Source organism: Balaenoptera physalus (genome assembly GCF_965194825.1).
Source record: "Balaenoptera physalus genome assembly, chromosome: 15".
In the NCBI taxonomy this organism is placed as follows: Eukaryota; Metazoa; Chordata; class Mammalia; order Artiodactyla; family Balaenopteridae; genus Balaenoptera; species Balaenoptera physalus.
The window spans coordinates 12,961,500-13,232,615 of NC_138894.1; the positions used below are offsets into that span (position 1 = coordinate 12,961,500).

The 271,116-nt window shown below is 45.6% G+C and overlaps 1 protein-coding gene and 2 long non-coding RNA genes across 17 annotated transcripts; 1 reads left to right on the plus strand and 2 right to left on the minus strand.

Moving 5' to 3' along the window:
* Positions 1–42,863: 42,863 nt before the first annotated feature.
* On the minus strand, positions 42,864–45,290 carry LOC309643843. The gene is made up of 2 exons (XR_014254098.1): positions 45,155–45,290; positions 42,864–43,869 (listed from the first exon to the last, which is right to left on the minus strand). It is a non-coding gene; the product is annotated as an uncharacterized lncRNA (long non-coding RNA).
* Positions 45,291–45,563: 273 nt separating this feature from the next.
* On the plus strand, positions 45,564–199,347 carry BCL2L11 (BCL2 like 11). Of its 15 annotated transcripts, XR_014254063.1 has the most exons (6): positions 45,564–47,291; positions 48,226–48,362; positions 48,531–48,620; positions 50,409–50,464; positions 51,273–51,452; positions 68,810–72,731. XR_014254063.1 is itself a non-coding variant. In XM_082426888.1 (5 exons), exons 1-5 carry the CDS (start codon positions 47,029–47,031, stop codon positions 87,111–87,113), a joined length of 699 nt encoding a protein of 232 aa, XP_082283014.1. In that variant the 5' UTR covers positions 46,882–47,028; the 3' UTR covers positions 87,114–91,559. The 15 variants fall into 15 exon arrangements, 11 of the variants coding, with proteins under 11 accessions (XP_082283011.1, XP_082283012.1, XP_082283010.1 ...); XR_014254064.1 differs by lacking the exons at positions 50,409–50,464; positions 51,273–51,452; positions 68,810–72,731 and adding exons at positions 73,971–75,644; positions 77,204–77,328; positions 87,015–91,559 and having other exon boundaries at positions 45,568–47,291; positions 48,226–48,620; XR_014254065.1 differs by having other exon boundaries at positions 45,568–47,291; positions 48,226–48,620.
* On the minus strand, positions 115,990–141,167 carry LOC309643842. Its single transcript, XR_014254097.1, has 7 exons — positions 141,153–141,167; positions 139,823–139,907; positions 137,810–137,895; positions 136,416–136,488; positions 123,429–123,551; positions 119,167–119,436; positions 115,990–116,091 (listed from the first exon to the last, which is right to left on the minus strand). It is a non-coding gene; the product is annotated as an uncharacterized lncRNA (long non-coding RNA).
* Positions 199,348–271,116: the final 71,769 nt, after the last annotated feature.

The window sequence follows — 271,116 nt, forward strand, 5'->3', positions numbered from 1 at the left end:
TGTTCATCTTCTCTGACACTAGAGGTCCAACTCAGTCCTTTTGCTTCATCTCCTTGCTTATTATGCGGTTCAGGCCATGGATACAGGCTGCCTACTTGGCATAAATTGCAGGCAACCTCCCTTCTTTCTGTTGTTGGTCCCAGTGGGCTTATGCTCCTGGGAACCAAGGGTCTCAGTTCTACAAATGCACACACCAAGCCCTGATACTGGGCTAGGCGCTGCAGAAATTCCAAGATGCATGAGCCACAGTTCCTGCCTTCCTGATCACATTGTGGTCAGGGAGAAAGTCACATGGGCAAATAATTACACCAACAGGCAGAATGTGTAATAAGGAAAAACACACTGCTGTGAGAACCCAGGAAGGGAAGAGGTGACTTTCAAAGGGAAGAGATCAGGGAGGGGTCCTTGGACAAAATTTCAGTACAGGGAATCATTAGAGAATATAGCCATTTCAGCTTGGAGTTTGCCATAACAAAGAGAAAGAGGTCTGGACATAAAAGATGATATATTTAAATTATTATACAGCAAAATGACCTTGTTTAGGGCTGTGTAGTTCTATGAATTTCAACACATGTGTAGAGTTGTGTAAGTACCACCACAGACTGGATACAGAACAGTTTAACCATCCTAAAATAATCCTTTATGGTATGGCTTTATAATTATTCTTTATGGTATGGCTTTATAATTATCCTCTTCCCCTTCTGATAAACCCTGGCAACCAATGATGTGTTGTCTATCACTATAGTTGTGTCATTTTGAGGATATTATGTCACTGGAATCATACAATATGTAACCTTTTGATATTGACTTCCTTCACTCAGTATTGGAGTTTCAGCTAAGTCATTGCATGCATCCACAGTTATACCTTTTCATTGCTGAGTAGTATTCCATTGTATGGATGTACCACAATTTGTTTAATCACTCACCCAGTGAAAGGCATTTGAGTTGTTCTCAGTTTTTGAAGATTATGAGTAGAGATGCTATATATATACATATACAAGTTATTATGTAAACAAGTTTTCTTACTCTAGAGCGAATTTCTCAATCTTGGCAATATTGACATTTTGGGTCAGTACTTCTCTGTTGTGGGAGTGCTGTCCTGTACTTCGTAGGGTGTTTAGCCATATCCCCAGCCTCTAGGTACTAGATGTCAGTAGAACTTCTCCAGTTATGACACCAAAAAGTCTTCAGTCATTGCCAGATGTCTCCTGGGGGACAAAGGTCATCCATAGCTGAGAACCGCTGCTCTAGGGTAAATGCTTAGGAGTGGATTTACTGGGTCATATAGTAAATGTACATTTAGCTTTGTAAGAAACACTACATTCCCGATGTATGAGAGATCCAGTTGCTCAGCACCCTCACCAACACTTGGTATTGTCTGTATTTTTTTTTTTTTTGGCCATTCCAATAGGGATGTAGGAATATAACATCTGGTTTTAATTTGCGTTTCCTAATGATGTTGAAAATCTTCTGATGTGCCTTTTTGCCATCTGTATATCCTCTTTAGTGAAGTCTGTTCAAATCTTTTGCCCATTTTAAAATCAGATAATTTTTCCTACTGTTGAGTTTTGAGAGTTCTTTATAAATTCTGGGTACAAGTTCTTACTTGGATGTGTGATTTGCAAATATTTTTCCCAGTTTGTGGCATGTCTTTTCATTCTCTTAAAGTCCTTTGCAAAGCAAAATTTTTTTTTATTTTGATGAAGTCCAATTTATCAACTTTCCTATATTACAGATTGTGCTTTTGGTGTCATATCTAAGAATATATGCTTAACCCCAGGTCATGAAGATTTTCTCCCATATCTTTTTCTAGAAGTTTTAGAGTTCTATGTTTTACCTCTAGATCTGTGATTCATTTTGAACCAATCTGGGTATAAGGTGTGAGGTTTAGGTCAATGTTTATTTATCTTTTGACTATTGCTATCCAATTGTTTCCGCATCATTTGTTGAAAAGACTGTCCTTCTTCCATCGAATTCCTTTTGCATCTTTATCAAACTCATTCACACATATTTGCATGGGTCTGTTTCTGGGTTCTCTATTTTGTTCCATTGATCTATGTGTCTATCCCTTGACAAAGCCATGCTATCTTGAATTCTGTAACTTTATACTAAGTCTTAAAATCAAATAGAGTAATTCCTCCAGCTTTTTTCTTCTTTTGCAAATTGTTTTAGCCATTCTAGTTTCTTTGCTTTTTCATATAAATTTTAGAATTAGCTTGTCTCTATCAACAGCAAAAAATCTGCTGAGATATTTATTGGAATTATGTAAAATCTATGGATCAATTTGGGGAGAATTGACAAATGTACTGTGTTGACCTTGCCAATCCACTTTATTAGTTCTTCCTTGATTTCTTTCATCAGCATTTTTAGTTTTTAGCATAAAGATAATATACATGTTTTTGTAAATGTATACCTAAATATTTCATTTTGGGGGGAGCTACTGTAAAGGGTAGATTGTTTTAAATATTGGTTTCTAATGGTACATTGTTAATATCTAGAAATACAATTGACATGTTGTATGTCGACCTTGTATCCTATGATTTTGCTAATAAGCTCACTATTAATTCTAGAGGTTTTGAGTTTTTTGGCAGATTTCTTGTGGTTTTTTTTTTTATGTAAACAATCATGTTGTCTGTGAATAAGGACAATCTTATTTTTTACTTTCTCTTATATGTTGAATTAGTTTCCTATGGCTGCTATAACAAATTACAACAAACTTGGTGGATTGTGACAACAGAAATTTATTCTCTCATAGTTCTGGAGGCTGTAAGTCTGAAATCAGTATCACTGGGCCAAAATCAAGGTGTCAGCAGGATTGCACTGTCCTTAGAGGCTGTAGAGGAGAATTTATTCCTTGCTTCTTCCAGCTTCTGGTGGCTACTGGCATTCCTCAACCTGCGCCCACGTCACTCTAATATCTGTCTCTGTGGTCACATTGCTTCCTCCTCTTCTGCCTATGGACCCTCTCTCTGTCTGCCTTTTATAAAGATACATGTGATTGTATTTAGGGCCCACCCAGTTAATCCAGAATTGTCTCTTCATTTTGTGAATCTTAACTTGATCACACACACAGAGATTCTTTTTCCTTAGGATGTTTGCAGATTCCAGGAATTAGGACCTGATACCATTTGGTGGCCATTATTCATTCTATAGCACATACCTTCTTTTGGGTTGTTTGAGCATTCTTCAGGATTTCATTTTGAATTATCTATATTTCTTTGTATAGTTTTTTCTTTTTTGTTGATGCTTTAGGGATTACAATATATGTACTGAACTTTTACAGTCTGCTTAAAATAAATATTTTATCTCTTCAAGTGGAATGAAGAAACCTTACCATCATAGAGTTCCTTTTGCCCTCTCCCCTCTGTATATCATAGGCATTTTATAAGTAATCTCCGTACATAGGAAACCACATCAGACAATATTATAAGTTTTGTTTTCAGTCATTACACACATTTTAAAAGAATTCAAGAGAAGACAAGTCTATCATATTTACCCAGATAGTTACCATTTCTATTGCTCTTCCTCCATTCCTGATGTTCTAAGTTTCCTTTTAGTATAATTTTTCTTCTGACTGAAAAACTCTTAACAATTCTTTTCGAGCAGTCTCCTGGCAACAATTCCTCCCAGTTTTTCTTCATCTGACAATATCTTTATTTCCTCTTCATTCCTGAAGGATATTTTTACTCAATATAGAATCCTGGGTTGATACTTTTTAAGTGCTTAAAAAATGTTATTCCACTTCTTTCTAGCCTCCATGGTTTCTGATAAGAAATTCAGTCATTCAAATCATTCTCCTAGAGGTAATGCATCATTTTTTCTCTGGCTGCTTTCAAGATTTTTTCTTTGTTTTAGTTTCAAGGTGTTTGATTATGATGTGCCTGGACATGGATTTCTTGGTGTTTATTGTGTTTGGGGTTCACCAAGCTTCTGAAACCTGCATATTTGTGGGGTTTTTCCCCAAATTTAAATCATCAAGTACTTTTTCAGCCCTGCCTTCTTCCTTTTCTCCTTCCGGGACTCTAGTGACATGAAGGTTAGATGTTTTGTCATAGTCCCACAGGTCCCTGAAGCTCTGTTCTTTTTTTCGGTCTGTTTTCTCTCTATTGTTCAAATAATTTCTGTTATTCTATCTTCCAGCTCACTGACTCTCCTCTGTTTCCCCTATTCTGATGTTAAGTCCATTTTTATTTTGATCATTGTAATTTTTACTTCTAAAATTTCCATTTGTTTCTCCTTTATATCTTCTATTTCTGTGCTGAAACTTATTACTTTACCATTTGTTTCAAGAGGGTTTGTGATCACTTGTTGAAAAATTTTTATAATAGCTGTTCCAAGGCTTTTGCTAGATAATTCCAACAGCTGTGTCATTTTTCTGTTGGTGTCTGTTGATTATCTTTTCCTATGCAAGTTACATTTCCCTTGTCCTTCACATGCTGAACTTTAAAAAATTATTTCCTGGACATTTTGGTTTTTGCACCTCACACCTTGCAGGATCTTAGTTCCCCAACCAGGGATGGAACCCGGGCCCTCAGCAGTGAAAACGCCGAGTCCTAACCACTGGACCACCAGGGAATCCCCCATTTCCTAGACATTTTGAATATTATGTTATGAGATCCTGGGTCTTGTTTAAATCCCATGGAGAACGTTATTATTTTTGTTTTAGCAATGAATGTATCTGGTTGTTTGGGCTGCAGGTTGCAACTCACCTTCTGTTCACTGTGGTTTCAATGTCAGTTTAGTCTTCAAAGCCTTTGCTGTACTATTCTGTTCCGTCCCACGTATGCACCACACAGTGGCCAGTCTGGCACCTGCATTTTCATCTATTTGCTAGTTCAGTTCTCAAAGTGTTTTGTGTACTGATGTGTGTTAGATCCGTGTATGTACACCTGGGGTTGAGCCCAGAAGTTCATAAACAACTTTATGGGCTTACTTTCCCAAGCCCCCCGTCTCCATGACCTCCTCGGTACTCTCTGGTTCCTCAGGGCTCCCTTTTCCATCCTCCTTCCGGAATCTGGGGTTTATTTATCTTGGTCTGATGCACGCCTGTCTCCAGGGACAAACAGCTTGAGGACTAGGAAAAAAAACGAAACTCATCACCTGTTTGGTGGTACTTTGAGTTTTAGTCTTCTTCCCAAATCTGCCTACTATCAATATTTATTTTTCAGTTCCTCAAATAGCTTCTCCATTTACTCTGTCCAGGAGTTATGGCTACATTCAGGATTATTGTGAAGACTAAATGAGGTGAATGTAAAATACCTTGCAGTGCCTGGCACATAGTAGGTGCTTAAAAAATATTGGTTATTATGATTCTATGGGCAGAGATTTCATAGGGGCACATGGGCTTGAGAGTAAGAAAAACAGTAAAATATTACTCTGACCATACAATAGATACCAAAAAAAGGTGTAATTTGGGACACATTTAAAGAAACCAAGGTAAGTGTAGAGAGGACTCTCTGATGGCCATAAGTCTAAGGAAGCTATATAAATGAGAAGCATGGTGATGGGGGGGAAGACGCTTGTCCAGGGATAAATACAAAAGGGTAGCATTTAATAAATGTCAGGATGGTCAAATCCCACCATAATGTGAGGCTTGACAAATAATCTGATGAAGATTTAAAAGGCTATTTTTAGCTACGCTCAGAGTTTGAAGAGACAGACACCTGGTCTGGGGAAGAAAGCTTTGATGTTAATAAATGCAAACAGAAAGCAGACATACTTGTCTCCTAGAATGCCCCCATCTTCTCTCTGAATTGGGAAGGACACAGTTGTGAGACATTTGAAACCAAGGAGGACAAAAGAGATGTCAGGAAACTGTAAATGAGCAAATGTCCATGTTAAAAAAAAAAAGAAAAAATAGATTGGGGAAACTATAGAATTTATAAATCCAAGTTAAAATGCTAGGAAAGGCTATTCAAGATAGTTTATGAGTGATTAGAAAAAGATGGTCACTAGGACCGTGTCTGTGTTCACTGTGGCTAAGCCTTGCTAAACTAACCTTATTTCCTTTCTTAATCAGGTTGCTAGAAGACAAAATCTGGGGAAGTTGATGTATCTTGATTTTGCACAGCACTTTCCAGACTCTTAGGTTATCCTTATGTACAAGCTAGAGAAATATGAGTTAGATGAGAATCTATTAAATAGATTCTCAAATACTTGATTGAAAAGATATAGACCTATCAGTTGAGTTCTATGATATAAAGACAAAGATGGGACTGACAAATCTGTAAATGACATAAACACATGAGGTGATTGAATCAATATTCATAGAGATTTTGGGGACTTGAGGTAAGTCATATCAGCAAGATGATACTTTAAGAGAATAAATTTAAAATCATCCCTTTAGGGATGCGTATGTGTATTTATGGGTTGGTTGAAAACGGTTCATAGGAGAAAAGGCATAGTAGGAGTGTTAGATGAGCAAACATTTGATGTAAACCAAATTGCATGATATTCTTTCACTCATTTCTTCAAAAAACATGTGACTGTCATAAAAGCAAATTCCATCTTACTTTGCTTGTAAAAGTATAGAGTCCCAAACCAGGACATCGATGGTGCTACTGACACTACAGTGATGAGAAAACATCTGGACACTGTGTTCAGTCCCGTGAGACACCTTGAAGGAGAGAATTAAGCATTTACAAGAGGCCACCAGGTCCAAAGTGGCACAAGAGCTGGACGCTGCGTTGTGAGAAAATGGCAGTCTGTCAAGGCTGATCCTCTGAAGAAAGAACGCCTAAGCAGAGATGTGAAACTTATCTTTAAATTGTTAAGGGTTGTTATCTGGATACTTTCATACACTTCTGCTTTGCTCCTCAGGCAGCAAACGTTACAGGATTAATAGCTATGAGGTATACAGGAAATTGGGTGTCAGCCAATCTCTTACAGTGTATCAGCTTTTTCCCCAGACCCTAGGCATACAGAGATGAGAAGGACAAGATCCCTTTCCAACAGAGTTAACAACCCATAAATTCATATTCCACGTAGACAAGTGGTTCAGCATGCAGTGGTTCTTCCAACAGTGGATGGGAGAACTGGATGTCTTTTCATGCACTGGGCTCCCATCTCTGAAACATGAAAGGAAACACATTCAGGTTCCGTTTGAGGACCTGAGGCTGGGCTGATGGTATCTGGACCTCCAGGTGGTATTCTGGTCACCACCAAGAACCAGGACGCCTGTTTCCCAGGACAAGAAAAGAGGGTAGCCAAAGGAGAGTCCGAACTGTGTTCAAGGAGAAAAGAAAAAGTTCAAAGCCAGAAAAGTGGCCCTGAGCATCAGATACACAAGAGCCACAGACTGTCAACAGGAAGACAAGTCAGGAGTCAACAGAAGGGCAGAGCAGACATAGTCAGGCAGCGCAGTGTGACACCGGTTAAAGGCGGCCCTCTGGGATGAAACGTGGGAATGGTGTCAGCAGTCGGGGCTGTGTGGGACCAAGTGAACTTGAACTTGAGATAGGACTGGACTAAGGCTGGATGACCACCTGTCGGGGGTGTTAGAGATGGGATTTGTGCCAAACATCCTCCCTTTGCTTTTCCAGCTCTACTCTCCACCCTTCTCCACCCTGCTCTGGGCCCAGGAAATTGATCTACGTAACTTGCATCAGAGGAATCCTTGCCCTCTGGATCCAGTTAGGTTCTGAGAACAGGAAGCCCCAGCTAGAGACTGGAGATGGGGAGGAGAATGAGGTTGGGATATCCCTGCCCCCTGCCTGCCTTCTTGTGGGATCACCTTGGGGTTTCTGTGTTCCTTGGCTGAAGGCTCCTCTAAGGGGACCCTGTCAACATAGCTGTCTCTTCCAGGATCGACATAGCTCTCTTCCCTCCAAACCTAGAGATGATAACAATTGAACTTTGCCTCACAATAATATGGAAAGGGGGGAACAGGTGGGAGTAGAGATAAAACAAGATTGGCTATGAGTTGATAGCTATTAAAGCTGGATGATACAGACATGGAGGTACCTTATACTATTCTCTCTATGTTTGTATAATTTTGGAATTATTAAATATGAAATGCTAAAGAATAGTTAACTTAAAAGTTACTTGTTGATACAGGAAAACTCATCTATTATTGCTGGATGCCACTGATGTCATGACAGAGGTCTGCGTGTAGGTTTCAGAAACGTGATAGGAAAAACGTATTGAAACAAAATGCAAGTGAGGAATGCTATTTTTATGAAAGTCTAATCAAACCATGCTCAATGGAAAATATCAAGATGATATTATTCAGAATGTGCATTTAGAATAGTCTTTCATGAATCGAGAAAGAAAGCAAAGAGAAATATTACATTTATTTTTTAAAATATATTATGAGTGGACTTTGATTCTAAGTAACCTGGGGTGGGGAAGAATTAGATGAGATTGTAGATGAAGCAAGACTGGCTGTGAGTTAATATTTGTTGAACTGGGGGGATGGAGACATGGAAGTTGGTTATGCTATTTTTTCTAATTTTACATATGCTTTAAATTTCTCCATAGAGTGGTTTCAAAATATAAAACACCTGTAATTAACATCATTGTTAATCAACTATACTCCAATATAAAATAAAACTTAAAAAAAAATATGACCATTTACATTAAGTATGTATTAACTTCTATGATTTTATGAAATGTAATATTACGCTATTTCTCATTCGCCTCCTTAGATTCTGCATTTTCTAACATATTTTTCCATTTCTCTCCTCTTCCCCCACCCCTTAGTTTTGTCTGCTATATGGAACCAAACTGGTGTTCCAGGAGCGAGCCTGGTATCTAGCACATAAATATTTGACTCCCCTGGCCAGCATGAAGATTAGGCGTCAGGTAAGAATCCCTGGGGTGCAGAAGAAACCCTTTGTGCCTCAGCGGTCGGCTCTTTGCTTTCTTAGAAAACAGTCCTGCCAATCTTTTATCGGTTTCCACTCACGAATTTTTGTGCCTCTGAGACTTCACATACACGTTTTCATTGCCTACTGTGATCGTATTACACTTCAGAGTTTAAGTGACAGGGAAGTGATTCACCGTGTATGAACTTCTCACATGTAAAGGAGAGGAAGAAATCAAAAGTGCTGGCAAAAAAAAAAAGAGGTATGAAGTGATTTTCATTTTCTTACTTCTTACGAAAGCCTATTAACTCATTCTTTATATTTAGAAAAAAGACCTGGTGGTATTTTTGTCAGTGGTTGCAATGGGAATTCTGTGTGACAGCCACAGAGCGCCTGAAAATGAAGATAGAGCCAGTGAATCATCACCATGATGCTGCTTTAGAAAAAGACTATCAAACAGCATAATCATCTATACAACACATTTTCTGGGTTCCCTCTCTCCTCCAGGCCCCCTGTTAGATGCTGAAACACAGACAGGTATATCCTCAGTCTCTGCATTCAAGGGAGCTCATTTTATCTGGGAACACGAAACTGCCTTCAAATAACACAAATAACAACACGAGGGAGTGGACCTTTTCAATGAACTTGGCCACAAGAATAAGTTCAGAGGACAGAGGTCACTTAGGAATTAATGGCGTTCTTTGCTAGACCTGGAAGAGGGGAAAATTCAAAGTGGAGGTGGTGGTTCAACTGAGGAGGGGGAAATGCAAGTGAGCCTTCGGATGGGGTTGGTGAAGTGAGCAAAATCATAGAAATGGGAGTACTTAGGACAGACATGTTAAGAAACAGTGAAAAGACCAGTTTGGTTGAAGTCTTAAGTGATAGACAAACCTGGAGAAGCCTGCCGGAGCAAGAGTATAATGGGCTCGGAAGAACCTTGAACAATCTTCTTCCTTTTTAGGAGGCAGCAATTATGACAGAAAGCATGTATAAAAATACTTCAGGGCTTCCCTAGTGGCGCAGTGGTTGAGAGTCTGCCTGCCAATGCAGGGGACACGGGTTCGAGCCCTGGTCTGGGAAGATCCCACATGCCGCGGAGCAACTAGGCCCGTGAGCCACAACTACTGAGCCTGCGCATCTGGAGCCTGTGCTCCACAACAAGAGAGGCCGCGATAGTGAAAGGCCCGCGCACCGCGATGAAGAGTGGTCCCTGCTTGCCGCAACTAGAGAAAGCCCTCGCACAGAAACGAAGACCCAACACAGCCATAAATAAATAAATTAAATAAACCCAAAGTTTAAAAAAAATTTAAAAATAAAAATAAAATGCAAAAAAAATAATAATAAAATAAAATAAAATGCAAGCCCATCTCCCAAGCCCTTCCTGGCTGTGATAACTAAGTGCTTTCTTTTGTCTGGAGCTTCAGTACTGACAGAGCTGGTCCGCATTCATGATCCTGTGTAATCCCCACAAGCACGCTTTCGTGTGAAGAGCTGCTGATCTACTTTAGGGACGGGGAGTCTGAGGCTGACTTGCAGCTGATGTAGTGAGAGGGAAAGGTACTTCTGGACTCAGGTCCCCTGCTGTTCTAGTGACCCCAGACCTGAACTGTAGGGTGGGGTGGCTCCACCTTTGTGCCCTCATTGTGAGACCTTGGCTCAAAGACAGTCTAGTGGTGGTGCCTCTGGGGCTCCATCATAACAAGGCCCCCAAGTAAAAGGTCTCTGTGCCCTTTCCATTAAGAACTTTTGCAGGAGTGTGTATAGAACAATTGTGTGCTTTGTTCTTGGAAAATTTAGTGTCCAGGAATTATCCTGTTTCAGTCTTCATGGACCTAGACATTTGTTTTGCTTTAGATAATTATCAGCATTAAGGAGGAACTATCAGCTGAGGCTCATTTTAAGGAGGAAAATCTTTCAAAATAACCTAAGTTACCAATTGCGTATATCCACTAAAACCAACTTCACGTTGCTTAAAATAAGACAAAACCGGGGCTTCCCTGGTGGCGCAGTGGTTGAGAATCTGCCTGCCAATGCAGGGGACACGGGTTCGAGCCCTGGTCTGGGAAGATCCCACATGCCGCGGAGCAACTAGGCCCGTGAGCCACAACTACTGAGCCTGCGCATCTGGAGCCTGTGCTCCACAACAAGAGAGGCCGCGATAGTGAAAGGCCCACGCACCGCGATGAAGAGTGGTCCCCGCTTGCCGCAACTAGAGAAAGCCCTTGCACAGAAACGAAGACCTAACACAGCCATAAATAAAATAAATAAATAATTAAAATACTCAATTTGTTTAAAAAAAAAAACAAAAAACAAAAAACAACAAAAAAGACAAAACCAAGCGAAAACTTCAGCTTTTTAAAATGACGTATTTTAATGGAAATGAATATTTGGCCCTGAGTCCTCCACCTTATTTTATACCAGCCCTTAAAGTCAACTAAGGTTCTTTTTAAAAATTTTTATTTATTTTATTTATTTTTTATTTTTGGCTGCGTTGGGTCTTCATTGCTGCGAGCAGGCTTTCTCTAGTTGCAGTGAGCGGGGGCTGCTCTTCGTTGCGGTGCACAGGCTTCTCATTGCGGTGGCTTCTCTTGTTGTGGAGCATGGGCTCTAGGTGCGCAGGCTTCAGTAGTTGTGGCACGAGGGCTCAGTAGTTGTGGCTCATGGGCTTAGTTGCTCCGCGGCATGTGGGATCTTCCCGGACCAGGGCCCCAACCCGTGTCCCCCGCCTTGGCAGGCGGATTCTTAACCACTGTGCAACCAGGGAAGCCCCAAAGTCAACTAAGTTTTAGGGCTGGCTCATTTTTCTCATTGGAGTGCTTGCTCCCTGAACTCCCTGGCACAGCTGCCCGGCTCTGTCGGTGCCCACCGGTATTGGAACGGTGACTCTTGGTGACATACAGAGAAGCAAGTACATGTAGATGTGCGGTCAGCTCACACTAGGAAATCCACAGGGGAGGAAGCTCTTCAGTCTGTGTGGATCAAGAGAACCACGGACCAGCTGTGGGTTGCAGATCAAAAAAGACCCTATTCAGCGTGGTGAAAATAATACTTAGCAAAATGTTGAATCAGGTTCTGTTTCCTGCCCTGAGCCCAAATCATGGAACCATGTGAGAATGCGGGTTTTGAAGGACCTGCAGGGAAGTGAGGGAGGGCTGTGTAACCCAGCACAGCAGCGCGGAGGGCCACTCCTCTCCACCTCCCAGAGCGCATGGGAAGCTGCCTGTAAGAGTAACCGTGTTAAAAACCAGACACTCATTCAGGAAGGGAGAAAATAAATACTGATCATGACCATGGCCAAGCAGTCACGCCACCTCCACAATATTTGATCACATTATACCCACAGCTGTTACTCCTTCACCCAGATGTTGCCTTGATGTCCGGATTGAGTCGTGACCGGCCAGTTCCTTCCTGGGAGCACTGTTTCTGTTGGAGCAGCAGATGACTGGCACCTTTTCCCATCTGAGTCCTTCTCCCATGCCTCTAGACTGGCCGTTTTCATTTTGGTGTGTTAGGGTGAAGCTCAGATTCACCAGCACCAGCCCAAGTCCTGTTTTGTACCCTCACCAGCAAGTGGACACAGGGGTGGACCCAGCCCCTAGTAGTCTTAATCTGCCCCAGCGAAAGGAATCCTTTTCCTCCCTGAGTGGAAGAAAGACTGCCGGGAGACCCAGCTGCAGCAGGGAGGCCAGGGGGAGCCTGTTGATGGCAAGTGATCTTGGCTCTTCTGCTGTATTTGCTCAAGTCTAAAACAACCACTAAGGTTTGGGTTTTAGTCTCAGTTTAGTCAATCAAATAGTTGATTCATTAAGGAGGCAAAACATTCAAGCCCGATGTTGATGGGTCATTCAAGTATTGATAGTTCTGTGTCAATGTAACCACTAACACATTGATTTATTCTTAGGAAATGGGCTTAGAGTAAGAATGTGCAGAAGTGTGGCAGACACCAGACCCCAAAGCCAGGACGCTACGGGGCTCCTTTGAATTTAGAGGATGGATGACACTTATTTACTATTTTGAATTAAGTGTACAGTATAAATGCATTCATTGCCCTGTGGCATAGAGACTTGGGTTGGAAGAAACAGAATAGGAAGAAAACTTGGGGGAGAGTTCCAAGATGGAAGGATGGTGTTGGGATATTAGCCCTTTTTCTCCTCAAATTTTAACTTCAAGAACACGTACCCCATGCTCATACCCACGAGGCTTAGAAATGGTGCACGCGCCCTCCACTTCCTACAAATGCTGTGTTGGCTGTCTTCCATGCTGCGTTAAATGTTTCTTTTTAAATGGCCGCTCAGATTTCTTATCCTTCTATTTCCCTTTCCCCAAACACCTGGATCAAGGTAGCTTAACAGATGTTCAGATACTGGAATCAAATGCAACACAAACTGAGGTTTTAGGCAGAAGATGTTGCAAACATCCTTTGGGTTGGGAAAGGGAAGTGGGGCTTCTCCGTCCCCTGGCCTCACCTACTACCTAAAGACTCTTTCTTTGTAGGGAATTTGAGAAAAGATCTCTGGTTCCCCAACCCCCATCCTTCCCACCCAGTAAGGTCCATCTGACTTGGCTACAAGCAACTGATGAGCTTTTGAGAATGCTTGGCTGTGTCCTCCAGGCTGGTGTGGTGGGTAATCACAAGCGCCCATTCCATCAGGGTGGGGAGGGATGGCTCCTAACGATGGATCCTTGGTCTAGAAGCCAGGGGGGTGTCATTGAAATGACATCACAATGAAGTGGTGTTACATGGAATGCAATTGAGTCAAATTTTAAAATCCTCTTTGTTTTGAAAGCACCCCCAGAACTGGTTTTATCTTCCTTTCACTATTGTAGGACCCCTGGTTCACTTCCAGGAGATGGCAGGAAACAAAATATGAGTGTATCCTGGTCCACCTTCTTTTCCACGAGCCAGAAACCCTCAAACCAGAGAGACAAGAAAAATATCAGTCCCAACAGAGTACCACTAAGAAAAGGGAAAAACTCTCTTTTCCCTCCCCCCTCCCCTTTACCTCTGGCCCAAGCCTGCTCTTCAGTGGCATAAAATACATTGTTGAACCTATAAATGCAGGCCATTCAACTGAGGTTAAGAAAATACAAGTGAGATGTGTTTCTTCACTTTGGCCAGTAAAATAGACCCTGAGGTCACCACCCCTGCAATCCTGGTTCTGCGTGGCAGCCATCTGGTCGACCCTTGTGCTTTGCCTCACAGTACAGCTTTGTGTATCTGGGAGAGCCAGGCTCATTCCGTTTCATTCATTCAAGGATAACTTGTTATAACCACAGGATAGAGCGACTTGTTTTGCTGAGTTCCAGCCTCTGAGTTCTTCTGGCAACTGTATTATCCTGGGCCCCTTGGGGAGATACTTGAAGTGCTGGTAATTGGGGTCCTACTCCATAAGTCTTTGAGTTCATCCCCTCACTACGGGATGCACAGTGAGAATTCCCTATCGGTGAAATTTGTTCCTAAGAGTAGTTGTGTTACACACAAAAAAAAGACCTTCCAGGAGGTGGAATTCAGCTGAGTCAAACAGAGAGAGCAGACCCCAGTCACAGTCAGGACAAGGGGGGTTTTATTATTATTCCATAATAATAAAAATTAAATGAATTACTGAACTTGAAACAGAAATGATGCCTAGTACATCCACTTTGGTAGAAATTACTAATCTAGCTAGAAATAAATACTTTTAATAAAATAAAATGTGTTTGTAATTTTTCTTTTTCTCATGGTAAATTGCCCTTTTCCTTTTATTTTAGAGACTAGATACTGCTGTGTCCTGTCCCACTTCTTCCTTCCTCTGGGGGACTCAAAGAACTTGGTACTTGGTAAACCATACAAAGACAGCTAGTAGGGGTGGCCCCATTTTAAGGGACAGAGAAGGGACTGGACTCACTTGTGAGCGCCCATAGGTCTATAGGAAACCCAAATTCCTCTGTCTCCTCCTTCCTGGGACAGCTGGTCATTCACATCACAAATTTTGGCCTTGAACCACCAGGCATTAATTCAGTTCATCAAATTGGCTACTGCTGAGACAATGTAAGAAAAAATAGCCAGCTCAAGTGTGTGACTTTTGGCAAGGTGTCTTATACAGGTGTTCCATTTCTTAATCTGGGTGATGGCTACGTGTGTGTGTTCGTTTTGTGATAATCCAGCAAGCTGATATATACTTACTCTTCGTATCTCTGCATCATGCTGCATCTAAAAAGAATACAAAGAAAAAAGAGAAAAGAACTCTCTATTGTGTGTTTTTTTTTAAAGATTTCATTTTGCCTTTATTCTTTTTTTAATTTTATTTTTATTTATTTATTTATTTATTTATTTATTTATTTATTTATTTATTCATTCATTTATGGCTGTGTTGGGTATTCGTTTCTGTGCGAGGGCTTTCTCTAGTTGCGGCAAGTGGGGGCCACTCTTCATCACGGTGCGCGGGCCACTCACTATCGCGGCCTCTCTTGTTGCGGAGCACAGGCTCCAGACGCGCAGGCTCAGCAATTGTGCCTCACGGGCCTAGTCGCTCCGCGGCATGTGGGATCTTCCCAGATCAGGGCTCTAACCCGTGTCCCCTGCATTGGCAGGCAGACTCTCAATCACTGCGCCACCAGGGAAGCCCATCTATTGTGTTTATTAAATCTCTTTGTTAAAACCTAACCTGAGAGACATCTGACTACAATTATGGGGGGGTTTATTTTTTAGTTGAACTTTTTATTTTGAGAGAATAATAAATTCACATGCAGCTGTAAGAAATAATACAGAGAGATTTCATGTCCCTTTACCTAGTCTTCCCCAGTGAAATCACTGGCAGAACTATAATACAATATCACACCCAGGATTTTGACATTGATACAGCACAGATACAGAGTGTTTTCTTCACCACAAGTGTTCCTCATGTGCTTTTTTTTTTCCCCTTTTTATTTATTTATTTATTTTTTAATTTTTATTTTTGGCTGTGTTGGGTATTCGTTGCTGTGTGTGGGCTTTCTCTAGTTGCAGCTAGCGGGGGCTACTCTTCATTGTGGTGCACGGGCTTCTCATTGAGGTGGCTTCTCTTGTTGCAGAGCAGGGCTCTAGGCATGTGGGCTCAGTAGTTGTGGCTCATGGGCTCTAGAGCGCAGGTTCGGTAATTGTGGTGCATGGGCTTAGTTGCCCCACGGCATGTGGGATCCTCCCGGACCAGGGCTTGAACCTGTGTCCCCTGCACTGGCAGGCATATTCTTAACCACTGTGCCACCAGGGAAGTCCCAAGATTTTCTTTTTTTTTTTTTTTTTGGCCTATAGATGTCCAATTTCCTTAACAGCAGTTTCTTGAAAGGTTATCTTTTCTCCATTGAATTGCTTTAACAACTTTGTCTAAAATCAGTTGGGCATATCTGTGTCATTCTATTTCTGCATTCTCCATTTTGATACATGGATCTATGTACCTATTTCTCTGCCAATACCACATGGTCAGTCTTGATTACGTTAGTTACATAAACTTGAAATGTGGTAGGTTGATTCCTCCCATTTTATTCTTTTTCAAAATTGTTTTAGCTATTCTAATTCTTTTCCTTTCCATGTAAATATTAGAATAATCTTGTCTATATCTACAAAAAAATCTTTCTGAGATTTTGATAGGAATTATTAAACCTGTATATTGCTTTCTGGAGGAATGAGATCAATACTACACTGAATCTTCTAATCTGTGAATATGGTATGTCTCTCCATTTATATAGATCTCTTCTGATTTCTTTCATCAGCATATTGTAGTTTTCAGCATACAAGACCTGTACACGTTTTGTTAGACTTACACCTAATTATTTCCTTTTTTTGAGTGATTGTAAATGGTATTGCATATTTGATTTCAAGTGTCCACATATCCATTGCTAGTATATGGAAATACAATTGATTCTTCGTATGTTTATTTTATATTCTACAACCTTGCTGAACTTACATATTAATTCTAGGAGTTCTTGTAGATTCCTAGAATATTCTGTACAGACAAACATGTCATCTGAAAATAATGACATGGTTTCATTGGATATAGGATTCTGGGTTGAGAGTTCTTTTTTTCAGCACCTGAAAGCATTTCTGGCCTTCATAGTTCCTAATGAGAATCTGCTGTCATTAAAATCATTTTTCCCTTATGAATAAATCATCATTTTTCTCTCTCTGTTTTCAAGGATTTTTTTCTTTAGTTTTCAGAAGTTTAATGATGATGTGCCGTGATGTGTACTTCTTTGAATATACCCTGGTTGAGTTTCAGTCAACTTTTTGAATTTGTTGGTTTATGTCTTTTGCCAAAATGGGGAGTTCCCAGTCATTTCATTATGTACTTTTCAGCCCTGCCCTCTTTCTTTTCTCTTCTTTTCTCACAAGAACTCTGATGACATTTAAGTTAGATCTTTTGTTATAACTACACAGGACCCTTAGCCTCTGTTCTTTTTTTTTTTCAGTCTATTTTCTCTCCATTGTTCAGATTCAGTAATTTCTATCATTCTATCTTCCAGTTCACTAATGTTTTCCTCTGTCTCCTCCATTCTGGTGTTGAGACTATCCACTGAATTTTTATTTTGGTCATTGCATTTCCTTTCCATTTTTAAATTGAAGTATAGTTGATTTACAATATTATATTAGTTTCAGGTGTATGACATAGTGATTCAATATCTTTATAGATTATACTCCATTTAAAGTTATTATTAAAAATGGCTATATTTCCCTGTGCTGTACACTATATCCTGATGCTTATTTTTTATACATAGTAGTTTGTGTCTGTTAATCACATACCACTAACTCTCCCCTGCCTCCTTCCCACTCCCCATTGGTAAACACTAGTTCTTCTCCATATCTGCGAGTCTGTTTTTGTTTTGTTATATACATTCATTCTATTTTTTAGATTCCACACATAAGTGATAATATAGAGTATTTGTCTTTCTCTGTCTTGCATTTATTTCACTGAGCATAATACTCTCTAGGTCTATCCAGGTTGTTGCAAATGACAGATTTTCGTTCTTTTTATGGCTGAGTAGTATTCCATTATGTACATATACCACTTCTTCTTTATCCATTCATCTGTTGATGGACACTTAGGTTGCTTCCATATCTTGGCTATTGTAAATAATGCTGCTATGAACATTGAGGTGCATGAGTCTTTTCAAATTAGTGTTTTCATTTTCTTCAGATATATACCCAGCAGTGGGATTGCTGGATCATATGGTAGTTCTATTTTTAGTTTTTTGAGGAACCTCTGTACTGTTTTCCATAATGGCTGCACCAATTCACAATTCCACCAACAGCATACTAGGTTTCCCTTTTCTTCACATCCTCATCAACGTTTGTTATTCGTAGACTTTTTAATGATAGCCATTTTAACAGGTGTGAGGTGCTATCTCGTTATGGTTTTGATTTGCATTTCTCTGATGACTAGTGATGGTGCGCATATTTTCATGTGCCCGTTGACCGTCTGTATATCTTCTTTGGAAAAATGTCTGTTCAGGTCTTCTGTCCATTTTTTAATTAGTTTCTTTGTTTTTTTGATATTGAGTTGTGTGAGCTGTTCATATATGTTGAATATTAACCCCTTGTCCATCATAGTATTTGCAAATATTTTCTCCCATTCAGTAGGTTGCCTTTTCACTTTGTTGATGGTTTCCTTTACTGTGCAAAACTCTTAAGTTTAATTAGGTCCCATTTGCTTATTTTGGCTTCTATTTCTTTTGCCTTAGGAGACAGATCCAAAAAAATATTGCTACGATTTATGTCAAAGAGTATTCTGCCTCTAGTCTCTTCTAGAAGTTTTGTGGTTTCAGGTCTTACGTTTAGGTCTTTAATTCATTTGAGTTTATTTTTGTATATGGTGTGAGGATATGCTCTAATCTCATTCTTTTACATGTAGCTGTCCAGTTTTCTCAGCACCGCTTATTGACGAGACTGTCTTTTCTCCATTGTATATTCTTACCTTCTTTGTCATAGATTAATTGACCATACGTGTATGGGTTTATTTCTGGGCTCTCTATTCTTTTCATTGATCTGTCTGCTTTGTGCCAGTACCATGCTTTTTTGATTACTGTAGCTTCATAGTACAGTCTGAAGTCAGGGAGCATGATACCTCCAGCTCTGTGTTTTGTTTTGTCTTTCCTCAAGATTGCTTTGGCAATTTGGGGTCTTTTGTGGTCTGATATAAATTTTAGGATTATTTATTTATTTATTCTAGTTTAGTGAAAAATGTCATGATTATTTTGATAAGGATTGAATTAAATCCATAGATTGCTTTGGGTAGTATGGAAATTTTACAATATTAATTCTTCTAATCCAAGAAGAACTCAAATAGAGTTTTACTTCTTCCCTTCCAGTTTGGATGCCTTTGTTTCTCTTTTTGTCTGATTGCTGTGACTAGTATTTCTAATACTATGTTAAATAGAAGTGGCAGGAGTGGACATCCTTGTCTTGTTCCTGATTTTAGAGGAAAAGCTGAAAGCTTTTCACTGTTGAGTGTGATGTTAGCTGTGCATTTGTCAAAAATGGCCTTTATTATGTTGAGATATATTCCCCCTATACCAACTTTGATGAGAGTTTTTATCATGAATGGATGTTGAATTTTGTCAAATGCTTTTTCTGCATCTATTGAAGATTTTTTTCCTTCCTTTTGTTAATGTGGTGTTTCACATTAATTGATATGCAGATATTGCACCATCCTTGTAACCCTGAAATAAATCCCACTTGATCATAGTGTAGTATCCTTTTTACATATTGTTGAATTTGATTGGCTAATACTTTGTTGAGGATTTTTGCATCTATATTCATGATAGATATTGAACTGTAATTTTTTGTGTAGTGTCTATCTGGTTTTGATGTCAGTGTAATGGTGGCCTCATAGAATGAATTTGGGTGTGTTCCATCCTTTTCAATTTTTTGTAATGGTTTGAGGATAGGTATTAGCTCTTCTTTATATGTTTGTTAGAATTCCCCTGTGAAGCCATGTGGTCCTGGACTTTTGTTTGCCGGGAGTTTTTTTTTTTTTTAATAAATTTATTTATTATTTATTTATTTATTTTTGGCTGCCTTGGGTCTTCGTTGCTGCATGCGGGCTTTCTCTAGTTGCGGTGAGCAGGGGCCACTCCTTGTTACAGTGCATGGGCCTCTCATTGCGGTGGCCTCTCTTGTTGCAGAGCGTGGGCTCTAGGCACACAGGCTTCAGTAGTTGTGGCACATGGGCTCAGTAGTTGTGGCTCGTGAGCTCCAGAGTGCAGGCCTCAGTAGTTGTGGCCCACGGGCTTAGCTGTTCCATGGCATGTGTGATCTTCCCAGACCAGGGATTGAACCCGAGTCCCCTGCATTGGTAGGCGGATTATTTAACCACTGCGCCACCAGGAAAACCACCCCCCCCTTTTTTAAAATTACAAATTCAACTTCCATACTAGTGATTGGTCTGTTCAGATTGTCTGTTTCTTCCTGATTCAGTCTTGCAAGCTTGTATGTTTCTAGAAATTTGTCCATTTCTTCTAGGTTGTCCAATTTGTTGGCATATAACTGTTTGTAGCATTCTCTTATGATTTTTTGTATGTCTGTGGTATCAGTTTTTATTTTCTTTCATGTCTTACTTTGTTTATTTGGGTTCTCTTTTCTTCTTGATGAGCTTGGCTAAAGGTTTATCTATATTGTTTATCTTTTCAAAGAACCAGTTCTTGGTTTCATTGATCTTTTCTATTGTTTTTTGTCTCTATTTTATTTATTTTCTCTCCAATCTTTATATCTTTATTATTTCCCTCCTTCTGCTGCCTTTGGGCTTTGTTTGTTCTTCTTTTTCTACTTCTTTGCTGAGATTTTCTATTTTTTTCATTTGTTTAAAGCATGGTCGTAATTACTTATTGAGGCATTTTTATGGTGGCTGCTTTAAAAATCTTTGTCCAATAATTCTAACATTTCTGTAATTTCAGTGTTGGCATTTATTGCTTGTCTTTTTCGTTCAGTTTGACTTCTAATTGAGGTCTGGACATTTTGGGTATTATGTAATGAGACTTTGGATCTTGTTTACGTCTTCTGTTTTAGCTGGATTCCTCTGACAGTGCTCCAGTGGCAGAAAAGGCACACCACTTCATTACTGCCTTATAGGGATAGAAGTCCATATTCTCCATTCAGCCTCTGCTGATATCCAAGGTGGGGGGAGGGGGCTCTGTCCTTGTTACTGCTGGGTGGGGGCAGATGTTTCAGTTATCAGCTTGGTGGGGAGGGGTAGGAGAGCTTCATTGCTCTCCCCACATGGCTTCCAATGACATTGACAGTGTCTTTGCTACCACCATGGGTAAGCCTCCTCTGGCAGCATCCTGTCTAGAAGAAGAAGGAGTACATTGCTACTTCCAGGTGGAGGTGGAAGTCCAGGCTCCCCATGTGGTCTCTCCATTGTCAGCATGGGAGGTGAACCTCATTACAGCCTATGAGGGTGGAAGAAAAAGCAGCCCACTCAGCCTTGAGAGACATGGGTAGTGGGGGACACAGTTTTTCTATGGTGTTTGGCTGGAGTAGATCTGTTACTGTCTAAAAGTTTTCTGTCTTTCCTGGCCCTTTGGGAGAAAGAGCAGGTCTTTTTGAGATTTTTGTCTGCATCTGTTGACATTCCTGGGTTGCCAGTTTCTTTAGCTCTGAATGTGGGATGTATGAGGTCAAAAGAAAACCCAGGGAATTCACCACTGTGTTGTTCCTGAGGTCGCAAAACCCCTAGACAGTTGGTCTTCTCTTCACCTTTCAGAGTCTTCCTATCTTTGTTTTATATTTAATGTTCAGGGTTTTTAGTTGTGCTTAGTGGGAGAGTAGGGAAAAGTACATTCATCCTCCAGAAGGGAGCTTTGACTATGATTTCTTTTTATAAATTTATTTATTTATTTTTGGCTGCATTGGGTCTTCGTTCCTGTGAGCTGGCTTTCTCTAGTTGTGGTGAGTGGGGGCTACTCTTTGTTGCAGTGCACAGGCTTCTTATTGTGGTGGCTTCTCTTGATGTGGAGCACAGGCTGCAGGTGCACAGGCTTCAGTAGTTGTGGCACACGGGCTCAGTAGTTGTGGCTTGCTGGCTGTAGAGCGCATGCTCAGTAGTTATGGCACACGGGCATAGTTGCTCCGTGGCTTTTTGGATCTTCCTGGACCAGGGCTTGAACCAATGTCCCCGCGTTGGCAAGCAGATTTTTAATCACTGAGCCACCAGGGAAGTCCCTGACTATGATTTTTGAGAAGAGAAAATGATATCTTGGTAGGATGCTTTCTGGAGAGATTTGTGAGTTCATCTGACCCCAGATCAGTAGTCTCCCTGGACCTTCCAGTTGTTGTTTCGTCTAAAAGTCTGCCTGCAACTATTTCATCCAATGGCAATACTTGACTTTATTTGGAGGATCCTTTACAGTCCTTGATGGCCTGGGAACCTGATTTACTGATTCCTCATTCCCATAGGCCCAAGCAGGGAATTTTGGGACCTTTCTATGGCAAAATGTGGGAAACAAAATATGTTGAGTTTTCCATACTGAAAAATAATTTTTCATTTAAAAATTAAATTATTATGATCATCCTACTTTTTAGGTGCTGAAAGTTATCATTTAAATTAAAAAATAATGGTAAGTAGTGCTTTTGTTTTGTTATCCTTACTTGACTAAAAAAAAAAAAATGTTGGGACTCCAGGAGGGCTCACAGGAAGGAGTAATTTCCAGAACGTCTGCTGCCAGTGTCCTTGTCCCCACGGTGAGCCAGCACTGCCCCCCGCCTCTGCAGGAGACCCTCCAACACTAGCAGCCGTGTGGCTGACAGGGTCTTGGTGCTCCGGCTGGGTGTCAGGCCTGAGCCTCTGAGGTGGGAGAGCTGCCTTCAGGACATTGGACCACCAGAGACCTCCCGGCCCCATGTAACATCAGTTGGCAAGATCTCCATCTCAGTGCTAAGACCCAGCTCCACCCAATGGCCAGCAAGCTCCAATGCTGGATGCCCCATGCCAAACAACTAGCAAGACAGGAACACAAACCAACCCATTAGAAGAAAGGCTGCCTAAAATCATAGTAACTTCACAGGCTCCCCAGAACACACCACCGGACGCAGCCCTGCCCACCAGAAAGACAAGATCCAGCCCCACCCACCAGAACACAGGCACCAGTCTCCTCCACCAGGAAGCCTACACAAGCCACTGAACCAACCTCACCCACTGGGGACAGACACCAAAAACAACAGGAACTACAAACCTGCAGCCTGCGAAAAGGAGACCCCAAACACAGTAAGTTAAGCAAAATGAGAAGACAGAGAAATACGCAGGAGATGAAAGAGCAAGGTAAAAACCCACCAGGCCAAACAAATGAAGAGGAAATAGGCAGTCTACCTGAAAGAGAATTCAGAGTAGTGATAATGAAGATGATCCAAAATCTTGGAAACAGAATGGAGAAAATACAAGAAACGTTTAACAAGGACCTAGAAGAACTAAAGAGCAAACAAACCGATGAACAACACAATAAATAAAATTAAAAATTCTCTAGAAGGAATCAATAGAAGAATAAATGAGGCAGAAGAACGGATAAGTGACCTGGAAGATAAGGTAGTGGAAATAACTACTGCAAAGCAGAATAAAGAAAAAAGAATGAAAAGAATTGAGGACAGTCTCAGAGACCTCTGGGACAACATTAAATGCACCAACATTCGAATTATAGGGGTCCCAGAAGAAGAAGAGTTAAAAAAAAGGGTCTGAGAAAATATTTGAAGAGATTATGTTGAAAACTTCCCTAACATGGGAAAGGAAATAGTCAGTCAAGTCCAGGAAGCAGAGAGAGTCCCATACCGGATAAATCCAAGGAGAAACACACCAAGACACATATTAATCAAACTATCCAAAATTAAATACAAAGAAAAAATATTAAAAGCAGCAAGGGAAAAGCAACAAATAACATACAAGGGAATCCCCATATGGTTAACAGCTGATCTTTCAGCAGAAACTCTGCAAGCCAGAAGGGAGTGGCAGGACATATTTAAAGTGATGAAGGGGGAAAACCTACAACCAAGATTACTCTACCCAGCAAGGATCTCATTCAGAGTCAACAGACAAATTAAAACCTTTACAGACAAGCAAAAGCTAAGAGAATTCAGCACCACCAAACCACCTTTACAACAAATGCTAAAGGAATTTCTCTAGGCAGGAAACATAAGAGAAGGAAAAGACCTACAAAAAAAACCCAAAACAATTAAGAAAATGGTAATAGGAACATACATATCGATAATTACCTTAAATGTAAATGTATTAAATGCTCCAACCAAAAGACATACACTGGCTGAATGGATACAAAAACAAGACCCGTATATATGCTGTCTACAAGAGACCCACTTCAGACCTAGGAACACAGACAGACTGAAAGTGAAAGGATGGAAAATAGGTATTCCATGCAAATGGAAATCAAAAGAAAGCTGGAGTAGCAATTCTCATATCAGACAAAATAGACTTTAAAATAAAGACTATTATAAGAGACAAAGAAGGACAGTACAGAATTACCAAGGGATCAACCCAAGAAGAAGATATAACAATTGTAAATATTTATGCATCCAACATAGGAGCACCTCAATACATAAGGCAAATGCTAACAGCCATAAAAGGGGAAATCGACAGTAACACAATCATAGTAGGGGACTTTAACACTGCACTTTCACCAATGGACAGATCTTCCAAAATGAAAATAAACAAGGAAACACAAACTTTAAATGACATGTTAAACAAGATGGACTTCACTAATATTTAGAGGACATTCCATCCAAAAACAGCAGAATACACTTCTTCTCAAGTGCTCATGAAACATTCTCCAGGATAGATCATATCTTGGGTCACAAATCAAGCCTTGGTAAATTTAAGAAAATTGAAATCATATCAAGTATCTTTTCCGACCACAACACTATAAGACTAGATATCCGTTATAGGAAAAAATCTGTAAAAAATATAAAAACATGGGCGCTAAACAGTATGCTACTAAATAACCAAGAGATCACTGAAGAAATCAGAGGAAATCAAAAAATACCTAGAAACAAATGACAATGAAAACACGATGACCCAAAACCTATGGGCTGCAGCAAAAGCAGTTCTAAGAGGGAAGTTTATAGCAATACAATCCTACCTCAAGAAACAAGAAAAACCTCAAATAAACAACCTAACCTTACACCTAAAGTAATTAGAGAAACAAGAACCAAAAAACCCCAAAGTTAGCAGAAGGAAAGAAATCATAAAGATCAGATCAGAAATAAATGAAAAAGAAATGAAGGAAACAGTAGCAAAAATCAATAAAACTAAAAGCTGGTTCTTTGGGAAGATAAACAAAATTGATAAACCACTAGCCAGACTCATCAAGAAAAAAAGGGAGAAGACTCAAATCAACAGAAGTAGAAATGAAAAAGGAGAGGTAACAACTGACACTGCAGAAATACAAAGTATCATGAGAGATTACTACAAGCAACTATATGCCAATAAAATGGACAACCTGGAAGAAATGGACAAATTCTTAGAAAAGCACAACCTTCCGAGACTGTACCAGGAAGAAATAGAAAATATGAACAGACCAATCACAAGCACTGAAATTGAAACTGTGATTAAAAGTCTTCCAACAAACAAAAACCCAGGACGAGATGGCTTCACAGACGAATTCTATCAAACATTTAGAGAAGAGCTAATACCTATCCTTCTCAAACTCTTCCAAAATACAGCAAAGGGAGAAGCATTCCCAAACTCATTCTGTGAGGCCACCATCACCCTGATACCAAAACCAGACAATGATGTCACAAAAAAAGAAAACTACAGACCAATATCACTGATGATCATAGATACAAAAATCCTCAACAAAATACTAGCAAACAGACTCCAACAGCACATTAAAAGGATCACACACCATGATCAAGTGGGGTTTATCCCAGGAATGCAAGGATTCTTCAATATATGCAAATCAATCAATGTGATACACCATATTAACAAACTGAAGGATAAAAACCATATGATCATCTCAATAGATGCAGAAAAGGCTTTTGACATATTTCAACACCTATTTATGATAAAAACTCTCCAGAAAGTAGGCATAGAGGGAACTTGCCTCAACATGATAAAGGCAATATATGACAAACCCACAGCCAACACCGTTCTCAATAGTGAAAAACTGAAACCATTTCCTCTAAAATCAGGAACAAAACAAGGATGCCCACTCTCACCACTGTTATTCAACATAGTTTTGGAAGTTTTAGCCACAGCAATCAGAGAAGAAAAAGAAATAAAAGGAATCCAAATCAGAAAAAAGAAGTAAAGCTGTCACTGTTTGCAGATGACATGATACTACACATAGAGAATCCTAAAGATGCTACCAGAAAACTACTAGAGTTAATCAATGAATATGGTAAATTAGCAGGATACTAAATTAATGCACAGAAATCTCTTGCATTCCTATACGTGAACGATGAAAAAATCTGAAAGAGAATTTGAGGAAACACTCCCATTTACCACTGTAACAAAAAGAATAAAATACCTAGGAATAAACCTACCTAAGGAGATAAAAGACCTATATGCAGAAAACTATAAAACACTGATGAAAGAAATTAAAGATGATACAAACAGATGGAGAGACATACCAGGTTCTTGGATTGGAAGAATCAATATTGTGAAAATGACTATACTACCCAAAGCGATCTACAGATTCAATGCAATCCCTATCAAACTACCAATGGCATTTTTCACAGAACTAAAACAAAAAATTTTACAATTTGTATGGAAACACAAAAGACCCCGAATAGCCAAAGCAATCTTGAATAAGGAAAATGGAGCTGGAGCAATTAGGCTCCCTGATGTCAGACTATACGACAAACCTACAGTAATCAAGACAGTATGTTACTGGCACAAAAACAGAAATATAGATCAATGGAACAGGATAGAAAACCCAGAGATAAACCTACACACATCTGGTCATCTTATCTTTGATAAAGGAGGCAAGAATATGCAATGGAGAAAAGACAGCCTCTTCAATAAGTGGTGCTGGGAAAACTGGACAGCTACATGTAAAAGAATGAAATTAGAACACTCCCTAACACCATACACAAAAATAAACTCAAAATGGATTAAAGACCTAGATGTAAGGCCAGACACTATAAAACTCTTAGCGGGAAACATAAGAAGAACACTGTTAGACATAAATCACAGCAAGATCCTTTTTGACCCACCTCCTAGAGAAATGGAAATAAAAACAAAAATAAACAAATGGGACCTAATGGAACTTAAAAGCTTTTGCACAGCAAAGGAAACCATAAACAAGACAAAAAGACGATCTGACAAAGGCTCAATCTCCAAAATATATAAGTAGCTCATGCAGTTCAATATCAAAAAACAAACAACCCAATCCAAAAATGAGCAGAAGATCTAAATAGATATTTCTCCAAAGAAGATATACAGATTGCCATCAAACACATGAAAGGATGCGCAACATCACTAATCATTAGAGAAACGCAAATCCAAACTAGAATGTGATATCACCTCACACCGGTCAGAATGGCCATCATCAAAAAATCTACACACAATAAATGCTGGAGAGGGTGTGGAGAAAAGGGAACCCTCTTGCACTGTTAGTGGGAATGTAAATTGATACAGCCACTATGGAGAACAGTATGGAAGTTCCTTAGAAAACTAAAAATAGAACTACCATATAACCTAGCAATCCCTCTACTGGGCATATACCATGAGAAAATCATAATTCAAAAAGAGACATGTACCACAATGTTCACTGCAGCACTATTTACAATAGCCAGGACATGGAAGCAACCTAAGTGTCCATCGACACATGAATGGATAAAGAAGATGTGGCACATATATACAATGGAATATTACTCAGCCATAAAAAGAAACGAAACTGAGTTATTTGTAGTGAGGTGGATGGACCTAGAGTCTGTCATACAGAGTGAAGTCAGTCAGAAAGAGAAACACAAATACCGTATGCTAACACATATATATGGAATCTAAAGAAAAAAAGGGTTCTGAAGAACCTAGCAGCAGGACAGGAATAAAGACACAGACGTAGAGAATGGACTTAAGGACATGGGAGGGCGAAGGGTAAGGTGGGACAAAGTAAGAGAATAGCATTGACATACATACACTACCAAATGTAAAATAGATAGCTAGTGGGAAGCAGCTGCATCACATGGGGAGATCAGCTCGGTGCTTTGTGACCACCTAGAGGGGTGGGATAGGGAGGGTGGGAGAGAGATGCAAGAGGGAGGGGATATGGGGATACATGTATACATATAGCTTATTCACTTTGTTATACAGCAGAAACTAACACAACATTGTAAAGCAATTATACTCCAATAAAGATGTTAAAAAAAATGTTGGCAATCAGATGTTGGTTCTCACCAAATTGCTTTTCTTTCTTTCTTTTCCTCTTAGTTAAAAAAAAGTGAGATCTATTTTATATACATTGAAATGCACAAATTGTAATGGTACCGTTCAGTGAGTTTTGACAGATGAAATGGTAGATTGCATAGTGCACACGCCATCCATCATCTAAGAAATTTCTCTCAGCCCTTTTTCTATTAATACCTTCCCTTCACTCCCAAGGTTCTGTCTTTGTCACAACTGCTCTGTTTGTTTGCTCCGGAGTTTCATAGGAATGGAAGTAGATAGACTGGATCTTCTGCTCAGCATGATGTTTATGAGATGTTGAGTAGTTCATTCCTTCTTTTTTTTTTTTCTGAGTAACATTTCATTGTATATATCTCTGCCAAACTCTCCCAACTCCCTCTCCCTCTCAAATGCTGATTTCTCTAGGACTCTGCTATGAGTCCAGTTCCTGTAGGCTGACTTCAGAAATTGGCATTGTTACCTCCAGCTGACCTCAACTGCATCATTCCACAGTTATTAAGGTACAATGTCCTGTCTGTACGCACCTGTGGGAAGAAAAAATTACTGAAGATTTAAGATCTTTTCATTTTTTTTCTGCATTAAATGAGTTTGATTGTGTTGAAAAAAATTGTTTATTCTATTGTTGATGGACATTTAGGATGTCATGGATTTGGTGTTATTACGAATAAGATTGTCAGGATCATTTTTGTTCATTTTTTTTGCACATATGTTTGCATTTCTTTTGGTAAATACTTAGAAGTGGTATTAATGGATGTTATAGTAGGCATTTATTTAACTGTCTAAAAAAACTACTGTAAAAGTCTCCAAAAGTTGTTATACCATTTACAACTTTACTAGCAGTGTATAAGAGTTCCGTTGTTCCACACCCTCACTGACATTTTGGTGTTGTCAACCTTTTTAATTTAGGTGTTCCAGTGGGTACATAGTAATATCTCATTGTGTGTTAATTTTCATTTTCCTGATATTTAATGGTTTGGGGCACCCTTTTGAGTGCTTCCTTGTTTTTCATGTGTCTTTTGTCAAGTGTCTGTTTAAATCTTTTGCCCATTTTAAACTGTGTGCTGTTGTTATTGTTTTTAAAAACACCAAGTTGTAAGGGTTTGTCATACATTCTAAATACAGGTTCTTGGATTTTTCCCAGTCTGTAGCCTATTTACTCATTTTCTTAACAGTATCTTTTGAGAAGATGAAGCTTTAAAATTTGATGAAATAAAATTTTTAACTTAAAATATTAGCTTATAAATTTCCTGGGAAATAAAAGGGGCAAATATGATTTTGATTGTTATTGCATTAAATCTATATATCAGTTTGGGGAGAACTGATATTTCAACAATTCATGAACATGGTATATCTCTCCATTTTATTTAATTCCCTCCAACAATGTTTTGTATTTTTCAGTAATAGAATCCTTGAACATATTTCATTAAATTAATTTCAAAAAATTTTAAATGTGTTTTAAAGATCTTGCCAATGGTATATTTAAATTTTTCATTTTCTACATGTATATTACATATATGTTCCATATTTAGTACACACACAATGAATTTTTGTACATTGACTTGTACAATAAGCTCACTAAAATCACTTAATAGTTCAAGTAGTTTGTTTGTAGATTCCCTGAGATTTTCTAAGTACTCAATAATATCATCTGAGAATAAAAACATTTTACTTCTTTCTTACCAATGTGTATTTTTTAATGCATTTTTCTTGCTTTGTTGCATTGGCTGAGACCTGCAGGTCAGTGTTGAAAGGAAATATTGAAATGAGGCATCGTTGCTTTTTTCCTCAGTCTTACGGGGAAAGACTTCTATATTTTGATATTAACTGTAAGTTTTTCATAGCTGTCCTTTATCAGATTGCATATCGATCATATGATTTTTCTCCTTGATTCCATTAATGTAATCAGTTGCATGATTTTTTAGTTTTAAACCAATCTTGCATTTTGGGGATGAATCCCACTTGGCCATGATGCTGGTCCGTTTTATATATAGATGATTTTACATGCAAACATTTTGTTAAGGATTACTGTATCTATGTTCATAAGGAATATTGGTCTTTTAGTTCCTTGTTATGACCTTGTTAGCTTTTGGCATCAGGGTATGCTGGTTTCATAAGAGGAAAAATATGTTCCTTAACCCTCTATTTTTTTAAAGAGATTTTGTATAAAATTGTCAATGAGAGTTTTTATCTGGTGTAATACCCTCTGAGAATAAAGAAAATTTGGGGGCAATTTTTTTGTAGTGAGAGTCTATGGCAATAAATCTCCCAGTTTTTACTCATCTTAAAATTTTTAATTTCATCTTCATTTTTAAAGGACAACTTCACTGGATGTTGAATTTTAGATTAATTTGTTATCCTATTGTCGTCTTTCTTTCCTTGTGTCTGATGAGAATTCAGCTATCATTCTTATCATTTTTCCCATGCATGAGATTAAGTTTTCTCTGACTGAGCTTACAATTTTTCCTTACCTTTTGTTTTAAGCAATTTTACTATGGTGTACCTAGGTATGGGGTTTTTTTGTTTGTTTTAAAATTTATCTATTTGGTGTTCATTGTACTTCTTGAATATATAGAGGATGTTTTATATCAAATTTGGAAACATTTCAACCATTATGTCTTCTAGAATTTTCTCATTCTCTCTGACATCTGGGATTCCAATTGCATGTATGTTAGGTTGCTAATATAATCCCACAGGGCACTGATGTTCCCTTCATTTTTTTTTCTTTTTTCTCTCTGCCCCACTTAGAATAATACTGATCTGTTTTCAAGTCTACTAATCTTTTTCAGCAATGTTCATTCTGCTATTAAACCCATCCATGAATGGGTTTGTTTCATTTTACAATATTTTCAATATTTAAATAAAACATTTATTTTATTTCATTTTTTAATAGTCCTTTTTTCAGTTCTAAAATTTTCCTTTCATTCTTTCTTAGAGGTTACATTTATCTCATGAAGTATCCCATTTTAATCTATTATATCCATTTTTTTCTTATAAATTCTTGAATACATTTGTAATAATTGCTTTTAAAACTTTGCTAATTCAAATAACTGGTCATCTGTAAGTCTGCTTTTACTAATTGTGCTTTCTCAAGATTTGGGGTTATATTTTCCTGCTTCTTTGCAGATCTTATATCTTTTTATTATACTCCAGACACAATGTATAACAGATTTTATTTTCTTTTGTCTGGTGGTTAGGGTGTGGGGCTGATCATTAGGGTTCCAGAGTCAAGTTGAGCAGGGGCTGCTTTAATTAACCCAACCCCCATCCCCACTCCCATACTGACTTTTCGGTCCTGTCAGCAGTTGAGTTGGCAGGATGTTGGAACACAGTCTCAGAAATCTTTGATTCAACTTTGGCTTCAACTTCTGGTTGTTACCATGGGAGCTAAATTCTCTTGCATCTTTTTACATCTTAACTAGAAGTCCTCCCAAATTGCTTTTGAAATCATTTGGTTGATGAAATTCAAAATTCCAGGACCCATGGACACAGAATTTCTCCATAATAATTTGGGACTCTTACTGCATATTTAGTTCTGGCAGTTTGTGTAGCTTCTGCTTCTTGAAGAAAAGTTTGACTGAAAATTATTCCTTCTTGGGTATGTTCACATTTCTTTGGGTCTGTACTTATACGGCTGAACTATCAGCTGATTAAAATGCCATAATCTCATGTATGAAAACGTGTGAAGCTAGTAGTGAAGTTTTACTTTAACCACCTAATTTAATATTCTTTCTCGGTTCATGTAAATGCCTTTGTAGAAAATGCTACCAAGGGCGGCATTGTGGTTACTTTAATTCCATTGCCAATACTTTTATATGGTTTCCTGTATTCTAAAGGGAAGGCTATATGCACTTGTCTTCTTTTTAAACTTTTCCTCTTATGAATCAGTAACAGTATGAATAAATGTCAGAAGTTCTTATTAAGTGGTTAAAATTGATACCTCTGTCTCAGCGTTCTTGATCTAAGTAATGATGATTAAGCAGACTTTAAATTAGAAAATGCCAGAGTTATAAAGAAATTGTTTTTTTTTACTAAGTAAAGAACACACAATAATAATAATATTTATAAATACTCTGTGCCAAACTCACTTGGTTCTGACATTTTAGAGATAACGAAGTCACAACATCAGGATTCAAAGTCCCACTACTTTACTAAAATGGGCTTTGCCAGTAATACTTAGAAAAGAACAGAATTATGTACTCTTTGGTCGAGAAACATTGCAATAGGAAAAACACTTGGAAGGTAGATTTGTCTCTCCTCAAAATAAACGCTCTAGTTAGGCTAAATGAAGGCATTTTTGTTGTTGTTTTTGTTTGGTAAGGAATGCAATTTCTCCATTCTAACATCTCAGACTATGCTAAACATTTTTATCAGATGAAGAAGTAATCAGCATAAAATATAATTAATATTGATTCAGAGAAAATATTAAGCTGGAGTCCTGATTATTTAACAGAACCACAGAATTTCACTTCATGCTAATGAAACTTGGCCATAGCAACCATGAGAATGTATGAGTTCTTGGGACCAAGAAGCTAAGGGCTGGCCCCGCCTTGAGGAGCTGGCCAGTGGTCAGTAGAGACAGGAGCAGAGCTCCCCTTTCCCATGGTTGTTGGGTAAATTGACAGGGCTAGAAGCACAGCACACAGTGTGCGATTCTGCCCCACGTAAAGGTTTCAGGTATGTTTTTCTTTATGTTGACCACTAGCCTGGCATTTGGGGCTAAGGTGGCAGATTAGCTGTTACAGACCTACCATTCTGACCCTTTAGAGAATGTTTGTCTACAGAGGAAGGCAGTTCTGCAAGAGAGGTGAATGGATGGGAGAGAAGTTGGAAGTCTTCACAACAAGTGGTACCAGCTGCAGGGTAATTACTTGATTGAGGCGATTTTCACTCATCACTATTTGACAGTCAGCCTGTTGTTCTTTGAAGGGATTTGACTTGTGTTTGGTGACTTAAGGTGTGGACCAGAAAAGCAGGAAGGCCTGTGTAGGAGGAGAATCCACAGAGCAAGTGGCCCTCTGTCCACAGGTAGAGAATCTGTTGTTTCTTGAAGACCCTTGTATCTGAGCCTCATTGGCTTGTTTTCTGGAGAGTTGAAGCCTTGTCCTTCTTGGGAGAGCATCAGACTGGCCCTTTCACGTCATGGCGGCTGGCTCTGAAGCCAGTGTCCTCAGCACCTTCCTTCAGAGGCAACATCCGAGAGCCCTCTTGCGCCACCCATTACTGTCCTAAGTCCTCTTGGGGAACCTGAGGCAGTGCGGCTGGTCAGATCCATGCTTTCCACGTTGGACACATGTGGAGCATTGATTCTGACTTAGGGAGAATAGCACAGGTCACATGTTTGCTACAGTGGTGGAGGCATTTCCTCAGGGCAACACCCTGTACCCTCCAGAGACCGGGACCAGTGAGGCACTGGGGGAAAGATGGAGGCAGAATGGAAGCTGTGGAAGCAGAAAACTCTGGATGAAAAACCTAGTTGTCCCAGTTATGAGGTATGTGACTTGGAGCAAAATCCTAAACTCTTTAAGCCTTGGTTTCCTCATCTGTAAAATGGGCTGGTAGCTGACAGACTTGTTATGAGGACTGAAGGAGGCAGTTACTATAAAGACTTCGTCTGTAACCTGGCACACAGTAGATATCCAGTAAATGGCCATCTCAGGGAGCAGAGCACAGAACACCTGCGTCACATAGCTGATAGGCCGCTGCACGATGTTGTTATAAAGATGCTGGAGATGCAGGGATGCTGCCAAATCAAGGCAGCCGAGTGGCTCCCTCTGTATCTTTACGTGTTCAGCCACCTGGGAAGGGGTGTGGAAAGCATGGACACTACGCGGGAGAGGTGACTCCTTGGCAAAGGCTGGGGGGTACCAATCTACGACATGTCCACTGGGGACTAGGATTGAACAACACAAGCATGGGATAGCAGCGGAGGCTAAAGGCAGGCAAAGGTGGCCAGAGGCACCTGGCAGAATCTCAGTTATATGTCACAGCAGCAGTGAAGGCCGTAAGTGATAGGCACAAGCAATATGGAAACCTCACTTCACCAATCACTTCAACTTATTCCCTCATCACATCTTTTAGATTAAAAAATATTTGTCGATTAATTGTTTTAAGCTTCCCCTTCTTTGAAAGTTTCTGGCTCATTTTCTAGTTAATCCAAAGTAAGTAAGTTGAAGAAGAAGGGGCAGAAAATTACGTGAATAGCCCCCCAATATCTAACAATGCCTTAGAAAGTAAAGACTGGCTGCATAGAGATTCCTTTTGAAAAGTATGTGTAACTGCTATCTTATAACAAGCGTATCTGTGGTTTGGTTTGGTAAGGTTACAAGTTTCCATTTCTCTGCTTTAACCAGCTATAGTCATTGGTACCAAGAAGGACACTCTTGCAAATCACCTTTAGGACACACACATGATGTCATTTCACACATGAGGAAACAGGTCAGGGAAGGCTAGTTGCCCACCGTCACAGGACGAGGGAGTGCTGGAGCCTCATTCCATACCTTGGCTGCCTGGTGTGCTTTCGTGAGAGAATTCTCTGCAAACACATCACCCCTGATTTCCCAGGCATCTGGGGGTCAGATGCCCATGTAAACCTTTTCCTCTATCATCCACGCGCATGAAATGCTAATCATGTAAAATCTAGCTCTGCTATTGGAGGTACCTGATCTGAGTAGCATCTATGTGGTAACGAGACATATAAGGACAGGTATTATTCTTTTATTTTTAACCAGCCCAGACCTCCTGAAAGATATGCTCCAAAATATCACTCTTTAAAATCAATGTTTTTCCAAAAAAATAAAAAATAAAATTTTAAAATAAAATCAATGTTTCCAATGGGTTTACTACCCTTTTGTAAGGCAGGTTGTCCTTTCCTCGAGGTCAGCGTAGGCATGGGAGGCCATTCTGTAGGTGATGGGTGGGACTTCCCCTGGTCCTGGCTGCACTCTTCCAGGCAGCCAAAGCCAGAAGGGGTCTCAGAGTGCAGGGGACAGCCACTCGGCCATCGTTCTCCCTTGGCAAGTCGAGCAAAAGCCTGAACAGTGCCATGTCACCTGCCAAGAGCAGCTGGTTCTTCTCCTGTGCCCTGACATTCTGTTACTGACCCAAGAGTGAGTTTTGGAAGAGATTTTAATAACACCCAGAAAGATATATCCTTTTGCTGCCTGACACAGTCAAAGCACTGTCAGAGGAGGCCAGTTACAACCAGAGATTTAAATAAGAACTGGAGTCTCAAAACATAATACCCCAAATGTCCAAGTTTCAGTTGAAAAACAGTCATCAGACCAAGAACAAGGAAGATCTCAAACTGAATGAAAAAGGACAATCAATATATGCCAAGAGATGACAGAGATGTTGGAATTATTTGACGATTTTAAAGCAGCCATCATAAAAATGCTTCAACCAGCAATGATGAATACACTTGAAACAAATAAAAAATAGAAAGTCTCAGCAAAGAAATTGAAACTGTAAAGAAGAGTGAATGGAAATTTTTGAACTGAAAAAAAATTATATATATATATATATATAATAGTCATACATAGATATACAGATAAGAATTAAGCATTCAGGGAAAATAAAAGTGACAGGAAAGCAAATGGAGGGCTTTTCCGGTAAGTGGCCTGAGGTGACCTCTAAAAATGGTTCGCTATTCACTTGACCCAGAAAACCCCACAAAATTATGCAAGTCAAGAGGTTCAAATCTTCGTGTTCACTTTAAGAACACTCCTGAAACTGCCCAGACCATGAAGGGTAGGCATATCTGAAAAGCCACCAAGTATCTGAAGGATGTCACTTTAAAGAAGCAATGTGTGCCATTCCGTCTTTACAATGGTGGAGTTGGTAGGTGTGCCCAGGCCAAACAGTAGGGCTGGATGCAGGGTTGGTGGCCCAAAAACAGTGCTGAATTTTTACTGCACATGCTCAAAAATGCAGAGTAATGCTGAACTTAAGGGCTTAGATGTAGATTTTCTGGTCACATCCAGGTGAACAAAGCCCCCAAGATGCGGCTCAGGACTTACAGAGCTCATTGTCGGATCAGCCCATACGTAAGCTGTCCCTGCTGCGTTGAGATGATCTTTACTGAAAAAGAACAGATTGTTCCTAAACCAGAAGAGGAGGTTGCCCAGCAGGAAAAGCTATCCTAGAAGAAACTGAAGAAACAAAAACTTATGGCCCGGGAATAAATGCCGCAAAAAATAAATGCAAATAAAAGTAAAAAAAGAAAGCAAATGGAGGGAATCAGTATCTAGCTAGTACCTACTATGTGACAAGGCCAGTAATGCTAAATGCTTTATTATTATTATTATTATTATTATTATTATATAAATGTATTATTACATATTTATTACTTAATCCTTACAAAACCCTAAGAGAGAGATAATATTCTCTTTCTACAGATGCAGAAACTGAGGCTTGGCAAAATGAAATGACCTGTCCAGGTTCTTTCGACTAACATAGCAACTATCTTAGGACGGCTTTACAAAGGCAGTAAATCTGTAACCAAGTACAGAAGAGACCTGGTTCCGTTGCAGTGTGTCAAGTGAGGGGGAATGGAAATGTGGTCCAGACCCCGATAGTGAAGAGTGTCGTGTGGAAGGCAAGATAAGCTTCCTTGGCCCCAAGTAGAAAGTGCAGATTGTGCTTGGATGGTGGATGAGGAAACTGGTTATGGGAACTCAAAACATCGAGTGCTGCTAAAGGACTCAAGTTCACAATCGGTCATTTTACCTTAACCTGAGAAGCAGGTGGACGTGATTCCAGGCTTTTGGGAAGAAGAATGATCAGATCAAAAAATACTCGAAGAAGGTAACCTTGCACAGCAAGAATCTAGAGAACATAATGAAGGTCTGAATAAAGGGGCTACGGAAAAGAGCGGAGAGGGTTCTCGAACCAGATTCCAGGATAAAAATAAATAGAGCGGAGAAACTCTGGATGACTTTTCCACGGCTGATGAAGACAGACCACAAAGATGAATCGACCTTTCTCTTGATGAGAAATGTCTGAGGTGTGCCTGAGGGATGTGCGCTGACACCCCTGATACCCATTTCATTTAACATTTGCAACAACCATTTGGAGAAGGTGGTTCACTGAAATGAAGCAGTACGTTCTGATATTGTTTCACACACATGCGCGTGCACCCATCGTTATGAAAGGTTTCAGACGTCTCAAAGGGGTCGAATCATAAGATAAGGTGTCTCTGTACCTATTCCCCAGCTTGTCACTTTCACGCTGCCATCCTCTCCCAAGTGGAGCCCACCAACTCAGTTGTTGAAAAGCATACGTGTTGATGTAGACCTTCTTCTTTAAGGAGAATGCTCCTTACAGCTGTTTTAAATGAGAAAATGTAGGCATCATAGAATAAAGAGAAATCCAACCAGATAGAAGTGGCAAGTCATGCATCCATGTACCCATGCCTGATTTCACACCCTGTCAACTCAGCCCCCCGAGTTTATATGTAAATGGATAGATTCACATTGAAACTTACCTGGATATGAGTTTCTTGGAAGCTTTTAGAGGCCTTGATAATGGTATTTTGGGGATAAAGAGTTGATAACTTTCTGCTTTGCTGCCTCTTGCAGCTTACACTGTGGCCTTCACATAAGTACCTCATTCCATCCTCCCAACCACTCTGGGCATCAGACCTATCACCCGCACTCTGGAGTAGACAGACTCCAGGCCTTGGAGATGAACGCCTGCTGGTCATCCTTGTTTAAGACATCTCTGGGAGTCAGGAAACACTGCAGTCCTGGTGAAGTGAGGTGATAAAGAGGCACCCGTCCATCACACAGGGTGCCTCTGGCTGGGCCTGACCAGACCCCATCTGTTTTCCTCTACTAATGGCACAGGAGAACTTAAGCATTTACAAGACTTGGGATCCCTGGTTGCAAATATTTTCTGTCTTTTTTCCCCATCCTTGACACTTTGCTTGTACTGAGGATTTATGTTGGAGGCTAAAGCGCCTCACAGAGATGCTAAAGGAGTGGAGGATGGTTATAAGGCAAGTCCTGGTGATTTGCCTTCTAAACTGCACTAGGGAAGTGGGCTAGGTGGTGGCCTGCAGTGAGACCTCCAGCCTGCTATTCAGATTCTCCCCCAGATACCCACTAACTGGACACTCATCTGGCTTTATAAGCTATTCTTTCAGGACTGACATTCTCTCTTTTCCACTAAGCCTATTGGTCAGCTACACCTGTCAACTGCTTTAATTGTACAATTATAGCACTGTCCTCAGATAACTAAGGTAGGAAGGTAGAAGTGCAGCTGAAGATAACCCCAGTGGATGGCAATTTGAATTACAATTTTTTTTGTTTCAGTTACCTATTGCTGTGTAACATACAACCCTAAAACTTAGTGTCATGAAATAACAGTTGTTTATTTCTTGCAATTCTGTGAGTAGGCAACCTGGGTTCTAGTGTAGTTCTTCAGCTAGTCTTAGGTAGGGTCACTGCAGTCATATGAGTTTAACAGGCCTGAGGGCCTCACTCACGTATCTAGCCGTGGGTCTGGCTCTTGGCCAGGGCACCTCGGTCCATCTCCATGTAGCCTCTCATCCTCCAACAGACTGGGCTTCTGCACAGCAAGGGGTCTCAGGGTCCCAGGGGAGCAAGAGCAGAGTTACAAGGCTTCTTGAGGCCTAAGCTCTGCAACTCACACAGTGTCACTTTCTGCACATTCTATTGGTCAGGTCACAAGGCAGCCCAGATTCAAGGGATGGAGAAAAAGACTCTATCACGGTGCCCAAGCAAGAAGGGGGCTAATCAAGGGACATTTCAACTTGGGGTAAGGGACTTTACACAAACAGAGAACAGCATAAGGTCATCTGGTGCTGGGAACAGAGATGTGGGGATATGGGAAGAGGCAGGAAAACCTTCTGCACAGAGTCTTAGGAATAGCTGGGGTGTTGTAAGCACACCGGGTACCTCGCACCTTGGGCATCTGTTGTATAATTAACACCAACACCATGGAAAAATAGAGTTTGTTTAGAGGGCTGTAAAGCTTAGTCACTGCCCATACTAGGCCATCCTGCGCTCCCAACTGGAAGAAGGAAAATGCAGGGAGAGTCAAAAAGAGGAAGAAAAAACTAATCTACTGCAGCCAGGTGGGGATGGAAAGCAAAACCAATGGTATAAATCCCTCCCCTCAAATCCACATATTCACATATCCACATACTGTCCCTCCCTCTTGGGCTGTTTCCTGTTTCTTTAAAGTAGACATTCTCAAATCCTGCTCACTGGATACTTCCAATGGATCTTATGTTCTTATTTTTAGACCAATACTTCCCTTGCTTTGGGGCTGTCCTTTTAAAAATTTTCTGCAAGAATTTATAACTTGTTCATATTCTCTTATTTTTAAAGGGCACTTCTCCATTGATGTTTTTCCAAAAGCTGGTGAGTATTCTTTGTAACGAGATGGGTGGGCTTGGGGTGCTTTATCCAGCACAGTTGGCTCACATACTGGCAGGATGGGGTGAGGGAAGGTGGCTACAGTATGTACCATGTTTATGCTTACAGTATGGAAGTATATGTTTGGTAATAAAACTAAACTTGTATAGTACTTGGCTAAGTCCTAAAGGGCTCTCTGGTAATAAGAAAATGCTGGAATTGAGTACTAAGCAATGCTACAGTAGCTACCTAAGTTTACTTTGTATGAAGATCGTATTTGTAAAAAAATCTCTAAAACTGCTCAATAGCTCCACGAGGTAGGAGGCCTGTCTCTGCAGTGTGCGCCTCTAACTCCAGCGCCCAGCAAACCCCTAACACAGCGTGGATTACAGTACATACTTTGTAAGTAGAAAAATGATCATTATTATTATCGTCCCCGCAGGCAGAGGTGGGAGGCTACCTAGGGTCAGAGTCAAACGCGTTATAATAGGAATGATGCCTAATCCTTCCATCTGGACACTAATCGTCCTGGGTTCGTGTTGCAGTCTGTGACACACGGAGAAAGCAAGGAGGAGGGCTCTTTCACACAGCCCCAGAAATTCAGGTTTAGAAAGAATCTTAGCAATCAACAGTCTTCTCGGTCAATCCAGTATTCCTCTTTAGAGTGTCTTTGGAGGGTTTGGTGTCTGAACACTTACATGCAAGGAAACACTCTTTTTCACCAGCCATTGGATTCCTTTTTCATAAAAAAATCTACTTTATTCTCACTCTTAAAGGTGTAAAAATATCGAATAGAAACCTGCCTCCTGCAATTTCTACCTCTGGACCCTTATTCTGTGTTCGGCATCAGGCAGACCAAACCCATTTTCTCTTCTACACAGTGCTCATTCGAATAACTGAATTTCCCCTGTTGCGGAATAGATGACAAAACTGGTTGAGTTTCACAATGCTAACCCAAAGGAAAAATTGTCTTGAATAATGATATTACAATACGTGGAAAGTTTAGGGATTGGTACACCATCTCATGGTTTTGAACTGTGTGGGTAGAGACATTGAGAGTTGACAGATTAGTCAGGGATTTGTCAGGAGTATTAATTACAGACTTTGAAATCTTGGTCAGTGAAAGTTCATCATAGTGCATCTTGCAAATATGATCAAAGCCTTTTCAGTACTGATTTGATGATGCTTAACCACAGTGTGTAAAGAATGAAGGTTTTCATTAGAAATTACTGATGTAATAGAGCACGCTGTAAAGGAAGAGGGATTGTTGGACTATTAAAATTCATGCTCTTCCCCCACCCTACCCCACCCCTCTTTTGGGGGCCCTACTCTCATTGTCTCTGAACACCTGAAATGGCGTTTTGAACTGCTGCAAAGACGTGTAGTTTTAACAGCATTAGTGCAGCTCAGCGATGACCACCACCAGGAGGGCAAAGGTGGGGCTGGTGTTAAGCAATGTATTTAAAACCATAAAAATAAACCATAAAAACCTGGGGGCTAACTGTAATTTGGCGAGCGAAAGAAATTTACAGCTGGCTGAAAACTTGAAAAATGGAGGAGTAAAGTGCATAGCTGGTAAGTGGAAAGGAAAGCAGTTCTTCTATCTTGCCCTGGTCGAGGTTTAGGAAAACAATCTATTATTTTTGAGAGCTTTTTTTTTTTTTTTTTCTTTCTCCTGGCACCTAAACCATGGAAAATGAAATAAAAACACACTCGATGCAGCTCCTCCAAAATCACTGGCCTGCATTTCCCTCTCCCTTCTGCAAGGAAGACTCATCCGTGCCTTCCAAAGGTTGTCAGAACATGGAGGGTGTCAGTGGGCTTCTTTTGTGCTAACTTCCCACAGGTAGATTTCCCGCAGCAGCCAGGTGGAAGGCACACAAAGGTGCCAGTGCCCGGTCTTGGTCCCCCAGTCCCGTTGTGCTGGTGTTTCAGGAACCATGGCCTGCTGCCAGCCAGGGGTGGGAGGTGCTCGTCCCGACAGAACTGGGGCAGGTCTCCTCTGCTTCACCTGTTCTAACGCTCTTCCTGTTCAGTTGCCTCTGTACGCCAGAGGGTGGCACCCCAGGCACTCCAGAGGTGGAATGGAGGAAAAGGGAAAGAACTGGAGGAGAGGTGGGGGGAAGGGGATCGGAGGACAGCGAAGGGGTGGAGAGAGAAGGGCTGCAGAGGGGAAAGTTGATAAAGTCTCTGATTTTGGTCTCCGGCTGCCAGCTAACTTGGAGCCCACCCCTACCCCTTCACGGAGTAAGCGGGCTTCTGCCAGACTAAGTGTCAGAGTTAGGAATTTCTAAGAGGAAAAAGGCCTGTGACGGTGACCAACAGCCTCTACCCTCCTGGGTCCCAGGAAATCGGAAGGGAAACTAGTGTCGGCGGCTGCTCGGCGTGCCGGGGCTTCGGGGGTGGGCGTACAGCCGTTGGCACCAAATCGCTATGAGTGAGCCAACATCTGACCCGTCCCTTTGTGTCGTGTTTTGCAGTTGCTCTATTTGTGCAGCTCACTGAAGGATGATGCCCTGAGGGGGATCTCCGCCTTTAACATCCCACACACCTCCCTCCACGCACCAATCGCTGGAATCGCCGACCCGATGGCCTCCTGGGCCTTCTACCCAGCACCGCAGCATCCCCTGGCCCGGGAAGGAGCGCGGTCTCCGCGGCCCAAGCTGGGAGCCAAGTTATAGCGGGGGCGGCGGGAAGGGTGGTGGCCCGCCGGCAGCTGCCAGAACGCTTCTCAGACGCCTGGAGCTGGGGCCCGAGGCCGGCTGGCACGTGCTGGGCCGCGGCCCTCAGCGATTTTGGTCGTGCAGTGGGGGTCCCGCTGAGGCTTGCGAGGCGCCGTACGGCTGTTGGGAAAGGGAGCCAGGTGGCAGCCCCGAGAGTGTGGCGTTTTATCCTCTCCTTGTAACCACGACTGGCCGGGCCATGCCCTCTGCCGCCTAAGTCACCAGATCGCCCTAGAGAGAGCGGGCTCCTCTTCGAGCGCGCTCCAGAACCGGTTGCCACCAAAGGTCTCCCGCTGTCAGTGGTGACTCAGATTCCCAGTGATTTGGGAAGACTGTTGTGCTGGGTGGAAAGAAAGAAAACTATGAAAATCAAACACCCGCGGGCAAAGGTTCAGTCCAGCAAGTGATGCTTTTCCAGCCCCCTTGGGCTCCGCGAGGAAATACACAAGAGGAGAGAGGGAAGTGTGAGCCTGGAGTATTGCTCTGGGCAAAGCACGAACCCGGGCTCGTCCCTCCAGGGCAGGCAGCTTCCGGAGGGACCGCAAGACAAAGCGCAGAAAACGTTTTGACCGAATGAATGTGTAATCTATTCTTGAGACGAGCAAAGATACAGCTAAAGTTTAATAAAGAAATTAAGCGTTAGGAAGGCTCCCGCTGCTTGCAGAGGACGGGGAGGTGGAGCAGGGCAATACACTGCAGTTAAGTTGGTTTCGGAACTTGGAGAAACCACGCCGGCGACGCCTGTGGTTCCAGCGAGGGCCGTAGATGTCGCCCGACTTCATTCTTGCTTTCAGTCCAAGCCATCCTCCGTTCTCCCTCTCCACATCTCGTGGAGGAGGCAGGAGGGGACACCGCTCTGCTTGTGTCTGCAAAGGCGACATCCAGGACCAGAAAGGAGACCTAACACCCACCCGCCCTTCTCTAGACTCGGACTCTGCGGGAGAGGGCGGAAAGGGCTCGTGGTCACCCGATGCCAGGCGCTCGGCCGAAGCTCCCCAGCACAGTCTGGGTTGCACGAACTGCCGCCTCCGAGCCGACCTCCTGCTTGTGCCCCAAATAAGAGCATTTAGACGGTTGCTTTCCCCGACTCCTTTTTTTTTTTTTTTTTTTTTTTTGTAGTGTTCACAGGGTCACTGGAGCAGACGACGCGGGGGCGGCCGAGCTGCACAGAAGCAGAAGACAACCATCAGGGTTTTTTCTGTGTGGTTCTTTTCCGGTCCCTGTCTGCGTCGTCCAACTCCACGGAGAGCGCGGAGCACTCGGGCGCGCGGCGGGTTTGGGGCTCCTCTCCCGCCCAGCAGGTTGGTCTCTCTTCCCCGGGTGCCACGATAGGCGGTTAAGGCGCAGAGTTTGCCTGCGGCCGCCACCTGTAACCACTTGCGGGAGCTCCAGATGCGGGCACTGTAGACCTCTCGCCTCTGCGTCTACTTCGCCACATCCACACCCGCGTCCTTTCCCTCCTGCAGCGAAATCCCCGGGGTGGAGCCCGGCGCGCGTTCTCAAGCCCCTCCAGAAACCCTTGGCCTCCTTCACCTCGCTAAGGACTATCGGGAGGATGCGCCGAGGAGACTTTGACCCGGGGCTGTGTTGCCACGCTGACGTTCTGCATCTGCTTACAAAACATAACAATTAACCAAGGTGGCCAGACGGCGGGACGACTCCTCGCTGTCTTGCTTCTCTGCACCGAGGCACCCTTCTGGGGTGCGGGTTAGGGAGGCCCCTAAATTGAGTCTGTAGTCCATCTAGCCTGGTTTCTCCCGCGGCGGGATGTTCCATCTCCCAACCGATTTGCCCCCCACTACTCCGCTGCGGGCCTCTCAAACCCAGGGGAGCCCAGGGAAGGGCAGAAGTGGGAATGCAGGGTGCGCATTTAAATGTCAGATAGGGGTGCGGACCTAGAGGAGGCCCAGGGTGTGCACGGAGTTCGGTCTTCCGGGGAAGGAGCGGGAGTGGGGCCTTCGGACACCAAGGACAAGGGGGATGGGGACGCGCAGGGAGGAAGGGTGGGGGGTATTGCGCTCTCCCTACTGCTCTCCACGGCGCCGTCCGAAGCCCTCGGCGCTGTCTTCTCTGGCCGTAACACGCCCAGGGACGGTTCCTGGACGGTTCTCTGAGAGCCCAACAAATCTCGAGTATCCCAACCAAGCCGAGGCACCATCCTCTCTCCCACCTGGAGGACACGACTCTTCTCAGTCCTTTTTTCTTAAAATGATTTTTTTTTTGAGTTCTTTTTTCATTTCCCTATTTCACCTGCTCTGCGCTCACTCGCTTCCCGCCTCGCACCCGGGCTGCGGGAAAAACGCCTCCGGGGATCGCTCCTGGCCCTTTTCTCAACTCCCCACCAAAGGCTATGCCTCTTACCCGAGGTTCGGCGCGGGAGAAAAACTAGGTGCCCCTGCGGGGTGGCTTACAGAGGGCGCCTAAAAAGTACCGCGTGAGGCGAGGGCGAGGAAGATGAGCAGCCTGCGGATGGGGGTCCCACGCGGACCCCCGGAATCTGGAAGGGAGGAGAGCTCAGAGACCCCCCGCGCGTTCCCGAGGACCCACCCAGTCCTGGCGCCTGCCCCAGGGCGGCTGAGAGAAACTCCCGAGGCAGAGCCTGGGCTCAGGGGCGCCTCCTGAGGCTTTCCGCTGGCGGCAGCGGCCGGGCCTGGCTCCGAGTGTGCCCGGAGCACCCCCTCTGTTCCACGCGCACGCCGTGGCCACCACTGGATTGCCGGGGCGGGGGGTGGGGGGCTGGCGGCGGGGAAGAGAGGAGAGGGCACACTTTGGGGTGGGGGATGGGTGCGCACAGAGCAGTCCGCAGCCCAAGTCACTCCAGTAAACACGCCCGGCAGGGGCAGGGACGGCGGCGCGCGCAGCTGGGAACCCAGCAGGGACACCCCCGCCTTTACCTGTCCGTGCCTGCAAGCGCCGGCGGCCGCGGCGCCGCTGGGGCGGAGCTTGCCAGCCCGCGCGCCGGGCGGGACTTAGCGGGGGCGGGGCCCACGGTGATTGGGCGCGAGCGCGGGGCCTCCAGCATGAGTTGGGGAGCAAAGCCGCGCAGGTTTCATTTCGCTCCGCGCAGCCTCCAGGTTTCGAGTTTGCGGGAGCGCTGCGTCCCTCGTCGCCGCCACCGTCACCAAATTCTCTCAGCCGTCCTGAGCGCCCTGCCCTCTGAGGCCAGCATCGCTTCAGACTGCTGGATTCGCCTCGCTCCTGCCGCCGCCGCCGCCGCCGCTACCGCCTCGGTGCCCTTCCCCTGGCTCTAGTCCCCCCAATGTCTGACTCTGACTCTCGGACCGAGAAACGCAAGGTAAATACTTCCGAATCCCGGGGAACAGACCGGGTACTGATGGAAGATTGGCGCGGGAGCCAGCACGGCGCCACCTCCAGCCCGCTTCCCGCGCACGTGCAGGCAGAGGCGCGCGTTCCCGTCCGGCTTGTCGGGCGGCAGGAGGCGGTCACCAGTGAGGGTCGAGTTCCCTCCCCAGGCAGGTCCTCTTTGGGGAGGGGTCGTCCGCACCGAGGCTGCGAGCAGTTAGTCTAAGTGCGGCTCGGGCGGAGATGCGGCGCGCGGGGGTGGTGAAGCGTCTCCGGGCTGGTTGGGAGAGGCAGCGCGTGCTCTCCTCACTGGCCCGGGAGCTGGGGGCCGCCGCGCCGGACTGGGCTGCGCGCCCAGCCGTGAAGTCTCGCCGCCCGCCCGCCCCGGCGGCGCACGAGTAGCTGCCGCGAGGTACGAGCCGGTCTCGCGTCTCGGCTTTTCTCGGGCGCGGGCCCGCTGTGAAGGATTTATGGAACAGTGATGGTGATTAAACTGACGGGACTCGGCTTTTCCTTTTACCCGTTCAGGCCGACGTTTTGGGCAACTAATGCGTTCGTCCTCTCTCTCGGACGTGTCTGGGGGTCCTGTCCGGTGTGCAGGCGCCGTGCGGACGATGCCAGAAGCACGATCCACAGACAGCGAGAGACAGAGGGCCTCCTCCGACCGCTGGGGCCACGCGATGGACCAGCCGCTGGCTGTAGAACCTGCCCGGACCGTGGGGCCAGACCGTCTTAGCGATTCGGGCGTGCCCGAGCGCAGTGCTGGCTGGCAGTGCCGTGCCCTCGGGGGCCTGTTACTCGGGGTTGGCGCAGGTAGTGGAAGGCCCGCCGGACACCGGGGATGGGGCTATGGATGTGTTTCTTGTCTGCGGTGGTCACGGGTGCGCGCGGAAATGCGCGTCGGTGGCCAGTGGTAGCCGCTCAGATTTGGTGCGTGTCCCGTGGTGCACGGGGAGAAAGAGGGAGGAAGTTGGAGGAGGATGGGGGCTACAGCTGGGGAGGGGGTGACCTTTGGGGTCCGCACACTAGCGGGCCTGGGCGGGGGTCGGCTGCTGGGACTGGAGTCTGGGGCCGGTCGTGAGGGTCCTGTTTTGTCTCCAGGTGACTGGCTGCTGGGCGCGGCGGGAGCTGCGGAGGCGCGCGCGGCGACCGGACTGGCGGAGGGGCGGGGCGGGGTAGCCTGGGCCGCCTCCGGCCCCGAGGCCGCGGAAACCTTCGCCGCGGCTACCGCCGCAGCGACGGCCGGAGCCGCTTTCGGAGGCGAGTTTGTCAACAATCGCTTGGCCTTTGGCGGCCTGTCGGGCAGGCGCCGCCCCCGCCGCCGCAGGCGATTGGCTGTGGCGCGGAGCGACCGCACGAGGGCCAATTGGGAGCGCGGGCACCCGGCGCCAGCGGCGCGGGGAGGTCGGCGGTGCCGGCGGCGGCGGGCGCAGTGCGCGAGGGGAGGAGCGGGAGGAGGCGGAGGATGTTCCCGGCGGCTGCGGCCGGGGCAGCGCGGACCAGAGACGCGGCGTGCGGAGCCCTCAGCTGCCCGGCGGAGCGCGGCAGCGGACGGGCGGCGAGTTGCAGGCTCTCCGCTGCCCCGGGCGCTCCGACCGCGAGTCCCGGGCTTTGTCTCCCGGACCGCCTTCGTGTTGACGGTCAGGGGGCTCCGGGTCGGCGAAGGGCGCGGGCTGGGCGCCGCCGGGCCCCGGCCCGGACGCGACGCTCGGAAGGGAAGGGGCGAACGTGAGTTTCGGCCTGATTGTCTTCGGAGGGGAGAGTCTATGGGGTACGGGAGCCGCGCGCCCTGATGCCGCGCAGCGTGCGGAGTTACTTGTGGACTTTGCAGGGGTCGCCAGGGCACGGCTTTGGGGACCCCCTCCCATTTGGAGGTGTGCACCTAACAGTGCGGGTGTACCTCGGAGAAGTTCCGGCGAGTTCGGTGTGGCGCGCTGCCCCCCCGCCCCGCAGCCGGAGGAGGGGCGCGCGAGCCGGGAGCGGGAGGGACCTCGGGCGGGCGGAGAGCCGGAGCCCGGCTGGGCCGAGCCGCGCTGAGTTACAAACTCTATTGTGACGCACTTACTACGACTGACGGCCCTTGCCAAACCTTCCCCAGACTTGCTGTCCTCAGCACTTTCGGCAGAACAATGGGGCCGGAGCGGGGAACGCGGCCAGCCGCCTGCAATCGCTGCATCTGCGCCCGCTCCTGGGCTCCAGCGCTGTATCTGATCCCGGGAAATCAGAGCCCGCTGGGAGTTTCTGACTTACTCTAGTCGGGCCTGAGCAAAGAGCACATGTGAATAGATCTCAAACAAGCAGTCTCTCCTAAAACGTGTGTGTGTATGTGTGTGTGTGTGTGTGTGTGTGTGGTGGTGGTAGAGCACCAGTTCTACTAGTAATTGACATTGTTGCTGTGTTTTGTTTGGTGGTAGGGAGTTTAGTCCCTCCTCCCCACCTCACCCCCCCCAACAAAGATAATGATACCTTTGTTATGCAGGTTATTTTTATTATTATTTGGAAGAGCGTATGGAAAACTATTCCTATATAAGCAATGACAGTGTTAAAGTGTTGGGCATTAATTCTAAGGATTTTTCAAGAATAGGTGAAAGTCTGCCCATTTGGGTATTCGTTGTAATTATTATTTTGCTTAAGATAACCCTAGTTTTAATTTTCCTTGCAGAAAAAAAGACCAAATGGCAAAGCAACCTTCCGATGTAAGTTCTGAGTGTGACAGAGAAGGTGGACAATTGCAGCCTGCCGAAAGGCCTCCTCAGCTCAGGCCTGGGGCCCCCATCTCTCTACAGACAGAGCGGCAAGGTAATCCCGAAGGAGAAGGGGACCGCTGCCCCCAAGGCAGCCCGCAGGGCCCACTGGCCCCACCGGCCAGTCCCGGCCCTTTCGCTACCAGATCCCCGCTTTTCATCTTCGTGAGAAGATCTTCCCTGCTGTCTCGATCCTCCAGTGGGTATTTCTCTTTTGACACAGACAGGAGCCCGGCACCCATGAGTTGTGACAAATCAACACAAACCCCAAGTCCTCCTTGCCAGGCCTTCAACCATTATCTCAGTGCGATGGGTAAGCAATGCCCGGGGGAGCGGCAGTGCACGTGTGGTTGCTTGACTCTCTGTCCAGAGGCTGTGTGTAGCATTTAAAGCCCCTTTTGAGAATCCTTTTACAGATATATTCCATGTTTTGTTGGGAATGACGCATACGTCAAATGAAACATCCAACCAACGTTTAAAAAACACGTTACCAAGTTTTGTGGCAGCGATGAGTTGAGGTCCAAGCATCAGCCTATTGGGCAGTATATCTCGAACCCCTGGTGCCTTCATTAAAGTATCTAACTGTGGCATGTTGTCCTAACCACTAAGATTTCCTCATTAATGACATTCTGCTTGAAAGGGAATCAATCAGTTACGGCAGATAGAGTAATAACCTAACCGGAAGTGTGGAAGAAGGGATGAGAGAAGTGAATCGTTTTCAAAAATGACATTTTAAGAAGATGAAATAGTTCATATCAGCATTACCACCATAGAACCATGAAAATATTTTGTTTTCTACTCAGATTCCTGTTTGGGCTTATTTTGTTTGCTTGGAGGGTTTGGACCTAGTACTAATAAGATTAGATTGTGGGTTTTTATTTCAGGGATTAAAGATAGTTTCAGAGTCTGAAGGAAGAGTGGCAAACGTAAATGCCCAGAAAAATCTGGCAATCCCATCGGTGAGGGAACTGACCTGGTGGGGATTATGGCAGCTTGGAGAGCGTTTGCTCTTGTCCGTTTGGCTGCTCCCAGTTGGGGCTGTGAGGGTGTGTGGTCTCAAGGTGGTAGGTTTTCCTATAGGGCCGGATAATCCGAGAATGCAGATTTTGATGCCAAATCTCCTGATGCTTTGGCAACTTGTTTAGCACTTTGAGAGCACTGTGTAAGCCAAATAAAAACACCTGCGGGCTTGATTTGATCCTTGAGCCGCCAGGGTACGGCTTTGAGTGTGGCGACTCCTCACCACCCTGATCAAGGGGTGAGTGTGTCGGCTCAAATCGCTGTTCCCCAGTAGTGGAAAAGGTTCACGTCTTGATCAGGATTCACTAGACTCTCGTTTACCGTTTGTCCAGATTAGCCCTTCTGCGTTAAAGAGATACAAGTAAGTTGGCAGTGTTCCCAATTAAGAAATCCAGCATAGATGCTGTTAAAACATAGGTGATACTTACCATGCCAAAGGCTAATAACTAAAACGAAATCATCAGAGTAGCCCCGTAACTGTTGGAACACATGACAAATCTTAGTTTTGCAAATACAGTAGACTTCAGTCTTCAGTGCAGTAAACCGTGCAGGTCCGTCCCCGTGTTGCAGAGTTAGTAAGAACCTCAGGACCTCGGTCATTTGTCAGAGGTTGGGCACACCTCGGAAGTGGCAGACAAATGACAAAAATACCAGCAGCTATACATGTTGGCTGCGTGCCTCCTGCTAAATGCTTTCTTAGGACCCCTCCTTCGGGAAAGGAGCTGGAAGTTTTATTATTACTGTTACTTTAGTTATTGCTACTCCTGAGCTCATTTTAGCCTTAGAAGGTCTTGGTGCCTGCATATGTTTTTCTGCCCTTGAAAATGCTCTTGACTATATGAGGACTTACAAGTAAATGAGTTACTAAATGAATTAATGGGGCCTTATGGTGTGCGTGTTTAAAACCCCATGTATTTTAAGGATCGTCTGGAAGCCATTATAGTTTTTCCGTGCAGACCTCTGTATCAGGTGGCTTAGTGCGTGGAAATAGTTGCTCCTTCCCTGGAATATTCCTTCCTTAACCAGGAATAGTGAGTGAGGTAGTGTTTTGTTTTCTTTCTTTTTTTTTTTTTTTAAATAGGGATAGGCATGAATGCTTTTTTTTGGTGACGTGCCATTTAGCAAGCAAATTATAAGGTAAGCACCGTTACTTGAGATGACAGATGTAGAGCTTTAGAGAGATCACAATCTAAATTATTAAGCAAAGTTATGGTTTTACCTGTGAAGTGTAAAGTAATGGATCTCGAGGTGTAATTTTATAGTATTAACTACGTTCCCGTAGGTTGGTGAGATAACGTAGAGTTTAATGCATAGGATTAAATGATAAGTTCTGAGGGGTTTGTCTGAAGTTAACGCACCAAGGTAAGTTTTCAGTATTAAGTTCTTGCGAGATTTGTTTGGGTGGGGTGGGGGGAGGAGGTGGGATGGGGGGAGGGAGGAATTGCTGGTGGGACGAGGGGATTTAGATGTGAGTGTGTTAAATTAAAGAAAAAAATTTGCACCCTTTGTAGTCTGTAACTTTTTTCCCTGGCTATTCTTAAAATAGTTCAGTGCCCAGCGACCACTGAAATACGCTGAGCTGGTAAATTTGGGTTCTCTAAACATAGCCGTGTTTAGTACTCCTTACTCAGCCATGTCCATTAAGATCTACAGTGAAGCTTTTGATAATTTACTGCAAAATACGTTTTTCACAAAGAAGTCATTATATTGGTTTCAACCAGTGCAACACAAATGTGAGGTTAGAAAGAGGTCCTCCTTAGGGCTTCCTTTAGCCACAGAGCAGTTTTCTGCTGAGTGACTTGGGGTGGAGAGCATGTATGTGGCAGTTTTGTTCTTGCACTTTGTTCTACGGAGAAAGTAAATTCTTGTCTGGGATGTACAGCAGTTGGGTGTTTGTACTTGAAACGTCTTCCTATTTTCCTCCCTGTCTTCAGTTTTTCTGAAGGTATATTCAAAGAATGGTATATTCAGCTGTGAGAGAGACAGTTTTTTCACTTTCACCAAATTTTATTCTGTTTACACTCTGGGAGGATTAGCTTGACAAATGCCCTCTTAATCAGTGAAGAGCTGATTATTCGAATCAGAATCACCAACAGAGGTATTGGTTTGCCGAGTGCCTTTTCTGGTGAGTGTGCTTATTCTGTGTGTATTTTTAATATAAATGTGTACTAAATTCTGTACAAATTCGTGCTTTGAAGATGTAGTCAAAGCAATTGCAAATCAGAGCTGAGAAAGGTCAGGATATAGGTGAATGCTAGTTATTAACAACTCTCATACGTCATTTTGGTAAATTACTTAAACTTTATACTTGTTCCCTGGCACATCAGAAATCACGGGTGGGAGCTAATTGCATTGTTCTTCGCGTCCATCCGTCAGCATCTTGTGCCTGCTTTAGCTGGTTACCAGCCCCTCTTTTAAGCTGTGAGCTCTCAGAGTAGGGTGGAGGGGAGGGAGGGGCATGATGTCCTGCAGGTCCTTGGGAGATGTTCTGCATCATTTGAGCTTTGCCCTTTCCATAGAGCTGACCAGGGACAAGTGAGATTTCCCAAAAGGGGGAGATTGGGATTGACATGTATACACTAATATGTTTAAAATAGATAACTAATAAGAACCTGCTGTATAAGATAAATAAGTAAATTTAAAAATAAATAAATTAATTAAAATGTGAAAAAAATAAACATTTCCCAAAAGGTTCTGCAAGAAGAAGACCCAGCCAACACCTGTCAAAAAAACAGATTTGTTCTTTAGATTCAGCTATAATGTTTGTCAGGTAGGGGTGACAGGTACGGTCGAGCCCAGCACAGGCCCAGTGGGGAAACCACACGTGAGTATTGAGCACTTGAAATGGGACTAATCCAAACTGAGATGTGCAGTCAGTGTCAATACACACTGGAGTCTGAAGACTTAGCATATAAAAAAGAACGTAAAATATCTCAGTCATTTTTTTTTTTTTTAACCTGGTTTCATTTATTTAACCAATTTTTATAAGTTAAAATTATTGAAGGAGAATAATGGATACTCCTTAGAATACAAACAAAATTTTTATATTAATTGTATGCTGAGATTTTTGAATATGGGGGTTAAATTATATATATATATATTTCGTGTGTGTGTGTGGTAAACACAAAATTTACCATCGTAACTGTTTCTAAGTGTACCCTTTAGTCGTGTTGAGTATCTTCACATCTTCCAGTTCTCAGAACTTTTTCGTCCTGCAAAACTGAAGTTCAGTAGCCAGTAAAGCACCTCTGCATTTTTCTCTCCCACCCAGGTCTTCAGCCACCATTCTGCCATCTATCTCTGTGATTTTGAAGACTCTAACTAGGTACCTCATGAGTGGAGTCGCACAGTATTTGGCTTTTTCCGACTAGCTTATTTCACTTAGCATAATGTCCTCAAGGGTCATCTCTGCTCTAGCATGTGAAGCAGATTTCCTTCCTTTTTAAGGCTGAATAATATTCTGTTGTATGTATAGACCACATTTTCTTCGTCCATTCATCTGTCGACGGGCATTTGGGTTGCTTTCATCTCTTGTCTATTGTGAGTAATGCTACTGTGAACATGGATGTACATATGTCTCTTTGAGCTCTTGCTTTCAATTCTTTCAGATGTGTACCCAGAAGTGGGATGACTGGATCATATGGTAGAACTATTTTTAATTTTTTGAGGAACCTCCATACTATTTTCCACAGTGGCTGCACTAATTTACATTCCCACCAGCAGTATCCCTTTTCTTCACATCCTCACCAGCATTTGTTATCTCTCATCTTTTTGGTAATAGCCATTCTAACAGGTGTGAGGTGATAACTCATTGTGGTTTAGATTTGCAGCTCCCTAATGATTAGTCATGTTGAGCATCTTTTCCTATATATGTTGGCCATTAAGTTTGTTTTGAGATTAATTTGACTGGTTTCTTTTTACTTTTTTTAAGCGTGGCTACTAGAAAAATTTCAAATTAGATCTGCCACTGGCATTCTGTTTTAACAGAATGGTTGGGTTGGCCTGGCAGATGGAAGAGCTGGACCGGACTTTGTGCTTTAGCAAGCCAGACCTGATTCTTCCACTCAAAGCACATCATGTCCGTGGAACTTACTCCTTTGGTTGCTTTTGTTGACTTAGACGAGTGAAAGTAATTACCCTAATCTCGTAAGCATCTTAAACATCAAGTGAGCTTTGTAGATCTGTTCTCCAGGCAAATATGAGTATCCGTTTTGTTTCACCTCTTTAAACTCTGTGGTACATGCAGGCTTTGAAAAGGTGGAAGGCGGAGTGATTTGGTTCCTTGGGCACCTCAGGGTGCCCTGGAGCCTGATGACAGAGATAGAGTCTTCTCTGCTGAAGACCTGGTTCTGGCCTTCAGACCCCCAGGGTCACTCGTTTGGACACCAAGAGAAACAAATTCACTTTGTAGGTCCTGTGTGGGGAGAGAAAGTGACGAAAGAGAGGGAAAATTTTCTTTACTGGTTCCAAACAAAGTTTAGTAATTGATAGCTGTCTAGACATTTTAAAGTTTTACATCTTTAAAAGAACTTTATTGTGAGATAATTATAGTTTGACATGCAGTTGTAACAAATAACCCAGAGAGGACCTATGTGTGTGTCCTTTACCCAGTTTCTCACAATGGCAACACCTTGTTTAAATAGTACAGTATCATAGCCAGCACATGACCTTGATAGACTCCAGCTGCCTTATGCAGATTTCACCAATTTCACATGCATTCCATTTGTGTGTGTGAGAGTGTATTTACTTGTGTGCAGTTTCATCAGATGTGTAGGTTTGTGTGACCACCAGCACAGTCAAGATCCAGAACAGTTCCGTCCCAAGGATTCTCTTGGTACCTTTGTATATCACAGCCAACTCCCTCCTGCTCCCTAACCGCTGACAGCCACTAATCTGTGCTGCATATCTATACTTCTGTTCTTCCAAGTATGCTATAGAGTCATACTATATGTGACATTTTGAGCTTGGCTTTTTTCACTCAGCATAATACCTTTGAGATCCACCCAGGATGCTGTGTGTATTAGATGTATTACAGTTTAGCTATTGACCTGTTGAAAGACATTTGGGCCATTTGCAGCTCTGGCAGGGACCTGGCACAGCTGGCACTTGGGCATTTGCCAGCCTGCATTGGACGTTACACATTGTCCTGTGGTACATCTTTGGGCAGCTGCCAGTTGAAGACCATGGGCACAGTCTTCCTGGTGAAGCCACCCATCAGACTGGCCACCAAGGCTTCACCTGGGCAACAGAACTGCTGCTGTGAACTGTGCTGTATGGGTGTTTGTGTGGACATGAGTCTCATTTCTCCGGGATAAATGCCCAGAAGTGCAATTGTTGGATCCTACGGTACTCGAGTTTTTTAAGAAACTGCCAAACAGTTTGCCAGAGTGTGGCTGTGCCATTTTATATTTCCATCAGCGATGTGTGGGAGATCCATTTTTTCCAGATCTTAGCCGGCATTTGGTGTTATCACTATTTTGTATTTTAGCCATTCTGACCTGTGTGTAATGATACCTCATTGTAGTTTTAATGATGTTGAATATTTTGTGTGTGTTTTTTGCCTCTGTCTACCCTCCTGTGAAATGGTTGTTCATGTCTTTCACTCATTTTCTAATTGGATTTTTTTTTTTTTTTTTAACTCTTGAGCTTTGAGAGTTTTTATGTATTCTAGAGTCAAGCAAGGCCTTTGTCAGGTATGTGATTTACAAATGTCTTCTCCCAATCTGTAGCTTGTCTTTCTATCCTCTTCATAGAGCAAAAGTTTTTAATTTTGATGAAGTCCATTTAATCAGTTTTTCCTTCTGTGGATCATGCTTTTGGTGTCCGGTCTAAGAACTCTTCACCAGGCTCTAAGTCCCCAAATTTTTTTCCTAGGTTTTTTTTTTTTCCTGGAAGTCTTATAGTGTTAACATTTTTCACTTAGATCTCTGATTTATGTTGAGTTAATTTGTGTGTTAGGTATGAGATTTAGGTCAGTGTTTATTCTTTTGGACTACGGTGCCCAGTTGCTCTAGCGCTGTTTGTTGAAAAGATTTTTCTTTTTCAATCTAATGGCTTTGCACCTTGGTCAAAGATCAGTTGTCGGGTTTGTGTGGGTTTGTTTCCAGTTTCTCTTTGGTGTTCCATTAATTGAGGTATCTGTCCCTCTGCCAATACCACACTGTCTTATTACTGTGGTTGTGTATGAAGCCATTATAATGGGTAGAGTGATTCTTCAGACTTCATTCTACTTTTTCAAAATTGTTTTAGCCTAGGCCCTGTGCCTTTTCATATAATTTTTAGAATAAGCTTGTCTGTGCCTACCAAAACCCCTGCTGGGATTTTGATAGGAATTTTGTTAAACCTGTAAGTCATTTTGGAGAAGAATTTGCCTCTTTACTATGCTAAGTCTTGTAATCCATAAGCAGGGATGTCTCTTCAAGTATTGAGGTCTTTAGGTGTTGTAATTTTCAGCATAAACATCTTATGCATATTTTATTAGATTTCATATACCTTGGAGAAATTATTAATGGTATGTTATTTTTTATTTCAGCTTCTATGTATTCATTTTAGTATATAGAAATGCAGTTCTTTTTTGTGCATTGCTCTTAATATCCTACAGCCTTGTTGAACTCTAATTCAAAAATTTCTTGGGAGACCTATCTAGACAACCATGTAATCTGAAAATAGGCAGTTTTATTTCTTCCTTTGTGATTTGTATTTTATTTCTTTTTCTTGCCCTAATGCACTGGCTAGAACTTCCAGTGCTATGGTGAATAGGAGTGGTGAGAGCAGACATCTTTGCCTTTTCTCCTGATCTTAACAGGAAAGCTTTCAGTCTTTAACCATTAAGTATGAAGTAGCTATTTTGTAGATGCTCTTTAAAAATATGAACAAGTTTCTCTTTATTTCTAGATTGCTGAGAGTTTTTATCATGAATGGATGTTGGGTTTTATAAAACATTTATTCTGCATCAATTGATATGATCATGTGACTTAATGTTAGCCAGTTGATATGCTGTGTTATGTTGACTTTCAGTATTAATCTGCCTTGCATGCCTGGGATAAATCCTTCTTGATCAGGGTGTAGTTCTTTTCATAATTGCTGAATTGAATTTGCTAATATTTTGTGGAGGGTGTTTGTGCCTAAGTTCATGAGAGGTATTTATCTGTTGTATTAAGACTGTCTGGCTTTGATCAAGGCCTTAATAGTGGGTTGCGTAGTGTTCCCTCCTGCTCTATTGTGGAAGAGATTCTGTAAAATTGGTATTAATTCTTCTTTAAATGTTTGGTGGGATGCTCTAATGAAACCATCTGAACCTGGAGATTTATTTTCTGGGTGTTTTTAAATTACAAATTCAATTTTTTAGTGTTTATAGGACTATTCAGGTTATCTGTTTCATCTTGGTTGAGTTTTGGTACTTTGTGGTTTTCACGGAATTGGTCCATCTCTTCTAAGTTGTTGAATTTTTGAGCCTATGAAGTGTTTATAGTGTTCCCTTATTATCTTTTAAAATGGATACAGGATCTGTTGTGATAGCCCATTTTATTCCTGATATTGGTGACTTACGTTTTCTTACTTTTTAATCTTTATCAGTCTTTTTAATCTTTATCAGAGTTTGTCAGTTTTGTTTTTTTAAACACTTTTTTTTTTTTTCTTGGCTGCGTGCCGCATGTGGGATCTTAGTTCCCTGACCAGGGATCAAACTGGGGCCCACGGCAGTGAAAGTACAGAGTCCTAACCACTGGACCACCAGGGAATTCCCCAGTTTTGTTTTTTTAAACCAGCCTTTTGTTTTGTTGACTTTTATCTATTATTTTCCTGTTTTCAATTCTGTTGTTTTATTATTCTTCTGTTTGCTTTGTGTCTGTTTTGTTTTTCCTAATTTCTTGAGGGTAGAAACTTAGAGTAGTGTTTTGAGACCTTTCTACTGCAAGCATTTAGTGCCATAAATTTCCCTTCTCTCCTGCTTTAACTGTATCCCACATGTTTTGGTATATTGTGTTTTCATTTCCATTGACTTCTGTGTGTTTTCTTTTTATTTCCTTTGAGACTCCCTTTCTGACCCTAGATTATTTAGACATGTGTTGTTTCACTTGCAAGTGTGTGAAGACTGTCTTGTCTTTCTGTTATTGTTTTCTTATTTGATTCCAGTATGGTCAAAGAACATACTCTGTATGATTTCAGTTCTTTTGAATTTGTTGAGGTTTGTTTACGGCTCAGGATATGGTCTGTTTTTGGTGAATGGTCTATGAGTGCTTGAAAAAAAAAACAAAACTGCCTTCTGCTCTTGTTGGTTGGCATGTTCATTATATATTTGTCGATTTAGTCTTATTGGTTGGTTGTGTTGTTTGGTTCTTCTATATCTTTGCTGATTTTCTGTCTAGTAGTTCTGTCAACTGCTCAGTGTAGTGTTGAAGTCCCCAACTATAATGGTGGATTTGTCTCTTTCTCCTTTCATATCTGTCAGATTTTGCTCCGTATATTTCGAGGCACTGTTTGGTGTTTGCACATTTTGAACTACATCTTCCTGTTAGGTTGATCCTTTTATCATAGCCACTCCTGTTTTTTGTAAAAAATATTAGCAGTGTTTACATGGGATGTCTTTTTCCATCCTTACTCTTCCAGCCTACCTATGTTGTATTTGAAATAAGATTTTTTGTATACGACATATCTTTAGATGATATTGTTTTTTTCTACCACGCCCAATCTGTCTTTTTAGTGGTGCATTTGGACTGTTTAAATTTAAGGTTCTTGTTGGTATGTTAGAGCTTAAGTCTGCCATTTTACTATCTTTCTGTTTCCTCTGTTTGTGTTTCTGTTTCCTATTTTCTTTTTTCAACCTTACTGTGAGTTATCCGAACATTTTTTAGGATTCCATCTTGCCTTTTTTTTTGTAGTGTTCTTACATATATTGCTCTGCTATTACACTATACAGATGTAACTTACTATAATCTACCACTGTCAGTGGCGTCACCATTTTATGACTTCACTTGCAGTGAAGGTACCTTACTTCTTCCATTTAGGTCCCCTTACATGCCCCGATTTTCAAATATAATTGTCTTAAATATTTTCTCCATATACATTGAGCACCATGTCAGATGATGTTATCTCTTGCTAAATGTAATTTAAGAAACTCCTGAGAAGTAGCCTAATTATTTACTCCCACTTTTTCCCATTCCAACATTCTTTCCTTTCTGAAGTCCTAAGGCTCTGTTATCATTTCCTTCCTGTTGAGAGGACTTCTTTAGTCATTCTTCAATGACAGGCCTGCTGGCAACAATCCCTAGTTCTCCATCTGCGAATGTCTTTATTTCCCCTCGCCCCCCGCACCCCCTGAGGATATTTTCACTGGTTATAGAATTTGTGGTTGACGGTTGTTTTTTTTTCAGTGCTTGAAAAACATGCCACTTGCTCCTGACCTTCATGGTTGCAGGTGAGAAATCCTTTGTCATTTGAAATGTTCTCCTATAAGTAATGTGTCATTTCAGTCTGGCTGCTTTCAGGGGTTTTTCTTTGTCTTTTAGTTTCCAGAAGTTTAATGTGGCTTGGATTTCTTTGGGTTTATCCCTTTCAAGGTTCACTCGGCTTCTCGAATCTGTGGTTGGATATTTTCTGCCAAGTTTGGGAAGTTTTCAGCCATTATGTCTCTGGATATTTTTTCAGTCCCTGCCTGCCTCTTTGGGGACTTCTGTGACAGAAGAGTATTAGTATTTTTGTTGTGGTCTGACAGGTCCCCGAGACTCTGTTCATTTTTCATCGTATATTCTCTGTTTCGAAGAACTAAATTCTGCTGATTAGCCTCATGTCCGCTGGTTCTCTCCTGTGTCACTTCCACTCTATTATTGGTCCTTCCCAGTGATTTTTTTTTTGCTTTTTTACTTTAAATGTATTTTTCAGTTCTAAAATTTTTCCTGCTTCTGCCGGGTGGGGTGGACGTTCAGATCCCTCCTGGGCCTTGCTGCTACTTTCCCAGCAAAAGCAGGGCACCGACCCACAGGGCACCGACCCGCACGGCTTCACGGATCCCAGTCGGGGGTGTACGCTTAGCTCTCCTGGCCCCTGTTGACACCTGGTGGGGGAAAAGGTGGAGGGCTGACCCGCAGGCCTTGTTTCTGCAGGGCGGGGGCCAAAGCTCAGTTCCTCTCTGCTCCCTGTCTACACCAGCGTGAGGGCTGGGGTTGGGGGGGGGGAGCGGGTGGAACACACCAGCCCTGCCCTCCATCACCTCATTCCCCTCACTGGTGCTGGGTGTGAGTTCCCCGTCGTTCTCCTTCATGCCAGGTGGGCGTGGAGTCTAAGTGACCCACCGGGTCCCACTGACCCTTGAGACTGGGGTAGGGGGATCAGTGGGCCACTAGCCCTGTTCTCCACCGCCTCATGCAGTGTTGCTGCTGCCGGGGGCTGGGCAGGTTCAGCTTCCCGCTAGGCCTTCCCCGCCGGCCTGAGGGGGGGAAGTGAGGGCTGACTCACTCTGACTTGTTCTGTCCCATTGCTAGTCAGCGTTGGGTGGAGGTGGAGGCTGGGCCCACTGATACATGGTGTGTATGTGTGTGTGCAGTGGCGGCTCACCCTGCCTGGTACCACCTCCATGCTGCAGAGTCACGATGGAGCATCAGCTGTCTCTGGGGCCCTGGAGGGGGGAATCACAGCGTCATCTGTTTCCACTGGGCAGGGCCTGGGAGATCAGCTCCCTGCCTAACCTGCCAATACCACCTGGGTGGTTTCAGAGCACCAACCACTCCAGCTGGGCAGGGGGATGGGCAGCATGCAGTGTTCAGCTGGTGGGAATGGCCAAAAAGCTTTCTGTTGGGGGCCCCCATTCCCCAGTCCTTTGGCTAAAGAGAACAGCTTTCCTTGGAGCATTTTCTCTCTGCCTGTTGGAGATCACGTTGCAGGCCTCTGCAGTGCCCTGGCCGAGGTGTATGGAGGGTAATGAGCAAACCGGGGAACTCGCCCCCCTGTCATTCCCTAAGCCCCGCGGTCCCCAGGCAGCCCACGCTCTTTCCCCTCTCAGTCCTGCGTGCTTAGTTGTAAAAAGGAGGACCTGGAGGAGTAGGGTGACCCCACCTTCATGGAGCTAAAAATCTGTATCTTCTTTTAACTATATACGATTGGTATTGATTGGCTCTGGTTGCAAAGTACTACTCAGAACTTTAGAAATTACCTCTTTCCCCCTTTATTTTTATTCTCTATATGGAATAGTAGGATTTTAATGTCAGGAAGCGGTTTAACAGTAATCCTAGCCACTCTTTTCAGATACTAACTGCAGTATCTATTGTTGTGATTCCCCTGGTGATGTGCCCTCAGAGGGTGCACACCATGCCACCCTCGAACGCACTGCCTGAAAATGTATAGGTGACACAAGCCTGATCCCACATGCCATAAGGGAACTTCTCATTAGGAAAATGGTAAGTCTTGTAGTTCTGTGTGACGGGACGCGAAGGCAGGAGAAAGATCAATCATCCACTGATTTGTCTCGGTTAGTATTTAGGGCCCTTGTGGTGTTAGATTTCTAGATAGACATATGCACATAATTGCCGGTTGAATGCTCGACTGTCTTGATGCCTTGCTTCCTGACCTACTTTAAAACCACTGAATCGGAGCACTTGCCCAGTGCCCGAGTCTCTGCACGCCCCTGGTCTGTGGTCACCCTGCTTGTGTTGGATGGGACTCCCCGTGGACCAGCACCCCTCCCGCCTCCCACACTGGAGCCCAGTGGTCTTCGTCCGTCCCTTGCTGGGGCGGCCTCAGTCTCAGTGCATTCCTCCTGCGACACAATTTCCATCTGCTTTCACCTTCTGGGCACCGTCCTCTGGTCGTTCTGCTTGGTCAGTGGCCAGGACCCGTGCCGGGGCACGCCACCTAAGACTGCTTTCCTTCTCTGTGGAGGTCCTGTGGACCCAAAGCGAACGTCTGTCCTTTAAGACCCGGCCGCCTTGGTCCTGTGCTGTGTCGGGCACCGGGCTGTGAACACTGTGCTGCCCGCCCGCCGACCCTGCTCCGCAGGCACAGAACAGGGCCTGCCATTCCTTCCTTCTGTAGGAAATGCTGGCAGAAACGTACGTGCAGAGGGCTCATTGTGGCGTTTTTTATACCAGCCAGAAAACTATTGGCAGTCCAAATGGTATGGGAAAACCTCTCCATTAGCCAGACTGTGGTGCTGTCTTCTAATGATGTTAAAAATGATGGAAAACGCTCCTGGTATAATGTTCAATTTAAAAAGGTTACAGAGTTCTTGGCGACATCCTAGTGTCATAGGCTGTTTGTGCTGCTGTAATAAAAATGCCATAGATTGGGTGGCTTCAGTAATAAACATTTGTCTCACAGTTTTGGAAGCTGGAAGTCTGAGGTCAAGGTGCCGCCACGGTCCGGCTCTGGTGGGGTCCCTCTTCCTAGCTTGTAGGTGGCCACCTTCTCACCGTCCTCATGTGATGGCAAGACGGCAAGCTAGCTCCTTGACCTCCCCTTACAAGGGTGCTAATCCCATTCACGAAGGCTCCACCAGCATGACCTAATCACCTCCCAAAGGCCCCACCTACCAAGTACCATCACACTGGGGAAGAGATTTTAGCATATGAGTTTTGTGGTGGACATGAACATGTACTCCATACCATGTAATTTGGTATCAAGAAGTTTATAAAGCATAACAAGAAGATTAGAAGGAAAATATATCAAAATGTTAATAGTGAATATTTTTGTATTCAACTTACAGATCGTCTTACCTGTTTTTGTTTTTGTTGTTGTATATGGAAAATCATCATGGCTAGCATTTATAATAGAATAAATTTAATAAATAATATATATTTAAAATTTTCTCTTAACGTTAATCTTCATTTTTGGCGTGCACAGCAGCTTGTCACTGCGGCATGTGCGATTTCAGTATTAACTTGCTCATATGATTTGGTATTAACTGTCACACCCCTTATGATTTCATCCAGATGAGATCAAGCTTTTGGCCCATCACCATGAGTACTTCGATGGACGTTAGCCCCCTAATTTACTCTTTTGGGGTCTGCCTCTTATTTTAGCAAAGTGAGTATTTTATTGTGAAACATCTTCATCTGGCAGGGTTACCGGTTGATTCAGTGCCCGTGAGCTGCTACTGCCTTCCCTGCAGGGCTGTGCCTGGGTCTGGAGCAGGATCTAGATGGCATCCGACTGTTCTTCAGACCCATGAGTGACCTGGGCAGATCTATTAGTCCCTCTGAGCTTCGGTTTCCTCATCCATCAGGTGGAGACAGACGTGCTCACTTCCGAGGGTTGGGGGACTTTTGCGTAAGCTGCTGGGCAGAGAGCGGCTGGTAGGGACTCGGTCACTATTTTCTTTGCTGTGCAGTGACCATCGTGGCCACGGCAGGTCAGCAAGCATGACGTAATGAAATGTTCTTTTCTCCTTTCCATGGAAAGGAGCTGTCCTTTCAGAAGTTTAGGCAACTCACAGGGAAGTGAATTATCTGGAAGTGCTACTATAATTCTAACCCTGCCAGGTCCCAGAACAAACATACAAAAAAAATCTATTCTAAAAAGTGGCCTGGGAGGGCGGGGGAGGTCCAAATCACCCCTCACCTGCCCGTGAACCCATATATCACCCTGAGAAGGAACCTTGGTGAATCTTTAGACCATGGAGAGACATCTGGAAACCCACACTGCGCCTGGCTCTGTCTGAACCGGGCCTGTGCTGGGGACACCTGTGGGAGACGGCCTATTGGATTTGGCAGAAACTTGACTGTAGTTCAAGCGTGTGTTTGGAGCAAGAATGGTCTGGAGACATAAGACATAGGCTGAACTACTTTTTCCTGCAATCAGAAGTTATTGCACCTTTTTTCAAAATAAAAGTTATTTTGCTCGTGGATTTAACATTAGAAATATTCATTGCCTGACTAGAATCAAGAATTTTAAAACAGCTTTTTAATTTTTTTTTCCTTTTCCCTGAGGAAATTCTGCTCCTTTGGCCATCGTTAAATTTTGGTTTTTGCTTCTGAGTGAGCGAATCATGAATCCTTGGGAACTTTTGCTTCACACACTGTGGGCTGACCGATGCCAACAGTCAGTACAAACATTTCCCTGGTGCACGAGTTGAAGCCCAGTTTATAAGAGGCTGGCCTTCGTGGTTTTAAGTATTTGCTTAGGATGAGTTGATACTCCCAGTGTCCTGTGGGAAACCCAAATTCACTTTGCATTTCCTCTGTTCTCTACCCTGGACCAGATCCCCACGGTTCATGAGTAGAGTTGTGGTTCAACCAGACGGTGATGAAGCAGACCAGCTCCTGGTAGGGGGCTGCTTGGCCACGTGTGCCCGCAGGCCAGGAGTGAGGGCTGTTCAAGGCCCCGTCTGGTGCTGGAGCCAGGGCCTTGAACCCAGGCCTTTGGCACGGGTGTCTGGTTCTCTGCACAGGGCACGATGCTGCTTTTAGTTTGGGCTTTGCGGCCCTTCCTTAGGCGTGAAAATGGTTTTGGAGCTAAAGTTTCTAAAAAATGGAATCAACCATTTCAGTCCAAGAGGGTGTATGTGTTAAAATTAAAACCGGTTGGACACAATGATTCTCGACTATCTGAGTCGCTCTGGGAACTTTTTTTTCCCAAAATAAGTCACGTTCCTGGACCAGAGCATGCGTCTCACTCCAGTTCCTAAAACATTTTGATGTAAGTGATTTATAGATTTAGTGAGTGATTTGAGACTTTTTTAACAGAAGCTTGCTTATGTGGAAGGGACCTGTTTTTCTCTTGCAAATGTGTGTCGGCGGGGTCAGGGCGTGCAGGTATGGGATGAACCACACTTGACAACCTTAGTTTGGGTGAGTTTGCTGGGGAAGAGAGACTAAAAGAAGGTTTCTTATTTGTTTTTTCATCCCTTGAGGAATTTCTTAATGCAGAGTAGTCTAGAAGTGAATTCTGGATCTATGCTATGTTAGTATATATTTGAATTCAGACCTCAGTTTTACTTACAGCTGAGCATAAATTCTGCTAAACTGGTCAAAACAACTCACCAACTTAAGGAAATGATTTGGTACGTGGCAGAAGCACATATATTTGTTGATTTAAAGAGAATTCAGTGATATTTAAGGCAGTGGACGAGTGCCCGTGATTCCCTCTTTATCACTGGGCTTGTTTGAAGCTTAGAACTGGGTTTTCTCTGTGAGGAAAGCCTGACACATACAATACACCATGCTTCGTTTTCTCTCCGGTCCTTTTTTCTTTTTTTTCTTTTTTTTTTTTTAATTATTTATTTTTATTTATTTATGGCTGTGTTGGGTCTTCGTTTCTGTGCGAGGGCTCTCTCCAGTTGCGGCAAGTGGGGGCCACTCTTCATCGCGGTGCGCGGGCCTCTCACTATCGCGGCTTCTCTTGTTGCGGAGCATGGGCTCCAGACGCGCAGGCTCAGTATTTGTGGCTCACGGGCCTAGTTGCTCCGCGGCTTGTGGGATCCTCCCAGACCAGGGCTCGAACCCGTGTCCCCTGCATTGGCAGGCAGATTCTCAACCACTGCGCCACCAGGGAAGCCCCGGTCCTTTTTTCTGATAGTTTGGTAGGAATTGTTGGAGTGGAAGGTTCCAGCAGGTGACCCAGGCCAGTCTTGGTCCTTCCTCTGATGCCGTGCAGTCCCCGGGGCAAGTCCCTCCACCTGCCTGGGGACCAGTGTCCTCCTGAATTGGGAGGGTGTTGCAGCCAGTCTGCAGCGGTCAGAGCACTGAAGGGTATCCGGTGTGGGCGGGGTGGGAGTTGCTCTGGATTGGAACGACCCTGTTTAGTCGGTATTGCACAGTGGTTTTCTCAGCGCGGGGGTAACCAAACCATCGCACCCAGGATCTGAGCCCATGAGGTGGTAGAGCTTGGCCAGCAGCTGTGTCTCTGGAGGGGAAAGGGCATCGGGAGGAAGAGGAAGAACCTGAGAACCTGAGCAGATAAAAAGACCTTTGATACCACCAGACCAGACATCTTTCAGTGCAGAATTCTGCGCATCTTACACTTGTATCTGCCCTAAGGCGGTGACTCTAGCTTCCATTCTTTTCCTGTGTTGGGGGGGGACATGGCACAGCCATGGACAGAACATTTTTGTGGTTTGCAGAGAAGGCCTAGGATCCGCAGCCCCCCACCCCCCGAATTGCCGTGTCGCGCGCGGAGGTTAGGTGGTGGCTTGAACGAGGTCGGTACAGGCTGGTCAGTGGATGAAGGGACTTGGGCTCCAACCATCTTCCTGATTGACCGCTCACGATACCGGTCAGATTCTCTGCTCGCTCTAGCCTTTTGGTTTTCTTATTTTTCACACAGCGTTCAGTTCTTACACTTCTTTTTATCATTGGGTTTCCTACAAAAGGCTTTGGGGCTGTGTTCACTTGTGTCCCTTTCAGCATAAACGTGCTCTCCAGACGCACAAGTGTTGTGAGTTTTTTAGGGAGAAGTCAGACAGCCCAACTGCAACAGACATATGTTTTGAGGCCAAATATTTAAGCCATCAAATGTCCAAACACAATGATTCCATCCTTGTGATTATGCAAAATGTGTCTGGAATTGAGGTGTAATGTTTTCTCTCTTGATAACGATGTGGGATAAAAAGAGGCAGCTGCCTCTTGTGAATTTGTTTTAAGTGGGAAGCTTTCATTATGCCTCATCCTTCTGGTGTGTTATCAGTCACCATATATCTGCGTTCACAGATGAGCGCTTCACTTAGTGCGTTGCCAGTATAAATTTTAACTGCATAAATAAAATTATAGGCTTTTACATGTCTTAATTGGAAAGCTGTTTTGGATGTAGCTTTTCAGGATTTGGTTTTTTGCCCCTTGCCTTGGTCTCCGCTATCATCAGGACAAAATAACAGTGATGCTTAAGACCTTCACGTGAACTAAGGAGAAGAGATTTTTCATCACCTGTTTCCTGCCGCCAGCGTTAAATTTTATAGAGGAAGCCACACACACTCTGTAATCAAAAATTTTTATATTTGTAGTTTAAATTCTCATTTCCTCCCCCAGATCTGATTTTGGGCCAGGAACAACGGATGGTTACCGAAAGCTAGTAACTTCAAAATTGTTAACACTTCATTTCTAAGGAACGGTCTCAAGTGAATTAACATGTAGAGTTGTATATTTACAACTTCCCTGGCTGTAACCACTTAGCCAATCCCAATCCAGAATTCACTTCTAGACTACTCTGCATTAACCTTAACCACTTAAGTCTTAACCACTGCCAGGGTTACAGTTTAACCCTGGCAGTGGTTAAGATGCTACATTTCCACTGCAGGGGGTGAGAGTTCTATCCCTGGTCGGGGAACTAAGAGCCCGCATGCCGCATGGTGTGGCCAAAATAAAATAAAAGGTCTCCAAAAAGCATTTCTCTTTTTGTAGTTTTGCTGGAGTGAGTAGTGAAATAAATTGTCTGGATAGGAATTTGCCTCCACTGTCAGTGGAAGGGTCATGAGGTTGGACTTGTTCTTCTGAATAAGACGGCACAGGCACAGTCAAGTCCTCCCGTGATATTCTGGAAGGAATCTAAGACTATGGAAGTAGAGACACAGCTGTCCTGGAGGCTGGGGGGCTAGCGGCAGTGTAGGGACAGCAAGGAACGGTAGTGTCTGTGTCCTGCTGCCCCCGGCCAGACCCAGTGCAGACCACGGCCACACGCTATCAGAGCATCATGCTTCTGGAGCATCCCGAGGGGGACCAGAGTGGTGATGGAGGGCATTCCCAAGGCTCATCATACAGGCACATGGAAGGAACTGGTTCCGGACCAGATTTGGGGCACGAGGTGGCAGTTGCATTGATTAAAAAGAGGGGTAATGATTGAGAGGGATCATAGATTGTCTTTGTAGCCCCAGGGGACAGAATCTAGATTGGGATCGGGGTTAGAAGAGAACATTCCAGTTCCAGGAGGGAGAAGTTTGTAGCGCCTAATGCCTATCAGCGAGGACTACAGTGCCTTAGGAAAAGGGGTGCACCAGGCCCAGGGCGGGCGACCAGGCATCATGGTGCAGGAGGCTCCTGCCAGGTCCCCCACCTGGCGAAAGATGCTGGCTTCTGCTGTGACCCAGAGTTAGCCGGGTATGTCCTTGGACATAGACATAAAAACTCAGGATCTGGGTTTGCTCCTGGCCTTGGCTTCTAGAAAATATGTGTGTAGAGGACAGCTCAGGGGAGATGGGTAACTAGGTCTTCTGAGGTTGAAGAAGGCATGACACATTCATCTTAATGCCTTTAGAGTCATATTTTATTGTAGGATACAGTTAAGGTCAAAGGGGGAAGATACGAACACTAGTTTCCAGACTCGTGTCCAGCTTCACAGCCTTGGTTTACTGGTAGTTTCCAAATGGTCAGACTGGAAGTTGATCAAAGCAGCTTATTTTGATTCTCTTACTCACGGCCACATAAAAGCAGTGGGCAATACACATGGAAAGAGTAAGTATGAAAACACTGGCTACATCTCATTCACTTTCTTAGTTTTGTTTTTTTTTTTGTCCTAGCAGCTGTTTATAAAGCACCGTCTTGAATTCATGCAACTGCTCAGGCTTGACCCATGTGTGTACCAGGGAAAAACAGGTTTAGGAACTTCATGAGTACTGATGCTGAATACTATCTCTTTATTTTATTTCTGATCCATTTCATTTTCATCCAGTGGTTCAGTGGAATTGATAACAGTATTTATCAAAAAATAAAATGATGGAATTGAGAAATAGTAGACCCAGAAGGGGAGGGTTTTGTGTGTGTGTGTGTGTGTGTGTGTGTGTGTGTGTGTGTGTGTGTGTGTGTGTGTGTGTAATGGGTTCTGGCTCGTTTGCTTTCTGAGAACCATCAGAGTTGAAGGTGATTTCTGATAGCATTTACTGCAGTCAGTAAATGATAGTAAATGACTGATAGTCAGTTATTATCATGGCAGCGGCCCTCCTTCCCCTGTGGCTGGGAATTCTGGAGCTGCTGAGACAGCTCCGTCACTCAGGTGGGTTTCCTATGGAAACCTTGGCCAGCTGTCTGGTTGCTTCCTTCTTGTAAGCTGTGGATAAATCTCAATCGATAAAGATATTTCTGAAGATAGCCCCTTAAGTAAGGAGACTGTTGGGTTGAATAAACATCCCAGAATTTTTACTTCTCCAAATGAGTGTTGACCTTCAAAGTGGCCACCTGCAGGAGCAGTGCTTCCTCCGAACATTTTTGGAGCATCTCTTTTGGAATTGGCGTAGCCCTGTTTTCAGAGCCAACAAGGAAGGGGTCCTTTATGTCTTTTGGTTCAATCCAGAGTCTCCTCAGGGATAAAGATGGACAGCCCCAAAATGCCAGGAGGAGGGGCTTGCTTTCTGCTCCACAGTCCCTGGTAAGTGCCAGGCAAAATGAGCACTTATTTGCCTAAGTATTATGTTCTGTGGTGTGTTTAAAATAAAAACAATAATTTCTTCAAAGTCAAACATTCCTCGTCTCTTCAGGGACCGAGAAACCCTTTCTCAGCTCTGAGTTGCATATTGATTCAGAGCTCAGTTCATGTTGATTAGTTGAAAATCTAATCTCAATTCTACCCCAGTATTTGTAGCTCACCGAACATCTGAAAACAGTATAGAGTGAAATGTTTCCGTGGATTTTCGTTTGGTTTCTGGTTCTGCACCTGAAGCTCCAGTAGTGATGTGCTGGGAACTCAAACAGCTGCTGGCCCTGGGACATGAGAGCATCCTGTCCCCAAGGATGATTGCAGTGGTGTGAGCGCACGTGTAAGACGCAGTCCCGCCGCCCGTAGGATGGTTCTCGTCATCCGCACAGCAGCCCGGCCGGGTGTGGAAAGATGGCAGTGAACGTCAGAATGTGACCTCAGCTCCTTTGAACACCTGCCGATCGGAACAGTGGGGTGGAAGCGGTTGGGCGTTCAGGAAAAATCAGAAGGTTTGGCTTGACTGATGTCGAGCTCATTATGCATCGACAATCTCGTTCTTTTAAAATTTTCCCACTCTTGCTGGCGGTGCTACAGAAAGCCCTTTCCGAAAGCCTCAGCCTGATTTCACTATCAGCCACTTAACCACGATATTAATTTTTTTTCAATCGCTGAGCTTTTAAGATTTGGAATTACCCTCTGGGCTGGAAACTAGTTTTGTAGCTGAACCACAACCGTTAGTTAATGCAATACTGCACATCTTTCAGTAACTCAGAGTTCTTTGGCGTTGAAAAAATGTCCTCCTTTCTACCCACCCGGCACACTGGTATAGAAAAATAGATTAATCATAGACCTCGTGGTTGTTTTGGTTTTGGGGGGTTTTTTTCCTGTAGGAAATCAGGTTACCTGAAATGCTAGATTCTGAAATGCTAGATTTCAGAAAATTCTAGCATTGTTTCCAAGAGTTGATGAAAATTCAACTAACATATCGCACTTTTGACAGAATTGCCTGTGTCTGACACAGTTGCATTCCAAAGTTTTGATTAGTGGTTTTGGTTAGAAAATCTGGGCCCAGCAAGTTCCCCAGCTCAGAATGGTGCTTACAGGATCGGATCCGGCCTTGTGTGGACTTCTGGTTACAGCTTTGGAGTAGTAGCTTTACATTAAGAGCTGTTTATATTTCATTGTGCCTTTTCCTCTTCCCTCCCCTCTCCTGTTTTAGCACCAGGTTTATGGCATGAAATGCTTTCTTAAATGCTGAAACTACATTTTCTGTGGGTGAAAATACACCTCATCACAGTTTCCCCTTTGAAGTTCTTATGTTTATGTAAAATTGCCTTAGTTAAAAATGTGATCTAAGTAAATAAGAGCTTTTGTTTCAAATAAAGACCCATTTTATTGATCAGGTATCAATATTTACGGCTGTTAAGCACATTGCAGAGAGCATAATAAAATGTTTATGTTTGACGTTTATCTGTCTTACAGGCTAGAGATATAAATGTAAATGATCTTTTTGATAAGTGGATTATATTAGCATGGGAGCAGGCAGATTGGGTATCTAGAAAGGATTGTAGGAGTGAGGGTGTGTTTTTTTTTTGATTATCCCCTGCCCTTGAACCCCACCAACTCGAGGTTCACCTTCGGAAGACCGAGCCATGGATCCCTTCCGCATCGTGGTGGTTCGTGCTCTGGGTCACTGGGGGGCAGAATTCAGCAAACTGGTGATAAAGGGAATAAAAACCTTAACTCTGGCTCCGACCAGTGCGGCCATGGGGCTGACAAGCAAATTCTCAGGTCAGCCAGACCCCATTCTTAGTCCTGCTAGGTTCTCACGTGACATGAGACCACATGTGACAGACACCAACATTAAACTAGTGATGAAGTTAAGGAAAAGCCCCCCGCCCCCCCCACCACCAAAAGGAGATATTTTGTTACTTGAGAAATAATCTTTGAAATTTAGGTGGCAAAAATCCACTGTATTAACTGAGATTAAGGCCACCCTTTTAAAATATAGGAATAGGATGCCTTTGAAAATATGCAAAATAGAATTTTTATCTTACAATCTTACCTTAAAACCAGTACTCTCTGTATTTATGGGCTAGGTTTTATTGCAGTGTGAATGTTGGTCATTAATTTTAGGTTTATTCAAGGAATAGGAACAGTATTTGCTTCTCAAAAAAACTCCAATTCTTGAAGCCAGGTGGTGATAGCTGCTGTGTTAGGGTGGTCCGGACACATCAGTCTCCTTCGCAAACGTTAATTTATATTGTATGTTACTATTCTGTAGAAACTTCAAAAAATATATATACCTAAGCACAGTTGCTAGCTCTCTTACTGATCTGTTTTATCAGTTAGTGTATGCTAAGCCTGGTCTAACCAGTTATCTTTGGCTAATACAACTGTCCCGACTCCTGAATGTTCTCCAAAGACACACGTCTGGGCCCCAGAACTGATCCGTGGTTTCTTCCTCCTGCTCAGGATTTCTCAGGACCTGGTCTGTGAACCGTCTGCACCAGGAGTTTGTAGGAGTACAGCCTCCAGGGCTTCACTGCCAGACCACGGGGTTGTGTTTCTCTCTGTGCATTTATTGAAGCTAGCAGTTAGCTATGGAACTCTTCTTTCTGTAGAAGAAACATCTGCTTATCTTCTTTCCCCACAAACAGCAGGGCATTTATCTCTAAGATGAACAAGTTGGATCTGGCCCCCAATGTTCTACATGTCCTTCTCAGCTGCTGGCCAGGTTGATATAGTCACTAGGTGCTTATTTTGATGTGCACCGGCTCCCATGGTGATGCTTCTGGCCGTCAGCCCTCCTGTGAGCCAGACAGAACTTTCTAAACCACATAGGTAAGTGAGGGTGTTAAATAGAATTCAGTAGACTTCACCTGCAGGTTGGGGGAAATTAACCGGGGGAATTAACTTCGTTTCGTGGTATAAGAATGTAAGGTATGAGTATCCTTGTCCAGAAGAAGTTTATCATTTAGTTGAAGTTTAGCATTTAATCTGCAGGGATGTAAGCTCGTGGGAGCAGGGCTTGGGCGTCTTTGGTTGCTGTACCCAGACCATCTCCTGAGCAGTGTCTGGCTCATGGGCATTCATATTCATTGGGTAAATTAGTGAGTATCTTGACTTACTAAACTCTGGGTAACTTGCCAACGGTTTTTACCAGTCTGTCATCTTTGTAAATTACGCAGTCTAGATTTCACAGGTTTTCTTTGGATAATTGGCATTTTCTGCATTTCTGACTCTAGGATTGAAGGCAGATTTACTCTCTCAAAGAGAGCCAAGTGTAGTGAGAAATGAGTGGGGCTCTGGAGCCCAGGAGAGGTGGGTGACGGGTTCTGAGTGACCACGTGGCATCCTGTGCGCTGGTCTGGTCACTTGTATCTGTGGATACATGCGTCTCCCTGAGATAACTCTGCAGGTGATGACCAGTGATCATTCTAAGAAAAGAGGCTTTCCTTTCCCTTCAGGGTGAGTTAACTTTGTAACAACAGCTGCTAAAGTCAGGGAAAGAGCACTTGATTGGCTGATAGTATAAAAAGATAGTAATGATTTGGTACCTGTGATGGACAAAATCCTAAAAGCACTGCAAACCCAGGAGAAGGGAGTGAACTATTACAGACCACTTGGCATCACATATACCCTGGAATTCTGTTTTCTGCTGGTTTAGCTACTTAGAATTTAATTTTAATAGGCTTGTACAGAGTAACGATAGAATTTGTGACAGAGGTACAGCCAACGCAGTTTTCTGTGTGGTTGGAGGAGGGGTATTCAGGGGACGCCTGGCTTATCCCAAAAGTTTCCTGTCATCAGCCTTTGTGCTCGTCACCAGGCATCCTTGGGGAATCTCCCCTCTGGCTCGTTGCCAGCACAGATGATTCTGGAGAGGATGCACGTGTGTTCTTTGTTCAGTGCCCCCACACCTGTGCACATGCACGCACACACATGAGCGCACGCACACACACACACACACAGGACGCCCTGCCTCTCAGCCTTTGTGGGATCGTCGTTCATTTCTCTTGGGTGAGGGCCGGGGGACAGAGAAGTTGGGGCAAGAGATTGAGAAGACTTGGTAAAAGCTCAAAAAAGAGTTCACCTTTAAGTGCTTTTGTAGACCTAGGAACCAACATCACTTTTATTTGCAACGATAAATAAAACTCTTAATACAACATACAAAATTTTTCTTTTTTACAGAAATACAAAACAGGAAGCTATATGCATGTTATGGCAAAATCTGATTATCCTAGGTGTTCAGATTTTTCGCTGTGGTTAAAACGTAACACGTGTGTTGAATTGCCAGTAGAGTGTGTGCTCCTTTTAACAGGAAGTTAGCGTAAGCCGCATGTGAATAGCAGTTGAAATCCAATAATCTCATCTCTTTTCCTGTTACCCGTGTTACCCAGCTGTTCTCTGAGTGTGGAGAGCCCTTTTCCTCGTGGTACTTGGAGAATATCATCTTCCTGATGCTCGGTGGATCTTTGGACAACTCACATTTTTGTGCTCCATTTTTGGCCGTCACGTGGCTTTGAAATGGGCTCATTAACCAAAGGCTGAATGTACTGGGTGTGGATGGGAGTGACAGCTTAATGAAAGGGTGAACCTCCCTCTTTATTTCTCCTTTCAAAAAAGCCTTTGCTCTTACACCCAAAACACTTCCTCTCTCCATGTGGTGTTTGCAGACTTGAGGCCATCTTTATTGGCTGCATTAATATCGAAACAAAACATGCAATTATGCTTTAATTTGGCCCCTTCGTGGCACTTGTGCAGACTGGCTGTGTATCACTGCACCTCCTTCCATGGAAACAAGCTCATTCATTTCTCAGGTTTTCACTGACTTTGCTTTGAATACAACCATTTCATATTCCTCGATGACGTGTGACATTTTCCTAGGAATTTTACCTTGCCTTAAGATCAAAATATAATAGTTATTTTACGGGCAGCCTAAATTTTTACATTCTCATATGTTTCGAGGCTATTTCTTGGGCGGTATCGATTGTGCCGTTTTTGTGTTAGTTTGCCTTCTCGAAATGAAAGTATGTAATTCACTGGCCAGGAGATTTTTAAATTTGGCAATTCTGAATCTCCAGTTGTTGTTGAAAAGGAAATTACTCTGTATTCCTTATTCATGAACTAGAGGTACGTAGCAGAGCCTGCCACCATAATCTCGAATGCATGATTGTAGCTCTTTGAAGTTAGGGAGCGTCCCAAAACATGAAAGCGTGTGTGAGATGGGCTTGCTTCTAGAAACTGACCTTTGGGACTTTCTAAATGATCTATGGAAAACAATGTGATTTTTGTTCTGTTTGTTCTGATGCAGCTTCCATGAGGCAGTCTCAGGCTGTACCTGCAGATATGCGTCCGGAGATATGGATTGCGCAAGAGTTGCGGCGTATTGGAGACGAATTTAATGCATATTACCCAAGGAGGGTAATGATGTTTTCTTTACCCCCTTTCTCCCTCACACCCTACCTCTCCCTGCCATTTAAAAAGAAAAGAAAAGGAAAGACTAGTAATAACCCTGTGCTTATTCTGGAAATGAGCGGTATTACCTATGTGTGACCTGCCATTCTTCCTCCTTTCCCATTTTCCGTTTGTTTTATGGCTGAATGTAAGTGGTGGCCATTAGACAAAATCCAAGGCCGACCAAGGGGTGATAAGAGCACAAACCTTAAACCCTCCATGCTTGAAAAAAAAAAGGGATTATGTATATGCTTTGAAATTTTCCCATATAAATATTAACATAGTGTTCAAGCCAGAGAGGGAGTTTCAGGTCTCCCTGGAGGCAGTTTGGGTCAAAAGTAAAGAAATTTTTAAATTTCCATCTTCACTCAGCCGAAGGGAACGATGCCGGCTCTAAAGTAAAAGTCTGCCCCTGTGATTTGCCAGGCAGTGAGTCAGAGCAGGGGAACCTCTGTGTCATTCCAGCCCCCACTGCTGCCCTTGGTGTTCATTTATTGAAACGTTATTAGGAGGCCAATAATTCGTAGCCTGTAATTTGGGGTATAAAAATTTTACACCTCAAATGGAGTGCCACTGGGATTTCTGAGGTGTGCTGTTGGGTTAAAAAAAAAAAAAAAAAAAAAAAAAATTCAGCCTTAGATCTTACTCTGCAGGCACAGAGTGTATTTTGTTTTGCCCAGTGGCAATATATGTTACCATTTGGACACCTTATTCCCATGGAAGACATTTTAAAATGGGTAGGGTTTAACTCGGGGAGTTAGGCTCTTATGAGCATGTGTGACTACTTCCTGTAGGGATACCCCAGCAAATGTGTGAGAGGATGTGATTTTGGCTTGCTTACCTTTTTTCTGGCAACCATGTATGAAGGTATTTCTGTTGATTTATCCAGAAGGAAGCACTTAACAATTATTTTCTACAAAATAAGACTTAATATCATTCTTTCTTACTGTGTTACTTTTCATCTGACTCCTTTTCTTCCAAACATTATTGTTTCACATGAATACTTTTTAAAGATATATTTTTCTTTCTTTTTTCTTCTGGAGGGAGTTTATGCTTAGGACCCCCCAATATTTCTGTCCTGCTTTCAATGTTAGTCTCTTTTGTAGCTAGCTGTTGCTTAGTAAACAGATGTTACCTGTAAATTGCCTTCAATCAGTCTTGTTTTCCTGTTATATACAATGCCTTTTAAGCTTTTTTAAACATACATGGAGATGTTTTCCCATTACAAGAGAGTCTTTTCGTTTCTTCAGTACAGACTCTCCATAAGGGAGTTAGGGACTTTCAGAAAACTCACACTGGATCCTCTTCATACCCTCTATAGGGTGTGTATGTGTGTGTTTGATGGGAAATGTGCTATCGTGTGATTCTGTCATTAAACGGGAAATGTCACATGGACGAACGGGCTCCGGAATTTCTTGTGATACTGGGTCTAGCTGACAGAATGCCTGGCAGCCTACACCTGACGGGGACCCGCTCACAGAACATGAACTCCCTCTCAGCCTAGATCCGAAATGGCAATCACTTTGGCAAGGTGGGTTGTTTTCTAATTTGCCACAGCAGTTACCGTTCCCCTAGTTCTTCTGCCTCGGTTTCGCTGGTGGGGTTTCGGGGTTCCTGTACGTGTGGACTCAGCTCTCCCGCTTGACTGGGAGACAGTGGTCAGAAACAGGGCCCTAGGACATTCGGGACGTCGGTCCCTTCAAGAGGGTAGGCTGAACACATCCAGTCCTGATTCTGGAACGTGTCACGAATCCAGCAGGAAGAGGTCACTTCTGACGGCTATGGCGGCTTCTCAGGGTGAGCCTGGGCCGTGAACTGACCGGCACGCTGGGCCTGCCACCTCCCCATCCCGTCTCAAAGCGGGTGGTAGAGGTCCTTAGGGCTCCAGGTCTGGCTTGGCTGGGGCTCCGCAGGAGGAGTGAGGCTGCCGGGCTCTGGTGCCTTCAGAGTCCGGGGAGCTCCGGACACCGAGATGAAGTCAGCACAGCTCCATCCTCAGGGGGTTGGATCAGAACCTTTGGCTGGAGAGCCAGATGTGCTTAAGAAGGTTTTGCAAAAGTTTCTCTTTAAACTTACATGAAGTATCAGTGACTCCATGATTGGCGTGAAGTATCAGTGACTCTGCAGAGCTTTCCCCCGAGCCTGCCTGGATGGGTCTGACTGATGCATCTCTGTGGTGGCCCCGAATGGTCGGTGGTGAGACATGGGCTAGGGTGGCGGGGGGGTTGGAGCACAGCCATGCCCACTCGTAGGCTGCCGAGGTGGGGGACAGTTCAGATCACGTGCAGAGGAGACACAGGCCATCGGGTGGTCTTCATCACCAAGCCTCTCCCGTGCAGGTGGGAGAAGAGCCTCTCACGGTTCACACCCCGCCTCCCCACCGTGCTCCCAAGTGTTATTACATGGTTTAATGTTGAAGGTGCTCATATATGTTTTTTCAAATGAGCTGTAACCTGTTTGTTCTCAGTGTTTTGGGTAAGATAAATAGAATGAGTCTCATTGCAGTATTTCGCAATATTTTGTAATCGTGAACCTTATTTGGCATCTCTTAAAAAAGAACCAATGCAAAAATGCAGTCGCTAATCATTGAAAGGACTCTAGCTTTCTAAGAAGGCTGGAATATCGGGGGAGGAGTAGGGACAGACTCTAGCTTATAACCTCATTTTTCGAAAATGAAACAAACATATTCTCCAGGTCTTATAAACAGCCAGTTCAAAACAGCAGACTCTGAAACTCGGGATGGTGACACAGTGACCCCAGGGCCGCAGACGCCTGTGTTAAGAGTTGTCGGATTCAAAACAGTCCATTGTCTGCAGTCACACTGATGGGCCATTGTTGAATATTGGGGGTGGAAATCTGGGGAGGAAATGGGAGGGATTTTGCTTCCAAGTTACGCGCTTGTCTGTCCGGGGAGGTGTCCCTTCTTGGCAAGCAGAGTCCGTCGCCGCGCTGCTTTATGGTGGATCGGAGCCTTTTAAATATTCGGTGTCTCTACTTGCTTAATACTGTTACAGTACGTTTTGTAAAGTGTTGGTCTTTTGTTGCCATGAGCCTTGCGAAGCCTGACAGGATATTTTCCCGTTTTTTCAGTTAGAGCAATAGAGGAAGTTGTCGTGTAGTTGTCATGTGCTCAGTGCACTTGAGGGCAGTGGGGAAGCATATGAGACGGAGCTGTGGAGTCTGAATCCTTGAAGCAGGAGGTGAGAGAGGCACAGGTGAGCGCAAAGCCCCGGTGCATGTTCCCTTCTCCTTTTGTGACTCGGTGGGTGTCATCGCCCCAAACGAACCCTGCCAGGGCAGGGCAACCCGCCCCTCTACCTGATGGGAGTTTTACTGCTCCAAGTCTGCTGTATTTTTGTCACTTTCTGTTTTGAAATAATTGCAGACTTCTACGCCAGAGTTGCAAGAATGGTACAAAGACCCCTCTTGTATCTGCCACCCGAGTCCCCTGCTGTTAACATTCTGCCATGTTTGCTTTAACGTCCTCCCTCCTTGTACCTACTTGTCTGCAAACTAGTTTCTGAACTATTCGAGAACAAGCTGCAGGCACGATACTCCTTTACTCTTAAATTCATCAGCATGTCCTTCCTAAGAATAAGCGTATTCTCTTGTGCAACCGCAGAGTGATTGGGAAATTAACAATGTGGCAGTACTGTTGTGTCATCTGTGGGTCTTATGTAGACTTCGCCAGTTGTCCCAACAGTGTGACATTGTGTCCTCCTCCGTGCATCGTATCGGGAGGCACAGGGTGTCGGTTTGTCCCGTTCCTGGGACTCTGGTCAGAGGTGGTGTCCTCCACTACAAAGTCAGTACTTTTCCATTTGTCATAGAAGGAAAGTGTGTATAAATGAGGAAGAACTTCCCTTTCTCCCCTGTGTTTATTTCGTTTGTCGACTTTAGTTCATGGGTCCGTGTTTAGTTCAACAGGTTATTATGCGTCCCTCTCGATACTTAATGCTCAGATTGTCACAGATTTGGCCAGTGGCAGCCCCGTGGTGCGTCTCTACCATGTCATTAGGCATTAAAGTGCTGCAGCAGCCTAGGCACACGTAGAGCATGTAGTGGGACAAAACCCAAGGGTCCAGAGAAGTGGTGGAGCTCTGGGATTCATTGCTGGACGACCTGCAAGCATACGGTGTCCTGACCCCATAGCTCCCCGTGTCCAGCTCTGTGAGATTCCGGGGAGGGAGGGCGAGGGCTCTCGGGGAACCGCGGGCAGCCAGGGACGTCAGCGGGGAAACTGCATCTCTCTCTGGGGCTTTCTGAAGAGGGCAAGCAGCTGGCTGGGAGCCGCGGTGCAGCGGCATCTGTGTGTGTTGCAGCAGCTGGCACCTTGATGCCTCCTCTTCCCCGTGGGTGGGGGCCTCCACCCAGGCAGCCAGCTTTCCTGTTGTTCTTGATAGCCTCTGCTGGCTTCTTTCACAATTCAGAAATTGCGTGAGTGCAAGTCCAGGTCCCATCTGCTGGAAGGAGCGTCAGCAAGTGTGGGCTCCGGTCCCCTGCAGGCGTGGGATGCCGTGTGCTCATCGCCGGTTCTTGGGGATGGTGTCCAGTTGGATGGGATTCTTGGCCCTGGCTGCGGTCGCAGTCTGAGGCCGTGGAGAGGGTGCTAGACCCTTGAGAACGTGAAGACACGTGCTCTTGGGGTGATAAGCCCCATTCTCTAACCAGCGTGCCCCGGCTCCCCCCTGCCCCCAGTACCGAGGCTGTGATCACTCACATTCTTGCCTTGCCATCAGCTTGTCCAGCCTAAGTCACTCTGTGCTCAAATAGGCTGCTCTTGGTTAGCTGTGGCATGGGGATGTCCCGGTGGGGGACTGCAGTGGACAGCAGCACGCGATGCTAGGACAGGCTCTCTGGAAGGGCCAAGAAGTAGATGAAAACCCTTTCATTGTTTGATCACAAGAGACAGTGTATCTTTTGTTCACACTGCCTGCCTCCTGCTTCTGTCCTGGGCGTGTGCAGGCATGAATTGACCGAACGACATAGAGGGAAGTGTAGCCCTGAACCAAAGTAGAGAAGAAAAGGTGGCTTGCAGGCTGGTTCTGAGGGAAACAACAGTTTAATTGGTGTCAACACATTAGCATTTTCCTATAAGTTGACCCTCGACCATCAAAGGGGCTCTGGGCGCCGACCCTCCTTGGAGTCAAAAATCCACGCGCTGCCATCCCTGCCTCAAGACAAAGGAATTGATAAATGACTCACCCAAGGGCAGGAAGCTGAAACTGTTTGGACAGAATCAGGACTCAAACCCTAGTCCTTTTGATTCCACATACTGTGATCTCTAATTGAACACACACTTTTCCCCCCACTTCGCTAATTTAAAGATCTGTAAAATGAAACAGGTACCATATTGAAAAAAATCCGTGTGTAAGTGAACCTGCACGGTTCAAACCCGTATTGTTCAAGGGTCAACTGTACTATATGTGAACTTGAAATCTGTATGTGTTGTCTTTCCTAACAAGTGAAATTCCCTGTGCTGTTTGATCCTCGTTTTCGGAAGGGATATTCTTCTATAGATGGTCTTCTGTAGCTAGTGGACGGGGAGAGGTCAAAATTGTAGCTTGTTTGGTAATAGCATAAACCGTACTTACGTCCAGAGATGCATGTTCTCAGACGGCCCTCTTTTGAGGCCTTCATTAATCACATGTTGGAGTTTAACAAAATAAGATGCTTTCTATTACTGTCTGAGAAAAGAATAATGAAAAATCTGCATATCAAACATTAAAACTGGGCCCATCCTATCTCATGAGATGATGCCCCACATTTGTCTCACACAGGTTGATAGAAAGACAGTTTTTGTAGCACAACCACCTGTGAGCAGGATAAACTGATGCCTGCCATTTATTTGGGATACAGTTTTCAGGTTTAATGAGTGTCTTCCTTGGAGTTGGATAAGGCAGTTGTGGTCTTAAGAGCCTTGCACACCTGTCTGACACATGCCATATCCATACCACACGAACAATGACAAGACGAAGAGAATGAGCCCATCACGGAGACGCCAGAGCCTGTGAGAGAGAAGAGCCTCCCTCCTGTGACATCAGCTCTGCTGTGTTTCCCTGAGACCTTCCCCGAGAGCATGGGGTTCAGATTATCTCCATGGAGACCGTGGCTGTGGAGGGCTGAACGAGGGCTTCCCATGACTTGTGGAGGATAAAGGGTGATCTCGTAGGAAGATGCAGCTCATAGACAATTGCAGGGACCTTGGGGTCAGACCCCATCTGTCCACTTTCAGGAGCCCCATTTTCGGTCAGTCTCTTAGGGATGTAGTGACGATTAAACCAAAGCATTTAGAGATACCTCTAGAAAATGCTGTTCATCATCCCTTGCTACCATCCTTCTGTTTTGTCTCACTTTGAACTGTCGTTGAGACTTTTCTCCATCGGTCTTTAAGCTTTGGATAGAGAGATACTAGTAACTTTGTTCACCTGTGTGTCTGCTAAGTACCCAGCTTGTTAAAGGAAATGTCGGGGGGGACCCCCGGGGGCGGGGGGTGGGGACCCCGGACGTGCTGCGTCTGTCTGGGTTACACAGATGTGAGCCGAGGTTGAGGCGCTGGTGTGTGTGTGAATGGCTGGGTGGGCACCGAGCTGGATGTGGCTTGTGTGCTCGTTCACACCGCCCGCGAGGGCGCCGTCGGGCTGTGGCAGGTGGGCACACCTGCATGGCTGCCTGGCCCTTGGGGCACCGGAGGCCATCAACACGTAACCATTTGGAGATGCAGGTGCCGGGAGGGGGACTTCAGAGAGGTCGAGCTGGGTTTTTTTTAATCTCTTGAGGAGGAAATGGAGATGCACTTTGAGGCTCGGCCCTCCTGCAGACATACAGAAATAATCAGCCTATCACGTCATCCTCCGCTAGACTTCTTCCAGCTGAGCCAAAGCAGAGGGGTTTGAGCTGCGGTTAAAGTGCTTACATCTCATTAGCATTTGTCGGAGGCTGGGGCATTTTAGAACAGCGTGTTCTTGCTCTGCGTCTAATATTTTGTCTAATGGTGCCTCATGCGGGAGTTGTAAGAGCCATCTCTCCGTCTTCTCCGTGGCTGACACAGTGACACACCTCGAAGGTCACGGGCCGGGGTTCTTCATTTCAGCCAGCTTGGACCGTGGGGCCTGGGGGCCGACAAGTTATCTAGAGATCTGCTGAGGGGAGGGGGAGGTATTGTACTAAGAAAATGCAGTGCATGCCAGGTTAATGGGAGAAGTGATTATTTGTCCTACCAAAAGCGGTACCTGTAATAGATTCTTTGAAATGATGCACTGAAAATTGGAAAGTGGGATTTGTGCAGATGCAGTCTTTCTGCGACGTTAGAGGATCACATACATCATCACCCTAGCGGGAGAGCTCACTTCTGGTGCTTGGGGTGGAGGGGGGCACCGCATCCGGTGAAGGAGCTCCGCTGGCACCCTTTCCACAGCTGTGTTGACATCAAAGCATGTTAGGCACTAGCTATGCAAATGCCCATGTTGCCTTGGTGATAAATAGAAAGTGAATTTGGTCTTTGGGCAGCATTGCAGCAGCATGTCTGACACCTGCGGACAGCAGTGGATATGGAGCCTGCACTGGAATCTGAGCTGAGATGTCCTTTGTCGGTGGTTCTTGGTCTTAAAGTGGAGAGAGACCAGGTCTTCTTAGCAAGTCTCCACATTGAGTCGTCACACATGGGCCCTGTTCCTCTCTGACCTCTGTGTCACGCGCTTGTCACTTAAAATAACGTTTAGATTGATGGGTTATGAATGGGTAGAGGTGGTCTTCCATCCATCACCGGGGCCGCTCTGTCCCTTGCCTCACTCTGTCACCTGTGATGATGGCAGCTCTCAGCACTGTTCTGGAAGATGCTGTGACCGCCCCTGGGGGAGCAGATGCCATCCAGACAGACAGACACTCCATCCTCACTGGCCCAAACTGGAGCAGAGGTTCTCTCTTTGTCAGAGCCCTTCCTGGTCTCAGAGTCCAGAATTGAGTCTCCTATAACGTGTTCCCACTTAAAAATGTATCTACCTTAAAAAAAAAAAAAAGAAGTTTAGGATGTCTTAGGCATTCAGTGTTGAAATTCTATAAGAAACAAGTTTTTGAACAAGTTTTAAAAAATTGCTCAGAGTCTCAGAGTTCTGCGGATATACCTTGCTTTTTGGTTTGTCTCCTAGAGTTTGGTATTGAGCTCTTTTTGATAAGACGGTGAAAAATCATGTCCTTGTTACCTTGACTGCCAGGAAACTCTTCCCTTAACTGTGGTTCTGTTGCAGCAAATCTCAGCCCTAGTTCCCAGGGTAAGTCTCTCTTTCTTAATATTTGTGATCTTCCTCAACCTTTATTTTTACGGCACTGTGCGCATCTGTGTGGTTTTGACGGTAAGCCCCCTTGAGTAATGCTGAGTGTACCTGTGGGTTGTATGTACTGAGTCACTGGGCCCAGCGAGGTTTGACCCTGCCTTTGGAGCCCAGATCGGTGAGTGTGTGTTCTGCACTGAGCTGGAGTTGAGCTGAACTGTCGGGGTTACTTGGTGGTTCCTGACCTGCAAGCTCCGTCTGTGAAAGGGCAGGAGAGCCACGCTGGCTCGGGGGTCGTGAAGACTGAAAAGGCGTGTGCCAGGTTGTTCCATTTATCGGTGACAGCGGGCGATCCTTCTCATCCCCAAGCTCAGGCTCACAAAGTCCGAAGGCTTGCTGTGTCTTGTGTACTTTCCGGAGGCTGGGCTCCTCTCCATCTGCAGGAGAGTGAAGCGGGATCAGAGCGGCCCACTGCGGGTATGTTGTGGTCAACCTGGCCAGTTCCCCGGGGCAGCCTGGGCTCCAGGCCTCTTTTGCATGTGGCACACCTGCCTCCCTGGTTTGGCTGTGATTGTTTTGGCATTAAAATGTAATTAAATTCCCTGATACTTGATTGGTGGCCTCGAGTGCAACCTGAGGCGGTCCCGGTGCTACAGCCATGGTGGTCGCCGGCGCTGTGTCGGGTCCCTGAGCCTCCTCTCCTGTCCCACCCCACGCGGAGGCCCAGCTCCTCGACATACGGGCTGCTCCCCGGTCACGACAAGTCAGCCTGGACCCTACTCCCCACTCCAGGGCGGAGCCTCGGTACAGCCTACCCCCGTGTGCCACCCAGGTGAGCCCGTGGCCTCTGGTGTGGACGTGCAGGGAACGTCCCTGCTGAATGCTCTTGACATTGTCTCCAAGGTCATATTTCACATCTTCAAAGAAAACCTAAGTCTGTCCGGGGAAACTCAGAGCTCCTGAATCCATCGCTTCCCTTTATGGGACGATTCTTGGATGGAACAGTCCCGGAATTTGACGCTGCTTTTCATTCTGGCTTATTGTGAAAAATCAAATACTACATTTTACCATAAAATACGATTTTTACCAAGCCGTCTGCTCCTTCTTGCGTGCAGGGCCCTGCCTCTCCTCCTGTAATTCCCTCTCCTTTCCTCCCAGTAACTCTTCTTTCTCTGACTCAGCATGGGGCTTGGCTCTGTGCCTTCCTGCCCCGGCTCTCCTGGCCCCGCTGCCCGCCTCTCTGGCCGATGCTTCTTTCTCTGTCATTGTCTTTACCTCTGTATTACCCTTGTCACAAGATCGTGTTCATTCGCATGGCTCTGTCCCTCAGCAGGGTGTAAGCTCCGTAAAGAAGATGCTGTCATGTTGCTGTTCGGACAAGAAGGACCCTCCGCATCTTGACTGCGTTTTGGTGTAGGCTTCAGGTTTCACTGGCATGTGTGGATGTGTTTCCGTCTGCGAGGTGGGAACTTGCACTTGCCTGCCTCTGGCTCCTGAGACAGGGCAGCTCTCTCTCGGGCTGTTCTCACTGATGGTGGCCCCGTGGGCGCGCTGTACGGTGGGCTGCGCCGTGCTCTCCTGCATGCGGTGCTGGTGACTCAGGAGTGCCCACGAGACTTAACTGGGTGCAGACAGGCTACGAAGTCGAGCGTTGCCCGTGATGCCGGAGCCCCTGAGCCAGAGAGGAGCATGGGCTGTCAGGATGGCCATAAAAGTCAGTTACCCCAAATAATGCGCTTCTTGATCTAGACCGTGGAGATGAAAATCCCAGTTGGATGGGATCCTGCACTTTGTATATGTGTGTGTGTGAGACATAAATTGTCTGTACCTAGGAGCGTATTTAGTTTTTTAGTTCTTCTTCCAAATGAATCATTGTCACATATCTTTCTAAAGTGTTTTTATGATTTAGACTAAAACAGCATTACGAAACTATGAGCTAAGAAGTTTTGTTTTTCACTTAAAAGGTGAAGGACCAGGAATGGTGGTTAAGCATGAGCGGGTGTATTAGTTGCTAGGGCGGCCGGAGCACAGGACCACGGACAGGGGGCCTTAGACAGCAGAAATGTATTTCTTCACAGTCCTGGAGGCCAGAAGCCTAAGATCTCACGCTGGCTGGGCCGACCACGCCTGCCCCACGTTAGCGTCGTCAGGCCCAGACTGTGTGCTCGGTGACTCCCGTAAGGAAGCTGATCAGTACAGTTGCAGGTGTCAGAGGGCAGCGTCTGCCCTGGCACCAGCTGCCCATCCTCCAGCTGTTTGTGAGGTGTGGGCCATCCACGCTGTGCCAGCAGCAGCTTTGGTGGACTCTGCCAGCTGTCGAGGGCTTTCTGGGCTGGCAGGGCTCTTGGAATCAGTGGTAATGGCTTCCTCCACGGAATGTCGTCCAAAAGCAATCATTCGCTGGTTTAACGGCGTGTGCCGTGTTGTCACGCGTGCTGTCGAGGGGCCAGGTGTCCCTGTATCCTCGCTAACCCAGATGTTGCAGCATCTTCTCATTTGTCAGGGATTGGGTGTTCCTTTTAACAGACCTTTCCTGCCTTCCCCTGCCACCCTGGCATGTCTTTGCATAACCCCCCCCCCATATTATTTTCATGTGACACGAAAGCAACAGTCTAAAAAACTCGGGAAGACTTCTCTCATCCTACACCTGCTGTCCTCAAGGGTGCGTGGAAGGTTTCTCCTCTCAGACACTGCCAGTTCTGGAATAGAAAATTGGCTAAGTGTCAGCAGTTGGGGTCTGTCCCTACTGTGTGACCCAGTCCCCTCGTGGCATCATTTTGACTCCATTCTCCGGTCCTGCTGAGGCCAGCGGTGACAACTGTTTGGCTTGAGATTTCCCACCTTGAGGTGATGATTTAGCTCAGCCCTGCATACACTTTCTTCATTTTAGTAAGTCGTGGTTTTATTTTGAATAAGCCTCTTTCAACCTGTTAATATTAGTCTCAACTAAAATTAACCTTCCCCTAAATTATTCTCACCCAGAAGAAGCAAAGTAATTTTGAAAGTTAAATCAAAACAAAGCAATCTTGTGTGTCAAGCAGATAAAAATCGCAGACTGTGGTTACGGAGCGCCTCTACAGGAATCGCTTACATAAAGCTCATTTCCTCCAGTCTGGTTCCTGGTTCTGGAAGGAGCAAGGGAAGTGCTCCGGCCTTATCACAATTCCATCCCGTACAACGAGCCCCAGAGGGCTGTGTAAACAGTGGCGGAGAGGGAGCTCTGCTTGCAGCTGGCGTCTGTGAACAGCAATTGTGTCTGGGAAGGGGGCGCCTGTCCTCAGCCTGCCCCGTGGCCGGTGGTCCCGTGGATGTGTGTTGGAAAGCACCCCCGAGCCCTCCGGAGTGAGAAGGGGGTTGGTGGAGCGCTCCAGACAGAGCAGGGAGCTGGCCTGGGGTGTGGATTTCAGACCTGAACAGGGAAAGTGGTCACAGCTCCTGACACGGAGGCAGATGTGCTCTGTTACCAGCTTTGGCTGCTCTGAGTTTACACCCTGCACTTACCCGCGAAACGGACTAGAGCTCGGAAGGTGGAAGACCCAAGGACCTCTGAGACCTTGAAATACCCTGGCCGTTTCCTTTGGAACAGTTTCTCAGCTTGTCATGATCCTATGGTGGGCCCCAGCAAACAGGGCTTTTCTATTTTTCATTGCTCTTTGCCTGCCACTCCGGGGTACTGGAGGGGCCAGTGGTTGACGCCGCCTGTGTCGGTGACCGTGGCCGCAGCACTGGACCAACAGCGCTTACCCAGCGGAGCTGCCCACCGACAGCCAGAGACACGGTGGCACATCAGTGCTCCACTTTATTTAGCTTCTTAGGGCAAATTACCCCGAATTACTGATTTCTCAAGTAAATGACAGCCACCTGAAACTCACCCTTGAGGGAGTCTGAAACATTTGAATGTTGGTAACTTGGGCAGTAAGATGGTTACCTTGCATCCACCAAGTTCTTTCTTTCCTCTCTTCCATCTGCTTTACCTGCGCCTCTCTTCACGGGACCCCCCCGACTCCGGGACTTGGGAGTGGCTTTTCTCCAGCACCTGCGCAGAGCCGGTGGGGATACTCGTTTTCCAATGGTTGCTACGTTTCCTGATCAAGGCAGCTCCAGCCAGCGATGGCGTCACCTGTGGAAAGAATATGTGGTTTTTAGAAGGGGAAACAGTGCATCTATTTGACAGACCTGGGGCAGTTACTGTCTGCTAAGATTTCCACTACAGATGCAAGAAGAAAGTGTCCTCACACTTTCTGTCTGTCTGATTGTGGCAGCCCAGATTGAATGGGGGAATACAGGGAAAAATTGCAACTCACAAATAACCTTGTGAACGGTAAAAGCCTCCTTTATTCCAAAGAGGAATTTACAAGAGTTTACAATTAAAAAAAAAAAAGGTGGGGGGGAAACAGATTCAGGGATTCTCTTTGAGTTTTCTAAACATCCTTTTGGTCGCTTTAAAGAAAACCATCATTCGGTGTGCTTGCTGTTTATGCAGTGACGTCTCAGGGAAGAAGTGGCCCTTTAAGAGGCACCTTCATAGCTGTTCAGATGGGATTGTTTGTTCCCTTAAATGTGGGTTCCCCCGCCAGCCCCCGAAATAAGTCGGGGCTGGAAAGTAAGGAGCTTTCCTTTTGTTGTTTCAGGTCTTTCTGAATAATCACCAAGCAGCCGAAGGTCACCCGCAAATGGTTATCTTACGACTGTTACGCCACATCATCCGTCTGGTGTGGAGGATGCAGTGACGGCGGGTTCCTCACGGAACCGGGATGTGCAGACATTTTGCTCGTTCAGACCGACAAGCCCAGTGCCTCGGTGTCTCGGTGCCCTTGCTGTGCAGCCCGAGGTCCCTCGCCGGAGGGGGCGGGCGGGGAGCCTGCCGGCATGGCCCCGGAGAACACCGAGCTGCACGTGGACCTCACCTTGTCTTTCATCATCACCACGCGGCCGAATTTCTAACAGAAGCTTGTTGTGAATGTAAATGAGGGAGGATTGTCTTTTTAAACAATGTACAAATCATGGTTCTTTGGAGCAGGATTTTATGCAAGAATGGTGTTTACATGCCGTGTGTTTTTTTTTGTTGTTCCCACCTTCTTTGATAAGAACAGGTTTTTCAAAAAGGAAACGGAAACTTTTTAACCAACTCGTGAGTGATTTTTGTACTAAAATTTTAAGAACCTTTTGCCTACTCTCAGAGGATTGTGTAAACTCTGCAGTGGAAACTGAGCCAGCTGAATTATAAAGCTGCCTTAGTTTATTTTTAGAGGTCACCATACAGCATTTTTAAACAGGAGAGGTATGATGCGGCCCCTCCCTTCCCTGCCATTGCCTCTTGGACCTTTTTTTTTTTTTTTAAAGTCATTATTATTAATACCAAAAAAGTTCTTAGGAAATGGAACTGGTAAAAGGGGCAGAGGGGTCTCTTGTCAGCCTGTATTGACATGCCACTCCCATTTTGTAAATATCTACTTACCTCCTTAAATTCAGTTGCGTCTGTGGCAAAATTTCATACTCTTCTTGTGTTTCTCCTTACGTCCTTTGGTGACGCTCCTCCAGCCTGTCGGGACCCTGATGCACACATTTGGTCCAGTGTATTTTCATGGTAAAAAGTATAATTGGGTCGGAACATGAGTTAGTATCTGCCTGCATCAGACACAGGTCTGTTGGTCTATTGGTAGCTTACTCACTGGGAGGTGCTCGATGTTGGTTTTCGTTTGGTTTTGATGGGCTTGTCGTTTAGAAGTGTTCTGAAGAGGTAATGGCGGTCATAACACAAGGGGTGCACTGTTGGCTTTTCTGGATGCAGGCCTTCCCATATCGCAGGATGGACTCTTAGCCTAAGGCCCCCAGGTGGTTAACATGCCCACGTGCAGCCGAGTTCCCGTCGAGGTATCCAAGCTCGAGCCCTTGTGGGAACTGGTGCAGGCTATGGGCGGGACTTGAGACAGCTGTTTCCTGGGCATCCTGGCTTTTTGTCCAACTCAGAGTTCATCTGGCTTTTGATGGCTAACACTTGGTTCCCACTCTTTGAAATACAGATTTAATTCTGCTCTCGGCAGTTCCATTAAAAACCCCGTTGGACACAAGTCTGAAATGGTCCCTTGGCCTTCTGACAGATGTCTGTGTCACTTGTTCCACTTCTCTTGGGACGGCTGGATTTTGTCAGGCCCCCTTCATGCGGCCACTTCTGTTGGGGATGCCCTTCCTCCGCGCCTGCCATGATGATGGCAGAGAATGGAAGCCCACGAGTTGGTCAGTCTTTTCAAAGGCAGTTAAACTACTGGGGAGACCCAAGAAAGACAGATTAGGGAGCATTGAAAGAGGGGAGGTGGAGATCATTCTGTGAACCCCATCACTCTTAGTTTTAGAAACCTCAGATCATTGAACAGCTTTTTAAAAAAGATGCGTGATTTTTCAGATGAGTCAACAGTGCCAACAACTATCGTATTTGCTTTTGGCCCATCGAGAACCAGTGTTTTCACGTTATCAGTTGGAAAAATTGATTCATTTTTGTATCTTCATAATTTTATATAAGTATATATATATATATGTTGCATATACACTTTTTCCTTAGGTAGAGATATTTGACTCCAAATATTCTTCCCTCTAAAAGTTTTCTTTTCCCCAGATACCTTCTTGGGGTCTTGAATTGTTTTAAAGCTGTGTTGAGTCTCAGCTTGTGTCCTTGACATGTCTTGAACCCCTCTGCAGGGTCCTCAAGTCCACGCGGTTGTTAAGGTGGTTGGTGGAATTGCAGCCGTGGGCCTGCTGGACACACACACCAAAGACGTATTTGGTTCTGGGCCGCTCCCCTCCCAGGATCTCCATGCTCTATACGGGCCAGTCTCTCGGACTGGAGCACTTTATTCTGTTCCTTCAGCCCTGGTGCCCGGGGGCTGAGTGCTCGCTCACCCACGTGCAAGTTTACCTCGGGCTCGGCGGCCTCCAGGCCCCAGGGCTGGCCGTGGAAGCAGCTGGTGAGGAAATTAGAGATTCTATGAATTGTAGAAGTATTAAGAGGGTGTTGCCCCAGGACTTAAGAGAGGTGACTGGACGTCTCTGTACTGTACGTATCTGTTTATCAAGATGCCTCCCTGCAGAAAGTATACCCACTGTGGGTGTACCTTTGACTTCTTATTTTTCCTTTCTTTGACTTTTTATAGAGAAAAAAATAACTCGATCCCTTTTTGGAAACTGAATGCGGGTTTTGTGCCTTGACCACCTCGTCTCACGTGAGGTTTGTAGAAAGTGTCCTGTGACTTTTCACAGAAATGCAATAAACACACACGAAATTAACTTCATGAGTGAATCTGCAAATTACCTGGACTCCTGTTTATGAAGAATTTTTTTTTTTTCTTGGTTGTGGAGAAACCAGGTGAAAATTTCTTCCGAGTTAAAAAAAAAAAAAAAAATGTACACAGTAGACGACAGCTTTCTCCTGTTTCCCCTTCTTAATGTTGTATATATTTTGACTATTTATTAGATTAGGAAGTCATATTTTACTTATCAACTGAGCCAAACGTCTGTGTGCAATTATTATGTTTCCTTTACCTTTCTTGTAAAATTTTGTACAGCATAAATGAGTAAAAAAAAAAAAAAAAAAAAAAAAAAATCACTGTTTTTACTAAACTTTTTCAGAATTGAGGATTGTAAATATTGTAGATTCTTTTTCTGTGTAATGTGTCCTACTGTTTCATAATGCTGTAACTTGTAGAGATGTTGTATATTTATTTCCAGCTTATTTAATGTCTTAAATTCTGAAAAGTGTTGACCTCCCTGACCCCTACCCCCTGCTGTCCTGTTAATTGCTTTAACTCTGAGGGTGGCGACTGGTTAGCTCACTGCAGGCCACGTGGTCTCCCCCGGGGTGGCCCTCCAGCTTTGGTTCCTGGTATTTCTAGTCAAATGGGTTTAGATTCATAGAGTTTGCTGTCCTCATGTTGAAGTTTGTGTTTAGACACCAATGAGAGACCATAAACCTAGCAGGCTGTCAACTTCTACTCTAGAGCTTTCCAGTGACTTTCTCTTGTTCCCCAACGGCTAGCTTCTCATGGAAGCAAATGCTGTTAACTCCAGGCCGTATTTTAAAGCCAAAATGTATAGGGGTGTGTGTGTGTGTGTGCGCAAAAAGTTCGTTCGGGTTTTTCCATTACATCTTGTGGAAAAACCCGAACGAACTTCTTTTGGGCCAACCCAATATGTGTTATGGGCAGTTGGGAAGGATTTTTTTCCATTGAAAATTTATCCCTGACAAGTACCATGTTCAGAGAAATGGAAACGTCTTCTTCCGGAGGTGCTGTCGTGAGATTGCTGAGGGCAGGGGCCAGACAGGATGAAGGCGCAGTGGGACCAGTGGCCCCTGCTTCCAGAGCGACTTCAGGACCTCCTCCCACCACTAACCCCTCCCTGGCAACGGATGAGTAGTTGAGTTCCCGCCGCCCGCTCTGTGGCTTCCTGTGCTTTGAGGTGGGGACTAAACCGTGTGTCTTCAGGAACTAACTGTACAGCCCCTGCCCTGAACCATTCGGTCCCTGCATTTGATCCACCTGCTGCTTCAGGGTGACGCTTCTGCTTCTCCAAAGCCTTCGAGAGAGGTTGGGGGCCCCACTGGACTGGCTGTGAAGAAGTGGAAGCTTGAAAGAGACTTCCTAGCGGTTCTGTGTCGATGGCTCTTGTCATCCCTGCTGATTTAGCCTGGTGCCTGCGTGTGTCAACCCCGCACACGCGTGTGTGCAGGAATGTGACCGCGCGTGTCGCTAAACCAGCTGGGGTAACTCCTGTCCTGCTCCAAACAGCATTGTGTGCAAGAAGCAGCCTCAAGCTCCCGGCTAAGTAACTTGACTACTTTTATTTGGGAATTTCAGACTTTAGAAGCTCTCTTAACGTTTTATGTCCAGGTTCTGTGACCACTAGTTACTGTATCAGAACTCATCAGGTACTCATTTATAAATAGCACTGATCTGTCTGTATACTGATTCATCACTAACTTGTTTCCTAGGACCCAGCGTATGTAGCATATGTATTGCAATTTCCCTGGCTTACTTGTGTTTTGCACTGATGAATTTTGACAGGGTAATTGCCACTTTACTTGTGCAATACTGCTGTAAATAACTGCAGATTTTTTTTTTTTTAAAGAAACTCAATCTTTTATGTTCTTAATGAATTTTATATAAATAAAACTTTCAACTAGTTTTGGTGAGCTGTTTGATTTGTTTCACGAAATGGTGGAGAAACAGCTGAAATCATATGGATATATACACGCCCACGCTCTGCCCTTATCAGTCGTACAATGTATTCCGGACACGCAGATTTCGTGAATTCTCGCTTGAAGTCAATTCTGTGTAGTATACTTAAAAGCAAACCACTCTTTAAAGTTTTGAAGTGGCTGGGGAGAGCGACTGCAAAGTTTTCTGCCCACGTAGTCAGGTATGACTCAGCACCTGGGGGTGGGGGGTGGTATTAGGTGACAGATCTGAACTGTATTGATTAGTGATTATAGCAGATACCCTGCCATCTCACCCCGTCTCATAGTTTGAAGAAAATTCAAAAGGATAGAAGTCTGGCTTGACTCTAGTAGAAAGCTGTTCTATAGCACCTGCTCGAAGCCACGAATCAACAGGTGCCTGGACCCGTGTGTGTGTGTGTGTGTGTGTGTGTGTGTGTGAGAGAGAGAGAGAGAGAAATCACTGCCATCTTATAAGGGTCCACGGAGTTTGGGGAGACCTGTGCTACGTGGTAGGTGAGAACTGGTTTAGGAATGGCAGAGAGAAATGAAAGGCTGATTTGGGGATATAGGTTATAAAATCCTAAATAAATTACATAATTTGCCACTTTTGCTCTGAAATAAGTGCTGGGAAAGTTAAAGCTTGGGTGAGCTTTGTTTTAAACTGGTAATAGATTAATGCTTTTCATTTTAATTAGGCAAGCAATACATGCGTGTATATATACATTTATTTCAAATCAAGTGGTTGTTCTGGCTCATGTACCTCATCTTGCTTCCTCAGCAAGGCAGGAGTTTGGATTTTTCCAGCCCATTTTCTCTGCTGTGTGTGTGTGTGTGTTTACTTATTCAGCAGTTTTGCTTTTCTGTAAATGCTGTACAGTCAGTACGTGGTTCTGACTTAGCGGTAGGTCATAGGTTTTTCCGTAGTGACTCCATTCTAACCACTGCACACAGGAGTAAAAGCTCCTTGCCTGGTGTCCTGCTATGGCTTTTCTGCATCTTCGGCGCTGCCTGGTCCATTCTTCGCCAGCCTGCAGGAGAGGTGCTGGGTGATGGTTCAGGGTGGTGGGATTAGCGGCTTCAACAGACTCACGGGTACTGCCAAACTGGCTGTTCTGCTTCACACGACCACCCACTGACGTCTGCCAAGCGTCGCAAGACGATACCAGCCTGGAGGGGGGAGAGGGGTGCTGTTGTCTGAATTCAAATTTTCCACTTTCAAAGAGGAGGATCTTTTCAGACATTGTTGGCATCTGCTTTTTTTTCTAAAGGCCTTTGCTTATTTTCAGTTGGGTTTTTTATTTTTCCTATTGATAATTAGCTCTTTGTATATTCTGGGTAAAAATCTCATATCTTGGAAATATGTTTCCTCCAGTCTGTTATCTTTTTTTTCTCAACATTTTATTATGGAGATTTTCAAACATACAGAAAAGTTGAAAGGATGTACAGAGAACACCCATATACCCACCACTTAGATTCTACCTTTCACATTTTACTCTTACTTCCTTGATTCTGTATCTATCCATCCATTCTTGCATCTTACCTTGTGACGCATTTCAAAGGAAATCGTAGTCATCAGCAACCTTATCCCTAAATACTTCAACACGTATATCATTTAGAGTTCATTAATTTTTTATAAATTTTTTCTGAGATAAAATTTACAGGTAATAAAACAACTCTTAAGTATGCATTTGCTAAGTTTTGACCAAGGATGCAGATGTCACCCAAACCCCTATCAAGATAAGGAGCATGACCGTCACTCCTGAAAGTTCCTTCCTGCTGCCTCTCAGGCAGTCCCTACCCTCCTGCCTCCAGCAGTGACCTCAGTTCTGATTTGATTTTTTTCTACCATAAATTAGTTTTTAGGAGAGTTTGAATGGGCTCATGCAGTGTGTGGTCTTTTGTGTCTGATTTCTTTTTTGCTCAGCATAATGTTACAATCATCAGTAATTTCCTTTTTCTTGCTGAGTATTCTACTGTACAAACAGACCACACTTTCTCTGTTGTCTTATTAATGAACACCTGAGCTCTTACAGTTTGGGCTAGGATGAATAAACCTATGAATATTCTTGAACACATCTTTTTGTGAACATAGGTTTTGTTCCACTGCATGTCTTCGAACTGCTGTTGGTGTATTTGATGTCGTTCTCACCACTTTAGAAGTCAGATTTATTCATCTTACTTAGGTTTCTGTATTTTGTATTTTAAGAGCCCTTCCCTAGGCCAAAGTTTTAAATATATTTTGTGATATATTCTTCATGTAACGCCACGGTTTGTTTTCATCTTTAACCCGCCTGGATTTTTTTTTTTTTTTAATGATATAATGTGAATCTAACTTTATTTTTTTCCCCCATAGACAGCCAGGACTGTCCTCTTTTCTTCACATGAAATGGCTCTTTGACATCTACCAAATTCTCCTATTATGTGGTTCTGTTTTTCAACTCTTCTTTTTTCCAGTGATCTTTTTGTTTTCATCTACATGATGCTAATTACTGTGGTGGTGTAATATGTTTTGAATTTCTCGTCTTTATTTTTCAAGACTGTCCTGGCCATTCCACATTTTGTCTTTCACGTGCAGTTTGGAATTAGTTTAAGCATCTTGGAAAGTTCGGTGGGTGTCTTAATTTGGGATTGCAATGACCATATACATTTAGGGAGCGTTGCCATTTTCCCAAGATGTTTTCCAAGGCAGTCAGCTCGTACTTTCATCTATTAGGCTTCTTTTTGATGCTGTTAGCGCGCTTGACTTTTCTTCCCACACATCCTGCACATTTCTTGTGAGCTTTTCTCTAGGGGGAGGGCTGGGGATCAGCCAGCATCCAGCCCACCCCCTCCCCCCTTTCTTATTGCCACCACAGTTGCTCGTTGTGTGCCTGCCCCCCACCGTTGCCTTCCACCTTTGAAACTATCCTTGCCCCCAGGACAGCCGATGGCAGCCGTGGCCTAAGCCGTGGCCCAATCCAGCACTCTTCCCCAGCACTTTGAACCTGGAGCAAGCGAGGCGAGAAGGGGCTGATGGGACTGCAGCATCCTTGTAGCCGGGTAGACAGGGAGGCACATGTGCGTTCCCTGGCCATGGTGCCTGCTGCCGGCGTGCCTGTGCCTGGTCTCCACGCTTCCTGTTTGTTCCTTGAGCGCAGGGCCCCTCCCATAAGTTCTCTCTGTGCTAAGTCAGATACTGTTGCTAACAGCCCGAAGCGCTGACTCATTCCTACCTGTCAGGAAAGACTGAGTCAGGGGTTGTTAGGAGTCCCCCTACAAACAGTACGAATTCAGAAGGTGTGAGGTGATGGATGGATGGTTAAAATTCCCCTTTGGGCGAGACCAGAGTGGGGCTGTGAGAAGAAGGGAAATGACAAGGCAAAAGGATGCTCTCTCATCGTCTCTCACTTCTACCACTGGGCCTCCTTTGCCTGAAACCTCTCTTTCCTGAGGCAAGCCCTAAGTCCTTAGGAGAATTTAGTACCAAGAAGAAGATACAGTAGAAGGCCCTTGTTTCTGGCGTGTTATCCCGTGTATGACATACATTTCCAAAAGCGACTCGAGAAGGGGAAATTATACTAGCTGCTCTGCTTTGTCTCCTTAAAGCAGATTTTGGGAGACTTAGCTCTATAGTAACCCGTCAATCTACTGACTAAACAAGATCAAACTTGGGGAACCATTCTCACAATACACCCTAAAGGTGCCATGTTCCATTGTAGGCTTTCTGGCCCGGAAGGACATCAGAGAGCTTATACCACCTCATTACATTTTTAGTCCTCTAGGTGGTCATTTGCCTGAACAATTTACTCAATCCAAGTATGTGTATTAAGATCCTGCCATCTCCCAGGTGCAGATAAAAATATAAACGTGCTTAAAACTCAGACATGCTCAGGGTCTCAAGGCCAGTAAGCGGAAAGACCACAGTAGAATTCTGTACTGGAATCCCAGAGGGAGCTGTTTCCGGAGCTTGGAGAGTGAGAGACCTGCAGCTCCCCTGGGTGTCTCGCCCAACCCCCATCCGGCTCCCAGAGCCCCGCACCCTAACCCCCATCACCTATTGTGACAACTAACCATTGGGCACTTGGTATGTGTGAGGTCCTGTTCACAGCACCCCATCATCTCAGAACAAACAAACGGCCCTTTAAAGAAACTGCCGTTATGACCCCAGGTGCCAAGATAGGGAAACTGAGTCACGGGGCATTTAGTCTGCTTGCCCAGGGTCACCGAGCTCGTGGGTGGCAGAGCTGGGATGTGAAGCCGGGCAGTGTGGCTCTGTCAGCACACACAGGTCTACCTGCTCCTCCGTCCCCCTCTCAGGTCCCAGGGGAGCAGGTGTGGGAGGCTGAGGCCGGGCAGGGTCTGCCTTGGAGGGGATGCCCACGAGGCTGCCGGCCTCAGAAGAGTTCCGGGCATTCTGGGGACTCATGTCATTGTGGCCTGGTCCAAATCCACCTTGTAGGGGAGGGAGGGGCTGGGCACTCCAGACCCCAGGCTTTGCTTGCCTCTCTGGCCACCAGGGCATTTCAGCTTTGCCAATGGCTCACCTCCCTGTCGAGGCCCAGGTCCTGCATTTCTTGCCTCAGACCTCCTGCAACTCTTGGTGACCTTGCCTGAGGGCCTGCTATTGACGTGTGGGTTGTCCCAAGAGTGCTGGGTATGTCCTGAGCCTGCTGACTGCTGCCAGTTGCCCTGTAAGGCGTGGCCTCGGTCTGGGGGAAGCTGTGGCCCCCTCATTCTTTGCCCGCTGTCCCACTCATGCCACCACCGGGGAGGAGCAGCTCCCAGACATTTGTTCACATGTAAGGCCATGTTAGTGGCGGCATCCTGGTGCCAGGGTGATGGAGCCAAGGGGTCACAGAACCCCCAAGGGTGGTCTCTCCACTAGAACGTAGAGTGAGTGAGGTAGGTCCGGGACAGCCTGGTGTGTATCCACTGGGGGCAGGATCCACTCTCCCCCATTCGCCCTGGAACCTTTGCCCCCAGACCTGGAGCAGGAAGATGTCCCCAGAGCTTCCCCGGCCCGCAGCATCCTGCCACGCGATGCCTCGGCTCAAACTCTGCAGTGCCCAAAGCCCCTGCATGGTCAGTTCTCTTCTGCCTCTTACATCTCACTGGCCTGCTCACTGTTTCATTTGTTTTTCTGCTCATTGTTTGTTTTCTTTTCTAAGACTTTTTTTTTTTTTTTTTTGATGTGGACCATTTTTAAAGTCTTTACTGAATTTATTACAATATTGCTTCTGTTTTACGTTTTGATTTTTTGGCTGCGAGGCACGTGGGATCTTAACTCCCCAACCAGGGACCGAACCCGCACCCACTGCATTGGAAGACGAAGTCCTAACCACTGGACCGCCAGGGAAGTCCCCTCTTCTCTCTTTTAAAAAAAAAAAAAATACGTATGGAGGTACAAATACACACAGTCAAGTGCACAGTTTTCTCGACAAACTTTGACTCATGTCTATAGCTGAGGATTCATCTCCCCGATGAGGATGCAGAATCTGACCAATTTAAAGGGACAGCACTTCAGTCCTGCTGCCCAAGACCCAGGCTCACTCCTGCCCTGTCCTCTTGCTCCGGGGCCCCTGGGCTGGGAGCCGTCTCTGCAGAGGCATGAGGAGAGGCTGGGGTTCTGGCTGGGGTCCCCCAAGGGCATTCAGCGGCCTCTTAAGGCCCCTCTAACAGGAAAGGAGAACCTGTGGCTCTGTCAGTAACTCTTCCCCCCGTTATTCAACCGTGACCTTCATGTCAGTATGTGTCACTTATTTGTGCTGAGAAGCCTGACACAGAAAGCCCTGGATGTGGAAGATCTGGCTTTTTTTTTTTTTTCCTATACATTTATTTATTTACTTATTTATTTTTGGCTGTGTTGGGTCTTCCTTGCTGTGCCCGGGCTTTCTCTAGTTGGGGAGAGCCAGGGCTACTCTTCACGGTGCGTCGCCTCTAGGCACGCGGGCTCAGTAGTTGTGGCTCGCGGGCTCTAGGCACGCGGGCTCAGTAGTTGTGGTGCACGGGCTTAGTTGCTCCGCGGCATGTGGGATCTTCCCAGACTAGGGATCGAACCCGCGTCCCCTGCATTGGCAGGCGGATTCTTAACCACTGCGCCAGCAGGGAAGTCCCTTGGCTCATTTTCTTAAAAAGTAAATCCTTTCTGTTACCTTGACATCTGGACCATTGGAAGAGGAGAGCCAGGCGCCAAAGCTTTCTCAGTCATTGGATAGCATTCTGAAAAGCTATCTGGGGAACAAACATTTTTCCTTCTTCTGTCAGCATCTAGGAAATCTCTATCCCATTTAAGTGTAGGTGAAAGGATTTTATTGTCTTTAACTCAAATAGTCTGGAAAAATCTTGCCTTCATTCCTTCACGTATTCATTTGACCAACAAGTGTTTATTGAACATCTATTATGTACCAGACACGATTGATTCCAAGTGCTCAGAACTCAGCAGCAACCAGGCTGCTGAGACCCCTGCCCTCCTGGGGCTTACATTCAGTGGGGCTGAGGGGCGTAAGACAAACAGGTGAATAAGATGAGCAGACAGTGAAAGGTGCAGGAAATAAACATGGCCAAGTGTAGGGGAGCAGGTCTGGTGACGCAACGGGTCTCGTGGTGCAGAGGGTCTGGTGGTGCAGCTAAAGCAAGGAAGGCCTTTCCTCTGAGCCCTCAGGATGAGCCAGGAGCAGCCAGCCAAGAGCTGGGAGAAGAGACCAGACGGAGGGACCAGAGCCGTGGAAAGGAGGCCGGGAACAAGCAACGCAGGGAACAGTTGGGGGCTGGGCTGCAGGGCCAAGTGGGCCACATCCTAGAGACGGGCTCCCTTTAAATTCACAGGGCAGTGGAGGTCTTCTGTTACAGAGCCAACATAATCCAATCTGAATTATTTGAGAAAGATTCCTCTGAATTCCAGACTAAGGGAGATTGAAGGGACATGATGGCTGACTGTGATGTGTGATCAGGGATTTTCCTTTTGCCATAAAGGACACGATTGGGACAAATGGTAAAATCTGAATCAAATATGTAGGTTAGATAATAGTATTGCATCAAGGTTAATATCCTGATTTTGACCATTGAACCACAGTCGTTTAAGAGAATGCCCTTATTCTTAGGAGACACACACTGAAGTATTCAAGGGTGAGGGGCGTTGCCTGTCTGCAGTTTACTCTTAAACATTCAGAGAAACATATCATAGGCATACATGTGGGTTATATCTTGGGGGCGTGGGAGAAGGATGAAGCAAATGTGGCAAAATGTCAACATTTGGGGAATCTGGGTGGGGACTGTAAGGAAATTGTTTACACTATTTTGCAACCTTTTTGTAAGTCAAAATAAATTTTTATTTTATGTCAAAATAAAAAGTGAAAAATGTAAGACCCCTCTGGCTGCATGCACCTGGATGGTGGTAGTGAACAGAAGTGTCGGCGCAGGGGACGGTCAGGGGTCCTCCCAGGAGACCTGGGACCTGGTCCTGGACCTGAATGGAGGGAGAGATGCTCGAGGCGATGGGTGAGGAGAGAAGCTGGGCAGAGGAGGAATAGACTGGGGAGGGCTGGGAGCGGAGGGCTCGTGGAGAGTTCTGTTCTTCTGAGCTGCCAGCTCAGCTCAGGGCTGATCCAGAAACAGTGTTATCAGCTCGTTTTAAAGGGCAAATGTTGGGTTTTGGGAAAGAAATCCCAGCCAGTTGGACGGTAAACCACTGGCTGCTTGAAGAAAGGCTGCAGCGTGGATATTTAGGCGTTTACTTTAATGAAACACTTTTTGCAAAACACAACGGGAGGAAACGGGGTCTTTCATCATGAGAGATGGAGCACAGCCCATGCCACCCTTGCGACCCCTGCGGAGCAGCTACTGAACGCGGGCCGGGTGCTGCGAAATACCCACCTCTTCAAAACTCCAGTGGGATTCCAGTGCAGGATTTTTTTTTTTAAAGCTCCCTATCCGTGATCGAGCGTGGCAGGGTCTGGGAGCTTACTCAGGGCTCCCACGGGTGACTTCAGACACCCTGGGGCCGGCAGCAGCGTCGACGGGTGAGTGCATCACCCGGGGAGAGTTCTCTGCAGGACACCACTCAGGAAGGGGCTTTCTGTTTGTTTCAGTTTCTCTTGTAGCTGCGAAATGTTCAATCCTCATTTCTGTCTCCCTCTGCCACTTTGCGCTGGCACAGACATCCACGTGTCCTGCCAAATTCAGGGTGAGTGGGAGGACAGAGTGGGCAGGAGGGCCAAGGCCACGGCCTGTTGTAGGTGAGGCCGCCCTAGTCTGTGTGCCTGGGGAGAGCCCCGTCCATCATCAGGTAGGACAGAGCCTCCTAGTGACAAAGCCAAAGGGTTCGGCGAGGTCAGAGACGTGGGAAGGGGCCGCCGACCGGGATCCGCAGGGGCAGAGGTGGGATGGAATCAGCGTGCAGAGCAGGTAACGAACGAAGGTGTGAGTGGCAGTGAGCTTGACCCCAGCTCTCTGCAGCTCGGTGGGCGTGGCATGTGAGGGCATCTTGGAATTGTGCGGAAGTATCATGGTCCCATGAGAAGCAAAGGCAGGAGGACACACAGCATGCCCTGAGAGCGTGCGCTTAGGTATGAGGTCTGAGTACTTGGAGGGGAAGGAAACATGGCCACCTGTGCTGGGGGAGACATCACAGCCCACGTTGCCCCCAGTTGGAATAGCGGCTCTTCAAAGAGATGTCAGCTTGGACTTGCTCAGTGCTGTGCAAGTATGCTGCGTCAGCTGTCCCAGAAACTGCCCTGGGCGACCCTCCACGGGCTCAGCCTTGGCCCCTCCAAGTCCCTCCCTGGGATCCACTCCTGATCCCCAGGGGCTTCAGGCCTGACTCAGGCTCCCAGTCACCGAGCTCTGGGGCCGGCCTTCTGTTGGCTTGCAGGTAAATGCCCTCGTCCCCGCCAGGGGATTTTAGTAACTACATTGCAATTGTGTCTCTCTGGCCTTTGAACTGTAAGAGTCAAGGCAGACCCCTGGTCCAGCATGGTCCCTGGCACCTGGTGCACACTCAACACGTGACCGTGGGATGGGCAGGTGGCGATTAAATGTCCTATGAGGATTCATGGCAAATCCTCTTTTCTGAAAGCCCGAGTTTGTTCTTGGCCGCAGAGCACAATTTACACTTTTTGCCGCTTAAAAAACGAGTAGTGAGAACCCTGGGCTGATTCAGATTACAAACTTCTTTCTTAAGAGGCAAGTCCAGCCTTTGGCCAAATGGTTCTCCTTTTAGGGCCCCTTTTTGCTTCGTGGTCGTCCCTTCCTCCTTCCACACCCCACCTGCTCAGGCTCCGGGGCCACTAGGTTCCTCTAAACCCCTTCCTTTAAAAGCTGCTGCCAGAGCCATGGTGCTGGCAGGGTTCTGACAAATCACGTCCCCTGGAGGACAAATGACTGATGAAGGTAGCCTCTTGCAACTCTGGTGACACGTGCGTTTTGGAAAATTAAGTTGCTGTCTAAACTTAGTGGCTATAGTATGAAACAGAAGTCTTCATTGGTCCTAAGAAAATGACACTTTGATTGAACTAAATCCCAGCAGTCTGGGCTGTTTCCTGGACTACCCCAGGCTCACTCCGGCATCACAGGCTTGCGGTCCCCTCTTTCTAAAGTGCTCAGATATGCACAGGGTTGGCTTTTTTAGGTTTCTGCTCAAATGTCATCTGCCTGGCCTTCCCTGCCACCCCATTCAATCCCACCTTCAGTTTCATCCTCTGGACAGTAAGGCTTTGCACACACTCTCGGAGCCCCAGCTTGAGTGTGTGTTAGAACTTGGGGCGCTGGAGCTTGGAGGGGCCGTGGGACAAGAGGGAGGGACCTGGGTCCTCACCTCTGGAGGTCTGGTGATTGGCAAGGCCTGGGCTGCCTGCTCTGTGAGAACTAGGGGTGTCGGGACCCCATCCCTTGCTTTCCCAGCATCACACATAGTAGGTGTGGAATGACGTAGTTCTCACTGTAGCCAAAGAGTGTGGCAACCCGGGCACCCTGACACGTTAAGAGAGCACTCAGCTGGGTGGAAAGAGGAGAGGCTCCCCATCTCCCTCGAGACCCCTGATAGCCTCCCTTTGTGGGACCCGGTCATGTGTGGTCTCTTATTATGCAGAGATGGGGAACATCAAGGCAGAAGTTTCTTAAAACTTCCTTCCAGAAGAAATTGGGCTTAAAATACTTGCCCAGCAGATGGCCAGGGCCGCCCTGGAACACTGCATCTCTTATCTGACAGCTGTCCGCGAAGAGGCCGCTGGGAGCTGTTCTCAGAGCATCAGAGAGACTGGGCTTTGGGCCATCCTCACGGGTCACGGCCCTGTTGCCTCCATCTGGGTCCAAGCCATGGGACTGACCTGCCTGGTGGGGCTCTGAATGTCTAGACAGACAGCCAGGCTGAGATGAGAGAGGACACACTTGCCCCCCCGTGGCTGAAACCTGATATGGGGCCAGCATGGTCGAGTGTACATGGATCAGGGGAGGGGGATGGGAGGGCTGGGCCCAGAGGTCACGTCTACACCGGGATCTCAAACAGTGGGAAGGAGCCCTGTTTGGATTAACACACACATTCCTGGGCGGCAAATCCCCTTTTCTAAAAGCATAAACACCTGGGAAGGCAGACATAAAATCTGAAGGACTTTGGCCTCTGTGACTTGTGTATGTCAACTTATATCAGTAATACCACCCTGACTTAAAAATAATCCCCAAGGCAAGAAGAAAACACTTTCACTGTTATAAAACTGGACTAATATTACATTTTTTTCCCCTGAAATTACTTTTCAGAGTTCATAAGTATACCTACCTTATGAGGAGGAAGGAAACAGCATTCACAGGACAGAGTACAACATTTTTTTGGATTATTTATGCTTTTTTTAGGGTCTGATTCTGAACCCTTTGAAGAAGTGAAAGACTATATAAAGTAAGTTGGATGGTTTCTTTCCAAGAAACATCAAATGAAACTCCAGTTTCAGAGAGACAATTCTTCACCAGTGTTCCCAAGTGCCAAGAACCTTCTTTTTCATGTTTTCTGTGACTGAACGTTATTTGCCTTAAGCCTGCCATGATTTTCAGTTGAAAATATCTGCAGAGGAAGCAAACCTGGCCGGTGAGTGTCAGAGGCTTCATTCCCCATGACTGAGAAGGATCAGATGCTGATCCAGAGGAGAGCTGTGGGTACTGCTCAGCACAGAGTCAAGTTCTCAGGGGTCCAGCTTTGAAACTGACAAGATATTGACCTGTGCTGATCAATCAGACAGCCTGGAGCCCCTACGCTGCCTCTTCCGGGCTGCCTTTTCCCCACCCTAGGCCCGCTCTGTGAGTTAGTTCTCATTAAAGCTAGCAGATGACTCAGAGCTCCACAGAGGGCCAGCCTCTCTCCCCGCACGGCTGTGCCCCAAGTCTGCAGAACCCGTGCGGGTCCAGACCCAGCCTGTGGCCAGCCGAAGAAGGGAAACCTCCTCAATCGCATCAGCCTCTCAGTGAACCACATTCTGAAGACACACCACCCTCTCCTTCTCTGACGTTATCATGTCTGATGCTGGGGGCTGCTCTGGACATTTGTCCCTGTCATGTTTCATATGTATGTGTGTATTCGTGCCAACTGCCCATCTGTGACCGTTGGTAGCAGCGTCTCTTGTTGAGTCTGAATACGGTGATCAAAGGCTATGCCTAAGAAAATAATAACCAACAGCACAAAGCAACATTTATGCCAAAAGAATGTCCCTGTGTGCATGCATGCATGCGTGTGTGTGTGTGTGTGTGTAAACATGCCAGTATGGTGGAGGTTGGGAGGGACACTCTGATATTTATTGGTCACCTCATTGCACCTGAAATTTTCATGTACTTTCTTCTTTAATGCCCATGTCAGTTTCCAAAGGTAACAATTATCACCGCCCAGACACATGTGTGTATTAGATTTCTAGAGCTGCTGTAACAAATTACCACAAACTTGGTGGCTTAAAGCAACAGAAATTTACTCATTCACAGTTCTAAAGGCCAGAAATCCAAAATCAAGGCGTCGGCAAGGCTGTGCTCCCTCCGAAAGCTCTAGGGGAGAATCCTTCCTTGCTGCTTCTGGCTTCTGGTACCATAAGCTAGGCACCCCTCGTCTCATGGCTGCCTCACTCCTACCTCTACCTCTATTGTCACATGGCCTTCCCCTCTGTGTGTCTTGTGTCTCCTTTCTGTCTCTTGTCATGGGATTTAGGGCCCTCCCAAGCAATCCAGGACTGTCTCATCTCAAGATCCTTGACTTAATTACATCTGCAAAGACCCTTTTCCCAAATAAGGTCACATTTATAGGTGCCGGGGATTAGGACATGAACCTGTCTTTGGGGGGCTACAATTCAACCCACTCCACGGGGTGATATTTAACACTTACTGGCACTTAATTTGCCCCAGGCACTGTTTGGTGCTTTATCTGAATTATCTCATTTAGTCTTCACAGTGACTTGAGGGGACAGGTACAAATTATTGTCCTCGTTTTTACAAGTGGAGATACCGAAGTGCCGAGAGGGGAAATAAGTCTCCGGGGTCATGCATCTGGAAAGTGGCAGAAGCTGGGCAGTGGTGCTGCAGAGCCTGCTGGGAACCCCACAGGCCGGCCTGGCTCTCGGAGCTCACGCATGGCGGCGCCTCCCTCCTGGTCAGGGCTTTCTGTCCTCGTCCTTGGTGACATCTGCATCCCATCAGATGGACCGTGCAGCACCTCAGCCCACCCTCCTCTGGTGGCCTCTCCCTGGGCTCCTCAGGGACCCTTTCCTTCAGTCAAACCTGCACCAGCTCATCCTTCCCATCCTCAAATCTGGATTCCAGACACAGGTCGTCATCCTCCCATGCCTGCCACTCAAGTTCCCCCACTGCCCCATTCCTTCCGTTTCAATGCACTGAGCCCCACCCCTGCCCCAGGCCTCCCCGCAGGCCTCTCTTCCCTTCCCATCCAGCCTCTGCTCCAACGTGGATTCCCTCAGCAACTCAGCCTTTCTCTTGTAGGTTACCAGCCCTAAATGAACCCTCCCATCTGCCTTCTTCTTGCCTGCAGCAGAGCTGTTGGGGGATAATCACACAAACGGGTTGGCTGCTTTGCTCTAAATTCAGGATCTCAGTCTGGGCACATCTGAGAAGTACCTCCAGGCAACACCCCAGTTCTCTCCGCCGGTCCGCTGTCCCACTCCCACACGAAGACAATGCTCTCACACCTCCTCCTCCGCCCCTGCACTCTCCCTCCAGTTCCAAACTCTCATCTTCCCAGCACCAAACTCACCACCCCACCCAGATAGGCACCTCTTCTGCTTCTTCCTTCCTAGACGGATGGAGAAAAGTCTCTCCACCTGTGCTCTGGATTCACCCCTCCAGCTACTCAAGAACTTCGCTCCCTCGGTGGTGTCCTCCCTGCCTTTCACACGGGTCTCCTCCTTTCTCAGACATGCCCCCCTAGTCCTCCTACAGCCAACTCCTCCCCTTCACAGCCACCTCCTGATTCCTCGATTCTCTTTCCGAGTCCAATTTCTCCAGAGTTTGATGCACACACATGGTCCCCACTTTCTCAACCCCATGCACTCCAGACCCCACTGCAGCCTGGCTCTGTTCCCGATGCTCTCCTGACACCACTCAGTCAGGGTCACCCATGACCCCCATCTGACTGGGTCCAGCCCCACTCTGGGACTTCATCTAAGTCCTTTGTCTGCTCCTTTCTTCTGGAAACACCCTGCTCTCCCAGTTCCCACGCTGAACGCTCTCCCAGGTTTCCTCCTTCACTGGCCAGTCCTTTATGGCGTCCTACTTATTCTGAACCCTAAATATTGGTCTTCCTTAGACCCCCGTGGGCCCTCTCTCTTCACTTTCCACCCTCACTTCCCAGGTGATGCGGTGCAGTGCCCTGGATTTAGATACCATTCTTATGCCAGTGGTCCCAAGTCTGTATCCCCCACCTGAACTTCTCCTTGGAGCTTCCTTCAGATTTGCAGATTCCACTGCCCACTGCCGTCTCCACTAGATCTCAGACATGGCAGAATTAGCACATCCAGAGCAGACGCAGTTTCCCCCTCCAGACCTGCTCCATCCTTTCCCTAGACTTTCCCATCTCGGTCAATGGCACCCCCTCCCCAGGTTTTATAACCCTCTCTTTCTCCTTCTCCCTTCTGACCGACTTGCTCTCTAAAATATATCTTGAATCCACCCTTAACACAGCCTGGAAGACACAGCTCTACCTCCCCAGCCTCAGCTCAGAACACTCTCCAGAGACACTACTCTTCTTTCTGTTTCTACTTCCCTTCCCCACCCAAGCTCGTTCCCACTTAAAGGTCTTGCACACACCATTTTTCTTACCTGGAATGTTCTCTCCTGTTCTTCATCTAAGTGTTAGTTTCCAGGGTTGCCCGTTGGAAGCGACTGTCGCTAACCACCCCATGTAAAGTAGGTCCCTCTGGACTTCTTCATTTCTGCCCCTCAGCTATTTTCTTCATCAACATCACGACTTCAGACTGTTTTCTTATTTGTGTTGTGACTATTGTGGTTGACTTTCTTACTTGAATAGAAGATGCAGGGGAGGCCAGGGGATTGCTCACAATACATCTTCAGGACATGGAACAGTGCCTGACCCGTTACAGATGCTGAGTGAAGGATTGAATGATTGAAGGAAGAAAACCGGGATTCTAACCACATCTGTCTGATTTCAGAGCTTTGTTTTCTTCTCACATTCCACATGGTAGTCACAGAGGGCTTCCTGGAGGAAGGGAGGTGGATCCAGAAGGATGAGACCCCCATCCTTTGTCCCCTGCCTTCTGATCACACCAGGTCCCATACTGCTCAGCCCCAATCATTACGAAGTGGCTTTGAGTCCGAGCTGAACTTGTCTCTCCTGTACACCTAGCCTGTGAAAGAAAGAAATTGGATACCAGCTCTTCTAAGACTGCTGCCAGCACCTTCTTTTCCAGGCACAAGTGTTTTCAAACACTTCTATCCTCCAAGCTCCTCCCACCTGCAGCTACCTCCAGGGTTACGCCAGCATCTGGTCCATTCCTCAGCATCCTCTAGGTCCTGCTTAGCCTTCAAGGTCCAGCCCCAAACCTCCTCCTGGAACTCTTACCCAACCCTTCCTGAGGACCCTTAGTTCCTCAGGCATGTCCCTGCTGTGTCCTGTCTCAGGACTTTGCTTTTCTCCCAGGGACTGGCTCTGTCTTGCTAGTTTCTCAGGACTGCAGTTAACAACCAAACCCCAGCACACAGTGGCTTAACACTGACTGGTGGGCATTAACAGGCAAAGGGATGGGGTTTCATACTGCAGGTCCACCGCGATTTGGTGAGAGGCTCTGCTCCCCATCTTCCTCATTCAAGGACACAAGCTGACGAGCCTCTACCCTCTGGAGTGTTGCCAGGCATCATGGTGGGAGGAAGGGAGTGCGGCATCAGCTCTCCCCAAGCATCCACCCAGAAGTGCTCCGTGTCACTTCTGCTCCCATATTACAGGCCAGAGCCATCACAGGGCCACACCTAACCCGGGAGGTGAGGAGAGGTGGAGGGAAGAAAGTGTGATCCTATGAAGTGCTCAGTAGCAGAAGCAATGGACACAGTGGTGAATAACCCTCATGGCCACCACCCCAAATCAACTGGGAGTTCCCAAAGGCTAGGGGCTGGGTCTCATGCTATCTCTTCCTAACCTAAAACTTGGGCCAAGTTCTGAATGAGCAAGTGCCCCATCTCTAGACCTAGCAAACTCTCCCTTTCCCCTAAAACGGGTTCTGGTGCATGGGATCATTTGGCTGAAGCCATCAAGACAGCTTCTGGTAGAATTTTGGGTAAAATTGATAGGAGCTTACCTCTCCCTGAGCTGTGCTTTTTAGCCACAGACCGCATTTCTTTCCCTGTTCGTGTCCCCATGCCCAGCCTCCACTCCCAGCCCCACCCGGAACCTCCAACCTGATCTCTCTAGATCCCAGGCCAGTTCCAGCTCGGGCCGTCTCAGATGCACGGGTTGAACAGTCTTGGGCCTGCCCCTGAGAACACAGGACCACTCCTTTCTGTTGGCTACAATGTGTTGAGTGCTTCTCAGAGGGCAGGCACTGGGTTAAGTGCTTTCTCGTATCGTTTGATGATTTCTTGGTGAGGCGGCTCTCATCATGAAATCCATTTTACCGATGAGGATACTAAGGAAGGTTCAGGGAGGCTGAAAAACTTACTCTAGGTGTCCAGCCGGTAGGCAAGATCTCTGGGCTCTCCCCCGCCAGTCTGACTCCCCACCCCACCTGCCCTGTGACTGGTCCGTGGCTGCAGGGGTGAGTGATGCCAAAGGTCAGCCCTTGGAGCATGTCGCCAGCTCCGTGGGGAACTAAGTGTTCTCTGTGCGGGCTGAAGAGCATAGATAATGCTGGACTTTACCACTCAAGTCAGCAGGGCTAAGTGTGACTTTTCTTTGATAAGCTTGGATTTTATGTCTTTAGGAGCAAACAAACAAACCATAAAATAGCAGTGAGTTTTACTGGGCATTTTGGAGAGCATCCCAGCTCTTGGAGCTCTGCCCAAGGGCAGGAGTGACGGAGGCAGGCAGGGTGGGAGGGGACTGCTCGGCACTTCCCGCCCGCTGCCCAGGCTCTGAGCTGAGCCAACTGGACGAGTGTCTTCACTTCTGAGCGCTTCCCTTTCCTCATCTGAAAAGTGGAAAGGAGTCAGCCTCATTTCCACTCTGTCAATCAGGCACTATGGTAACGACCCAAAGCATCTCCACTTAGAAGGCTCTGCAACGATAAAAACAATACTAGTGATAACGATGACTAACTTATCCTGGCACCATATTCCAGACCAGATGCTAAGAACTTTATTATCTTTTACAATTATCCCAGTTTATGTATGAAGAAAGTGAGGCTTGGGCAGGTTAAAAAATATGCCCAAGCTCATAGTGTTTGTGAGTGATGGCGACGATGATGATGATGATGGTGGTGGTGGTGGTCGTGGGGATAATTCTGATGACTGATGGCCCCAAGCTCTTTGCTAATTACTTTCCCCCATTCTTAGCCTCTTCTAGAGGTCCAAGCCTACCTTGGCTGCCTCACCAGAGGGAATAAGTGGGTTTACTTGAAGGAGGAGGTACCAGGTGCTTGACCAATCCCGCCCTGGTCCAGTCCCGTTTCCTCTCCAGGGAGCTCTCCAGGGTCCAGGGAGAGCCCCTCCCAGGACCCCAGTGAGGCAGACTCTGCAGGGCACAGATGCTGCCGGCCTGAGGCATCTTCCCAACGTGTTGCTCTGACCAGCTCTCTCTCCTCCAGCCTAGAACGGTTCCACATGCCTCATCTCATCTGCCCAGCCTGGAAAGCATTTTCTCATCCTCCCTGCCACTTAGGGTCTAGTCATCCTTCGGGATCCAGCTCGAGAACATGTGGCTGGTCAGTCTTTACGTGCACGCATCCATCCATCCATTTCTTCATTTATGTTTTTCAACCATGCGTACATGTATATACGTGCCAGCAGGGGATGGTGTAGAGGAGGGAGCACAGTTGGGTCAGCCTGGTTTAGTCTGTCCTTTCTCAGCTGTGTGACTGGGCCAGTCACCTCCCTGAGCTTGTTTTCTCATCTGTAGGATGTGGCCCATCAATGACACTGTGTGAATGGCGTGAAATAACGGCTCATCACGGCCCCACTGTGCACACTGACCCCCTCCCTCCAGTCCCCTTCCACTGATGCCGTTTCCTTCCCTCTCCCGCCCTCTCACCCGCCTGTACCTCCACGGCTTCCCCCCACCGTGGGCTTGAATGGGAGCGTGATAATTCAGCAGGTCAGTCATGGCTGCAAGGGAGGCTCTGCGGGCCCTGGGCTGGTCTTCTCGTGAATCTGTGGCACTGAGGCCTAGGCTAGGTTCCAGGCAAAGGCTCGGCAAAAGCTGGCTGGTTCCCTGGAGCACTGAGCCATTCCGTCTGACATGGGCCTTCTTGGGTATCCTTTCCAGAGTGCGGGATAGAATGAGCTGGGTTCCAGGTCCTTCCCCCAGGCCTTTCAGGGGCCGGCCTGGGGAGGAGACTTCGGAGCAGAGCACGGGTCCCCTCTGCTCCCATCACTTGGTGATGGTGATGCACCCAGCCAGGCTACCTCCCTCTGGGTGCCCTGTGCAGAGGGGTGTGTGTGTGTGTGTGTGTGTGTGTGTGTGTGTGTGTGTGTAAACGATGGAGGCGCTTGGTGGTGAGGGAACACTGCGCCTCTGTCACAGTGAACATGAACCTCCTGGCTTATCCTGATTGGCCCGCTGCAGGGTTCATGGAGGGGAGAGCCCACCTTGAAGTTTCTGCCCTTGACCTGGTAGAGCTCAGCCCTCTTAGGGGATGACCTTGTACCTGGCAGGGCTTGCTGGCCACCCTTATTAGGATGTCGGGGTGAGACCGACACTGGCGGCCTGTGTGTTTGGACACCACCCATCACCGTGTGCGCGGGTGCAGAGGCCTAGAACAAGCAGTCAGGGCCGTTTCACCACAACACCCTGGACTGACCACCGGGAGGAGGTCCTATATGACCTTGGCTCTTGGGCCGTGAGAAAGGATGAACCAGGCTGGTATTTTTTTGTCCAAATCTTCAGATAAATCCAAAAAAGAAAAGCCATTGAGTGACTCTGGCTCCCGCTAATACACAGACCCATGAACGTGCACCCAACCCCCCAACTCCATGGTCTTTTGAGTGGAAAGGGCTGGGCAGGAAAACTTGCTCTTGACCTCGCCCTGCAGCCAGGGCAGCTGTCCAGCTCGGATCCCTCCCCTGTCCCACACAGCCAGACGTCCCCCAGCCAGAGGTCTCTCAGTGCGAGGGGCCTCCGGACAACCCACGCTGAGCCCTCCTCAGTCTGTCTGTGCGGAGTCTGTGGTCAGGTCAGCCTCTTGACCCCATCATCAAATCCCACACACAAATCACACTAACAAAAGTACCCTTGGGGGCGGGGAGGGGGATGGCAGGGGTCCTTTTACAATGTTATTCTCTCTTCCTCATTCATTGAAAGCGCTGACCACTAAAAGTAAGGAATACACACACTCTGTGTTACCTTCCAAGCGAGTCCGCTGGCCTGTGCCCTCCTGCCTTGGGTCCCCCAGGGCGGGCCCCTCACTGTCACCACGTGGTCCACATCATTACTCTTCCGCTCAGAACAGCACAGTGCAAATGCTTTACAGCCTGCAGATTCGGCTGTGATCTCAGCCTCTGGAGAGCGTCTCATGGCGATGGCAACCTCCCTACCACCTTGCAAAGTAGACAGGCAGGTGTTATTGCTACCATTTCGTGCATCTGATGCAGGAGAAAGCCCGGGCTCAGCTGGGTCCCCGGCCGGGGGGTCTCTCGCCCTGCCAGCAGCCTAGCTGCTCTGCCCGGGTGCCCCGTACCGGGAGTTGGGCCGGGGGCTCCATGCCTGGCCAAGAGGCCGCGTCCTCTGCGTGGCAGGCAGGGACCACGCTCGTTTGCGTGGCCCGTAGCAAAGGCTCAATACAAGTGTGCTGAATGGAGGCACTAAGTCCTTCGAAGGCAAAGATGTCTGGGTGGGAGACCTCTGGCTCCATGTGCAGCCACTGGAGGGCTTCCTTCCAGAAATGGCTCCATAGAGGGAATGAAGATACTACTCTCCAGGCTTTGCTTCTCAGGCCACAGTTTCTGCACACCCAGGTCTTTTCAGAAATGCATCTGTGTCCAGGAGTGAGATCAGTCAGGTCCCTGCGGAAACCATCGTCTGATTTTAGACCCAGGGATGCCAGATACCTTTCTGTGGTCCTGCCATATTGAACCACCTAGAGAATTAAAATGCAGATTTCTGGGCCTCAAGTCCCCCAAGAACCTGATTCAACAGGTGTGTGTGGGTGCATGGGGAACGGGGACGGACATCTACCTGTCAAATCTCCCAGGGAAGGCTGAGGCCAGCCAGGCTTGGGAAGCCTTGGGGGCCGCCCTGCATGGAGCCCAGCAGCCTGGTGGGATGCCTGCAGCTGTGGCCTCCAAGGTCCCACGGCCTGGGTACATCCTGGTTCCCGCACTTGCTGTGGTCCTTTGCTATGTTACTTAGCCACCCTCTGCCTCGGTTTCCTCCTCTGTGAAATGGAGATAAGGACATCCCTGGCGGTCCAGTGATTAGGACTCCGAGCTTCCACTGCAGGGGGCGCGGGTTCCATCCCTGGTCAGGGAACTAAGATCCCGCAGCCCGCCTCCCCCCCAAAAAAATGGTACCTTGTAAAATGGAGATAATGATAGTGGTGTGATCAGAGTGTCATAACAATGATGAAATGAAGTGTGACACCAGAACCTCAGCTTCCGAAGCCAGGGGGGAGAGGGGGCGGGTCTTTGTTTCGGGCTGCCCTCTGGGGGTTCCTTAGGATGATGAAGCCAGAACCTTGGCCCTACCTGCAGATGGGGAAGGCAGGAGCCTCTCTCAGACTCCCCTCCAAGACACATCCTTCCCCTGGGAGCCCACAATTCACTGCAGACTACACAAGCCGGACAGACACACGAGAGAATTTTTTTCAAAACACAAGTGAATGCAAATGAGGGTTTCTATGGTAACAACACAAATACTTTTTAAAAAGGATTTTAAAAAAAACACAAAAACACAAGACAGAAACCAACACAGCCTAGAGATTGCTTGCTGCAGTAGACTGGCCACAGGGAGAGCGGGGAGGCTGGCAGCCAAGGTTTGGGGGGCCGGGGGGAGGGGTGCCCCCCACAGTCCCTCAGCCGTAGCCTTGACCTGCAGCCATCGCCATGGCTGAACCGGGAAGCCCGAAGCCTCCTCCAGTGGCTGTCAGCCACATGTACGATGCCAGAGGCCAAATCCCTTCCTGGCCAAACCAGACAGAGAGATGTGATTCTCCAGTTAATTTTAGTCAGCTATGAAACCTCAGCCCAGCTCCAGTGACAGGGGAAGAAATTAGCATCAGTGTGGCCAGTGACCGTCACACATTTCCTAAAATGTAACATGTTTACCTCTTTGCTCTTCCGTTTAAGTGAACAGAGGTTCCTTTTCCCAGGAATGGCTCCCTAGAGAGGTGACAGTCAGGCACAGCGAGAAGCTCACTGCTGTGCTGCCACAGCCCTCCACCAAGAGTGTCAGGTCTTGGTCTGTTTCTTTCCAATGTCAGGCAGATTTAAGAACATTTATCTCGTCATTAAGACACATGTAGATTCAGGAATACACCAAGCCCAGCCTCCTGGTCCCCTGGCAGTTTCCCTACATCTTGTGGGATCAGGAGCTGTCTCCTTGAAGGGGTCCCGGAAATCTTACCACCTTCCGCTTCTCTGCCCTCTAAAGGGAGATCTGTCTGTTCTTAAACCGGTCAGGTGCTCTTCTGAGGGTGGGCTGTGATTCTTCTAAATATACTTGAATTCACTTTGAAGGTGGAGATCGTGGGAGACTTTCACATCAACGTCTGCCCTGTTTCCATTTTCCCTGTCTCCTATAAATCACAGACCCACTAATTCACTTGGTATCTGACTCACTTAATACCTAACCCAAGGGTTAGGTGCAGCTCTCCATCAACTCCGTGAAGGTCGTCAGAATGTAGGCCTGGTTCTGTGAACTCAAATGGTAACGGTATTCTTCCCACATGCCCACATGATCTGGGGGAATAGCCACGTATCCTGAGGGGTCCATATCTCCCCTGCATGGACGTATCACATTCTAAACAGCCCTGTGAGATTGGCATGGTGACCAGCATCCCCCTTTCAGATGATTAAATAGAGGCTCAGAGAGGGTGAGTGACTTGCCCAAGGTTGCAGAGCTAGTAAGTGATAGAGTCAGTCACACTTGGCACCCAGCCTGCTGGCCTCTGAGAGCCTTAACCCCCTGGGCCTCCTGACTCTGTGCTCTGCTTCCTGTGATGGCTAGGAGTGCACGGCAAACCTTTGCAAAACGTGGCACGGATTCTTCCTGATCTTTGCACAGAGACCATGCCCATTCAGACTCCGTCTGAATGTTTTCAGTATAGATATCAGCTGCTTATCCCATGAGACAGTGGATCTCAACCCTGGATGCTCATCTAAACCATCTTGGAGCTTTTAAAATTTCCAATGCCCCGGATGGTTCACCAAACCAATTCAATCAGAATCTCTGCAAGAGGAACCCAGGGGTCCATTTTTTTTTTAATAAATTTATTGATTGATTGATTGATTTTGGGGTGTGTTGGGTCTTCGTTTCTGTGCGAGGGCTTTCTCTAGTTGCGGCGAGTGGGGGCCACTCTTCATCGCGGTGCGCGGGCCTCTCACTGTCGTGGCCTCTCTCGTTGCGGAGCACAGGCTCCAGACGCACAGGCTCAGTAGTTGTGGCTCACGGGCCCAGTTGCTCCGCGGCATGTGGGATCCTCCCAGACCAGGGCTCGAACCCGTGTCCCCTGCATTGGCAGGCAGACTCTCAACCACTGCGCCGCCAGGGAAGCCCTAGGGGTCCCTGTTTAAAGCTCCCAGGTGGTTTCTGTTCGCAGTAAGGTTAAGAACCACCACCTAGTGCTGAATTAGCAAGAATCAGAGGCTCTCCTAGGGTGTAACCTCCGTCTTACATTTTTGTAACCTGATACCTTTTGTAGGTGCACTGGATACTGCTCTCCTGCAGTAGGAAGGGAAGTGTGTCTTGATACATGTGTGGTTTTACCGTCAAAACGCAGCCATAATGCTTATTTAACCACCATCAGAAAGCGCAACTCAATACCTGCTTTGCCAAAGCCCAAAGGGTTATTTCTGGCAAACATTCTCCAATCTGTGATCAGATGGTGCTAAATAATGTTCCCCCAGCAGCACTTGCTTGTTATTCAGAGATGGGTGACCCCATGGCAAACTCTGCCAGAAAACTCCCCTGGCTCTGCTGTCCAGTGGCTTGAAACCTGGAGGCTGGGGGCCCACTTGAGCTGGGTGAGCGGGCGGTGGGCAGACCACTCTGTCTTGGGAACTGTGTAAGCAGTGAGCGCCTTGAGCGAGTCGCCATATGTGTGCTTACTGGTGCATGGTGTACGGTAGGGAGGTCTTATTTGGTTAAGCTCTTTTTGGTTAAAAATATTTTGATGACAAAAATTGGAAGGGAAAAAAAATCCATAAACTCTCCATCCTTCCAGGCTTTTCCCCAGAATATATTTTATGGTCACACTCATTTTATATGGACACTTTTGCATCCCTGCTTTTTTCTCACTTACCACTTTGCTTCACTGTTTCACAGGCCTCAGTCACCACTACAAGCTCTCTGATAGTCCACTGTTCTAGCCGTTCAGACTGCCTCCGTCTCTTTACAGTCATGAATCACATTTCAAGGAATAGTTTATATGTGCAGCTCTGTCCTTTTTCTGATTTATCTGTTTAACATAAATTTCTAGAACTGGAATTACTGAGTAGCAACTTCTTAAATAACTCTGTTACCAAATTGCTTTCCAAAAGATTTATATTAATACATATTGCCATTAATACTAGATACATGGCAGATCCCATCAGATTTCACCAGGATTGAGTGTTTTTCATTATGCTACTTTCGGGCAGATTAATATACAAAACAACACCACATCATTGTTGTAATGTGTATTTCTTTGATTACTAGCAAGTTCCATTCATTCATTCATTCATGCACTCCTGGATGAATTTATTCATCGGATGCCCATTCTGTGCCAGACACTGTTGTAGAAACTGGACAGACAGCAGTGAACAAAACAGACCAATATCCCCGCCCTTGAGGAAGTTACCTTCCCATGAGCATTTTCCTGTTTTGTCTGTGCTCTGGCAACCATGTGACTCAGTCACAGTAGGGGCCGGGCATTTGGGCAATTTCCATGTATTCGTTCAGCCCAGCACAGCAGGGGCTTCTCCGATACACCTTTCTGCAGGTGATAAAGTAAAGACTTCCTTGCCTTTACTTCCTTCCACCCCCATCGGCCCCACCCAGCTCTCTGGACCTCGAGTTCCTGCTCAGTCTGGCACTGGCCGCCCTTCCTGGGTAGATAGAAGGCAGGTAGAGCTGGGGGAAAAGATGGGCTGGCCAATGCCCAAGGGCTATGGTACCAGGGGCGCCATAGCTGTCCTGCCAATCGTCCCACGCCCACTCTGGAAGACCACCATTTATGCTACCTCAGAAACAGCAGCAAGTGGCAACATCCCTTCCAGATAAAAGCTGGATGGTGATGGGAAAAATGTCTGCTTGTAGGGCCACCAAAGGACTAGCCAGCCCAGGGTGGACACACATCTGTCCTACCTGGATGCAGATTGGAAGATCCTTAATCTCCTAGCCTAAGTAGATGCCCACTTTAATGTCCAGTTCTGAATCTGCCTGTCTTACAGCTGTGCTTTCTCCCCAGAAAATGAATTCAGAAAACATGGATGTGAAAACATTCAGAATATTCTCCGTAAGTGTGGTCGATCATTAGAGCCAGTAGGCTGGGTCTCACCCCACACTCTTACGTCTGTGCTGGGGGCGGTCAGGGGAGCAAGTGGCTTTCCTTGTGGGCTGCCTGCCAGAGAAGCTGGGTCTTCATAGTGTAGACTCACCAGCAGGTTTACTCCCCTGGGGTTCTTGGCTCCTTCAGTGTCTTGGTCATTTTTTTAAAATAAGAATTCACGTATTTCTTCTATGAAACCTAGAAAATAAATATATACAATAAGAAGGAAATAAAACATTATCAGAGATAGCCACTGTTGACATTTTGGTATATGTCCTTTAAAGGTTTGTGTAGATGGGGACTTCCCTGGTGGTTCAGTGGTTAAGACTTCGCCTTCCAATGCAGGGGATGCGGGTTTGATCCCCTGTCAGGGAGCTAAGATCCCACATGCCTTGCAGCCAAAAAAACCAAAACATGAAACAGAAACAATATTGTAACAAATTCAATAAAGGCTTTAAAAATGGTCCACATCAAAAAAATCTTAAAAAAAAAAGGTATGTGTGGATGCATGTAAGTATAGAAAGATAGATAGATAGATACATAGATAGATAGATAGATACATAGATAGATACATAGATAGATGATAGATAGATGTATGCAAAATGGGATCATTGCAGTGTACACATTAGGAAATATACTTCTTTTCCACTCAGCATTCTATTGAGTGGAAATAACTTTCCATGTCTCTGACCTCCTTCATCGATACTTTTCACAGCTGCATGGTACTCCACAAAATGGAAAACTACAGCATACTCACCAGTCCGTTCACAGTAACTTTTTAAGGTAAAGATACATGGCAGCTTTATACACAAAAGAAAGGCTGAATTAAAAGCCTTTTATTTAATTTTGTCCCAAATTTCTTAGGACCAAAAAATAAAAAAAGATGATAATGATGATCATTGGCTAATATACTTGTTCTTTGGAAGGTTCTAATTCTCACATTCAGTGATCTGGATCTGGAGAAGTGGGTGGCTTTGAAAATCTGTCACACTGTGTACCGATGCTATGAGTTCGCTAGTGGTCAGAGATCATTTTGGTCACCACAGAAAAAAGATGTTCACTCCTTCCTAAATCTTTTTGTTTAAACCAGTGCTTTGGTCTGATGCCCTCTCTGCTTCAGGGAACAGCATCTCTTGACCAGTAAAAAATCCTTTTGTGCTTTTAAAAAAGAACCTGACACTCCAACATGAACAAAGTGTTTTGTGTTTTGTCTCAATCTTGCCCCAAATGCACGCATGAAAAAGACCCAAGAATTTAGAATGAGTGAGAAGTAAAGTTTGGGCTTGTTTGGAAAAATACCTCTAAAAATAAAATATGAGTTTTTGAACAATAAAAGTATTGATAAAATCACACCTCTGAAGTAAAACACTCTAATCCACCCCACCGATGTTTCCTGTTTTGGTTAACACATTTAAATTGCCTTCTTCGCAATTTCCGCTGTAGCCCTCCCACCAACCTTCATGTCTGGATGGAGTGCCACACACACTGTCCAGTAATCTAGAGCTCCGGAGGTTCCAGAAGAGCCTGGAGTCATTGCCTGATGTGATGTCAACCTTGCTCAGCTATCAACCGTCTCAAGCAATTACCACCAGGAGCTGGACAGCAGGGAATTCAGCACAAACACAGGCCCAGGTGCTCACCAGTCTTCAGAAGAATTTTCAAAAAGTCTGGGAACCAGCCTATGCTCCGAGATTGGGCTCTAAGGGGTCTGCGGCAGGGGGCCCAGGCATTGGTTTGGTTCCTACTGGTTTAACTCCCCCCAGCAGGACTCTCGCTCTGTAATGTGATCCCTTTTCCGGGAGAAGAACGCTCTGCATCTGTGGTTGAGGGATTGTTTCTATGCTGTTGTTATTTACAAGTTATTTATAAGTTCCTACCTCTTGAGGTTCTCCCATTGGCGGGCCCTAGTCCCTTCAATCAAATGGAATATTTTGGTAAAGGCTAGCTTCCCCTTTCCAGGGCACGCAGGAACTCAGTGAATGGAGACCTCGTTGCAGTAACAATTTTAGTCAAGCTTTTCTCTAGCATGCTTGTCTCTTATCTCTACATGGCTTTTTATAATCTTTTATTTTGATGCCAACAGTACAATTACTGTATTACATTCACTAAAAGCGACTACACATCCTCTTTGGAAGTGGGCAGAGAAAAACTGCAGCTAAAGAAACATCTTTAAGTGTTCCCAAATAGATATAAATAACATAGTATGCTTATGTATTGTTGGTTTTTTCAGGGTAAAATAGGGGAAATATACTTGGTGTGGTTGATAGTTTCCAAACATGGCCACCATCAATTCATTCCTTCCTTTACGCACCGATTGAGATGTAGGATCTATTCCCCTCCCCAGCCTGGGGTGGTCCTGTGACTGCCTTGACCAAAGGACTCCTACAGAAGTGTGTTCTGGGACTTCCGAGTCCAGACCTTAAGTGGGCTGGTGGCTTCTGCTTACTTCCTTTTGGCCCTCAGCCTCCATGATACCAGAAGCTTGGGTCACATGGCACGTGGATGGGAACCAAGCACCCTGAGGATAGCTCAGCTGTGGTGCCAGTCAGCAGGCAGCACCGGCTGTCAGCTACATGAGGAGGGAGTCTTGGAGACTCCGGCTCAGCTGAGCCCCAGATAACTAGCCTCTTCTGCCAGGGCCTCGTGGAACAGAAAACCGGTCCAGTTGAGTCCAGTCAACCCACAGAATCATGAAAGATAATAAAATGCTGCTTTAAGGCAGTACATTTTGGGGTGGCAGCAATAGAAGAAAACAACAATAACAAAGAAAAGACTTGGTGCCGTGGCTTGCTCCAGGTTATGGCAATGGTGTTAATCAGGGTTCTCCAAAGAGACAGTAAGATGTATGTATGTATGCATATATGTAGGTAGATAGCTAGCTAGATGATAGATAAATAGATAGATAGATAGATAGACAGACAGACAGACAGATAGTCCAGAATCTACAGGGCATGTTGGCAGCCTGGAAATTCCAGCAGGAGTCAGTGTTGTAGTCTTGAGTCCAAAGGCTAAAACCTCAGGCAGAATTTCTATGTTGCAGTCTGAAGGCAGAATTCCTTCCTCTTTGGGGAACCTCAGTCTTTTCTCTTAAGGCCCTCAACTGATTGGATGAGGCCCACCCATGTTATGGAGGGTAATCTGCTCCGCCTTATTCAACGTATACTGATTTAAACATTAATCGCACCTAAAAAATACCTCCACAGCGACGTCTAGATGGTTTTTGACCAGACAAGGGGGTACCGTGGCCTCACCAAGTTGACACACAAAATTTGCCATCACAGCAGTGAAAGTTCCGTGAGATGCCCCGGCATTCAGGCCTGCACACAAGACCGTCACTCCTCTGTTATTGCTGCAAACGGCGAATGTGAGATGCCCAGGGCCAGCCGTGGGCCAGGCACCGTGGGAGAGCCTCGTTTCAGTCCCCTGAGTGGGGAAAGGATGGAGGATGCATCTCTTTCAGGTAAGCTCCTTGGTCCTCTTCAGTCGATGACTTTATACACCGCGGTCAGCGGTCTCCAGTTCCCTCTCTGCGTGACTTCAACCCTGAAAAGGGGGGAGAGGCTTTTGCTCACTTCTTCACCCAAAGATCTTAGAGCCCAGAATCTAAACTCACCCCTCAAAGGGAGACCAGATGGGAACTGGACCGGCCATTCATCGTAAAACGGTTCTTTGTACCAAATGGCCATTTTCACAATTCCCAGTTGCTAGTAATAGTGAGCTTCTAGAAGAGGATGCCCAATTTAGTTTTAAGGACATATGAATAAATAACTTTGCTTTCTTTTTAAGGACATCTGTACGGGGTTTGTAAAAATAGACAACTGATTAACTGCTCTCTCCTCTGGCCTGGCCCCTCTGCTTGTTCACGGCCCTCCCAACAGACTGGTCTTCTTAAAGCACAGATCTGATCATGTGATTCTCTTGCTTCAAATCCTTCCCTGGCTCCCTGCGGCTCATGGCAGTTTTCCAAAACGTGGTATATAACGCACCAGATGGCTTTAGGTGGCATAAGGGTGAATGTTTTTATTTTGATGGTTATATTTCTATTTTTCTGGTTATCTTCTATTTAGGACAAGTAAGATGGTCTTCCATTTTTGGTAGTAGGATAAAATTTATTTTTTAGTTGATTGGAAGAAGAATATTAGGTTGATAGTGATCTAGGTGGTGGCAAATGGCAGTAGTCATACAGATGGACTCAAAATGAATCTGGGGAGTGGCATGAGCCAGGGGGCCCAGGGGAATCTGCCTCCCGCCCTGCCTTCCTCTCTTCTCCTCTCTGTCGGGGACCTAGCCTTTTTACCTTCCACAATAGTAAAGAACCAACAACTCCCAGAACTATGCCAACCCACTGCCTGGAATGCTCTGCCCCCCATCCCATCATGGCCAACTGGAACACTCTTATTTATCTTTCAAAACCCAGTTTAGGAGTTGCCACTTTGGGAAGGCTTTTTCTGAATCCTCCCCTTCCCATGAGCCCTGGCAGAACTGACCCCACTGCTGACGGCCTAAAAATCATAACCTGTGGGAGAGGTCCTCAGAAGTTTGGGTGTATATAGCCCGGGAAGCTGTGGCTCTCAGGCTCTGAGGAAAAGACCCCTATGTCCTGGACTGTCAACTGACACTGATGCCCAAGGGCAAGTGCTACAACAGAGGAGCTTGGTTATTTCCTGCCATGAGCCCCAGGGTGGCTGCACCTTTTCTGAAGGGGCTCCCTCTCAACCAGTGTCCCGAACACAGGGCAAACATGACCCCTCATTTCCCTGACTCCCCTCCACAGCCCTGACTTATCCTCCCAAGAGAGTGAAGAGAGCCTGTGGGGTCTGTCCCCTGCCCTCTCCTCCCAGCCAGGGTCCCCCCTCCCCACTGTGTATCTCCCTAACAGCAGGGAAATCCTTTCTGCTCCCCCATCCCCAAATGGAATATCTACCCCTGCCTTTAATAAGCGCCCACATCAATCTCATTCTTTTCGCAGAGAGAAACCATCCTATTGTTATCACCAGCGAGTGTGGGTGATGGACGGGGGAAGGAGTTTGGACTAGGGCTGTGTCTTCCCCATGGCTTCTTTCTGTTTCAGTGGAGCAAGCTGGGGAGCGCTGGGCTTGATTCCCCTAAGTGGGATGGAGACAGGCTTCTGGTGGTTTCCAGTTCATGTACCCTGATGGGCAGCTGGTCTCAAATCTTCGTTCTGTTACTTACAGTTACACTATCTGGGATCAGGTACTTGGCTGCCTGTCTGTGAAATGGGCATATGGAATGGACGCTGGAAACTCCTCTGTATGCATGGCCTAGCTTTCTGTCTGGCTCGGCCCTTTCCCCCACTGCAGGGGTGGGACTGTCAATCAAGGGGGTGAGCCCATAACCCAACCGACCAATCAGAAAGCCCCGTGCCTGAGCTGCAGTGATTGGCCCTGGCATGGCTCAATAATTTGGGGATAACTGGTATGGACCCTGGGCCAGAGAAGGTCTCTTATTCTGAAATCAAGAAGTCAGGAGCAGGCAAGAAAGTGGTCCAGAGAATAAAGTCAGTACAGAGAAAAATGGAGTTGAAGAGAGAGAGGGAGAGAGGGAGGAAGGGAGAGAAGGAGAAGGAGGGAGAGATTTGAACTCTAGTTTTGAAAAGTATTGATGAAGGAGGTCAGGGACATGGAAAGCTATTTCCACTCAACAGAATGCTGAGTGGAAAAGAAGTATATTTCCTAATGTGTACACTGCAATGATCCCATAGTCGAATATCTGAGGCATCCCTTGACCTCCCCCTGCTTCAGTGTCCTTATTGGCAAACTGACGTACAGGACTGTTGCAGGATCAATAGCGGCTATTGTCTCTTTCTTCCTCAACACTATAAACTTCTTGAGAACAGAGATCATGTCTTATGAATCTCTGTTTCCCAGTACCTGAGAGCATATCTCACACATAGTGCTTATTAAATGTGTGGAGGATGAACAATATTTTCTAGATATTTTTAGATATAACCATTTATATGGCAGGCTGCCATGATTTGTTGCTACCAAATTCAGTGGACAAGTCTGTCTTCATCTGGTTTGACACAACTGACCACACCTCTTTTCTGACGCCCTTTATTCTCTTTGCTTCCAGAACACCACACACGCTTTGCTTTCCTCCTCCTGCACTGACTGTTCTTTCCTAGTCTTCTTGGCTGCATCTGTTGCCTCTCCTCTAAGGGCTGCCCTGTCCAGGGTTCATTTCTTACCCCTCTTTCTTCTCTATGCACAATGTCTCCCTGGGTGATCTCATCCACTCTCATGGCTTTATGTTTACAATCAGTGTGTTCATGACTCCTGAATTTCTATATGCATCCAGAGTCCATGCTCATATATTCCATGGTCTACTCTACTTCTATTTCAGCAGGCATTTCAAATTCAGATTTGTCCCAAACGAAGCACAAGATTTTCCCAAGTCTGATTTTACCTCACTCTTGTTTGTCTTGGCTTTTCAAATTTCTGAAGACAAAATCCTACGAGTCAGCCTTGGTTCTGCTCTGTATCCTCACTCTCCACATCTAGTTCTTCAACAAGTCTAGTTTGACTTTACCTCTGAAACAATTTCTGAGTGTCTCCACTTTTTTTTCATTCTTACTATCACCACTCAAGTCCAAGACACTATCGTCTCTTGCCTGGGCTACTGCAGTGGAGCCTAGACTGGTCCCTAAGCATCCTTTCTTTCTGTTTTTCTTTTTTTTTTTCTTTTCCATTATGGTTTATCACAGGCTATTGAATATAGTTCCTTGTGCTATACAGTAGGACCTTGTGGTTTATCCATACTATATATAATAGTTCGCATCTGCTACTCCCAAACCCCCAGCCCAACCCTCCCCCACCCTCCTTCCCCCTTGGCAACCACAAGTCTGTTCTCTATGTCTGTGAGTGTTTCTGTTTCATAGATAAGTTCATTTGTGTCATACTTTAGATCCTACATAGAAGTCATATCATATGGTATTTGTCTTTCTCTTTCTGACTTACTTTGCTTAGTATGATCATCTCTAGGTCTATCCAGGTTGCTGCAGATGGCATTATTTCAGTCCTTTTTATGGCCAGTAATATTCCATTGTATATATGTACCACATCTTCTTAATCCATTCATCTGTCGATGGACATTTAGATTGTTTCCTAGTCTTATAAACATCTCTTCTTGAAGGATCTGATCATATCTCTCCTTCTAAGCAAAACCCTCTCTTAGACTAAAGTCTGAACTCTTTACCATAGCCTAAAAGGTTCTATGTGAAGGGCCCCTGCCTGCCTCCTTGACTTCATGGACAAATGGGTTTATTTATAGGGAAACCTGGAGGATAAGGCCAGTGGGGAATAGTGACCCGGCAGTAGTGCGGAGCAATGAACGGGTGGTCATGGAGAGTGGTGGTGACCCAGCAGTCATGGTAGGGCAGCATGCTGAGCTGAGCAAAGCATGTGGGTCCTCTGGCCTGGGTTCAAATCCTTGCTCTGCCCTGTCCCACTGAGACCCGGGGCATGTGAGCTGCTGAGGCTCTCTGAGCTTCATCTGTAACATGGGGTGATACTGACCTGTGAAGTTTGCTGGAATGGTTCTCTGACATAGCATCCTTTTCAGCACAGGGACAGAAATGCGGTCAGTGGTCTCTTCCCCCTTCTCCCACAGATACAAAGTCCAGTGGTTCCCTGAGCATGCTGCAAAACAGAGGTGAGGTGCAGAGCTGATGAGGGGTTCTGTAAACCCAGGCCCGGGGGCGCTCTGCCCCTCCTCCCCACCGCACCATGGTGTGGTTAATTCTAGAAAAGGCTTTGTTGAAGCACAAGATTTTCTGATAAGAAGTAGACTGTTGCTTTAGATGGCTATGCCCAGATGGGGCCTCCTTAGTGACAAGACTTGACACGTTTGGGGTGCCAAGAACAGCCCTTAGATCTGGGCCCCTTCACAGCAGTTGGGTTGGGAGTTCTGCTCAGGGAAGCACAAAAGGGAAGGAGAGACTGAACATGATGTTGGAATCATTCTTTAGTGAGAGCAAGATCTCCCCCGGAGTGCAGAAAGAAAAATCTGAAGTTAGGAACTGACAAGAACAGAAAAGAAGCATATTTTATAGATTATTTAAGGGCAATTAAAATGAAGACTATGGGATTTTTTAAAAAACAAACAATTTAGGAGACAATAGTTAGTTCCGAGACTAATGTAGTTGTAGGGAACTCTAGTCTGTGGTCAGCTGTAGGTACTTTCCACACCCATGAACCACCACATGGACTTAACCCCAGCAGAGCTCAATTTCAGATTCTCTAAACCGAAGAGAAAAGCCCCGAGTTGGGTTAACTGACAGCCACATGCTAAAGACAACCCAGATCTGAAAACAAACAAAAAAAATGTGTGTGGAAACAACCACGTTCTGGTGGTTTCTAACGTAATTATTGTTTCTTTCTCACGGTGATTTGCATAATGTTGCAGAGGTGTTGTCAGGTAGGCTCCAACACCTCTGCAACATTAAGTGTGCAGATTTTGTGTGCACCTGTTTGCAGACCAGATAGAGTACAGTCTTATGAGAGTAAAGTCCTGCTACTTTCCACGGCCTTATTTTTTTTTTTAAAGCAGCTTCATTGCAGTATAATTGACATACAAAAAACTGCACATATTTAAAGTATACAAAATAAGTTTTCACATATGCATACATCCATGAAACCATCACAACAATCTGTATAGTAAACATCTCCATCACCCCCTGTACGTTTGTAATTTCTCCCAGACTTCCCTTCTCGTTCCCCTCCATCCCTATTTGTTTGTTTCATGTCACTGTAGGTTTTCATTTTCTATAGTTTTATATAAATGGAATATACAGTATGTAGTCTTTTTTTTTTGCCTGACTTCTTTCACTCAACATTATTTTTTTAAATTGATACTTATTTTTTATTGAAGTATTGTTGATTTACAACATTGTGTTTACTACTGCTGTACAGCAAAGTGATTCAGTTATACATATATACATTTTTTTAATATTCTTTTTTATTATGGTTTATCATAGAATATTGAATATAGTTCTCTGTGCTAAACCGTAGGACATTGTTGTTTATCCGTTCCATATGTAAAAGCTTACATCTGCTAATCTCAACCTCCCACTCCATCCTTCCCCCCACCCCCTCCCACCTGGCAACTACCAGTGTGTTCTCTGTGCCTGTGATTCTGTTTCTGTTTCATAGATAGGTTCATTTGTGTCATATTTTAGATTCCATTATTTCTTTCTTTTTTATGACTGAGTAATATTATATGGTATACATGTACCACATCTTCTTTATCCATTCATCTGTCAATGGACATTTAAGTTGTTTCCGTGTCTTGGCTATTGTGAATAGTGCTGCTATGAACATAGGGGTGCATGTATGTTTTTGAATTATAGTTTTGTCTGGATATATGCCCAGGAGTGGGATTGCTGGATCATATGGTAATTCTATTTTAGTTTTCTGAGGAACCTCCATACTGTTCTCCATAGTGGCTGCACCAACTTACAATCCCACCAACAGTGTAGGAGGGTTCCCTTTTCTCCACATGCCCTCCAGCACTTGTTATTTGTATCAACATAGTTATTTTTGAGATTTATCCATATTGTGTTTATCAATAAATCATTTCTTTCTTTTTTCTTTTTCTTTTCTTTTTTCTGAGACGTGGTCCATTGTACAGATGTACCACAATTTGTTTTTCCATTCATCTGTGGATGGACATTTTGGTTGTTGCCAGTTTGGTGCTATTACAAATAAAGCCTCTGTGAACATCTGTGTACTAGTCTTTGTGTAGACATCTGCTGCCTTTTCTCTTGGAATTGAATGTCTGCGACACGTGGTAAATGTTTAACTTTTTGAGAAGCTTTAAACTTCCGAAGTGGGTGTATCATTTTACATTCCCACCAGCAGCGTATCAGGATTAAGATCCTCCACATCTTCTCCAGCACTTGGTATGGTCAGTCTTTTTAACGTTAGCCATTCTGAAATATGTGTAATGGTATCATATTGTGATTTTAATTTGCATTTCCCTAATGACTAATGATGTTGAGCATGTTTTCATGTGCTCATTGCCATCCATATAACTTCTTTGGGAAAATGTCTGTTCAAATCTTTTGTCCATTTTATTTTTAATTGGGCTATTTTCTTACTATTGAGTTTTGAGAGTTCATTATATATTCTAGACATAAGTGCATTATCAGATATACACGTGGCAAAAATTTTCTCCCAATTTGTGATTTGTCTTTTCTTTCTCTTAATAGAGTCTCTCAAAGAGCACAAGTTTTTAATTTTGATAAAGTTCCACTTATCATTTATTTTTTATGGATTGTATATCTGGTGTTGTAGCTAAAAACTCTTTGCCTAACTCAAGATCACAAAGATTTTCTCCTATGTTTTTCATCTAGAGGTTTATAGTTTCAGATTTTACATTGAGATCTATAATCCATCTTAAATTATTTTTATATGATGCATGTTATGGACTCAAGTTGATTCTTCTGCACATGGGCATCCACTTGTTCCAGTGTCACTTGTTGAAAAGGCTGTCCTTTCTCCATTTAATGGCTTTTGCACCTTTGTCAAAAAGCAGCTGTCCGAGTGTGTGTGTGTGTGTGTGTTGTGTGTGTGTATTTTGGGTATATGGCACATAGAAATACAATAATATTTTATAGTGTCCTGTGTCCTGCAAGCTTGCTAAATTCACTTTTTAGTGCTTTATTTGTAGATTCTTGACAACTTCATACATACATAATTATGCCAACTGTGGCTCTTCACAGTCCATGCCTTTTATTTCTTTCTCTTGTCTTTTTGTGCTGCCTAGCACGTCCAGTACTATCTTGAAAAAGAGTAGTGAGAACAGACATCCTTGCCTTGTTCATGACATTAGGGTGAGAAGATTTCACCTTTCATCATGAAATATGATATCAACTGTAGGTTTTTCATAGCTGACCTTACACAGGATGGAAAGTACTTTTCTGTTCTTAGTTTTCTAAATTTTTAATCAGGAATGGGTGTTAAAATGGGCCAAGTTTTTTCTGCATCCTATAGAGATGATCAAATGATTTTTCTCTTGTAGTTAATACAGTGACTTGCATTGATTAGGGTCTGCATATCAAACCAACCTTGCATACCTGGGATAAACCCCATTTGACCATGATGTTATATCCTTTTTATATATTGTTGGATTAAATTTGCAAAATTTTCTTTAAAAATTGTTGCATTTTATTCATGAAAGTTACTTGTCTATGGTTTTCTTTGCCTGGCTTTGGAATCAGGGCAATGCTGGACTCATAAAATGAATTGGAAGTATTCACTTTGATTTTCTGAAAGAGTTTATGAGGATTGTTATTCCTTCTTTCCTAATGTTTTGTAGAGTTCACTTGTGAAGCCATCTCAGCCTGTAGTTTTCTTCATGAGTACACTTTAACTACAATTCAGTTTATTCCATAGATAGAGGGCAATTCATGTTATTCTTATATTTTAAGTGAGCTCTGATAATTTGTGTCTTTAAAGGAATTTGTCCATTTCATCTATGTTTTCTAATTTATAGGCTTAAAGTTGTTCATAATATTTTCTTATTATCCTTTTAATATCTGTAGAATCTGAGTGATGTCATCTTTATCATTCCTGATATTGAGTAATTTGTGTCTTAATACTTTTTTCCTGATCAGTCTGACAAGAGGTTTTTAAATTTTGTTGATCTGCTTAAAGTACTAGCTTTTGGTTTATTGACTTCTCTTTATTGTTTTTCTATTTCATAGATTTTTCACTTTGATCTTTATTATTTCCCTTTTAATTCTTACTTGGGTTTGATTTGCTCTTCTTTTTCTGCTTTTTTCAAGTGTGAGTTGAGGCCATTGACTCAAGATCTTTCCTTTATTCTGAAACAGATATGTAGTGCCATAAGTTTCCCTCTAAGCTTACTATAGTGGCATCTTGCAAATGTTGATATAGGGTGTTTTCATTTTCATTATGTGAAAATAATCTTTTTTTTACCTTTTGATTTATTATTTGACCAATGAGTTATTGAAAAATGAATTATTTAGTTTCCAAATATTTGGAAATTTTCCAGATACATTTCTGTTAATGATTTCTATTTTAATTGTAATTTTTTTTCAGAAAACATACTTTTAATAACTTGAATTTATTTAAAGTTAAGCATTGTTTTATGGCCCAGAATATATTACATCTTAGAAAATGTTCCAAGTGCCCTTGTAAAAAATGTGCATTCTGTTGTTTCTGGGTGAAGTATTCTATAAATGCCAAGTAGCTAAATTTTATTAATAGTATTGTTCAAGTCTTCTACATCCTTTCTGATTTTCTGTTTACTTGTCTATCAATTATTGAGAGAAAGGTATTGAAATCTGTAACTCTAAATGTGTATTTATCTATTTCTCCTTATAGTTTTGCCAATTTCTGCTTCAGTATTTTGAAGCTCTTTTATTAGATGCACATACATTTATTTAGGATTGTTATGTTCTCTTGCAAAATTGAGCCCTTTATCATTTTGAGATGTCCTTCTTTATCCCTGATGATATTCTTTGCTTGAAATCTACTTTTACATTTATATGGCCACTCAGATTTTTTTAATTAATGTTCACATTGTATATCTTTTCCCATCCTTTTTCTTTTAACCTATTTATACATTTCTTATAAGTAGCATGCAGTTGGAACTGCTATTTAAAAATATCCAATTTCACAAACTCTGCATTTTATTAGAGATATTTAGAGCATTTACATTAAATGTAATTATTGATATGATTAGGTTTAATCCTGTCATCTTGCTATTTTTTCCAAAAATTATCCCATCTGTTCTTTGCCCCCCACCCCCTTACCTTTTCTCTACCTTCTTTTGGATTAATTGGATATTTTTATGACTAAATTTTACCTCTTTTGTTGCCTTATTTGCTCTCTCTGTTGTGTTATATTAGTATTCCTTAGTGTTTATAGAATACATATTTAATTTATCAGGTCTACTTTCAGGTGATATTATACCCCTTCCCATGTAGTAAAAGAAGCTTACAACACGATACCTCCACTTCTCCCCTCCTGGCCTTGATTTTATTTTTGTCATTCACTTTACATGTACATATATTTATAAGCATCATTCTAATCATTATTATTTTTGTTCAAATAGTCAATTATGTTTATAGTCATGCTTACTTTTCTTTATTTCCTCCCGAGGTCCTGAGTCTTCTGTTATCATTTTCTTTCTGTTTAGAGCACTTCCTTCAGTCATTCTTTAAGGGTAGGTCTTCTGGTGACATATTCTCTTAGTTTTCCTTCATCTGAGAATGTCTTTATTTTACCTTTATTCCTAAAAAATAGTTTGACTTCCTGTTTCCAGTTCATCATATAAGGAGCTTGGAAGTCATCACTCTGTCCTAACATCAAGCAAAAGGCAGAGCAAACTGAAAAATCAACAACTCTTAGATTTTCAGAGAAATGAGATCACAAGGCAAACCACATCTCCCCAAATTGAAAAGACAGAGAAGCAAATAGTGAGAATCACTTCTTATGGGAGCAGATATTCCTGAGGGAGCAGAAACCTCTTCAGGAACCAGAGCCAGGGTAAGAAAACCTGAATTGCCGGAGGCTCAGTGCGGACAAGTCTTAGGGTCAAAAACTCCAGGGAGACCCATCATAGGGAGCCCACACACTTTTGTAAATATTATCTCCAGGAACTCAAAACAGGTTTTTACAGTGAACATCAGAGAAAAATTCCCTTGTTTTTCCATCGGGGGATGGAAAAGGAACTATTTTAAAATAAGTCAGAACATTCTGTTCTTAACAAGACCTGCCCTCAAGTGAAATTATTTTACCAGAGCCTAAACTATTAGGGTTTTATCAGAGCCTAACCAACCTGGGCGAAGGGAAATACCCAACTCCAGGCCACTCTAGCCATCCTGTCCCATGTAAGGTCGGGGGTGAGGAGGGGGAGAGAGACTGGGAAGCAGTTGTGAAGTTCACAGTTCAGAGGCACAGGATCACTAAAAGACTGAGACCTAATCACAGGACCATAGAATGCTCCCCTCCCCCTACACCTTACCTCTTACTACCACATTACTGAAGACCTATTTATCTCAACTTGTTTTATCTAGTATATCATGCCTGGCTATCAAGAAAAAATTACAAGGCATATTAAGAGGAAAAAAAACACCCCAAAGCCCACAGTTTGAAGAGACTGAGCAAGTATCAGAATTAGATTCAGATATGGCAAGAATAGTTTTGCTGGAAGTAGAATTCTTTTGAATTTTACAATTCTTTTTGAATTTTACAATTCTTTTGAATTTTACAAGTAAATTCTTAATTCTTTTCTATCAGTACTTGTAAAATGCTGTACCACTTCCTCCTGGCTTCCATGGTTTCAGATGAGAGATGGCTGTCATTTGAATAGTTTTATAAGCAATACCTTACTTCTCTTTAGCCTCTATCAAGACTTTTTTCTTTGTCTTTAATTTTCAGAAATTTAACTATAATTTGCCTTAGTGAGGATTTCTTTGGCTATATCCTGTTCAGGATTTGTTCCAGTTTTTGAATCTGTAGGCTTTGCCTTTTGTCAAATTTGGGAAATTTTTAGCCATTATTTATTTGAATAGTTTTTTCAGCTGCACACTTTTTCTCCTCTTTTCTGGGATGCTCATGGTACCAATGCTAGATCTTTTGTTATCATCCCACAGATCTCTCAGACTCTGTTCATTTCTTTTTTCAGCCTATTTCCTTTTCTATTACTAAGATTGGGTCGTTTCCAGTTATCCATCTTCAACCTCATTCATTCATTCCCTGTTGTCTCTGAACTACTATTGAGCCCATCCTTTGGGTTTTTATTTCAGTTATTGTATTTTTCAGTTTTATCATGTCCAACTGGTTATTTCTTTACTAGCTTATATTCCTTCACTTAGATTTTCTAGTTTTTTCTTTTGTTTCAAGAATGTTTTAAATTGCTCATTGCATAATTTTTATAATCGCTGCTTTAAAACGCTCTTCAGAATATTCCAACATCTGAGTCATCGTGGTGTAAGCATTGGTTGATTGTCTTTTCTCATTCAAGTGTGATTTTCCTGGTTCTTGGTGTGACAAGTGATTTTTTATTATATCCTGGTCATTTTGGCTACTATGTTGTGTGACTCTGGATTCTAGTTAACCTTCTTTTTTAGCAGGCAGTCACCCTGTTTAGGTATAGTGGTAGGTTGTGGTAGGGGTGGATGTTTAATTCCCCCCTCTCAGCCCAGCTGGTACCTTCCTGATAAAAATGGAGCATCTACTCACATCCTCTTGCTGACACTGAGGGGAGTGTAAGTTCAACCCCCTCTATGCCCTGTTGACACAGTGTCCCTCACACAACTTCATTCTACCTTGTTGCTGCCAGGTGGGGATGGAAGCTCAGCTTCTCTCTGAGCCCTGCTGACACCAGCTGTAGAAAAGCAGAGTTCCAACCAGCACCACCCCACACTGCCTCAGTCAGTCTTGTTGGTGCCAGGTTGGGGGAGGAGGTTCAGCTCCCTAATGGACCCTTCTAGTGCAACCCCAGCGGGGGACTTGGAGTGCCGCCTGCTTCTGCCATAAAGGGAGTGGACCATGAGCTCCCACTCAGCCTGACTGAATCCTCTGAGCAGGATCGGGGGGAGGGGGGAGGGGGCACAGGATTCCATTGGTGTTTGGCTTAAGTAGGGCAACTATGATCAAACAAGAGTTTCTATTGTTATGTCACCTTTTACTGGTTCTTTAGCTAGGGAAGCAGACTTTTTGTAGAGCTTTTTTGTCTGTGCCTGTTGACAGTTTTGGGTACCCCATCCAGGATGTGTAGAGGACAAAACAAACACACAAACACAAACTTTTCTAAGAAACCAAACAGGGAACCCACTGCTGTGCTGTTCCTCAAGTCCTGCGTCCCTTAGGTAGTTCACTTTATTCTTTCAGACCCTTTTCAGAGTCGTGTTTTGTTTACTATGTTGTGTTACATCCAGAGATTTTTAGTTGTAAGAGGGTAGGACCTGGGGGGAATGGGGCTACTCCACCTTGGCTGGGACTGGATGTCCTCGAGGATCTTTTAAAGACATTAAATAATAAGATAAAATTCCTATGTATTTACTCATGTATTTACCATTTCTAGTACTCTTTATTCCTTTGTGCAGGTCCATATTTCCATCTGATGTCATTTACCTTCTGCCTGAAAGACTTCCTTTAAACTTTCTTGCAGTGTGCATCTGTTTCTGAAGAATTCTTTCAGCTTTTGTATGTCTGCAAAAATCTTTATTTCTTCTGCATTTTTGAATGATATTTTTATTGGATATTAAGTTCTAGGTTGACAGGTTTTTTTTCCTTTGTGAATATTATAGGAGAGATGCTTATCCTATGAAATTATTCTGAGAGTAATGTGAAATTATTATGGGAAATCATGTGAAGTAAGCAATCACAGATATATAAAATAAGAAAACTTTACACCTAGGAACTAGAAGAAAATAAAACTTTTAACTATTTTTTCCTTTGTGTGGTGGGACTATTCATTATCAATTTTCTTTCTATTTTTCTAGGGTTTTATTTTACCCTCAAGATTTTCCGCAACATGTACAGCTTTTATGATGGAAATGGTTTTATTATATTAAAAAGCAATGAACAGATATGCTAGGACAGGCGACTAAATTAAATATGGTGAAAAGTCAGGGAAGTGAGGAGATTGACCGTGAAAAGTACAAGAGCACTTTTTTTGGGTGATGGGAAGGTTTTGTATCTTGATAGGGGTGTGAGTTACACAGACGTATCTATTTTTCAAAATTTTAATGTTAAGATTTCATGCATTTCACGGTATATAAATTTTACTTCAAAACGCAAAAGAACTGTATGCCTATAAATTAATTTGTTTGAGATGGGGGTGGAAGGCAGATGAAGGCAGAAAGTGGATAGTTATCGAAGGCAGTGATAGATACACCGGGGCCCATTAGACTCTCCTGCTTTCTTTGCATTACGTTTGAAATTTTCATGATAAAAAGTAAAGACAAATGCATAGTCCCTCTGATCTAGAGAGGATGCTGACCACTTTCTTCATTCCTAGGAGAAACAAAAACAAGGAGGAAATGAGAATAAATTGTAAGAGAGAAAGTATGTAGCTCAATTAGGAAGATATTTCATCACTAGGAAAACCTCTCATGCAAAGAGCGTCTTAGTACCTGATCATCTTTAACATTCAATCTTTATTGGTTTTAGTTACAAAAGTAATATAAACTCAATGTAAAATAATCATACATTAGAGAAAAGCAAAATTTAGAAAATGAGTTTCCTCTATCTTCACAGCCCCCGAGATCATGACTCTCAATGGTTTAGTAAGCCATTCAGATTTTTTCATGTATATGTGTATGTGTATGTGCCTGTGGTTGTGTGTGTGTGTGTGTGTGTGTGTGTGTGTGTGTGTGTTGATGGAACTGGTGTTATAGTATATCTATTATTCTGCTCCTTCCTCTTTTTTGCTTAAGCATTCTGCTTGGAGATCTTTATAAAACAGAATAAACAGCTGCTTAGAAGCAGAAGTTAAAACCAGATGAAAAGGAAGGTTCTTTCTCTTTGGAGTCCAAGAATGTGCCAATTTTATACACATTTTAAGCTCTGACATGATCTTAAATATGGATTTTTACCTAAATACATAATTTTACATGAGTAGTATGCTTTTTATCTAAGGACACACACACAGACACACACACACACACACACAGACACACACACACACACAAACCAACAAAGTGACAGCGGTGAAAACAACCCCAATAGTGAGATCCTAAGGTTCCATGGTGGTTGCAGGCAGCTGGGCTCTGTGGCTGGGGACCCTGCTTAGTGGAATGACTCAGCAAAGCAATGGCCTGGGAGCAGAGAGGAGGCTGACCAAGATTAATTGCTGTCAGGAGGAACATTCTTTTCAGCTGGCTAATCGCTCTCTTAAGATAATGAAAGTATTTTAGGTTCCTCTTTGTCCAGATGCAAATAAACGGGCAAGTTAAAGTCACTCCCAGTGCAAAAGAGAGCGTAGAACACACATAATGAAGATGAAATGGTTTCCCCCTAATTTTGCATACTTTCTTGTCTGCGCTTAAGTCTAAAAGATATTTGCCTTCACCAGATTTACATTCAGATTTGTTTCTCACTTTGTAGGTTGACCCTTCTCCGTTGCCCCACAGATTGTCAATTTCAAATATGATGCCCCTGATTTTGTAGCACTGGCCCTAAAGAATTTCAGGCAAGACCCAAGAATAAGAACCTACGTGTGGGGGTAGGGGAGTGATGAGGTGCCCCTCGTAGGATAGAACTCTGTCTTGGGGTTCTTTGTATCCTACAAGGCTTGGCTCTAAGGAGCCCACAGTATCTCCATACATGCTTTCTGGTTGATAAATTTTCTCCGTAGGGATTATTTAAGACGTGTTTTGATGTTTCTAAGAGCTAGCTGCTGTGACACATGGTGAGTTGAGATGGGACAATGTCAGATCCAGTTGCGGCCATGTTATCACACCCCCGTGCTTTGCATAAAGCCTCATGCGTTCACTTATTCATCCATCTATTTATTCAGCTGCCTCTTTCTACACAAAATTCTGACACTAGGCTTTGGGCTATGTGTGTGCCCTATGCACCTGGCCTAGTGTCTCCTTCAACTTGAGCCTGCTCTCTTAAGACATGATCATGAGTACATCTCAAAGCCATGCTCCACCCTTCTCCCACTGGAGGACCAGGATGCCTCCTCCTGTTCCTCCAAGCCCAGGCATTGTGACTGTCACTGCCCATGAGAACCTCAAAGCTCCCTGCCTGCCGCCCCTCACCCATCCCTTCTCCTTGGCCTCCTTCCTCACCGGTTCCTTGGAGCCTCTCCAGTGTGGAAACCGTCACTTCCTCAGGCTCCCCCTGGGGTCCTCATGGGCCCATGCCAGATTCGTTGAGAGACTGCCCATTTTAGAGCAAAAGCCTTCCCACACAGGCCTTGTGTGAGATCTCCAACCTTTCCCCAATTAAGGTCAGCTTATCACATCCCCAGACTTCTTAAGATCCCAAGAAAAAGCAGTATAGCAAAGGCCTGTCCTCGCTTCTGTGCCCAGCCTGCACCCTGCCTTGTCCAAACCAAAGCAAAAGCCAGCCCTGGGAGGTCGGGCTACCCTGCCTTTCTTGCCTGAAAGGCTTCTTCCCGCCCACCTGAAGAGGATTCTCAGTTGTCTTTTTTATCTCCACTTGGCAACCCTCAAATCTCTAAAAAAAAATGTTTGTTGTTATATCACATTATACCAAATTTGAAAAAGAAAAAATAATCCCCCATCGCTTCCACCCCCAGACACAACCACAGTTATCATTTTGGTGGATTGACTCAGATTCCACTTTGCTGTGAACGTTGTTTCACTCGCTTGTCATCCTTATATACACACACAGACTTGTGCCCTGTTATTGTCACAGGCACTTTTCCATGTTGCTACGTTGTTCTCACGGTCATCGTTTCAATACCTAACACAATATTAAAACGTTTGTCATGCACTATAATTTGAACACTTGATACATCTGTCAAAATGACAATTAACACTCTAATGAAACTTTCCTCCATATCTTGCTTTATTTTCTTTGGAGAGAGGGTCATGAACTCTTGCAAATCTTGACAGATAATGATAAATTGCTCTCTATGGGAGACTGTACAAATATATACTGTCAAGAGCAATGTGTGAAGATAGCAGTTTTACCATATCCTTCCCAACATTACAAATTGTCATTAAAATGTTAATTTTTGTTAGTGTATTAGACCAAAGCACAGTCCTTTATTGATATTTCAATTTGATGACTAATGTGAATGTTGACTGATTTTCCGTAGATTAGTTAAGTCACCGTGGCTCCAAGCCAGTTAAGTACCTGCAGTGTTTCCCTTTGGTTTCTATACCTTGGAAAGCTATTTTTCATAGAATTTTGGCAAGCTCATTACCTCTGGCCATTGACGCCAGGCACGCCATGCATCGCAGAGCTTTGGCAGACTTGTCACTTCTGACCACCGATGCCAGGAAGACCCAGCTTTGTGTTTACTTGGAAGTGGCTCTTCCCCCTCTCAGGAAGGACTAGGCAAGGGTCCTGTCCTGTCATGGTGAGTTAGGTGCCTGTCTCCCTTGGCTTGAGGAATTGGCCTGTGGCACTGGACTTGGGTACCAGGTGCCACCTCCTTCTTGGCTGCCCTCTTGGTGACACCTATACCTGAAGTGGCCAATGGCTACTGGTCTGGGAAAGTATTCCTGGACTGTTTGGTCACAGGTCAGTGACATCTAAGGAGTGGCCCAGCAGCGAAGCCCCTCAAGGACTGGTGGCCTCACCAGAGAAGGCTCTAAATCATATGGCCCCTCCAACTGCCACCACAGCACCATGCTTGTCCTCTCAGTGCCCGGAAGGCAAGCCAAGAGGGGGCCAGAGTCTCTCTAAGTCAAGCATAATGGGGCAAAAGGGGAGGTCTTGGCACATAAACTGCGCCCCTGCCTTGAGGCAAAGCCAAAAGCACTTCCTGTGTGCAATCAACAAATGTTTGTGGCACCTTTATGCTGTCCAAGCACCACTGACTACCTTCACAGCAGGACAGACCCTTCCAGAAGAACCACCTTCACTTGCCACGGCGGAAGCCTCCTTGAGCAGAGTCCTGGGGAGACAGAATGATGGAAATTACATCTTCCCAAGTAGGAGGAAGGCTGTACTTCCCCCGATTGCCTTGGTCCTCAGAAGTTTCTCAGCCAAGTTGTAGCACCCTTGGACTTTTGGGTTTCCCTGTAGGGGTCCCTATCTCTGCCTCCTGCACAATGTCAAGGTCTCCACTGAGACCTCATGAGCTGAGAAGCCTGAGATTTCACTCCTGTCTTTATCAAACACTTTTGAATGCCTACCATGAGCTAGACTCTGGAGAGATGAAGCTGAGTTAGACCAGGCCCACCCTCTAGAAATTCACAGACAATGAAGTCCCTCATCAGAGTAATGTGGGCTGCTATGGGCTGCCAGCTAGGCACAGGACACCTAGCAGGGGCGGGGTTCAGGCAAGTTGCCCAGAAGACATGGAGCCTACATTGAACTGGGGAGCTGGAGAGAGAAGATATTAAATTACAAAAGGCCCTGTGTGCTTGAAATGTCATCTCGAAAGCTCTGAGCCTCATAGTGTCAAGCCACGGGAGGTAGGGTATGGCTAACTTTGCATTAAGGAAAGATTCCTTTGGCAGCCGTGTTGGGTGTGGATTAGAAGATTGGAAGGCCAAGGGCAATGGTCTTACCCCAAGGAGGGAGTGATGACTGCTCGTGCCCAGCCTGCAGCAGTGGGATGGGGAGAACAAAGTGGCTTTCAGAGGCATGAAAGAGGAGACTCTGCCCAGCTTGGATTTGGTGGTGGTGGGAAAGGGAGCTTGCTGGCTTAGACAATGGACACATACTTGGGGGACAGAGAATGAGTTCACTTTGTAGGTGTTGAATTCTAGACACCGAGGAGACATCCAAGTGTTGTCCTGAGCTGCCCAGAGCATGGCCCAGGGCAATGACCTGAGACCCCATAGCAGCACAGCAGAGGTGGTTAAGTCCATGGGTGGGTGGGACCAACCAGGGTCTGCTTATAGAACAGGTGAGTCCTGAGGCCAGAGCTGGGCTCAATGACCTCTAAGAAGGCAACAAGAGAAAAGGACAGCGCAAAAGAGATTGAGAAGCCCTGGCCAGAGCAGTTGGACAAAAAAGAGTTTCTGGAAGGAGGTATCTACTATGTCAAATGTTACAAGGAGGTTAGGAAAGAAAAAGATCAGGAAGTGTCTACTGGTTGGAGAAACGGTGAGTATCAGTAGATGGTCCAGGAAACTTGGCTTTGAAAAGAAGTCAGGATGGAGAGGGGGATATGAGGTCATGAGAGAGGATGTGTCAAGGTGGGAGATTTCAGTGCATGTAGATGCATGGAGGGTTTCTTTCCATTGCAATGCGTAGACATACAGCACCTTTTCTCTCTTGCAAAGGAGGGGTCAGGTTTCTTTCACAACAGCTTCTGAAGCCTGCTTGGCTCTGGAAGGTGAATTTCTCCCATCTGTGTGTGGAAGCAGTTAAGTAGGATAGAGTGAGCGGTGTTCTATAAGAAAACACAACAGGAGTGATTGAAGAAGGACCAGAGAGAGGGAAGAAGCATGAACAGCAAAAAGGAGGGGCTGAAAAGGGGAGGACCCAGCGGCATGCCTGGAAGAAAAGGGGTGACGTTGGCAGAGCTGGGTTGACTGGCATCCCACTTGAAGTTACCTGCTTGGCCAGGTAACCTCAAACCTCAGTAAAAGTCGGTCATGCCCAAGTACTTTTTGAGAGTAGAGTTCAGAGGGCTTAATTAGGGATGGGGGTCTTAGATCAATGTGGGGAGAAGAGAAGAAGACAGCACTAAGAATCAGAGTGTGAATGAGGGGGAGAATCCAGCAGCAGAGGTTACAAGGTACCAGGTTAAAGGCTGGTGTGGCCACATCATATCCCAGCCCAATTCACTGACTGTAACACGAAGCAGGCTAGAAGGTATGGGAGCCCCGGGTACCTGATGCGTGGCTTCCAGAGGGGAAGACCCAGGAAAGACAGAGAGGTTGAAGAAATAGGTCAATTTGCCAAATAACCAATCACCATTTACCAAAGGCCAATTAATTGAAAACTAATTTGTTGAAAATCCATTTGCTGAAGAACCCATCTCCCTGGTGAGTGATCCCTGGAATTCCCCCAAAAGTTGTTTTGCTCAGTTACTTTAAAAATTATAGAAATTTGTGTGCTATGGTTTCTACAACACTGAAGATTTTCCTGTAGGTTTGGTTTGCTTTTTCACATATGTTCAGTAGTTTAGCTTGGTTTACAAGTTTTCAGGTGTATTTTCACCAGATATTTCCCTGTGGATTTCTCAGTCCATCTCTGGTAAATGTCAATCTTACATGGGTTTCCATATTTCAGAAGCAGGGCACTTCTTGAATGCCCATTATATATATATTTGGTGCCAGTGGATGGATTTTCCCTCAACTGCATTTACTGTCAACTCTAATTTAAAGACTTGTGCCTAATTTGGACTAAAGCTCCCACTTTGGGATTTTGCCATTGGGGAAGTTGTCATGGATATGTGAAAATTAACATGCAGAAGAAACATTTATTTGGCTGACTGCCAAACCACTTTGAAAAAAAAAAAAGAGAAGTTGCAAATTGGTGTAAAATTACGCTTGAAGGGCAAAACTATCTTTTCTGCAAACCAAAGGTTAAAATTTGTAAAAGGCTCATGCATTACCAAAACCTTTTCTAAGTAATTTTTGAGAAGTAGTCAGCTTTAGAAATGTGAATCACATACCCATAAATCCAATATAAAACAGTGGTGGAGAAACCAAAAATAAAACTTCTAAACTAGAGAAACACCAACAGCCAAAATGTTGAAAGGCATCATTAACGGCTTTTGAAACTTCCTGTGCAACACCTATTATGACACATTTTGTAAGTAATTAAGAGAAATACGTTTGGGGGGATTTGGCAGTCTGTGGAATTGGTCACTCGGCAAACTGATCTTTAATAAGTTGGCTTTTTGGTCACAGTGAGATTTGGCGTTTGGTAAATGGTCTTTCAGAAAATGGCTCTGTTTCTGCAGTCAAATGCTCTACCTGCGAACTCTACCCCCAAATGGCTCTGTTTCTCAAGAAGAGAGTGAGAAGGAGGCTGACGGAGAGACTTAGCTTGTTCTGAAAAGGGGGAGGGATGTGATCCCAAGACTTAGATTCTGCTGGAAAGGAGGGGAAGGAGGAAAGTAAGGTTATGCACAGAGATGGGCATGAGAAGAGTTAATTCCAGAGGCATGGAGAGTGGGTCCTTTTGCTGAAAGGGGTAAGAATATCTGAGGTCAGAGAGTCTGGGAGCAGGAGTGCCTGGGGCCTTGAAGAGAGGAAGCAGCTCGCTGGGCACAGGGAAGCTGGTCCAGCTGGGACCGAACCAGAGAAGCTCCGCCGCACACCTACCAGTGTGATTTCTTCAGCGGTCCTCCACATCCTGGGTGTGACCAGCTGGATTGCTTTTGGGGTTTGGGGTTTTCCTGGGCAGGTGCTATGGGAAGATAAGGGAGGAAGAGATTCAAGGATGATGGAGGGAAGGATTAGAAATGAGAAGCCCTAGAAGCCAAGATGGTCATGAACGCAGAAGCAGGGGAATGTGGCCGGGCGGAACCGGGGTCAAAGTGTGGTGCAGTGTCTACTGAGAGTGAAGCAGCTGGGGAAGTGGGGAGCGGGTGGGAAAACTGGAAACGGAGTTAAGACTCTGAGGTGGAACAGTGCTGGGGGCACAAGTGTCTCCTGTGGCCTTGGGGTCACTGGAGGGAGTGTGAGGTGGGGGAGGGACATTGGAGCTCAGATCGATCAGGGGACATGGGAGGCCATGGCATTGGCTGAGTCAGCCACAGACTCTGAAGTTGCCAGAGTGAGATGTGAGAGAATATTTAGTGCTGTTCTCAGGCCCAGCTCCAAGCGCTCCTCCTCACTTCTGCACACGCGCACACACCACCCTCACCACCGCCGGCTCTGCTGCTGCTTCCACCACCACCATTAACTCTTCTCCCACAGAGAAGAAAGGGCTTTTAAGCACTCCTCCTGGCCTCCCCCTCTCCCCATCCCTATGTCCTTCCTCCTTGTCCCTGCCTGGATGGCAATTAACACAGTCAGAACTCTGGAACCCGCCTCTGTTTCTGGGCAGACATGGCCATTCATCCATGAGAGAATAAAATTAATCTATTTCTGTCTTTGTGCTGCCCCGACTGTCTTTCCTCCCACTCCCAAGGGACGGCACTCCCACTGCCCATGCTCCTCAAGTTCCTTTCCATCCTTCACCCTCCCTGTCTGCCCCGGAGGCAGCATCAGCCCTCTGCTGGTGACGGTGCACCCCTGGGGAGCCTCTGACCTACATCAGCTCCTCATCCTCTTCTCGGAGCTCAGCCACAGCCTGGAGTGCAACAGTGACTCCTGGGGTTGTGGACTGGAAAGCCCTATTAAAATGCTAATATGGCATCTGGAAGGGGTAAAGTATTAAAACAGCACTGAACATTCAGTTCTGAGGCTTCCTCCTGCTTTGAGCAGTCTAGGGAATGCAACTCACAGGGCCGTGCATCACATAGTGAATGACATTTCTAACCTGTCCTACACCTGCCGTGATCCATACGAAGCTTCCCCTGCTCTCACGCTGAAGGCCAAGCACCACCCAGGGACCCCCAGGCCTCAGGGATCTGGCAGCTGCCACTGCCCAGTGTCATACAGAAATATAACAGGAAAATCTCAAATACTTAAAAACTAAACAACCTACTTCCAGATAATCCATGGTTCAAAGAGGAAGTCTCAAGGGAAACAGACACCGGACTGAATGAAAATGAAAATACGACACATCAACATTTGTGGGATTTTTAAAGCAACACTTAGAAGAAATTTTATACTGTTAATGCTTTCATTAGAAAAGAGGAAAATTTTCAAATCAGTAATCTAAACTATCACCTCAGGAAACTAGAAAAAGAAGAGCAAAAATAATCCCAAAGCAAGCAGAAAGAAGAAAATAAGAAGATATGAACAGAAAGCAATGAAAGTGAAAGCAAACAAAAAAACAAACAAACAAAAAAACAAAAAAAAAGAGAGAAAATTCATGAAACAAAAGCCAGTCCCTGAAAACATCAATAAAATTAACAAACCTCCAGTAAGACTGACCAAAAAAGGGAAAGAAGACACAAATTACCAATATCAGGAATGAAGCAGGAAAAATCACTACAGGTTCTGCAGACCTCAGAAGGTTAATAAGAAAATAGTATGATACCTAGGAATAAACCTACCTAAGGAGACAAGAGACCTGTATGCAGAAAAGTATAAGACACTGATGAAAGAAATTAAAGATAATACAAACAGATGGAGAGATATACCATGTTCTTGGACTGGAAGAATCAACATTGTGAAAATGATTATACTACCCAAAGCAATCTACAGATTCAATGCAATCCCTATCAAACGACCAATGGCATTTTTCACAGAACTAGAACAAAAAATTTCACAATTTGTATGGAAACACAAAAGACCCCGAATAGCCAAAGCAATCTTGAGAAAGAAAAACGGAGCTGGAGGAATCAGGCTCCCTGACTTCAGACTATACTACAAAGCTACAGTAATCAAGACAGTATGGTACTGTCACAAAAACAGAAATATAGATCAATGGAACAGGATAGAAAGCCCAGAGACAAACCCACGCACATATGGTCACCTTATTTTTGATAAAGGAGGCAAGAATATACAATGGAGAAAAGACAGCCTCTTCAATAAGTGGTACTGGGAAAACTGGACAGCTACATGTAAAAGAATGAAATTTGGACACTCCCTAACACCATACACAAAAATAAACTCAAAATGGATTAAACACCTAAATATAAGCCCAGACACTATAAAACTCTTAGAGGAAAACATAGGCAGAACACTCTATGACATAAATCACAGCAAGATCCTTTTTGACCCACCTCCTAGAGAAATGGAAATAAAAACAAAAATAAACAAATGGGACCTAATGAAACTTAAAAGCTTTTGCACAGCAAAGGAAACCATAAACAAGACAAAAAGACAACCCTCAGAATGGGAGAAAATATTTACAAATGAAGCAACCGACAAAGGATTAATCTCCAAAATTTACAAGCAGCTCATGCAGCTCAATACCAAAAAAACAAACAACCCAATCCAAAAATAGGCAGAAGACCTAAATAGACATTTCTCCAAAGAAGATATACAGCTTGCCAGATAACACATGAAAGGATGCTCAACATCACTAATCATTAGAGAAATGCAAATCAAAACTACAATGAGGTATCACCTCACACCAGTCAGAATGGCCATCATCAAAAAATCTACAAACAATAAATGCTGGAGAGGGTGTGGAGAAAAGGGAACCCTCTTGCACTGTTAGTGGGAATGTAAATTTATACAGCCACTATGGAGAACAGTATGGACGTTCCTTAAAAAACTAAAAATAGAACTACCATACGACCCAGCAATCCCACTACTGGGCATATACCCTGAGAAAACCATAATTCAAAAAGAGTCATGTACCACAATGTTCACTGCAGCTCTATTTACAATAGCCAGGACATGAAAGCAACCTAAGTGTCTGTCGATAAAAATGGATAAAGAAGATGTGGCACATATGTACAATGGAATATTACTCAGCCATAAAAAGAAACGAAATTGAGTTATTTGTAGTGAGGTGGATGGACCTAGAATCTGTCATACAGAGTGAAGTAAGTCAGAAGAGAAAAACAAATACCGTATGCTAACACATATATATGGGATCTAAAAAAAAAAAATGGTTCTGAAGAACCTCGGGGCAGGACAGGAATAAAGACACAGATGTAGAGAATGGACTTGAGGATACGGGGAGGGGGAGGCGTAAGCTGGGACAAAGTGAGAGAGTGGCATGGACTTGTATATACTACCAAATGTAAAATAAATAGCTAGTGGGAAGCAGCCGCATAGCACAGGGAGATCAGCTTGGTGCTTTGTGACCACCTAGAGGCGTGGGATAGGGAGGGTGGGAGGGAGACGCAAGAGGGAGGAGATATGGGGATATATGTGTATGTATAGCTGATTCACTTTGTTGTAAAGCAGAAACTAACACACCATTGTAAAGCAATTATACTCCAATAAAGATGTTAAAAAAAAAAGAAAATAGTATGAATAACTCTACATATATACATTTGGCAACTTACATTAAATTTAAGCTTAAAAAGCACAAGCTACCACAACTCATCAATATGAAATAGATAATATAAACAGCTTTATAACTGTTAAGGAAATTCAATTCATTATTTTAAAACTGGGCTTGACACTTAAAGCACATTCCATAAAATGAAAATTGATAAATTGGACTTTACAAAAATTAAAAACATTTGTTGGTGAAATACCCTGTTAAAAGGATGAAGATACATGCTGTATATTACAAGGCAATATTTTCAAATAATTCCAATAGTCAATATTCAATAAAGGACTCATATCTAGAATTTATAAAGACCTGTCAAATCTCAACAATAAAAAAATAAACAATCCTATTAGAAATTGGGTCAAAGAACTGGAGAGATATTTCATCAAAGAGGAGATATGGATGGAAAATAAGCACGTCAAAAGATCTTCAACTTCACTAGCCATGGGGGAGATGCAAATTAAGACCACCATCAGATATCACTACATATCTATCGGAACAGCTAAAATAAAATTTAAAATAGTGACAATATCAAATGCTGGCCCAGATGGTAAGAAAACAGATATCCTACATTGCTGGTGAGAATATAAAATGGTACAGCCACTCTGGAAAATAGTTGAGAAGTTTCTTAACAAACTAAGCATACACTTTTTATATGACATAGCCATTATACTCCTGGACATTTATGCCAGGTAACTAGAAACTTCAGTGCACGCAAAACTTGTACATGATTCGTTATGGCAGTTTTACATGTAATAACCAAAACCTGTGAACAACCTAAATGTCTTACAGTATAAGAATGATTAGACAAAATGATACATCCATACCATAGAAAACTACTCAGTAATAGAAAGGAACAAACTCTTGATACATGCAACAACTTGAATAGATCTTAAGGGTGTTATATTGAGTAAAAAAAGCGAATCTCAAAAGATCACATATTGCATGATTCCATTTATACAAAATTATAGTGAAGGAGAGACTAACAATTGCCGGGGGAGTAGTGGGTGTAACTATAAAGGGTAGCACGAGGGAGTACTTTGTAGTGAGGGAATAGTTCTGTATCTTGATTGCAGTGGTGGTTATAGGAATCTACATCTGTGATAAAAGGTATAGAATCACATACACACACACACACATGCACACACACATTTTACTCATGTCAATTTCCTGGTTTTCTTATTATACTGTAGTTAGGTAAGATGTTAACCACGGGGGGAAACTATGGAGAAGAGTACATGAGAACTTATCTTTACAACTTCGTATGAATTTATAATTATTTTAAAATAAGAAGGTTTTTTTTGTTTGGTTGGTTTTTGTTTGTTTGTTTTTATATTGTTCCATTGCTTTCTGGCCTACATGGTTTCTGATGAGAAATTTGCAGTCCTTTAAATAATTGCTCCTCTATAAACAACAGGTCATTTTTTTGCTGGCTGCTTTCAAGATGTTTCCTTTGTTCCTAGTTTTCAGTGGTTTAATTATGATGTGTCTAGTGTTGATTTGTTTGAGTTTATCCTATTTAGAATTCTCTGAGCTTCTTGAATCTACAAGTTTGTCTTTTGCCAGAGTTGGAAAGTGTCCCACCATTATTTCTCCACATGTTTTTTTCAGCTCCCCTCTATTTATCTTCTCTTTCTGGGACTTTGATAATACAAAGATTGTCATCATTTTCTATCATCATGAGTCTTCCTTCTGAGAGACATCTTTACTTTCCTAGAATTCTCATCTTTGGGCCAAGTCTGCATTGTTCATCTCCAAGCTGGAGTAACTCCCATACACTCGCCTTCTTTGCATTCACTCTTGGGTTCCCAAACCTAGCTGGCAAGTGGTCAGAATGAGGTTTCCTTCACAATCTAACAAGAACATCATAATCCGTGGATTTCTTTAATCTTGCTCTTTTTTTTCAAGTTGAAGCTAACCTATTGAAATTCTTCTGTCAGGACAAATAATTTCTCAGCCACCACATCTAAGAGTCTCTCTACATTAGTCAACCCTGTTGCTCTTTTACTGAAGTGCTCTTCCTGGATTTTTTTGTCCTCTTACACTCCTTCTCTGAGCCTTTCATTCTCCTTCCCTCCTCCACTGACTCCTCATTCCTTTTGTCTTTTTTTTTTTTTTTAAGTTTGTATTGAGGTATAACATGCATACAGCAAAGAGCGTAATTCTTAAAGGTAGAGCTTGATGGACTTTTACACACATACCTGTGTATTTGTGACCACCACCCTGAATGAGACAGAGGACACTTTCAGAAGCTCCCTCATATTCCTTACCAGTCAATCCATCATCCTCCCCTGCTCTTCAGTAATCACTACTCTGACTTTTATCAGCATGGATTGCTTAGCCTGTTCTAGAACTTTATATAAGTGGAACCATATAGTATATGCTCTTTAGTCTGGTTTCTTTCACATGTGATGTCTGGTAGAGTCATCCATGTTTTTGTGTCCATCTGTAGGTCATTCATTTTTGTTGGTAGGCAGTATTTCATTGTGGGAAAATGCCATGATTTGTTGATCCATTCCACTCCTGATGAACATTTGGGCTTTTTCCCCTTAGGTGTTGTAAATTCAGCACCCGTCAGTATTTTGTCTTCATTTTTCTTCAAGACATCTCACTCCTCTTTAAAATGACCCAGAACAATAGGCGTTCAGCCTTCCATGGAACCTGCCCTTTCCCAGGGCTAGAGCAGCAGCTGAATCACTTTCTGACATCAACTTATCTGAAGTCAAGTTATCAGTCAAAACACACAAAGAGGGGAAGTGGAAGTCAGCATGAAGCAGTGTGTGATCAAGCAATTGCAGACTTTAGGAGGCATGAGGGAGAGTTTCACGGCCTGTCTCAGAGCTGTAAGTTTCTGTGGACCAGAGTCCTTGGCCAGGGGGTGCAGGCAGCGGCAGACATCTCCTCGCTGGTGCTCCCTGGAGCCCGGCAAGTCTCTAAGCTGGGGTTGGGCTCCCTGGCCTTCTGCCTGGTGCCTTGAGGCAACCAAAATGAGAGCCCGAGAGAGCCAAGAGCCACAAGGTTGTTTTTGTAAGACTTACAGGGATTATGTCATCCATCTAGCCCTGTTTGCCCGAAGGAAGAACCTCAGGTCTCCTCCCTCAGGACCCTCAGAAGCACCTTCCCAGGAGAGGAGTAGGGGAAAGAGAAGAGAAAGTGGAGCCACTGGACAGGCCTGGGGCAGCTGGGGATGGACCTTGGACAATAGTTGACAGGCAGCTGCAAAGGGGACTCCAGATGGGTAACCTGAGTGATGTTTGTTTGTGAATGCATTAGGGCCACAAAGCTGAATGTTTATGTGAATATAATCAAAGAAAGGGGGAAAGATTTGGGAGAGAGACACCCGAGAAAACCCCAAGAAAGCCACAAGACCTAGATGAGAACTGCCCATCTGATAATGACTGGGTGTGCTGTGGGGTTAGTGTTTATTCCAGACAAAGCCAGTGCTTTCCTGAGATCTGGTGACAATTTGGGGCACATATATTTAGGGGGAAGGGCAAGCCCTGGGCAGAGGCTTTGAGTAAGAGACCCGGGTTGAGCCTCAGCCTGGTGGTCCTCTGCTCTCTAGCCTCGGGCAGCCCTCTGTCCCCTGGGCCTGCAGAGTCTCTGCCTGTGGATGGCAAGTGGACCAGTCTACCTCCGTTGGCCCTTCTGGGCTTAAGAGGTCCAGCCCTCAGGTCCAAACTTGCTAAGGCACTGGTCACCCACCTTCACAGTGACCTTGTCAGCACACACTGAGCCACGCCCCATTGCTTCTGAGATATACTCAAACCTACGGCCAGGTTTGCTTTGGTTTCTAAACTCTGACTGCGGAAAAGAAAGTCACTTTAGAGTCAAATCCTCATAAAACTTCTCACATTAGCGGGCATCGATTTGCTTGATGATTTTGCAGTTTATTTTGAAGCACAAATTCATATCTGGGAAAGAACCGTTGACTCCAACATCCTCAGAGAAGGTTAGTTTGAGATGCTGATAGGGTCGCTAAGAGCAGGCAAAGAAATGTAACACCCTGCCTGGCAATGCCAGGGGTTGAAACAACCACCACAAACCTAAGGGATGCAGGCAAAACTCAATCATCTTCATGTTCTGTCAATGGCTGTGCGACTTGCCCTTCTTGGGGTGCATCCTTCAGGCTCTGAGTCACTGCATTGAAATGCTGCAGTGTTTGTGAACATACTGTGCCACAATCAGAAAGGGATCTGGTGATGACAGAGATACTGGTGCTGTGAAGAATGTGAAGATGGAAAAAAGCACCATTTCCAAACTCATGTCTTATTTTAAATATGAACATGTCCCTCCATCACCAGTTAAATAGATATTTAACTATTCTATCTACATTCCTAAATGCTGATCAAAACATTGCTTACAGAACTTCTGATTGAGAAAGTTCATCTACAGAGTTCATCTTAAAATCAGTATATGCTGTCCCTCTAATCTAGAAGAACATGCACAAAAGATATAATTAGACCCAACCTGTAAATCCCCTGAATGAGCTGCTATCCAGGAAGAAGATCACCACACACAAGATCAACAGAGCCCAGCCCGCCCCTTGACCCAGGCCTCGGTGCCCCAGACTTCAGTGTAGACCCCTGTCCTGTCATCAGCTGCCTTGAAGGGGTCTTATAATCATGTCCTTAAAGTCTCTGTGCCCCTTGCTGTGTGAGAGATTCAGATGACTTGATGACCAGTTCATGACCACCTGGTTGCAAGGTGGGCTTTTAGATTCCAAACAGGGACCACGGGGCCAGAGTGCAGGTGTGTGTATGTGTGTGTGTTGTGACAACAAGGAATGGCAAATCCACATTTGGGTTCTTTCCTTTCCTCTTCTCTCTCCTTCCTCACTGGTTACTTCCATCCATCAAGAGCTTCAAGCCCTTGTGCATAGAGGGTGTTCAAATGGGTGAGGGCCCGGCTTGGTCTCTGCCCTGGGGAACAGCTGCCTCTGACATTCAGAAACCCACGGCTCAAGGACAGAGTTTGCTCTCCAGCTATTTCTTCATCATCACCCATTTGTCCCTCAAATTTGACTAACTCTTCATTTTGTGGGGGGAGGGGCTGATATTCTGGTTGGAAGGGAAGAAGGGGGACAGGATTGTGAGGAAGGTTGTTCTCTATTTTCAAAATAAAGAACTTTAGCCTCTTCACTTCCCCAAATGAGGCTTTCCCTGCAGGCACATTTTTTGGTTCAGCGGCTGCCCAAGAAGCACAGTGAGGGTCATCTCCAATCACATCTCTCTGTTCTCTGAGATCTGGCTTCCCAGAGAGTTGGAATGGCCATCTGAAAAGGAGCCTGTTGGAGAAGTGAAGTTCTACTGTAACACATTGCAAGGAACTTTCCTGATTCTTTCCTCTTCTGAGATAGGCTCCCATTAGTAATTAGTGGAAATAAGCAGGTTGTCAACAGGGCACGGCCAGGAGGGTGGCGTGTAGCGGAAGGTAGCCTGGGGTAGACCATCGATGAGATGCAGAAATTAACCCAGGAGTCCAACAAGACAATAGGATCTGATAGGATCTGAGGATTTCTCCTCCAAGTGCTCCTGGCTGTGCTGGAGCTCTCTCATCCCTTTGGGTCTTACACGCTCAGAGTTGAGAGAGTCTAACTCAAGACTTAGATTTTTGGTCCATCAGAGATGCATAGCAACCCCAACTGCAGAAGGCAGGGGGGAAAAACTACATTACAAGTCATGACAAGTTCTCTGGAAACATATCCCAGATGCTTGCTTCTATAAAGAAATACTCCTCTCTCAGATCAGGGCTCTTTTGAGTGCACCCCAAGACTGGCCGGGGTGGGTCCTCCGTGCCTTTCTATCTATGTCGGGGTCTAGATGCCTGTGCCCACTGCGAGGCACTCCCCTTCCCACTGCCGAGAGACTGTTGACAGCAGGCCAGCGCACCCTTTCTGAGGCCAAAACTGAAACAATAACAGCAGCAACGTAAAACCCCCTTTCTGAACCACAACTCTGCCTTGGAGTGTAATTTTTGAGAATATACTTCTCCATTCCTTGAATGGTTACCTTTGTCTTGATGGCCCTGTTATTTATGTGCTCTGAGAACTCTCTGGAAATCCCTTTTCCAAGAAATGCGCAAGCTCTTCAGGGACCATGTTTACCGAATCTCTTGTCTCAGTCATATCTGAATGGGACTGCAGGTCAGACGCTGCCAGCACAATCAGGGTTTCTGACAAGCCTCAAGGGCCCATGTGTCTTGTCACCACACTCCAGCCACGTAGACTAACTACGTCTCACATCCAAACCTCGAAGCTTAGCCCAACTTACTCCCTGACATTTTCTCGCCTTGTGGTCTCAGAACGGAGTTTCCACCCAGCCGCTGAGATCTGGGGATTAGAGAGAAGGGAGCTGGATCAAGTCCTCTGCCCAGGACACCTGCAGGTGGAGACCCTTTTCTTTCAGACCCACCCCTGGAGCTACAACACAGGACCTCTGAGTCACCAAACAGGCCCCTTGTGAGGTAGAGAAATAAAACAAAACAGAACAGAAAAGTATCCTCAGGCCCATTGGAGGAAATGGCTGTCATCATGCGGTTGTGGTCTGAGGTAGCGTCCCAGCCCAGGGGCCAGTCTTGTGGTACAGTGGAAAAAAAGGGAGGGGGGCTCTAGGGCCACAATGACTGTATCCTGGCTCCATTAGTCATGAGCAGAGATCATATGCTCACTGAGTCTGTTTCTTCAACTGCAAAATGGGTTGTTGAAAGGATGGAGATAACCTATGACCACATATTATGGGGTCAATATGGGGTTGTAGCAGCTATTGGCAACGATATCATTGTGATCACCGTTATTGTTATCATTGTCATTGCTGGTAAGCCTTAAAGATCTTTGGAAAATAGCTCCTAGGCTATAAACTATAATTTCCAACTAAAATCCTTCCTGGGCCAGAGTAATGTGAGGTCTAAATTTTTCAAGCACTGGGTCTGACTATAGAGATTTTTTAATGCTGCACATCATTGTCAGCAAAGATTATAGGTTCTTCCCCAGTGTGTGATGCATGTATGTATGCAAACAAGGCCTCCTGTGGACAACAGAACCAATCTTCTCCTGCAGCTCCTGCTAACTTCTCATCAGAAACAACAGAGACCAGGAGACAGTGAAACAACATCCTTAAACTGCTCTAAGAAGTAAATTGTCAGCCCAGAATTCTATATACAGTGAAAATATCCTTCAAGAATAAATACAAAATAAAGACAATTCAGATAACTAAGAAAATTCATCATCAGGAGACCTGTACAATAAGAAAAACGAAAGTTCTTCAGACTGAAAAGAAATTATACCACTGGAAATGGTGAATTTCAGGATAAGTATAAAAGACTATTTTTTCACTTAATTTATTTAAACTATATATGATTGTTTAAAGAAAAATCTGTAATGCTGTCTTGTGGGGTTTATAATTATGTAGATGTAATGCATATGAAAATTATAGTGTAAAGAATGATTGGGGGTAAATGGATCTATACGATTGTAAGGTTTCTACAGTTTATGTAAAGTGGCACAACCTTAACTCTCACAGATTGTAAAAGGAAAGGAAATACATTGTAATCTATAGGCAATCAACAAAAAATGCAAAAAAATATAGCTAAAAAGTCAATACATAAATTAAGAAGTAATTATAAAATCTATTAAAATAATTTTAAAAGAAATTAGGAAAAGAGGAACAGAGGAGCAGAAATTAGAGGCTGCAAACATAAAACAAATAGTAAAATGGAAGACCTATCTCCAAATATATCAATAATTACATTGAATGCTAATGGACTAAAAACTCCAATGAAAAGCAAAGATTGTCAGAATGGATAAAAACACTTTCTGTAAGAGACCCACTTTAAACAGAAAGAAACAGATATGTTGAGAGAATGAATGGAAAAAAATACCATGAGAATAGTAAGCATAAGAATGCTGGGGTGGCTGTATCAATATCAGATGAAGTTAACTTCATGATAAAGAGTGCTACCAGGTGTGGAAAGGGACATGTCCTAATGATAAGCATCAATTCAACAGGAAGATATTACAATGATAAATGTACGTGGGCCTAATAACAGAGCTTTAAAATACACAAAGCAAAAATGGCAGAGTTAAAAGGAGAAGTAGACAATACCACAATCATAGTTAGAAATGTTAACACCTCTCCTCAGTCATTGATAGAAAAACTAGGCCTAAAATCAGTAAAGACATAGACTATCTGTACAAAACCATCACCACCTTGACTTATTAATAATTATAGAACACTACACCCAACAAGTGAAGAATACACATTCTTTCCAGATACATGTGGAGCTTTTGTCACGATAAAACATATGTTAGGCCATAAAATGTCTTGATAAGTTGAAAAGGATGGAAATCCTACAGAGTATTTTCTCTGTCCAAAGTGGAATTAAATTAGAAATCAATAACAATAAGAAATCTAGGATGACCCTAGATATTTGGAAATCAAATGACACACTTCTAAATAACCCCAAAGAAGAAATCATAAGGAAAATTAGAAAAACTTTTGAACAGAATAATAATGAAAATACAACATAGTAATATTCATGAGCCGTAGTTGAAGCAATGTTAAGAGGGAAATTTATAGTTTTACATGCTTACATTAGAAAAGAAGAAAGGTCTAAAATCACTGCCTTCAGGTTCGAATTTTAGTCTTAAAAAAAATGGGTAAAGAAAGAAAGAAGAAAAAAGTAAACCCAAAGTAAGTAGGAGTAAAGAAATAATAAATATAAGAACAGAAATAGATGACATAAAAACAAAGAATAGAGAAAATTAACAAAACCAAAAGTTGGTTCTCTAGAAAAGATCAACTCTAGTTAGACTAATCAAGAAAAGGAGAGAGAATGCAAATTATCAATATTAGAATAAAAGAGGGGTCAACACTGAAAATGCTACAGATATTTAAAGAATGGAAAAAAATATTTAAAAAACCTTTACACCAACAAATTTGACAACTTAGATGAAATGGACAAATTCCTTGAAAAATGCAACTTTCCATACTCACGTTTGATAAAATAAAAATCTAAATAACTCTACATCTATTTAGGAAATTGAATTTATTATAAAAAAATGTTCCCCAAAGAAAACTTTGCTAAAAATAGTTTCATTAAGTCTAACATTTAAGACAGAAATAATGCAAATCTTTCATAAACTCTCTCAGAGAACAAACGAGGCAAGAATACTTCTGAACTTATTTTATGAGATCAGCATAATTCTAATATAAAACCTGACAAAGACATTAGAAAAAAGTAAAAGGGACACAAGTGCAAAAATTTCAAACAAAATATTAGCAAGTTGAACTAGTTATACATAAAAAGGATAATACATCATACTTAAGTAAGCTTCATACCAGAAATGTGAGTTTGAGTTAATATTAGAAAAATTGATCAATATAATTTAACCAGTTAACAGAATGATGGAGAAAATTATATAATTATTTCAATAGATACAGAAAAAGAATTCAACACTCATTCATAATAAAAACTCTTGGAAAATAAACAATAAAAGAGAACTTCCTCAATCTGATAAAAAAATTTATGAAAAACCTACAGCTAACATCATACTTAATGGTGAAATATTGGGTGTTTTCCCCCCAATATCAGGAACAAGACAAGGGTATCTACTTCCACTAATTCCTTTCAACGTTTGAACCGAAGTCTTGACTATTGCAATAATGCAGGCACAAGAAGTAAAGGCATTAAGATTGGAAAAGAATTATAACTAACCCTACACATGACATGATTGTTTATGTAGAAAATCCTATGAAATCTACAAAACAATTACTAGAACTAATACATCAATTGAACAAGGTTGTAGGATGCAAGGTTAATATTAAAATATCAATTGTATTTTTATATACTAGCAGCAAAAATTGGGGAAAAAAACTTGAAAAACAATTCCATTAATGCCATCAAAGAATATAAAAGACTCAGGAATAAATTTAACAAAAGATGGGCAAGATCTCTATTGAAGACTACAGAACATTACTGAGAGAAATGAAGGAAGACCCAAATAAATGGAGAGATACATCCATGCTCTCAGATTGGAATCAAGTTGTGAAGATGTTTCAGTTCTCTAAAAATTGATCTATAGGATCACTGCAATCTCAACCAATTTACAAATTGATTCTAAAGTTTGTATAGACATGCAAAGAATACCTAAAATAATCTTGAAATAGAAGAACAAATCTGGAGTGCTCAAACTCTGACCTGAAAGCATAAAACCACAGTACAAGACAGTGTGGTACTGGCAGAAGGATTGACGAATAGATAAATAGATCTGAATAGAGAGCCAGGAAACAGGTCTTTACTTAGAGTCATTTGGTTTTTGATAAGATGCCAAAGCAATTCAATGGAAGAAAGAAAAGTCTTTTCAAAAAAAATGGTGCTGTATTAACTGGATGTTCATATGGAAACAAACAAACAAAACCTCAACTCCTTTCTCACACTATGTACAAAGATTCATTTGAAATGAATTACAGACCTAAATGTAAAGCCATAAAGCTTTTAAAGAAAAACATATGAGAATAACTTCATAACCTGGGGACAGGCGAATGTTTGATAAACAGCAAAAAAATAAAAGAAAAATCAATAAATTTGTCTCTATCAAAATTAAAAAGTTCAGCTGATAGAAGATTCCATTAAGGAAACAGAGGCGGGGACTTCCCTGGTGGTGCAGTGGTTAAGAATCTGCCTGCCAATGCAGGGGACACGGGTTTGATCCCTGGTCCGGGAAGATCCCACATGCCACGGAGCAACTAAGCCCGTATGCCACAACTACTGAGCCCTTGTGCCACAACTACCAAGCCTTTGTGCCACAACTACTGAGCCCGTGTGCCACAACTACTGAAGCCTGCGTGCCTAGAGCCCATGCTCTGCAACAAAGAGAAGCCACCACAACAAAGAGTAGCCCCCACTCGCCACAACTAGAGAAAGCCCGTGAGCAGCAATGAAGACCCAACGCAGCCAAAAAAAAAACCAGAGGCGAGCGTATATTGGGAGAAAATATTTGCAGAACATCTGAAAAAGAAATGATATCCTGGATATATAAAGAACTCTTTAACTCAGTGATGAAAACACAATGCAATTAAAATGGACAAAAGAGTTGAATGACACTTCACAAAAGAAGATATTCAAATGGCCAATAGGGGCGTGAAAAACACTCAACCGTTACTCATCAGGGAAATGAAAATTAAAACCACAAAAAGATACTACCACAGACCTACCTACAATGAAAAAGACCGACATCACCAAATGTGAGTGAGGATGTGGCAACTTCTTATAAAACTATACAAACACCTACCCTGTGACCCAGCAATACCATTCCCAGGTGTTTTCCCAAGAGAAATGGAAACATACATTCACAAAAAGATGTATACAGGAATGTTCACAGCAGCTCTATTCATTGGAGTGGAGAAACTGGAGACATGTCAGCTGTTCCTGGGTAGGAGAATGGATCAGCAAATGGGGATATCTTAATAAAATGGAATGCTACACAGCAATAAAAAAGGAACAGATTATCGATACACACAACAACAATGATGGATACCAAAAATTACACTGAGCAAAAGAAGGCTTACAGAACGGTACACTCTCCTTGTGTTCACATGAAGCCCTAGACCAGACAAAGCTCATCTACAGTGGAACAAATCAGAATTGTGGTTGCTCCTCGGAGTGGAAGGCTTGACAGAAAAGGGGCATGGGAGAATTTTCTAAGGTGATGGCAACATTCTTTATCTTTTTTTTTTTTTAACTTTTTCTTTTTTTTTTAATTTATTTTATTTTTGGCTCCGTTGGGTCTTTGTTGCTGCGTGCGGGCTTTCTCTAGTTGCGGTGAGCGGGGGCTACTCTTTGTTGCAGTGTGCGGGCTTCTCATTGCAGTGGCTTCTCTTGTCGCGGAGCACGGGCTCTAGGCGCGTGGGCTTCAGTAGTTGTGGCATGCCGGCTCAGTAGTTGTGGCTCGCAGGCTCAGTAGTTGTGGCTCGCAGGCTCAGTAGTTGTGGCTCGCGGGCTCTAGAGCGCAGGCTCAGTAGTTGTGGTGCACGGGCTTAGTTGCTCTGCGGCATGTGGGATCTTCCTGGACCAGGGCTCGAACCCATGTCCCCTGCGTTGGCAGGCGGATTCTTAACCACTGCACCACCAGGGAAGCCCCTCTTTATCTTGATATCGGTCAAAAGTCACCTCAGGTAGACGTGCGTGCTTGGGTGCATGGAAATTTCACATTAAAAAAACCTGCAAACTCAACTCAATAAATATTTTGAGGACTACAAAACATGGTAAAGAGAATACAAAAGCAGACACGGAGGAAATTAAAATTTAGGACAGAAAATAATGAAGTTTTAAAAAATGAATAATTAGTGGAAAACATGTGGAGAACTAAGAATATAGACATTTTCCTAAATTTTCAATTATTTATAAAATATGTAAAAGTGTAGTACAGTTTATCTCACTGGCAAATGTAAAATGGTCCATGAATCTTGTAAATTATAAAAATAGAATAATTTTCACACACAAAAAAATGAATAGCTCTCGATTTCACCAAGTTAATTCAAAAAATTTTTTTATTAAAGAAATGAAGTCTGAATTGTTAACAGTGACACCCACTGGGGAGTGAAATGGAAGGGAGGGCTTCAATTTTTCCCCTTCTCTACGTGTTCCTTCTTGACCAGGCATTTACGGGCTTCTAGTTATAATTTATTTTAAATTTAAAATGTCGTGGCTCCCAGATGCATCTATATCTGGATCATATGCATACTCTTTGCCCAAATCACATGCCTGAAAATAGTAAGACATTTTTTAGAGTATCAGGCATTCTTTGATTTATTTATTATGTATTGATTGTCTAAGACCGATAAGGCACAGAGAACTTCACACGTACACAAGGTTCTCCTCACCTTCAGGGAACTCAGCTGGGGATAGAAAAATGTCCACAGCAGCTGAAAGCACGGAAGGGGTTTTAAAAAAGGGCTTTATGAGTGTGTCTGCATATATGATAGAGAAAAAAAACAAACAGCCTTCTCTCTTGTTCTCATTCACTCTCTCTCTCTCCCCTTTCTGTCTCTTTCCTATTCATCTATCTATCCATCACTACCCGAATTTTCTCTGTACTAATACTCACGATGCAAGAGAGTCAGGTGCAGTGTGTGTGGCCAGATGGACGCCTCCTTGGTGGATTTTTGAAGGGGCCCAGGAACCTCTCTGGAAACATGTTAGAGTCTTTGAGGAATCTTCTGTGCCTAGGTCCACGTGCAAGTTTACAAACCACAGCCCAGTCTGTGGCTTCCTCGACCCTGCCTGCAGCCTGCGTGGGGAGAAATTGCCCTGGCAGGGATGTTTTCCTTTGTTCTTCCTCACAGCCACTTTCTTCTGGAATCCAGGGTCAAAGGGATGACATTGGTCTTCTCTCTCCCCGGGGCGCCCTGATGCAGGGGCTGGTGATACTTGGATGCTCAGGCTGCTTTCTACCAGGGCTCCCCTGCTCTCCCTGGAAGGAGGGCCTGGGAGGGCACAAGAGCCGCTGAGGGAGGCTCTTCTCAAGGGCCTGAGGGCAGAGAAAGAGGCTGAAGCCAGACCTTCGAGAAGCCAGGCCCAGTGGGATAGGGGATGTCGCCTACCCATCCTTCACCACGATGTCAGCAGGCCCAAGCTCAAGTGCTACCCCAGGGAGGGGGGATAACTTTGGTACACCGAGATTAAGTTTCCACTGCAAGCAATCAAGGACCCAAAGCAGAGACTATGGTCTGTTACACACCAAAATGAAGGGGGTTATAATTCTCACATCATCAAGCTGCAGACTCAGATTTCTACATCCTATGCTTACATGGAGGAAGTCTCATTTAAAAAAAAAAAAAACCAAACAAACAGGGACTTCCCTGGAGGTCAGTGGTTAAGACTTTGCCTTCCAATGCAGGAGGTACGAGTTCGATCCCTGGTTGGGGAGCTAAGATCCCACATGCCTCGGGGCCAAAAAAACCAAAACATAAAACAGAAGCAAGTGTAACAAATTCAATAAAGACTTTAAAAAATGGTCCACATCAAAAAAAAAGATCTTTAAAAAATTTTTTTAAAAAACAGAAAAATCTCAAACACATAAAAACAAAAAGAAAAAACAGAACTGAACAAAACCAATGAAAGAACAATAATAAAAACAAAAAAATCCCCTCTGGTTTCCTCTTGGCTGTACTTCCATGTCCAACAGAAGAATGACAGCCAGTTGTCGTGGAAAGAGCCCTGAAGAGGGAGTCCAGAGAGTTCACCCTTGTTTCCTGTTGTGGGGCCCAGAGTGGATCGCGGCCTTTCTTGGGCCCTCCCTCTCCTCACCTGCAAAAGGGCCACCAGGTGAGTCCCTGAGGGCTCCTGGTTCCCTTGAGATGCCAAGATTTACAAAGCTGCCTTTGCAATCACAAGGGACACATCTGTGAGATTCAAGAAGGTTTCTCACACCCAGACATAGAGAACAAATGTATGGATACCAAGGGGGAAGTCGGGGGTAGGAGGAATTGGGAGATTGGGATCGACATATATGCACTATTGATACTATGTATAAAATAAATAACTAATGAGAACATACCGTATAGCACAGGGAACTCTACTTAAGGCACTGTGGTGACCCAAATGGGAAGGAAATCCAGAGAAGAGGGAATGCATGTATATGTATAGCTGATTCATTTTGCTGTACAGTAGAAACTAACACAACAACATTGTAAAACAACTATACTCCAATAAAAATTAATTAAAAAAAAAAAAAGAAGGCATCTCACAGGAAGGATGAATTGTAATAGCAACTGAGCACTTGCGGTCCACTAGGCCTCAGGCTAACCGCCAGTAGGAGAGGAGGATGCCATTTTACAGATGAGGAAACTGAGGCTTAGAAGGGTAAGTAATGTGCCTGAGTGAGTCAGCATTTGAACCCAAGCAGATGGATTTTTGGCCCAGGCATAGACTGGGGCTGAAATTGAGAAATTGCCTTTCCCATTATTTTTATTGGTTTGGTGGCCATACCTGCTGTTTTTCTGTTGTAACTATATCCCTGCTGGACCCATGCGGCGTGTGGAAGGTATTAAACGGGCATGCTTCAGTGTCTGTCCTGATGGACATATTACACCTCTGAGAGGCAGGACGTTTTAACAAAGAAACACAACTTAAGGAAAGAATGTGTGTTGCTTTCTGGATAAAAGATCAGTTTTTTAATTACAGTTTGCTAATCATAAATCCTTTCAGGATTGTCATTTTTTAAAATGCACCTGGGATTTATTCTCTTTGAGAGGCAGGTGGAGTTCTGCATTTCTAGGCCTTCTTTTTTTGGTTTGCAAATATAATGCTTTAAATGAAAACGCAGTGCAAGCAGGGCGGGTGCCCTCACCAGGGTAGCAGAGGACACCAGGCTGTCCTCTCCCAGATCTGCTTTCTGGTTCATCTCTGGAGGATGGAGCAGAGGCCAACGTGCGGCTGAAAGCCAGGGCCTGGCCATGGGGAGGGATGGCAGGGAGGATCTATTGACCCCGGACCGACAAGAGAACAGGCAGAATTAGAATGGCCAGTTCTCATTTCGGGGAGGGGGCGGTCCCTGGTGAGACCATGGCCTTTACCAGAGGATTCAGGACATGGCTTAAGCCCTAGAATGAATTACATCCTTCATGTCTGTCCCTTGTAGGTCCCTCCTAGGGTGACCTGCTCATCCCAGCTTCCTTTCCTGGCTTTAAAACCCCCAAATCCTGGAAAACCTTTCTGTCCCCGGAAAACCGGGATGGTTGGCCACCTTACCTGTGACTCACCCTTGGCCACCGGGTCTCCAGTCACACCTTTTTCATAGGAAGACGATTAAGAGCCTTGTGCTGACTTAGAGCTGGTGTGGTGACTCAAGTGTGGTGACCTGAGCTGCTCTTCCTTCCCTGGGTCCCTGGGCTTGTTTTCAGTCCCCAGACTTTAGAGCCTCATGGACCCCATCTTCCTTCCTACCAGCAGGTACTGTCAGCACCCCCATAGGCCAGGCATGTCTTTGCTGGTTCAACAATGCAGACAAACAGCGCCCAGACTGGTCCTCCTTCTCCTGGTGGCCAGTCTGCAGGGACTCTCCTGGACCACACGGGGCTCCCCAGTCGGAACAGGGCTGGGCGCACCTCCCCTCCCAGGTTCTAGAAAAGTCAGCCTGAGAGTTAGACATATTGCATAGCACCCATTCCCCATGTGACCATGTGAGTGTTTTTAGCACTAGACCCTTTCTCCACTTTGTCCCTTAAAGGCCAGACTACCCTTTTCCAAGTTCCCCTGAGAGCAGAAAAGTCCCCTGTGAGAAAGCTGGGCTTCGATGGTGTCTTTTCTGAAGGAGCCACTGTACTGGTCAGGGTTCTCCAGAGAAACAGAACCTATAGGGTGTGTATAGAGAGACATATATAAGAGGAAACTGATGATAGGAACGGGCTCACATGGTTATGGAGGCCGAGAAGGTCCACCATCTGCCACACGCAAGCTGAGAACCAGGAAAGCTGATGGTGTAATTCAGTCTGAGTCCAAAGGCCTGAGAATGGGGGAGGCGGGATGATGGTGTAAGACCTGTTCTGAGTTCGAAAGCCCAAGACCTAGAAGCACTGATGTCCCAGGGCAGGAGAAGATGGATGTTTCAGCTCAAGCAGACAGTGAATCTGTCTTTCCTTAGCTTTTGTATTCGATTCAGGCTCTCAACAGATTGGAAGATGCCCACGGCATTGGTGAGGGCCCTCTGCGTCCCTCAGTCTACCATTCAAATGCTAACCTCTCCCAGAGACACCTTCACAGACATGCCCAGAGGTATTGCTTTACTGGTTATCTTAGCACCACTTAGACTAGTCAAGTTGACACATAAAATTAACCATCACAGCCATTTTGTATCACTGGAAGCAGGAAATACCAGCTGGAGAACAAAAAAGATATAAGTGGGCTGCCTAAATACAACACATGAATACATATAAATACAACATTCATCTTAAAAAAAAAAGTAGTAAAAACATTTGTAGTTTTAGTCTTCAGTTTAACTCCTCAAAAAGTGTAAAGATACTCTGTGCAGTAAGGGGCAGGTAGAAAATGACTGCCATTTCAATAAGCTTACATGTGAAAATTCCATCCATGGCTCCAGTAATAATTTAAGGCCTCTTACAAAGAGCACAATCTTCTCTTTCCGAATGAAAAGACAAGACTAGGGTGGGTCAGAGATTTCATAGCCTCCTTGATAAAACAAAGTTAAAGACCACATAATTTAAAATCATCCTATCAACGTTATTGGATATAGTTCAGATTGTGGTCATGGTACCGTTGAAAAAAACAGCCACCAATGAGATTCTCTTCTTCATGGGCTAGTGGGGCCGGGATGGGGAGATATGAATGGATAAAGAAGATGTGGCACATATATACAATGGAATACTACTCAGCCATAAAAGGAAACAAAATTGAGTTATTTGTAGTGAGGTGGATGGACCTAGAATCTGTCATACAGAGTGAAGTAAGTCAGAAGAGAAAAACAAATACCGTATGCTAACACATATATATGGAATCTCAAAAAAAAAAAAAGGTTCTGAAGAACCTAGGGGCAGGACAGGAATAAAGACGCAGATGTAGAGAATGGACTTGAGGACACGGGGAGGGGGAAGGGTAAGCTGGGACGAAGTGACATTGACATATATACACTACCAAACGTAAAATAGATAGCTAGTGGGAAGCAGCTGCATAGCACAGGGAGATCAGCTCGGTGCTTTGTGACCACCTAGAGGGGTGGGATAGGGAGGGTGGAAGGGAGATGCAAGAGGGAGGGGATATGGGGATATAAATATACGTATAGCTGATTCACTTTGCTATACAGCAGAAACTAATGCAACAATGTAAAGCAATTATACTCCAATAAAGATGTTTTAAAAAAAAGAAAAGGTCATGTTTTGATTTTCCAGTCTCAGACTAACAAAAGTATATACAGTTTAATGTTGTTTTTGGCTAAACCAAATGCCTCTTCGGTAAAATTAAAGTTGAAGGAATTATAAATAGGATCTAATATTGAAGGCTCTTGCAAGGAGGTAAAGAGAAGGAGGAAAGTTGTATCCCAGGCATCTTAGACCGCTTTCAGTGTGTGGAACCTAAAACTCTATGCAGTAGGCACTTATGACATGCTTTTGATTGGGTAAAGGAGTCCTGCATTTCCAGTATGGAAACAAGGGTATGAAGCTCAGCACACGGTAGGCACTCAATAAGTACTTCTTGTCCTGGACTGTAAGCCTGAATAATCAGCCCTCGTCAGCTCTTCTTACGCCTGTAACCTCTTTCCTAAACTGTTTATGTTCTAGTAGATTCTTCAGACATGAGAATCAGCTTACCTTATGTCATTAAAGCACAAGGAGTATATCAGCCACTAGGGCTTAAGGAATTTAGCCCCTTTCCAAGAACACCACAAGAAAAAGAAGTGCAGTCTGCACACGTGGTGCCTCCTGACCCAAGTCTAAGGTTGTCCACTCTTGACCCTGTTACCGAACCAAACTTGGGTCCATTTGCCCGCACACAGTCAAGCCAATGTACTGACACCAGGTTGTGGTGAAGGAAAATGAAGCAGTTATTGCAGGGCACCAAGCAAAGAGTTCAGGACAGCTAGTGCTCAAAAAGCCAGAAACCCCGATGGGTTTCAGCAAAGCATTTAGGGAGGGGTGTCCCAGGGTGTGTGATCAGCTCGTGCACAATTCTCTGATTGGTTGGTGGTGGGGTAACAGGACGATGTCACGGGGGTGAACATTGTCAACCCTTAGGTGTCAGTAGTTCTGAGGGCTCCATGCTTATGATTATCAAGTAGTTCATTTCTTCCCTTTGATGGTGGTTTTAGCATCTGTAAAACAACTCAGGAAATGTGCATCAGGTACTATTATCAAGGTCCTTAAGGGAGGAGCTAAAGCAGAGGATATGGGGGAAGGGCCTGCCCGGGAAGGCCCCATTGGGTCCTGCTCGGTTACAACCCAAGACCGACCGAGGTTCTCAGGCACAATCACCTCCACCATGGGGGGAGGGGCTGTCTGCTACGGTTTGGCTCAAGACCCTCTACCCTGGCTTAACTTGGACCTGCATTATCCTCTTGCTTCCTCTGAGGTTTAAACCGTCTTTCTTCTTCCTGGATTCCTTTTGGAGTTTGTTCAAGGAACATACAGTCACTGGGTTCCTTCCCTCCCTCATCTCCCTAACCATGTTCTTAAGCCACATCTGCATCTCCTGTCCCCAACTACTGACCCCTCTTCTAGATTCACCATCATCATAGCAACAACGCTATAGCCCAGATGTCAGCAGTTCCCTATCCTCTGGATCCTGCATCCATAGGGTCAGTCTGTTTTACATCCCATGCCTAACTCAACACAACTCAAACTCTTCGAGATAAACAAAAAGAGTCCATTTTTCCACAACTCTTAGTGAAAAGCATAGACTTGACAGACGATGTTGAGTAATTCAAGGAATTGGTTAACCCCACATATTTCAAAGCCCGCAAAATTCCCTATTAAATAAATTTCTTCTTTCCCAAAGTTATTTCTCTTTTGAGATCTCATCCTTGATGCTCCTCCTTCTGGAATCCCCATCCTTTCCCAGGAGCACTGAGTCCTTCCTCTCTTATCTAGAGAAGCTTCTCTGTTCCTCTGAAGCCTATGTGCCCAGCCCTGGCTTTTTACCCAAGCGAGCTCAAAACACCTGCCCAACAGATTTGAGTCTGCCCTGCAAGGAGTCTCATAAAATCTTCCTCGACACGTCTCTTCCATCCCATCACCTCCACCACTTACTGCATGTTCATTTTGGGTCAGGCAGAGAACTTGACCTTTAGATATATTATTGCAGTGATCTTATGAGTTAGTAAGACAGTTACGTCCACTTAATGGGTGAGAACACTAGAGTTCTGAGAATCACTTGCCAATAAGCCGTGTTAACTCCACTGTGATTCTCTGACTTCAAGTGGGCCCTTCTTGCAGTTGCCGAGCTGTTGGTTTCTTCCCAGCAGATACCTTGTCGCATCCCCAATAGTAGTTGCCCCGGGCCCTCATCATGCCCTTAATCCAAGGCCAGATGGCCTCTGTGGTTTCTGCAAAATGGTTTCTTCGATGGACCTCCTCTTTTGCAGACAGCTGTTTGGCTCCACCCTCCTTTTGGTGAGGCCAACATTTCTTAAGCAGCAACTGTTCTAAGCACATCGGCTGCATTATTGCAATGAATCCTCTCCACAAAGCTGGGGGGTAGGTTCTATTAGTATTCAGTGCCTCCTTCCTGCTTTAAAACTCCACAGCATATTTGACCTGTCTCCTTCCACGACCTCTCGCCCAGGCCTGGGGGGAGCTCCTGCATTCCTCTTCTGTGCGGCTTAATCAGCTCTAATGAGAGCCACGCACACAGGTTCCTGCTACTGACACAGGTGACTTCAGGGCACAGAGGGGCCCTCCCTGGGAAATGACTGGGAAGCCCGATGAGAAAACCACGCAGGGTACGTGTCCTACTAACTTCATAACCAAAGAATGAGACATTTGGGGACCTTTTGTGTAGAAGCACCTTCAGGACCAACAGCAGCAAGACTGAAGAGAGGATGGCTGAACCCACTGAAGCTCCCTGGTCCGTGTTTTTTTTTATATAGAAATGTCTACTGTACCAATGAACAAATGGGCAAAACAAGCCACAAGACCTCAATTCTGAAAGATGGTAAGGGGTCCGGCACAATATTAGCAATCTGACCCTGGGGAGAGCAGTGGGGAACTTTGTGCTGGTACCTGCTGCCCTAATTCTCCTAAGCTGAGAGGCGTGTGGGCATCTATGCAGGGCCAGGTAACAACACACGCCGGGAGGTGGCTGCTGAAGGTGGCTGTTGACTACGTATTTGGTCTTTGATTACTATGGCTGAAGGCGGATGGGTATCTTTATGCATCTAACTCAATTCAGCAGTTCCCTCATAAGCCTCCAGGAACAAAAATGTTCAGAAGAGTAAAGTCTCATTTGACTGTGCACATTTTCACCAAAAATCATATGACCTCAAACTCTGCTGAAAACAAAATCCCAGGCAAACAATGGGGCGTTCCGGCCAAGACCCAGATTCCCTGAGCCCAGATGACACCAAATTTAATTCAAGCTCCTTGATCTGGATTGAGTTGATAAAGACTGTTCAGTGATGCTCGTGATACAATATAATCAATCATCACCATTATCATAGATGGCTATCTCATGTTAATCTGCAGGACATAGTCAACTGCAGTGGATTGTCGCAGAATAATATAAAGGGACTCATAGATGGTAGCCGAGGATAAATGCCTAAGGAAAAGGCAAACTGCAAAGCAGTGTGTATAATAGTATAAAAAAGGTGTGCGTAAGGCAACATCTTGAACAATAGAAAATTGAGTCCTTAATGAACATGGATCCAAGGGCTGCAGGGGCGATGGGTGGCTGCTTTCAGAGGAGGAAGGAAGGCTTATCATTGCTGACTCCTGTGTCTTTTGAATTTTGAACCATCAGACTGCATAACCCCCCAAAGAAACCCGGTACCATTAACAGTTATTCCCCATCTCCTTCTCCTTCAGCTCCTGACAACCATTAATCTACTTCCTGTCTCTATGGATTTGCCTATCTAGGCATTTCATTTAAATGGAACCATAAATTATATGGACTTTTGAGACCAGCTTCTTTCTCTTAGCATGTTTTCAAGGTTCATCCATGTTTTAGCATGCATTGGTATTTCATTCCTTTCTATAGCTGAATAATGTCCCGATATTGTGTTTCTTCATTTATCAGTTGATGGACATTATCATAAAGAATGCTGCTACGAACATCCATGCACAAGTGTTTGTGTGGACATGTTTTCAGTTCTCTTATATATGTAAGAGTGGAATCGCTGGGTCATACGGTAAATCTATGCTTAACATTTTGAGGAACTGCCAAACTCTTTCACAGTGGCTGCACTAGTTTTTCATTCCTACCAGCAATATATTGAGGGATCAAATGTTTTCACATCCTCAACAACACTTGGGTTTATCTTGCTTTTTAAATTTTAATCATCCTACTGAGTGTGAAGTGGCATTTTACTGGGGTTTTTACTTGTATTTATCTAATGACTAACGATGTTGAGCATCTTTTCATTTGCTTATTGACTATTTGTATATCTTTTTCAAAGAAATGTCTATTCAGATCTCTCATCCATCTTTTAACTGGGGTATTTATCATTTTACTGTTGAGTTGTAATAATTTTTTTATGTATTCTGGATACTCAACTCTTGTCAGATATATGCTTTGCAAGTATTTCTCCCGTTCTGTGAGTTGGCTTTTCACTTTCTTGATGGCGTCCTTGAAACACAAAAGTTTTTAGTTTTTATGATGTTAAATGTATCTATTTTTAATTTAGATGCTTATGCTTCTGATAGCATATCTAAGAAATCATTGCCTAATCCAAAGTCACAAAGACTTATGTTTTCTTCTAAAAGTTTTATAGTTTTAGCTGTTACATTAGGTCTTTGATTCACTTGAAGTTGATTTTTTGCGTGGTGTGAGTATGAAGTCTAATTACATTCTTCTGCAGGTGGATATCTAGTTGTCTCAGCATCATTTGTTGAAAAGACTATTATTTTCCCATTGAATTGTCTTGGAACTCTTCTTGAATATCAATTGACCATAAATATATGGGTTTATTTCTAGACTCTCAATTCTATTCCATTGATCTATGTATCTCTCCTTGTGCCAATACCATGTGGTCTTGATTACTGTAGCTTTGTAAAAGTTTTCAAATCTGCAAGTGTGAATCATTTAACCATGTTCTTCTTTTAAAGATTATTTGGCTATTCTGGGTCCCTTATATTTCCACGTGAATTTTAGGGTTAGTTTATTGATTTCTCCTAAAAGGAGGTTGAATTTTGGTAGGCATTGTGTTGAATCTGTAGGTCAGTTTGGAGAACATGGCCATCTTAACAATATTACATTTTACAATCCACAAACAAGAAATGTCTTTCCATTTATTTAGGTCGTCTTTAATTTTTTCAACAATGTTTTGCAGTTTACAGAGTATAAAGTTTTGTACCCCTTTGTTTAAATTAATTCCTAAGTATTTTATTCTTTGTGATGTTGTTATAAATGGAATTATTTTCTTAATTTAACTTTTGGATTATTCCTTACTACTGTATAAAAATTCAACGGATTTTTTTAAATACTGATTTTGTATCTGGCAACCTTGCTAAACTCCTTTATTAATTCTAATAGTTTTTTAGTGGGTTCCTTGGGATTTTCTATATACAAGATCAGAGATAGTTTTACTTCTTTGTTTCCAATCTGGATGACTTCTATTTCTTTTTCTTGCATAAATGCACCTGCTAGAAACTTCAGTACAAAGTTGAATAGAAATAGTGAGAATGGATATTTTTGTCTTATTCCTGATCTTAGGCAGAAAGCTTTTAGTCTTTCATCATTAACTATGTTGTTAGTTGTTATTATTTTTTTTTAGAGATTCCCTTGGAGATTACAATTATCACCTTAATTTATGACAATCTAGTTTATATTAATAACACTTTAACATACTAAATGGTTCAATAGTATGTAAAACTCTGCTTCTACATTGCTTCATTTCCCTCCCCCCTCTTCTGTTCTGTATTGTACAAAATGCATCTTTATATTTTGTATATCCATCAATAGACATTTATTATTATGGCTTTATGCAGTTGTCTCAAATCAAATAGGAGAGGAAAAAAGAATTACAAACAAAAAGTATATCTGTACTCTCTTTTACATTACCTATGTAGTTACCTTTACTGGTCCTCTTCATTTATTTGTGTGGATTCAAGCTGCTGCTTCTTTCATTTCAGCCTGAAGGACTCTTCAGTATTTCCTATAGGAACAGGTCTGTCAACGACAAATTCTCTCAGTTTTTATCTAGGAATGCCTTAATTTCTTCTTCATTTTTTAATGACTGTTTTGCTGGATATAGAATTCTTGGTTGATCATCTTTTTCTTGCAACACTTTTTATATATCATTCCACCACCTCCTGGTTTCCATGGATTCTGAAGAGAAAACAGCTCAGTCTTATTGAGGATATTTTGTGTGTGAAAAGTCAAGATTCTCTCTTTGTCTTTGACTTTTGAGATTTTGATAATGATGTGTCTAGGTGTGGATATATTTTAGTGTGTCCTACTTGGAATCCATTGAGCCTCTTGGATGTGTAGTTTAATGTTTTTCATAACATTTGAGAAGTTTACAGACATTATTTCTTCAACTTTTTTTTTTTTCTGCCACTTTCTCTTTTTCTGCTCCTCTGGGACTCCCCATTATGTGTGTGTTGGTATGCTTGATGGTGTCCCACAGGTCTCTGAGGTTCTGTTCATATTTCTTTATTCTTTTTGCTTTCTGTTTCTCAGTCTGGATAATCTCAATTGACCCCTCTTCAAGTTTACTGAATCTTTCTTCCTCCTGGTTAGATCCATTGTTGAGCCCTTCTAGTGAATTTTCAGTTATTGTACTTTTCAACTCCATAATTTCTATTTGATTCTTTTTAGAAAATGATTTCTATCTCTTTATTGATATTTTCTATTAAGTGAGACACTATTCTCCTACTTTCCTTTAGTTCTTTAGACATGATTTCCTTTAGCTCTTTGAGCTAAATTTAAAGACTTTGTCTAGGAAGTCCTATGTTTGGGCTTCCTCAAGGACAGTGTCCGTTGATTGCATGTTCCCTTTTTATGGACCATACTTTCTTATTTCTTTCTATGTCTTGTAATTTTTTATTAAAAACTGGACATTTTAAATAACATAATGTGGCAACTCTGGAAATCAGAGTCTCTCCTCCACTTCCCTGGTTTTGTTGTTGTTGTTGTTTATTGTTGGTGTTTGGTTGTTTAGTGACTTTTCTGATGTAATTCTGTAAAGGCTGCATTCTTTGTCCTGTGTAGCTACTGAAGTCTCTGCTTGGTTACGTTAATGGTCAGCTAATGATAGGACTGAGATTTCCTTAAAGTTCTGAGGGCCCTCTAGATTCTCCAGAATATGTCAGAGCTTTTCATATTATTCCTATTCCCCAGTTTTTACTTTAAGCATTTTGGTTAGCCTATTGTTTGTCCCAGCTATTATCCACTCCCTCAAACATCCATGAAGTTGAACAATTACCGCTAAATGTTTTTAACAAATACACTAGAGGAAATGGCTTTTCTACTGGGGAAACTACAAATCAGATTGAACAAGGACAGAGTTGCAAGTGAGGTCTTCCAGAGAACCACCAGACTGATTTTTCTCATGATGGAAGCTGTTGGCTTTCAAGGTTACCATGGAGCTGGAGAGAGAGAGATGGGCGTGGGACAGGTTAAAATGCCGTAAAACTCATTGTTTTGTGTTGCTTGCGTAAATATTCCCTGGATAGCTGCTAGCATTTGGTTAATTTCCAGAGTTCTGAAAAAGTTGACTCTATTTTTATCAGTTTTATCATTGCTTTTATTTCTTATTTATTTATTTTTTTAGCTGTATCAGGTCTTAGCTGCAGCACGTGGGATCTTCATTGTGGCATGCAGGATCTTTAGTTGCGACATGCAGGACCTAGTTCCCTGACCAGGGATCGAACCCGGGCCCCCTGCACTGGGAGTGTGGAGTCTTAACCACTGGACCACAAGGGAAGTCCCCTGCATTAATTATTAATTAATTGTTTCACATCAATTTTAACCAATTCATTTGACTATGTCACCCATACACATTTTTATTAAACTAAATAAAAGCTAATGAGGTTTCTGACTAAAGAAAGAAAGAAAGCCAAAGAAAGAAACATGGCAATAAGCTGTGCCACATTCTTAGGGTTAAAGTCACATTTTCTAGTAGGCATTTTGTTAAATGTAGTATTTCAAACATACATGCAAATGAGCCTAGCCTCAACATTTGTCATTTGGTGGCCCGTTTTCTATATCACCCTTGTATCTGTATCACCACCTACTTCACACCCCATTCTTGTATTATCTTGAAACAAATTTCAGCACTTAGATAACTTTGTTTGTAAAACATTCAGTGTCTATCTCCAGAGGATATGAGTTTTTTTTTTTTTTTTTTTTTTTGGCAACAGCTTTATCAAAGTATAATTGCCACTTAATAAACCTTATATAATTAAATTGTATATTTGAGTAGTTTGGACATATTTATACATCTCTGAAACTGTCATCCCAATTAAGATAATGAACATATACATCACCCCCAAAAGTTTCCTTCTGCCATTTTGCAGTTCCTGCAGCCTTCCAACTCCCTCTGCCCCAAGAGGCAACTACCAATCTTTCTGTTACTATAGATTAGTTGCATTTTTCTACAATTTTATATAACTAGAATCATAGTATGTACTTGTTTTTGCCTTTTTTCTCTTATTCAGCATAATTATTTTGACATTCAATCATGCTTTTGTGTACATGAATCTTTTCTTCCTTTTTATTGTTGAGTAACATTCTATTGTATGGATATGTTACAAGTTGTTAATCTGTTCATTTGCTGGGGTCCTCTTGTGCTGCTTTCCATTTTTTATAATTTCAGATAAAACAATTATGAACATTGGGGTACAAATCTTTGTGTGAATATATTCTTTCTTTCTTTCTTTCTTTCTTTCTTTCTTTCTTTCTTTCTTTCTTTCTTTCTTTCTTTCTTTCTTTCTTTCTTTCTGTGTAATAACCAGGGGTGGAATGACTGAGTCATATGGTAGATATATTTTTAACTTTCTAAAAAAACTGACAAAATGCTCTTCAGAGTGGTCATACTATTTTCCATTCCCACCAGCAGTGACTGAGTGTTCCAGTTGCTTCACACCCTTGCAAACATTTGGTATGGTCAGTCTTTTTCATTTTATTCACTCACATGGGTTAGCGGTATCTCATTTTAGTTGTAATTGGCATTTCCCTAATGACTAACAATGTAGAGCCTCTTTTCATGTGCTTAAATTCCAATCCTGTGCATTCTTTGGTGAAGTTTTCTTTCAGATCTTTTGCCCACTCAAAAAACTACGTTGTTTGTCTTCTTATAAATAACTTATTTATAAATTCTAGTACAAGTCCTTTGTCATGTATATGTTTTGCAAATATTTTCAGTCTGTGGCTTTCCTTTTCATTTTCTTAAGTGTCTTTTGAAGAGCAAAAGCTTATTTTTTATTTTGATAAGATCCAGTCAACAGATTATTTCTTTTATGATTTGCGCTTTATTTGTTGAATTTAACAAATTGGTGCCAAAACCAAGGTCACTAAGATGTTCTCGTGTGTTTTCTTCTAAGAGTTTTATAGTCTTAGCACTTACATTTATGTCTATGATCTATTTTGAGTTGACTCTTTGTATAATGGGAAGTAAGGATTTTTTTTTTTTTTTTGTATATGGCTGCCCATTTTTTCCTAGCACCATTTATTGAAGATTACATTTCTACACTGAATTTCCTTGGTGCCTTGTCAGAAAAAAAATCAACCATGTACGTGTGGGTCTATTTCTGTACTCCTAAGTCTGTCCCATTGATCTATACGTCTACCTTGACACCAACCCCACTGGTTATTTTAACTTTATAATAAGCTATGGCAATCATAAAGTAAATTATAAAGTTTTATAATAAGCTTTATGAGAGGATGTAGGGCTCGAGAGGTTCCTGGGCTGCCCCAATGTGCCTGTCCCCATATCCTGGAGGGCCTTGTGCCCCTTTAGGCAGTGAGGCTGGAGTGACGGGAAGCTTTGAGGTCCTCTCCTGCCCTGGCACAGGTGAGAAGCGAGATAGGGACACTGACTCAGGAGTCCAGTCCAGCCGGTACCACCCAGCGTGACCAGTTAGGCTAATTCTTCAGAGGGAGAGACCAGATGTGATGAAAAGTGACTGATGAAAAGCACCAAAGAGGCAGGTGTCATTGCCTCCAGACGAAGAAGACAAGGAAGACAGCAACACAGCAGCTTAGGAAAACCAGCCACTGGCAGGTTCAGCCAAGAGCGTGGCTATAAAATTCAAGAGACCCAAATATCCCCCTTTTTATCCCGGTCTCTCTACTAAAAAAAAAAAAAATAAGACGAAAATCCCCTACCACGGTTTTGGGTGTTGAAAGAAGGGGCATGTTTGAATCATACTGAGGAGAAAACTTCAGCTTCTGGCAAAGGACTTCTCAAAGGGCTCAGATGAGAGGCTATGCCTGGCTTGTGAGGCAGGTAAACAGTGGGGAAAGGGGGGCGGTGTGCCTGGAGGCCACACTGGGCTTCAGGAAGACCGCGGAGGAGACTCAAAGCCCATAACCACAGGATGAGCAGAGACCCCCGCCCCCCCCCCCTCCCCGGGGAATCAGAGGCGTGGGCACTGTTAGAGGGCCCGGCTGAGGTTGTGGTTGGCTCCGGGGAGGACAGAGCGAGGACGCTCCCGAGAAGACACCAGAGCAATGAACGGACTAGGAGACGGGCACTGCTTCTCCAACACTTGGGAACTTCTGGCCTATGGTCTGTTTGGCTTATAAAGCCCAGGACGCCCAGGACCTCATCACTACATGTGTTGGGACAGAACTGGGACTGGAGTGTCTCTCTGTCCCCGTGAAGTGACCTCTGGGAACCTGGAGTCCCCAGTCAAGCTGAGACAACCCAGCGCAACCGAGATGCCCTGCACCATGTCTCCAGCTATGCCTGAACCATTTTGGAGGCAAAAGCATTAAGACAATCTTGCAGAGTTGGCCACTGCTGGCCACAAGAAGGGACACGGGCAGGGGTGGGGGGGGTTCAACTTCCTCAACTCTCCCCGTCAAACAACAGAATTTTTACAGTTTTCAAGGAGATAGATCTTAGCCTGCTTTTCCTTTTTCGTTTTAGCCAAAATTACCCTCGACAAAGTTCCATGTAAAACAGCAAAGAGTTAAGAATTCTTTACTTTGAGAAAATCTTGTAAAAGTAATGCCCTAAAGGTGTTCCCCAAACTCACATTTCCGGGCATAGACAGCTTTGGGCCAGCGCATCCCAGCTTTGGAGTGGTGGGCTCACATCCCAGGAGCTGCCCTGTGCAAGGGTCATCCGTGGTGCAATGCATTAGGAACTGTTGCTCACTGTGTCCCCTTTGGAAGATTCACGAAGCAATCAACATGTCAAAGATTCCAAAGGCTGGGAAAGGATGTTCCACATCATTAGTTCATTAGGGAAATGCAAATCAAAGCCCACTTCACACCCACTAGGATTGCTAGCGTAAAAAAAAGAGCGACAATAAAGGGCATTGGTAAAGACATGGGGCAATTAGAACTCTCATGCACTGCTGATGGGAATGTAGAATGGTGTAGCTACTTTGGAAAGCAGTTGGGTGGGTCCTCAAAATGAAATATAGAGTCACCAAGTTACCCAGTAATTCCACTTCAAGGTATATACCCAAGAGAACTGAAAACCTGTTCACACAAAATATGCCCATGAAATGTCTACCAACTGATGAAGGGATAAACAAAATATGACATCTCTAGACAATAAAATATCATTCCTCAACAAAAAGGAATGAAGGGCTGATGAACTTAGATGAACCTATGTTATGGAAGCCAGTCACAAAAGGCCACATGTTGTATGATTCCGTCTATATGAAACAGCAAGGACAGGCAAATCTACAGAGACAGAAGGTAGATTAGTGGTTGCCTAGGTGGGAGGGTCATTTCAGATGGCCACAAGGTTTCATTTTGGGGTGATGAAAATGTTCTATAGTTGCCATGGTGATGGCTGCCCAACTATAAATATACAAAAAGCTATTGCAGATGCAAACTATTATATATAGGATGGATAAACAGCAAGGTCCTACCGTATAGCTCAGGGAACTATATTCAATATCCTGTGATAAACCATAACCGAAAAGAATATGAAAAAGAATGTATATAAATGTATAACGGAATCACTTTGTTATACAGCAGAAATTAACAAAACATTGTAAATCAACTATACTTCAATAAAATAATTTTTTTAAAAAACCTATTGGACACCGAAAATGGATAAATTTTGTTATGTATAAATTCTAGCTCAAGAAAGCTTTTTTTATTTTTTATTTTATTTTATTTTATTTGGCCATGCCGCGCAGCTTACAGCATCTTATTTCCCTGACCAGGGACTGAATCCGGGGCCTCAGCAGTGAAAGCACCAATTCCTAACCACTGGACCATCAGGGAACTTCCATTAAAGCTTTTTTTTTTTTCAAAACAAAAAGGTTTTCAAGAAAGCCTATGCTAAAGAAATCTGCCTAACTTGGTCCTGAATTCATCTAACCATCACATTTGTTTTTTCTCACATTAACACCCAAAGAAACTGATATCCTGAAAAACATGCTTTAGGAAAATCTGCTTTAGAAAACAGGAGTTTGGTGACAGAATTTGTTTCTATGAACACATCTTTGGCACGGTTGGGGTAAACCACTTTATATTTTATTTACATTTTTGACGTGTCAATGTCTTGTCTTCTTGGTGGCTTTATATACATTTGGGGAAGGAAAGTGTGACTTTTGTCTCTTTGAATTCCTGTCCCCTACCAGCCATAGAGTAGTTTACACAGTAGGCATGCCATAAGTATCCAAGGGGGACTTTGTGTCTCTAATGAGTTAATTCAACCACTCAAGCAAATCAGAAATTACTTATTAAGGGCCTGCAAGCGCTAGGCAGTGTCCTGGGTGCTGGGGATACAAGAGTGAGGAAGGCAGATGTGGGGCTGCCCTCACTTAGGGTCCACTGGCTGAGTCCCTGCCAGGGGCCACACAGTGGAGGCACCTCTACCTGGGGGTGAAGTTCTAAAGTCACCCCAAGGCACATTTTTCATGTAGTCAAAACGTCTCCTGAAAATCCTAACGGAGGCACCGCATTTGAGATCGACTCCTTTGCTATTGAAAAGTCTACACAGCACATTTTTTCTCCGACGCTGGAAAAGATGCTTTCTCTGGTTGAGTCCCGGTTTCAGACTTCTACTTAGAGGCCGTACTGTAAAACAAGGGGCCTCCAGCCTGAGCAGCCAGCAGGAAGGACAGCACAGACGGACAGAGGGATGCACTAATGTACCCTCCCCTCCCTATCCACTGCTGGGTATAATGAGAATGACACACGAAGTATTGGCACTGTCCAAATAACTTTTATTTATTTAGAAAAACGCGTTGAATTTGCTTAAGTGAGCTTGTAATGTGACTCTCCTGTTTCTGGAAGCTCGGCCTGATCTACAAACACTGGGCTTTGAAGGAAGAAAGAGGCCCCGGAGACCCAAAGGACAATTGGTCCACAGCCGGCAAAACCTGAGGGCAGAACCTGCTAACCTGGGGTCTCCTAAGACACCCAGTGAATTCCTGGGAAAGGTGCCCCCAGGAAACCACCTCAAGAAGAAATCTGAATGTGATACGAGGACCCCCACTGCGGACACTCAGCACCGGCAGCCTCTCTCCTGTTTTAGAAGCAGCAGGAAGTCTCTGGGGAGAGCTGACAGGCAAGGTTACCAGCTCCACTGAGAGTTCCTGGGAAACCGGTCTTGCCAGCTTCTGCGGGGTCAGAGGGCAGCCTTCCCAGCAGGTTGCCCGGCTCTCTACAGGCTCCTGGGACCCATCCCACCCCTAGGAGACTGGGGCAGGAAGTCTCAGCAGATCGGCCTTCTAGGTCACTGCCCAGCGATGTACCTTTTCGTCCCCCCAAATGCATCTGAACACAGAAGAAATGCAAGCCTCAGCTGGGTGGTCACACGAAGCTTTGCAGCCAAACACGTGGGAGGCTTGATGAACACCTGGTCTCTCACTGGTTCCAGTGCTTGAAGCTACCCAATTTACATGTAATTAAAGACCCAAGTTTCAAAACGCAGAGTCTGGGTTGGAGATCGGAGGCCTCCCCCATCAGATGGTTTTGTTTTGCTTTCCCTCTGCATATGGGCCTTAAAATTTGCCAAGAAAGGTTACAGGGGCTGAGATTGTTTAGTTTGGAGATGAGAAAGCTCAGGCGTGACTTAACTACTGTCTTCAAATACGCAGAGGCATCCATTACAAGGAGGGATGGGCTGCCTGTTTTCTTCTTAAACTGCAAGAACAGAAAGCAGTTGGAATAAAGGAAGGCCTGCACAGTGGACCCTCCCTCAGGGCGCCCCCTCCATGGCTGCTGCCGCCAATGTGGCCATCTGTAGAGGGTTAACCCAGGTGGCCACTGTGCACCCATTAGGACGGCCCAGACATCTAAGTCTGGTCTCTAGCGGCCAAATGAAGTGCAAAGATTCTGTTGGTCCCAACTGGGGTTGGGAGCTGCCCTGCAAGCAGCAGAATGCCTGGCGTACAGTTGGGTAACAGACCTATGAGGATGAAATGTGAGAACCAGACCTCTCTGATGGTGCGTGGGGTTGAGGGTGTGGGGAGGAAAGACTGGTGAAGGAGCAGGTGGGCTGCTTGCAAGGCCAAGGCAAGGGGCTGATCAGGCACAGCCCCAGCTGAGCTGCAGAAGGAGACTTCTGGATAGAGTGAACCTTCCATATTCTTTACCTGCTCTGGGACCAGAGCTGAGACCTCTGACACTTGTGATATTGTGATATGACAAGAAATATATATTTGATTTTCATCCCCTGTTCCAAGCACAAGAGCTCCAAAAACCCTTGGAATTTCCTGAGTGATAGGGGAGAGAAGAGCATCTTTTGTGATTCATAATGAGCCCTTTTAACCATATCTGAATTTATGCTAATGAGGTGATTCTTGGTGGGGCTCCTGGATAGCTTCAGGACTGGGGCTGGTTGCCAGAGAAACTAACCATATGACTAGAGGGTTGGAGCTTTCAGCCCACCCCCAACCTCCATGGAGGGGAGAGATACTGGGGACTAAATTAATCACCAAGGGCCAAGGATTTAATCAACTCTGCCTATGTAATGGAACCTCCATAAAAACCCTGAACAAAGAGGTTTGGAGAGCTTCTGGGTTGGGGAATGCATCCATGAGCCAGGAGGGTGGTGCACCCCCAACTCCATGGGAGCAGAAGCGCCTACATTTAGGACCCTTCCAGACCTCTATCCAGCTGTTCGTTTGCATCCTTTACAATATCATTTACCATAAACTGGAAATAGTAAGTAAAACTATTTCACTGGATGCTATGAACTGTTAGAACAGATTATCAAGGCTGAGGAGGAGGTCATGGGAACCCCCAATTTGTAGCCAAACCAGACAGAAATGTGGGTAACCTGGGGATCCACTACTTGTGATTGGCATCTGAAATGCAGGGAGTTTTGTGGAACTGAGCCCTTAACCTGTGGGTTTTGTGTTAACTCTGGGTAGTTAGAATCAGAACTGAACTAAATTGTAGGACATCCAGTTGGTATCTGCAGAGAATTAGAGAATTTCTTGGCTTGGAAAACCCACACATTTGCTATGAGAAGTATTGTGAGTAGAGGAACAACTCTCCTTTCAACATCCTTCTCATTTGTGGTTCAGTCCATGGCCCCCTCTCCAACTCATCCTCTCTGTAAATTCCATCCACACTGAGATCTAGTTCTCCACCCTCACCCCTGCTGATCAGTTCCACCTGTTTCTCTCTGTTTCTTAGGGCTTGGTTAGGTCTTTGGGGCCCTCCCCCAACTTATTCCACACCCCCTGTTCCTAAGCAGATTCTGTTCCTCCCTCAAGATCCAACTCAAGTGCCCTCTTCCCCCACCTTTGCCCAGGCTGCCCTTCTGAAGCTATGCACCTCCGTTCAGCTCCTCTGCAGGTGGGATCACACCTCAGGGGCTGATGGCTCTATGCCTTGGTCTTGTCTTCCCAAATGGAAGTCCCTTAAGAGAAGTCTCCCTGGGACTCCTGCTGTGGCTGGGCTCCCAATCCATCATCACGGCCCTGACCGGTTCTCAAATTATCAACCCATATTTCAACTGCCCGTGGAGGATCTTCACAGAAACTATCTTCTCTCTCAAATTTGCTCCACTCCTGAGTTTTCTGCTCGGAAAACTCCCATGCCCTCAGTCAAGTCTTCACCTCCCTCCTCCCTTGCTGCTTCATGGCACATCCTCAGCCCTTCCTCAGTAGCCCCTCTCCTGCCCATCCCCAGTGGTCCACCCCCACCACTCCAGAGCGGCTTCTCCTCTTCCCCTGACACTTAGGGGCCTCAGAAGTTCTCCTCTTGCCAAAAACTCACTTCCTACAGTGCTGCCCCAGCAATCTCCTTGAGTATGGCTCTGACCACGTCGTTGTCCTGTTTGGAAATGTTGGTGGCTCCCACCACCTGCCGATCTGGGCAGCAAAGGCCCCCCTGCTCAGACCTCCACCTTCCTTTCCAGCCTTCATTCCTCTCCACAAACTCTCTGCTCTGCCTATCACAAATGTTTGGAGTTGCCTATAAGGGCCCCACTCAGTGATGCCACATTTCTTTCGCCTCTGTTTCCCCACCTGGGAAGTCCCCGTGATCCCTGGAGCTCCCACCTGCTTCCCATGAGCCAGTTCTTCCCATTCTGCTAATTCAGGGCCGAATGACACCCACTGCATGAGGTCTTTCCCGATCTCCCCGTGGTGGGGTGGGGGGAGGAACCGTGACCCCCGACTGTCACAGCACCTCGGCTGGGTCTGTCCCTGTGACGTGCAACCATCACCCACCCTCAAGGTTAAGATGTCCACCCTCAAGGAAGGACTTGTGCTGCTGGCAGCTTCCTGCTGTGGCCCCTTCAGGGACTACCTCAGGTGCACGGAGCCAAGCAAGGTTAGAGCCCTTCCTGGGGTGGCCACTCGTCACTGCAGGAGTGTAAATGCAAGCGCATCTTGACCCAACTCAGGACAATTCCAAAGGGTCATTCTAGCTCCAGAGTTCCCTGCAGGGCCAGCCCTATGCCACTGTCCTAGTCTCTCACCGCCTATTCTTCCTCCTCCTCCTCCTTTCACAGGTATTGATCCTGAGGACACCCCCACAGTAAACATTCTACCTGCCAATCTCTGTTATGGACTGAATTGTGTCCACCTCAACTTTCACATGTTGAAGTTCTAACTCCTAGGACCTCAGAATGCGACCTCATATGGAGACAAGGTCTTCAGTGAGGTAGTCAAGGGGCAATGAGGTCATCAGGGTGGGCAGTCCTTGGGGCATCTAGATGAGTAGCCGGGGCCAACCCATCAGAGTGGGCAATGTGATGGGACAAGCCAGATCTGGTGGGAACCTCAACCTGGCTTTCTGGTATACCTTTTTCTAAAGCATAAAAATTTCTCACCATCTTCCCCCATGACCTTGGTGATTTCTGGGGGGGACTTTTCTTTGCCAGCCCTTCCACTTTTTCAAGTTGATCTATTTGATCCTTTGGCTTTTAGATTTTTGTGGAAGGAACTCTGCTCATTCCTGCTTCCTAGCCTTTCCGTGAAGTCCAAAGGCAAATGCCCTGACCCATTTCCCACTCCTTCCATTTGACATTCCCTGGTCGGTGAGTCAGGGCCAGCCTCCCTTTCCATTCTTGTCCAGACACACATGCCAACTTGTTCAGCTGTGCACAAGTGAAGATAACAAGCAACGTGTTCCAAACTGGCCTCGCCTCCGTTCTGGATCATGTCGTCCCTTTGTTCATCCTTCCTCTAGGCCCGGGGTCCCCAGCCCCAGGGCTGCAGGCCTGTGCTGGGCTGTGGCCTGTTAGGAACAGGGCTGCACAGCAGGAGGTGTGCAGTGGGCTCCAGCGAGCAAAGCTTCATCTGTTGCTCCCCATCCCCACCCCCATGGCTCTCATCACCGCCTGAACCATCCCCCAACCCCCGCCCCAGCCATGGAAAATTTGTCTTCCCCAAAACCGGTCCCTGGTGCCAGAAAGGTTGGGGACTGCTGCTCTAGCCCCTCTATTGCTGCGGTGCCAACACCTACACGGGCTCACCTTCTGAATGGGTGAAAGCACGTCTTTGTTTTCCGAGGTGTAGAGGAAGCTGGTGAAGGGCAGACATTGAGTCATAAACACAGCCCAAGGCAGTAGGAGACCAGAGAGGTGGTTTCTTGCTAAAAGTTCATATCCTAGACCCATACTTCCTCAGCCTTTTCTGTCCTAAAGAGTTTCTGGAAAGCTCTTAAGCGTGTGCGCTTTGAGGCTGTTTTAGAAGTGAGATTTTTTCCATCCCAGGTCCTGTAGCTCCTGACCTTTCTTGTCTGTGATGTCTTCGGCGGTTTCTCCTCCTTGTCTTTGAGAATGGCCCTGCCCCTCCCTCCCACGTGGCACCCGCAATGTCTTCCAGGGATTGTGGCTCAATTCCAGGGTCTCTTTGCGCTGAGCCCGTCTGAAACCTCAAACCATTGTAATGAGTCCCAGGCAAGGGTGTTTTCTGACATCACCATTCTTCCTTTGTCTGTCCTACAAGGGTCACAAACTCAAGATGTTTATGGTGGAGTCAGTGTGTGCAGGGTGTTGTTGGTGGTAGCAGGGAAATGAGGTCTCCGTTCTCAAGCTGTGTTCAGTTTAATGTCCTTTGGAGGGGTGCAGGGAGGAAGGGAGGGAGAGTAGAAACTGATTGACGGCCATCACGTGCCAGGTGCTCCCAATCACACCTCCCAGCCACGGCGTGCACCCCTTAACCAGGTTAACGGGCTGGACCTGTGTGGACTTCTAAACAGTGGAACTTCAATACTCGAATTAGGTTTTTCCTTCTTCCCAGTTTTTAAATATAGAACAATTTAACTAGAATGCTTTTTGTTTCCCCTCTGGATCTCTTGGTTTGAAATGGGGTTCCTCCAGCAAGTCAATTTGCTCAGTCAAGTCCTGGGGGATGGTTTCTCCAGGACTTCCCGCTCTGTTGACCCCTGTGAGAATCAGCTCATCCACAAAACACCGTCCCCTCCTGCGGCCACCTTTCCCGCTCTGTCTCGTAGCCTGGTTCTGCTGGACCACGTCCCGGCTGCAGGCATGGGGCAGCAGAGGCCAGGTTGAGGGCCTGGGGGCCCTGGCTCCCGGCTAGCGGACACAGCCACATCCAGCTCCTGTTCCCCAGGTTTTCTCCTGGTTGCTGGACACAGGCCATGGCATTGCTCTGCACACGGTTATCTGGAACTCTCCATCCCTTGGCTCACCCCATCTCCAGCCCTGTGGTGCTCTCTGTGGGCCCAGGCTCACCCCCCCTCCACTGCCTGGGAAGCCCGCCTGAATGAAGGGGTTCAATACCCAAAATACTGGTGGTTGAGGAATGGGGGCCAGGAGAGTGTATGTTGGCAGTGACACAGACATTCAGAGGGAAATTTTGCATATTCGTAATATATTGGTAAGTGGAAAAGGAAGCTTACAAACGAGTGTGCAATAGGATCATATATATGTCTATATGTCTATGTATGTGTCTGTATGTATATGTGTATATATGTATACATACAGATCATATATACATATATGTATGCATATACACACATATGCATTTAGACATACAGGATAAATGCATTACTCTGCAATTACACACTACTCAGATGCATAAGCAGAGAGAAAAATGCCTGGAAAGATACTAGAAAAATATTCAACAAAGTGTAAATGTAAATAGCAGTGATTAGATTATAGGTGACTTTAATTTTTTCTTTTTACTTAGTTGTAGTTTCTAGTTTTTCTGAAAAGAATGTATTATATAACAAAAAATAGTAAGAGAAGAAAAAACAAATTGTTTTCTATAGCTGCAGTCCCCAACCTTTTTGGCACCAGGTACCGGGTTCCTGGAAGGCAATTTTTCCACGGACAGCGGTGGCAGGGTGCGGGGGGAGGAGGGCGGATTGTTCAGGCGGTAATGCGAGCAATAGTTCAGGCGGTAATGCGAGTGATGAGGAGCGATGGAGAGCGGCAGATGAAGCTTCGCTCACTTGCCCGCCGCTCACCTCCTGCTGTGCAGCCAGTTGCTAACAGGCCGCAGATGGGCACCGGTCCACGGCCTGGGGGTTGAGGACCCATTTTCTATAGTATTTCATAAAATCCAAGCACTGCTCTTGGGAATGTAATTTTATCTGTGGATCCAAGGCCAGGGGGGTGGGGTTGAGGGGTGAAATAGAGGCTGCCATGGGTGGTTTTTGACCACTTGGCGGGAGGGTCTCTGAGCTGCTCAGTCTCCCGTGTCAGCTGATCTGGGTTCTAGATCTCACCCTGCTTCTGAACTCTCTGTCCCTCACTTTCCTCTGGAAAATGGGCAGATTCAGCTAGCATCCCAGGGATGGCAAATCAGAGAAGGTATATGAGCTTCTCAGCTAGGCTGACATAGATGCTGAGCTTGATCCAGCTTCCTTGGGAGAGAATGCTGTGATTGATTAGTGATGTCTGCTCTGGGAAGCGCATGGTAAAGTTGCCACGAAGCCCTCCCAGCTGAACACACAGCTGCAGTCCTGCCCTCCTGGGCTCCCCTGACCCTCCTTCAATACCTTGATTAAAACTGTTATTGTGTTTAGCAATTACACAGTGGGAGCTCTGTCTTTTTTATTTTTTAATTGCCGATACCAGAGTCTGACTCACATAGGCATTCAGGAATGAGTATGAATTGTAGATGGATTACTCTGAAAGGAATTAACAAATGTGAGTTCAATTGCTAAACATAGGTGTGCAGCTTTTCAAGGAACTCAAGGTCGTTGTTTGGATGTGTAAATTCTGCTTTATTAGTGTACTGTTTAAAGCACACCAGGTTGCAAAATTAATATCTGTTAGAGACAAGAAGCTACCACATTCCATCATCCTATGTGGGTTTCAGTGTGTGTAGGAGGATGGTGTGGGCAGAGAGCTCTGACTACCAGCCCACCATCTATCTTTATCGTATATATTTTTATTGAGGTATAACTGATGTAAAACATGACGTTAGTTTCGGGTATATTTGATATATCTTTATCATACTTTTGACCTGCCTTATTATAGCGTGGTGGTTTGGACTCAGGGTTTGAATTCAGGTTGGATTATTTGGGGCAAATCACTTTATTGTCACTTTACTGTCCCCAGACCTCAGCTTTCTCATTCACGAGAGGTGCCCTCTGACTCTGAAAACTCCATGACCCTGTGTTGGTTCTCAGTCTCCACGGAGACTTCTTCCTTCCTGAGACCTCCCCTGACCCATTCTCCAGATGGATAAGTTGGTGGCAGCTTCTGTCTTGTGACTATTTTAATGAGAGATCATTTGCACCTGAAAATTTCAGCAAAACCTCAGAGATCTCACATCCTTCCCTTCCTCCCGGACCTGCACACTTTTCTTTCAAACAGACTGCCAACTTGGACCTGGAGCTGTTGTTCCTCATCCTGCTCCCCACGACCCCACCTCGCTTCTTTCTCTCTCACTCTCCCCCAACATCTGTCCTGTTCTTCTTTTTTTTTTTTTAATAATACTTTTTTTTTTTAAGATTTTTTTTTTTGATGTGGACCATTTTTTTAAGTCTTTATTGAATTTGTTACACTATTGCTTCTGTTTTATTTTTTTGGCCGCGAGGCATGTGGGATCTTAGCTCCCCGACCAGGGATCGAACCTGCACCCCCTGCATTGGAAGGTGAAGTCTTAATCACTGGACTGCCGGGGAAGTCCTGTGTCCTGTTCTTTTTCCTTTTTTTTTTTACAGCCCCTTGCTGTCTTCCTAGCTTCAGCTCCCAGGGAAGGGAATGTTACTGCCCTTCTACCCCCTAGAGCAGAACCTTCCAGAGCCTCTCGCATCCCTGGTCCAGCTCCTCAGTCTCCCCTCTCTTCACCCCCCACCCCCGCCCTCCATCCAGTGCTCTGACCTGGCTCCTCACCATGGCATTTCCCCCTCTGATAGGGGGGATGGGCACCTGGACACCGTCTGGTTAGGAAACAACAGCCCAGGCTGACAGCTCCAACTACTGTAATTGCTTTCAAGTGTTTGAATGCGTTATGGATGGGAGCTGGGCCACGGGCAGGGGCCAGAGAGCTTCGCATATTCACAGGATGTACTTGGACAAACAATCCAGGACTGCAAAGCCTTCTGGCTGCTACCGCTGGGCTCCCACCCCAGCTCCATCTGACCTGATGCTAGTGGGAGCTGCTTCAGCACAACAAATTGGTGCTCTTTCTTCCTTCTCTCTCTCTTTTTTTTGTTTAATTTCTATTGGAGTATAGTTGACTTACAATGTTGTGTTACTTTCAGGTGTACAGCAAAGTGAATCAGTTATACAAATATATATGTCCACTCTTTTTTAGATTCTTTTCCCACATAGGTCATTAGAGACTATCAATAGAGTAGAGTTTCTCTTTTAAACAGGTTTTTAGTGTCTTCAAGGATGCTGGAGCAAGATTCAGCAGCTGGGGGACCAAAGGTGCCCTCCATGTGGGGCTCCCCCTGGGGGAGAGCTAAGCCCCCAAACCTGCAGGGCCATGCATGTAAACGGCAGCTGGGGGATGGGCACCGGGCTCCTCTTCTCCCCAAGTCCTGAGCAGGAGGATTTTTGTCATAAGCCCAGTGGCGACCCCAGGGACAGAGCGAAAATAACCGAGTGGCCACCTGACCTTGGACACAGAAGCTTCTGGAAAAGCTGAGTGGCTCAATACCTGGCATTGTTAGGAGGCTAACGGAAGCTGATTAAGTGCTCCCTGCTGCCTGGGACCATCCTGAGACATGGGGGCCTGGGGACTGAGTGGTCCAGGGCCAGGTGTCTAAGTGGCAGGGCTGGGTGGGAGGGTGTAGGTCTTGGGGCAGGTCTTTCGCAGCGCTCCTCCGCAGGAAGCGGCCGGGAGCTCTCTCCCCACTCTGCCGGGGGGTGGGGGCGTTGCATGTGATAAGATGAAGGGGCTGCCCCTCTATCCTGTCCCTGGAGCTGGATTGTGCTCCCAGGTCCATCGCCAGCCTTGCTCCGAAATGGCTCAAAACTCTCACCGGCCTTGCTGGTGGTTGGCCCTCACCCCTCTGCCTGGGATGAGAAACACACCCCCTCTCCATCCCCATCCTCAGTGGCTCGCCAAGCACCAGATCCGAGCCCCATCCATATGTGACCTCACCAGACCCCACAGCCCAGGACGCAGGGGCCAAGGCCGTGCTCATGTCCCAGGAGAGGCAGGTGAGACCTTGAGAGGTAAGCGGCTGGCCACTGTCACACAGCTAGAGTCGCCGGGCTGGGCTGGAACCCAGGTCGCTGACTCGGCCGGAGCTCTATCCCTACAACTGACCAGCGTCAGCCACAGGTGGTCTGTCTCGTAGGAAAGGCACTGATTCCTAGTTGTTAGAAGCATTCTGGTTAATGCTCAGATTTTGGAGTTTCCTAACCATATAACCTGAACAGATGGTCTCAGCTCAGGGTACCAGGAATAACCTGAACAGATGGTCTCAGCTCAGGGTACCAGGAGGTTAACATCAAAAATGGAGTAAGAGTAGTAGTAATGGTGTAGTACAGATTCTACACTGAAGACCTAGGTTTTGTTTTGTTTTTTTTAAATTGAAGTATAGTTGATTTACAATGTCGTGTTAATTTCTGCTGTACAGCAAAGTGACTCAATTTTCTATTCTTATCCACCGTGGTTTATCACAGGGTATTGAGTATAGTTCCCTGTGCTATCCAGTAGGACCTTGCTGTTTATCCATTCTATATCTAATAGTTTGCATCTGCTAATCCCAAACTCCCAATCCTCCCCTCCCCCGTGCCCCTCCCCCTTGGCAACCACAAAACTGTTCTCTATTGAAGACCTAGGTTTTAATCCCACGTTTGTGCATCCTAATTAGCCCTTAGGTGTGGGCCTTTGGTCTTATTCATGGAGGTGGCTTAGAATTCACACAGACCCTTCCAGGCCTCAGTCTTCCTGTCTAGACAGGAAGAGTAGCACCAGCTCTCTCGTGGGGTGAGGACTAAACGGGCCCAAGGGTGTGAAATGCTCAGCCCAGCCCCGGACGGGTAACGACTGTTAGTATTAGTATTAGCGTGAAGGGCAGTGGCCGGGGGCCAATCACTCAACCTCTGTGAGCTTCCATTTCCTCATCAGCAAAACAGGGAAATAAAAATAACCATGACACGGGAGGCTGGGAGGGTCAGAAGGAAAATCCTTGTAGGCAGTCAATGATTTATACCCGCAGTAGCAACTTGTTCGAATCTCCTCTGAGCTTTAAATGGCTCGGTTAGATGCTTACCGACCGCTTCCCAAAGCTGAGTTACTGAGTATTGGCATCCCGATCTCTCCACGTTTTTAAAGATGTCCAGACAGTTGTGTCTGAGAATGCAGCACCCTGTCAGTCCCAGCCCCCTCCCCCTGCCTTGTTCTCCTTCTTATGGGCTACGTGGTCCACTGTGGCCAATGGGAACTCAGAGGAACAATGAATGGGAGACTTTGGGGACAGGGCCAGCTCTAATCTCTACATCTTTGTGTGAAGAGCAAAAGGAGCCCCTTCCCTGGGATGGACATGCCGAGGACTGGGGACCCGGATGTGAGCTGGATCTCACCCCCAGCTCCTTGCTGTCAATAGCCGCCCCTCGTGCCCTGACCTGCGTCCAGGCTGTGAACCTACGTGTCAGGGGCCAAGCAGGGCTGTAAAGGGACAGGAGAGAAGCCAGCCGAGCACGAGGCAGTCAGTAGAGTGGGGACGTGGGGGCTGAAGGGCCCAGTCCCCGAGTCCCAAGTGCCACATGACCAGCTCTGGCCAGCACTCCAGGTGCAGGCCCACGAAGGCCAGGCCTTTCAACTGTTCAGGAGAAGCCAGAAATCGAGACATTGATATAAAGCTTTCCTAGATTTAATGATCACTGTGCAGCTCAGAAAAACACATCTGGGGCTTCCCTGGTGGCGCAGTGGTTGAGAATCCACTTGCCAATGCAGGGGACACGGGTTCGAGCCCTGGTCCGTGAAGATCCCACGTGTCGCGGAGCAACTAAGCCCGCGTGCCACAACTACTGAGCCTGAGCGCTAGAACCCGCGAGCCACAACTACTGAGCCCGCGTGCCACAACTACTGAGCCCATGCACCTAGAGCCCCTGCTCTGCAGCAAGAGAAGCCCGCACACAGCAGCAAAGGGCAGCCCCTGCTCGCCGCAACTAGAGAAAGTCCACGTGCAGCAACGAAGACCCAACACAGCCAAAAATAAATAAATAAAATAAATTTATAAAAAAAAAAAAAGAAAGAAAAACACATCTGCAGTGGAATCCTGGGTGGGGACCACAGCCGGCCTCCCCTGCTGCACTTGGCCTCAGTCATAACCACAACCCTGGCACCAGGGGGCAGGGATGTGCCCCTCCCTTCCCCACTTTTCCTGGGGCTTCTGGCCCAATCACCCCGGCCTGACACTTCACTGTTCGCCACTCTAGCTCTCCCAGCTCAGGGGCTCCCCTTCTACGACCACGCCTGTCCACTAAAAAAGCCTGCCACACCAAACCCTTGGCCTGCATCCATCTCCTCGCCCCAGAGGGCCTCAACCCCAAGCCAGCACTCAATGGCCCCCTCCTGACTGCCGACTGCTGGAAGCCAAGAGACCCTTCCCTGCATGGCATCTGGTACCCAAGAGATATCTCTATGAATAAATCCACCAGGTGGGAGGTACCTGCGCCCCACCTCCCAGCTGGTGTCCCAGGACCCCAGGCACCACCTTGTCACTCGAAGAGCAAATCCTGACCGTTCTGCTTCCCTGCCTTTGCTTTGGCTGTGCCCGCTGCATGTGACTCCCTCCTCCCCAGACCAACCCTTCAAAACTTAGCACAAGTCTCAATGTTTCCAGTGAGTCTTCTGGAAAGACCTGCCTCCTCTTCCCGGATCCCTGCTGTCTCGAGGAGGGTTTGACACCAGCGATTTTATACTGGCTATCGCTACCTCTCCAGGGCTGCATCCTTTTCCCCACTAGAGTTTGCTGGGCACCAGAGACCCACCTGCAGCCTAAAGTACTTTGGAGTTCTGTTTGTCCTGCACCCAGGAGCTGGTCACCAAGGGCTTAGGGAGAAACTAGGGAACTCGGGCCTTGCTTATCAACCAGTATTATCCACCATTTTTCCTTCCAGATCTCCAGAGAATGGCAAGCAGCATCTGTGTGTCCCTAATTCAGAGAGCAACAGTCCTCTTGGTCTGGCTCCGTACCCCATGCCCTGCAGTGCTTGTTTCTACAAGGTCTGTCCTGGGTTTGCAGGAGGAACCAGAGAACAACCTTTGTGGGTGAGTGTGGCCTTGTATTTTGCTGCTGTTTTTGTGTGTGTGAGTTCCTGTTCGAGAAAAGATCCTTCCAAAAGCAACTCAGCCCGTGTGCCAAGGCCATGCTGAGCACACCCACCTGGCTCGCATACCTGTCAGACCAGGGCTGGCAGCGCACTGCCCCCGGGGACACCTGTGACAGCCAAAGCCAACTTCCCGGAGGAGGCCGGCGTGCAAGTGGGGCCATGCCCTGGGCTCCCAGAAAGGGTCTCCTCTGTGGTCTTGCCCTTCACCTCTCCACTCTGCTTTCTCCTTTCCATGATCAGCTGGAGAGTGACAAAAGTGGTTCTCAGCTCTCAAACGTTCGGCTCAGACAGGACTGTTGCCCAGTAGTGGTTCTGCAGAAAATTCCTATCTTCAGATTTTATAAGATGCAACCTGAATCAAAGGGTTCTGTGATCAAAGATGTTTGGAGAACATTCAACAAACATTCATCATGTTTCTGCAGGACTTCTCAGTGTCTTTAATGTGTATGGCTCTCCAAGAGCCTGACAGTTGCCGTAGCACTTCTAAGCTTTTTGAGACCGTGGGGTGTGTTTGTTCAAGGAGGCTCTTGCGGGAGTGCGTGGCGAGGAATGGGCTCCAGGAGGTGTGCTTCTGCAAGACCAGCACCAGACCTGGGCCTGCTCACCACACTGGGCCCTCATGCAACAGGGCCCTATTCCCCGCTCCAGCCACGCTGGCTTCACTGTAATTGTATTCCCATATGTGTCCTGTCTGGCTCCATACAACTCTGGCCACTGGCTTCCGGAATTCTAAGGCCTGACACAGGCCTGTGTGTCCCGAGGTTACCTCTCGTCGCTGGCAGCCTTCTCTACGAATTCCGGAATGAAAAGTACAAAAGCCAGTGGCCAGACTGGCACGGCTGACCGCATGTGGGCAGGACCCACGCTACACTCTTCTTTGTCTGCCCCGTGATCCTGGGATGGCCAGGGAACCCCAGGGCTCTAGGAATCCGGTCGCCCTGCGCTCACACCAACAGACATTTACAACAGAACATGATTTTCACAGTGGCTCCTGGGAGTCCGACATGAGTTGGACCTTCAGCTGCCACCCCATGATTTTAACTCCTATTTTCTTTGATTCTAAGATGCCATCCATTGTAAGACATAGCATTGTTTTCAGAACAGCTTTTTTTTGTGGGAGGGAGAAAAAAATAAAAGAAACACCCATGTAACGTACCAACTAATTGTAAGACATATCCTGAATCCAGAATAATTAAAATCTGAACAATTGTGTGCCTTGGAATTAAGGAAATAGACTATTTCTACAGGTCAGGGTTGGCTTCCTTTTTCATCACTCCTGAGGAAGCTGAGATGCCGGTTCCAAGGCAGAAGGCAGGAGGCTGGGTGCTGGGCAGGTGTTTGATCTCAGTAATCACTGACCCTCCACGCTGCCAGGCTCTGTGCTAAGTGAGAGGAGGGTGGGGTAAAACGTGCCCCATCTCTACCCTCCAGCATACGACCATTGGATCCCGTCAGGAGGCAATGCATCCCTTGCAGCTTCCCAGAAGGAAAGGCCGTGGTGTGTAACTCCCAGAAACACAGCAGGCCTGTCCAAGTGTGTATGAAGCCAGCTCTGTAGACTGTCCAACAGAGTATCACTTTTTCTCTGCAATGACATCACAATTACTACTAATAAAGATAAAATTAAAATGGAACTTTACTAGGAGTATTTTGGAGTAATTATGAACTGACGGTGACCCTCCAGTGGTTCCACATCACGGGGGACGCACCTCTGCTCCATCACTAATGTGATCCCCTGCCTGTTTGCCTCAGTTCTCACTAACACTCTGTCACACTACGGATGGGGGCAGGTCCTCGGGTACCTCCCAGTGGCCCTGGGCAATAGAATCACATTGGAGGAATGTCCAAGTGCAAGAGAAGGCCTGGATGGGGACTTCCCTAGTGGCCCAGTGGTTAAGGCTTCGCCTTCCAATGCAGGGGGTGCAGGTTCCATCCCTGGTCAGGGAGCTAAGATCCCATATGCCTCGTGGCCAAAAAAACTAATACGCAAACAACAGAAGCAATATTGTAACAAATTCAATAAAGACTTTAAAAATGGTCCACATCAAAAAAAATCTTAAAAAAAAAAGGAGAAGGCCTGGGAGGAGTGACCAGTTGCTTGGGTGACCCCAGGGAGGATGGGAGTCTTCATGAAGTGATGAAGTTTGAGGTGGTTCTTAAAAGTCAGGCACAGTGGTGGGGCTGGAGATTTTAGCCAGAAGAACCGAGGCTGGAGGCAAGTTGCAGACTAGTGAGAAGTTTGCTGCTGGGACGTGCGGGCTGGGAAGATGTGTGGTGGGAGATAGGGGGGATTGGAGCTGGGCTGGGCTGTGAAGGGAGTTCGGGCTTTCAATTTATCCTGTTGATCTGCATCCTCTTTTTTTTTTTTTTTTTTTTTTTTTTTAATATTGGAGTATAGTTGATTAACAACGTTGTGTTAGTTTCAGGTGTGCAGCAAAGTGATCCAGTTATACATATACGTGTATCTATTCTTCTTCAAATTCTTTTCCCATTTAGGTTATTATAAAATACTGAGCAGATTTCCCCTACTGTATAGCACAGGGAACACTGTATCACCTTCTTGCTGACTGATTTCTAGACCTTATTTTCAACAAATCAGCCGAAGACACTTTACATGTTGCCACGGCTGCTGCAAGCATCCGCAGTGCCCCAGATACTCTGTTGTTTCATGGATGGATCACGGCCCTGGGGGCAGAGCTCCCATGTAGACCGTAGTCACCGGCACACACACCTTCCATCTGGGGAACCTGGCTGTTCCTCCTTCTGGAATGTTCTTCTCATAGGAAAGCGCATGGCTCAGTGCTCATCTCATCCAGGTCTGAGCGGGCTTCCTTCCTGAACCTCTTACTATGCCCCCTCCTTCTGTCTCCTCCATCATGCCTTGTTATTCTGCAGGGCGCTCTGCATGCATGTGTTTGTTTTTTCTCTGTCTCTCCACAAGGCTGTGAGCTCTGTCTTGGCTTCATGCTCAGAACATAGTCTGACACTTAGCAGATGCTCCATGTTTATTGTTGTTGAATTACACCGCTTTCTGAGTTCTTCCATGTTTATTATTTGATCAGATTCTCAATATTTTTCTGATTTATAAATTGCAAAAACATCGAAAAGAAGCTAAAGGAATTACCCAAGATAGTATTGGGGCTGGGAAGGGGGCGGGGGCACAGAGCCCCACACTTTTCCCACATGGCATTGACCTTCAGGATGACACGCCCTTGCACCCACTCAGCACTGGCTTGGGAGCCCCACGTTCTCGGGACTTAGCAGCCTCCTGTTCCAGATGGGCAAGTTGATGGCCCCTCAGATGAGACTGAGGTTGACACCCACCGTGGGATTCCATCACTTGGTAAACAAAACCCAAATGTGAAGTCTGAGACACAGGATGTGGGGATGGGGCTGGAGGGTGGAAAACCGAAGAGGCTTCCCATGGCAGAGCCTAACTCTGGACTCACCTAGAATTCGCAACTTCTTGAAGATTGCTCTAGCCAGGAGGAAGTGGCCGGGTGACATCCCTGAGAAGGGTTACAGGAGGCAAGAATCAAGCAAGAGAGCATAAGGAAATGATGAGGATTGAAAACCGGCCCCTCCATCTGGACTACTCCCTTTTCCTAGATCTTGGGAGAACCGGCCAAGAGAGCCACCAGGCTCTGAACCCAGACATGGTTCACCCTGACCCAGCTCCCATCCGCACCTGAACGTGGACCCAGGGCCATCACTCCCTGGAGCGGCTCCTCTGAGAGCCCCCCGTGGCGTCAGGATACAGGTTTGCTCAAACCATCAGCAAGCTCCACTGAGCCCGGTCTCAGGCTGGCCCAGGCGAGACACGGTTCTGCAGGGTAATCTCTGCTGCCGCGTTGTGCGTATCCACGCTTCACAGAGACCTAGTTGGAGCACCTGACTCCAGTGTGCCTCTGAGGGCGTCACAGACATAATCTCTCAGTTAAGAAGCTTTGGAAACTGAGGCTCCTGCAGGTCGAGTAACTCCCCCCTTATCCCTCACCCCATAATAGCACTTGGGGGAGGGAGGTTCTGACAAGTTGACCCTCTGCGTCTCTCTCACCCATCGCACTGGCTTCTCTATGGGGCCCAGCACTCCCAGCCCCAGACTCGTGGAGCCTGGTATCCAGTAGGTGCTCAAATGATGTTTTTCATGAAGCCCTTCCATGTCCACTTTTAAGCCCACAGGTTCAGACAGAAGCCCCTGGGAGAGAGTGTTCCCTCCACCCCAGAATGGCTCTGTGGAGAGACCCAGCCAAAGGCGGTATCAACCGAAGGAGGGACTGAAGTTTCCTTGAAAGTAATCTCTCTCTTCACGTGACCGTTTGAAAACCACCCAGTGAAATGGGAGTGGGCTTTTAAAGCATGGAAATAGACACTGGGCCCACCATCTGGACTCAGAAGGGAGAAGAAGTGTACAATATTGGGTCTTTCTCTTTCTTCCCCTTTTGTTTACAGAGAAACAATTAGCAGTCCTGAAGTTGGCAACCTCTAAGATGGCCCTCAATGATCCAACCCACCTGTATCTACACCTTTGCGTGTGGGGTAGACTAAGTGACTTGCTTCTATATTTATTTGTTTATTTATTTATTTATTTGGTTGTGCCGGGTCTTAGTTGCAGCTTGCCAGCTTCTTAGTTGTGGCACGTGGGCTCCTTAGTTGTGGCATGCGAACTCTTAGTCGCGGCATGCATGTGGGATCTTAGTTCCCCGACCAGGGATCGAACCCGGGCCCCCTGCATTGGGAGCGTGGAGTCTTAACCACTGTGCCACCAGAGAAGTCCCCTAAGTGACTTGCTTCTAACGAGCAGAATAGGGCAGAAGTGATGGGCTGTCACTTCTGATATCAGGTTATGAAAGGACTGTGGCTTCCATCTTAGGTGCTCTCTCACCCTCTCTGGGATCACACAGCCTAGAGGAAGCCAGTCACAATGTCCTGAGGCTGCCTATGGAGAGACAAAGGTGAGACTCCCACGCCCCACATCAAGCTTTCGGATGAGACCCCAGCCAACAGCTTGACTGCAACGTCATGAGAGATCTTGAGCTACGGGCACCCAGCTAAGCTGTGTCCATGTTCCTGACCCACAGATAGTGTGAGATGACAAATGTTTGTTGTTTTAAGTTGCCAAGTTTGGGGGTGATTTGCTACACAGTTAAAGACAACTAATATAGGTCCTTAGCTTGGTGATGAATAAAAAGGGATGAGGAATTCAGAGAGGGTGATTCCAGTAAAAATGGGAAACTTGCAGATGTCATGGGTGAAGAGCTAACATCTGCAGAATTCAGAGAGGGATTTCCAGAGCAATTCAATGTTAGCGTAGAGAAACAAAAGGCCAATGGGGCCTCATGGTTGCACCAAGCACATGGCGTAATCCCAACACAGAGCCACTCTGCTTCCTCTTAGCCTTTCTAGTGAGGCTTCAGCGAGCAACAATTTCAACCCTGCAGCAATGTGATAGCATCAATGAGTAAACTTCTAAATCAGACTGCTGCTCACCTCAATTAGATCAGAACCTCAAACAGTGGTGTTTGGGCAATCACATGTTCTGTTTTGGTTTTTTTCTGTTCAAATGATGTATTTGTTTTCTTGTTTCTTTCTTTTACAAAATGTGTACATTTCACTGAAAGATATGTGTGTGTGTGAGTGTGTGTGTGTGTACATTTATATATTCACCACTACCACCCCCTGCCCAGGTAATTGCTATTCTGATCTCTATCAGCATAGATTAGTTTTGCCTGTTCTTAAACTTCCTACAAATGGAATCTCACCGTGGGTCGATTCGCTCGCTAGTTGAGTGATTTGGGTGAGTTAGTGATTTTCAATGCCTCTGTTTCCTTGTCCATAGAAAGGGGATAGTCAGAGCACCTATCTCATGGGGCCATTGGGAGGATTAAAGGAGTTAATACATGGAAAGCACTAAGAACCGTGCCTGGCTCATACTGAGCATCCAATATATAGTAGCTGTTACTGTTAGTAAGCTTTAAAGTATTCCTCATTTTATAAGACAAGAAATCGTGTCTTTGATGCTGATCTGTGTTTGCTCACATCAGCCTCAAGGTGCTATCGTTTTGGTCAGTCTCTGTCAGTTTTCTGAAAACCGGCGAGTCTGATGGGACCCAGCGAGGAAGCGGAATGAGAGCGGCAGTGATGGCAGATACGCACCAAGCACCACCATCAGGACCCCAGCCATAGGCAGCCCGTGGTCAGCTGCCTTGTACGGCATGTGTGGGTGCGCTCTATGTCTTGTCACAGGTCCCAGGAACCACATGACACAGGCATTATTTTTCCCATTAAACAACGAGGAAGGCTCCAAGAGGCTAAGGAACAATCTCAAAGTTTCTCAGTACGAAGGGATAAAACCAGGATTCAAATTGGTTCTCTCCAGCTCTAAAATAAATAGGTTTTCTCATCATTATTATTTTAAAATAACCTTACAGTTGTAATCTTGTGCATTTCTTCCACATCTTTCTGCTCTCTTTCAGTCCCATCGGCCAAAAACAGAGAAAGGGCAGGAGACAGGCAGCCTCTGTTAGCACCTTCATGAGTATCAGACCAGGGATTCAGCAGTGTCCCTCCCTTCACAGCGACAGTCTAGTGACAGAGAAAGTAAGTACAGGAGGCTAGGGCTGGAGGTGAGCAGCTTTTCACATCTCAGAATGCTGAAGAACGATGAGTTGAATAACCCTCAGACAACATGAGAACCAGTGTGCCTAGGTTTTGTGAAAATCCAGAGGTTTTGAAGAGCACTATGAATGAATGAGTGAAATTTGAAAAGAAACATGCACTCCAATGTTCATAGCAGCATTTTTTTTACAATAGCCAAGCTATGGAAGCAACCTAAGTGTCCATCAACAGATGACTGGCTAAAGATGTTATATATACATATATATATATAGGAATATTACTCAGCCGTAAAAAAGAATGAAATAATGCCATTTGCAGCAACATGGATAGACATGGGGGGGTATTATACTGAGTGAAATAAGTCAGACAGAGAAAGACAAATACTGTATGATGTCACTTATATGTCAAATCTAAAAAGTACAACAAACTAGTGAATATATCAATAACAAAAAAGAAGCACATTCACAGATATAGAGAACAAACTAGTGGTTACCAGTGATGGGGGAGGGGCAATATAGGGGTGGGGGTGTAGGAGGTACAAACTACTGGGTGTAAGATAGCCTCAAGGATATATTGTATGACATGGGGAATATAGCCAATATTTTGAAATAACTGTAAATGGAGTGTAACCTTTAAAATTATATAAAAAGTAAAAGTAAGTTAAGGAATGAGTGAATGAATGAATGAATGTGTGTATGTACACCTTTAAAAATCAGAGAACACATGACCACACTGGAATACAAAGAAAATCATAAATAAGTTTCCCAAATAGAAAGCAGATTGTGGATTCTCTGACCACAGTGGAAGAAACCTTGGGTCAACTACAGAAAAGATGGCCAAATTAATAAGCAAAATCAAAATGTGAAATAGTTCCAGGCTACATGAAGAATACTTGCAAGGCTGTCGGGTCTACCTATGACAGTTAAGCTAAAAGTTACCCTAAGATTCTAGGAATTGGTGAGCCTGGGATGCTGCACCTTGGTGAACGGGAACTGGTTTTAGAGAGGGAGGGGTGTAATAAAAATAAATACTTGGTCTCTGTCACCAGTTCCTGGCATAGAGTGCCTAAAATGCTCAGAATTTACTGTCCTTTGTATGCTCATGAGATGACCCATGGGGAGGCCCTAGTTAGCTTCAGGATGGGACTAGTCAGCCAGAAAAACCAACCACAGGATTAGAGGGTTAGAACTCTTAGTCCCACCCTTGACCTCCTGGGAGGGGAGAAGGGTGGAGATTGAGTTCAATCACCAATTGGCCAATGGTTTAATCAACCATATCTATGTAGTGGAACCTCTGTAAACATCCCTCAGCAATGGGATTTAGGAGCTTCTAGGTTGGTGAACACACGGGGGTGCTGGGAGGGTGGTACACCCAGAGAGGGCATCAAAGCTCTGCCCCTTCCTCCATGCCTTGCCCTACACATCTCTTCCCTTTAGTTGTTCCTGAGTTGTATCCTTTATAACAAATCGGTAGCTGTTATTAGAGCACTATCCTTAGTTCTTTGAGTTGTTCTAGCAAATTATTGAACTTGGGGAGGGGGTGTGGGAACCCCTGAGTTTGTAGTTGGCCAGGCAGAAGTGTGGTTAGCCTGGGCTCCTCATTTGCAGCTGGCATCTGAAGTGGGGGCAATCCTGGGGGACTGAGCCCCTAACCTGTGGGCTCTGCTCTAACTCTGAACAGTTAGCGTCAGAATTGGATTGAATTGCAGGACATCCAGCTGGCTTTGGAGAGTTGGAGAACTGGTGTTGGAACAATGTACTTGGCGTCAGAAAAAACCACACAGGGAGACTCAGGCTTCACAGCTCAGCTTTACCCAAGCAGTGGGGAGACAGCTGGAGACAGAGCGTGGCTTTCTGGTCCTTGTTCCCTTAAAACTCACATCAGAGCCGAAATAGCACCCTCTCAGCCTCTCTGCTCGCTTCTGTTTTTGCTTATTTTCCAACCAGTCACTTTCAAGACATATAAGTGGGCGTTTCTACAACAAAATTTCTGTGTTTTTGCAAATGTAGGGTTCTATGAGAATATTTAATATTTAATTTTGGTATTCTCATCTTAAAGTGGATATTCACTTGTACTGCTATGCAGAGACGTGAAAAGAATGATTTGGGACTGAAATTTGGCTTTATACTTGCTGTTTGCACTTACTTTGTTGTGTGACTTGAATTTTAAAGTTACCTCTCTGAGCCTCAGTTTCCTTATCTGTAAAAATGGTGATTATAATACTCAGGCAAGAGGCCATTCCATGAGATAACACACGCAGGAGCCCCAGCCCAGGGCCTGGTCCAGGGGGGCATTACATACAGACCGGGCGTGGTTGTTACCATAGTCTTTTGATTACAATATGCTTGAAATCTTATCTGTAAAATAAATTTCAACCTACAGAGTGAACTAAATGACACACGAAGGTCATGATGTACTAATATGGAAAGTGCCAGCTTCCCAGGGGGTGGGCAGCCTCCGAGGCGAGGACCAAGAAGAAAGGATCGTGTTGGTGGGCAGAGAGACCCTGCCCCCCATCCCCTCCACTCCCATTTTAGTCGGAGGCCCCAGAACTCCAGGCTCAGAGGAAGCTTCCGGAATTCCAATCTGGGTTTCAGGCCGGTGCATTCCCGAAGGCCATCGGGTGGCTTCTCCAAACATGTACCTGGTGTGTCTTTGCTGCCCTCACACACATCCACTGAAGCCCAGCATCACATCCCTCTGGCCCTTTAATACGTTACTTATGTCACATTAGCTGGCTTTCTCTTCCTTCTCTGGATCTCCGCATTTGCTGGGAAGGACCTAGAAAGGCTCCATTTTCCTTTATTACCAGCCAGCTTCTTTGTTTCCAGACTCAAAGCAATTCATTAAGATCATCTACTTTACCCTCCAAATATTCCTGTGATTTCTGCTGAGTCACACGTCTGGGTTCATGGCACTGGAGAAATGTCCCAGAACGGACACTGATAGTAGCAAGGGCAGAATGCAGAGCGTATGGTCGAGACACTGGTTGGGCTGTCCCTCTGGGGTTTATTTGACGTCCACCTTTTAATCGATAACAGCGAGGCCATGATGGGGGACGACTAGGGCCAAGCGTCTGAGCTCAACTGAAGGTGCCCGTTCCCTGTGCGGTCCATCCTTCCCTCCTTCCCAGGTCTGATCTGAATGCGGCGCCACCTTTATCCAGGAGACCCTCTGCTCCCAAAACAGACAAAATTCACTGCCCTCGTGTGCCTTACAATGAAAAATGTTAACAAGTTGCTGCCTGAGAGCCTTAAACTCACTTTGAGTCAACAGATGTTTTCCCAGCCCATCCCAGCCCCGATGGAGAAACAGCTGGCTCTGCATGGCTTCCTATCACGACTAAGGGGAAACAACATCCTTAAAGAAAACGCCTCTGAATACTCTAAAATATCTCCTCCTCCACACGCAGAGGTGGAGATGAGCATAGCACTGATTTTGTTCCTTCCCAGTGATTCACCTGCATGAAACCCCTGCGGTGCCAGCTGCCAGAGCCCTCAGGTCCTAAGAATAGTCCCAGGGACCTGTGGCCCCAGTGGAAAATCTTAGTCTTATTTCCTGCTACCCCCAGGGTCCTTTTCTCATTTCTCGGCCCCATTTAAGAAACATGTTGAAAACCTAAGGGTTCAGTGCTGAGGTCATAAGGGTCAACCCACATGAGTGACTCAATTCTTTTCCTGTCAATAGGTCTCTTGGAGGGGAACTTGAACCCACTGGAGCGGACATGGACCTGCCCCTCTCTGGAGAAAAGCACCACCACGCTGTATAGTAACTAATTTCTGCAGCCCCCAAGGCCTTGTGCATGGTCCTCTGCACTGGCTGTGTCGAGCTGGAGAGACCCGACCCCTTCCTTTGCACTCTTATTTTGTAGGGTCACCAGCCTCTGGGTTTCCACCATGCTTCGTGCCCAGACTCAATGTACCACAGGGGGGTTATTGCACCTGTCACCTCTGTGTTTTGCTCCTCCTTGGGCTTCTGCAATGCTGCTGGTCTGTAAGGATTGCCACCAGCATGCAGGAACACCCCAGGGTCACAGCCTGGCATTTGGGGCACTTTTCCAATATCTTCCACTCCTGTACACTTATCTTTACTGGAACATCTCACCAGACACACAGAACCCTCTGTACACTTCTCCTGGGGAAATATTTCAAATACATGAACAAGTGGAGAGAAGAATATAACAAATATCCGTGCATCCCCATGGCTTCATTAAGTCAATATTTTGCCACATTTGTTTCAAGCCTTAAAAAAAAAATTAGTGGGTAAACATTATAGACACAGCTGATGGCCTCCTTGATCCCATTGCCCATCCCTCTTCCTCAGAGACAGCACGACCATGAATTTAGTGTATATTAATCTCAAGCACGGTTTTTAGATTTCCCTATGGTGTTTGTCCATAAATATTGCATAGTATTGTTTTGCATGTTTTTAAATTTTATGGAAATCTACCCTACGGTATATATCCTTGTGAAACTAGGTTTTGTCATTCACCATTGTCTTTAGGTTTACCCATGAAGGTATGAGTTGCTTTCACTTGTTTATTTTAACTGCTGTATAATATTCTATTGTATGAAAGTATCACTTTGAATTTATCTATTTCCAGTTCCGTTTCAGCTTTTCACTGGAGCCAAAGACAAGGCTGCTGTGAATATTTATGCATGTGCGTGAATTTCCCAGTGTGGATCCCCACCCTCCAAAGAGATGGCCCCTCTCTACATCATCAGCACAGAATAAATTCCCAGTGCTCCTTGTTCATGCCAACACTTGGTACTGGCACACAAACACTTTGGCCAATCTGATGCATAAGAGGTTGTGATGGTTCATTTTATGTGTCAGTTTGGTTGCACCTATTCTGGATGTTTCTGGGTGGGTGTTTCTTGATGTTTATATTTTAAATGGTGGACTTTGAGTAAAGCAGATTGCCTTCCACAATGTGGATGAGCTTCATGCAATCAACTGAAGGTCTGAATAGACCAAAAGGCTGACTTTCCCAAGCAAGAAGGAAGTCTCCAGCAATCTGCTCTTCAGACTTCACCTGCAACGTCAGCTCTTCAGACTTGAACTGCAGCATCAGCTTCTCCCTGGGTCTCCAGCCTGCTGGTCCACCCCACAGATTTTGGACTTGCCAGCCTCCATAATCATATGAGCCAACCCCTTAAAATAAACCTCTTTCCATACATATGCATATCCTATTGGCTCTGTTTCTGGAGAACCCGAACACAGAGATGGTATCTCCTTGTTGTTTGAGTTTGCATTTGTCTGTTTACTAATGATGTTGACCATCTGATCAAAATTCGTTTGACATTTGGATTGCCTCATCCAGGACTTGTCCTCATCTTTGCCCATTATTTTTATTGAGCCATTTTTTTTCTCAGTGATTTGTAGGTATTCTGGATTCTGACCCTTTGTCAGTTACATGACTGCATTGCAAGCATCTGTATCTGACTTGACAGTTAACCTTTTTTATAAACAATGTTTTTAAAAAATTAATGTAGTTCTGTTTATTCTAAGTAGTCTATTACGTTTTGCATTAATGTTTGTCTTCTTGTAACTAGTTGGAGAAAATAATTTCTTACTCTGAGTTCCTAAAGATAGTCTTCTATATTTTCTTCTAAATTGTTTTAAGTGGTGGCTTTTTACACTTAGGTATTTAATAAACATAGGATTTATTTTTGCATGTGTTGTGATGTAAGTAACTAACTTATTCTTATGGGGATAAACTATTACTTCCAGGTTATTTCTTGCATGAGCTCACCGGTCCCTTTTTTTTTAAACTAATCTGTAATGATCCTTCTGTCATAAATCAAATTTCCATATGCATAGGTCTGTTTCTGAGTGCTCTGTTCTTCTATTGATCTATATGCTATCTCTGTACCAATATTTCACTATCTGCATTATCATAACTTTATAATTAGTCTTGATGGTTATCAGCTTTTTGAATTTTACGAAAAATACCCTTTGTGATTTTGGACAAAATTGTATTGAATTTAGAGAATAATTAGGGGATGATTGACATCTTTGTTAAAGTCTAGTTTTCCATTCAAGAACATGATAAATCACTCCACTTTTTTATATTTTTAAATTTTCTTTAGCAGTACTTCAAAGTTTTCTCCAAAAAAATAAAAAAATAAAAGACTCCCCAAACCAAATCAAAACCAAAACAACTTGCATGTCTTTTGTTAAATGCATGCAGAGATATCTTACAGCATTAGTTGCTAGTATAAATGAGATTTTCTTCCTGTTATATTTTCTAATTGGTTTAAATACTGCATAAAATAGTACTAATTGTTGTGTATGGATATTACATCTAGCATATTTGCTGAATTCTCTTTCCATTTGACTAGCTTATTTGAAAATTCTCTTGAATTTTCTATGTAGATTATTATATTTTCTGCAAATAAGGACATTTTTGTTTCTTTTTTGGTCAATTCTTATTTTTCTTATTTCTTTTACATGCTTTAGTGCCCTCAGTGAGGCTTCCGGGATACTGATAATGGACATCCTTGTCTTTGCTCCTGATGTTGATGGGAACGCTTCCAAAGTTTTACCACTATTGGTAACATTTACTGTACATTTTTGGTAGATATCTTTGATCACATTAAGGAAGTCCCCTATCATTTCTATTTTGAACACTCACCTCATTTACTTTAAATCTCTTATGTTTTAAAAGTAAATTCATTCATTTATTTATTTGCTTCTAACTATACTTTCAGTTGCCAAATTGTTGAATTTTGATGTGCAATACTTTTATTGTTAGTCTATCCCAAAGAAATTTCATTTGTAATTTTCTCTTTAACCTATGAATAATTTGAGTTCCCACACATATGAGTTTGAGACTATGTTTTTAGTATTGATTTATAATTTAATTGGTTTGTGTTTAGAGAATATAATCTGTGTGATTTTGGTGAATTCTAGACATTTGTTCAGTCTTTCTTTGTGACCTAGCATGTGGTCAAATTTTCAAATGATCTATGTATCTCCAAAGAAAATGATGACTATTTTTCTTTGGCTGCAGACTTTTATACACACACACACACACATGAAACAATGCCCATTAATTTTATTTTCTAAATCCTTTATATCCTAATTTTTTTCAGCTGCTTGCTATATTAATTCCTGGTGCAGTTAGATGAGTCAAAATCTTTGACTTGTAATTCTGTAAATTTGCTTACTATATTTTGAGGTGTGTTTACATTAGATGAGTATACATTTAGAACTAAGATAGCTTCTGATCTGATGTCTTGATTATTATGTGGTTTCTCTTCTTCTAATTTGTCTCTTATTGCTAGCAGTGACCTAGTGTATATTTTTCTGTCCCTCTATTTTAAATAGCCTTTCTGTGTGGTTTTGTCTTAGATGGTATCTTGGAAGCAGGATATAATGGGACTTTTTAGAGAAATCCAGTCTGCTAATTGCTCTCTTGGAGTAGATGAGTTTAAGCCTATTTATAGCTACTGTAATTATTATTTTGCTATTACACGTTTTGTGTGCTTTTTAAAAAATTATTTTTTTCTTCTTTCCTGCCTTCCTATTCCTCTGTTACATAATGAGTACTAGAGTGAAGCTCCATGAAGAGGAGTTTGTCAGGGTCCTGAAATCATGAGGGAACTACACCTGCAATACCAGTAAAACCTACTCTCTCTTGAAGCAGCCAGTGCTCCCTGGGCTGAGAGCAGCTGAGCTGCTGACTCTTAATAATTATTCCTTGAATAAAGAATGATGCAAATTCAAGACTCACCTGGCTCCAAAATTCTATTTCTAAAGTCTACGCTGTCATTTGACATCACTGAGCGCCTGCTCTGCGCCTGCAGACAGCAGTGGGACCACCGTGTTGCCTTTTGGCAACAACTACCTGAAGCTGATTATCAGCCATCCCTTTGGGTGGATCCACTTCCCATTTTACCACTATCCTCACCAGGGATGGACTAAGGTGAGGCAAGTGAGGCCCAAGGAGCAAAATTTAAGGATGCACTCCCTTTCAGGTGCCAACCCTGTACTTGCAAGGCCCTGAGAGTGAGTGCCTCCTTAAGATTTGTTCACTGGGCAACTTTCTGGCCTTGTCCTAGTCTTAGCCCTAGTCCCCACCACTCTCTACTGTCTCCCCAGCAGTGAGGTCACGTGCGAATGGTCACACCTTGCTTGCTGTGTTGTTTTACTACAGAGTGAAGAGGAAAGTAAACTATTTCTGGTATTTTGTCTCCACCAAAATTGAATAAACAAAATAGAGACCAAAAAAACCCCTGGGTTTCATCTGCCTGATTCACCTATGACATTCCCCATGGTCTTGAGTTTGAGAACCCAAGGTTCTCAGTTGGACCATGAAGGGTCTTGAGTGCCAGGCTCCAGGGTCCCAACAGTAGGAACTTTAGACAGAGAACAAATATGTCTTTTAGAAAAACAACCCTGGCTTCTTTTTGTCTGAGACCTGATATGGGCTGAGAAATTAAAAGGCTCCTGCAAAGGTGAGGGCCTGGGGAGGAGAGGGCGGCCAATGGAAGGCCTTCCGACATGTCCCTGTGCTCACTGAGGGATTCAAGACAAGACTGAATGAGACAGGACTCAAAAATTACTAAATAGTTCTATCAAGACTTCCTGGTTAAACAAGGAGGGGGACAGGAGAAAGTGGCCTGTCTGCTTTGGGTAAGCTGAGTTTGAAATCAGGTCAGGACAGCTGGGTGTAGTGGAATAACAAAGGCCAAGACTAGGAGGACTCCTGTCCCCCCCCCACACCCAGCCCTCCCTCACTCCAGGGTCTCCCCAGGGGTGCCCCATCAGCCTTCTCAAGTCTGCCTCTGTTTAGAACTGCCCCCCGTGGTCTGAGCCTAGCAGGAAACAGACCCCTCCAGGCAGCCAGTTTTATTTATTGTTAGCAGGCTGAAAAGGAGGCTGTTATTTCACAGCAGAGATAAAAGTTAATCACAGATTAGAATTGCCCCCAAAATATCGATGACTTCATTCACCTGAGTGCTGGCCCCAGGGGGAAGTATTCACCTCTGCTGAGTGGCCAGACCAGTTAGGCCAGTTCTCTGCTCTTCAGAATGTAGCCCAGCCTTAAACAAAAGCCTGGACTCCTGAATAGAGGGCATTCATAGGCAGTCAGAGTCACTCTGCAGACCTACTGAGTGCCCTGCAGTCTAGACGTTGGATTGGAGAAGGTCTGTTTACTCTCTGCCCTGCCTTTTCCCCAGACCCCTGGGCCCCTCTCTCATTACAACTTTTATCTGGCGGCACCATCACCCCCGGGGGACTCCCAAACAGAAAAACCAGGCATTGAGGAGCAGAGACAGGAGTTACAAAAGAAAAGTTCCTGTGTTCCAGGCCAGGGTGATTTCTCAATTCTGACTATCAGGTGTAGGATTAGGGGAATGTATCCCCTTGGGTCACCTGAAAACTGGATAAAATTCAAGCTGCGTTTGAAATAAAAAATTAAGTTATGATCGTTCGTTCTGAAGTGTTCAGCCAGTCTGTAGTGGCTCCTCGGGAACGCAAAGAGGAGGAAGCAGAAAGCTCTCATGATGCTGGGTCCCCCGAGCTCCCAGGCTCTGGCACCAGCCCTGCCCTCCTGAGCTAGAATATTCTGATCACGCAGGAAAGTCCTGAGCTCCGCCGGCTAAAATGCACACAACACAGACGCTCCCCAACCCCACACCGGCTTTGGCTGGGACAGGACTGGGTAGCCTGTATGCCAAGCTAGGCCACCCTGATCACTGACGGGGTTGAGAAACCTAGCTTTCACAGAAAGGCCAGAGGCTAATCAAGACCAGGGAAAGGCGGGGGGCACAGATGCTTCAAGAATATGACAAAGCTTGTTGTAGAGGAGCAGTTGACTGGGCGATTTTTATTCCCAAAGTTGGAAGAAAAATGAATCACCCATCAGAGTGAAAGGGATTCCTGCGGGAGGCCCTCCGAGGTACCCACCACCCACTGGAGAGGGTGCCAGCCCCCCAGCCCAGCTTTCAAGGCCCCCCGTAGCCTGCAGCTCCTCCTCCTGTTCTTCTGGAAGCTTCTTCTTGCTGCTGCCCTGCCCTGCACCTACCAAGCATCTTGGCTCCATCCTCCAAGGGGCTGGCCCTCCATCCCGCTCAGAACACATCCCCTCAGCCTTTTTGCTTGTCTATATTTCTGCTTCTGTCAGACCCCAATGTGACCCAGCTCCTCTGGGAAGCCGTCCTTGGGCCCCTGGAAACCCCTCCCCCAGCCCAGCCTCTGGACCCTCCTTCAGCACAGAAGAGTCGAGGGAGCACGTAATGTATGTCTGAGGATGCCCTGCAGGGAAGAATATGGGTTGGAAGGGACCAGGGGACAGATCCATCCGAATGTTTTAGGTGGATGAGGAGGAGGATGGGTATATAATGGCATCAGTGCTACCATCAGAGTGGAAAGTTCTGGATTACTGAGAACCAGAGATGGTGTTCTGAGGATCAAGTGGAGAGAGGTAGCAGAGAGTGAGGGAAGCTCAGAGCCCGCAGGGCAGGGGCAGACTTGACTTCAGAGGCTAAAGTGACCTCAGGAGAAGGCAGGGAAACTAAAGTGACACCCTCTGTGGCAGGGTGTTGAGATCCAGGATGCAAGCAAGAGGATCAATCAAAACTCTGCTCTGCGTCTGATGCAGCTCAGGTCCCCAGGCTCCCGAGAACAGGTGAGGAGGCCATGGTGCACAGGCTTTACTGACAAGACAGTGCCCAGGAGCCCAACCTCCTATACGAGAGAAAAGGAAGGAGAGGGTAAGATCCACACATTTCTACATTTTAAAAATGTAGGGAGGGGGGGCTTCCCTGGTGGTGCTGTGGTTAAGACTTCGCCTTCCAATGCAGGGGGTGCAGGTTCGATCCCTGGTCGGGGAACTGAGATCCCACATGCCTCAGGGCCAAAACACCAAAAACATAAAACAGAAACAATATTGTAACAAATTCAATAAAAACTTTAAAAATGGTCCACATCAAAAAAAAAAAAAATCTAAAAAGAAAAAAAATATATATATATATATAGGGAAGCCCAAGTTGGATTTTGAATGTGATTCTCATTTTAATTCTTTTTTCAGTGTGGTCGACGAGCTTACTCCTAGTAATGGCTGAATCCCATCGCAAAGGCGACCTCGCCACCAGGAGGAATCACTGCTGCCTCAGGGTGTAGCACACCCTGTACATTGCTGGATGCTTCTATCCGGCTCATTGCCAAGATTTGGGGGTTGGCAGGACTGTTGTCTCATGGGGCCTCCTTTATAAAAGATCTCCCAGTAGTAGGTACTGTATTATAAAATGTAAAGTGTGTCTCTCCAATCGAGCCCTCAAGAGACAGGGAGACGGAGGGTGTCAAGGAGGTGAGTGAGATGGGAGCCGGAGGGGGTCAGAGTTCTTATTCCCAAAGCCTGCGGGTCCAACCTGATGGAGCCCATAATAGAAGCTGAAGGCTTAAGATGTTGTAAGGATTTTTCTCTTCTTTTTAAGGAATAATAACACTTACCACAAGTGTGGAGGGAGGCACATACTCTCTTGAGAAGCAGAGCAAATTCCATATCTGTTCATTTTAGAAGAAAAAAGAACCACAATCCCTGCTCAGTCACAAATCTGCTCATTCACTGCTCCCGAATCCATCGGCATGATTAGCACGAGAGCAAGACCCCACGTGTCCACGAAGCACGTGAAATGGCTGTTTTGATACCAGAAATGACACAGCACGCTGTTGTGAGGTGTACGTCCAATTGCAATGAACCATCTTGTGTGGTCCCAGCACAAACCACATGAGAATGTTCACTTCCTTCCACCGGAGACCTGAGCCTTTGAAGTTACCTGGGTTGGTTAGGGATCAGAGTTTGCTTTTGCTCGGATCCCCAGGCCTGCGTGGTATGGACCCTGACAGCTGCTCTGGGGCCTCTAGGGCGCCCAGCACCCCCAAGGAAGACCCCTAAGTCCACCAGTGTCATTTTTCCAGCATCCCTCGCATCCCTGGCTGGGACCTTCCACTCTGCAGAGCCCTGAATTCAGGGACAGGATGGCCGTTGTCTCCTGGAAGCCAGCACAGCACGTGGTGCTTGGAAGGTCCACACAACTCTTTGCTAAAGAACAGAAGGAATGAGTGAATGGACCAAAAAAAAAAAAAAAAAAAAAAATCAAATCAAATGAAGAAAGAGGGCAAGACAAATATTACTGTTTTCAGCCTGAAAACTGAGGTCACTTCACTCATTCTAGCCTGTCTCTAAATACAACTTCAACATCGATAATTCAAATGTAGTTTTTAAATTGTGCATTGGAAGGGGGTGGAAATTCTTATCAGTCCTTTTAAGACTTGCATATCTGTAATGGAGCATTAATGGTAGAATGGTGGTCAGAGGGTCTTAAATTTGGAGTCCATCCTTCCCAGCACCCAGGGCGCAGCCGAGGCCCCGCACAGGCTACCGGGCACAGAACCGCGAGGGGCTGGGCCTCCCTCTTGCAGCCCTGTTGCCTGCTGCCTCTCTGTCCTGTTTGGGTCCAGCTCTGGCCTTTGCTGGCCTGTAGTTGCCCAGCTTCACACCAGAGGGGTCATATTTTATAGATTAAGTGCTCCCTTCCTATGTGTTGGTAAACTAATACGTCACATTGTTGGGTTCATCTTCAGGTAATTTTCTTCTTTATTTTTCTTTGTAAAATTTATATAAGGATAAGCTCTCACTGGAAATAATTTGCACCATAGAGATAAAGCAAGAGTTCCTCCAGACCCTCCCACTTTATGAGCTGGGTGGTCATCTTTTTATCTATTTTTCCATTGGGTTGATGGTGTGGTCTTTTTTCTTACAGATTGATAGGAGTTCTTAATAGAGTCTAGATAATAATCCAGCCTTTATGTGTATGTGTATACATTTCTGCATATATGTAGATATATCTGTATATGTATACACACATATGCGTAAATACACACACATACACACATCTATATATAATATATTACAAATATCTTCTCCCACTCTGTGGCTTTTCTTTTATCTCAGCTTCTAGTGATTTCTGATTTTGAATCAGAAGTTTCACATTTTGCTAAAGGCTGACATCACTCTTTCTCTGTTTGCCTTTGCGATTTGTGTTTGCTTTAGGCCGTGCCCTCTCTAACTCCAAGGTCATAAACATGTTGTCCTATCTTTTCTTTTACTATTTAAGTCTTTCTTCCATGGGTAGCCAATTGCCCCAGCACATTTGCAAGTGAGGAGAATTGCAATTGGCCCCAGATCCCATGGGTCTCTATTCAGGGAAATTTTGAGGTTGTTTTTGCTGTCTGCTGCTTGCTCTGGGGTCTGCCCCTCTTTGCTAAGGAGGAGAGTGGAATGTAACCTGAGTTGGTGCAAAGGTTGACCTTTGAACCAAGTTTTACTTTATCTCCAGTCAGTATTTGCTAACTCATCTGAGAGTTTTGCCAAAGATAACATAAGAAGTACCCTCTTCTGGTTTACACAGTCTGCTCCTCGGAAAACGAGGGCATTTGCCTGCCCTGCTTTTCTGGCATTTCAGGGAGTGACTGTTTTCTGCATGACTTTTCATTGGCCAGGCTCCCCAAAGGGAAACATTGACCAGCAGAAAATGTGACAGATCACAGAAAACAAACTCAGTCTCAATGGAGACTTGAAAACATGGCCCCTAGACTGTGAGTTCATCGTTCCTCTTTGCCGCTGGTTACTCTTCGATATTATAATTTCACAAGCCCTGTGATTCCTGTGCAACTACTTGTAAATTTCATACATGTGGAACACATGGTTATTTTGGAATGGGGCATCGATTCTGCATCCAACTCTCTTGGTTGGGGGTGAAACCAAGCAGGACCCTGTGGGGCTCCTGGGCACGGAATCCTTTCTGTGGCCCGTGTTTCTTGTTTGTAGGGAATAAACTCCAGCCTCCATGACCTTCCCTGAGTTCCAAAGGGCAGATTCGAGCAGTTGCCAATCAGGGAAGGGAGGGGATGCAGGGACAAGGGAGGAACAGTCAGGACACAACAGTGCAGGCTTGGGGCAGGGTCCTGACTCCACCTCAAGCGATACACATAACAATATCTTTGAGCTCTCCTACAGAACTAAAATCCCCAACAAATGGAAGATGTTAAGTACTTGGTGAAGCATTATTCATTCCTTGAGAATCAGAGAAGCTCATCAGGAGACCACCTGAGCCCAGATTAAAGGAATGCAGGCCCTGCACACATCCTGATCCTTATCAGAAACCCACCCTTGAACCATTGCTATAAAACCCCTCACCAAATCCCTCCTGGCTTGGAACACACAGTTTTTCAGGGCACGAGCCCCCTGTGGCCCCCTTTGCCTGGCAAAGAAATAAAGCTATACTTTTCTACTTCACCCAAAACTCTGTCTCCGAGATTCAATTCAGCACCGGTGCACAGAGGCTGAGTTTTTGGCATCAGGGGTACACGTGCCATGGTCAGATGAACCAACAGTGAACCCTTCTCCCACTTTTGATATCTTTTATGGTCAACTTTCCTTCTCCTCCTGAGGATTTTTAAAACCTGTCTTGCCACAAAAAGCAAAGAGCCTCAGGTCTTTCGGAAAAATACACAAAATGGAAAATCCACTCACGGATCATGAAGAGTTAACGACAGGTCTTGGAACATGAAGTGGAAACGTTAAGATGTGACATAGATACTTCCATGGGAGAGTAAGAAAAACTGCCTCTTCATTTAGGGTTCATGTCACCCTTGAATGTGAAGACCAGCCCCCTCTGAAATGACGTGGCATTACATCTTTTCCTCATGTAAACATTCCAGGAGGAGGACTCCGGTTCCCCCAAAGGAGCAATGTAGCAAAACGAACAACAGTAGGTGGGATCAGAGGCCAAGGGTGAGAACCCCTGCTCTGCCCCTCACTCTTGGGGCCCCTTGAGTGAGTCCCTTGCCTCTTTGGGCTGCAATTTTCTCATCGACATAATGGAGAGGATCTCATCTAGAAAATTCCACAAGGTCATGTGAAAAACAACTCTGTCAACAAAAAGATACGTTATTGTTGGTGTGCTTCCTTGTTTGACACCTCAGGGCCTTTGCTGCTCCCTTGTCCACACAGCCTCACATCTGGCTCCCTCACAACCTTCTGGTCGTGAAGATCTTCCCCATATGCTGTGATATTGACCAAGTCTACCAAATTTTGCTTTTTTTAAAAAAAATAAAAGTTTAGGGCTTTAAAATTATAAAACTTTGGGACTTCCTGGATGGTGCAGTGGTTAAGAATCAGCCTGCCAACGCAGGGGACATGGGTTCAAGCCCTGGTCCAGGAAGATCCTACATGCCATGGAGCAACTAAGCCCGTGTGCCACAACTACTGAGCCTGTGCTCTAGAGCCCACGAGCCACAACTACTGAGGCCACGAGCCACAACTACTGAGCCCACGTGCCACAACTACTGAAGCCCACGCGCCTAGAGTCCGTGCTCCACAACAAGAGAAGCCACCGCAATGAGAAGCCCGCGCACCACAACGAAGAGTAGCCCCCGCTCGCCGCAACTAGAGAAAGCTGGCACGCAGCAATGAAGACCCAACGCAGCCAAAAAATAATAATAAATAAATAAAATTGTAAGATTTTATAAGTTGGATGAAGGTGATCAAAAGGTAAAAGCTTTCAGTTTGAAGAAAAATAAGTACTGGGGTGTCATGTACAACAGGGTTAATATAATGAACACTGTTGCATGTTTCCTACGAAAGTTGTTAAAGAAATGAATCCTGAGTTCTTCGCACAGGAAAATAAGATTTTTCTTTTTCTTTTATTTTGTATTATGAGTTGATGGATGTTCACTATGTGTATGGTGGTCACCATTTGCTGATATATGTTAAGTTAAATCATGATGCTGGATGCCGGAAACATACGCAGTGCTGTATGTCAGTTATGCCTCAGTAAAACTGGAAGAAAAAAAGGAGAAAAAAAAAGTTTTATAAATTTAATATGGTTAAACCCAACTTTCAGATAGAAATGTGTCTTGAGGTTTACAGTTTTCTAAAACGGAGTCTGGGGAACGTTTGACCTCAGAGTTAGCACGTGGGCCCAGAGGTTCCACAGGCAGGGCTGAGGAAAGAACAGAGTTAGAAGGCACGTGTGTTCGCTGCCCTGACACACGTCCACACAGGGAAGGCCTGTCCTGTGAGAGCCCCTGCCCGCGGCGTGGATTCTCTATCTTCTAGTTAGAGACAGGTCCAGTTACCTTAGAAAACCTAACCTGATGTGCAGTCTAACAAAATTGCCAAAACCTGACAACACTGCTCCTACCATTTGTTGTGGAGCTTGTGGTGAGCAGAACTCCTCATTTTTTTCCTTTAATTTCTTTATTCTTATGCAATTTTTAAAGGTGACTTTCCATTCACAGTTATTACAAAATATTGGCTATATTCCCCATGTTGTACAATATATCCCTGAGCCTATCTTACACCCTATGGTGTGTACCTCCCACTCTCCCACCCCTACCTGGCCCCTCCCCACTTTGCTCTCCCCACTGGGAACCACTAGTTTGTTCTCTGTATCTGTGAGTCTGCTTCCTTTTTGTCATATTCACTAGTTTGTTGTATTTTTTAGTGTCCATATATAAGTGATAACATACAGTATTTATCTTTCTCTGACTTACTTCACTTAGCATGATGCCCTCCAAGTCCAGAGCCTCATATTTAAAGGCACTTCCGAGGTGATTTGGAAAACCAGTGCAGGAAACTGGAAAGAATGTATTCCTAGAACGCTGTGTGACTGCTGGGTTCACTTACAGGTTCTAGAGCCAAGAGGGACACCAGATACAGAGGAGCTGATGACAGGAGAGTCTTGCCAAGTGGAGAGTTGGGGGGGCCGGTAGAAGCGGGGTAGGGCTCTGCACCCAGCTGTCGGAGAGGAAGCTTCTGGAAGTCCACCGGGACTCTGCAGGTTTGTCTTGCTGAGCCAGTGTTAACAAGGATTTCAGTCCTGACAGAGCCCCCCACCAGGTCTCCCCTCTCCTCTATGGGCCCAGCTCCTCCCCGACCTCAGTGCCTTGGCAGGAGCTTCCTTCATTTTCCATCCCGACTTTCTCTCACTCAGTTTCCCCTCTTGCATTTCCATTTCCCCTTTTCAGTGTAATGTGTCCTTTTCCTCCCTCCCCGCTCCCCCACTCCAGCGATGCTAATCCAAGAAATGCATCCAGAATGGGGGTCAACCCACAGTGGCAGCTGCAGACGGCCCGAGAGACCCAGGCCCTGGTGGAGAATTCCACTACACTGGGCCACGCCAGGAAGTTCATCTCTCCTCACCTGCAAAGGGTTAATAATGCCACCTCACGGGTTATGTTGGTCACACCAAGAAAGAAGACTCAGGGTTTTTTGTTTTTGTTTTTTAAAATTAATTAATTAATTAATTAATTTTTGGCTGCGTTGGGTTCTTCATTGTTGCGCACGGGCTTTCTCTAGTTGCGGTGAGCGGGGGCTATTCTTCGTTTCGGTGCGTGGGCTTCTCACTGTGGTGGCTTCTCTTGTTGTGGAGCACGGGCTCTAGGCACACACGGGCTTCAGTAGTTGCAGCATGCTGGCTCAGTAGTTGTGGCGCATGGGCTTAGTTGCTCTGCGGCATGTGGGATCTTCCTGGACCAGGGCTCGAACCCGTGTCCCCTGCATTGGCAGGTGGATTCTTAACCACTGCGCCACCAGGGAAGTCCTTAGGTTTAAAATAATCCCTAAAGTGCTCTCCATATGAATCTGAGGGATTGTGAATAAAATGTTAAAATAACCTTTCCCCCTTCCCTGTCCCGCCTGTGATGGCGCATTTATCCTTGAGAATAAGCCAAGGTGCTTCCAGGTAAGTCAAGCATCAAGGGGTACCTTGAAGTACTTAAATAATGCATGTTATTCTTCTAGCATTTTTTGTGACTGTATTTCTAAAACTACATATTTCTCTTCTTTAGAAACAGCACCCAAGGATCAGAGGTAAGTGTTTTTCTCAGGACCCAGGTCCAATTAAGAGGCTGGCCAATGATGCGCCTCTACCTGATGTTATGTGTTATGCAAATGAGCCCCGCCCACCAAGTGTGGCCCCCACCAAGCTCCGCCCACCAGTCCTGGACCTTTCACAAGGACATTCAGAGCTGTCAGAATTCTCCCGTCTGCCTTTTAAATCCTCTTCTTTCTTTACCCTGTTTGCCTCTTGCTGGCAGCTGGCATCTCTTGTTTCTCTCCCAGCCTCAAACCACCCTCCCACCCCGGGGGCTGAGTCCTAGATTCTTAGCCCTGAGCACAGACTGGCTGGAGAGAAAGGCCCTGGTTGTGTTGGTATAAAATGCCTCCCACTTTGTGGCTGGGTGTGTCCTCCAGATTTATTTTAGAATAGTCATTTTCGATTTCTTTAGGGAATGGTGCTTACCAGCATGACCAGTTTATTGGAAGGATCCAATAATGAAAGCAGTGGGTGGTCTTTCAGATTTGGGTTATACTATAATCATATTATAATAGGAGGCAGCACCGTTTAGCGGCTCAAAGTTTGGTCTGCCTGGTTTGAATCTCAGTTTTGCCATGATGAGCTCAGTGTGGTTTTGACCTTTTAAAATGACTTTATGTAAGGAGCGGGCAGGAACAGAGACATGCATCTCTGCTGAATCCTGTCCAGCCCTCACGTCAGGGCCTGCCACAGATTAGGGGGACCTTGAGTTCACCAGCCCCTCCCGGGGGAAAGTGGGAGCGGGGGAGGCGATGCTCTGCTCGCTGGAAAGCAGGGGGGCTTGGGGAGAGATGGCGCCTTTGTCCCACCACATATACAGCACAAAGTGGGGCTATTTTGGAGGCGATGCAGTGCTTGAGGGTGTTTTGTAACATTCAGACCACTCTGAGTTAAGAGTAATTCTTATCTGTAAAACAGAAATCACGATAGTAGCTACTGGATAGGTTACTGCGGTGACTAAAAGAAGCAAAGCCCAGAAAGTGCTGCAAAGAGGGCCCAGGACAGGATGAGTACTCAACCTCACCACGGGGGCTCTTGCCATCTGGGAGAGCATTTCCAAAATGATTTTTCCATTTCTTTTTTTTTTTTTTTAATTTATTTATTTATTTTTGGCTGTGTTGGGTCTTCATTTCTGTATGAGGGCTTTCTCTAGTTGCGGCGAGCGGCGTCCACTCTTCATCGCGGTGCGCGGGCCTCTCACTATCGCGGCCTCTCTTGTTGCGGAGCACAGGCTCCAGACGCGCAGGCTCAGTAGTTGTGGCTCATGGGCCCAGTTGCTCCGCGGCATGTGGGATCTTCCCAGACCAGGGCTCGAACCCGTGTCCCCTGCATTGGCAGGCAGATTCTCAACCACTGCGCCACCAGGGAAGCCCCTCATTTCTTTTTTATCAAAGGATGTCCCAGTAGCCACCAGGCACAGTGCCATAGGCTTAGCGTCTCTGGGTTCTGTGTTTACACTGCAGTCTTCTTAGCTGGCTCTTCCTGGCCTTCTTTAGAGAGGCCTCAGAATGGTGCTGAAGGATGGATATCAGAGAGGCCTTTCATATCCATGGACGCCCATGGGTCTCGGGACAGGGAGGAGACAGCACTTCCTGCTCCCTGTTGGGGAGTAGACCAAGGTTACACTTTCCCAGAGTTCATGGTCACACCGTAAGAACCTATATACCATCCTCCAAAGAGGTCTTCACACCACAACAAAAAGAGGTAAACTCTTGTCAGACCTTGGAGGCTACCTGCAGTAACATTCCCTGAACATTTAACGGTCTCCAGTCAACGTGAGAATTATCTTTAATTTACGAGGAACCCTGAGTTGAATAGGGTTCTCCCTCCTCCACTGGATAGGACACTGCTGTGAGGGTCAGCATCAAGCTGTCACATGTGGGCGTGGCACCAGCACACAGAATGTGCCCACATGCTCGTCCCACCAAAAACCTAAGAGAAGCCTTGGTTGGGTATGAAGACCATGGTCTTATACACTGAAGCACAGGAGGTATCTTGTCTTTGGGGGTCTTTTCACTGAGATGTGTCATTATTACTTCACTGATAGGCCTAGAATTTGAGGAGGAAAACATTCTTCTGTCCCTCAGGGCAAACCTGCCCAGAAGGTCTCCTTGGAAGTGAGTGGTGGAGCAGGGTGTCCTCCCTGGGGATCCAGCTGTGCTGTGAGGGGAGAGTGCAGCACTTGGAATCATGAGGTCTGGGGCATTCTTTGAAGTTAGTTGTGACTTGTGACTTACTGGGGCCAATGAAATGGGAGTTGAGGTAACAAGTGCCTCTTCTGTGAGGAGGCCCGTAAGCCCAGGGCTTGATATACCACGTCCCCTTCTCCCTGTCACAGAGACCGATGGCAAACCCAGAAGGGAGTTTTCATCACCCTGCACCCCTGAGTGAGGGTGACGCCCAGCAGAGCCTTGCTGATCCAAGACAGGCAGGCAGTATGTGCAACAGGTACACCTGCACTGGTGCAGACACTGAGTTTGGGGTTTATTTATCACCACAGCATAACCAGCCTATTCAGATGGTTACCACTGACATCCAACCATATTCCCTACTGGCCACATTGGACGCATGTCCAGGGAAGCCTCATGAACTTGGGAGCCAGGGGTCCTATCCCATTTGACAGATAAGGAAACTGAGGCTCTGAGAGGTAAAGTCACATAGCTGACTCTGAAACGGGCACCTTAACCACCCACTATCCCATAGACTGGGTGCCTTGTAAACAACAGACATTTATTTCTCACAGTTCTGGAGGCTGGAAGTCCAAGATCAGGGTGCCCGCATGGTCAGGTTCCAGCTAGGGCCCTCTTCTGGGTTGCAGACTGCTGTATTTTTTTCTTTTTTTTTTTTTAATTTTATTGGAATATAGTTGATTTGCAATGTTGTGTTAATTTCAGGTGTACAGTATAGTGATTCAGTTATCCATATACATATATTGATATTTTTTCAGATTCTTTTCCCATATAGGTTATTACAGAATATTGAGTAGAGTTCCTGCTATACAGTAGGTCCTTGTTGATTATCTGTTTTATATATAGTAGTGTATGTATGTTAATCCCAAGCTCTTACTTTATCCCTCCCCACTATGTTTCCCCTTTGGTAACTGTAAGTTTGTTTTCGAAAGCTGTGAGTCTGTTTCCGTTTTGTAAATAAGTTCATTTGCATCATTTTTTAAAAATTAGATTCCACATATGAGTGATACCATATGATATTTGTCTTTTGCTGACTTACTTCACTTAGTATGATAATCTCTAGGTCCATCCATATTGCTGTAAATGGCATTATTTTGTTCTTTTTTATGGGTGAGTAATATTCCATTATATATATGTACCACATCTTCTTTATCCATTCCTCTGCTGATGGACATTTAGGTTGCTTCTATGCCTTGGTTATTGTAAATAGTGCTGCAATGAACATTGGGGTGCATGTATCTTTTCGAATTAGGGTTTTCTCCAGATATATGCCCAGGAGAGGGATCAGACTGCTTATTGTATTCTCACATGGCAGAAAGAGGGCAAGAGGACCCTCTGGGGGCTCTCTTATAAGGGCACTAATCCTATTCATAAGGGTTCTGCCCTTAAGACCAAATTACTCTCCAGAAGCCCCATCTCCTTATACCATCACATTGGGAGTTAGGATTTCAACATGAATTTGGCTGGGATGGGGGAGAAAGGACACACACACACACACACACACACACACACACATCTAGTCCACAAATAGGGAAAAACTGTAGGCCAAATGGGGACCATGGTGGAGAAGAAAATAGGGCAGCTGCTCTTCTGCTGAGCATTGTTGGGTGGGAAGGTGACCCAGATCATCCCATTTTCTAAAAGAAGTTTAAAAATACAGATTTTTTTTTTTTTATGTGCAAGGCAAGCTCCTGATTTTTAAATCTTGACAAGTAATTAAAAAACTTAAAACACACGTGTGCCAAGCAAAACACATCTTCAGACTGAACGTGGCCCCCAAGCCTCCAGTCTGTGACCTCTGGAAAGGTCTAGAATCATTTTGCTGCTCGAAGGCATGTTACTGGGGGCAGAAACTCCTTGTCTAAACAAGGAGTACGTCTGGAATCACTGTCGCCCGCCTGACATGTGGGTGGAGTTGGCTGCCATCTGGACCACAGCATTTCAGAACCCACCACCTGCTGCAAATGATGTGACAGTCCATAACCGGGGACAGAGTTCTTGTCTTTGGGTTTTGTCTCCTGGTTAAAAATAGATCAGCCTTGACTGCCTTCTCAATAACTCTTCCCTTGGTAAAAAGCAGTAAGTCTGAAGATAAGGCACTGAAGTTGGGCCCGTGGTGGGTTTGGTGGTGAGCTGGCTCCCTGGGGTGGGACAGAGTGGGGAGGAAAGGGAAGGCAGGGGGTGGGCATATCTGGAGGCTACCTTGATCTATTTCATGGTTTCCATTCTGGCCCACGTGGGACCCAAATTTGGCCTCCAACGTACGATCTTCAATTCCCAGCAGCGCCTGAGAAAGGTCATCGACCATGAGGTGACCTTCAGCTGGGCCAAAGGAACAGTTGCTATAGAACCCCTCAAACTCAGTTCTCTCAAAAGCACCCTGAATTTCCACCTGTGGCTATTTGTAAAAAAGATGAGTTTCCTTCCCCTACCCCGACCTGTTCAACTTCTTACTAATATCAAGCAAGTTCTAGGAGAAGACAGTCTTATACACACTCTGAGACTGAACATACATAAGGATAATGGCCAGTGCATGGATAAGATAGAACTCGGACCCACCATTTGCAGCACCCAGCCCAGGAAGTCAAACAACTCCATAGCAATTGGCCTCAAACTGCCCGGACTTGATTAATAACTGAGAGTTTCCCTAGCTGTTGTCCCCACTTCCAACTAGGGACCAACAAGAGAAAGCCAGACGTGCATCCCTAATCCATCCCATAAGGATGCCCCACCTGCAGCTAGTTGCCGCCTGCAGCTTCCCCTACTGACAGCCTCCAAGCAGGGCACACCTGGAACCCTCCCTCTTGTCCTCCATGAATCTTCCCCTCCCCTGCCCCCAGCCCAAGCCCTGCCTGCCTCAGTGATGCCAAACACAAGTGATGGTGTCTGACGCCCTGGCTAGGACAAGTCCCCACTAAACAGCCTTTGCTTGTTCTCACTTAGGCGGTTTTCGTTCATTTCCACAGCTCATGCACACACACACGCACAGTTTGGTTGGCAGTTGGGGTCACCCCCAGGCTCACACTAACTCCACAGACCCGACTCGGAGGAGACAGTTCCGACAGAATTGGTGGACCAGCCCGTCCCAGATGAAGGGCAAAGGGGCCCAAGAGATGTTTCAAATCATCGTGTTGTGACCAAAACTTTATTAACCTGAAGACAATGGCGCAACTGTCCAGGGGCAGACAAAGCAAAATGCTGGAGTCTGGGACAAGCAGAGCTGCCTGAGTGGCCGGGGCACAGATTTCTGCAGGTCGAAGCTGGCAGTGGAAAGGGCGGCCACTGACCATGAACGGGCTGGGCCACGAGGGCCGGCAGCCCTGCCCTGTCACCTCCTCGCTGGAGAAAGTCACAAAGATTCTTAGCAGCCCAGAGGCAACTCATTCTTTGAGCCTCTGAAAATGAACCAACTTTCCACCCTTATCAAGTCACCAGACCTACATTAAACTCGACTAAAAGAGTAGGTCTTGGGAAGGAGACAGCATTTTCTCATATAAGAACAAAATGACATCAGGGACGGAGAGCTTTAAATATATCAGACCTGTATTTTGCTGGGAGAAGCAGTGGGAAATTAAAGTAGAAATTTATATATATATATATATATATATATATATATATATATATTTTTTTTTTCCTTTGGCCTCACTGATGCGGGATCTTAGTTCCCTGACCAGGGGTCAAACCTTCGCCCTCTGCAGTGGAAGCACGGCATCTTAACCACTTGACCACCAGGGAAGTCCCTAGAAATTTATAATCTTAAATAAAAAGAAGAATTGGGATCATTTGGAGGTGTATTCCTGGCTCTCTCTCTCTCACCAGTTTCTGATATTTTAAAGCCTCAGGAGAAGAATTAAGAGTTTTTCTCCAGACACGATGTTACAAAGAGCTGCATTTAGAAGTGCTGCATGGAGCTTGGGAGATCAGGAAGGAGGGTGAGGGGGTACTAGGTTGCAGCCTCCCTGATCCCAGCACAGGGCCCCGTGAATGGGAAGAGAAGGTGCTAACACATCTTCATTCTTCTTTAAGAACGTCTGCCAATGACCCAAACTGAGGTCTCCATTCCACGCCTGTTAATTAGGCTGACTTTGTGGAATCTGCCAGAAGTCTGGAGAGCAGCTCTCCTGGCTCCACTGCTTCTGTGTTGTCACGTGACACAGCAGTTACTGTGGAGATTATCAGTTGTGAGTGCGTTGTCCATAAGTTGAACTTGCATCTGACAAGTCAAATTTGTCAGTTTGGGAAAGAGTAAAGATGGTTCCTTTTTTTTTTTCTCTTGAAGAGATTTCCTTGACTCCTCCCCCTTCCCCTTTCCCCTTTCCAGCCGGGGTAGGCTTTTCCCACATTGTGGTCCAGAGCTGAAGAAAGGTTGTTTTATTCTCTCCTGTGATCTGTAGAGTCTGCAAAAAAGCTCAGAAGCTGGCACCAGTGGCCCTCCATGATGATTTAGGGATAAAGTCAAACGAGTCCTGTGATTCAACTGCAGACCACGGGGCACCAACCACGTGTTCCATCTCTACTGTGATGGGAACGGTACGCCAGTGGCTGGGTTTTCTCTCCAACGAGTATATTTCATTTCCTTCATTGGCATGAACTTCCCCCAACATACTACTGATCATGCGTGTGCACATGTGTACGTGCATGGGGGCATGTGTGTTTGCACTGCTGCTCTCTGTCTCTCTGCAGGTAATGACTTTCATGGACTGGCTTTAACAGATTAAAGGTGAAACAGCCATTTAATAAAAGCCACCCCACCAAGTCGACTGACTGGGAGAGGCTGGGATGGAGCCAGGCCAAGAAAGGACAGACAGGCAGCAAGTCTGGCCCGCTGAGGCCATCACACGACTTTGACAGGGGGTTGGGAAAGAGGCTCCCCATATCCAATGAACCTGCCTCTCCTGGTCCCAAACACCTTTTTTGGACCTTGTTCCTCCTTTGGTTCAGCTCCTAACCAGGGCCTAAGGTTATTGGAGCCCTGAGCCAGTCTCTCATCTATCACGTATACGACCTTACATTCAAAGGGCCCCCAAGTTTGAGCGCCATAACTTGGAGTCTTGGTGCCACTGGCCTTGAGCAGATAGATGCCCCCTCCTCTTGGAAGCCTTCCTAACCTCTCAGGTGAGCCCAGGCCTGAACCGGGAAGGTGGGTTCCAGAGTCTCATCCAGCCAGGGGTGGGTCTGAATCCAACAGTGTTCCCCCTCCCCTGTTAATTATAGAGCCGATAGATCCCCCCTTTCATCAGTAACAGAAAAGTTTCCAACAGACATAGACATTTTTCCCCAGACAATTCAGCTGCAAGATCCTTAAAGACCAAACCAAAAGCAATTCCTCAAGAAGTAGCAGCAGGGGAACCAAGAATCACAATTTGATTCTGTAATTCTTGAGATAGACCCACTTCATCTGCGCTCAGCCAACCACTTATCTATACCTGAGGCTTTCATTCTGTTACCTGTGTGAGTTATCTTTTTATTCTTATATTAACACCAGTAACCTTCACTCTTCCCCTCACTTAAATGAAAAATCACCCTTGGGATTTTTCTCTGGTTGAGGACAGCAGTCTTGCCTCAGACTTTGATCTGGGAAATGTTAAGGAGACAAAAACAAAGCAAAACAATAAGAAAAGCCATTCAATTATAAGCATCTGTCTTTTTTTTTTTTTTTCCCTTTTTAATAGCTAAGGTGGGAGACTAGGGGCCTTTTGTTCAGCAAAGAATCTTAGTGCCTTTGGGAATATGAACAGCAAGGTCTGGAGCCCAGAGGGACCTGGGAATAAAGATCATCTGCTCTGGGTGGAAAAGGATCAGAACTGAGCACTGGGGGTGGGAGTGGAGGGGAGAGAAGTAGGGGTGGAGGCGTGGAGGGGTGGAGGGGTTGAGGCGCGGAGGCGCGGCGGCGCGGAGGGGAGGCGGGGCGGCGGGGTGGAGGGGTGGCGGGGTGGCGGCGTGGCGGCGTGGGGGGTGCGGAGGGGCGGAGGGGCGGAGGGATGGAGGCAAGTGGTCCACAGCACAGCTGGAGGCTGACGCCTGAGGGAGGACAACCAGGGATGGAGTGGAAGTTACCGCTTTTTCTTGCGCCTCTTCCTGTAACTCACCCAGCACCTCTGGCCACAAGGGAGGACCCCAACTGAGGATACTGTTGCCTCGTTCTCCTGGCTGCAGGACCTGGCTTGAGAGGGGAGAACAGAACACCTGGGCCCGGGAATCTGCCTTGTGCAGCCACCTGCGGGGCCAGGGGTGGGCACTGGTCACCCCGCCTGCCGCAGACTCTGGAGTGGTGGTCCGTGGAGTCCACTGGCTCCCATGCTGGGTCCTGAGGATGGTGGCTCAGGAAGTGACCACTCACAGCAAGTTCCATGCTAGGACTGGCCAGGCGGTAACCCGAATCCAACATTTCATGGTTTTTCCCGTGGGCTACATGGTCCACCTCACACAGGGGCACATGTGTGGCCAGAGGACAGCAAGGAGCCTGGTGCCACCACGGCCAACTGGGCAGCGCCCCACTGCTGAGCCCTACCTGGAGACCCCCTGCCTGGGGACTCCGAGGCTGCCCTGGGTCAGACCCCTTGGTGCCTGAGGGGAACAGGAGAGGATGATGGACAGAGGTCAGTATTTTTTTTACTAAGGCCAACGCTGTGTATCAGCCAGGCCCTGGGGATGGTGTGAGTGTGAGTGTCTGTGTGTGCCTGTACGTGTGTGTTTATGTCTAAGTGTATGTGTATATATATATGTGTGAGTATGTATGTCTGTGTGTACAAGTGTGTACATGAGTGAGTTTGAGTTTCTGTATGTGTGTGTGTGAATTTGCATGTCTGTGTATGTGCATCTGTGTGTGAATGTGTGAATGTCTATGTGAAGGGGTGTGTCTGTGCATGTGTGTGTGAAGGTGTGTCTGTGTCACACATCTGTGAATATGTGTGTGAATGAGTGTGTCTGGCTATGTGTGTGAATGTGCATGTCTGTGTATGTGCATCTGTGTGTGAACACGTGTGTGGATGTGTGAATGTCTATGTGAAGAGGTGTGTCTGTGCATGTGTGTGTGAAGGTGTGTCTGTGTTACACGTGTGAATATGTGTGTGAATGAGTGTGTGTATGTGTGTGAATGTGCATGTCTGTGTATGTGCATCTGTGTGTGAACACATGTGTGGATGTGTGACGGTCTATGTGAAAGGGTGTCTGTGCATGTGTGTGTGAAGGTGTGTCTTTGTTACACATGTGTGAATGTGTGTTTGAATGTGTGTGTCTGTGTATGTGTGTGAATGTGCATGTCTGTGTATGTGTCTGTGTGTGAATGTGTGTAAATGTGTGCCTGTGTGCCGATGGCTGTGTCTCTATGTGTGTTTGCACATGTGCGAATGTGTGTGTGAATGTGCACGTCTGTGTCTGTGCACAGGTACGTGTGTGGCGGTGGTGAGAGGCAGGTGGCACTGAGTCCCTCTCCTGGGGGCAGTTCTGGAAGCCTCGGGCTGTTGCCGGCTGGGGCCTGCACACGCCCGCGTCTTGGTCGGAGCCCAGCCTGCTTCTGCACTGACCTCACAGGAGGCTGGGCTACTCTGGGCTGTAGGGGGCGCTATTGAGTTGGGAGGATAAGGACCACGTTTCAGACATGAAGTTCGGGTCCAGCCCAGGTGAGCTGACGTTAGGAGCACGGCGGTGCCCGCAGTGGATGCTTTGCTGAGAGAGCTGTGCATTTACACAGCTCTCTGGTCTGTGCGAAGCCCCATCATAAACACCTCGTCGCTTCATCTCCCAACCGCCCTGCCAGGATCGGCACGATTAGCCCGTTCTTTAGGTCTGGACACGGGGACCCAGAGGCATGAAGCAAGGTTCCCCACGGCGGGCAGCCTTGTCGGGATCTGAGCTGGGCTCGGGGAGAGCAGGACCTGCACTCGCCCCACGCCTGCCTGTGCAAGCGCCCAATGGGCACATGGTGCTTCCGGAAAGGTGGCCAGCGTCAGGGCAGGGGTCTCTCACCCTCTGTAAACTGGGGGCACCGAGCCCCCTCTGCCTCCTTATGGCCGTGCTGAACTGCCAGCCCCCACATGGTTGACAAGGTTAGGGTCTCCAGGCCCCTCTCTCTCTGCTCTGCGAGTGGGACCTGGTGCTGGGGAGAGCAGAGAAGGGCCTCTCCCAGCTGCACCTTCGCGCCCATCTCCTTCCTCTCAGCTGCATAGCAATGAGGATCAGCTTCGAGGCCAAGGGCTCTGCTGGGTATGAACCAGGGGTGGCTTGAGCACCAGAGAAGAAAAGGCAGAGTCTCCGCCCCTCCTGTATCTTGCTCCTAAGTACAGGACTCTTAGAAGGTCTAATTAAAATACGGTCAGTCCCCTACATGTGAACGAGTTCTGTTCCGAGAGCGCGCTTGTAAGTCCAATTTGTTTGTAAGTCCAACAAAGTTAGCCGAGGTACCCAACTAACACAATCAGCTATATGCCGCTGCTTTTACGCTTGCTTCCGGACATCCTGGGCTTGAAATAAAGATACTGTACTACTGTGCTCTCTACAGTACTGTACAGTAAAGTACACAAGAGCACAACCACCTGTAGAGGATGCACACAGGTGACAATGTGCCAGCCATGTGAACTAACTTACGTGACTGGACATGCGAACGCACGTTCACATCTTTGAAAGTGCGCAACTTGAAGGTTCGTATGTAGGGGACTTACTGTAGGTTTTGTAAAAGCACCATAAAACCCCCTAAATGATGGCAACATTGTATTCAGCGGGGAAAGGCAGGCAATACACAGGACTGTCCCCCAGTGTCAGCTCTTCATGCCACAGCAGCCAGCTGTGAGCTCAAGTGCCCATCTCCTGGGCTATCATTTTATTTTCCTGAGTGCTGCCAGGTACACATTTCTAGAAGCCCGGCACTCCAGCTCTTCTGGTGAATAGAGATACAGGCCAGGAGCCAGAACCAGAACATAAATACACAAAGCCAGAAACCTGATGTGCTGATGCAGCTGGAAGGTAACAGATCTGCGCCTTATGGAGAAGCAGGCTCTCCAGAAACCAGCCAGAAAACTCTTCCCACCTCCACCCCCGGATGCACAGCTCACGAGCTGCCACCAGCTCGCAGAGACGGCAGCAGCGGTGGGGGCTGTGCTCCTGCCGTGGCTGCCACGGAGGGCCAGGCTGGCGCTGCTGGGAGAACGGGCCCACACCCAGCCGGGCCCTGCTCACCGCTTCCTTCCTCACTCCAGGGGCTGGGGGAGGATGGAGAATCATCTCAAAGTACCTGGGGACCGTTGACAGTCCCCCAGCCCTGCCCAGGCTACCCACAGATCCACTCTCTCCAAGGGTTTAGTTTGTTCTTGATTTACGTAGGGGCCCACCCACCTCTGGGGAGGCACCATGATGCTGAGCTGAGGGTCATGGGGTCAGCCCTCAAGGGCTGTCCCCTCTGCAAGCCTCACGGCCATGGGCTGCCCTTCCAGAGGACCTAAGTGCACAGATGCACATGTGAGGTGAGAGCGACCGAGTCACATACACGGCCCAGTGAGGGCAGTCTCTTCGCCTCCCTGTTTGGAGAGGGTGCCATGGCAGGGTCTCAGGAGAGACCATCAATCCACCCTTCTCAGCCCACAACAGGAAAGGCCTAGGCGGGGCTACAGCACCAGCCCTGAGCCAGTCTGAGCTAGATTCCCAGCTCCTCTAACCCGCCACGTGACCTTGGGTAGCTCAACTCACTGGGCCTGTTTCCTCACCTGTACAACAGGCTGAAAATAGGACCCACCTCACTGAGTTGACCTAAGGATTAAACGAGGTTTTATGTATACACACAGACATAGCTAAACACACACTCGTGTGTATATATGAGATTATATATCTCATATATATATATGAGATTATATATATTCATATATATATGAATATATATATATTTATATATATAAATATAAAGGAACTATATATGAGTGTTTAGGTATGTAAACATAAATGAGATTTTATATATAAATATCTATGAGATTATAACTACATATTTAAAGTACTTAGAACAATGCCTGGCACATAGTGAAGGCTCCATAAATATTAATTGTGCTGCTTTTTCTTCTTCCTCTGGTTCTCGTTGTCATTATGATAAGCACAGTTTTGGAATCAGGCAGCCTGGGTTCAAGTCTCCATCTAGCCCCTTAATAGTCCTGTGAGCAGAGGTGAACTTCCCCAACCTATGCAAGTCTTACTCAATAGCCGTAGATTAAGGTCCGTTAGAAATCATTGGCCTTAAACTGTACACTTAAAACTGGCTAAAATAGTAAATTTTATGTTATGTATATTTCACCACAATAAAAAAAAGATCATAAATTAATATCAGATATTTGTCACACAAGTATCAGGAATGCATTAAATGAAGTCCATACTTTAATGATAGTATTACTTGAAGGAGTGATCCTCGAGCCGTGTGTCTGGGGCATGGCATTGACATTTGGAAGAGACCTTGGAAGTGGGATCAAGGTGGGCCTGGGGATCTGGGAAGTGTCCAGGCGAGATGCGAATGAGGACGGGCCCCCTGCGGCTCTGGGATGGAGAGTCTGTGCTACTGCACCAGGGACAAGCTGGTGGCCCTGGGGATAATTCACTCGGGCCTCTGGACAAGCCCTGCCTCCTGGGCAGATGTCTCTGGAGGAGGATATTTCCAGGGTTGTCTAGGCAAGAGGCCTACCTGCCTTCTTTCCAGACCTTTCCAGAAAGCATGCTCCAGCACAATCTCACAGTGCAATAGGCATCTCTCTGCCCTGCTCACCCCCAGGGTGACCCACGATGCCTTTATTCCAAAGCGCCAACAGTGAAAGGAGGGTTTCAGTGTGACGGCTCCAGGTCTGAAGGTGACCCAGGAGTTAGGGGCAGGGAGAGCTATCTTTCATCACCAGGTGCCCACATGCCTTCCTCTGGTTGTCTAGGCAACCTGGCAGGGCCTCTGCCTTCCCGCCGGGACAAGCCTGCCGCTTCCCGCGATGCAGACAGGGTTCTGGCGGGGAAGGATGGAAGCGGTGTGGACCGTAGGTAGGAGCCTGGGGGGCCCTGCAGGAGGCCTCACAGCAGAGCATGTGGAGGCCACCTCATTTGCTCAGCATCCCATGTGCCTGGCACATCCTCAGTCACCCTTTGTCTTAATCCTTCAGAGAAAGCCTCTAATTTAGGTCTTGTGATCCCATTCTGCAGAAGAGAACTCTGAGATTCAGAGATTCAACAATCGCCACTGGGTCCCAGCACCAGTAAGAAAAACAGAATTTGAACTCAGAATTGTCAGACCCCAAAACCACATGGTTTCTTCCACTCCAGAAATGCCCACATTTCAGCAATTCATGCTCCACCATGTGCCAACTTTACTTAATATATTCCTTAGGATCAACTTTAAATTAAGTCAATTTTTACTTAGCTTTGTCCTAAGCAACAATATCCCTGAAATGATGGATTTGATGTGCACGTTATACTTTTTTCCAAATCTCATTAAAATTTATATATGACTTTCTTTTTTAAAAAATTCATTCATTCATTTATGTTTACTGAAGTATAGTTGATTTACAATTTTCAGGTGTACAGCAAAGTCATTCAGTTATACATAATATATATATACATAAATATGTATATATATATTCTTTTTCAGATTCTTTTCCATTATAGGTTATTACAAGATATTGAATATAGTTCCCTGTGCTATACAGTAGGTCCTTGTTGCTTACCTATTTTATATATAGTAGTGTGTATCTGTTAATCCCAAACTCCCAATTTATCTCACCCCCACCTTCCTGCTTTCACAACCATAAGTTTGTTTTCTATGTCTGTGAGTCTATTTCTGTTTTATAAATAAGTTCATTTGTATCATTTTTTTAGATTCCACCTATAAGTGGTATCATATGATATTTGTCTTTGTCTGACTTACTTCATTTAGTATGATAATCTCTAGATCCATCCATGTTGCTGAAAATGGCATTATTTCATTCTTTTTTATGGCTGAGTAATATTCCATTGTATATATATATACCACATCTTCTTTATCCATTCATCTGTCAGTGGACCCTTAGGTTGCTTCCATGTCCTGGCTATTGTAAATAGTCCTGCAATGAACACTGGGCTGCATGTATCTTTTCGAATTAGAGTTTTTGTCTTTTCCAGATATATGCCCAGGAGTGGGATCGCTGGATCATATGGTAGCTCTATTTTTAATTTTTTAAGGAACATTCATACTGTTTTCCATAATGGCTTCACCAATTTACATTCCCAGTGTAGGAGGGTTCCCTTTTCTCCACAGTCTCTCCAGCATTTATTATTTGTAGACTTTTTAATGATGACCATTCTGACCAGTCAGAGGTGATACCTCATTGTAGTTTTGATTTGCATTTCTCTAATAATTAGCAATGTTGACCATCTTTTCACGTGTCTGTTGGCCATCTACATGTCTTCTTTGGAGAAATGTATATTTAGTTCTTCTGCCCATTTTTTTGATTGGGTTGTTTCATTCTTTGATATTGAGCTGTATAAGCTGTTTGTATACTTTGGATATATATGACTTTCAAAATAAAATAATGCACACACCGCCTGCCTCCATCTTGCCAATCACCACATCCACCATGCTCTGGGAAACACCCAGCTGGGATGTGAATAAGAGAAGAATCATATATGCGAAAACGGAAATGGATCTGACACTAGTCTTAAGGGCGATCAATAAATGGGTTTTAGGCTGGTCACTAGAGGTGATTCTGAGAGTCTCCTGGCCAGTGATGTCCTCTCAGGGCAGGAGGAGGTTTGAGGGGGAGGAAATATGCAGATTGAAAGGAGAAAAGTAAGGAGGAAGCACCAATAAAATGTAAGCTGGCTGCAGGTGAGTGCATGAATCGCTTCCTAGGGCTGCCATACAAATGATCATAAACAGTGACTGATAACAACAGAAATTTATTCTCTCACAGTTCTGGGGGCCAGACGTCTGAAACAAGGTGTTGACAAGGCTGTGCTCTCTCTCTCTGAACGTCCTAAGGTAGGATCCTGCTCTGCCTCTTCTAGTTTCTGGTGGTTGCCAGCAGTCCTTGGCTTGTGGCTGCATCACTCCAATCTCTGTTTCTGTCTCCACGTGGCCTTCTGTGTGTGTGTCTGTGTGTGTGTGTGTGTCTGTGTGTCCCTGGGTCTCTGTTTTCTCTTTTTATAAGGGCACTAATCATTGAATCAGTGCCCATCCTACTTTAGTATGGCCTTGTCTCAACTAATTATATCTGTAAAGACCCTGTTACTAGATAAGGTTGCATTCTGAGGTTCTGGGTGGACATGGATTTAGGAGGACACTGTTGATCTATGGACCGTGTGAGCATGTGCCTGAGCACGTGACTCAACGGAGGCACAGGGAGGGGAGGATGGGTGGTGCCTGTTAGTGAGAAGCAGATTCCGTGGGGGAGAGGTACCCTGGAGAGGATGTATGGGGTCTGGTCCCCTCACTGCTGGGTTCTTCTAGAACTTTCCACCTTTGTCAACAGAGGTGATCAGAGATCACCGGATGGTCTTCAGGCTTTAAAGTTCTATGTGTACGCAACTCTGGTGTCCAAGGACATCCAGAACTGTCAGATCAGAGACAGAAATGCATGACCCAGAGCCGCCGGGGTCCACACCACAGCTGATGTCATTAAGCAGTTCACTGAGGGTGGACACACACGGATGGGATAAAGAGGAAACAGGGTGAGGGAAGGGGCCAAAGTGGACAGGCACCGGGCCAAGGGGACTCACTGTGGCCTGGGGCAGGGCCCACTGTGGCTGCCTTTAGAGGGGCAGGCAGGGCAAGAAGTGAGCGTCCTCTTGTTTCCTGCTGACGCCTCCTCCCACTGTGGTTCCGATGATGCTGGGCTCTGAATAAGGAGTTCCGGAAATAAGGGCGCAGAGGAAACGCTGCCTCCCTGGGGCTGTGCAAGGTGAGTAGCAGCCCACTGGGGCACGCCCGCGGCTGGCAGAGGCTGCCCTGGGGTTTGGCTGGTGTCACTCATCCTGCAGGTCAGCCTTGTGTGAAAGAGAACATCACAGCCCTGGCGGGGCCCCTTTGGTTTCTACCAGACTTAAAAACATTTGAAAATAGCAACAATAAGCCCGCATGCTGGGCTTAGAGGAAGGCTGCCCTGGAGTCTTGCACTGTCCCACTGGGCAGCTCCTCCCTGACCCCTGCAGAACCTGCCTGGAGGCTCTGGGGGCACCTCGATGCTTTAACTTAAAGCAAGGACAGATGGTGTGGCCTCCGTGCCTGGGGCGGGAAGTATCTGGAGCGCAGGCTCTTTCTGTCACCTCTACTCAGGGTGGCTTGAGGTCCCCTGGCTCTGTGTGCTGACGGCCACCTCAGTCCCCAATAATTCAAAAGCCACACTTGAGCATTGCCCAGCCTTGGACTAGGCCTTGACATACAAAGGCTTAAAGACTGTCCCAAAGTGAACCACTGGCCTTGTGGAGCGCAGAGGCTGGATACATGCACACGTATGGTTACATGGATGTTCAGGCAACACGCTCCTGAAACCCAGAGGAGGGGTCTCCCGCTGCTCCTGGTGTGAAATGGCCCCTGTAGACCCCTTTGGGTGTCTGTTCAGCTCACGATGTCCTCTTATCTGGAAACCGCCTCCCCCTTACAGAGATGGGCCTTAGGTAGCACTTGCACTCCACAGGACCTTGCCTTTGTCAGGTTCTCCAGAAAAACAGAACCAATAGGACACACACACACACACACACACACACATACAGTGATTTGTTGTAAGGAATCAGCTCACATGATTATGGAAGCTGAAAAGCCGCAAGAACTGCAGTCAGTAAACTGGAGACCCAGGGGAGCACAAAGGGAGTCCTGGTCCAAGTCCGAAAGCCTGAGAACCAGGGCTTTGATGGTGTGAGTTCCAGTGTGAAAGCTAGCAGGCGCAAGACCCAGGAAAACCTGTGCTTCAGCTTGAGTCTGAAGGCAGGAAAAGATCAAAGTCCCAGCTCAGAGGCAGTCAAGCAGGAGGAGTTCCCTCTTACTCGTGGGAGGGTCAACCTTTGTGTTCTAGCCAGGCCTTCAACTGATTGGATGAGGCCCACCCACATTAGGAAGAGCAATCTGCTTTACTCAGTCTATTGATCTAAACATGGAACTCAGGCAAAAAAGCCCTCTCAAAAACACCTGATTTAGAATAACGTTTGACCAAACATCTGGGCACCTCACGGCCCAGTCCAATTGTCAATCAGATTCCCTCTCCAAAGGAATTTCCCACTAGGAGGGGGAGACCAGCTGGTCTCTGCCTGGGCAGACCTGGGTCCCAGTGGATTGGAGGTTTTCTTTCCAGACTCCCTCCAAGTCTCCTTCTCAACCCTTGAGTCCCTTAAGACACCACCCCTCCCTGCCCCTGTATCTGGATCACGTGCACACCTTTTTCCTTAAACGAACTTGGGCTGAGTTTCCTTACCTGCACCACCCCTGGGGCCCCTGTGAACACTGGCTTCTTTTCATCAGGCCCTCCTTCCGCCGTGGGGTCTTTGGGGACCCCTCTCCCACCCCAAGCTGTTACCACTGGGCTGGGTCACCCCCAGCAAACTGGTCTGACACAGAGTCTTTCACCCTCCGTTTTGTGATAGTAATCAGGGTGAAAACTGGAAACTGCGTTTTTATTTGTGCGTATGTTTGGGTTTTTTTATCACCAGCCACTCACTTCTAGAGACGTGTTTCCACCCATGTGGTCACTAACCTGTGGTCACTAAGTAGCAGTGGCACCTCTCAGAGGCTTCTTCAGTGCAAGTCTGAAAGATTTTAGTGAATAAACTTACAAGTCCTGCAAATTGGTTATGTCCAGAAATGTCAGTATAGTCAGATATCTGGTTTTCATAACAATTCTAGTTACGGAGGCTTCTCCTCCATTCTTGGCCTGGTACGTGCAGGATAGTTAAAACTAAAATGTCAAAGAGAAATGATTTAAAGCCAAGTTCTGGCTAGGAAGTGGGCCTTGGGAAACTTGCCTTGAAGTGCTTTGTTCTACCTGTGGAGGAGAAAAAAGCAGAGAGATGGGAGGACAGCCAACCCCGTGTGAACACGGCTGCGTCTTTGCAGGGCACGTAGAAATCTGTGGAATGATTTTATCCTCACGCTAGCTGTAGCATCACTCTGGTCTCAGGTTGAATCGAGGAGGACTGAGTTCTCACAACTACAGGTTAGGAAGAAGCCTCAGAGATGCTGTAACCTAACCTCTCACCTGTCAGGTGGGAACACGGGGGTCCTGAGATGCTCCAAGTCACACAGCCAAGCAGTGGGGAGCTGGGCTTCACACAGTCAGACCCAAATTCCAGATGGATTAAAGTCTGAATGTAGAAATGAAACTTTCCAACCATAAGAGAAGTATCTTTATGATCTCGTGATGGGGAAGAAAGGACTTATAAGCCAGACACAAAAAGCACAAACCACGTTAAAATTAAGAACGTCTCTCCATCTTAAAACCAAAAGGAAAACCAGCATCTTAAGTCTGAGTTTCCTGGGTTCTGAATAATTCCTATTAAAAGCGAGAGGGAGGGTCGCGTGGGAAAGAACGGCAGTGGCCCTGTGCCAGGCAGGCCACTAGGTCCCTTGCAAACATCCAACCCCCAAAGCAGTCCTGTGAGCCGGGACTGTCACTGTCACACAGGTGAAACTGAGGCTGGAGAAGCCTGTTGCTAGTAACAGTCACATATCTTGTGAGTGACAGGGGCCACCTGTCACCAGCCTCTGCAAGCATCTCCGGTGGGTCCATCGACTCCCCTCTCTCCCTCTGATCAGCGCAGTAGCTGGGGTGCCCTTTATGAAGCGCAGGTCAGACCATGTTACCCCATCATCAGGCCCTTCAGAAGTGTCCTGACACATGTCACGGTAAACCCAAACTCCTACCTGTCCTGGGGCCCTCGGTGATATGGCCCCTAATTTCCCCACTTCACCTCTTCCCACTCTTCCTTTCTCCCTAGTTCCCACCGTGCAGGCTTCCTCAGGGCCTTTGCACACGCTGTTCCCTCACCAGAGACCCTCCTCTCACTTCCCCACGTGACCAACACTACTCAGTCTTAAACCCCACCCCCTGGGAGAACCCTTCCCTGACCTGGGCACCCACTCTGTTAGGACTCACTGTACACAATTTATTTCTATTTATTTGCTTAACCTTTGTTGCCGTAATAGACTCTGTGCCCCAGAAAGGCAAAAATAGGCAATTTTATTCTTGACCGGACCTTAGCTCCAACACAGTGCCTGGCACATAGTACACACTCGATAAAAATGTGTTGGCTGGATGCTGGATCCGTTCTGAAATGCTTGGAGCATGGTACCTAACCAGCTGTGTGACCTCAGTGACTCACCATCACTTTCTCAGCTTCATGAAACCCAAGCAAGTCTACCAGACCTTCCAGCTCTGACACACTCACCCACCTTCTCAAAGAGAAACAGCCCTACTGTGCGCCAGACACCGTGCCAGGTGCCGGGGAGGCTGCACCGTGCAGTGTCATGCGGCCTCCGTGACAAGTCTAAGCTCACATGGTGCTCTTAGCCTCCAACTTCCCTGGAGGTGGCTGTCGCCCCAGATGATGGTCTGCCTGGCCAGCGGGGGGGCACTCTCCGGCTGGGGAGGTCATTGTGGGGACGAGTTCCAGAGTCAAGGAAGGATGTGTAAGATCCCAAAAGCCGAGGTAGCGAAGGAGCGACAGCTGGTGGCCAGTCCGAGGATGGAACCTTCAAGACAGCCTCTGTCCCTACTGAGGACAGACAGGTCGGCTGCAGCCCTGCCCGCCCTGCCCCGAGCACCTCACTTCGGGATGTTATTCCCACATCAGGCCTGTCTGTTGACTTGAAAACTATTAGAGGAAAGTGAATCTTTCCTCCCCTCCAAGCGTTGTACAAAACTGTGATCAAATAATGGAACCTGTGAGTCTTTCTTGGTGGGAAGGAAATCTGTGCACGGCCGGGGTGGTCAGCAAGCCTGGCGGCCAACAGGACAGGCCCCTGCCAGCATTCTGACAGCATCTTTTGTCACCAACAGGCCCCCTCCACAGTCTTTTCTTCACAGTGTGCCATTTTATTTTTTAACTACGGTTCTAAAATTTACCTGGCTTGTCTTAGGAAATCCCCATGAAGACATTCATGGCTTCCATAGGGAAATAACTTCCCAAGGGAAATAAGCAAAATCCAACTGCAAGGATATTTGGAAGGAAAGTACAGGGCGGTGTGGCCAAAAGGTCGAGCTATGTGAATTCCATCCTGGCTTGGGATGCTGACAAGCTGGGCAGCCCTGGGTGGATTTGCTGCCCTCTCTGGTCTGTTTCTGCCTCTGCAAACTGAAGGTTCAAGCTCGGTGGCCTCTGGCTCTCAGCTGCTGTGGTTTCAGACCTCAGTCAGGGCTCTTTGCATGAGGCCAGGATGCTGGGTAGAGAGCTTCCTCAGGGTCGGGCTTCTGAGGACGGGGGAGTCCCCTGACTGGGGCCACAGAGTGAGGGGCTAGAATGGGCTCTGAGCCAGAGACTACCTGGCTCCTGGGCATGGCAGAGACACTGGCCGATCCTGGCTGTCCTTTGAGGCAGCCTCACGTTCCTTTACACAGGTAAGTGCCCCCAGAAGTATAGAGGAAAGATGGAGGGAAGGAAGGAGGAAGAAGCTGGCCCAGCCTGAGGACCAAGAAGTGCCAGCCACGTCCTGGGCTTGTGGGTGACCTCGACAATGTCGTTTAAGCCCCATCAACCCTGTGAAATGGAGATTGTCACCCCCATCTGACACTTGAGGAAATGAAGACTCAGGCAGGCTAATCAACTTGCCCAAGAGCACACGGAGGTAGTGGCAGGGGTAGGGTGTGCACACGGGCCCATCTGAGGTGTCCGTACTGGGCTGCATCCCATGGACGGGAGAGGATGGTCTGGGGAGCAAGTCTGAGCCGATGGCCCCTGCCCTGTCCCAACTGAGCTGGGATCCTCACTAAGGATTTGCAGACACGTAGGAGAGCTATTCCAGTTAGAAGGTCCTCACGTGTTTGCCAGACTAAACACTGGCTGCAACCAACAGATATTCACGTTCCCCCTTCCACTGTCCACATGTTAGCTTTGGTTCGATACATCCACCTTGTAGACATGCACTTCAAAGGGAAAGTGTGTGTCTGGTCAGTGGGATCAACAGCCCAGCTTCAGGGTCCAAAGGGCTCTTGGCGCCAGCCCGGTGGCCAGCTGTGTGAACTTGGAGGTGGCAGTTCGGACGTTCATTCACCAAGACTGACTTCGGCATTGATCGGTTTGCAGAAAGACTCCACAACTGTCAAGGAATGTTCACCAAGTTCACAGGCAAGGCAAAGGAGAGGCCAGGGGGGCCCTGAACAAGGAGCAGGGTGGGATGGGTAATCCAGAGAAGGCGCACTGAACGGAGGTGGAGGGATGACCTGGAAGGTGGGGTACAAGAGCAACAAAGGTCTAGGTCCTGGAGGAGAGTTAAGACTCACAGACTTAGAGAACGAACTTACGGTTACCAGGGGAGAAGGGTGGGGGAAGGGATAGTTAGGGAGTTTGGCATTGACATGTACACACGGCTATACTTAAAACGGATAACCAACAAGGACCTACTGTAGAGCACAGGGAACTCTGCTCAGTGTTACGTGGCAGCCTGGATGGGAGGAGAGTTTGGGGGAGAATGGATACATGTATATGCAGAGTTGAGTCCCTTTGCTGTGCACCTGAAACTATCACAACGTTGTTAATCAGCTATATTCCAATATAAAATAAAATGTAAAAAAAAAAAAAAAAAAAAGATGACCAGGGAAAGCGCAGAGGGAAGTATCACGTGTGCCGCTTACAGGCGGAGCTGAGGGGCCAGCTCAGGCCGCCTGACTCCAAACCTCGGACTCTTCCTGGGTGGTCACTCAGCCCCCCTGCATGTTCTAGAAAGTGTCCGTGCCTTCCTAAACAGACCTGCCAGCCTGGGAGGGAAGTCGGATGGAGGTGGCTTCCGATCGGCAGCAGAGTTCTCTGCAACACATTCTTTTTTATAGTTTCCATATTGTGTTGAACCGGTGGGGAGGGGAGAAGACAGTGGGCTGTCCAGAAAGTTGCCACGTGACCGTGGCCAGGACAGGATGCAGCTCGGGTCAGTGTGGAAGGCAGGGAAGGCGGCGGCAGTGGCAGAAGTAGGTCCTCCCCCGACCCACCGGGCCTGCTGGCCTTGGAGAAATGGCAGGGGAGGTAGTCAAGGCAGGGGTACTCCTTGTAAATGGTTTTTACTGTGAAATATATCACACAGGCACATTTTGAAACGTATCTCACGTACAGAAGAGCACGTAGAATGGATCCGAGCAGTTTAAAGAATTATCATAAAATGAACACTTGAGGATCCACACCCAAGTTTAAAAAAGATAACAGCATGTTCACCCCAGTGTTCACAGCAGCACTATTTACAACAGCCAAGACACAGAAGCAACCTAAGTGTCCATCAGCAGATGAATGGATAAAGAAGATGTGCTACATTTACACAATGGAATACCACTGAGCCATAAAAAAGAATGAAATAATGCCATTTGCAGCAACATAGATTGACCTAGAGAGTATCATACTCAGCGAAGTAAGTCAGAAGGAGAAAGGCAAATCTCATATGATATCACTTATATGTGGAATCTAAAAAAATGATACAAATGAACTTATTTACAAAACAGAAACAGACTCACAGACATAGAAAACAAACTTATGGTTACCAAAGGGGAAAAGGGGGGAGGGATAAATTGGGAGTTTGGGATTAATAGATATATACTACTATTTATAAAATAGATAAAAAACGAGGACCTCCTGTACAGCACAGGAATCTGTATTTAATATCTCATGATAAACTATAATGAAAAAGAATCTGTAAAAGAATATATATATATAACGGAATCACTTTGCTGTACACCTGGAACTAACACAACATTGTAGATCAACTATACTTCAATTTTTAAAAAATGGTTAAAAAAAAGAAAAAAATACCAGCATCTTACAGAAAAGTCCTGTGTTCCCCAACATGGTATCATCCTCCTTCCCTCCAACAGAGGTAATGACCCTCCTGACTTCTATGTCAGCCGTTCTCTTGCTTTTCTTTATAAGTTGTACTATGTACGTATGGTCTCTAAACAGCACACTGTTCAGTTTTGAGAAAGTTTTGGGAAAGTGAGGAGCAAAACACAAGCCCAGCCATGTGAAGAAAGGGCCACAGGGCCCCAGTAGGCAGAAGGCCCAGGAGGAGTTCAGATGAGGCAGAGCGTCTGCATCAGAGGCTGGCCTCAGCTTCCCCGATAACAACCCGATTACCTGGTGTCCTGGGAACTGGGCCAAGAGGCAGGCCGTTCTGCCAAAACATCAACTGCAGCAGAGAAACCCGGGCTAAGAGGCCCAAAGGGGCAGAGTAAGGCAGCTGGTGTCCTGAGAAAACCCCACTGCCTTCCCATTCTGCCTCTTTACCCATCGGTGATGGGGGGATCGGGCAGAGGTGATCCCACACACAGACATACCCCCAGAGCATTTCGGGTGGAGAAATGGGATGATTGAGCACATCAGTCCCAGCAGGCAGGACTAGGAGAGTGGAGGGGTTAATTGAGACCTTGAGCAGTAAACCCAGGTCACCCTGCATTCTTGGCAGGGGTGGGAGGGTTGTGATGCAGGATGAAGCACCCAGAGTAAGATCCTCAAGGGTGGGGGACTGAAAACTTCTAAGAACAAAGGTGTCTAATGTTTAACTGAGAGTCTTTGGATTAATTCCTCCCATAAATATTTATTGAATACCTTCTATGAGCCAGGTACCCTCCACCCACCACTCAGTAAATTCTATAATATACACAAATGTCTTTTGAGACTGAGATTTTGTGTGACGTCACAGAGGGGCTGGGGCTCGTCTCTGGGTTTGAGGACCTGGGCGATCTGGGGGACCATCACACGTGGGACTAAGCCAGCAGAAGCTTGGAGCTGGGTTGTGGAACGCTACGAGAGCCCACAGCAACTTGGGGTGATCTTACCTAACCCACACCCTAACGTCTCATCTCTCACTCTCCCACCACCATCCATCGTTCTCGTCACGCCTGTCTCTGGACTAGTTATCTTTCTGCGTGATCGTCACCAACTCGAGGGCAGGGACCCAGCTCTTGCTTCTCTGTCCCCACCCTGTGCTTAGGACAAGTTTTCATCACAGTCAGTAGGTTAGAAAGAAGGTTTTGAAGCAGCAACCGTGATCTGTTTCATCATGATGCAGCTTTGCTTCAAATGGGACGTTAATCAAGGACTAATCTCATCTGAAGAGCAAGAAAGTAAACAGCAGACAGTTAACATTTTTCTCAGGGGGAAAAGAAACATTAGAGTGTGTATTTTTCCAGTCGTGCAGGCAATTAATTTCCTCAAATTGTCATTATGCAAATATTTAAAAAAGAAGAAAACTCATATTTAATGAGTGCCTATCGCATGCATTATATCTTTGATTCCTCCTGGATTAAAAAAAAAAAAAAGTATCACTCAAATCCTGCAGGGCGCTCAGCTCTGGGACGTTCTCTAGTTGTGACTGAGACTCGAGGAAGAAGAACCCTGGGCAGCACAAAATGCAACTTCTGCTCATGTCCAGGCCTCCTCCTGTTAGGAGGCAAGGCTGGGGCCACCGTGGGCCACTGTTAGCCGGTCTGTGCCACGGTCCCCTGTGCTACCACTGAGGAATGAGCAGGGCCAGGCCCAGAAGGAGGGCCCTCCCTGCCCTCACCAGGATGGCTCCTTTTGGGAAACTGAAGCAGGGCATGAAGATTCAATGGGGGAAAACCCCTCAGGGCGGGCAAAACATGAAATCCCCCAGCTCACCCAAGCATCAAACAAACAGAACCCCAATCAGAAGGTAAACAAACAAGAAATGTGACGCACCATGTGAAATGTCTGCTTTTTCATAAAGCCCTGAGTCCAAACTGTGTTATATAGTAAGATGATTAATTCTCACGTCTCCCTCAAACTACAGAATTTACCCAACAGCCATGACAATTCACATCCAGATTAATAAATGTCACACGGCTGCCTGATATGTATTAAGGAAGCTGGAAACAAACTTATGAGATTGTAATCATCCTCCTCGAATGAATAGGGGCAAGTGATGAGAGGGGAGAGGGTCCTGTGGACAGGAATGGCTCTCAGAGCAGATGTGGCTTCTTGCAGGGACCCAGATGCCACCCCCAGGACTCAGGGACCCCTGTCAGGAATAGCATCAGACAGCTAATTATATCAACTCCAACACTTTGTGAAATTATGTATTCAATAGGTAATTAGCAAACAAGAATTACACCTCTCATTCCTTCTTCAAATTACACCTCTAATTCCTTCTTCAAATTCTGATTTTGGACCCTGGACTCAAAAAAGACTGAGGTCCTCCTAACAGTTGGAGTTTAGCCACTGAGGGAGTCAGCATTTCCTGAGGTGGAGGGAAAGAAAGAAACATAAAAAATTGCACTGGAAAGTGAAATTGGATTTTTAAAAAAATCAATGAAGTAACCAGGCTATTAAAATGGAAAATAAGTCTGATGTCATTCTGCAAAATAAAAGGGTTGAGTCACATGCAGAGCTACTTAATTAAGCACAGGAAGTAACAAGAGAGCTTGAGTGATTTTGCCCGTGAATGTCAGGATTTCAAAATGAGTGAGGCTTACTTAGGCCAACAGCGTTCCTTCTAATCAGAGAGTTAAATCCGTTCTTTTGCCCTCAGGACATCTTGATACATTTGAAGTTGAGGAAGAGCAAAAAGGAAGGTATTAAAAATGATCCAAAAGGCGCCCAAACAGGGAAAAAAGTGAGCTTTCTATTGTACTTCAGTTCCCCGAGATAGTGTGAGATGAAGACCACAGGGTAGGCACTGGGACCCTTTGGACAGCAAGGCACTGCGGGCAGGGTTGGAGGAGGCTGCACCCACCTTCACAAGGTCAGAGGAAGGTGCCTGAAGGCCTTTCCAGGGTCCCTCGGATTGTAGGTTTTCACTTGCGCCTGTAGCAGCTGAGAGGGGCGGAGGCCAGGTTTGGGGTTTAAGAGGAGCGATGTGGGACTCGCCGGGAACTCTGAGGACATCTTCCGTGGTCCATCTGAGCCAGTGTGGAGGTGGTTCACGAGGGGCCTGGCGCCTCCCCTGCTTCCACCTGGCGGCTGTCAGCCCAGCCAGCGGGCAGGTCTGGGGGCGCCCCCAGCACAGCAGCAGCGTTGGAATGAATGCCCAGTTCCAACCCAGGGAAGCCCAAAGTGCTCGTGGGGCCCTGAGCCCCACGGGGAGGAGCTCCTGGGATCCCGGATCCCAAACTACAATAGACTCGACTAGAACCAGGGTCCGTCTCTGAGACGTGGCGCTCACTGCATCACCCACACCCTCTCCTTCCCCGGTTATAAAGGCCGTTTCCTTCTGGCTGCTAGCGTGAGTACAGTTCGCACCTAGAACTTCGGATGCCGGCTGGCTGGTGTACCTTCATTATTATCATTATTTTTTAACTTTGCTGGTAGTGTGAGACTGTGGAAACTTTAACCCCTAACTCTGACCTGGTTTGGGTCTGGGCTTGTTTGGAAGATCTCAGCACCCAAGCGGGGCATGGCTGCCAGCTGAGAGCAAAGCTGAGGGGTCCTGGAGACACGAGGAACGGCCTCTTCTACCAGAAGTGTGGTGTCCTCTTCCCTTGGTCAGTAAGGCAGTCCGTTCTGAACAAGCTGGAGCTGAATTAGTAGGTAAAACCCCCAAACTGGCCACAGCCAGGTAGAGCCCTAAACCCTGAGGACAGGCCAACGCTTTCCTGGTGCTAATCAGAGAGTTAAAAACGGGCAATGCTCAACGGACATCAGAAGTGATTTTCCCCCATGTGATATTTCTTTATTGCTTCGTCCTGAAATTGACAAGGCAGCCCTGCATTTTCCCCTTAATCTTTCTAAACGTTTCTTCTTCTCCCCATCCCACTCTGAATAGACCTGCTCAACAAAAACACAGCAAATAAATATTTGGTGTTCACACTTTTTAACCGATTAGCCAGTTGAGAACCAGGTAAACTAATTGTATTCCTCTTTTGAGAGCTATCCTGAAGGTCATGCATTTATCCGATGCCAGCAGAGCATTGGGTTGTAATGCTGGGAGCTTTGGGAATAATAGGATATAATTATTACGGGCAGGAGTGGAGTGTGGCAGTTAAGTATATCCCCAGTAATACTGATAATTCTCACTTGAAGAATCTTTTCTAATGAGAGAGACCGCTAGGGTCAGGGGTGTGGGTGGAGGGAGGTGGTAGCTTTGCATCCAAGGGAAATAGAGCACGGCCTGGGTTGGGGGTGTCCAACATGGCGGATTCATTTCCGTGTTGCTGTTTTCAGCCGTGTGACCCTGGCCTGCCCACTTCCCCTTTCTGAGCCTCAGTGCCCTCATCTGTCAACGGGACCAGTCACGGAACCTACTGTGTGGGTTGTAATGAGATTCCTGGGACAGTCCTGGGAAGAATTTGGCATGGTCTCTAGGACAGAATATGCACAGAGCTCTTATTAGGAGTTGCCATATCAATATCTTGTTCTAATGCAGTTCTTGCTTTACATAGTGGGTTGAGAAGGCCAGAGAGGAAATATGAATCTAACTTTAATAGTCACTGGTGTAATCTGACCTGGTTTCATCTTTGCATGATTTCAAATATCAGAGACAAAAGGGAGTATCAGTGCAAGAGAGAAAACATGAATTTAGGGCAGGCTAGAAACCACAGTAAAATGTTCCTGCAAATTGCAGCAAATGCCTCTCTAGGGGACAAGCCCAGCATGGTCTGACCCTGACTCGGGTGATGGCAGGGGGGCAGCAGGACCATCACAGGGTACCTTCCTCAGACCCTCTGCCTGGCATTCTCTGCCAGCCTCCACAGACCAGATGGCCAGAGCTGGGGGACCAGGGAATGTGCTTGGGGAAGCCTGCAGAGAGAGGGGTGGCATCCTGTGTCAGGCACTCAGGGCCTTTTAAGAAACCCATCCCCGAGGCCCACATCTCCCCACGTGCACAAAATCTCCTTCCCATGTGATAACACTGAGAGCCACCCTTCTGCTTGAAGTATGCACACCAAGCTTTGAACCAGCCTTGAATTCCAGTTACCTCTGCAAAGTTCATTGAGGTGAAACCTGGCTGTGCCCTGGGGTCAAAGTTCAAATGTCATTTGAAGTGACAGTCAGTCACTGCGGGAAGGGACAGGAAACGGAGAGACAACGTCTCAGGCCGCTGAGGCCATTCTCCACTGGGGTAACAGGTTCATTTCCCCGTTACCCACCCTCCATTCCTAATTCCCAGGAAGGCCTCTCCCCTGTCTAAGCAAATCCATCCTCCCCTCAGGTCCCAACACTGTCCCTACGTCTCCATCCATCCCTGTTTATATCCTGCTCGCTGTTCTCTCTGACCAAGAGGGACTGGGGTTTGAACCCCGGCTCTGCCGCTCACTGGCCCAGTGCCCTGCCCTGGGGAAGGGAGGTGCTTTGCCCATTTTTTCATCTGTCCATCGGGGACTATCTGAGGGTTGGCACGTCTCCTCAGATAACAGGCCTGGCACGGGCCTCCTGATCGACGACCTGGCCTGACCCCTCCTCTGGAACTCCTCCCCTTGTGATCTCAGCCCCTGGCTGCTGCTGTAGCAATACTGTGGGCAAACAAGCTCCCACACCGCACCCACCAGCCCCGGGCGCTGACTGCCGCTCTCTGCCAGCTGGGCCCTGACCCCTCTCCTGGCTCCCTGCCCCGCCTCTCACCTGGCACCAGCGCCAGAAGTGCAGCTTGCTGAGACCAGGAACACGTTGCACTTGTCACTCATTCAAGTTGAGTCATTTTCTATGTCCCAGTGGTCAGCTGCACAAGGAGAAGGGGTGACATCCCCAGACTTCCACAGTCTCTGCCCAAGGGGTCCCTCCGTGCCTCTGCCCTGGGGAAGCATCACCCTGCCACTGACATGCCGGGAGCAGTCTCCTCGGCCTTGGCCTTTGGTGGGGAGGACTTGGGGCCACTGCCGCCAAGACTTTGAGAGTAAGGCAGCTGGGGCGTCACCTTTCTGTGGGAGAGCAGAGGGGGCTTAGGGTGTTCCGCTGAAGTAAAAATCCCATGAATTCTCCATCAGGCACCGCTACTCCAGATGCACAAACATACCCTGAGATTCCTAGAGAGGAGATACCTATAAAGCCTTGCATGGGTCCTGACCCTTGATTCTCAGTCCAGTGGGAACTGGATATTTATCTGGGAGGGCTATGATTTACTGTATGTACTGGGTTTCTGGCTCTTCTAGTGCAGTCCTACTTCCGGTTGGCCCCCCAGTCTCCTTTTGGGGATGACTCCTCCCCCCATCGTGTTTGGGGCAGGTGGGAGAATATTGTAGGTGTCACCTTCCACCATGGAAGTCTAGGAAGCAAAATCCTTTCTCTCCCTGCCCTTGGCCACTCCCAGAGGGGTGTGTGACCCAACCAGGTCCTCACCCAGGGTGTGGCATCTGCAATAGTGAAGCAGGGACAGAGGGGCAGTGGGTCCAGCTGGGACCTGGGACAGACAGCCTCTTCTATGAGGCAAGGGCTGTGCTTGCTGTTTTCCCAGCCCTCTGGAAGCAGCCTGGGTTCCCCCACTCCCAAATTCCCTGAGCTTCCTTGTCAACTTCCCTTGCGTTCTTCTGTCTGAGCTGGCTGGGCTCTATCTCTAGCAATGATGGAATCTTAACTAATACTGCCGGGGACACTGCCTGCAGTGAACTACCCTAAAACGCCACGGGGTCCGTGACAGTAGCCTGGGTGGGCATGTCATCAGGGAGCAAGATAAGAAGTTCTGGGCTGCAAGCATGCCAAATGCGTGTAGTCATTGCTAGTAGAGGGTAGTCATTGCAAATATCTGTAATTGATGTCTCTCTCTTTTGGGAGAGCTTGTGTGTGTGTGTGTCAGTGTGTGTGTTTCTTTCTTACCAGTAAATTAATAAAATGTAACTTCTTTTGTTGTCCTTCGTCCTCTAAAGGAGTGAAAATTTTATGCCAGGAGGACCTTCCCTACCTGAGAAACATCTGATGCTCCAAAACACTCTAGTGGCCAGTACCACTGGATTTTCCAGAAATGCACAAGGCCACTCCATTTTGCCTGAGGGATGTCTGCAATCACTACATCTGTTGGCATCCCAGGACAGGTCTCTGCAGAACTGAAAGCTCACCCTCAACCTAGTCCTGTGGACCCCAGGGGTGCCTTCGTAGCTGAGACAAGAGCCTGTCAATGGTGAGGAATGAAGCTCTGGGACAAAGGCCACTGCAAAGGCCAATGGTTCATCCCTCCATGTTCTTGATAACCTATGATGTGACACACATTTCTCTAAACGTTTCTTTTTTAAAAAGAGTACAACTCCGTGGCATTAAGTACATCCACAGTGTTATGGAACCATCACCACTATCTATTTCCAAAACTTTTTCATCAACTTAAAACAGAAACTCTGTGCCCTTAAACTATAACCCACCCCCCGACACAGTCCTTCTTCCCCCAGCCGCTGGTAACCACCATTCTACTTTCTCTCCCTATGAACTTTCCTATTCTAGGTACCCCTTCAAAGTGGAATCATATAACATGTGTCCTTTTGTGTCTGGCTCACTTTAATTAGCACAATGTTTTTAAGGTTCGTTCATGGTGCTGTATAGATCAGCACTGCATTCTTTTTTAAGGCTGAATAATATTCCACTGTACGTATACACCACATATTATTTATCTAGTCTTTGTAAGTATACACCACATATTATTTATCTAGTCATTTGTAAGTATACACCACATATTATTTATCTAGTCATTTGTAAGTATACGCCACATATTATTTATCTAGTCATTTGTTGACGGACCTTTGTATTGTTTCCACCTTTTAGCTATTGTGAACAATGCTGCAATGAAGTATCTGTGTAAGCCCCTGTTTTCAATTCTTTGGGTTGTGTACCTAGGAGTGAAATTGCTGAGTCATGTGGTAATTCTATCTTTAGATTTTTGAGGAACCACCAAACTCTTTTCTGGAGCAGCTGCACCATTTTACATTCTCATCAGCAATGCACAAGAGTTTTAATTTCACCACATCTTCTCTGTTTTTATTATTATTTTTTATTGTTATTGCCATCCAAGTGGGTATATAGTATGTCCCTGTGGTTTTGATTTGCCTAATAATTCATTATTTGCCTAATAATAAATGATGTTGAGCATCTTTTCATATGCTTATTATCCAGTTGTGTATCTTCTTTGGAGAAATGTCTATTTAAGTCTTTTGCACATTTTTTAATTAAGCTATTTGTCTTTTTGTTTTGAGCTGTAAAAGTAATTTATATATTCTGGATATCAAGTCCTTATCAGATATATGATTTTCAAATATTTTCTCCCATTCTATAGATTGTCTTTTTACTTTCCTGATAATGCACAAAAGTTTTGAATTTTAATGAAGTCCAACTGAACTCTTTTGTTCTTTTGTTGCTTATGGCTTTGGTGTTAAATCTAAGAATCCATTGCCAAATATGACACAATGAAGATTTACTCCTATTTTTCTTCTAAGAGTTTTATGGTTTTAGCTTTTTTATTAAGGTCACTGATCTATTTTGAGTTAATTTTTGTATGTGGTATGAGGTAAAAGTTCAACTTCATTCTCTTGCATGTGGAAATCCAGTTGTCCCAGCACCATCTGTCGAAGTGACTCTTCTTCCCCACAGGATGGACTTGGCACTTGTCAAAAATTCAACTGGCCGAAGATGTATGGGTATATTTCTGGACTCTTGAGTCTATTGCATTGATCTGTATGCCTCCTCTTACACCAGTACCACATTGTTTGGATTACTGTAGCTTTGTCGTAAGTTTTGAAATCAGGAAGTGTAAATTCTCTGACTTCGTTTTTCTTTTTCAAGATTGTTTTGGATATTTGGGGGCCCTTGAGATTCCATGTGAATTTGAGAATAGGCTTCTTCATGTCTGAAAAAGGCTGCTGAAACTTTATAAGGATTGCATTGAATCTGTACATTGCTTTGGATAGTAATGACATCTTGACCGTATTAAGTCTTCCTACTCATGAATGCAGGGTGTCTCTCCATTTATTTAGGTCTTCTTTAATTTCTTTCAGCAACCTCTAAACCTTTCTTGAGCCTGTTTGTGGCTATGACTTACATAACCTCTCAGAATAATGACAGCCATATGTTTCCCTTCCTCACTACACAAATTAGTGTTAAAGCCAATAGAAGATGCTGTCTCTTTCCATTTTTGCAGGCCCCTTTAATTTCAGTATTTTCAATTTTGGTAAGCAAATCCCAGTATGGGCTATCGATTGCTTTCATGACTTCCTTGATATTATCAGTACATACATGCCCTCTGAGTCACCATCTCCATAGATTAAAAATTCTCACACTTTTTGGTGTCTCCTCACACCAAGTTTTATCAGTTGCCCTTCTCCTAGTTTCTGTTATATTTCTGACCCAATAAGCAAACTTAAATCCAACCAAGTTGTGTTCTGCTCAACCTGTGTTAACATTTGGGTGGGACAGAACAAAATGTCCAGTGTATTGAAGAAGAAAACCATAATCCCTCATTCCCTGAGACCCATTCAAAAATTGAATGAATTCAAAAATGAAGTGTTGACCATATATCCAGGGGCCATGGCAAGAGGTACTGGGAACACATAGCCTTGACCCCTGGGGTATCACAGGGTGAAGAGCCACAGAACAAGTGGGGAAACCCAAGGAAGCAGAGAGGATTTCCAGCTGGGGGTTTAGGGGAGACCCCATGGTGGAGGAACCATCCTAATTGGGGCATCAGGGAAGGGGGGTGCTTAGACTCAGAATTAATTGAATGCCATCAGAAAGCAGAGCTGAATTTTCATGAACAGCAGGAGGAGTGTGAAACTTCTGAAAATGAATGCTAAATTTTAGATGTATTAGAATATGTGCATTTTTATGGGGGGAAAAAATCCATGGTTTTCATTAGATTCTCAAAAACGTAGGTCAGGCTCAAGAAAGATCCTTCCTAATGAGGGCTCATTTCACACTTGCTGCTAGAAAGCTCGGCGTGGGTGTGGGGAGTTATGTATATGGGTCAGAGGTTACTGCATCCAGTGGCACCTAACCTAGATTCAAGGTGCCTTCAACGTCCTAAAATTGTGTCTTTGTTTTATGTTTTTATTTGTGTGCATTTTCGGGAGATGGTCAGAAGTCATGACCGTAATAACTAAGCACTGGGGGCTCTTAGAAGGCAGATTCTCCCAGCGAGGAGACACGACAGATGCAACCCCAGAGTGAGAGGCAGATGAGCGGGCAGGCCCGGGCAGGAAAGGGAGTAGGAGGCTTTAGGTATCAGGGAGCTGGACTGAGGCCCTGGGCTGCAGAGGGACCAGGTGGAGAAACCCAGAATTTGAGAGACGGACAAAAGAAAAAGAATTCAAATCGGGGAGCTTTGGATTCAACTTTCAGAGCTAGGGCAAAAGCTTCCTTCTGATGGGCCTTGTCTGAAGCCCAGCCTTGCTGACGATCACCTGACCCTCAGCCCCAGAGCCTCTTCCAGGGGCTCCTGAGAGCACCAGCCTCCCACTTCCTGGGCTCTCCCTCCAGAACAGCGACCTCCCCCGGAGCAGCTTTGGGCCCAGAGAGGGTCTGACACATAACAGATACTCTGAGTGGTTGCACCAGGCCCCCCAGCACTCCCAGAGGCCGAGGACCCTCTCGTTCTCAGAAGGCGACCCTCTGGAGGACTGGCCTGTCACATGGATCACAGGGACTACGGCGCCGACACCCTCCTCTGTGTGTGTATGCGAGAGCTAAGCTGTGCCAAACGTCCCCCCGTAACTTTGGCCATGACGACACCCGGTCAGAGCTCTCCGGGGCTGGGATCACCCTGACCTTCCGAATGCAGAAGCTCAAACTCCTGCCGCGCTCAGCTCTGCATTGTGATGGGCCTGGGAGAGTGGGGACGCTGCTACTTGACCCTGTGTCTTATTTCCAAAGCAGGTGGCGGGACTGTCGGCAGGGCAGGGTCAGAGGAAGCCCTGACAGTGAGTTCAAAACACTCGCTTTGTTTCCTGGCTGAGAGTTCCCTTTTTGCAGTCACAAGGGGCCCTGTGAATGTGGCAGGAAGAACTGCAGGGGTGGGAGCCGACCTGAGCCGGTGGAGGGAAGGAGAGCCTCCGACCCCTGCCCCCTGATGGCACACGGGCTGGTCCGGGGCTCAAGGGCACACAGCCTTGACCTCTGCCTGCCCAAAGAACCAGCTGTTTCTATTTCGGCCAACTTGGTTGAAGAATATGACAATTCACTCCTGACCAGCAGCATTCCACCAAAATCATAAAACAAACATGCCATCGTGTTTTACCAGGGACGAGCCACTCTCTTGTTTTTTCTGCTCCAACTCCTTGGACACATCTGTTGGCTGCTGACTCACCCTGCAGGTGACGTGCCGCCCACCCCACGTGTGTGAGCTCCTCGGCCATTTGCAGCCTGTGCTTCCCCATGAGTCAGGGAGAATTGCGACATTCCTGAGCAGATGTTACAGAGGTGACGCGGTGGCCACAGGGTGGGTACCGAGGATGAGATCCAAATCTTGGGAGAGGAGAATTCACACTCAGGTTTATTTTGAATCAGCTGAGTCATGGCTGCTTCGACGACACGGCTCAGCTGTTGACACCAACAGCAAACCTCGAACCTGGGGGCTTTTGTCTGGGGAAAATTCAAAAGTTTCTAGAAAATGTGATTTCTAGTAGAACTAGATCATTTTATTTTTTTGATGAAAACGTACTTTTCTATAAAAATTTCAAGATGTTTAAATGTAGAAAAATTAATTTTTCACTCCTGCTAAACAAACCGTGGTTCATATATTTAAACATTTAAAATCTACCTGCAAATTACAGTTTGCTCTAAATTTGGTACAGAAGGGAAGGGTGGGTACAGGAGAACAGGGAAGACTCTGGGGTGAGAGATTTCACAGCTCACGCAAAATGTGATCAAGGTATCTTTTCTTTTCCTGTCTACAATGACGTTGACATTTGCAGTTTGGTGGGTGGGCTGTTTGGTTTGGGGATAGAACCTCTTCCGGAAATCTCAAAGGAGTCAAATTGAGCATCTCTCTCTCTCTCTTTTTTTTAAGATTTATTTTATTATTTATTTATTTACTTGATTTATTTTTGGCTGCGTTGGGTCTTAGTTGCGGCGCAAGAGATCTTTCGTTGCAGCGCACGGGCTCTTCGTTGTGGCACACGGGCTTCTCTCTAGTTGTGGCGGTGGGTTTTCTCTCTCTAGTCGAGGCGTGCGAGCTCAGTAGTTGTGGCACGTGGGCTTAGCTGCCCCGCGGCATGTTGGATCTTAGTTCCCTGACCAGGGATCGAACCCGAGTGCCCTGCATTAGAAGGCGGATTCTTTACCACTGGACCACCAGGGAAGTCCCTGAGCATCTCTTGAGATGCTTTTCTGTTCCCTGAAGCATCTTTGCTTCTTCTGGCTTGAGGGGGAGCGGGGTGGGCGGGGAGGTCCTCAGCCATGCTGAGTCCTCTCGAGTCCTGGGTGGCCGGGTTGTGCCGTCAGGGTGGCGTGAAGGGTCTGTGGGGACAGCTGGAGCGGATTTCCTAAGCTCTGCCTGGTGCAGGGGGCTCCGCCCCTGGGGGAGCTTGAGCCGCACCAGCAGGTGGAGAAGTCGGGCGGCAGAGAAGCAGGTGGACCGTCTCCTGTCTCCATCTGTCCTTAGACCCCCCAGCCAGGTGGAGGCCTCACCACATCCTTCAGACGAGGCCCGAGCCACGGCCCCCTCCTCTCTGACTCCTCAGATGGATGAACCCTCACGCCCTCTGTCTCCCAGTCACTTATCTAACCCTTTGGTCTGCCGATATGTCTCTTCCCTCCTCCCCCCAAACAGACGTGACTTTAACACACGTTGCAGCGGGGAGTGGGGGGCTGTTTAGGGCACGAGGGGAACACGAGTCAGAATCACCGCGGCTTCTACAAGACCCGCCCCGCAAACCCAGGCCTACGTCCCCAGGAAAACCCTTCCCAGACCCCTTTATGCAATACTTCCCCTGAAGGCCCTGGCCTCCCCTCTTAGCCTGGACCCTCCCTAGGAGACAGCTTCTGAAGCCTCCCCCCTGGACAACATTCCACACCCCCCAGCCCACCCTTGCTGCTAAGTTTTTATTCCGTGATGCCCCTAGATGGTCACCGGAAGGCAGACAGCCAAAGCAGCCAAAGGCCTCATCACAGCCTCAGCCTTGTCTCCTGCCCGGACCCATGTCCCCTGTGCCCTCTGTCCTGCTCTCCCTCCTCCCAGCTTCCCATTTCTTTCTGCCTCTCCCTCCCCTCCTCCCTTCCCTTCCCTCCCTCTTTCTTCTTTCCTTCAAGCATCGCTTTCTCAGCCTTGACCCACCCTAGGACCCAGAGCCTGAAGAGTCCTGAGAGCTGCGGCCCTTATACCTCCCGAGCTCCTCCGGCTCCTTTCTTTCTCCCAGATGCCCAGGGCTGCTTTTCTGGCTTTGGGGAATCGATGACCACTTATTCCGAGCTTTGCGATTCCCCTGCTCCAGCCAGCCCAGGCCGGGGAGCCAGCTCCCGCCTTCCCGGCTCCCCCTTCGGTGCTGTCCCCGGGACAGTCACAGGCCCGCTCCCTGAGGGAGGATATAACAGAGGTACTTGGTCTTTGTCACAGCCCCGGCCTCCGCCTCTAGTCCCTGGGGGCACCACCCCAGCTCCTTCCCCCATCCCGGGGCAACATCCTCTGATCAACACCCCCCCAGCACCTCCCTCCCTGGAGCCCGCTGGACCATCATGGCGGCCTGGCCTGGCCCCCCTCCCACGTACACGCCTGGAATTTCCAAAGCCCCTCTGACTAGGTGGCCTCCTTCCCAACACAAGGATGCTTCCCTGGAGAGTTCTGTCACATAAATTCTTCCAAGAATTCGTTGCCAGGGAAAAAAAAAAAAGTTCCCTGAAGAACTGGTGTGTTTTCTTTTATTAGACAATAAGGGCTGCATACCATTCTGTTTTCCTTGCTTTTTCCCTTTCCTTACCAGGAAGTTCAGAGCTGCACTCGTGCTGATTACTGATGCAATCATCAACCCCTTTGCAGTTCTCTTCCTGCTGCCATTTGTCTAGTCTATTCTTGGACCTGTGTCCCCGTGTGCTCACTGTGAGTCAAGGGCAAGCCGGGGACCGCAGGTAGGCTGTCCAGGCCGCCCTGTGGTCTTGACACCTGCCCTACCTTTGTCCCTCACCCGGTCCTGGAGGTCCTTCAGGCATTCCCACCCCCTTCAGAGTACCCTCCTTGTATTGGATTTGGGGGTCCTGCCCTCCCCAGACTCTGGCCTTGGGGTCATGGCCCCATCCAGAACCATCCTTGACCCTCCATGCCCACGAAGTGGGAGCTTTCCAAAGAAACAGAAGGCGTGGTGCCTGGACGATGGTGCCTCGAAGCCTGCAGAAACTTCTGGCCAGTGGACTGAGCTGCCCCTGTCATTCTCGGTCAGTTCCCACTCTGCCCCCCATTCTGGGCCAACAAGAAGGAGAAGGTGGTAAAGGGGGAATTTGGGTCTCATAAGTGGGCGGAGGGGATCTTGGCAAAGAGAGAGGTCGGTGACCGTCAGATCAACGCCAGCGAGTACAGCCGCCCCTGGAAGTGGCTCTTAACCCATCCCTGGGAAAAATCTTCATCCCAGCGGGTCCAGGTGGAGTCTTGAGTGAATGCTGACAGATTCCCCTCACCAGGCCCCAGAATCAACGGTTTGGAGGTACTTCTGCAACTTCCTTCTGTCTTCCCAGACTTCTAAACAGAACAATAAACAGGACAGACACTTGCAGTCAGCAGGGAACGATTTCTTTTGGGCGAGGAAGCTCAGCCTTTCCCCAAGCCCCAAGGCAGACCAAAGGCTTTCCCTCCCCTTGCGGAGAAAGGCTGCTTCCCGTCAGCTTTGATTATTTTCTTCAGCAGGACCGCGTGCAGTTACAGTGGAAGCTTCACCCCAAATGATAACTGGACATGAAAACCACTCTATCTGGGCTTATTCATCTGCACACCCCAAGGAAATGGGAGATGTAAAATCATTTTAAAGCTTAGTGTACGTATGGCATTAGAGCCACTAACAGAACCAGAAAAGGGCTTCAAGTGAACTGCAAAGTTTACGACCTGAGCCTGTGGCCTCCACCAGCTCCATCAAATCTGAGACGGACAGACATGCTTCAGGTCTCCAGACATCACGCCATCTCACTGATTTGTTGGGTAAGAGTGTGAGTTGGGTAAAGAGTCATCCTTAATTCCAGACTTGGCTTCGAACCGCTCATAGGATTAAAGCCTCCATTGTCTGCAGCCCTGAGCCTCAACTGCAGCAACTGCCAATCGGCCCACTGTCAGCTACACGGAAGGACAGGCCCAGTCACCAAATGGACCAGCATCTGAAACCATCTTGTAAATAAACACGGGGGATAAGGCCCGTGTGCACACGTTTGCTGAGCGCGGGATCTCTCCGCCGGGAGGCGATGGCACTTCCCCACCCTCCCCAGCTCCTCCACCCCCATCAGTGGCTGGAAAGCTTTGAAAGGTGCAAGAGGCGACCCATCAGGAGTGCCCTGCATGCCATCGCCCCACCCAAGAGAGAGCTCCAGGCACAGGGGATAGGCTGAGAATTGACTCGTGCTCTGCTTTTGCTTGTCTGCCTTTCCAGGGATACTTCTGGCCCAAATCAGGAACAGAATTTGGGAGGAGGCCTGCCTCTTCCCGGACTGCCCTGCCACCCTTAGTCCTTTGGCCCCTGCCCTGAATTCTTTTCAGGTCCTTGCAGAGGCCAGGCTCTGGCCCGTGCTCCAGCTGGGACTCATTTCCTCCACCTTGGCCTGTGGATTAGTCACGGGTCAGCAGAGGAACAGAACCAACAGGACATACAGAGACATATACAAGAGAGGGTTTATTCTACCATATGATTGGCTCACATGTTACAGAGGTTGAAAAGTCCCATGATCAGTGGTCCACCAGCTGAAGGACCAAGAGGGCTGGCGGCGTAATTCAGCCCGAGTCCAAAGGCCTGAGGACGGGGGGGGGGGTGGGGGGGTGGCGGGGGTTGATGGTTAAGTCCTGATCTGAGTTTGAAAGGCCGAGAACCAGGAGTGATGTCTGCGGGCAGCAGAAGACGGATGTCTCAGCTCAAGCAGAGAGAGAGTGAGCTCACCCTTCCTCTGCCTTTTTGTTCTATTCGGGTGCCTTGGGGTGGGGGGGATAATGCCCGCCCACGCTGGAGAGGACCTCTGCTTTACTCAGTCTACTGGTTCAAACGCTAGTCTCTTCCGGAAACGCCCTAACAGGCATCCCCAGAGACGTTTCGCCTGCTATCTGGGCATCCCCTAGCCCAGTCAAACTGCTGCATCAAATTAACACCACAGCCTATCTCCTCCTTCCTTCCTCCCGTCCCAGGCTGCAGGGCTCCTCCTGTCCCCCCAGGACTATGTTAGGGCCCCCTCAGTGCTCCCGTGGTCTCTGTCCTCCCCACCCCCATCGCTGTGGTGTGGTTCTCTCCTTGTGGGTCTTCCCTGGGCAGGACCAAGTCAGTCTGAGTCACTGATACATCCCTGGTGCCCCTTAGAGGGTCTGGCAATAGTGGACTCTCAAAAGTAATGCATGAAAGAACCTTTGTTTACTGAATATGGGCCTCCGACTGGACAGAGTCAATAGTTCACTTTGGAGCAGCTGGCAGGCAGAGTCCAGTGCCCCGGGGACGGTGGGTCCTCCACATCCAGGGAGCTGTCGTCAGTTCTAACACTTGGGACTCTGGGGGCGGGGGGTAGGGGTCTGTTTCCATGAAGCAGCTTGGGTTCTAGGAAAACTAGAAACACGTGGACGGAATGTGATGGGCTCATTCATTTTCCAGGTTGGAGTTGTCTAGGCAACTGGACGGATATTCTGCCACCTACACAAAGGCAGAAGCTCCAGGCATCCTGACTCTGCAGTCTCTGTGGACCCCTAGGATTTGGCCCCCTGTTTCCCAGCACCCAGCACAGTGCCTGACCCAGGGTAGCTGCTCAACAATGGTTGGCTGAATGAGTGTAGGAAGAAAAGAATGGGTTTACGGACAAAGAAATTTTTTCTTGGAAAACTGATAACGTAGCCCCAGCTGTGTATCTGGGGACCTTTATACTTAAATTGGAAAAAAAAAACCCAAAAACCTCTTTTTAAATATATTCAAAGATAATTTCCCACGTCCAGGGTTCACTATCCCACATGAATACATGGAAACACTGAACAGCATCTTCACTTAAATGCCCATCAGGATGAGAAGGGTCCATATGATGAAATACCTACCACCTGGCAATGAAAATGAGCCACATCCACGGGTAGCAACAAAGATGGAATCAACAACATGGAGAGAAGAAAGAGGGCTGCAGAATCCCTCCATTTATATTAATGTGTAAAACCTAGTAAACAATGGGGGTGTGTGGTGGGGCATCAAACTGCATCTTCTTTAAAAAGATCTGAAGCCAATATAATAAAATGCTGTCATCTACTGTGTGTTAAATGTTGTCACTATTAAATCACTATTCATGTATTTTTATATTGCTCTCTGAAATTTTTTGTATATTTGAAAGGTCCATAATTTTTGGAAGCAACACTTTTCTCGATTTATCAGAAATAATTTAAGAACCAAGTGGTTTCTTCGCTTAGCCTTTGCTATGGAACCGAGCAGAGTTATTTAGAGTTATTTTATTTGGATAGTGCAAAAATCACCCTCGGGAACAAGGATTTTTTTTCTTTGAATTAAATTCTCTCAGTTTCCTGACTCCCCAGATCAGCCTACCCCTAACCAGTCAGGCTGCCCCTTAACCAATGCAAGTCCTTAATGGAACACAGCAGTCTCCCCTGCTATGAACACCCCACCTCTCACTCCTCCTTGATCCTCCCCCTTGCCTCCTACTCAGCCTTCCTCAGACATCTGGGGTCCCCCATGGCCATGTCCAAATCATCAAACAATCTTTCACTTAATGATAATAATTGAGATATCTACGCACTAGAAGCGAGCGATGGTTTTTAAATTTCAAGATGCATCAGAATCACCTAGAGCTTGTTAAAACAGATTCCCAGGCTCTACCCCCAGAACTTCTGATTCAGCAGGTCTGGGACAGAACCTGAGAATTTGCATTTCTAACAAGTGCCCAGGTGATGCTGGCACTGCTAGCCCAGGTACCACACTCTGAGAAGCGCTGTACTGGAGGATGCTGGAATCACATCTCTGCCTCATTCTGTGCTGCACACGCTCATGACGGTGAATGACACGTCTCCTGTGAACCGGTCTGTCCCTTCCTGGTGCCCTCTGCCCCCAAATTTCATCATTACAACAATATCTGGCATCGATCTTTATCTTCATCCCTCTCAGCACAGAACAGATCTAATCTTGTTTATTTCCACTTAGTCTGGATCAAGCCAACTCTTGACCAGAAGAGAACATTCAAAACTAAGTAAACATTATGGTGTGAAGAATGAAGAGAAGAATGGGAAAGGAGATGAAAGGCCAAAGAAATGATAAGAAAGGAAAGAAGGAGAAAAACAAGGCCAGAGATTGGGAAATAGAAGAGAGTTGATGTTTTCCATTCCCACCGATGGTGACCCTGGAGCTAGCAGACGTCCTGCTTCTCAGCCAGCAGAGAAAGAGCAGAGGGGCCATTTTTCATTCCTGCGTGCAAATAATCACCTCTAACAACAATAAGAAATCATCAGCATCAGAGAAGGACAGTTTATGACAGGCAGGAATTCCCCCTTTTGAAAACTCGCAAATACAGAGGTCTGTTGTCACCGTCTTTTGTGACGCCTTCAGATGTCCTTAGGACCTGCCCACATTCTCCTGGAGGCCCACAGTCCCTGAGTCAGCCCCACAGCAACCTGGGCCCCCAGGGCCTGTGTCCGCAAGAGCCCACATCCAGACACCCACGGAAGCAGGATGAGAAAGTGAGTTGACATTTTCCACTCTCAGGGGCTTTGAGCTTAAACACATCCATCCTTGAGTGGGGAAACATATCCGTGGCAAACAGTACAAGGTGGGTGTGGAGGAGATGGGTGGGGCGGGGGTGGGGCTTGGGCCTTTACCAAGGTCAATGCTGGGAGAGGGGGAGGGAGGAGCCATCCATTCCAGAATTCCCCTCCCTCCCAAGTGCATGGGAACCCCCGGGCCCGCTCCCCCAGATTCTCAGGTGCAGTCGGCCGACCCTGCATATTCGCGAATACGGAACTCGTGGATACGGAGGGCCGACTGTACTACGCCACTTAATATAACGGATTTGAGCATCCCCGTATTTTTGTATCCACAGGGGGAGGGGGGGTGGTCCTGGGAATAATGCCCTGCGGATACCGAGGGACCACTCTGATTGGCCTGGAGTGGAGTCTGGCTGCCAAAAATGACCCCAGGTGACCCTGAAAGGCAGACTTGAGTCTCACGGTTCTAGAGTTGAGTCCAGCCCATCACCCTCCCCCTGTAGGAAAGGAAACTGAGTTTCAGAGAGGCTAAGTGACCTACCTCAGGTCACATAACAAGTTAGGAGCAGAAGAAGGGTGAGAACACCGATATCCTGACGAATGTCCTCAAGTCGGGAGAAAATAAGTCTTCTACGAGCTGGAGGTTAGAGCTAGTCGGCCATTCTCTCCCGTGTCAGCCTCCACCGGGAGGACTGCCCCCGACAGTCACCTAGGGACACCTAGGGAATAAACCTCAGAGCTAGACAGGAACAGAATCCAGGTCTCCTGTGTACATTTCCCTGTGGGGCTCTGTCCACACGCTGCTGAAAGGAGCCCGGAATGTTCCTATCCTGTCAACTGGACTCCTGGGAGGCCTGATGCCTTCAGGCTGCTGGCTGTTGAGCCCTCTGCAGGAAGTTGCACTGTGTTTGGCCAGTGCCTGGGACACGGGATTCCTCCCTCTTGTATCTTTTTTTTTTTTAACATCTTTATTGGAGTATACCTCTTGTGTCTTTTTTTCTTTTTTTTTTTTTTTGGCTGCCCCATGCGGCTTGCAGGATCTTAGTTCCCCGACCAGGGACTGAACCCGTGCCCCTGGCAATGAAAGCACGGAGTCCTAACCACTGGACCCCCAGGGAATTCCCACCTCATGGTATCTTTACCCCTCAGAGGGAGCGTGTGTGTCACTTTAGATGGTGGCATGGAAAAGTGACACAGAGGGGCATAAGCAAGAGTAGGAAATGAATCAGGAACAGAAAAATAGTGCAGGGCAACTGTGGTTTACTGAGTGTCCTCCCTGTCAGGCACTGAGCTTTCAGCATATGATCCCGGACAGCTCGTGAAAACCCTCTGGCAGGCAGCCCGCTAGACAGACGTGGCCATGAGCCAGCGCAGGCACTGCTGGGGAGGGGCCGTGACAGGGCTGGGGAGGTGGGAGCTAGAAGGCCAGGCCTTACTTGCATTTGATTTGCTGAGCACGTCAAGGCAGACCTGGACCAAAGCAGGCTGGGAAACTCCCAAGATGCCGGAGAACAAGGCAGGTTTTCCAAAAGTAGGAGGCGCCATTGCCCCCATTTTGCAGGATGACCCTCATAGCTTAGAAAAGAGCAAACTGAGGTGACTGGACACAATGTCCTGGGTGAGTCTGTCTGTCCACTCTGAGCAACCCCAGTAACTGGAAAGAAAAGGAAACTGTGAGGGCAGAACGCCAGCTGGTTGAAGCCCTACTTTTCTCATCTGTCCACGGGCTGATGTAGGATTAGGTGAGAATAACACAACCCAGCTTCCTGGGCTGGCGCTCAGCACGCAGCGAGCGGTCCACAGACAGTAGCTATTGCCATGGGTCCTGGTTGTATTATGAGCGTCTAGAGACTGCTTTTCCTTCCTTTAGTCTCTTAAACAATCACACTAAACCCTGGAAACAGAAGCAGAAATGGAGTGGATGAGAGCCGATCAGAATCCTGCAATGTCATTTTCATGAAGATGCAGCCGAATGTCATCCCCGGAACAGCTTCTCATCCACGCCAATGAGTTGTTTGCTACATCTTTGTCTTTTAAACACTTCACTGGTTCCACTGGAGCCTTTATAGGAGGGCCCACAGGGCCTGTTACTAAGGACACCACCTACTCTGTCTTATTGAATATCAGGATTAAGTGGCTGGAATCAGCGTGTGCCCCTCGGACACCTCCCACAGGGTCAGTGTGGGGTGGCAGGAGAAACTGCCCAGTTCATTCATCAGCTACTCATTCATTCATTCATTCATTCATTTACTGAACACCACCTCCGTACCAGGCACTGATTCAGGTGCTAGGATACTGTGACATCAACACAAAGGAAGAATAACATGCTAGTGAGGGGAACAGATTACAGACAAGAAACCGTCAGGGGCGCTGATGAAGGTTAGGCAGGGTGCAAGGCGGAGAGCGATGGTGTGGGATGGGAAGCCTGTCTGGAGAGTGACCGCGGAGAGCTAAGGGGTCAGAGGGCCAGGGACACCTGGCTGAGCCCTCCAGGCAAAGGTAGAGGCAAAGACAAGGCTCCAAGGCAGGGGCACCCTTGTTAGTCAGAGTGGCTCTCAGCAATTCACTAACCAAATTTAACGTTGCCAGCCTGAATGCAGTGTACTATCCCAGCCCTCTAGGGTAGGCAGACCCTTGTCACATTTATGGGGCCTTCGTTTTCTGTACCTCCTCCCCTTCCCTCCAGCCCTGCCCCGTCCCCCATGACACAAAGCAGAGGTGACATAGGAAGCACTTGGGCCCAGGAGCCCCCCATCTCCCAACACTGGCTGCTCTGCTTGGAACCATTAGACAATGGGGAGTAGCCTTCTCTTTCCTCATCTGTAAAATGGGGATGATCCCTGCTTCACAGGGTTGTTCAGAGATTCACAGGAGACACGGCAGAGAAGACACCGTGTAAAATGTGAGGAACCACCCAAGCCCAGCACAGCTGGAATTGGGGCAGCACGGAAAACTGGCTGGTCTCTGTAACCTTTGCTGTCATGTCCCTTTCCTTTCAGACAGGAGGCATCCCTAAAACTCTCTCCCCTACTTTCCTTAAAACCTGTTGCATGCAACTCACAGAATTCGGAATCAAGGCTAATTCGTCTTCTCTGCCAGTGAGGGCTCTGCTTTTAAGAGAAAATCAAACATTAAGCCAAAGAAATGGCTCTCTAACAGGGGACATTGCAGCCATCACCTGACAGATCCCACGAGGGAATGTTTTCCAGGGGAAAGACTTCCCTGACTTTTATTTACTTATTTATTTATTTTAAATAATTTTTGTTTTAATTTATTTTTGGCTGCATTGGGTCTTCATTGCTGCACGCAGGCTTTCTCTAGTTGCAGTGAGCAGGGGCTACTCTCCGTTGCGGTGCGTCAGCTTCTCTTGTTGCGGACCATGGGCTCTAGGCACATGGGCTTCAGTAGTTGTGGCACATGGGCTCAGTAGTTGTGGCTCATGGGCTTAGTTGCTCTGCGGCATGTGGGATCTTCCTGGACCAGGGCTCGAACTGGTGTCCCCTGCATTGGCAGGTGGATTCTTAACCACTGCGCCACCAGGGAAGCCCCTCCCTGGCTTTTAGAGCATCTCAGGCTGTCCCTGCCCATTCTACAGAGAGGCTCCCCATCCCCCTGTCCCTGACCCCAGCACCAGCCACCTGGTTGGGTGTTGGTTAAAAGCATCCCTTAGAGGCTGACCAGTCAAGGAGGTGACATTGGTTTGCCTCTGGCACCCTTCCCAGCCCCAGCCAGGGCTCCACCCATCAGACTCTCCCTTTTCTGTCTCTGCATCATGTGGTCACTGGATACCTAGCTGTTCGTACCAAGAGGCCAGGGTTTCCCAGAGGCCAGGTGGTACGGTGTTAGCTTGGGCAATAGATAGGCTCTACCTCCCTGAGCAAATGCCGTGTCTGCCTCTTTTTCTCACCTAAGAAATTGGAAGAATGTCCCCTTGCCTTTTCGGGTGGTCATCTACCCTCATCTCAGCATCAAAGATGCTGCTCTAAGTGCTTCACACGCTAGTCATTGCTCCCAGCAAGCCCACAAAGGGGATTCCACCACTATCCCTGCCTCACAGGTAGGGAGACGGGGCCCAGGGAGGATAAGAGGTGAGGGTGGGATTTGAACCCGTGAGGTACACTTGCAGAAGCCAAGGTGCTCACACAGCCCTCTGCAAGGCCGCTCAGGAACGCGTGTTTCTGGCTTGCCCGTCCACACAGCTGCCTCTCTCCTCCAGCCCATCCAGATGAGGCCGCCTGAGCCCATTCGCTCCCAGGAGGAGGCACAGCCAGCTCCCCAGCCCGTCCTAAGGAAGCTTTAGGAACCTGACTTCGATGGCAGGGAGAAAAGAAAAGGAACCAAGGGGAGGAGGTGACAGCTAATTTTGGAGCAACGAGACTCGCTCTGTTCTCAAATCCCTGATGTGGGGTGGCTGCCAGGTGTCCCCGGAGACCTGTGTTCTTACTGCCCAACTGACAAGCCCTTTCCCCTCCTCGGCCTCGGCGCCCTCCTCTGCAAACCAGGGGGCTGTGCTGGGTTCTCAAAGGTCCATCCGCCCTAACGTAACTTCAGCATCCTACTGGGGAGGGGAGATGACGGACCTCACAAAGACGGTGTGTAAAAAATGTCCAGCTGGTTATACCAACACGTCTCACCCTGTGGATCGATAGGAGTAAGGGATTGGAAGGCCCTAAGATCTCATGATGAAATAAAGCAGCCTTTTTGTGTAGGGCCCTTTCTTTCAGCAGATATACCTTCCAAATTAGAGCCTCTTTCCTCATTTAAAAAGTGCCTGGATGATTTTAGCCACGTATCTCAGCAAAGACGCCTTTAGTATCTTTAGGATCTCAGCAAAAGCTCTCTAGATGTTTCCAGAGACAGGAAATTCCCAAAGAATTCTGTCCCCAATTCTATATGTCAGGGGGCATCAGCATGGGATGAAAAAAACGGGTCACTAGCGAGCTGTACAGTGACAAGGGAGGGCTGACTGTGGCCCAGACTCCCTTGTCCCTGGTCATGGTGTCTGGTGAGCAAATGGATGGAGTAGCACAAGGCCTGAGAGTCTGGAGGCGGGGGGAACCGAATTCCATGGGCTCAGTGAAGCAGACGGGCTGAGAAGGCAGCAGGCCACTCTGTCAAAAGGGGGCCTGGCCTGTCTATGGATAGAAGATATCAGGACACTGGGCGTAGACTGTCTATAAGTAAGTCATTTGTGAACCCACTTACTTTTCCATTAATTTGTTTGCTTATTGGCTCAGAGGGAGAGACCAGCATCTTGGTTTCTCACGTTTTTGACCAGCATATAAAATACTCTTTGTGAGGCAATGAGGATTTCGTGGCTCTTTTCAACTTTGCAAACCCAAGTACATTCTTTTAAGTAAACTCTTTACTGAAGCGAAACACACAGAGAGAAAAGTGCACGAGTGATAAGCATAAGAGCTCAATAGATGTTCACACTGTCCAAACCTATGAAATCACTGCCCAGATCAAGAAACAGGACATTAGCTGCACCTCAGAACTCCTTGTGCCTCTTTCTGGATAAATCCCCAAATAACTACCGTCTGGACTTCAATCTTCATTAGCTTTGTCTGTTCTTGAACTTGGTGTATGTAGAACCATTCATGGTACCCTCTTGGTTGTCTGGCTTCTTTCACTGAGCATGAAGATTTCAGTTCTGTGTTACCGTGTGCTGCATTCGATTGTTCAGTTTCACTGCTAAGGACACCACAATATAGTAATCCATTCCACTGTTGTTTCCAGTCTTTGGCTACTATAACTGGATGGTTATGAGCAGCTCTGTACACGCCTTCAGTGTTAATAAGTACGTGTTTCAGTTGGGTGTATACAGAGGGGTAGAAATGCTGAGTCATGGGGGTATTACAACACTCAGCACTCAATGCTGCCAAACAGTTTTCCAAAGTGATGGTACCACTTTACGCCCCCACTAGCCAGTGGATGGCAGGTGTATTTGCCCCATATCCTCGCCAGCACTTAGGTTAGTAGTCTGTTCATTTTCAGCCACTCTGGCAGGCGTGTAGATGTGTCTCCTTGGGATTTCACTGTGCACTCTGCTTCTCATATTTACTGGTAAACTATGTAACTTCTTTGTGAAGTGCCTATCCAAGTCTGGCTCATTTTTTTCTATTGGGTTGTTAATGATTTATGGAAATTTTTAATGTATTCTGGATACAAGTCTCTTATCAGTTTTATGATCTGCAAATGTCTTCTCCCACTCTGTGGCTTGCCTTTTCACTCTCTTAATGGTTGCTTCTTGCAGTATTTCCAGAGTTTATCATTGTCCCTAGGTGTGAGGAGAGAAGAGAGGAATGACTTTATGCTACCCTGTCTGGAGCAGAAGTCCTTTCAATAACTTTTCAATGAAAGAATTCATTGAATGAATCACTGATGAGTCCATCTTGAATACAATTCATTGACCTAAATATAGCCAGGCTATCAAAAGGAAACAAATCACAGACTCTTAGAATTGGTAGGCTCTTAGGCTCTAGCCCACCTTCCTTCACAAAGGAGACCTTTCCATAGACCACCCACCCCTCACATATGGACCTCCACCATATCATGGGATTGTGGGAATTATTCAACTAGTGGCCTCTTTGTTGCACTCTGGGCAGAGATATTCAAGGAAAACTTCACGGATCCATCGTACAGAGCTAGGGAGAAAGAAGCAGAGTAGCCAATTTTAATTTCTGTAACTAGTATGTTTCAGGACAATGCATGAACACCCAGTAAAGATGAATGTGGATTATGGATGAAAAGGGCACACATGGAGAAGAGAGAAAGCAAAACAAGTGAGCTTTTCAAACATACAATTTCACTCCTTCTCAACTCAAAAAAGGAGGCAGAAACCTCTGTTCAAAGCAGGAAACACCAGCTGACAAACTGCCCACTTGGCACCCGTGAGCCCCAGCTGGCCCTCTGACCCCACTCCTATTTTAAGTCCATGACGTACAGTCAAGCTTTCCTTTTCTGCACCTGAAAGAATGACTTCAGTCCAGACTGAGTCCTTGTTAGAAGGGATGGAGTTATTTTTAGACCTGGGCCCGTAGTTGGCCTCAGTCTAATCACTGAATCCTTCAAGGGAATGGAAAGCTGACTTTCTGAGTAACATCCTACCTGCTGTCCTACTAGAGGGAACCTTATTTCTCAGACAGTTTGTTAGTTTGGAGCCAGTTGCCACTGCCAAGGATGACTCTCGGCTCTCCCACTGCACGTCACAGACTGCACTCTGAGCCTCCCACACCAGATTATACCCACCTTTCCAGTGGAAGTGAGCCCCAGGCCAAGCTGTTCTTTCCCTCACTGGCTTACTTTCTCTGGGAAGCATGAGAACACAGCCAGATCCTGGGGGGGCGGGTCCAAATCTGGATTCCATGGCTCACAAGCTGTGTCTTTGGGCAGATTACTTCTTGGGGACTAGTTTCCCAATCTACATAAATCAGACTAATAACTCATGGTTATAAGGATTAAGTAAAATGTTGTAAGTAAAAAGCAATCCATGGTGCTGGTGGTAGGGAGTGCTCGATAAATTTTAGCTGCTGTTATTATTATTATCATTATCGTTATTATTCTTATTAAAGTGCTCAAAGCACTCTTATGTGTTGTTTCATCCTGTCTTAACAATAATCTCATGAGAGAGGGGTTATTGTCTCCATGTTATAAATAAACCATTTATAACCATTCTGCAGTGAAGCTCAGAATGGATGTGTGAGTTGACAAGTCACAGGACCACTGAGCAGGAGAATTGAGTTTTCTTGGCTCCAGTGACAGTCCTGGGGGCAGCACAGCAGACAGTGCAGGATCACATACAACAGCAGCAAGTAGTAGTAATACCTGCAGCAAGTACACTGCTCAGTTGTCTGTACATTGCTCTCACTTAATACTCACAACCACTATAGGCTCTTGTTTCTGTCATAACCTCCATTTCAGATGAGGGGACCAAAGTTCAGAGAGGTCAAGGAAGGTGCCCAGGGGTACACAGCTGGGAATGGTGGAGTTGGGGTGTCCACCTGGTCTACCATGCCCAAGCTGTGCTCTCAGCCCCTGTGCTTCTGTCTGCTGCAGCGACACCCTCAGAACAAGTGGAAGGACTTGCTTGATCAGAGCAGCCAGTGAAAGGAAGACAGCTTACTTTTCTATGTGGACAATCATGTTGCCTGCAACAAAAGATAGTTTTATTTCTTCTTTTCCAATTCGTATGACTTTTATTTCTTTTTCCTGCCTTATAGCAGTGGCTAGAACCTCCAGTACTGTGTTAAATAAGAATGATGACAGCAAACATTCTTGCTTTATTCCAGAACTTAGAGTGAATGCACTAAGTCTTTCACCATTAAATACAAAGTCTGATGTAGGGTTTATAAGGTTGAAATAGTTCCCCTCTATTCCTAGTGTACTGAGAGGGTTTTTTTTTTTCATCATTAATGGGTATTTAATTTTGTCAAATGATTTTTCTGCATCAATTGACATGATTATATGCTTTTTCTTCTTTGATCTGTTGATACAGTGGACTATATTGACTGATTCTCAAATAGTGAATCTGTCTTACATACCTGGCATTAATGCTTCTTGGTCATGGTGTCATATTCTTTTATAACTTGTTGTATTTGATTAAATTTGGTTGATAATTTTTGCATCTAAGTGCTTGACAGATCTTGGTCTTTAGCTTTTCTTTCTTTCTTTTTTTTTTTTTAACTGCCTCTGGTTGGTTTTGGTGTCAGAAATGATGACCACATAAAAAGAATCCCTTCTCCTATTTTCTGAAAGAGACTGTGTACAACTGGCATTAATTGCTCTTTAACTGTTTGGTAAAATTTTCCAGGGAAAGCATCTGGGCCTGAAGATTATTTTGGGGGAGTATTTTAACTACGTACTCAATTTCTTTAATAGTTACAGAGCTGAATAAATTATCTATTTAATCTTGGCTGAGTTTTGGTAGTTTGTGGTTTTTGAGGAATTGGCCCATTTCTTCTAAACTGTTGAATTTATAAGCATAAAATTGTTTGTCATATTTTCCTATTATCTTTTTAATGGCTACAGAATTTGTTGTGGTATCTCATTTCATTCCTGATACTGGTGATTTGCGTCTTCTCTCTTTTTTTTATCTTTGCCAATCTTGCTAGAGGTTATTAATTTTACTGATGTTCTTCTGAAGACCATCTTTATGTTCCCATTATTTTTTCTATTATTTTCCAGCTTTCAGTTTTATTGATGTTCACTCCTTAGTATTTCCTTCCTTTCGTTTGCTTTGAGTTTAGTTTGCTCTTTTTAAATTTTTTGAAGTAGGAACTTAGATTAGTTATTTGAGATAACTGCTTTCCAATGTAAGCATTTAGTGCCATAAATTTCCCTTTCAGCATTGCTTTAGCTGCATCTCACAAATTTTAATATATTTATCTTCATTTTCTTTCATTCTATGTACTTTTAAAATTTCCTTTGAGATCACCTCTTTCACCCATAAATTATTTAGTTTATTGTTGAGTTTCCAGGAGTTTGGAGAGTTTCCTGGTTTTGATTTCTACTCTAATTCCATTATGGCCAGACTCTATATGATTTCAATTCTTTCGAATTTGTTAAAGTTTGGATGTGGTCTATCTTGGCAAATGTTCCATGGGCCCTTTAAATGCTGTTGCTGGACAGAGCATTTTATAAATGTCAATTAGATCCTTTCAGTCGATGGTATTGTTGAATTCTTCTATATTTTTTCTTTTCTATATTTTTGCTGATTTTCTCTTTAGTAGTCCTATAAGTCCTGAGTGGGAGGTGAATGGGGAATTTAAGCTCCCAACCACAGTAGTGGATTTATCTCGTCCTTCTTTCAGCTGTCTTAGTTTTTGCTTCATATATTGTGAAATATGTTGTTGTTTGGTTCACAGGATGGCTGTATCTTCTTTGTGGATTAATCCTATATGTCAACATGTAATCTCCCTCTTTGCCCATGGTAACTTTCTTTGCTCTGAAGTCTACTTTGATATTAACATAGCCACTTCCTTTTCATTAATGCTTGCATGGTATATGTTTTTCCTTTCTTTTGCTTTCAGTCTACCTATGTCACTGAATTTGAAGTGGGTTTCTTGTAAATAACATCTAGCCGGGTCATGCCTTTTGATCCATTCTGCCAACCTCTACCTTTTAATTGGTGTACTTAGACCATTTATATTTAAGATAATTACTGATCTATTAGGACTAAGTCTGACATTTTATTATTTGTTTCCTGTTTGTTCCTTCCGTTTACCATTCTTCTGTTTCTTTTTTATTGACTTCCTCTGGGTTACTTGAACATTTTTAGAGTTCTTTTTTGATTTAATTATATTTTCAGTATATCTCTTCATACAGTTTTCTTAGTGATTATTTTGTACGGAGACTCTGTTGCTGGGAAACCTTTGAGAATGAGGAAGAAGCTGCTGGTGGGCCTGGGTCTCCTTATGCCACTGCGTAGAGGCCAAGGAGACGTATGGTTTCAACTGCTGCTGCAGCTGTGGGTGAGTCAGACCACCTGATGGTATCTCAGTTTGGACCAGGAGCCAGAAGTGTCCAGGGCTTTGCTGCTCCAGTGGATTGGATTGTCTGCAAGGACCCTAGGTCCTTGCAGACAATCCAAAGGAGGCTGGAACTTCTTACTGGGTCTCTGGTGTGCTTTCCTTTTCCTGGACTTTGGCCAGAAAGATTAGGATATTCTTGGGGTTTTTTGTTTGTTTTGCCTGAGCCTGTTGGTGATTCCAGGTTGCAAGCCTCTCCTGTGCCCTGTTCAGGGTACATGGAAGATAAAAAAGCTCAGGGAACTCAAAAAGTTGTTGTTTCTCAAGTCTTGAGGATTCTTGCCAGTCTACCTTCTTCTTTTCCAACTTTCAGAGTTCTTTTATCATTGTCTATTGAATAGTTTCCAGAGTTTTTAGTTGTATTTAGAGAAACAGAGTAGGGAAAGTGAATCTACACCATCTTGTTCCAGAACCAGATGCCAAAACAGCCTATTTGTTAAATGTTTCAGACACATTTTCTTTCCTGGTTGATTTTCCAGAAAGCAGAAAAAAAATACTGTCAGTGGTGCTTCCTATGATCAGAACTCCACCCCCTGCTTTCTTGGAAGAGATCAATTGCATTATTCAACGCTTCTCTGAGCCTACTCTGTATTTAGTCCACAGGATATTAATTCCTTTGGAAAACCCAAACAGGTTATCACTTCTTTCCTGGATCTAAAGTTGATTCATAATGTAAATACTTGTCTGTAACACAGAAAACAGCTTTCCTCTGAGCTCTTCCCATTCCTCACCCAGTGTCTTGAAGGAAGAGGTTTTCCTTTGGAGCCGGAGGCTACGACTACATTTATCTAGAAACAGATTTTCATGGAACTACTGGAGTTTTCTTAATTACAAATGTTTAGCTTCACCAGTAAAGACCTCGTGTCTGTGTTTTACTTGTTTCTCATCTTGGGCCTTTGCCTGACAATATTGGATGGGCTTTTGGCCCAGTGACCTGCGGGAAAGTGCAGTATTAAAACCTGGAGTTAATGTTTTGAATTTACCACAGACACAGTAGCCAGTACACTATGCCAGCTGATTGAGCCTTTCCCCTCATCAAAAAAATAAAAAAATAAAAATACTGCTTTCTATACCCTCACCATAGGGATAATCTTCTGGTGTCTCTTAAGTAACCAGAGAGTAGAGAAAAAAAAAAAAATCCAATTTGTTGAATATCTTATACCTTGAAGACACAGTTTAGGAAAAAGTACACTGGATTTAACATGATTTACACCACTCTTTTCTTGTGCCATATATTACTCTTCCCAAGATTTTGAAAACAATTATAAAATGAATTAAAATCTGTGGCAAAACTTGTGAGTTTACATGATTTTAGGCTTACATCAGTACAGTGATTCATACAATGTGGCAAATAAAAGAAGCTTTAAAAATGGAATGCCTATCCTTAAGTTGAAATTGAATGTTCACATGTGAAGTAACACATTTTATATTATTTTTTTTCTGAATTCCCCTTATCTCCACTGACCATCTTTAGAAATATTTTTTCAAAACATATACCATTTTCTGGCACTACAGGCAAAGTTTATTGCTTGAGTACAGGGTTAAAAAGAAGCCAGTAAATTAACATGCTCTACTTGATATGGGCACTGCTCACTCCAAATCTTCAAAAGACCCAGAGAAATCATGTACACACAACTAACCAGCATATTAAAACTGCTTTTATAAATTTTTTTGAAATTATTTTTAAAATTTGTGTTGAAGCACATTTAATTTCTTTTAATTTGTAAAAGAGGGGCAATTTGAGTGATTTTAATTTACAAATGAAGGGAAGAGTCCCAGAGACATCTATATAACCTCAGCAGAAAACGCGAACATAAAAGTTTACACAAAACCTCTATTTCCCGTAGATATGTGTAAAATGAGCATTTTATATCAATCTCTCCACATATTATTTGCCCTCTACACTGATAAGGCAAAAAAAGACAAACGCAAAATAAAAATACGAAAAAAAGTGACTGTCTTTGCCTACCTTCAACAAATCTAATGTTAAAGAATAAAATAATAATAATAAACAAATCAGCTCACAGAGAAAACTGCTTTTCCTCTGGTTCCTTTTGAAGTGAGGCTCCTTTTATTTTTTATTTTTGGAAACCTGCAAATGAAGGCTTCCTTGAAAATGGATGAATTCTGTAGCGTTTCCAGACTCAGAAGATAAACAAAGCAGTCAATTTCTCTCCCCTCCCCACCCCTACCCTGTAAATAGCCTCAGGCCACAGTCTGGGTCTCCCTTTGCTCCCAGTGTCTACCAGGGGGCTGGGGGCTGGGAAGGCCAGTGAGGCAAGGGTGAGACTGTGGGGAAGGGGAAAGGGAGGGGGGGAAGGGGAGAGCCAGAGGAGGTGTGCTCAAGGGGTGAACTCCAGCTGCAGCCGGTTGACAAGATCACATGCATGCCCGCACACACAAAATGTACACAGTAGAACTGGGAGAGAGAACTGTTAAAAAAAAAAAAGAAAGAAACGAAAGAAAGAAAAAGTACTGCTACATCAGCTAAAACTCAGTCATGTTCTTTCCTGGTTTGATGTCAGCTCGAAGGACTGGCTTGGAATTGCCCGCAGCGATATTGGGCCCCTGCCCACACAGCAGGCAGACAGCTCTCCCAGCCAGCAACAGGCTTTTAGTAAAACAGAATGCTGTCCCATTACTAAGGCCACTGACAACTGTCCTGAGAATGGGCCCCAGTCCAGAAGAACTGCCACCCCCAAAGCAGCAGCCCTGTTCCTTATCGGGAACGCCCCCTCTGGGGCTGCTGGCCCAGGAGAAAGGCCCGTCTCCCAAGAACTTGCTGAGTGAATGTTTGCAGGCGGACACCCCAGATCCTGCAGCTGCCTGCTTCTGCAGGGCCCTCACCATCCCTGAGCATGCTGCCCTGCTAATTCTAGGAGTGCATTTTGGCTTTTATGAAGGCTCCGACCTTGACAGTCAAACGGGATGGGTTTAAAAATAAGGAGCTGGCTTTCATAGGAAGGTTGAAGACCTTTTGTCCCCCTCTCTCCACAGCAAGCTCTCATGAATCATGCCAGGTCTGGATTTGGACCCGATTTCCCATCTCAAGTGTAAGGAACTTTAACATTTTGGGGAGGGTCACCGGGCTATTTGTCTTCTCCCCACTTGGAATGAATGGGAGTATATTCCATTTGGGACAGTACTTTCTGAAGTTTTCGGCTGCAGTCTGATAAAACATCCCCACTTAATGCGTGAGCTCCCAGGGCCGGCACCGCCTGGACTGCCCTAGGGCATCGGAACTCTGATGCTGAAAGCTCTCCGTGAATATTGCCCCTAGCCCCACAGGCATCCACAGGCTCCTGCGGCAATGCACAGAAGTGGCTGAGCACGCAATCCACACCATGCAACCAGCAAGAAGACTGTGAGGACCTCATATGAGACTGAACTCCAGCCAGAAGAGAAGTCACTGTCACTGATAGGAAAGGTGTGACAACCTAGATTCTATCCCCAAATCTGCCCTGGCTTCCTATATAGCTTTAGACAACTTAATACGTGTGTAACTCAGTTTTCCTCATTTGTAAAATGCAGAGCGGGTTGTTGGAGGAGAGCGAATCATCAGATCATAGGCTGGTACTTTTCCTTACCACGCCCATGCAGGCATTGTGAATCCCTCACAGCACCCTTCTGTGCCCAGATGTGAAACCCAGTCAGCCATAACCAATCGATCACAGATGGCACTTGAGTAAAAAAGACCTGTGATGGTTTCTAAGTTTTCTTCCAAGTGTGATGGTCTATGCGCCTATGAGTCTAAATCCAATCTATTTCTATTTATGTGGAAGTTCTGGTGAGGAAATTGAAGGAATTGGTGTTACAGGTGGTGTTTTCATTCCTTCTTTCACTTGAAGTTTGTGACTTTGGCAGTGAAAGGAGGAGAAAGGAAGTATACGGAGGGAACATCTGGGCATGTAGATGGTGTCAGAGTGGAGAACTGTGTCTTCTGGACCGCAGCCCAGATCCACCCCCAGAACAGCAGGGTCCTGGCAGGAAGCAAGATGTATGAACCCAAATCTGAGAAGAACACGCTGCAGGAGACTTGCTAGTGTGACCAGAAAGAGTTTAACTGGAAACTTCAGAGGGAGGCATTTTTAAAAAGCTCAAATAAATCTATAAAACCAGAAAAGATGAAGCACAGCCCTAGAATATCAGCTAGGTCCTTGAAAGTCAAAGAAACTGCTCTTGCTGACTCAAGCAAAAAGGGAAACATATTAGAAGCTACAGAGAAGCTCACGGAGTCAACAGGAAAGCTGGATTCTGAGCTGAGAGCCAGTTCAGCCCAGGACAGAAACTCTTCCACTGTCAGGCGTCTCCGTGGGGAATGAATGGGCTGCCCTTGTTCAGTCCAAGGCTGCTTGACCCAGCTTGGCTCGGGACTGCCCTGGGGCAGAGGAGGGGGCTCGGCAGACAACACTGTGGACACCTTTTCTACTTCCCTGCAAGGGTCACAGCACCTGGACTCCCTGATCCACTGAGATGGCACAGGGGTCAAGGCCGGGTCACAGAGGGTCACGGAGTTGCACAAAGGAAGGGGACAGGGATTCCAGGCTACTAAAAAAAAAATGGTGCCTGGCACTGTATGTGACAGTGTCACACCATAACCACAGTGAGTGACCAGACTTGTATTAGGACAGCCCAAGGGTGCATTGCAGAGAAGTAACAAACAAACATAAAATCCGGTCCAGCAGGCCCACTGGGCAGAGTTGAGGGTGATTCCAAGGTTAGTTGCCAGGTGTGGAAAACCCATCTGGAAGGCACGGGTGGGGTTAAAGGACAAAGAAAAAGCCAATTCATTACCAGCCATCAGGACCAAGCTGAGGGGAGTACAGGATGGAGTCCAGCAGGTGTCAGAGACGAGCGTCAGGGCCAGGGACGGGGTGAAGGAGGGAGTAAAAAGCGGGACCTGTGGGCAGGGCTCAGGGTCATCTTCTTCCACTCTGGTGGGGTTTGTCTTTGGCTGGAAAAGAGTAGCATTTAATGGCTAGCTGCCATTGGCTGCAGAGTGGAGGGGGTGCCCAGGAGTGTCCGTGAAATCACTCACAGTCAGGAAGGCTCCTGAGCTCTGCTTTTTGGGGAGCACATCTCCCAAATTCAGAGCCCAGCTCCCCCTTTTCTGGGCATGGTGCCAGTTCCCAGGGGTAGGAGCCAGGCAATGTGGTCCTAATCCTCACCGTGGCTCTGCTGGGCTGGGGGCTGGGGTCTCGAGGAGGTTGGGGGAGGGGTTGGGGGAGGAGGCGGGCGGGGGGAGGGACTGGAGCACCATCTTGCTCCCAAATGAAGCAGCAGCAGAGCCAGATGGAGAGACCCGAGCCCTGGGGACACTGCCGGGGCTCTGATCCAGCTGTGCCTGAAGCTGATCGACCTTGACGGGGCTCTGATCCAGCTGTGCCTGAAGCCGATCGACCTTTGGACTTTGTTTGATGGTGAGCCCTTGGGGGAAATTCCCTGAGCCAATAGACTCTCTTTTTGTGTATAAGCCAGTTTGAGTTGGATTTCTATCAATTGTAACCACAAAGCGTTTCAATAATAGGTAGGTAATAATACTGATATCGATCACGACTATGCACTATTTCCTTCATAACAACTCCAGGAGGTTAAAGCTATCATCACGCCCATTTTGACCTGAAGAAACTGAAGCCTGGAAAGATGGGCAAAATTTCCTAGTGCCGCACAGTCTTAACTTGAGGGACCAGGGGTTCGAGTGTCTGATCCCAAGTGAGGAAAGAGATTGGGGGGAAATCCCAATTGCTGCTTATATAATAGTGACTAATCCCAGTGAGGGACAAAAAACAAAGGAAATACCTAGAAAAAAACCCAATGTGGTCACAAAGGTGATCACTGGTGATCTCAGACCTTTAGAAAGGCACCCAAAGGTGAAGAGAGGCACAGAATCAAGGAGAACATGCATGAGGGGCCCGTACCTGTGAGAACAGTCCTGGGAAAGGCTAATGTCCAGGATAAGCAGAGGCTATTGGTGGAGCCACAATGTTATGAGGGTTTTTAAAGCTACTGGAAGAGTAGAACAAGAAAGGGACAGGGCTCTGCATGGAGAAGGTGCTAAAGTGTAAAGACTTGACAAAAAGGAGTCAGATTCAGCAATTTCAATTTAGCTTCCCTGTTTTCTAGTTCTTCACAATGTTCTTCCAAAGGCAGAACCCAGGGCTGGTGAGAAGACAAGGCAGCGCTCGGATACCCAGACATGCTAAATGAGTTCGTCTTCAGCCCAGGCAAAGATGGAAGCCCTCAGATGACCTCAAAGAAGCACCGTGATTAATCACTGGGCAGCTGACCCCCGGGCAAACTGTCCATTTTCAAAAATTGTAAAAGGGTAGATTGCTTGATGGTAATCCCTGGGGGAATATTCTAGAACTTTTGACCATGCAGATTGAAAACTTTTAAAAAAGAACACGGGGGTGGAGGACTTCCCCGGTGGTTCAGTGGTTAAGACTCCGGCCTTC

Coding starts and splice junctions, on each gene's coding strand:
- BCL2L11 (XM_082426885.1), top strand. CDS start 47,029: ATGTTCCCGGCGGCTGCGGCCGGGGCAGCGCGGACCAGAGACGCGGCG. Junction 47,292..48,225: donor TCGGAAGGGAAGGGGCGAAC/GTGAGTTTCGGC, acceptor TTTTCCTTGCAG/AAAAAAAGACCAAATGGCAA. Junction 187,487..197,853: donor CCAGAGAACAACCTTTGTGG/GTGAGTGTGGCC, acceptor TCCTGTCAATAG/GTCTCTTGGAGGGGAACTTG.